Here is a 288,358-nt window from a genome sequence, read left to right on the forward strand (position 1 = left end):
CGGGGCAGCAGATGTTCTCAGTCTAGGTTTCCATTTTATGTTATTTGAGCAAAATAACTCGTCAACTAGCAGAGTCTCCAGTTTTTGGTAAGCTGTGAGGGACAAGATTATCTACATCTTTAATGAAGGAGCCCACAGAGAGCTGAGTCCGTAGCAGAAACAGGTGCTGGAGACGTCAGAGCCTGTGCCCAGATGTGAGTCTAACAGAAATCGGGGTGCACTGTTTAGTACCATTGAACCTCAACCTTATCTTTAGAATAAAAATACTCGTGTAGCCTGACCGGTGGGGCTCAGTGGTTGAGCATCAGCCTATGAACCAGGAGGTCATGGTTCGATTCCTTGTCAGGGCACATGCCCTGGTAGCGGGCTCGATCCCCAGTAGGGGGCGTGCAGGAGGCAGCCGATCAATGAGTCACTCTCTCTCATCATTGATGTTCCTATCTCTCCCCTCCCTTCCTCTGTGAAACCGATATAAATACATTTAACAAAATATTGGCCCTACCACCAGCACGGATGGACCTGGAGAGCATCATGCTACGCGAAATAAACCAGTCGGAGAAAGATAAATACCAGGTGATCTCACTCATTTGTGGAATCTAATGAACAAAAAATAGATCCAGAGTCACAGAAGCATCGAACAGACAGTCCAACCTCAGCTGGAAGGCCGGGGAGAGGCTGTGGGGTGGGATGGGGGAGGGGGTAAGAGAGCAACCAATGGACTTGGATGCATGCGTACGAGCATTAGCCATGGACACAGACAGTAGCGGGGTGAGGGCCTGTGCTGGGGGGTGGGGGTGGCTGGGGAGAGGTCAGTGGGGGAAATGGAGACATGGATAATACTTTAAACAGTAAAGAGTTTAAATTAAAAAAAAAAAATTGGTGCCCTAACCAGTTTGGCTCAGTGGATAGAGCGTCGGCTTTCGGACTGAAGGGTCCCAGGTTCAATTCCGGTCAAGGGCATGTACCTTGGTTGCGGGCACATCCCCAGTCGGGGGTGTGCAGGAGGCAGCTGATCGATGTTTCTCTCTCATCGATGTTTCTAACTCTCTATCCTTCTCCCTTCCTTTCTGTAAAAAAATCAGTAAAATATATTTTTAAAAAATTGGCTCAGATAAACTCCAGCTCCCTCTGAGTCCCAGCCTTCTTTGAGTTTTAGGACCATGTATTGGCGTTATTTATTCTTTGGAACAAAATCCTACCAGAGTAGAGAACACTGCAGTCATGCCTCTGACGGGCATGCTCACGTATGGCCAGAGGGAGTGGAGTTCTGCTAATTGTCCAGTTGGCGTCATTGCTTCAGGCGTTTAAAATTCAAACTCGATTCTCCCAGCGGCATCTGCGTCGTGGACGTGTCTGTGTCGATTGAATCAGGTGAGGTCTGCCCTTGGCTGTGGATTCGCCTGTGCCTGACGGGGTGGAAGAGAGGGTGTAACATGTGACTTCGGTTTCTCAGGAAATGTGTTTTCTTTTAATCATAATTTTAAAAATGTATTTATTTATTTAGAGACGGAGTGGGAGAGACAGAGAGAGAAGCATCCATGTGAGAGAGACACACCGATTAGTCGCCTCCCGCACGCGGCCCTCGGCCGGGGTTGGAGCCTGCCACGGAGGCATGCGTCCCGGACTGGAATCGAACCCAGGACCCTTTAATCCGAGGGTGGCACTCTATCCACGGAGCCACGCCAGCCAGGGCTGTCTGTTTTCTTCATATCGGATGAGCATGGATTTGCAATAACCTATGTGAAACCCGTGGTCAGAATTTTAGGGTCAGCTATCGTTTTTATCGATTCGTGCAAAGGCATTTCCCTCGCGTGGAGTGTCACCCACTGTGTGTAGGGAGGTGGCGGCTCACAGCCAGGCACTGCCCGGGGAGAGGCTGTGGGGCGCGGGGACCCCGGAGCTTACACTGTGTGTCACAGGGCGGTTTTACCCACGTGCCTGGTGCCTCCTGAAGGTTTTCCAGCCATGGCCGCCTGTCCCTGTGGGAAGGGGCGGGGAGAGCTCCCCTCCAGCAGAGCGGAGACCCTGGGGCCCTCGGTGTCTCTGGGGTGGGGAGTGCTGAGGGGGGACGGGCCTGCAGTGGAGGGTCCGGGGCTGGAGGACATGTCCGCCCACGCCCCCCTCGGCTTTCCGGCCCCTCTGTCCTGCTTCCCTCCTCTCTGCTTCTCGTCCTCTGTGGTTCTTGGGCCTTCCCTTTGCCAGGAGATGGTGAGTTCATGTCTCTTTTTAAAAATCTTTTTTTTATTGATTTCGGAGAGGAAGGGAGAGGGAGGGAGAGAGAAACATCAATGATGAGAGAAGATCACGGATCCGCTGCCTCCTGCACGCCCCGCACTGGGGATCGAGCCTGCAACCAGGGCACGTGCCCTGACCGGGAATTGAACCCAGGACCCTTCAGTCCGCAGGCTGACGCTCTATCCACTTAGCCACACCGGCCAGGGCGGTGTTTGTCTTCTTGAAGCTGCCGGCACCCTCGGCGGCAGGTGCGCCCCCACAGCGCTTGTGGGGCAGGTCCCCACGCACAGGCTGGCAGGTGCCGGAGTGGAAGGCGGGGTGCACAGCTAATAGCTGGAGAAACGAAGACAGAACAACACCATCCCGCAGAGCTGCCAAGACAGTGCTTTAGCATTTAGAGCACGTGTTCTCGTCTTGTCAAAGTGTCGACACCGTCTTTCTCCACGTAGCTCACGGCTCTGCACGCATGTAAATTTCCCTGTTTGTCTAGCGTTTCCCACCCGGCACTGCGTGCACACGCTCTCCACATGGCTGAGGGCTGCATCGCCAGCTCTGGCCCCTCCGAGGGTCCGTGTCAGGGCTGACTGAGCCGCTGCATGTGTCTGGCGACATGAGAAGGTGCATGGTGTTGTTGGACTCTTTCCCGCTCACTGTTACGGAGATGTTTTTAGGAGCAGGTTTGTGAGTGTGCTTGTGGGACGTGGGCGTGATTGACCCGGACAGCTGCCTGCGCCGTGGCTGGTGAGTCAGGGAGAGGGCTGTGGCCACGGCTGGTGAGTCAGGGAGAGGGCTGTGGCCACGGCTGGTGAGTCAGGGAGAGGGCTGTGGCCGTGGCTGGTGAGTCAGGGAGAGGGCTGTGGCCACGGCTGGTGAGTCAGGGAGAGGGCTGTGGCCGTGGCTGGTGAGTCAGGGAGAGGGCTGTGGCCACGGCTGGTCAGTCAGGGAGAGGGCTGTGGCTGCGGCTGGTGAGTCAGGGAGAGGGCTGTGGCCGCGGCTGGTCAGTCAGGGAGAGGGCTGTGGCTGCGGCTGGTGAGTCAGGGAGAGGGCTGTGGCCGCGTCTGGTCAGTCAGGGAGAGGGCTGTGGCCGCGGCTGGTGAGTCAGGAGGAGGTCTGGCCGCAGCTGGTCCGTGAGGAGGGCTGTGGCTCGGAGTGTGGCCGGTGCCCAAGGCCTCGGGGTTCCCAGGCTCGCAGCGCCGGCGCCCCCCAGGCAGCGTGAGGACGGGACTTCGCTTTTCCTTCTTCGGCTCCGTGGCCAGTGGCTTCAGTTTCCTTCTGATGTTCATTCTTCACCAGCGAGGCCTTTAGTCGCAGTTTCCGTGCGTCCGTCAGGATTTACACGTTTCTGGGATGGCCATCAGCCTGCCCGTGTGTCGGCAAACGCATCGCCCCGTGTCACTGGCCTTTAAGGCGCGTGCATCGCAGTTTAACGTTTTCTTCCCGTCGTGTCCGTGTGAGTCCCGCGGTCGCCGACCCCGTCTCCTGTCCCCTCCGAGTGTGGGGTGCGTTAGCGCTCACCTCTGTCAGCCGTCACATTGCCCGTGTTCCCCTTTTCCTGCTCATTCCGTGTGTGGTGTGAGGGTCCCCGAGCCACCGCCCCCACCGGAAAGGGGGGCTCTTGACTGAAGGCTCTCCCCGCCCCCCGGGACCAGCGCCGGGGCTGCTTAGGGCCTGTTCTCTTTCCTTCCTGCTCTGCTTTGTGCTGGGGTGGCTTTGCCCTGTGCAACCTTGGGGAACGACCTTGGGGAATGACCTTGGGGAACGACCTTGGGGAGTGCTGGTGGGGAGAAGGGCTGTGATTTTTAACCATTTAGTCTCCTGAGACGCTAATGGGCCCCCGGCCGGACGCCAGGACTCAGCTCTGCCCTTTATGCCCTCCCTGTGCCCGTTGGGCGGCTCTGTGCAGATGTCTCTTGCGTGTGTTGGGTCTCGGCCGTGCCGTGCGGCCTTCCGACGCCCCTGCTGGTTCCTGGCAGCCTTTCCCGAGGGCGGCTTCGGCCCCAGGAGCCACTGCACCCCACCCCCCGGCCGTAAGACACGCACAGAAACGTGGGAGAGAGGCACCCTCTCCTCGTGCAGCCCTGACCTCCTGCTGGCGGCGGGCATGCAGCGGGCAGGGCCTGAAGGCACCTGTGCCGCCGGGGAGCTGGCTGTGGGCCCAGCGGGCACAGGCCAGCATCCAGGAGGCGACTCTGCCATCCACACCCACAGGAACGGGATGGGGGTGCCCCTGCCACTTCCCCCCGAGGAGCGGAGAGGGTGCCTGGCCTGGACTCCTGGCACCAGCTCTCCAACCTGAACCTGCTGTTCGCAGTCCTGGTCGCAATGTCACCGACAGCCAAGGGGTCCGGGCGCCTGTCACCACCTGAGCCAACTCAGCAGAGAGAGGGCTGGATCCTCTGTGAGCGGTTATCCCAGTCCTGCCGGCAGCAGGGGGAGCAGCAGGTCACCACAGACATCTGCTCTGCCCCCCACACGCCAGCTGCTTCTATGGGGAGAAGGAGTTACAGGCATGGGAAGCGGACAGGGATAATCGTACAGGTTACAGGTCATGCGGGCTGTGGGGGGGTCACAGAGGGGGACCTCCGGGCGCCCAGGACCAGATCACAGGCAGGAGGGGCCGGGGTGGGAAGAGCGGGTGCCCCCGGGACGAGGTCGTCTTGGCCACGACGTGGTGAGTCCCTCCATCGTGACGGGCGGTTCCGGAAGGAGGATGGGCCGTGTTCCCAGGCGGCGGCTCCCAGCCGGGGGAGGCGGTGCTTCTGCTCAGAGCAGAGCCGTCCCGGTGACGAGCAGGACCCACAGTCTGATCGCTGCAGCGGGTCCCCCATGTTCTGTTCTGCCCCGAACATGAATAGACACTTGAATAGGGAAGGCACGGCCCTGGCTGGTGAGCTCAGTGGTTAGAGCGGCCGCCTGCTCGCTGGAGGGTCAAGGGTTCGATTCCTGTCAAGGGCACGTGCCTGGGTGGCAGGTTCCATCGCGGCCGTACAGGAGGCAACTGATCGATGTGTCTCTCTCATACCCATGTTTTTCTCTCTCCCCGCCCTCCTTGCCTTCCTCCCTTCCACTCTCTCAAAAAAAAAAAAAAAATCAATGCAAAAACTACCCTCAGGTGAGGATTCACACACAAAAAAACAAATTGAATGAGGGGGAGGAGGAGAGACGGGGTAAAGCTGTAGTCATCCAGCTTCTCGCAGTTGGAGTCTGTTTGGGGACCCTGCGGCCAGGAGCAGGGGTGATGTTGGGGGGATGGGATTCGCCTCCTCCTTACCCAGCAGCTCTTCACGTCCATGAACCGAGGCCGGGAGCGCGTCTCCTCCCCGGACCCGGAGGTCCGAGTGGTCCTCAGTGAACGTACGGTCCGTGCTCCGGGCTCCGCGCACTTTCAGAAACCGCCGTGCAGCTGAACTGCGGGTCCTGGGCCTCGGAGAGAGGGCCTCCGAGGCCAGGCCTGTGAGGTATTCCGGGGGGCGGGGGGGGGGGGGTGTGAGTCCTGCACCTGGAGGTTGGAGTCTTAGTTCTTTTGCAGCTGGTCAAGGTGCTGGGAGGTCTTCGTGGTGCGATGCTGCCATCAGCCCAGAGACACACGAACCCCGTGTGCCCTTGAAGGTGGAGGGGCCTGTGCTGCTCCCCAAGAGACAGTCGCGGGACGACTCAGTCATGGCAGGTCCCAGCTCCATGTGGCCCCTTAAAGGCAGCCTGACAGCCACCAGCATCAGTCCCGTGGCTGCTGGGAGGAGCGGCACCCTGGCCGCTGTGTGTCGTTGAGAACCCTGCCCTGGCCCTGTCCGGCTCACCAGGAGCTCAGGTGAGCAGCCCGGGCTCAGGGTCCCCCTTCCAGGAGGCTCACCTTCACCAGGTGCTGGTGCCCACTCCCAGCAGGACCACGTGGGGCTCTGACCTCCAGGGGACAGCTCTGTGCACCAGGCTTCCCAGGGTGTGACCTTGACCCTACCCTCTCATCCCTCAGGGTCATGACCTCCAGGGGACAGCTCTGTGCACCAGGCTTCCCAGGGTGTGACCTTGACCCTACCCTCTCATCCCTCAGGGTCATGACCTCCAGGGGACAGCTCTGTGCACCAGGCATCCCAGGGTGTGACCTTGACCCTGCCCTCTCATCCCTCAGGGTCATGACCTCCAGGGGACAGCTCTGTGCATCAGGCTTCCCAGGGTGTGACCTTGACCCTGCCCTCCTGTCCCTCAGGGTCATGACCTCCGGGGGACAGCTCTGTGCGCCAGGCTTCCCAGGGTGTGGCTGCCCTCCTGCCCCTCTGGTCCCTTGGAGGGTGGACACCCGGCTGGGAGGAGCAGCTCCCGAGAAGGACGGCCGGGAGCTCCCTCCATCCGGGCCCGTGACCCGAGCATTTTTAGAGCAGAAAACCGAGATCAGGCGGGACCTGCACACAGCGGTGAGTAACATGGACGAGAGCGGAGCCTGCCCACGAGGCTCCCGTGACCGGGCGGCGGCCCATGTGTCCGTGGAGCCCGCAGCTGCGTGAGCGGCTCAGCAACCAGTTCTCGTCTGGGGTCCGAGCCCGAAGGCCAGGTGAGTGCATGTCCGAGTCTCAGACTCTGGGGCAGGAGGTCCAGGAGGAGGACGGGGGAGGGAGGAGGCGAGCGGGTAGGGTCCTCACGGTGTCCGGTGCCGGGTGGGTGGGCGGGCGGGTGGGCCTGTGGGATCCTCAGAACTCGGGAACCCCGGGAGGGGACAGAGATGCAAACGGGGCTCCCCGGCTCCCTCAGGGAGGAGGGGCTCAGCTCTGCCACCCGACGGGGTGCCCACAGGACCCCCTCAGGCAAGTCGCTGACTGAAGACGCCCGCCCCCAAGGACGGTGCTCGCTCTCCCCAACCCCACCCTCGTGTGTCCGGGGCATGTGGGTGCAGAGTTTTTTGTGCTTTTAAAAATATATACTTCTGTTGATTTCAGAGAGGAAGGGAGAGGGAGAGAGAGAGAGCAATATAAACGATGAGAGAGAATCATTGATTGGCTGCCTCCTGCACGCCCCCCACTTGGGATGGAGCCCACAACCCGGGCGTGTGACATTGACTGGAATCGAACCCCGGACCCTTCAGTCCGCAGGCCGACGCTCTACCCACTGAGCCAGACCGTGTCCTGAGCTCTTGGCATCCCCATGGGTCCCGGGTCTCTGCAGGGGAGCGGGGCGGGAGGGGGGGCTGTGGAGACGAGTCTGTGGCCCTTTGGAGGCCGTGGACTGTGGGGACTGGAAGCCGCTGCCCGGGCTGATGTGTCCGGGGCCTCCAGGGTGTGGGAGCTGTGGATGCCGTGTTTCCTTTGCCCTGTGAGCCGCGTGATGCGTCACAGCATGAAGTCGCTGTGAGAATCCGGTTCCAAACACCAGGTTTCGCTATCGTTGTTCAGTGACCTATGAATTCAAGAGAACCGTGTCAGAGTGTGAGAACAGACGCGTGCCCGTGAGGAGAGCTGCCTGTGAGGAGAGATGCCGACCTGGCCACGGAATAATCTGACCCCGGCAGCAGGTCACCGCGCCCCCAGACACGGAGCCCCGGGCAGGGGCCAGGTTCCTTCCAGGCAAGCGCTCTGGGTGGTTTTCGGGAGGCAGAGGCGGAGGTGGAGGGTGGAGGTGGAGGTGGAGGTGGTGTGCCCTTGACTGGAATCGAACCTGGGACCCTTCAGCCCTCAGGTGGGCGCTCTGTCCACTGAGCAGCACCGGCCAGGGCTTCTGGTGGGCCTGACGGGCCTGGACCCTGTGTTTCGCACGCCCCTCCTCACACCGGGCTGGCACCGACCTCGCTCTCAGATGCCGTGTCTCAGGGCCGCGTGCTGATCTGCCTGTCGCAGCTAAAGGTCGGCGAGCGGCTCCCTTGCTGGGCGTGAGGCCCCGAGCACAGGAACATGCTCTGGCGCTGAGGGCCGGCCTTTACGTTGCTCAGGAAGGATTACATCATGTCGTTGGAACATCATGATCGAGTCACGAGTGCCCTTCTCTCTGGGGGCGTGACTCCCCGACTTCGCACCCGCAGGCCCTGTGGAGGGGTTAGTGTCCCCGCAGCCTCAGCGTCACCCAGGAGGCATTTGAGTGACAGCCGGCCGCACGCTGGGGTCAGCTGCTCAGGGTGGCCCTTCCCCCAGCTCCCGGGGGCCCCCGCCTCCCCTGTAGCAGGACTGACGGCAGCCGCGCCCCCTGACCGCTGGCCGAGCGTCCGGGAAAGGCCAGTGCAGGGGACTGTGGCCTGGCTCCACTGAGGCCACTGTTCTGACTCCCTGCGACCCAGAGGGTGGGTGGTGGGTGGCAGGTCGTCGGGGAAAACTGAGCCAAGGTTGGGACTGCGATGCGTCGTCAGCGTGAGAGAAGCCGCCAGCGAGGCTCCAACTCGGCTGCTCACGGACTCACAGCGTTTCAGCACCTCCCTCACTGCAGTGGCTAAAGCCGCGGGTTCCACTGGTCCTCCACGGAGCTGTGAGGGTGACAGTTCTGAGCCCTGTCCATCCGTGTGAGCCCCGTCCATCCCTGTGGGCCCCGTCCATTTGTGTGGGCCCCGTCCATTTGTGTGGGCCCCGTCCATCCCTGTGGGCCCATCCATCCGTGTGAGCCCTGTCCATCCGTGTGGGCCCGTCCATCCGTGTGAGCCCTGTCCATCCGTGTGGGCCCGTCCATCTGTGTGAGCCCCGTCCATCCGTGTGGGCCCGTCCATCCGTGTGGCCCCGTCCATCCGTGTGGGCCCGTCCATCGTGTGGGCCCCGTCCATCCGTGTGGGCCCCGTCCATCGTGTGGGCCCCGTCCATCCGTGTGGGTCCCTTCCATCCGTGTGGGTCCCTTCCATCCGTGTGAGCCCAGTCCATCCATGTGGGCCCGTCCATCGTGTGGGCCCCGTCCATCGTGTGGGCCCCGTCCATCCGTGTGGGTCCCGTCCATCCGTGTGGGCCCGTCCATCCGTGTGGGGCCCGTCCATCCGTGTGGGTCCCGTCCATCCGTGTGGGCCCGTCCATCCGTGTGGGGCCCGTCCATCCGTGTGGGCCCCGTCCATCCGTGTGAGCCCAGTCCATCCGTGTGGGTCCCGTCCATCCGTGTGAGCCCAGTCCATCCGTGTGGCCCCGTCCATCCGTGTGAGCCCCGTCCATCCGTGTGGGCCCCGTCCATCCGTGTGGGCCCCATCCATCCGTGTGAGCCCCGTCCATCCGTGTGGGCCCCGTCCATCCGTGTGGGCCCCGTCCATCCGTGTGGGCATGTCTGTGACGAGGCCTTGGCATCCCTGGCCCAGCACTGCCCAGTGATGGTCTTGTTGAGTCACTGAGAGCTCCCAGCACAGGGAGGAAACATGACAGCGCAGGGTCCCGGGCGGGGTCAGGCTCATACAACAGCCACACGTACAACACAACAGCAGCAACCAGCAGAGTCAGAAAACCTCTCTCTCCTGAAAAGGGAGACGTCCTGAGTGTTTTTACGGTGAAAATTCTCCTTGTGAGTGAATTTTTCACGACCTAATAAGATGGCATTTTGTCTTGGAAACAGGACGGGAGGTTGTCCGAGAGCTCGGGATCCTCGGGGGTCAGCACCCCCGTCTGCGGGACCCTGGTGCTGCTCGGCCTGACCATAGCCGTGGCCCCCTGGCCTCTGGCCGAGCGTCTAGGAAAGGCCAGTGCCACTGATGGTGGGTCATGGTGTTTCCCAGCTGGTGGAGCCAGTGGGGGGTGGGAGGTGGGAAGGTGTCACAGTGACAGGCCAGGGAACCGGGAAAGACGAGAATCGCATTCTTGCTGGGGCCACTCCTCCCGCCAGGCGCTAACTTACACCATCACCTGACCCAGGGGCCCTCTTCCACCAGAGTCCTCTGTCCACAGTCACCTGGCTTCACTGACCAGTGCCACCGCGGCCTGGCTCCGGCCTGGCTCCCGTCTCTGCCGAGTCACAAGGAGCCACAGGACCACGATGGCATCTCATCCCTGCTACCCGGCGGGCGACGCTGGGTCCCAGCCCCTGTCACCCCAGCCCCCTGGGGCACTGGGCAGGGGCACGGTCACCATGCACGTGTGTGGCTGGGAGAGTGTGGCTGGGAGAGTGTGGCTGGGAGAGTGTGGCTGGGAGAGCGCTGCTGGAGAGTGAGTTGGGCAGATGCCAGCGATCAGAGAGAGAAACTTCTTTCCAAGGCAGCTGAACGCGGGAGCATTTCCTGCCTCCCTCTGGACGGACCAGCGCTTTGTGTGTGTGAAACCCTGAAGCTGCTGGACTGACCCTCTGCTGGGCCCGGGGCTGCGGCCGCTCCGCCCAAGACCAGAGGAGGAAGATGGGAGTGCTTTTTCCTCAGGGACACAGGCCCACGCGCAGGGCCACACACAGAGCCACACACAGGCCCACGCACAGGCACACGCGCAGGGCCACACGCAGGGCTACACACAGGCCCACATGCAGGGCCACGCACGGGGCCACCCACAGGCCCACACACAGGGCCACGCACAGGGCTACACAAAGGCCCACACACAGGGCCACGCACAAGGCCACCCACAGGGCCACGCACAAGGCCACCCACAGGGTCACCCACAGGCCCACACACAGGGCCACACACAGGCCCACGCACAGGGCCACACGCAGGTTCACACACAGGGCCACACACAGGCCCACGCACAAGGCCACGCAAAGGGCCACCCACAGGCCCACACGGCCACGCACAGGCCCACCCACAGGGCCACCCACAGGGCCACCCACAGGCCCACACACAGGGCCACACGCAGGCCCACACACAGGCCCACCCACAGGCCCACCCGCAGGGCCACGCACAGACCCACCCACAGGGCCACCCACAAGCCCACACACAGGGCCACATGCAGGGCCACCCATGGCCACACGCAAGGCCACCCACAGGGCCACACGCGGGGCCATGGGGGCTAAGCCGCCCACGGGACAGGTCTGCGGAATGTCTGCACAGGTCGGCCTCAGGCACACAATTAAACTCAAACTCCCACAAAAAGTGCCCCGCTGCCCTAGCTGGTGTGAATCAGTGGATAGAGCGTCGGCCTGCAGATCTAAGGGTCCCGGGTTCGATTCCGGTCAAGGGCACATACCTCGGTTTCAGGTTCCTCCCCGGCCCGGGCCCTGGTCAGGGCTCCTGCAGGAGGCAACCAGTTGATGTGTCTCTCTCACATCGATGTTTCTCTCTGTCTTTCCCTCTCTCTTCCACTCTCCCTAAAAATCAATGGAAATATATCCTCGGGTGAGGATTAACAACAAAAAAAGAAAAAGCAGCCCTAACCGGTTTTGCTCAGTGGTTAGAGCGCCGGCCTGCGGACTGAAAGGTCCCAGGTTCGATTCCAGTCAAGGGCATGTACCTTGGTTGTGGTCACATCCCCAGTGGGGAGTGTGCAGGAGGCAGCTGACCGATGTTTCTCTCTCATCCGATGTTTCTAACTCTCTATCCCTCTCTCTTTCTCTCTGTAAAAAATCAATAAAATATATTTTAAAAAAAGAAAAAAAAAGAAAAAGAGCCCTGCTGGCCACGCCCCTCTGGCCTCACTCTCGAGCTCTGTGTCCTGGTTTTGACAGGTCCCGCCCAGCCCTCCGAGGGTCCAGTGAGTGTGTCCTCCGTGATTGGAGGGGCTGAGCCAGGTGGACTCGGGACATGGTCACCATTATTAGCGCTCAGGGTGGTGTGGGCAGCCCCGTGGGGTGTGGTGAGGCCGAGGCTGACAGGGTGGTGGTAACTCCCGGATCCTGTTGCGGACGCTTGGGGGCAAATCTGCCCTTTCATCCTTGAAGCTGCGTGGCCGTGGGTCACCCGGGTTCCTGTCACCTGGGCTCCCTCCTGTAAATGCTGACCCATCGCCCTGGCGGGAGCCCAGGCCACGGGCGTGAACCCGCGAAGCATCTCAGGGTCATCGGGGCTCAGGGTGTCGCTGGGACAGTGTGGCCATCACACCATGGCCCTTAGGATGGGAAGACCGTCGAGGGCACACCCCCAACAGGTACAGGGGGCCGTGGCTGAGGGCAGGCTGAGCATCACACCCAGGTGGCCGCCAGGTCCCGACGGCTCTTACCTAGCCTTCATCCTGACGCCACGGTTAGATCTGTCTCTTTTGCCCAACCTCCGGGAACCGGGGGGCAGGGGACACTGTGCTTGCCACACTCGGTGGGCGGGCTCTCGTGTTGCTATAACAACGCTCTGCTGGGGGAGCTATGACCCGTTTCCATACTCAGTTTCCAGAGGCGTGAAGGCATTTTTCCAGAAAGATAACACTGGGCAGCCGGCGGGAGGTGCCCAGTGGAAGAAGTGGGCTGGCCTGCGTGCTTTTACGATCAGAAAAATTCGGTTTTCATGTCTAAGGACATTTCCACCGGAGGCGGCGGCTTCAGTTTATTCCACTCCGGGCAGGGGTGTCTTTCCAGGGTCGTGGTCTCCCCAAAGGGGCGGGTCCAGGGCCGGATCCCTCGTCAAGGCGGCTGGTGCATAGGCAGCCACGGCCATTGTCTGGTTTGGCTGCTTGTCCGGGCCCGGAGCTGAGACACAACTGAGGCCTGATGTTATCTCTGGGGAGGGAAGGTCAGGGGTCCAAACCGCATGGCCAGCAATGTGCCGGGCGGGGGGAGGCCACCCTGGGCGAGGTCCTGGTGTCCCCAGTTTTGCCCCTTGCTGGGCACTGGGCCTTCTGCCCTGGCGATCTCTGTACCTGCCCAGCGTCCTTGCTCTGCTGGTCCGGCTAACTGCCCACCACGGACCCACAGGGACTGGCCGATGGGCTGTTCTGAGGAGAGAGGCTCTGGTTGTAGCTGAGGACTCGGGGTCCCGTGATGGGGAGTAAGCGGTGGGAACACATCAAAGAGAGAAGAAACGGGGATGTTGTAACGAGGAGGTGGTGGCCGGGAATGTAATGTGAGAGAGAAAAAGAAAACACACAAAGAAAAGACATGTGGGCAGTGGGTGTGTCACACGCAGGGACGTCACCTGTCATTCCTCCCAGCCCTTCACGCACAGGGCGGTCTGGCGGTGGGAGGGGAGGGGAGGGCGCCGTCAGGCGGACGCAGGCGCTGTCCTGGGCCGCTCCGTAATCTCCGCGGGAGCTCAGGAGATGCCATAGACGCAGCGGTTCTCAACCTCTGGCCCTTTAAATACAGCTCCTCATGTTGTGACCCAACCATAAAATTATTTTCGTGGCTACTTCATAACTGTCATGTTGCTACTGTGATGAATCGTCATGTAAATATCTGATCTGCAGGATGGTCTTAGGCGACCCCTGTGAAAGGGTCGTTCGACCGCCAAAGGGGTCGCGACCCACAGGTTGAGAACCGCTGCCGTAGAGGCTGCTGTCATGAAGGCAAACGCTCGCTACAAGAGGGGGAGACCTGCTACAAGAGGGGGAGACCCGGTGTGTCTTTCCAACCGGGTTGGTTGGTTTGTTTTCTCCCCCAAATAAAATCAGATTCTCTTCTGCGTGCATGTGTGTGCGTGTGTGTGCGTGTGCGTGTGCGTGTGTGTGTGTGTGTGTGTGATTCTATCAGGCTTCCGTCGGAGGTGTTACAGCCACCACTGAACTGCTCCGCGCTCACGCGGGGCCAGACCCCCGAAGTCTAACACCACGGTCACGCCTGACTCCACAGACTTACTCCCACGCCACACGGGAGGGCCCAGGCTCAGGGAGGGAGGAAGCCGCTCACGCCCCAGCCCCGGGCGGGCAGAGCTTTGCTCTGCAGGTAGGGCTGGCTTTGAACAAAGGCGCTGCTTCTTTAACCGTCTGGGCCAGTGGCTTTATCTCCAGCCCCTCGCAGCTGCGGAGACTGTAAGGCCTGGAAATAGGCTCCTTTAGTCAGCATGGGTGCAGTCGGGTTTCCCGGGGAGCATGAGCTTACCCAAGGGCGTGTGCTGGACCCCAGGACAGGTGCTGGGCCCCAAGGGCGTGTGCTGGGCCCCAAGGGCGTGTGCTGGACCCCAAGGGCGTGTGCTGGACCCTAAGGGCGTGTGCTGGACCCCAAGGGCGTGTGCTGGACCCCCAGGGCGTGTGCTGGACCCCAAGGGCGTGTGCTGGACCCCCAGGGCGTGTGCTGGGCCCCAAGGGCGTGTGCTGGACCCCCAGGGCGTGTGCTGGACCCCAGGGTGTGTGCTGGACCCCAAGGGCGTGTGCTGGGCCCCAAGGGCGTGTGCTGGACCCCCAGGGCGTGTGCTGGACCCCAGGGTGTGTGCTGGGCCCCAAGGGCGTGTGCTGGGCCCCAAGGGCGTGTGCTGGGCCCCCAGGGCGTGTGCTGGACCCCAGGGTGTGTGCTGGGCCCCAAGGGCGTGTGCTGGGCCCCAAGGGCGTGTGCTGGGCCCCCAGGGCGTGTGCTGGACCCCAGGGCGTGTGCTGGGCCCCAAGGGCGTGTGCTGGGCCCCAAGGGCGTGTGCTGGGCCCCCAGGGCGTGTGCTGGGCCCCAAGGGCGTGTGCTGGGCCCCAAGGGCGTGTGCTGGGCCCCCAGGGCGTGTGCTGGGCCCCAAGGGCGTGTGCTGGGCCCCCAGGGCGTGTGCTGGGCCCCAAGGGCGTGTGCTGGGCCCCCAGGGCGTGTGCTGGGCCCCAAGGGCGTGTGCTGGGCCCCAAGGGCGTGTGCTGGGCCCCAAGTGAGTGTGCTGGGCCCAAGGGCGTGTGCTGGGCCCCAAGTGAGTGTGCTGGGCCCCAAGGGCGTGTGCTGGGCCCCAAGGGCGTGTGCTGGGCCCCAAGGGCGTGTGCTGGGCCCCAAGTGAGTGTGCTGGGCCCCAAGGGCGTGTGCTGGGCCCCAAGGGCGTGTGCTGGGCCCCAAGGGCGTGTGCTGGGCCCCAAGGGCGTGTGCTGGGCCCCAAGGGCGGATGCTGTGGACCCATCAACGCTGCCATCTGTGCCGGTAACAACGCTGTGTTTCTCCTGAGATCATTCATTTGTAAAGCGCAGGGACTCTTGGTGGACGACGGTGAGGACTGAGCCTCGGTGGTCCATTTTCAACACATCTCACCCGACATGGGAAACACTGAGCGCCCGTTTGCTTAACTGGTTAATGCAACTGGGAAGTCCGGAATAAACAGAGTATGGGGGGTGGGGCAGGTAGAGAGGACAGATTGCAATAAAGGAGGAAGCGCATATCCCAGGAAGACCTTCCTGCCACAAAGAGACAAGGGGAGGCGGAGACAACCAAAAAGCCCACAGCCCACTTTTTAAATAGCCCAATAGGAAACTCAAGTGACGTCCAGGGAGCGCGTACACCCCATAGCACTCAGCCAATGAGGGACCAGGGGAGGGACTCTCACACTAGGGACAAATTGCTTGTTGTAACTGCCCTGGTGTGCCTGCCCACCAGACACCCGGTCTCCCAAGACCGTGCTATTCAATGTTTCGCTTTCGCCGTACTGCGTGTCCATTATTTGAGTTTGGACAGGCAAGCCTGTTTCTCAGAGGGACTCAGCACAAATAGCTAACGAGGGGGTTCGAGGCGAGGACGGACTCTCCACCCCCTGGCCTGCGCACAGTGGGGACGCACTGCTGCTGAGCTGGTGGGTACATGGGGCACAGGTGTGTCAGGACACAGGGCAAGCAGGGGAAGCGAGGGTTAGCCCCTTAGATGTAAGCTGCACAGGTGACATCAGGCATCCCGAGGGGCTGTAGGACCTGGTGAGCCATGGGCCTCGCTGGGCCACATGGACCATGAAAGCAATGCCCGGCAAAGCCGTAGGCGAGCGGCCCGCCTGCGTTCATGAAGACGCGACTGTGGACGGTGCTTTCTTGCATTTTTTCGTCCTGATGCTGAATGTATCCCTGATGGCCTTGAGGATCATCTTGCTGTTCTGAGAGAGAAGGTCCCATTATGTTTAATCTCATTGCTTTTCACATTTAAAATTCCCACCACGACCAATGGTTCTGTGATCCTGGATAGGTTGATGGGTAATCTATTGCTTTTTAAACTTCCCACGTGAACTTATGACAGGCATTCATTTTGTGTCTTACGTTTGTCTAAATATATATCTGTGGACATCAGTCGCCTTTCTCCGTTCCAGCAAAGTGTTTAATTTACTGTAATTACAAATGTTCCGTGATCTTGCCTCGACCAGACCCACGCTGAGATGCAAGGGCTTTCCGTGCTGTGAGCATGGGATTTCCCAGGGGCTGGCTATTGCCCGGGGGCAACTCCGTGACCTGCAGGCCGGTGAGGGGACTCAGAGATGAAGCAGAGGGTTTGTTTGGCAAAGTTTTCCCACCTTTTGAAGGGAATACATTTCAGACACTACCAGGTGGAAATGAGGAGAGCAGCTCTGCTTATTTTTTTATTTTTAAAGTATTTTTATTGATTTCAGAGAGGAAGGGAGAGGGAGAGAGAGAGAAACATCAATGATGAGAGAGACTCATGGATCGGCTGCCTCCTGCATGCTCCGCGCTGGGGATCGAACCCTCAACCTGGGCATGTGCCCTGACCTCCGGGAAACGGACCCTGACCTCCTGGTTCCTAGGTCGAGGCTCAACCCCTGAACCACGCGGGCCGGGCACCCCCTCCTGGTTTAAACAGCAGTCAGCCCTCCTCCTGCCACCATGTCTCTGGGCGGAGTTACGCCCCGTCCACCAGGAAGCCAGGGAAGCTGTTCGGCTGTAACCACGGGTAGAGAGGGCCTCGCGTGGCCGTGGAGTGCCTTCCTCCCCGGGTCTCACTGCCCCGCAGGCCCCGCCCACGGAGGCTGCAGCCGACCCCGAGACAGTGTCTGCAGTGTCGCTATACCTGCTGAGGTCCCAGGTCCCCATGCGCAGGTGTTTCTCCCCCAAGGACTCTGGAGTCACAGCAAGTGGGGATGATTTCTAACCAATGATACCCACAAACCACCTGGCCCTACCCACGGGCCCCACCCACAGGCCACGCCCACGCACCCTGTCCTGTTCCGGTCTGTGGAGGGCTGTGCTGGACACAGAGCATGAACCTCGCGAGAAGCATCCAACAAGTGAGACGTGTGCGGCGAGCCCGTCACTGACACGCAGAGTGGAGGCCGAGCAGCGACTCCAGGGCCCAAGAGTTGCCTCCGCATGGGAGCTGGATGAGCCTGAGACTCCCAGCCCACTCCCTCCCATGGCCAGGAAACACGCATGGTATCAGCCCGCAGGGCCAAGCTGCCTCCCAGGCCTCCTTAGTGTCAGTGCTCGCTCGCCACATCCTCGAGCCTCAGATTTCCCATCTGCAAACTAAGGAAACCTACCCGATCACATTGCTGTGGAAACCAGTTAATGCAATGATTCATGCAGGGCGTCGTACCTGAGGCTGGGGGTGGCGGGTGGGGGGGTGCTGATGTGAGGGAGACCCCTCCATGGGCTTGGCGAGGAGGCAGAGCGCAGGGAACAGGTAGCGTTTTCCAAGCAGTCGTCCGCCAGCTCTTCCCTACACACATTCAGCTCAGGACGGCTTCTGAGTGTAGAACTGAGCTGGAGAAACGTGCAATAAGGACGCCTTGCAAGTTCGGGGTGTCCGGAGGGGGGCCTGGTCATGGCGCCCTCCTGCCCTCCTCTCCTCTGCTTCCTTTCTTCGGGGTTTTCAGCTTCAAGGTGGACCTGGTTGGTGCCTGTGGCTCTGGGCTCTGAGGAGCTGTAACTCTGAGGCGCCCATTTAAATAGCCTCTTTCCTCGTAGCCCGGCATTTGGGGCGCCAGGGACTGAGCAGAGAACAAACCCAAGAGGCACAGGGGAGCTGGAGGAAGCTCGCTGGGCGGGGGCGGGGGCGGGGGCGGGTCTCCTGTGCCCTCGCCCACACGCACACAAGTGGCCGTCACGCTCAGCAGCCGGCACTTTCCACCTAAATCTGTGCAGTCATTTCCCAACTGATCTTACTCTCCTGGTTCCACTGAAACAGGCCAGCGTGTTTGTTGAAGGGAAGGATATGTCTGCCCTGTAAGCGATTCTCTTTAAAAATGCCCGTTCCCCCCTGGCCAGTTTGGCTCAGTGGATAGAGCGTCGGCCTGCGGACTCAAGGGTGGCGGGTTCGATTCCGGTCAAGGGCACATGCCTGGGTTGCGGGCTCGATCCCCAGTGGGGGGTGTGCAAGAGGCAGCCAATCAATGATTCTCTCTCATCATGGATGTTTCTATCTCTCTCTCCCTCTCTCTTCCTCTCTGAAATCAATATAAATATTTTTTTTAAAATGCCCGTTCCTTTCATTGTAAGCGGCCGTTTCTTCTCAGGAGGCAGACCACCTGTCTTCAGTTGTTCGCTGCTCTTCGCACTGTGCTCCCTTTAATGCCACCTTCGGACGGATAAGCCAGAGCCCTTCACGGGGCTCAGCCCAGGCCCCGCCTGTCACTTCTTGGTGTCTGCGCCCCGTCAGAGGGGATTTGGGGCGTCTTGCTGGGAGGAGGGGATTACGGCCTGACAGCCTCTGTGGTGAGAGATCTGTGTGACTCAGAGACGCTGCGGTCTGGGGGCCGCCTCTAATCTGTTCCAGGAGGAAGCGAGACTTTATACCACGTGAGAAATATACTTCCTCCCTCGGAGAGCAAACCATGAACCGACTTCTTTTAACCTCCCAATCCATCTCCGGGGGTGGAGCAGAAACCCTGTCAGACCGACTGGTCTTTTTAAAATATATATATATTTTAAATATATTTTCATTGATTTCAAATAGGAAGGAAGATAGATAGATGATAGATAGATAGATAGATGATAGATAGATAGATAGATAGATAGATAGATAGATAGAAACATCAGTGATGAGAGAATCATGGATCGGCTGCCTCCTTGCACGCACTCCATTGGGGATGGAGCCTGCAACCCGGGCATGTGCCCTGACTGGGAATTGAACCCCGACCTCCTGGTTCATAGGTCAACGCTCAGCCCCTGAGCCCCGCCGGCCGGTCCTAACTATACGTTTAAACGCTCTTCAAACTTCTTAAACTCACCGCCCAGGGCTCCTCACACAGGAGAGTCTGGTTTCTCCTGATCCTTCCGGTTCTAACCGCACACACGAGGGTTTCTTCAGGCATTTCAGCTCCTTGAACCAGGTCACCGTCTGGTCTATAAGCCCTTCATCTCCACATTAGCACCAAGTCTGTGTCTCACCATCCAGGGCTCAGAAGAAATATGTCACGGGCATGTGTCTCGGGCCTTTACGTGCCTGCAGATGAGGTTCTGAGCACTGTTACCCCACAGAATCGCCCTACCCTCAGGCCATGACAGGTCCTCTCGTGGCGTTGGGCGCGTGGAAGACACTTTACTTTCCGCCAACCCCTCCCAGCGCCAGTCACTGCCTCCGAGACGTGTCTCCTGCGTGTCCGCCTCCATCGCTGTCCTTTCTGAGAGTCTGATCAGCACCCTCCGCGGGTCTGCTCACGCGCAGGGTCCCTATGGCTGTGGGTTCCGTGCGTCTCCACGGCCACGGGAGGGGAGGGACTTGGGCGGATGGCATAGTCTGCGCCCCCAGCTGAGTGTGAAGGCCACGGCCACGGCCACGGCCCTGGGTCCCGCCAGGAGGGCTCCGGGCAGGTGGTCGTGGGGCATGTGCTCCGTGCGGAGACGTGAGCGGCAGGTGGTGACCAAAGGGCTGGCACTGGGACAGGGGCCAGCGGCTCCCCTCTCTCTCCTGCACCTGCTGGGCCACATGCAGACAGCGTGGGAGGCGGAGAGCGAGCTGGACACTTCCAAGCGGAGCCACAAAACACCGCACTTGCTCTGAGCACCTAGAGGAGGTCGAGTTGCAAGATGGGAGACGCTTATGTCCGTAAACTGTCAGATGCAAGCCCCTCCCGGCGGCCGGCAGCCAAACCTCCCCGTGAGGCTGCTGGGTAGGCAGGGATGCACCTGGGCACGTGGAGCCACGGGCGGCCTGGGAGTCCTGGTTCAGTAGCCTGTGGAGGAAAGTTCTGGAAGACACGCTCCATCATCCGGTCTGGGAAGAGCAGGGTCCAGGCCGGAGGTGGCAGGCCCAGCAGGCACGCCCCTCAGCTGCACCCGGCTCTGCTGCTTTAGCTGAGCTCCCGTGGCTCCGGTGGTTCTGTGTGGCTACACATGAATCACGTGGCTCGTGTGGCTCCCGTGGCTCTGCATGGCCTTCCTCTGAACATCTGTTTCCTGCAAATTCTGACTTGAATGACTGAAAAATGCTCACCTGGAGACAGAAGCGGGGAAAAGGAGACTTTTTATGACATGCCCTGGAGAGCGGGTGTCCATCTTTTGGTGCAGGCGCACCTGGGGCAGCGAGCACAGCCCACTGACCAGTCCCTCCTCCGGCTCCTCATGGCCTGAGCGCCATGGGGTCCCCTGTGTCGTATACAGGTGTCGTGATGTCTTGCTGTCTCCCATGGGCCATTTAAAAAACGGGGCTGAGTCCTTCCAGCTGCCCCACCTCCCCGTCTAGCTGAGGCGGGCACCTGGGGGTTTGCACCATGACGCTGGCCCTGTGCACAGTTCCTTATTCCTACATCCTCTCCCTCCTCCCCACACTCTGCTTGTCCTGCGGACACTCAGCAAATCCCATCAGAAGCCGACCTGCTGGGGAGGGAGCCCAGAGGCCACTTCCTACGAAGACCCACTTAGCTGTGGGCAGGGGCAGGCGTCCAGCAGGCAGAGGACACAGGAAGTCTCGGGCGCCAGGGCCCCACCCCCTACCTCGTTCCATGTTTTCCCCCTAAATTTTAATCATTCCTGTTCTTATTCCTACAGAGCTTCTGTCCAAGTCCCCCAAAGCCTATATGAAGTCAGTAGGAACCAAAACATCCCGTATCATAAAGAGCTAATAGGAAAATTAGACCGGACGCAGAACAACCTTCCGGAACGACCTTCCAGAACGACCTTCTGGAACGATCTTCTAAAATGACCTTCTGGGCCAAAACCGGTTTGGCTCAGTGGATGGAGCGTCGGCCTGCGGACTGAAAGGTCCCAGGTTCGATTCCGGTCAAGGGCATGTACCTGGGTTGTGAGCACATCCCCAGTAGGAGATGTGCAGGAGGCGGCTGATCGATGTTTCTCTCTCATCGATGTTTCTAACTCTCTATCTCTCTCCCTTCCTCTCTGTAAAAAATCAATAAAATATATTTTAAAAAAATAAATAAAATGACCTTCTGGAATGACCAGAAGGGCTGTGAGGCGGCCGGGCCGCGAGGGCCGACCCTTGCACGCATTTCGTGCATCGGGCCTCTAGTCCATGTATAAGTCATCCATAGATGAAGGATTCTGTTTCCACCTCTTTCTAAATCAGCAGTGGCATTTACTTCTCCACAGGCCTCTGGCATCATCCATGTTCTTCAAACGCTTTGAAGTTTCCAGCAGGAGTCTGATCTCATTTGCACGCTCCCCCTCACCCCGAGATGTCATTACCCGCCCACCGTGAGCCTGTGACTCTCCTGCGGGTCCCTCTTTATACGGGTTCTGTTTCCTCCTCACCGAGCTGACATCACCCCCGACGAGGAGGAGAGAGACAGGGCCACAGAGAAAAGACCAGGTTCCTGCAGACAGGCCCGCGCGGTTCCTCATCCTCCTTGATCCCGATTTCACCTGGAGAGAGGGCGCTGCTGCTCGAAGCAATATTTTTTAAGGCTCCATCCGTGAGGAGCTTCGGATGCAAGGACATTGATCGTTTTAAAAAACTGCATATTTTTATTGATTTCAGAGAGGAAGGGAGAGGGAGAGAGAGATAGAAATATCAGTGATGAGAGAGGATCATGGATCGGCTGCCTCCGGCCCGCCCCACACTGGGGATCGAGCCTGCAACCCAGGCATGTGCCCTGACGGGGAATAGAACCGTGACCTCCTGGTTCATAGGTCGACGCTCAACCACTGAGCCACACTGGCCGGGCAGGACATGGATCTTATTGGTACATTCTTGCTGATTTTTAAAAAATCCTCACTCAAGGGTATACGTATTGATTTTCGAGAGAGGAAGGGAGAGAGAGAGAGAAAACATCGATGTGAGAGAGAAACATTGATTGGTTGTCTCCCGTGTGTCCCCGACCGGGGATCAAACCTGCAGCCTTTTGTTCAGGGGACGATGCTCTAAGCACCTGCGCCCCAGCCAGGGCGGAGCGTTGCCTTCTCATGATCTTTACGTGCGTGTGTGAGCGCCCCGAGCACACGGCACGCCTGCTGCCTGGCATCTGCAGGTCCTTCCCCGCTCTCCCAGGTTGGCCCTTTATGATCGACGACATAAAACTTACCTGCGAACCCTAAGCCCCTCGTGACAGAATCTCATATCAGGAGATCGAGACCCCCTCTTCCCTCAGGATCTGGACTTCCAGGCTCCAGGTCTCGCTCCCCTCCCTCCCAGCCGCCATGGCCACAGGGTGCCCGCCTGGGAGGTGTGGCTGCTACTGTGTGCAGGTCAGAGGCTCGGGCCACCGAAACGCCGTGCAAAGAGCAGGATGACCGAGGAGTTTGCGGTCACGGACCAGCGGCTGGTGGGTCCCGGGGGCCCCCTCCTGCCCTGTGGAGTGGCACTAGCGGACCCTGCCTGGCGGGCGAGGCCAGGGCAGCACACAGCCCGGTGAGTTAGATTGGCCGCCTGCTGCATGCCCGCACTGGGGATGGAGCCAGTGCAACCCGGGCCTGTGCCCCGACCGGGAATCGAACCCTGACCTCCTGGTTCACAGGTCGACGCTCAACCACTGAGCCACGCCGGCCGGAATGATGACATCTTGAGCCTTTCAATAAAGTAGATTCTTGAGATCACCGCCATCCAAATACGACACTTTCCTTACAAGTAAACAGCTAAAAATGATGAAGGGGCCAAATGGGACACGTCGAGGACTTCCGATAATGTTGGGTAAGCCTTTCCTTCTAAACCAGCGGTTCTCAACCTTCCTAATGCCACCACCCTTTAACACAGTTCCTCATGTTGTAGTGACCCCCAATTTCATTGTTACAAATTGAACATAATTAAAGCACAGTGATTAATCACAAAAACAATATGTAATTATATATGTGGTTTCCGATGGTCTTAGGGGACCCCTGTGAAAGGGTCGTTCGACTGCCAAAGGGGTCGCGACCCACAGGTTGAGAACCGCTGTAAAGGGTCACCAGGGTTAGTGTTGCTTAGCCTCCCATGATGTTGGAGATGGGCGTGTGTTTGTCAGCTGTTTCTGCCCATCTCCCTGCAGGAGGCCGCATCGCAGGAGCTGTTCTCACCCACACGTTTACCACCTGAGCTGTGAGGCGCTAGGACCTGAGGCACAGGAGAGGGTGTCATTTGCCCCAGAAGCTTAGCGACGCAGCATTGCCTCCTCCCTCCGTCTCCGCAGAAACTGGACGTCCCAGCCGTGTGGCCGACGGCCTGACCCGGCTCCCGTGCGGAGGGACCAGGGAGCAGGGCTGCTGAGCGAGTGGAGACCATCACGGCCACGGAGAGGTCATGTGAGCACACGGCGTGGCGCTGCGGCCGGTGGGAACCTGGGGCCCGGCTGGCCGAGGCGTTTTAACGCGAAAAGGCAGAGCTTCACGGAAACACGGGGACCGAGTGGCCTTGTTGTCAGGGAGACACAGACCACCATCCGGTGATGCTCGGTGGGGGGAGGGGGGGGCGGGAGAGGGAGTAAGAGAGTGAACACCTGCAGAGTCCTCACCTGAGGGGATGTATTGTCCATTGATTTTTTTAAAAGAGAGAATGGAAAGGAGGGAGGGAGGGAGAGAGAAAGAGAGAGAGAGAGAGAGAGAGAGAGAGAGAGAAACATTGATGCGAGAGAAACACCTCGATTGGTTGCATCCCACACGTGCCCTGCCCAGGGCCAGGAGCTCGAACCTGCAACCCAGGTACGTGGCCTTGATCAGGATTCAAGCCCCCGACCCTTCAGTGTTTGGGCCGATGCTCTAACCACTGAGCATGCTGCCGGGGTTGGAACACTTATTCTTTCATTGACATGTGCTGGTCTTTCATGTGGGTCACTGTTTCACCCCCAGAGAAATCTTTGAGTCGCTATTATTATTCCCATTTTACTGATGCAAAGACTGAGGGTGAGAATGTGTGAGTTACTTCAAAATAAGCATAAAAAACAATATGCAAGTTCTATAAAAATACATAATTTTTGGTAGTGAGGAAAGGGTTGAAAATTGAAATCTTAAGCCCTTGGCAAATATCATATACTAGAGGCCCAGTGCACAAAATTCATGCCGGGGGGTGGGGGTGGGGGTGGGCAGGGGTGTCCTCAGCCCAGCCTGCACCCTCTCTAATCCGGGACAACCCTCTCACAATCCAGGACCACTGGCTCCTAACTATTCACCTGCCTGCCTGCCTGATCCCCCAAACTGCCTCTGCCTGCCAGCCTGATCCCTCTAACTGCTCTCCCCTGACAGCCTGATCCCCCTAACTGCCCTCCCCTGCCAGCCTGATCCCCCTAACTGCTCTCCCTTGCTGGCCTGATCACCCCTAACTGCCTCTGCCTTGGCCCTGCCACCACGGCTTTGTCCGGAAGGACGTCCAGTCTAATTAGCATATTACCCTTTTATTAGTATAGATGTTTCGGGTATTTATTTAAATATGGTTTTGTACTACAAAAGAGACTTTTATTCATATTTAGGAAATATTTTAAAGGTTCAGTAGTAACGTTTTGAATTTTCAAAACACAACATTTAGTATTCTCAACCCGTTTTATTTCTTTTTTCATCAAATCAGCTTCCTAGGGAACGCATTGCTCTTGCTGATTCATCCAGCCCAGAGTTTAGACGCAGGAACTGAAATCTCAGTCCACGCACCAGCGCCTACACTGCCCTTGCAGAGCGAGGCTTTACCCTGGAGCCGTCTCTGCTGATGAGTCGTCTGCCACTGACTTTTATTTTTTTAGCGTTTTTCATGAGGAAGTCCACGTTTCCGTCATCCGGGCACATTCCTTCGAAGCGTTCGCAGTGAGCACCGCACATGGTGACCACCCCGCTCCTTACAACCTCCCCCCTCCTCCCCACCCCTCCAGGAGTGGCTCATTCTTTTTTTGTTGTTGTTCTTAATCCTCCCCTGAGGATATTTTTTCATTGATTTTAGAGAGAGTGGAAGAGAGAGGGAAAGACAGAGAGAAACATACATCCATGTGAGAGAAACACATCGATGGTTGCCTCCTGCAGGAGCCTTGACCAGGGCCCGGGTTGGGGAGGAGCCTGCAACCCAGGTACGTGCCCTTGACCAGAATCAAACCTGGAACCCTTTGATCTGCAGGCTGACGCTCTATCCACTGAGCCAAACTGGCCAGGGCCTCATATACATTTTTTAAACTCTGCACTTTTGAGAAGTTTTGGAGGTAAACATTTTAATAACTTATTATTCCTAACAGCCACACACACAAAAAGAAATAGCTACAAACAAGTACCTTTCAATAATAACTTTATTTTTTTTTTTAAATATATTTTATTGATTTTTTACAGAGAGGAAGGGAGAGAGATAGAGAGCCAGAAACATCGATGAGAGAGAAACATTGATCAGCCGCCTCCTGCACATCTCCCACTGGGGATGCGCCCGCAACCCAGGCACATGCCCTTGACCGGAACCGAACCTGGGACCTTTCAGTCCGCAGGCTGACGCTCTATCCACTGAGCCAAACCGGTTTTGGCCAATAATAACTTTAAACGTAAACGGACTAAATGCTCCAACCAAAAGACATAGAGTGGCTGAATGGATAAAAAAAAACATGACCCATACATCTGCTGTCTACAAGAGACCCACCTCATTAGAAGGGACTCACACAGACTGAAAGTGAAGGGATGGAAAAAAATCTTTCAGGCAAATGGAAAGGAAAAGAAAGCTGGGGTAGCAATACGTATATCGGACAAAATAGACCTCAAAGTGAAGGCCATAACAAGAGATAAGGAAGGCCACTTCATAATACTAAAGGGATCAATACAACAAGAAGATATAACCCTGGTAAACATATATGCACCCAAATTCATAAAAAAAACTCCTGGAAGATATCAAAGGAGAGATTGACAACAATAAAATCATAGTAGGGGACTTTAATACACCACTGACATCACTGGATAAATCCTCTAGACAAACAATTAACAAAAACACAGCAATCCTATATGACTCACTAGATCGGATGGACTTAATTGACATCTTCAGAACACTTCACCCCAAAGCCATGGAATATACATTCCACTCAGGTGCTCATGGGACATATTCAAAAATAGACCACATATTGGGTCACAAGCAAAGTCTCCACAAATTCAAGAAGACTGAAATCATAAAAAGCATCTTCTCAGACCACGATGGCATAATGTTAGAAATAAACTACAATAAAAACAACCCAAAACACTCAAACACTTGGAAGCTGAATAGCATGTTATTAAATATTGATTGGGTTACCGATGACATCAAAGAAGAAATTAAAAACATCCTGGACACTAATGACAATGAAAACACAACAATCCAAAACCTCTGGGACACAATGAAAGCAGTCCTGAGAGGGAAGTTTATAGCTCTACAGGCCTATCTCAAAAAACAAGAAAAAATGGTAATAAATCATTTAACTCTTCAACTCAAAGAATTAGAAAGAGAGCAACAAGAAAACCCCAGAGTGAGCAGAAGGAAGGAGATAATAAAGATTAGAGCAGAAATAAATGACATAGAGACCAAAAAGATAATACAGAAAATCAATGAAACCAAGAGCTGGTTCTTTGAAAGGATAAACAAGATTGACAAACCCCTAGCCAGGCTCACCAAGAAGCAAAGAGAGAGGACCCAAATAAACCAAATCAGAAATGATAGAGGCGAAATAACAACAGACCCCACAGAAATACAAATGATTGTTAAACAATACTACGGACAACTCTACTCCAACAAACTAGACAACCTGGAGGAAACGGACAAATTCCTAGAAAAATACAACATTCCAAAACTCAATCAGGAAGAATCTAAAAATCTCAATAGGCCAATAACTATGGAAGAAATTGAAGCAGTCATCAGAAAGCTTCCAGCAAACAAAAGCCCAGGGCCAGATGGCTTCTCAGGAGAGTTTTACCAAACTTTCAAGGAAGAACTAAAACCCATCCTCCTCAGACTACTCCAAAAAATTCAAGAGAAAGGAACACTTCCAAGATCATTCTATGAAGCCAGCATCACCCTAATACCAAAACCAGGTAAAGACAACACAATGAAAGAGAATTACAGGCCAATATCCCTCATGAACATAGATGCCAAAATCCTCAACAAAATCTTAGCAAATCGGATCCAGCAGTACATCAGAAGGATCATACACCATGACCAAGTAGGATTTATCCCAGGGATGCAAGGATGGTACAACATCCATAAATCAATAAACTTATTATTCCTTAAATGCACAGAATCAAGGCCCAGCGTTTTCCATCCTGTAACCAACTTCTAGGAACCTCTTTCTCTCTAGTGTTGTATTACTATTACTGTTCTTTAAGAACGTTTATTTTTCATGCTCACTGGTGTTTGGGGACTGTTGCTATGATATGATTAAATGAATGCTATATCAGCTTACGTTTGACCTCTTAACACTTGGATTGCGGGAAACGAGTTAAGTCGGCTCGCGTGAATTGTGCGTACTCCGCGGGAGCCGTCTTAACTCGGTTCATATAGATTTGCGGTGGAGTGCGGGAAACGTGTAAACTCGGGCCGATTGTAACTGCGTATTACCAAATATTTGTTTGTTTGCCGTTCACAAAGATACCTACCTGCGTATGCGAACCGTTTCATACCCATTGGGGTAATAGGTATCATAAAAATCCCTTGTAAGTAGAGAACACTTTATGGCGCTGGTCGAGTACAATACCGTTAGGGTACCAATGTATTGTTTTCTCATTTTATAACCGATATCCCTGGATATCTCACCATGCAAAGAGAATAGTTATTGAGAAATACTTCTTGTGTCCGGACGTCTTTAGTTTTGAGTTTTGTGAATATTATTACGTGTTTAAATATTTAAATATATTGTGATAAAGACATTCATATAGAATTTTTTAACCAAATAAAATAAAATCGTTCTGCAAAGTGTTCGCATAATAATTATTTTTTTATATCAGATATCTATCGGAGTACCGCTATTTTCAGTTAGTATTATTTTTATTTGCTTTAACCTAGAATGTCGCAGCATTCAGACTATAGTGATGATGAGTTTTGTGCAGACAAGTTGTCCAATTATTCTTGTGATAGCGATCTTGAAAATGCGAGTACAAGTGATGAAGATTCTAGTGATGATGAAGTAATGGTGCGTCCCAGGACATTGAGGCGACGAAGAATTTCGAGCTCCAGCTCTGACTCAGAGTCAGATATAGAAGGCGGGAGAGAAGAATGGTCGCATGTTGATAATCCACCGGTCTTAGAAGATTTTTTAGGGCATCAAGGATTAAACACAGATGCTGTTATAAATAATATAGAAGATGCCGTGAAATTATTTATCGGAGATGATTTTTTTGAATTTCTTGTAGAGGAGTCAAACAGGTATTATAATCAAAATAGGAATAATTTCAAACTTTCAAAAAAAAGCCTAAAGTGGAAAGATATAACCCCTCAAGAGATGAAGAAGTTTTTAGGGTTAATTGTTCTCATGGGACAGGTGCGCAAAGATAGAAGAGATGACTATTGGACCACGGAGCCATGGACGGAGACGCCATATTTTGGTAAAACGATGACGAGAGACAGGTTCCGACAGATATGGAAAGCTTGGCACTTCAATAATAATGCGGATATCGTAAATGAATCAGATAGACTTTGCAAAGTGAGACCAGTACTAGATTATTTTGTGCCTAAATTTATAAATATTTACAAACCTCATCAGCAATTATCACTAGATGAAGGGATCGTACCTTGGAGGGGAAGATTATTCTTTAGGGTATATAATGCTGGCAAGATCGTTAAATATGGAATATTGGTTCGTTTGTTGTGCGAAAGTGATACAGGATATATCTGTAACATGGAAATTTATTGCGGCGAAGGAAAGCGATTATTGGAAACGATACAAACAGTAGTGTCTCCATACACTGATTCGTGGTACCATATATATATGGACAATTATTATAATAGCGTTGCAAATTGTGAAGCACTTATGAAAAACAAATTCAGAATATGTGGAACAATCCGGAAAAATCGAGGTATACCTAAAGATTTTCAAACAATTTCTTTGAAAAAAGGTGAAACAAAATTTATAAGGAAAAATGATATATTATTACAAGTGTGGCAATCAAAAAAGCCTGTATACCTGATTTCTTCGATTCATTCTGCGGAGATGGAAGAAAGTCAGAATATTGACAGAACATCAAAAAAGAAAATTGTCAAACCGAATGCACTCATTGACTACAATAAACATATGAAAGGTGTTGACCGGGCCGACCAATACCTTTCATATTATTCGATATTGCGGAGGACGGTCAAATGGACAAAAAGGTTGGCAATGTATATGATAAATTGCGCATTATTTAATTCTTATGCAGTTTACAAATCAGTGAGGCAAAGAAAAATGGGTTTTAAAATGTTTTTGAAACAAACAGCTATCCACTGGTTGACGGATGATATTCCAGAGGACATGGACATTGTTCCAGACCTTCAACCAGTACCGTCTACTTCTGGAATGCAGGCTAAACCACCTACATCTGATCCACCATGCAGGCTATCGATGGACATGAGAAAGCATACGTTACAGGCAATTGTCGGAAGTGGAAAAAAGAAAAACATTTTGAGAAGGTGTCGCGTATGTTCCGTTCATAAATTGCGCAGTGAGACACGCTACATGTGCAAATTTTGCAATATACCTCTACATAAAGGGGCGTGTTTTGAAAAATATCATACGCTAAAAAACGATTAATTTCTATTTGTTTTGATTTATTATGAAAATTTTATTTTAAACTTTAAAAATATGTGTATATTTTTAGGTAATAAGTATTTTTTGGGTTTTTCGTATTTAGTTTATATATATCGAATTATTTATGTACTGAATAGATAAAAAAATGTCTGTGATTGAATAAATTTTCATTTTTTACACAAGAAACCGAAAATTTCATTTCAATCGAACCCATACTTCAAAAGATATAGGCATTTTAAACTAACTCTGATTTTGCGCGGGAAACCTAAATAATTGCCTGCGCCATCTTATATTTTGGTGGGAAATTCACCCGACACCGTAGTGTTAAAATATCAAACATTGTGGTTTCTGAGTCTAAAACCCTTGATGTTCACGTGGGTAAGATGTATAGAATGTCTGGTTTCTGAAATGAAGCCTTGCACACCCAGGTGGTTTCCTGTGGCAGTGTATGGGGACCCTGTCCAGAGCGTGTCAGATGGTAAAGGCCCATGTACACACCAATGTGCAAGGACAATGACACAGCGGTCTTACTGCACGTGCTGGGTGGCGGTGCCTTTATCTCATGTGACACTGATGCAACTGTTTTACAAGAAGCCTCTTTGGTCTGAGTTAGTATGACACGCGCTGCTGACCAGCCAGCAACTGGCTGCTGTGTGTGCAATGGTTGTCGCGTGTGCAATGGCTGCTGTGTGTGCAATGGCTGCTGTGTGTGCAATGACTGCTGTGTGTGCAATGGCTGCTGTGTGTGCAATGGCTGCTGTGTGTGCAATGGTTGTCGCTTGTGCAATGACTGCTGTGTGTGCAATGACTGCAGTGTGTGCAATGACTGCTGTGTGTGCAATGACTGTCGCGTGTGCAATGGCTGCTGTGTGTGCAATGACTGTCGCGTGTGCAATGACTGCTGTGTGTGCAATGACTGCTGTGTGTGCAATGACTGTCGCGTGTGCAATGACTGCTGTGTGTGCAATGACTGCAGTGTGTGCAATGACTGCTATGTGTGCAATGACTGTCGCGTGTGCAATGGCTGCTGTGTGTGCAATGACTGTCGCGTGTGCAATGACTGCTGTGTGTGCAATGACTGTCACGTGTGCAATAGCTGCTGTGGGTGCAATGACTGTCATGTGTGCAATGGCTGCTGTGTGTGCAATGACTGCTGCATGTGCAATAGCTGCTGTGTGTGCAATGACTGTCACGTGTGCAATAGCTGCTGTGTGTGCAATGACTATCATGTGTGCAATGGCTGCTGTGTGTGCAATGACTGCTGCATGTGCAATGCCTGTCGCGTGTGCAATGACTGCTATGTGTGCAATGACTGCTATGTGTGCAATGACTGTCGCGTATGCAATGACTGATGTGTGTGCAATGGCTTCTTTGTGTGCAATGACTGCTGTGTGTGCAATGACTGTCACGTGTGCAATAGCTACTGTGTGTGCAATGACTGTCACGTGTGCAATAGCTGCTGTGTGTGCAATGGCTGCTGTGTGTGCAATGGCTGCTGTGTGTGCAATGACTGCTGCATGTGCAATAGCTGCTGTGTGTGCAATGACTGTCACGTGTGCAATAGCTGCTATGTGTGCAATGACTGTTGCGTGTGCAATGACTGCAGTGTGTGCAATGGCTGCTGTGTGTGCAATGACTGATGTGTGTGCAATGGCTTCTTTGTGTGCAATGACTGCTGTGTGTGCAATGACTGCAGTGTGTGCAATGACTGCTGTGTGTGCAATGACTGCTGTGTGTGCAATGACTGTCGCGTGTGCAATGACTGCTGTGTGTGCAATGACTGCAGTGTGTGCAATGACTGCTATGTGTGCAATGACTGTCGCGTGTGCAATGGATGCTGTGTGTGCAATGACTGTCGCGTGTGCAATGACTGCTGTGTGTGCAATGACTGTCACGTGTGCAATAGCTGCTGTGTGTGCAATGACTGTCATGTGTGCAATGGCTGCTGTGTGTGCAATGACTGCTGCATGTGCAATGCCTGTCGCGTGTGCAATGACTGCTATGTGTGCAATGACTGCTATGTGTGCAATGACTGTCGCGTGTGCAATGACTGATGTGTGTGCAATGGCTTCTTTGTGTGCAATGACTGCTGTGTGTGCAATGACTGCAGTGTGTGTAATGACTGCTGTGTGTGCAATGACTGTCGCGTGTGCAATGGCTGCTGTGTGTGCAATGACTGCTGTGTGTGCAATGACTGTCGCGTGTGCAATGACTGCTGTGTGTGCAATGACTGCAGTGTGTGCAATGACTGTCGCGTGTGCAATGGCTGCTGTGTGTGCAATGACTGTCGCGTGTGCAATGGCTGCTGTGTGTGCAATGACTGTCGCGTGTGCAATAGCTGCTGTGTGTGCAATGACTGTCACGTGTGCAATAGCTGCTGTGTGTGCAATGACTGTCATGTGTGCAATGGCTGCTGTGTGTGCAATGACTGCTGCATGTGCAATGCCTGTCGCGTGTGCAATGACTGCTATGTGTGCAATGACTGCTATGTGTGCAATGACTGTCGCGTGTGCAATGACTGCAGTGTGTGCAATGGCTGCTGTGTGTGCAATGACTGCTGTGTGTGCAATGACTGTCACGTGTGCAATAGCTGCTGTGTGTGCAATGACTGTCACGTGTGCAATAGCTGCTGTGTGTGCAATGACTATCATGTGTGCAATGGCTGCTGTGTGTGCAATGACTGCTGCATGTGCAATGCCTGTCGCGTGTGCAATGACTGCTATGTGTGCAATGACTGCTATGTGTGCAATGACTGTCGCGTATGCAATGACTGATGTGTGTGCAATGGCTTCTTTGTGTGCAATGACTGCTGTGTGTGCAATGACTGTCACGTGTGCAATAGCTACTGTGTGTGCAATGACTGTCACGTGTGCAATAGCTGCTGTGTGTGCAATGGCTGCTGTGTGTGCAATGGCTGCTGTGTGTGCAATGACTGCTGCATGTGCAATAGCTGCTGTGTGTGCAATGACTGTCACGTGTGCAATAGCTGCTATGTGTGCAATGACTGTTGCGTGTGCAATGACTGCAGTGTGTGCAATGGCTGCTGTGTGTGCAATGACTGATGTGTGTGCAATGGCTTCTTTGTGTGCAATGACTGCTGTGTGTGCAATGACTGCAGTGTGTGCAATGACTGCTGTGTGTGCAATGACTGCAGTGTGTGCAATGACTGCTATGTGTGCAATGACTGTCGCGTGTGCAATGGATGCTGTGTGTGCAATGACTGTCGCGTGTGCAATGACTGCTGTGTGTGCAATGACTGTCACGTGTGCAATAGCTGCTGTGTGTGCAATGACTGTCATGTGTGCAATGGCTGCTGTGTGTGCAATGACTGCTGCATGTGCAATGCCTGTCGCGTGTGCAATGACTGCTATGTGTGCAATGACTGCTATGTGTGCAATGACTGTCGCGTGTGCAATGACTGATGTGTGTGCAATGGCTTCTTTGTGTGCAATGACTGCTGTGTGTGCAATGACTGCAGTGTGTGTAATGACTGCTGTGTGTGCAATGACTGTCGCGTGTGCAATGGCTGCTGTGTGTGCAATGACTGCTGTGTGTGCAATGACTGTCGCGTGTGCAATGACTGCTGTGTGTGCAATGACTGCAGTGTGTGCAATGACTGTCGCGTGTGCAATGGCTGCTGTGTGTGCAATGACTGTCGCGTGTGCAATGGCTGCTGTGTGTGCAATGACTGTCGCGTGTGCAATAGCTGCTGTGTGTGCAATGACTGTCACGTGTGCAATAGCTGCTGTGTGTGCAATGACTGTCATGTGTGCAATGGCTGCTGTGTGTGCAATGACTGCTGCATGTGCAATGCCTGTCGCGTGTGCAATGACTGCTATGTGTGCAATGACTGCTATGTGTGCAATGACTGTCGCGTGTGCAATGGCTGCTGTGTGTGCAATGACTGTCGCGTGTGCAATGACTGCTGTGTGTGCAATGACTGTCACGTGTGCAATAGCTGCTGTGTGTGCAATGACTGTCACGTGTGCAATAGCTGCTGTGTGTGCAATGACTATCATGTGTGCAATGGCTGCTGTGTGTGCAATGACTGCTGCATGTGCAATGCCTGTCGCGTGTGCAATGACTGCTATGTGTGCAATGACTGCTATGTGTGCAATGACTGTCGCGTATGCAATGACTGATGTGTGTGCAATGGCTTCTTTGTGTGCAATGACTGCTGTGTGTGCAATGACTGTCACGTGTGCAATAGCTACTGTGTGTGCAATGACTGTCACGTGTGCAATAGCTGCTGTGTGTGCAATGGCTGCTGTGTGTGCAATGGCTGCTGTGTGTGCAATGACTGCTGCATGTGCAATAGCTGCTGTGTGTGCAATGACTGTCACGTGTGCAATAGCTGCTATGTGTGCAATGACTGTTGCGTGTGCAATGACTGCAGTGTGTGCAATGGCTGCTGTGTGTGCAATGACTGATGTGTGTGCAATGGCTTCTTTGTGTGCAATGACTGCTGTGTGTGCAATGACTGCAGTGTGTGCAATGACTGCTGTGTGTGCAATGACTGCTGTGTGTGCAATGACTGTCGCGTGTGCAATGACTGCTGTGTGTGCAATGACTGCAGTGTGTGCAATGACTGCTATGTGTGCAATGACTGTCGCGTGTGCAATGGATGCTGTGTGTGCAATGACTGTCGCGTGTGCAATGACTGCTGTGTGTGCAATGACTGTCACGTGTGCAATAGCTGCTGTGTGTGCAATGACTGTCATGTGTGCAATGGCTGCTGTGTGTGCAATGACTGCTGCATGTGCAATGCCTGTCGCGTGTGCAATGACTGCTATGTGTGCAATGACTGCTATGTGTGCAATGACTGTCGCGTGTGCAATGACTGATGTGTGTGCAATGGCTTCTTTGTGTGCAATGACTGCTGTGTGTGCAATGACTGCAGTGTGTGTAATGACTGCTGTGTGTGCAATGACTGTCGCGTGTGCAATGGCTGCTGTGTGTGCAATGACTGCTGTGTGTGCAATGACTGTCGCGTGTGCAATGACTGCTGTGTGTGCAATGACTGCAGTGTGTGCAATGACTGTCGCGTGTGCAATGGCTGCTGTGTGTGCAATGACTGTCGCGTGTGCAATGGCTGCTGTGTGTGCAATGACTGTCGCGTGTGCAATAGCTGCTGTGTGTGCAATGACTGTCACGTGTGCAATAGCTGCTGTGTGTGCAATGACTGTCATGTGTGCAATGGCTGCTGTGTGTGCAATGACTGCTGCATGTGCAATGCCTGTCGCGTGTGCAATGACTGCTATGTGTGCAATGACTGCTATGTGTGCAATGACTGTCGCGTGTGCAATGACTGCAGTGTGTGCAATGGCTGCTGTGTGTGCAATGACTGATGTGTGTGCAATGGCTTCTTTGTGTGCAATGACTGCTGTGTGTGCAATGACTGCAGTGTGTGCAATGACTGCTGTGTGTGCAATGACTGCTGTGTGTGCAATGACTGTCGCGTGTGCAATGACTGCTGTGTGTGCAATGACTGCAGTGTGTGCAATGACTGTCGCGTGTGCAATGGCTGCTGTGTGTGCAATGACTGTCGCGTGTGCAATGACTGCTGTGTGTGCAATGACTGTCACGTGTGCAATAGCTGCTGTGTGTGCAATGACTGTCACGTGTGCAATAGCTGCTGTGTGTGCAATGACTGTCATGTGTGCAATAGCTGCTGTGTGTGCAATGACTGTCATGTGTGCAATGGCTGCTGTGTGTGCAATGACTGCTGCATGTGCAATGCCTGTCACGTGTGCAATGACTGCTATGTGTGCAATGACTGCTATGTGTGCAATGACTGTCGCGTGTGCAATGGCTGCTGTGTGTGCAATGACTGATGTGTGTGCAATGGCTTCTTTGTGTGCAATGGCTTCTTTGTGTGCAATGACTGCTATGTGTGCAATGACTGCTATGTGTGCAATGACTGTCGCGTGTGCAATGACTGCAGTGTGTGCAATGGCTGCTGTGTGTGCAATGTCTGATGTGTGTGCAATGGCTTCTTTGTGTGCAATGACTGCTGTGTGTGCAATGACTGCAGTGTGTGCAATGACTGCTGTGTGTGCAATGACTGTCGCGTGTGCAATGGCTGCTGTGTGTGCAATGGCTGCTGTGTGTGCAATGACTACTGTGTGTGCAATGACTGTCACGTGCGCAATGGCTGCTGTGTGTGCAATGGCTGTCGCGTGTGCAATGGCTGCTGTGTGTGCAATGGCTGCTGTGTGTGCAATGACTGTCACGTGTGCAATGGCTGCTTTGTTTGTAGTAAAGCAGGAGCCAGCTCCCTACGGCTGCTCGTATCCACTTCCAATTCCAGGGGAACTGGGAGCCAGCACAGCGGCACCTGGCGGTTGGCTCATGGGCTTGTGGTTCTGAATGTTAGATGTGAGCAAGGTGGCTCACAGATGCCGTGACCCTGACACACGCTCTCTGCCTCACTCTGGCCTGAAAATCCATGTTTTTGGACTGACCACCTGCTCCATCAGGTCAGAGAAATTTGGGGACCTGAGGGGTATTGATAGTCAGTCTCCTCCCAGCGTGAGGTGTGGGGCACGCGGTCCTGTTGGGAAGGAAGCCGGAACTGCCATCACCACCATGGCATCACAGTTAGTTTCCTGTGGGAACCCCCTCCTCCTCTAATTCACGGTTCTTCCCCCTCCTCCGTCCACAGCTCAGAACCCCATCCCCACGGACCTTCCTCTGGGACGTGCTCTGAACGGACCCTCTGGCCCGTCTCTCCTTGCTTCTCCCTCGGAACAACGCGCTGTTTGTCAGATGCTCCAGCTCAGAAGTCACTGGCCCCTGCCTCACGCCCTGCCTGACCCGAAACTTCCTTTTCTTTTAAAATATATTTTTATTGGCTTCAGAGAAGAAGGGAGAGGGAAAGAGATAGAAACATCAATGACGAGAGAGAATCATGGGTCAGCTGCCTCCTGCACACCCCACAATGGGGATCGAGCCCACACCCCGGGCTCCAGGCTCCTGCTTTTCTAAACTCTCTCCCCATCACTTGCACACACAGCAGCCATTGCACACGTGACAGTCATTGCACACGTGACAGTCATTGCACACACAGCAGCCATTGCACACACAGCAGCCATTGCACACGTGACAGTCATTGCACACACAGCAGCCATTGCACATGGGACAGTCATTGCACACACAGCAGCCATTGCACACACGACAGTCATTGCACACACAGCAGCCATTGCACACATGACAACCATTGCACACACGACAGTCATTGCAGGCAATACCCTGGCAACACTTTAATTTCTGTAGTTGAGATAAATGCTTGTGTGCAGACAGAGGATGCTAGCTCTTGCAGTGGGACTGTGAACACGTGTCCCAGGCCCTGGTGGGCTGGGGAAGACTGTGTGCTCAGCCCGGCCGGTGTGGCTCAGTGATTGAGCATCAACCTATGAACCAGGAGGTCACGGTTCAATTTCCAGTCAGGGCACATGCCCGGGTTGGGTGCTGAATCCCAAGTGTGGGGCGTGCAGGAGGCAGCCCATCCATGATTCTCTCTCATCTTTGATGTTTCTATCCCTCTCCCTCTCTCTCCCTCCTTTCCTCTCTGAAATCAATAAAAATATATTAAAAAACAAACACTTTACCAACTGCCAAACTAATGTTGCTCTGTTCGAAAAAAGAGGTGAGCATATTAAAAAGGAAAACAGTGAATTTTTAGCAACCTTTCCTTTGTATTTTTCACTTGTTTCATTTACATTCAAACTCCCTTTAAATTATCGGTTGCTAAGTTATGACTTGCTAAGTTATGTGTGGGAATAAGTATCACCCACCCCAACTACAAGGAATGTCGCTCCCTTAATCAGGCAAGTGCGAGGTTTCATTCTTTTTCTATTTTTTACTTTATTTTACCGATGAGCTTGGTGGTGTGAGTTTGCTTTCCTTCCTTATCTGAATGGATACGAAGGCAGGTGTGGCAGAGCCGCAAGGCCGCTGGGACAGGTAACCTGCGTCAGCGGCCCGATGGCAAGTGCAGGTCCCCTCTCACCTCTTCCCGCTCCTCAGCGAAAGCAGCCAAAGCAGCCAACCCCTTCTAGAGTCTCACACCACAGATGTGGCACCGCCTCCGCAGCCCCCTTTCTTCTGAGGGTCTGCCTTGGGCTCCGAGGGGGGGCGCTGCAGCCTGCACCCCTGGGCACACCTCTCCTGGGCCTCCTGAGCCAGGAATCTGCCCGGCCAGGGTGGCCACAGCCCTGCTCTGCTGTGGTCCAGGCACCCCTGTCCAGGGAGTGGCTTATTCCTGTGGCTACAGCCCTGCCCTGCTGTGGTCCAGGCAGTGGCTTATTCCTGTGGCCACGGGCCCTGCTGTGCTGTGGTCCAGGCAGTGGCTTATTCCTGTGGCCATCCAGTTTCCTGTGGTTTACTCCCACACAGGCTTCTGGAGCTCAGCTCTGAGGCTGTCTCTGACCCACCTTGACCGCCACTTCCCCAGGTGCTCACCTGGGATCCTGCGTGGCTTCCTTGCGTGGCCCCCCTGTGGGTCCCTGGCTTTCTGTGATGCTGGGGGTGGAGCTCAGCTGCCCGCCTCTGCCTTTATTTATTTATTTTTTAAGTGTATACTTTTTTATTGTGTCTCTGCCTTTAAAATCAGTTGTAACCCGGCCGGCGTGGCTCAGTGGTTGAGCGTTGACCTATGAACCAGGAGGTCACGGTTTGATTCCCGGTCAGGGCACAGGCCCGGGTTGTGGGCTCGATCCCCAGTGTGGGGCGTGCAGGAGGCAGCTGATCCATGATTCTCTCTCATCATTGATGTTTCTCTCTCTCTCTCTCCCTTCCTCTCTGAAATCAATAAAAATATATTATAAATAAATAAAAATAAACAGTTGTAAACATGGCCAGGAGGCGATGCGCTGAGCAGGGCTGGCTCGGCGAGGAACCCGGGAAACCGCGGCGGGACTGCGCTTTGACACGGGTGCTTGGCTTTCCTCCCGGGAGGGCCGCGTCCCCGACTCCGGCCATGGAGTGTATTGCAGACGGCAAATCACAGTGGCGACCCGAAAGGAGGGATTCGGTGACGAGTGGTGTCATGGTGACGAGTAAAACGCTGCCGACAAGTAAAGGCCTTCAGTCGCCTTCAGTCGCTGCTTCGAGGAGGGAACCAGCTGTGAAGAGCTACAGGCCTGTGTTCCCAGGGCCGCTGGGTTCCAGGTTCGCAGACTCTATGGGGGTCAGCAGTCCCGGGCTGGCTGTACCTGTGTTGCTGTGTCACACATGCATGCACGTATAAATGGGGGTGTTTTCTACACGTAGAATACCGTGTGTGAGACATAACATATACCACGCGTGTCCTGCTGAGGGCGGAGGGCCTGACCCGGAAAGGAACATAGGGGGCGGCTGTACCTCCTGCTCACACGCGTCTCCTTGAATCCAGAGGCGAGATTGACGTGTTTGGCCGCATCATTAAATAAAGGACAAAGTAAATACGGGAACAAATAGAAAACTTTCTACACAGCCAACCAGCCAACCAACCAACATTCGCTGTCACCCCCATCACAGGGCGCAGCTCTCTCTGTTACTATCGACATCTCCTCTGATTTCTGCAGAATCAGAAGGAAGGCGGGTGGGATTTCAGACTTAATTCATGACTTTCTTTGAAGTTTCAATTTAGTCTATTCTTCATACATATATTGATCGACCTCAGAGAGGAAGGGAATAGGAGAGAGAGAGAGAGAGAGAGAGAGAAACACCGATGATGAGAGAGAGTCATGGATCGGCTGCCTCCCGCACGCCCCGAACTGGGAATGGAGCCCACAACCCGGGCATGTGCCCTGACCAGGAATCGAACCCTGACCTCCTGGCTTATAGGTTGACACTCAGCCACTGGGCCACGTGGGCCAGGCTTTAATTCAATCTGTTCTTAACCACTTACCCACGTGAAAGCTCCTATTCTTCCAGCAGTCATGCCCACCACCCCGTTTATTAGAGAACAATTTCTGAATGTTTCTTCTGCCTAATGACTGAACATGTTGTTTATCTATCTAATAATAGGAACTGTTAAAAGGAAGTCTCCTTGCTGAAACCGGTTTGGCTCAGTGGATAGAGCGTCGGCCTGCGGACTGAAAGGTCCCAGGTTCGATTCCGGTCAAGGGCATGTACCTTGGTTGCGGGCACATTCCCAGTAGGAGATGTGCAGGAGGCAGCTGATCGATGTTTCTCTCTCATCGATGTTTCTAACTCTCTATCCCTCTCCCTTCCTCTCTGTAAAAAATCAATAAAATATATTTAAAAAAAAAAAAAGGAAGTCTCCTTTCGGTAGCTTCTGCCTTCTTTTGCGACAGGCGCTTGAGACAGCTAGGTTCCCGGGTCCTATTCTTGCTCCCGGCCCTCATTTTCCTGGTCTCTAACTGACCTCCCCCCCTCCCCCCGTGAAAACATGCTCAGTGTCCACACCCGCCCCTCCTGTGTTAGGGTCTTACCTTTCGCCACCGTCTTAGTTCCTCTGCGAGTCATTCTGCACTAATGTTAGTGGAAGAGCTGCAGGCACAGAGAGGAGCACAGAGAGGAACCTTCTGTGGGGCTCACGCTGCCGTCAGGGGAGGCACCTGTTGGGGCTCAGGTGGGTCCCTGGGAGGCAGCGGGAGCAGAGGCGCTGGTGGAAGCCCAATGGCCTGGCAGAGGGCAGGAGGCGCTGGTGGGAGCCCAATGGTCCGGCAGAGGGCAGGAGGGGCCGGTGGGAGCCCAGGGGGGTTAGGAGTGGGCCCAGGGAGGGCTCTGGCTGATGAGGGACAGGCCACAAGCCCCTGTTTGTAAGTAGGAAACGGCTGGTTCCTTGAACAGGAGAGCGGGTATAGCAGGGGCTGCTGATGGGACGGATGTTCTTAGAGTCTGAATAGTTTGTTGATAAAGAAGGTTTGTGGGGCCTGGATGGTGTGGCTCAGTGGTTGAGCATCGACCTATGAACCAGGAGGTCGAAGTTTGATTCCTGGTCAGGGCACATGCCCGGGTTGCGGGCTCCATCCTCAATGTGGGGTGTGCAAAAGGCAGCCGATCCATGATTCTCTCTCATCATTGATGTTTCTATCTATCTCTCTCTCCCTGTCCTTTTCTCTCTGAAATCAATCCTATATAATAAAAGGCTAATATGCAAATTGACCGAACAACAGAACGACTGGTCACTATGATGAGCACTAACCACCAGGAGGCAGACACTCAATGCAGGAGCTGCCCCTGGTGGTCAGTGTGTTCCCACAGGGGGCCTGCTGCTCAGCCAGAAGCCGGGCTCACAGCTGGCAAGCTCAGCAGTGGTGGTAGGAGCCTCTCCTGCCTCCATGGCTGTGCTAAGGTTGTCCAACTGCCTGCTTGCAGGGAGCGGGCCTAAGCCATCAGTCAGACATCCCCCAAGGACTCCCAGACTGTGAGAAGGTTCAGGCTCGGCTGAGGGGACCCCCACCACAGTGCATGAATTTCATGCACCGGGCCTCTAGTAAAAAAATATTTTTAAAAAAGGTTTGTGGGGAGAGAGCCAGGGTCATGGCTCCTGCAGGTTTCAGCCTGAGCACAGGCCTCACCCTGTGTGCAAACCGGGCCTTCCTTCCTCAGAAAGGGACGCGTTCCCTGTGCCTATAAAGTGTCCCCACGTTGCCTTCCATGCGGAGCTCACTGGAGACGGCCAGTCCTGGGCATGGTCTGCTCAGCACAGAACTGCCCAAAGCCACCCACTCTCCAACCCAGACTGCCATTCCCCTAACAGTCGGCACGAGCTGCCCATGACGGCCCTAATCCTGTCCCGGCACCTGGGGGGCGCGGCTTCATAGACTCGTCACAAGGTGAGCGAGTCTGTCTCCTATTGGGTCTGGGATGTCCAGAGGGTGAGCAGGTCTCCTATTGGGCCTGGGATGTGCAGAGGGTGAGCAGGTCTCCTATTGGGCCTGGGATGTGCAGAGGGTGAGCACGTCTGTCTCCTATTGGGCCTGGGATGTGCAGAGGGTGAGCATGTCTGTCTCCTATTGGGTCTGGGATGTCCAGAGGGTGAGCATGTCTGTCTCCTATTGGGCCTGGGATGTTCAGAGGGTGAGCATGTCTGTCTCCTATTGGGTCTGGGATGTCCAGAGGGTGAGCAGGTCTCCTATTGGGCCTGGGATGTCCAGAGGGTGAGCACGTCTGTCTCCTATTGGGTCTGGGATGTTCAGAGGGTGAGCATGTCTGTCTCCTATTGGGTCTGGGATGTCCAGAGGGTGAGCAGGTCTCCTATTGGGCCTGGGATGTGCAGAGGGTGAGCATGTCTGTCTCCTATTGGGCCTGGGACGTCCAGAGGGTGAGCATGTCCGACTCCTATTGGGTCTGGGATGTCCAGAGGGTGAGCAGGTCTCCTATTGGGCCTGGGATGTGCAGAGGGTGAGCATGTCTGTCTCCTATTGGGTCTGGGATGTGCAGAGGGTGAGCATGTCTGTCTCCTATTGGGCCTGGGATGTTCAGAGGGTGAGCATGTCTGTCTCCTATTGGGTCTGGGATGTCCAGAGGGTGAGCAGGTCTCCTATTGGGCCTGGGATGTCCAGAGGGTGAGCACGTCTGTCTCCTATTGGGTCTGGGATGTTCAGAGGGTGAGCATGTCTGTCTCCTATTGGGTCTGGGATGTCCAGAGGGTGAGCAGGTCTCCTATTGGGCCTGGGATGTCCAGAGGGTGAGCATGTCTATCTCCTATTGGGCCTGGGATGTCCAGAGGGTGAGCATGTCTGTCTCCTATTGGGCCTGGGACGTCCAGAGGGTGAGCAGGTCTCCTATTGGGCCTGGGATGTGCAGAGGGTGAGCACGTCTCCTATTGGGTCTGGGATGTCCAGAGGGTGAGCAGGTCTCCTATTGGGCCTGGGATGTCCAGAGGGTGAGCATGTCTGTCTCCTATTGGGTCTGGGATGTCCAGAGGGTGAGCAGGTCTCCTATTGGACCTGGGATGTGCAGAGGGTGAGCACGTCTGTCTCCTATTGGGCCTGGGATGTGCAGAGGGTGAGCATGTCTGTCTCCTATTGGGTCTGGGATGTGCAGAGGGTGAGCATGTCTGTCTCCTATTGGGCCTGGGATGTTCAGAGGGTGAGCATGTCTGTCTCCTATTGGGTCTGGGATGTCCAGAGGGTGAGCAGGTCTCCTATTGGGCCTGGGATGTCCAGAGGGTGAGCACGTCTGTCTCCTATTGGGCCTGGGACGTCCAGAGGGTGAGCATGTCCGTCTCCTATTGGGCCTGGGATGTGCAGAGGGTAAGCACGTCTCCTATTGGGTCTGGGATGTGCAGAGGGTGAGCATGTCTGTCTCCTATTGGGCCTGGGATGTGCAGAGGGTGAGCATGTCTGTCTCCTATTGGGTCTGGGATGTCCAGAGGGTGAGCAGGTCTCCTATTGGGCCTGGGATGTCCAGAGGGTGAGCATGTCTGGCTCCTATTGGGTCTGGGATGTTCAGAGGGTGAGCATGTCTGTCTCCTATTGGGTCTGGGATGTCCAGAGGGTGAGCAGGTCTCCTATTGGGCCTGGGATGTCCAGAGGGTGAGCAGGTCTCCTATTGGGTCTGGGATGTGCAGAGGGTGAGCATGTCTGTCTCCTATTGGGCCTGGGATGTTCAGAGGGTGAGCATGTCTGTCTCCTATTGGGTCTGGGATGTCCAGAGGGTGAGCAGGTCTCCTATTGGGCCTGGGATGTCCAGAGGGTGAGCACGTCTGGCTCCTATTGGGTCTGGGATGTTCAGAGGGTGAGCATGTCTGTCTCCTATTGGGTCTGGGATGTCCAGAGGGTGAGCAGGTCTCCTATTGGGCCTGGGATGTCCAGAGGGTGAGCATGTCTGTCTCCTATTGGGCCTGGGACGTCCAGAGGGTGAGCATGTCCGTCTCCTATTGGGCCTGGGATGTGCAGAGGGTGAGCACGTCTCCTATTGGGTCTGGGATGTCCAGAGGGTGAGCAGGTCTCCTATTGGGTCTGGGATGTCCAGAGGGTGAGCATGTCTGTCTCCTATTGGGTCTGGGATGTCCGGAGGGTGAGCAGGTCTGTCTCCTATTGGGTCTGGGATGTGCAGAGGGTGAGCATGTCTGTCTCCTATTGGGTCTGGGATGTGCAGAGGGTGAGCATGTCTGTCTCCTATTGGGCCTGGGATGTGCAGAGGGTGAGCATGTCTGTCTCCTATTGGGTCTGGGATGTGCAGAGGGTGAGCACGTCTGTCTCCTATTGGGCCTGGGATGTGCAGAGGGTGAGCATGTCTGTCTCCTATTGGGTCTGGGATGTCCAGAGGGTGAGCATGTCTGTCTCCTATTGGGCTTGGGATGTTCAGAGGGTGAGCATGTCTGTCTCCTATTGGGTCTGGGATGTCCAGAGGGTGAGCAGGTCTCCTATTGGGCCTGGGATGTCCAGAGGGTGAGCACGTCTGTCTCCTATTGGGTCTGGGATGTTCAGAGGGTGAGCATGTCTGTCTCCTATTGGGTCTGGGATGTCCAGAGGGTGAGCAGGTCTCCTATTGGGCCTGGGATGTCCAGAGGGTGAGCATGTCTGTCTCCTATTGGGCCTGGGACGTCCAGAGGGTGAGCATGTCCGTCTCCTATTGGGCCTGGGATGTGCAGAGGGTGAGCACGTCTCCTATTGGGTCTGGGATGTCCAGAGGGTGAGCAGGTCTCCTATTGGGCCTGGGATGTGCAGAGGGTGAGCATGTCTGTCTCCTATTGGGCTAGGACGTCCGGAGGGTGAGCATGTCCATCTTCTATTGGGTCTGGGATGTTCAGAGGGTGAGCACGTCTCCTATTGGGTCTGGGATGTCCAGAGGGTGAGCACGTCTCCTATTGGGCCTGGGATGTCCAGAGTGTGGTGAGGTCCTGTTTGCAACGTGTACAGGCCGCTGGTCTGGCCAGGAGTGTGAAGTACGACTCAGCAAGACGTTGCCCCTCACCACCCGGTTCAGAGCTGAGACAGAGTCCACGGAGACCGCGAGGCCCATGGGGGCAGGTGTGCTGAGAGGCTGGGAAGTGAGGCCTGATGTCTGTGCGGCTGTGGCCTAGAGGATGGGGAGGCTTGGACCACCTCTCCCTCCACTCTGCTCTCGAGAAGAAGGGCCCCTATCCAGTGGACGGACAGTCCCCGCTCTCCCCGGGCAGTGCCCCGGGTCCTCCCACGAGCCCGTCACATGCTGAGGCGGACCTTGATCTCCAGCCCTGCGCTCACCCTTCCTGGTGGCCTGTGTGGCCTGGCAGCTGTGCGGGGTCCCACGTGTCTGGGGGCGAGTGTCTAGCTGCCCCAGACCGTGGGCAGGACCCTCTCAGTTTGTGCGTGGGAGGCGGTGATGACGGGGTGTGCCAGGCTCGGGGGGCGGGGTTGCTACAGGTGGTTAGAGTGAGACACACCCGCCTGAGCACGCATGTGAAGTCCTATCTGTGATCTTTATTGATTGCACAGGGAAGTCATTTTGGGAGGGAGTGTATCCAATAGACATTAACATTTTCTGGTGCTTTCGTTATTTTAGAAGGAGTGTCCGTTTGACTCGCCAGCACGTGTCCTTGCTGCCACTTAATTCTTTCTGGGCCGCTGTTTGAATACAAATAAAATGTGGTTCTGGGTGCGATTTGTAGCATCATTTTTTGTTCTTGTTAATCCTCACCTGGGATATTTTTTCCATTGATTATTTAGAGAGAGTGGGAGGGAGAGAGGAAGAGAGAGAGAGAGAGAGAGAGAGAGAGAGAGAGAGAGAGAGATGATTGGTTGGTTTTCTTCCACACAAGCCCCAACTGGGGCCGGGGATCGAACCTACAACCAGGTATGTGTCCTTGACCAGGAATCAAACCCAAGTCCTTTCAGTGTGTGGGCTGATGTTTCAACCATTGAGACACACCGGCCATGGATGTAAGATCATTTTTAGAGACTGGTGTTGGACAAACATTTATATACAGAGAGAGCGAGAGCCAGGGGCCGTCACATCTGAAACAACCGAACAGACAATCGAACAGGCAATCGAACAGGCTGAGTAGGGTGACCAGGCTGGCAGGGAGGTTAGTGAGGGACGACCAAACGACTGAGCAGCAGGCTATGTGAGGTGACCAGGCTGGCAGGGGGGCAGTTGGGAGTGACCAGGCCAGCAGGGGGGCAGTTTGGGGCAATCAGGCCAGCAGGGGGGGCAGTGAGGGGCACCCAGGATGGCAGAGGGTGGCAGTGAGGGGTGACCAGGCTGGCAGGGGAGGCAGTGGGGGTGACCAGGCCAGCAGAGGGGGGCAGTGAGGGGTGACCAGGCTGGCAGGGGGGGCACTGGGGGTGACCAGGCCAGCAGAGGGGGGCAGTTGGGGGCAACCAGGCCGGCAGGAGGGGGCAGTTAGGGGTGATCAGGTTGGCAGAGGGGCCAGTTAGGGGTGATCAGACAGGCAGGAAGGTGAGCAGTTAGGAGCCAGCGGTCCTGGATTGTGAGAGGGATGTCTGACTGCCAGTTTAGGCCTGATTCCGGGGATCGGGCCTAAACCATTAGTCAGACATCCCCCGAGGGGTCCTGGATTGGACAGGGTGCAGGCTGGACTGAGGGGATCCCCTCCCGTGCACGAATTTTGTGCACCAGGCCTCTAGTATACTATATTATAATGCAGGCTATTCATGAAATGCTGTCCCTGCCTTTGTCAGTGTGAAGAAACCAGTGACTGTATCTTTGAATCAGACAATTGGAACAAAGGAGGGAAAAGGAGAAGGCAACCGTTCGCTCAAAGGTTTTAGAAAGTTCTTCGCAAGTTTAAAAAGCATGTCATTGCAGACCGAGAGATATAATTTATTTATTCATTTATATTTTTTAAATATATTTTTATTGATGTTAGAGAGGGAGAGGGAGAGAGAAATTGAAACATCAATGATTAGAGAGAAGCATGTGCCCTTGACCAGAATCGAACCCGGGACCCTTCAGTCTGCAGGCTGATGCTCTTTTCACTGAGCCAAACCAGCTAGGGCTAGAATTTATTTAAAAGTTCAAAGAATTGCATATATTAAACATTGTGTCTGTAATTCTGAAGTAGCCAGTGAATAAAAATAGAAAAATCAAAACATTCCAAAAAATTTCCTGATTTATCATCATTTTCTCTGGCCCAGGGCCCCCCTAAGCCGTTTACTGAGATGAAGAGAATTACAGTTAGACTTTACTTTCTGGTCTCCATCATCAACCTTAGTAAGAGAAATGTGCGTGCTGATTGACATGAACCATGGAAATGGGCCGGTTGGATTTGGGGGACTTTCGCTCTCAGATACCTGTAGGTCGGTGAATGATACTGTTTACATCATTTAGAAAAAAAATGAAAAAGTGTGCAGAATGAGTTTTATTCTTAAGCAATCTGGTGATGAACTGTGCTTTGAGTTAGGTGAATGTCGCTTAATATGAAAAATATCTCCTGTCTTCTATAAATATATCTGATATCCCATTTGGAAAAACAAAAAACAAAAAAAACTACCCTTAATTTCTAGCTCCGGAAAGAAAGGAATCTATATATATAAAAGCCTAAGCGACAGAATGACCGAACGACCGGTCGACCAGTGGCTATGACGCTCACTGACCACCAGGGGGCAGACACTCAATGCAGGAGCTGCCCCCTGGTGGTCAGTGCGCTCCCACAGCCAACCCCCCGGGCTGGCCAACCTCCCGAGGTCCCTCCCCACAAGGGACCCCACCCATCCATGAATTCGTGCACTGGGTCTCTAGTTAGAATATAAACTGGAGGAACCAGTGAACCAACCAACGCAGTGTTGGCTCTGGGCCCACAATCCTCCTGGTCTGTGGGCATCCGGGCGCTGCCGGCACCCGCTCCCCCAGCGGCCAGGCTGAGAACTGGGCTCTCTTGGCGGACAAAGAAAAGTTGGCGATTTCTGTTCATCGTGCCCAAGCGAAACCTTACATTTCTTTTCTTTTTTTTTGAGCGGGGGGGAGGGAGAAAGATCAAGAGCCTCTGGCTGCCATGGGAAGATCAGGAAGGAGCATCTGGGTGAATTCTGAAATAAAACAGGCAGAAATCCTTGATTCTCCCTTAGATCTGACTTGAATCGCCCGCTTAAAAAAAAGCACAAATAATAAAAAACAAAGGTCTTCCGTGTCCTCTGAAGACACTGAATCCTGTGGAGCAGTTTCTCAGGTTATAGGGAACGATCTATTATTTCAGCCCCAGGACAGGCCGGTGGGGGGCGGGGCGGGGGCATGGGGCAGGAGGACGGGCAGGCGGTCCCAGAGGAGCCATGTGACGTGCGTCCTGCTGAAACGTCACCTTCATGTGTCACTGAGAGATGACAGGCTGCCACGTACCTTCAGTCACAAAACAGGACCAAATCCCAGTGCCCGAGCCCGCCCTCGGCACGGAGAGGCACCTGCCACGGCCACAGGCAGGGCCCCTTCCCAGACGTCCCGTGTGGGTGAGGGGGGAGAGCAGAGCGCTGAGCTTAGAGAAGCTGACGGGAAAGAGGTAAGTTTCAGCTCACAGGTATATTTAAATGGGCGGGAAGGACGTGCCCTCGTGCACAGTGCCTGCACGGCACACAGCAAGCCGCGCTTCCACCGCCAACGTGCGCGGCTGCGAAGGCGCCAGGGCCCCCTGGACCCGTAAACATCCCTCCCCTTATCCGTGTGTCCTGTTCCCCGTGGTAGCGGCCCAGTCCATAGACCCACCACCCCTGTCTGGGCAGGCTGCCTGGGCTGACAGCATGGACGGCTTGCATCACATGGAGACGCTCCCACAAACCCGCTGAGAGCTCAGAGTCTGTAGTCTCGTCACGTTTCCTGAATCTCGGACGGGCGCTGGGGACCCATGACGCCCGGGGATGCCGTGCGCCGGGTCAGGGTCAGCTCGTCCTGCCAGTGAGGGTGCTGCAGCCAGTCCCTCCTCAGAGGACAGATGGAAGCAGAGGCTCCAGCCTCACGGGGTCAGCGAGCTGCGGGCGCTGATGGAGGAGGGACAGGGACAGGCCTGCGGGCTCACACACCCAGTGACGCCGCTCAGAGCCGGGCAGGGGCCACCCGGCCTCCCTCACAACAAAGCACAGAGGGGAAGCAGAGCCCTCCACTCGGCCCTTCACTCAGCCCTGGCTCACAGCAGCCTCGGTCCTGTCTCCCGCCCAGGACTCTAACCTGTCCCTCGCCCACGGTCAGGGCTCCGGGTCACCGAGTCCCTGAAGCCAGAGCCACGGGCTGTGCTGGGATCCCCGCCCGGAAACTCCCAGCAGCTCCCTCAGGCTGGTGCCCGTGACTCCGCTGCCCGCAGATGTAGGTTTCACGTGTGGAAAGGACGGGAGGGGCTTGGCCACAGTCCCTCCCCGGGGCACGCGTGAGCTGAGGGCCTCGGCGGGGCTGGCGTCCTCTGGGCGGCGGGCGGCGGCGCGGTCCTGCCCGCGGGCGCTACCTGGCCTTCTGCAGCTCTTGGCGCAGCCAGGCCGGCAGGGGCTGCCCGAGCCGGTGCAGCAGCCGGGACAGCTCCACGTTGTGGTCCCGGTAGTAGCCGGACAGGAAGGCTCTGGCCTGCGAGGCAAAGGGAGAGAGGAGGCTGAGCGTGTCCCGTGTCCTGAAAAGAGACCGCAAGGCCTGCTCCTCGAGGGGCTTGTGACAACACAGGTGTCGGCAAAGATGCTTCTCTCTGTGCGTCTCCTCGGATGTCACTCATTTTTACCTGTTGAAACTGTTGGGGGCAGAAGAGAATATGGGGGACCCGCTGCAGTGATCAGAACTGTGGGTCCTGCTCCGGCACTGTGACGGCTCTGCTCTGGGCAGAAGCACTGCCTCGCCCGGCTGGGAGCCGCCGCCTGGGCCCAGGGAGCTCCCCTGGGACAGCGGCCCATCCTCCTTCCGGAACCGCCCGTCACGATGGAGGGACTCACCACCTCGTGGCCGAGATGACCTAGTCCCGGGGGCACCTGCTCTTTCCACCCCAGCCCCTGCTGCCTGTGGGCTGGTCCCGGGTGCCTGGAGGTCCCCCTCTGTGACCCGCCCCCTCACAGCCCGCATGACCTGTAACCTGTACGATTATCCCTGTCCGCTTCCCATGCCTGTAACTCCTTCTCCCCATAGAAGCAGCTGCTTATGGGGTGCAGGGCAGATGTCTGTGGGCGACCTGCTGCTCCCCCTGCTGCCGGCAGGATTGGAATAAACGCTCACAGAGGACCCAGCCCCGTCTCTGCTGAGTTGGCTCAGGTAGTGACAGGCGCCCGGACCCCTTGGTTGTCTGGTTACAAAAACATCTGGCGGACGCGTAGCTGAAAATGAGACCAATCCAGGTGTGTCGGCTGCAGCTCGTTCACCACGTGCCCCGTTGAGGGCGGATGGTGACGTCCACGGGGAGAGACGGAGGGGGGGTCCTCTGATGCTACAGAGGAGCCAGGGAGGGGGCAGATCTGATACCAACTCTACAGACCTTGCTGGACAAACTCAGATTCTTCCGCTGAATGTGGCCACCTTCTGTCACTTTGGGCTGTGGCATAAAAACAAAACATCCTACAAACGGAAATTCACGTTTAAAGAAATCACTTGTAATGCTGCAGAAACATTTCCTGTCTTTTTTGGGACCAAAATACGTTTTCAAAAAATCATCAAGAACTTTCTACTTTAAAACGGTCTCGTTGGAGACCATCCTGGGCCGCATCTCCGGGTCCCTGTTCCTCGCCGGCCGCAGGGCTCGGGCCTTCGCAGATGGAGGGCTACACGCCAGGGTTACCCGACGGGCCATGGCCCTCGCTTACGCTTTCTTTTCTTTCTGGAAAACAGCGAGTTCACCCAGGGGTTCCTGTCCGGGTGGCACCTGCCTCACCCCATCGCCCAGGGAGCTCTGCGTCCCTGATGGAAGGGAGGGAGGACCGGTCCCCGCCTAAGCTCAGGCACCAACAGCCGTGTTTTCCGTCTGGTCAAAGCCACACCCTCCCTCGTCAGCCCGTCCAGTAATTTACCACGAATGAACCCCTTTCTTCCTACAAACCCCCCCCGCTCCTCCTGTGTCCGCTGGGAGAGGGGACTCGAACGGCCACACCCTTCGTGCACACCCACCAGGTGTTACGTGTCCTCCCGGGACCGAGACGCACACCCTTCACGTCCCGATCAGCCGCTTGTAGAAGCGGTGGGAACGTTACACCCACCGATGTCTTGCAGGTTAAAGTGATTTCGGAAGCCCACTGATAATCTCAGGTCCAAGGTTCTAGTTTGAGGACCTCCCGGTCCCTCTGTTTCCATAGTAACGCCCGCATCACTCCATCCCTCCCTTGCTCGCCTTGCCTGGGAGGGATGCTCGTGGTCTCTGCTCCGGAGGCTCGCTGCTTCCCAATCCCTAGCCTCCTCCGAGCAGCCCTCCGGCCACAGACCCCCCTGCCTCGTAGAGGGTCCCGCTCCCCGGATCTTATCAGACCAGGGGCCATAGCTAGCTCTCCCGCACCTCCCGCCCCCGGCAATCTAGGCCCATGACTGTCTTATCCTAGCTGACATCCTGGCAGAAGAAACAGACACTTGGTCTGTGTCGCGTCTCTGGCACGGCGCTCCTAAAACGGAACATCCCAGGTGAGAGAGAGCGACCACGTCATCTCTGTCAGGTGAAGAGGTGGCCTTTGAACCTCACCCAGATGGGGGGGGCTGGCTGCTGGGAGAACCCCGCGGGCATAGAAGGTAGGAGCTCGAGCCCACCCCTGACCCCTGGGAGGAGAGAGGGGTGGGGGTGGCATGATCCCCAAGGCCAGGGAGTCCCTCAGTCCTGCTGTAAGGGAGCTGCCACCCCCACACCCGATCAGCGGGACCACGAGCTCTGGGTGGTGAAGCGGGGATATTGGGGAGAGGGGGACCCCGAGACATGGATGCCCTGCCCTTCCCCACGCGGCCCTGTGCTTCTCTCCCATCCAGCCGTTCCTGGGTGAGTACCGTGTTTATCTGAGTTCTAGGAGCCGCTACCACGAGTTAATGAAACCCAGGGAGGGGCGTGGGGCCCTGTGACTTCCAGCCAGGGGGTCAGGAGCACAGGTGAGCCCGGGGGCTGGGAGGCCTCCGAGGGGGCGAGGAGAGCAGCCTTGCAGGCCTGAGCCCCGACCTGCGGCTCTGACGCTGCTGCGGTGGACGGTGGAGTGAGCCGGGCTGTAGGACCCCCGGCCGGGGCCCAGCACTGCCTGTTGGCGGGGAGAAGGCCCCCATCATGGTGCAGGGGCCTCCACGGCTTACTCAGCCCGTGCACAGAGCAGGTGCTGGGCGTGCACTTACTATGTAAGCACGCTGCTCACATGTTATCCAGCCACGTGTCTGCTAACCCATGTGAGTACTTGGCACGCCTGGAGCGGGTTGCTGTCCAGTGAGCGTTTCCGCTCTCACTCTGGTGATGGTTTTGTGTGTGGCTGCACCCCACGATCCTGAAACCAGGGAAACCCACCTGGGGGTCCATGGGCGGGTACTTCCGGCCTTTGCTTTTTCCCAGGCATTTGGTCTTCCCTCCTTCCAGCAGTTGGCACCAAAAGCCCTTCTGGGGGTCAAACCTACAAGAGACCACACGTGGACGCGGTCAGAGAGATGATTACAAACGACGCGGAATCCGGTGGGGAGGCCTCCCCCGGGGACGGAGGGCCCTCGGAGCCCCGTGCGCCCAGGCGTGTAATTCACACCTACACGTAGTTGTTCAATTGACCTGAGAGTCTAACCAAAATCAAATAAACACGATCTTATTACAGGGGAACCTCGTTCAGTTTCTGGACCCTAATGCGTTCGGAAGGCTGATCGAGAAGCGATTGGTTCCAGCACGGAATCATTTTCCCCCTAGAAAGAATGTAAATGGAACGAATCCGTCCCAGACCCCCACCTGATCCCGTGTTAACCGTCCTCACACACAGTGCTTGTCTGATGGTCTGTTCACTGTATAAATAAACACTTCTTTTCTTTTCTTTTTTAAAAAAAATATATTTTATTGATTTTTTACAGAGAGGAAGGAAGAGGGATAGAGAGTTAGAAACATCGATGAGAGAGAAACATCGATCAGCTGCCTCCTGCACACCCCCTACTGGGGATGTGCCTGCAACCAAGGTACATGCCCTTGACCGGAATCGAACCTGGGACCCTTCAGTCCCAAGCCGACGCTCTATCCACTGAGCCAAACCATTCAGGGCAACACTTCTTTTCTTAAACTTCTCGAACCACCCCTTCTGGCCTTACAGGGATTTTTCCTGAATCACTGCCCCGAAATGCAGTCACTGCCTAACTGCTCCCCCTTGATCCAAACCAACACCAGCTTTGCCACCTCTTCCAGTGCCTGTGACGGCTGTTGTGTGAGCACGTTCACACCTTTACAACATCACACTCCCCACGGCCTCTCCATGTTTTAAAACTGTGCTGATCACCCGCAACAAAAGCATTCTCTCCTGTGCTGGCCGGGGCCGGACGCGTCTTGTCTGCTGAGGTATCAGCCTGGAAGGGTTATCAGGTCAAACACGGAAGATGTGGCTGACAACCGAGATATTTTTTTCTGTGAACAACTTGGTCGGGAACCGAATCGTTCGAGATGGGAGACGTTCGAGAAGCGAGATTGGACTGTCTCTGTTTTAGCATCTTTGTTCTGTCGTGGAAAGACACACCTTTAGTCCGAGCTTACGGTGAAGTTACTAAGTTCGATGTTTTCCTTGTTCACCCATAAAGATCAAGGCCTAGTCATCAAGACGACAGCCCATGATGAAGACCTTCAACATATGAATCCTCACCCTGATTCTCTGCCCGAGTGAGTCAATGTTTCTGAAATCCTTCCATGGTCTACAGCAGGGGTCCTCAAACTTTTTAGACAGGGGGCCAGTTCACTGTCCCTCAGACCGTTGGAGGGCCGGACTATAGTTTAAAAAAAAACTATGAACAAATTCCTATGCACACTGCACATATCTTATTTTGAAGTAAAAAAACAAAACGGGAACAAATAAAATATTTGTCTTTGCATGTGTCCCGAGGGCCGTAGTTTGAGGGCCCCTGGTCTACAGGGCGGGCAAATGTAGGGTGACAGCTGTGAGTACTGCAAACAGAGTTTATTCTTGTATTCTTACATATTAATTACTGTATTCTTTCCCTTACAAACAACTGTAAACCGGCTTTTGCCCCACCCTGTATATATAATGACTTAATGTAATAAAAATAAAATTCCGTGAATGCAATCATGAATGAAACACTCTAATTTGGAAAAACACTGTATGTTTTTACAGTTCGAAAGGTTCATACCTTTCAAGGAGAGAATTAAAAGTGTAAAACACGCCCGGCCATTGTGGCTCAGTGGTTGAGCATTGACCTATGTACCAGGAGGTCACGGTTCGATACCAGGTCAAGGGCACATGCCTGGGATGGGGGCTCCATCTCCAGTGTCGGGGGTGCAGGAGGCAGCTGATCCATGATTCTCTCTCCTCATTGATGTTTCTCTCTCTCTCTCTCTCTCTCTCTCTCTCTCTCTCTCTCTCTCCCCCTCTCCCTTCCTCTCTGAAATCAATAAAAATACATTAAAAAAGGGTAAAATACAATGTTTTATATTTGGGGACAGTGAGCCGGACGAGGGCGGTTGGAGAACCTCACTTCTGTTGAAGCCGGTGACCCCAGCAGGCGGCTCAGGGCCCTGGGACCCCAGGTTTCTAAGTCGCTTTGCTCCCAGGGCTGCAGGAAGTTACAGGAGAAACGAGGTGTGGCCTCATTCACTTGTTTGAGCTCCACGTGGAAGCAACTGAAAAGCAGAATTTCTGCTTAGGACGAATAAGGCAGAACAATGAAAGCCTGAGCTGGATGAGGAGAGGCGTGCTCGCAGCGTCGCCCGGGACCCGTGGTGCACAGACCACGGGAGCGCGCGGTCCTGTCACTCAGCAGAGGTTCCGAGGACGGAGCATAATGGCCGGGGACGCAAAGTTCATTAGCGGCGGCCTTTGCCAGAGACCGCGCCCTGCTGCTCACTGCTGCACACGAGAGCTTCACAGGGCCCTGCCCGCCTGTGGTCAGAGCCCTGGCCCCTGCGGCCCAGGCTGCCGCGGCGCCCATGTTGTCCGTGAGAATTAAACACATGGCGGGCGAATGGTGCAGGGGAGGTGGGGCCGTTTCCACCTGGGCTTTCAACCTGCTGCTTCCCATCCCCGTCCTGCCTCCGGCTGAGCTTTTGTTGAGTCCCAATCGGAGCTTCGATGACAATTCAGCGGCTGTGCAGACGGGACGGGAAGTGGCCTCATGGTGCCCCGGCGATCTTGCTGCGGGGAGGGTGGGTAACTGCGTCCCGGTGACACGCAGCGCTGGCCACGGAGCCCAGGTGTCTGCAGGCACTGCTCCTAGGTGTGCGGGCCCCTTGCTCCCCACAGCGATGCTGAGACGGAGCCCAGCCACCTGAGGAGGGAGAACCTTCCGGAAGCCTGCAGGGCCCTGCAGGTGGGCTGTTATCACCTGGAAGCCATGCCGATCTGCCGTCCTACCTTCACTGATGGCCTCGCCGACGCCAAGCCGCCCACGGCCGAGAGGGCGTTTCTCCTCCCTGGGGTACAGGGTGCATCTTCCTCGCGTGTTCCCTGCGCACGGAACTGTGAGATGGAGACGCATGGCCTCCTTGGACGACGGCTGGACAGCTTTGAGGACGTGAGGCAGCTGCCATCCTCGTCCCTCCATGGCCGGGAGCGTCGCGTGGTTGTTACTGTTCCGACGGCTGAGACGCATTAGAAACCAGCTGTTCTGTGCTTGTCGGACATCTCCCTCCCCCGGGAGGCGTGGCAGCTCACGGGACCGTCAGCAGCTGTTTGCAGTGAACAAGACGGACGTGTTTCTTCTCCGTCTGCCCATGACCCTCTGGCTGTCTAATTGAAAGGATGTGATCAGGCTCCTTAGACGTCGGTCTGACATTGACTAGGCCTCCTCTCGGCCTGGGGAGGGAGGCCAGCACACCCATTACTCTAGGAAAGGCTCTGGCTTCAGCAGGTTTCTTTTGTGTTTGTCTTGTTTACATTTTCCCACTTTTACTTACACAAGGACAGGGTTTTATTTCCCAAGCTGCCTACAGTGATGCCTCTCCAACCACATCCCCATGAGCAGGAGACTCCCCCTCCCCCCGTGGACTTGGGCTCCCCCCCCCCCCCCGTGGACTTGGGCTCCCCCTCTCTCCATGGACTTGGGCTCCCCTCCCCCCATGGACTTAGGATCCCCTCCCCCGTGGACTTGGGATCCCCTCCCCCCGTGGACTTGGGCTGGCTGTGGCAACTTGGGTGTAATCAACAGACCATGGCGTCAGTGGTGCTGTGTGACCTGCGGGCGAGGCCCATGGAGGCCCTGGCTGTCTTGGACCACTGCCCCGACGTGCTGTCCACCCTCAGAGCCCAGCCAGCATGGAGAGAAAGCACCATGAGTGGTGTCCTCCCATTGAACTCAGCCTCTGATCCATCCCCATCCTCCAGACAGAGATGTGAGTGAGGACGAGAAGGAAGAGTCAGATTCAAGGTGGCAAAGGTCCTGAGTCACCTCCTCCTGGGGTTTCGGGATAACTCCGTCTGTGGGGGATCTGGGTTGGGGGGGGCGGGAGCCTCCACCAGTGGGAGGACAGGCAGACACTCTGGCTGGGGACAGACAACACACCTGGACCATGGACCTGAAACCCACTGGAGGGTGGCCACAGGCTGGGGAAGTAGAGGAATGTGTTGATGAGCTGGGAGAAAAAGCCATGGAACTCCCCAGAGCAGCAGATGAAAATAAACTTCAAGAGCGTGAAGAGACCTGAAAGGACCTTGGGGACAGCAATTGGAATAACATTCTGGTCCTGGAACCAGACAGCTTCCCTGGCGAATTCTACCAAAGAAGATCCCAATCCCTCAGACTCTTCTGCAACATCGAAGAGGAGAGAGAGCTCGCACATTTCATAAGGCCCATGTTACCCCAACTGCAAACCAGGCAAGGATGCAGAGAAGCAGAATTACAGGCCCATGTCCCTGGAGAACGCAGATGCAGAAATCCCCAACAAATCCAACAAGACGTGAACAGGATCAGTCCCACACCGGCATCAAGTGGGACTCAGTCCTGGGAGACAAGGATGGTTCGACCCTCGCAGTCCCTGCAACTTTACCAAAACACTGAGAACTCACACAACGCTGCAGGATACAATGTTAACATTTGGAAATCTGTGGTATTTCTACACACAAATCATGAACCATTGGAAAGAGATCAAGAAAACAAACCCATGTACGATTGCATCTGAAAGAATAAAATACTTAGGATTACATTTAACCAAGGAGGTGAGTGACCCGCACACTGAAAAAGTAGCTTCCAGAAGATTCCAGGGCCCAGACATTCAAGTCACATCCAGACATCCACGTCTTCCCAGCGGTGGCCCCAGGTATGATGAGCAGAGACAAGCTGTCTCCATTCCCAGCCCACAGAATCCACGAGCCAATAACGTGGCCGTGGCTCCATGCTGGTGGGCTTGGAAATGGCCCCTCATGCAGCAACAGATCGTTGGACATTAGACATGATTCTCTCTGAGCAGGTTACCTCATTTAATGAATACAGAGTAAACCCAAAATCCGCCTGGCAGGCGTGGCTCAATGGTTGAGTGTCAACCTAAGAACCAGGAAGTCAGGTTCAATTCCCGGTCAGGGCACATGCCTGAGTTGGGGGCTTGATTCCCAGTGTGGGGCATGCAGGAGGCAGCTGATCAATGATTCTCCCTCATCACTGATGTTTCTCTCTCTCTCTCTCCCTCTCCCTTCCTCTCTGAAATCAATCCTATATAATAAAAGGCTAATATGCAAATTGACCAAACAGCCAAACGACCGTTTGATATGATGCACACTGACCACCAGGGGGCAGACACTCAATGCAGGAGCTTCCCCCTGGTGGTCAATGCGCTCCCACAGAGGGAGTGCCGCTCAGCCAGAAGCCCTGAGCCAGGCTCATGGCTGGCGATTACAGTGGTGGTTGCAGGAGCCTCTCTGGGGAGTGAGCCTAAGCCGTCAGTCGGACAACCGCCGAGGGCTCCCAGACTGCAAGAGGGTACAGGCCGGCCTGAGGGACCCCCCTGAGTGCACGAATTTCATGCACTGGGCCTCTAGCAAAAATATAAAGAAAAAAGAAATCTTCCCACTGTCATGGATCTCATGATGCCATTGGGGCTTTGTTCCTGACCCGTAGACCCCGCAGGAGAGAGACTAACCTTTCACCTTTAAGCCTCCATTCCTGGGGATGGAAAAAGTGGACTTAACCAAACTTTTCCTGGGAAGAGCTCACAAAAAAGGCAGACACTCCATGGATAGCGAGGATGCTCCCCCGAGGGCTCTGGAGTCGCACAATGAGGTGTAAAAGTGTAGCTCGTGCTAATGGTGCAGGCCCATCTGCACCCCCACCCCCACCCCCACCCAGGGATCACTTATGATGGCAACTGATAGGTGGTCTGGCGAGCATGAGGCAGACTCACGTCAGTGCTTCTGAGTAGTTGTAACGCGGCGTCACTCCCAGAAACTTCTGGACGCCGTCCATCACAGCGGCCGGGTCAGATCTCAGCTGCTGTCCGTCAATAATCAGCAACTTCGAAGGCAAAAATAGTTACTTAGTGAGGAACAAAGAGAAATTAACTAGACTCAGCCGCCTCCCTGGACCTCAGATGACCTGAACTAGTGGGTTAACCTGCACCACACAGAATGCATGTACCATCGTGTCTCCAGCGGGTTAACCTGCACCACACAGAATGCATGTGCTATCGGTGTCTCCAGTGGGTTAACCTGCTCTACATGGAATGCATGTACCATCGTGTCTCCAGCGGGTTAACCTGCACCACATGCAGAATGCATGTACCATCGTGTCTCCACTGGGTTAACCTGCACCACACGGAATGTATGTACCATCGTGTCTCCAATGGGTTAACCTGCACCACACAGAATGCATGTACCATCGTGTCTCCAGCGGGTTAACCTGCTCTACACGGAATGCATGTACTATCAGTGTCTCCAGCAGGTTAACCTGCTCTACGTGGAATGCATGTACTATTAGTGTCTCCAGCGGGTTAACCTGCACCACATAGAATGCATGTACCATCGTGTCTCCAGCGGGTTAACCTGAACCACATGGAATGCATAGTGATGTCTACTATGCGGCGCCTTCAAATGAACAATTAGTTTGCTGGAGGCACTATTGAGAGCCCTGAGGAACCTGACTTTACATCAGAGGTAACCACAGACCCTCTCTTGGTTCAGTGGCTCTGTGGGAACAGGGCCCTCCACGGGCCCTGAGCCCCCTGGAGCCCAGGGTGGAAAGCCTGGGGGTCCGGATGGAGATCACCCCATTTCCTCGCAGACCCTGGCGAGGACGCAGCTTCCTGCTGCGCACAAGTGGGAATGAGGGGGTAAGCAGGGTGGACGCTGTCCTGCCATCCTCACTCCTGGCTCCACCCACCTTCCCGGGCGTCCGAGCACTTCCCACGGCGGGTGACAGTCTACTCCCCAGCGGCGTCTTCCCTGTGAGGCCGAGGGACAGACGGCACATGGGTAAGTGCATGCGTGGCGTTCCGTGGGCGTGTGGTCCCGGAGTCTCCGGTGGGAGGACTGGCCACTGTCCGCAGGGAGACCCGAGAATGGGGTCCCAGCTGCTGACCCCATGTGACCATCATGACTGACATTAAACATGTCTGTGACTATAAATCCTACCTGTGGCCATGTTACCGCATTCTCCCATGTGTAAGACGCCCCCATTAGAAGACGCCCCCACTTTTCCAAGCCCAAATTAAGAAATCGATATTTTAAACATGTTGCTGGTTTTCCTCTAAGTCAGTGGTTCTCAACCTTCTGGCCCTTTAAATACAGTTCCTCATATTGTGACCCAACCATAAATTATTTTCGTTGCTACTTCATCACTGTAATGTTGCTACTGTGATGAATCGTCATGTAAATATCTGAGATGCAGGACGGTCTTAGGCGACCCCTGTGAAAGGGTTGTTCGACCGCCAAAGGGGTCGCGACCCACAGGTTGAGAATCGCTGCTCTAAGGCTTCTTTTTTGGCATCTTAAGAGCTGTTCTTCCTGTTTTCCCCACTGTTTGATCCTACACTCAGTGGGAGGGGGTCCACGTGCTCTCTCTGCAGCTCTGTTTCCATGCTCTTTTCAGAGCTGATGACATTCAGTTTGAATTTTGTAGAGTAAGACAATCGCTTACCAGTATTTATCTTTTTATTTTTTTACATCTTTATGAGCTCAGAACGCTCCGGTCCCTGTTGCAACTGCGCACTCTCCACCTCCACCTCCCATTACGGCATCAGTGATGTCAGTAACAATAAGGCCTGTTATTGGAGGAAGCCTGTTTGACAAGGTGTGGGCAGCTACGCACCCACACGGCTCCCTCCTCAGCTGACTTCCGTGTATAAGACGCCCCTCGATTTTCAGTCTCACAATTTTAGAAAAAAATAGCGTCTTATACACGGAAAAATATGGCAATTCCCATTTCCTTTTTAAAATATATGTTTATTGATTTCTTAGAGGAAGAAAGAGGGAGAGACAGATGGAAACATCAATGATGAGAGAGAATCATGGGTCAGCTGCCTCCTGCACGCCCCCTACTGGGGATCGAGCCCACAACCCGGGCATGTGCCCCGACCGGGAATCAAACCCTGGACCCTTCCGTCCGCAGTCCGGCGCTCCATCCACTGAGCCACACCAGCTGGGGCTCCCATGGTGTCTGTGAGATCAGCACCATCCTGACACAGTGGACAGAGGCGGTTGGGGTCGGGACGCTACCTGCGAGGCCGAGAAGTGGGCCAGCCAGCGCTCGATGTGCACCGCGTACCAGCCGGGCACCAGGCAGCGCCGCTGCAGCGCCTTCAGGTCGGACGGGGCTCCTGGGCCGGTGCTGATCACTTCATAAAAGTTAAACCGCAGGGCGGCTGGGTCTTCATGCGACCGCTGGTGCTGGAACAGAGAAGCCCCTGTCAGGTGAAGGCCTCCGTGCCGCACCGGCGTCCCTGCGCCTGAGTGTGAGGTGAGTGCCTCCCTCGTGTCACGGAGTCAGACAGACGATGGGTCGGGTCTAGAACAGCGGTTCTCAACCTGTGGGTCGCGACCCCTTCGGGGGTCGAACGACCCTTTCACAGGGGTCGCCTAAGACCATCAGAAAACACATCTATAATTACATATTGTTTTTGTGATTCACCACTGTGCTTTAATTATGTTCAATTTGTAGCAATGAAATTGGGGGGTCACCACAACATGAGGAACTGTATTAAAGGGTCGCAGCATTAGGAAGGTTGAGAACCATTTTCTAGAATAAAGATGATGGTGAAACGTGCGGAAACGGACACCCAGCCCCCACCCCCTCCCAGCTTTTTGCCTCTGATTCCAGAACAGCTGTGGGCAAACTACGGCCCACGGGCCGGATCCGGCCCGTTTGAAATGAATAAAACTAAAAAAAAAAGACCGTACCCTTTTATGTAATGATGTTTACTTTGAATTTATATTAGTTCACACAAACACTCCATCCATGCTTTTGTTCCGGCCCTCCGGTCCAGTTTCAGAACCCATTGTGGCCCTCGAGTCAAAAAGTTTGCCCACCCCTGTTCCAGAATCTGCCCTGGGCAGACCTGTCCCAGCAGGGCCAGTGCCCTCTGCTGGTTCCACGGCCACAGGAAAGCCTCCCCCACCCACACCCAGCTCTTCAGGGGACACCGAAGGTCCTCACTTATGTGCTCGGTAGGTTCCTGGAACTATGGCCACACACGGGAGCATGAAGCCTGTTTTACCGGGGCTGACACTCACGCGTTAGGTCCCGGGCGTCACACCCAGAGCCAACGAGAGGGCGAAGGGCAGAACGTTACCCCGGGACCTGCGGCCTTTGGTCACCACCTGGGAGCCCGGGGGGGAGTCTCGTCCCCCTTGACCCTGTTTCCACGGGTTCTGGTGACTTCAACCCTGGGCCCCTCCTGATCCTGCCCCCCTGCCCCCCCATTCCACCTGCTGTCCTTGCACCGTGGCCCCGCTCCGCTCCCACGGCGACCGCTCCGACACCCGCCCGCACCTGGTACCAGGAGTAGGCCCTGTCTGAGGGGTCGATGAGGATGGTGATGAGCTTGGCCTTGGGCACCAGGGAGGCCGCCCGCTTGGGAGCTTCTTCCGAGTGGAAGTAGTTGGCGCTCTTTTCAAACAGGAAGTCGCTGGTGACATTGGCCGGCGTTGGGAAGAAGTCCATGTACCTGCAGCGGGGAGACGCCGTGTGACGCTCCGGCCAGGGGGTGGCTGTCACTCACTCGCGTCTTCATGTCCCCCCCACCGGGTCCTAAGTGGCCGTGTTCTCACTGCCGGGCACTGGCTGTGCCGTGTGGCTGTGGGATGGCCTGTCGGGGAAGGAGTGGCCGGGGCAGGTGTGATTATCAGGGACACGGTTTTGTGTGACCATCAGGGATGCGGTTTTGTGTGACCGGCAGGGAAACAGTTTTGTGTAACTATCAGGGATTCGGTTTTGTGTGAGCGGCAGGGACGCGGTTTTGGGAACCTGTGTTATTGCCACGACAAATCTCAGCTCACTATCATCCCATCAGCCCTGTCTCTGCGGCTGATGAAGACATATGTCACGGGGTCTAGAAAGAAACCCCCTCCCGGTGCATCTGTCCCCGGGAAGACACCTTACACACCCGGTTCACACGCTCTAGGGCAAACATGTCAGACTTCGTTTATCTGGCCCGTGTTAGCCTTTGAGTTTGACATGCGTGCTCTAGGCGCAGTGACGGTGAAGTAATAACACACAAGGAGGACCTTAAAGCTCCTTATGCATAATCCTTATGGAAAGTACCCCACAGTCCTCTCTGTTTCCTCATATTCATTGACCAGAAAAGTGTTACCGTCACGGCTCCGTCCACATCACGTGACGGGCCACGCCGACTAAGAGGGCCCATTTCTAATTCACGTGGTGGGTGACGCGGGTTCTGCGGTTCTGCGGGCGCTGTGGGCACCGCACCGCTCGGCCGCGCGTGGGCAGGCACGGGAGCATGTGCGTGACCGCATTGTCCTCACCAGTCAATCCCCTTGTGGTAGTTGTTCCCGTTGAAGAACTGCACCTCCTCGAAGGTGCGGGGGCTGGGCAGGCTGCCGACGATGGACGGGTGCATCAGCAGGAACAGGTACAGGGCTGTGGTGCCTGGCGGGGGGGTGGGGGGGGGGGCGGCGAGAGGAGAGGAGAGGAGAGGAGCGTTACTGTAGCAGGATCTCCGCTCAAAGAGTGCATCCAATGCTTTAAAATCTTATTATGATTTTTTAATCTATTGTTATTGATGTCGGAGAGGAAGAGAGAGGGAGACAGAAACATCAACAAAGGGAGAGAATCATGGATCGGCTGCCTCCTGCACGCCCCCCACTGGGGATTGAGCCTGGGTGTGTGCCCTTGACTGGAATTGAACCCGGGACCCTTCAGTCCGCAGGCGGACGCGCTAGCCACTGAGCAACACCAGCCAGGGCGCGACATTCAATCCTTTAAAGAGTCAAAGCGATTTTCCTAAAGTCAGTGAGGCGCGTTTCATGCGGCAGCCACCCAAGTGTGTTTTCATTCGTGTCCACGGCTCTGTGGACCTCAACACGTGATCGAAGGTCAGCGCTGAGTATGGGCCAAAGCAAGCAGGCTGGTGAAACAGACGGGGAGAACCTCAGAAATCGGGGTTCAGTTCCCTCCTGGGCCGGGCGCGTGGCCGCAGCATCAGGGGCGTCCGGCCCAGCACCGGGCCCCGCTGGGTCCCCGATCAATGCCGTATCCAGGTCGGTTTCATAAAATCAAACTGTCCAGCAGATGCTGACTGTGCCAGTCTGTGCACATCCCTGCAGGGAAGGCCAGAAACACACCTCTGTGCCCCGCGCTGAAGGCGTGTATAGGGACGTGGGTCACGTGACAGGCCCTACCTCATGGGGAGACGGGCCCCACCATGAGAGCAGAGCAGGGAGCTTTCCCGCCCACGAGGAAGTGGGCAGTCAGGGAGGGCTCCCCGGAGGAGGCATGCTCTCAGGTTGGACCTTAGAAACACAGGTGTTCCCCGAAAGGTTAAAGCAGGGGGCAGACTTCTGGAAAGATGGCCACTTGAGCGTCCGGCTCTGGCGGGAGGGCAACCAAGTCTGCTGAGAGCTGAGCAGACCGGCTGACAGGCCAGAGGGACACGCACAGGGAGGCTCAGAGGCTGGCCTGGGCCTTTGCTGCTCCTGAGCTAGGCGGGGCTGAGGCCACAGCAGAGGACCACGAAGTGATGGTCCGTGTGGCTCCCACACACCAGAGCTGCCTCTGGGAAAGGCTGTCCCTTAGGGACACGCTGGACCCTAGACATGGTGGGCTCCTGGCCCAGGAGGGCGGGAGCTGGGCTCCGCGCGGAGCTGCAGGGCCATGACGGTGGCCGCGGGGGGCTGGGAGAGGAAGGACAGAGGACTGGCGTTGGGTTCTATGCAGCTCTCACAGGAGCCGAGGCCACTGGGCCTCCGTGTGATGAGGTCGCCCCTTCGAGCCTCCCAGCTCTGGGGCCACGGGATGTAGTGGAGGCGGGAGTGGCTGAAGCAGGGATCCCGCGAGGCTAGGGGCCCGGCCACCGCGGGTGGGAGACAGGTGAGGCGACCAGGCAGGGCTCCTGGGGACACGGGAGGCGCATGTCAGTAAACGCTCCAGGGGAGGTCTGATTACGAATTCAACGGATTTTAAAAATGAACAAATGTGAAACGAAGTCATATAGACCCAATAAAGGGATGGAAGGAGTCAGAACGAGTTAAGAACTGAATCCGAGGCCCGGAGGACCGGGCGGGGAGAGCGAGCTGGACACACTGAGAAAGGCAGCCGTGGGCTGTGAGGGTGGCGCGTGGAGACGGATCGGACTTGTCGCTGGAAATCACAGGCGTCCGGCGAGGAGGAAGGTGAGGAGGAGGCGTGTTCCAGGAGGTGGCGTGGCCACTGGGGGGGGGACAGGGGTCCAGGTGGGCTCCTTCTGGGTGTGTTTCAGGATGGAAGCCACAGGACAACGCTTACCTGGTGATGAGAATGAGGCACGTGTGTATGCATATGGGTGCGCACATGTGTGCATGCATGCTCTTGTGTGTACGCGTTTGTGTGCACACACATAAGTGCACATTTGTGCATACGTGCACACAATGCATGTGTTCTGTGTGCACCCACATACATGTGCACACACGTGCACTCACACACGAGTGCATGCCTCTATGTTCACATGTCCACGTGCATGTGTACGCACAAGTGCACATGTTGTGTGTTCATGTCCATGTATGCACACATGTTTGTGCCTGCACGTGCACATATGCACACACATGCATATGTTGTGCGTCTATGTGTCCATATGTGCATATGTGCACATGTGCATGTGTGTGCATGTGTATGAATGAGAGGCTGCCTGAGTTTTGAGGCACACAGAGAGCTGAGGGTAGTGATACTTTAACATCCCTCAGATGCTGGGAGCAGGTCACATGTTAGCATCTAAGAGCTTAGGGCGCTGTCTTTGCGAGGATGAACAACGGAAAGACAAGGGAACTTTTTTGTTGTTGTTGAATATCGCAGGATGAATATGTTTGTAACGCCCCCAGTAGCGCGCACACATGTTCCCTCGCTGTGATGTTCACAGGATGCACCCGTCCCCCCTGCTCCCCAGGAAGTGAGAGCCCCTGTGTTCTGAGCCCCCTCCCACGGCCCCGGGAGCAGGGGGACCCGAGGCTGGGACCGAGCAGGGGCTCGAATACACTGGACTTTCCGACATCACGTCAGTCCCGGTCCAGCCCCAGCAAGTGGGCCGGGCTCCCCCTGTCTCCGCGCCCCCCCCCCCCCCCCCCCCGCCCCGGCGCCCGTGTGTCCCCACATTCAGTCCATCCAGGCCCGGGGTCAGCACCTGGGGAGGACACGGAAACCCTTGGGCCCGGGAGGCCGCTAAGAAGAGTTAACCTCCCTGCAGTCGCCGCCCTGAGTCCTGTTGGTGGCCAGGCTGCCGGGAAGTGGGCCCTGACCTCGAGACGGCACGGCCCCCTGCAGGCGTCCGGCTGGGAGCGAGCTTTTAGAACCGCTGCCTGCGCGTGGCCCGGAGGAAGTCCTCTCCGCCGGTCACGTCTCTGACCCGAGTCCTGAGGGGCCTCCATGCACAGCACCCCCCACCCCCAGGACCAGGACCCACCACCCAGCCAGCCGGGGCACCCCCGCTGCTGGGACCACCCCGCCCCCGCCAGCCTCAGCCCCAGAAAAGTGGGGTCGCCTCCGGGCAGGGTCACCTCACACTCAGCAGCCACTGTCGGAGGGCCACTTTTTAAAAAAGATATATTTTTATTGATTTCAGAGAGGAAGGGAGAGGGAGATAGAAACATAAATGATGAGAGAGAATCATGGATCGGCTGCCTCCTGCACCCCGACCCGGGGATCAAGCCCCCAACCCGGGCAATTACCCTGACTGGGAATTGAGCCGTGACCTCTGGTTCATGCTCAACCTCTGAGCCACACTGGCCGGCTGGAGGGCCTCTCTGTCTGTCACGGTTACCGCAAGGGGTGCATGAGCCGCGGGCAGTTGTTCATGGCTCTGTGTGGAGGCCAGCTCCTCCGTGGCACCTGTGCCCCCACTGCAGGGGACCCGCAGCCTGGACAGGGCAGGGGCCCTGCCCATCGAGCCGTAAGGAGGACAGAGAACCCCAGGGGGCTGGCCCTGAGGGTCAGGGGTCAGCACGGCCGTTCCACCTTAGAACGCCTTTCACGGAAAATTACCAGACTTTCCCTTTCCTTGTCCCAGGAAAGCCACTTCCGCTGAAGCCTGCATCATCCCCATCCTGGCAGGACCCGTGTTAACATCTAAAAGTTCAGGGCGCTGTCTCTGCGAGTGTGAATAACGGGGGGGGGGGGGGGGGGGGTGGGAGGGGGGGGGGCGGCGGGCAGCGCCGTCTCGCTGACCTGCCGCCCCTAGTGGAACCAGCCGGTCAGGGCGCCCAGTGACAAGTAGCAGGAGACGGGTCTTTAAGCCAAACCTGTGACATTGTTTCACCACAGGACGGTTTCATTTCTTTCTAGTCGTCCCAGAGTTAGCACCACCACCGGGAGTTGGTAGAAAATTAATGCACATTTAAAAAATGTTTACTGATTTGAGAGAGAGAGACACATGAGTTTGTTGTCCTACTTATTGGCGCACTTATCGGTTGCGTCCTGTATGTGCCCTGACCGGGGTGAACCTGAGCCTCGGTGAATTCAGACGACGCTGGAGCCCCTGAGCCCCGCTCCCCTGCACCCCGAGCCCCCGCCAGGGCCACCATGCGCATTTAAGCAACGGCGACAAAGGTGCAGGTCTGAGGCCTGAGCTGCCTGTGCCGCTTCCTGCTGTGGGACAGCCTACGTTCCTGGAGAAAGAGCCTTCAGCACCAACGCCCAACAGGCTGCGGACTTTGCCGCGGCCTCAGCGCCTCTGCGCCTGCAGGTGGGCGCCTCCGCGTGGGCCTGTGTGTCCGCGTCTGTGCCTGCGTGGTGCGCTCACCGGTGAAAACGCTCTCCCCGAAGCAGTGGGTCCCCGATACAGCGACTCAATAAAAACGTTAATAACCAGGACGTGAGCGCCGCGCATAAAGCTGCCACCTCCGGGCCGCAGGGTAAAATGTTCTAATTGAAAGTGTCATCTGGCCGCTGAGTTACTCCCTCCTACGCCCCTGGCCTTCAGCGCAGAGAACACGGAGGAGCCCAGGTGCCCGAGGGAGTCAGCCCAGGCCGCATCACACCTGATGATGGGTATCCCTCACCCCCACACACACGTGGAACATTTTAAGGCAATAAAGACAGTGGCTCTAAAAAAAGCCATTCAAGTCACACATTGGCGCCACATGGTTTGCCCGGAGCTCTTTGTACAATAACTGAGGCAGGGTTACTCAGGCAAAGCTGCGGAAAGCAGAAATTAAACACCAGGTACCAGGACAGACCCTCAACGTTGTCCAAAATGTGGTCTTGCCCTGGCCGGTCTGGCTCAGTGGATAGAGCGTCGGCCTGCAGACTGAAGAGTCCCGGTTTGATTCCAGTCAAGGGCACATGCCCGGGTTGCGGGCTCGATCACCAGTGGGGGGCGTGCAGAAGGCAGCCGATCCATGATTCCCTCTCATCATTGATGTTTCTATCTCTCTCTCCCTCTCCCTTCCTCTCTGACATTCATAAAAATATACTTTAAAAAACATGACGTTTGTGCAACGATTTTAAAAGCTAAAACGCAGTCCCTGAGCCCGGTTCCCAGGCAGCACCCGGACCAGGTTGTGAAGCCGGGTCCCAGCAGCGGGCCCCGTGCCTGGGTGTCTCCTCGTCCCACGCACACCGGCCCAGCGATGCCACGGACGCCACGTCCCGGGACACGGACGCGCGCGCCCGCCCGGCGGCGACCCTCACCTGTCTTCTGCGGCCCGATGACGAGGAAGCGGGGCAAGTGCTCGCAGGTCTTCTCTCGGGACCAGATGTCCTTGTGCCGCTTGTCGTCACAGGGGTTCTGCAAAGAGGACGCACGGTGAGCTCCGGGGCCACGGCGCCCGGCCCGGCCGCAGCGCAGGACCGGGGAGAGGACGGGGTCAGACGCGTGCCCGACCCCCAACCCCAGATCAGACCCTGTTCCGTCCTGGCCCATGACGTCCAGGGTCACCCTCTTCGGACGGGCGTGGTCCCAGCTGCCGGGGCCCAGCCTCCATTCCTGTGTTCGGTCTGTGTGCCTGCATCACCGCCTGAACTTGGTTTGTAAAATAACTGGACCCAGGAGTTACTCAGGCAAAGCCACACAAAGCAGAAATCAAGCACCGGGCAGCAGGACATAAACTCGACGTCGTCAAGAAGTTGACGTCTGTGCGGCGGTTTTCAGATCTCTCGCTAAACCTCAGTCCCTGAATCCAATTCCCAGGTGGAACCGGACCACGGCGCTGGGGCCTGTTCTCCCCGGGCCCCCCGGAGGCTGGGAGGCCGGCCTTGAACGCCAGCCGAGGCCGTGGCCTCCTTCCCTCTCCTCACACTCTGTGTACCGGCCGCCGACCCTGCCAAACCCCTGTGTGGCCCCGCCGATGAGTCGGTGGCAGGTAGGGTCATACCTGTGGCCGCCTCTTGTCCCTCCTCCCCCCGGGTCACTGCTGGACTGCAGAGGCGAGGGAACCCAGACCCAATCCATCGCCCAGCTTTGCCCGATCCCGACCTTCCCCTCCTGTCCTGCCCATCCCACCCTTTTCGGCGGCCGGAACCAGGGTTCTCACCCAAACCAGGACGCTTCTGAGAATCCCGGGCCCTGCGATGGGAAGGATGCACTTCTGAAACATGCGCTGGCCGGTAATTGGCTTTATGATGTCACCGATTCAAAAGCAAAGGCAGTCAAACATCACGCTCATGACATTCTGTCTGAACAGCACGCTGGGCAGGAAAACAACGATGCTTCTATCGAGTATGGGAAGTGACACAGGTGACCAGTCACGGACGTCCACACCGACGCCCCCTCGGTCCTCGGCCACACGGCCCCTCCCCAAGGCCCTTCCGGGTTCAGGACCCGTCCTGCTCACTGCCAGCCCCTTCTCTACTGGCCACTGCGTCTTCGTTGTTTTCTGTTTCATTCCTCACCCGGCGACATGTTGTTTTTGTGTTTCTTTTTTCTTTTTAAAAAAATGTTTTTATTGATTTCAGAGAGGAAAGGAGAGGAAGAGAGAGATGGAAACATCAGTGATGAGAGAGAATCATGGATCGACTGCCTCCTGCATGCCCCACATGGGGATCGAACCCACAACCCAGGCATGTGCCCTGACCGGGAATTGAACTGTGACCTCCTGGTTCATAGGTCAATGCTCAGCCACTGAGCCACGCTGGCCAGGCCGAGGATATGTTTTTATTGATTATATAGAGAGGGAAGAGAGAGAGAGAAACATTAATTAGCTGCCTCCTGTACAAACCTTGATGGGAATCGAACCCACAACCTAGGCACAGGCCCTGACTGGGATTTGAACAAGCCACCAATGATATATAGGGCGACTCTCCAGGCAATGGAGCCACCGGCCAGGGCTTGGCCGCTATGCTTTTGATTGGGGTAGTGTTTTCTCTATCGGGTTGATGTAAGCTCAGAGTAAATTCTGTTAAAGGAAAATTCTTTCATTCAATTTTTTTTTATACTGAAATGTTTAAATATTAGAGACCAAATATTTTTACAGTGATTTTCATTTAGAGGGTCCTTTATTTGACAGATATTTTTTCAAAGTAAAACCTGTCAGAGAAGTTGTCTGTAATTATGATTCTTTTGACCATGTTGTCCAACACAACTTCTGCAAAACCAGACTTCGCAACCCCAATCCATTCCAGCTCCGAGTACAATTACATTAATTAAAGTTAGGAGAGCCCAGTTGGCATGGCTCAGTGGTTGAGCATCGACCTATGAACCAGGAGGTCATGGTTTGATTCCCCTTCAAGGCACATGCCTGGGTTGCTGGCTCAATCCCCAGTGTGGGGTGTGCAGGAGGCAGTTGATCAATGATTTTCTCTCATCACTAATGTTTCTCTCTCTCTCCCCCTTCCTCTCTGAAATCAATAAAAATATCTATAATAATAAAAGCATAATATGCTAATTAGACCAGATGTCCTTCTAGACCAGTGATGGCGAACCTTTTGAGCTTGGTGTGTCAGCGTTTTGAAAAACCCTAACTTAACTCTGGTGCCGTGTCACATATAGAAATTTTTTGATATTTGCAACCATAGTAAAACAAAGACATATTTTTGATATTTATTTTACATATTTAAATGCCATTTAACAAAGAAAAATCAACCAAAAAATGAGTTTGCGTGTCACCTCTGACACGCGTGTCATAGGTTCGCCATCACTGTTCTAGACAAAGCTGGGGCTGTGAGGGAAGCCCAGGTCCCAGGTGCCAGAGGGAAGCAGGTGCCGGCAGCCGGGGTAAGGAAGGCCTACTCTTGCATGAATTTCGTGCATTGGGCCTCTAGTATTTTAATAAAAGGTAGGAGATATGTCAAGAAATGCTAACCACAGTTGAACTTCCAGAGTTTAATGAAAGAATGCCTTGTTAAACCCTCAATTTCATTCCAATTCTCATTATGTAATTTGCTCAGTCCATCTCCTTCTTGTTTTGTTTTTAAAGAAGGTGAATAGCACTGAAGGCAAAAACGTTCAATATACCTTTTCTTCAAAACAATAGTTTTCTCAGAAATAAGTTTCAAAGCTCATTCTTGTCGGTGTCATTACAGAGCCCGGAGGCCCCGGATCACCATTACATCCCTGGGGTCTTGCCAGCCTGCTGAGCTGGTGGCTGATGCTAGTCGGACCCAGCAGAGCCAGGTGGTCACTCTACCTGCCATGGTGGAAGCGAGCTCAGAGGGGAGGCCCCCAGCAGGTTCCAGGGCCCGGACCTCGGGGCTCAGAGGGGAGGCCCTCAGCAGGATCCAGAGCCCAGACGTCAGGGTCTCTCAGGTCCAGTGTCAGGCAAGGCCAGGACACCCTCTCACAGTGAGGGAGCATTTGCTTTGCAGCTGAGAAAGTGCATTGGGCTGCACGGCCTCTGGGTTTGGAGTGGCATCTCCTTGCTCCAGGGGACGCTGCAGTATCACTGGCAGGGCGTGCAGAGGGCCGCTGGTTCTGAGTGGCCTCAGAACAAGAACCTGCCCACAGGAGGCAGGCAGAGGGGCCAGGCAGACCATGGACCGTGGACTCCGGTGGAAGAGGGTGTCTAGCAGAGTTCCGGTCAATCCCCAGGGCAGACACAGCAGGCGCCCCGGGGTGCTGAGCCGGGTGCCCTCAGGCCACCTGGTGCGCTCCTGGCCCAGGAAGAGAAGTCGCCTGTGCACTGGGCACCGGCCACCTGGGGCCCTGGGTGACCACGTGGAGCGGAGCCGACCTCCTGCCGGTCTGGACACAGTTGTGAGGAGGCAGACATCGTTTACTCGCCTCTGTATTTGCAGAGCGTCCTCGTCACGGCGACCGGGCCTGTGCTCTGACTCACTGCGCTTCACGGCGCTTCTCTGCAGAAGGTGAGGGCTGGGGTCAGGCTGAGAATCGCCACACTGCTCACCAGGACATCCTGCCACGAGGGAAACAGAACTCCAGCCAGAGCAGGTGGCCCGCGCAGGGTGTGGCTGCTGGGTGCGTCCGGGCAGCTCAAGGTCACGGCTGGTCAGCGAGGAGCCCGTTCTGCCCCGTTAGCTGTGCCTGTGGCCACCATCACGCTGTGCCCGCCGCTGCAGACACACGCAAACCTGCTCTACAGTCTGGAAATAACCTATTTTTCTGGGCAATGCCCTATGTTTTTCCAATTTGATCAACATGTTGCCAATTCTTTTAGCATAAGCTAATAACTACCCTAAACCTGCCTTATTTAATCAGTTGTTAAGAGTCCGAGCTCAGGGGGAGACTGCCCGGGTGTTAAGCAATTTTCCTAAATTCTCTGGGATCCAGTTTCCTTGTTCACAAAGTAAGGTTGGTGTATCTACCTCACATGGGTATTGAGGGCATTCGATGCGCCTCTGTGTTTAAAATGAGGACACTGAGCTCTGGGAGAGCGAGTGCTCACTGTGAGACCCTGCAAAGCCCAGCCCTTTCTCTATCCAGATGAGTTAGGCCATTGGCGGAGCAGAGACCTCACCTTCGCTGAGGATGGGTTTGTGGCCAATGTCTGTCCTGAGGGCAGATGTCCTGGTCCCCTGTCAGAAAGCATGCACCTTGGGTGGCTGCCCCACCATGAGGAATTTTCTGCCACCATCTGATGACTAGACGTGTGGGATGTGAGTTCCTGGAGGGCTAGACGGCTGGGGTTTGGGTTCCTGGACAGGGAGAGAGTGGGGCTTCTTCAGATGCCTCGAGGGTAGAGGATGCCCTAGGCCAGTGGTCGGCAAACTCATTAGTCAACAGAGCCAAATATCAGCAGTACTTCTTCAATATAGACGCGCCCAGGCCGAAAACCAACTTCTGCGCATGGGCCACGAAGTTTCAATCGAACTGTACGTGCGCACCTGCACGTGGTATTTTGTGGAAGAGCCACACTCAAGGGGCCAAAAAGCCGCATGTGGCTCGCGAGCCTCAGTTTGCCGACCAGGGCCCTACACTGACCCAAGACCCTATATGGACCCTGCTGTTCCATTCATTTATGGATGCATTTGCTGTCTGGCTCCTGCCACTCGCCCACTAACGGATGTAGCACTTATCCTCAGGTGTCAACTCCAATGTTCCCCGTGAGGGCCGTTCCAGCTCCTGTCTCTATGGCACTTCCTGCCCTAGCCTCCTCCCCACATTTCTGTACTGGAATGATCTTACTCAGGACGGGTTGGTGGTGTTTTACATGATTTACATAATGGTGCCGGGATATCGGTAATACTCTGTGTCCACTGGAGTGAGCTCACGGACCAGCAGATCCTCGTTGCTGCAGTGAAATCGGTGAAACGCAGGACAGGGACTGAGAGTGAGGGCGTGGACGGCTCGGCTGCCAGGACAGTGCTGACGGGAGCAGTGCTGACGGGTGGGGGGCGCTGCCACCTGCTCCAAAGCTGACCTCACGGGGACTGCGTGGGCCTGTCCCTCCATGTCTCCTGCAGAAAACCAGCTCCAGCGCGGCTCTCCGGTGGCCCCAGCGCTGGCTCCCGCGGCTCACCCCGCACTTCGGACTCACACCTGCTCCTCACACTGCTGCTCACACTGCTCCTTTGTGAAGAGCTTTCTTCCTCGGTGGATGTTATTATTTTGTGGCTCTGGGTCTATTTTTTCATCAATAATTCTGTATTGTTGAAAGCACTACATGTGATTCCTCGCTGTGTTTTGATGTCAGGCAATAGAAACGTAGCTGCCACAGCCTCCACTTGCTGAGTTTCTTCGCAGAGAACACGACGAAGACTGCGTCTCGGTGGCGGTGGTGCCAGGCGCTTGCTCAGGTGGCTTCGTTCCCCTTCCCCAAGGCAGGAGGGCAAGCGCGGGGGCCGGGACCCGGGAAAGCCAGGCTTCTGTGGGCTCACTCTCGGCTGCACACACACAGCAGGCCACACCCTCCTCTCCCACTGCCCACATCTTCGCCATTCAAACAAGTGCTTTTGGCCCCGGCTGGTTGGCTCAGTGGATAGACCCTGCAGACTGAAGGGTCCCAGGTTTGATTTCTGGTCAGGGCACATGCCCAGGCTGTGGGCTCGATCCCCAGTAGGAGGTGTGCAGGAGGCAGACGGTCAATGATTCTCTCATCATTGATGTTTCTCTCTCTCTCACTCCCTTCCTCTCTGAGATCAATAAAAATATATTTTACAAAAAGAGTAACCCTCCTTCATGCTTCCTCAGGATTATTCTATCAAAACAAAAGGGACATGAATTTCCAGAAACCTGTGAACATAATTTTTAGGGCCCCCCACCCCAGGGGTATGTGGGGAGGGCACACTTGGGGGCAGATTTCTGCCTGCTGTGGGCACACGTCCCACGCGACAGCTCTGAGACTCAGCCCCCCTCAGAGGAGCTCAGCACGCTGGTGGCCCTGCCGCTGCCTGTGGGTGGACACTCACGTGGCACTTTTTAATGAGGCGACACGCAGTTTCACATACACGGCAGTCAGGCCACAGGCCCGGGTGCTAATGAAATGGACATAAGGAACCTGAGGAGATGAACTACATGCAAAGGCTGTCAACGGTAAGAATAAAGTTAAAAAAAAAACAGATGCAAAGATTATCGCTGTGAACGTTTTCTTTTTATTTGTGGTAATAGAAAAAGTGTGAATTAAAAATCTAATGGAAAATGACCGTTGACTGAGTTTTTAAGAATGAACCACGCTACGTAGGAATACATGCTTAGCAATATGAACACGTCCCCACACACGGAATCTGAGACTGTACACAGCGACAGACACTGTAGCCTGATCTACCCGACTCTAGGGCTGTGGCGAATGGGCTAGAAAATGTTTAATTGGTGCCAGTTATGCGTTTATGTTTTTTAAAATATGATTTTATTGACTTTAGAGAGAGAGAGGAAGGGAGAGGGAGAGAAAGATAGAAACATCAATGAGAGAGACACATCTGTCAGCTGACTCCTGCACGCCCCAACTGGGGATCGAGCCTGCAACCCGGGCACGTGCCCTGACCGGGAATTGAACCCCCAAACCTCTTGGTCCCTGGGACAACGCTCAACCTCTGAGCCACACCAGCCGGGCTGTGTTTATGTTTTTGACGAAACGGAACCCTGTATAAAGGCCCGGCCGCTGATGCCCACAGCTGGGCGTGTTGGTACCGTAACTACGAGTAGGCGAGGAGAGATGCGCCGGGAAGGAGCTGGGCAGCGTTTGTGCTTTATCTTTCCGGAGCCTCCCGCAGCCTCGGACGCTGCTCGTGGCCACAGAGTCTGTCCGGTTTTCTTTAACACAGCAGCTCCTGCCAACCGCCGTGGGGCCGAGTGATCCCCTGACCCTCACCGCCGTCCGCTCCCATCCCTCGCCTGCTTCTGAAATACATCTGAGAAGGCGTGGCTTTGGTTCATGTGAAATGTTTGCAACGTCACCTCCCATCTGAAGGAGCCACATAAACCATGCACCTCCCAGAATGCAATGGGAGTCTCTTACTTAGATGCTCTTACAGCAGCTCTGTTTAGATGACACCTCTGAAGATTTCTAAACGTATATGAATGGCAGCAACGGTAACAGAACCGCGCGAACTCTCTAGCCTTTTCTGGCGAATTCTGTCATTTCGTAAGAGTGTCCCAGAAACGGACCTCTGTGCTGCTTTTCAAACGAGCACCGTCAGGCCCTGACAGCGCTTCCTGTGTCTGTAGATGTTCTGCCTCCTCCACAGCGACGAGGTCCCTGAAACACAGTGCTATGTCCCGTTTCTAATGTTCATCGATCCCCCCAAACCAGCCCCGTGTTTCACACTGAACAAACACTCAGTATTTAGAATCCTCATGGTGCTCCAATCATATGCCATTCACTCCTCAGCAAATAAATAGTGCCCCTGATATGAAAACAAAACCAAACACAATTAGCTAGCCCAAAGAAAACCTCACAGTGTTAACGATACACATTCTTCATGAAAACAACACTTTGTCTAGAGCAGAAGAAAGAGTAGAGTGTGGGAGCATTGCCTCGTTTTTCTGTCAGCTGTCAGCACCCTTCTTTACGTAGCTGCTTTTTCTGGTTATTGTGCCATGAATTATAGATATCGCATAAGCAAACGTGTGTGAGAACAGGAGCGGTTTACTCCCGATGATTTATCAACGTCACAGGCGTGTGGGACATGCTGCTTTGCCTTTGTTCAGCACGGACGGGGTGTGACTGTAGGCACCTTATTAAGGACTAGAGGCCCGGTGCATGAAATTCGTGCATGGGTAGGGTCCCTGGGCCTGGCCGGGGATCAGGACCAATCGGGGCCTTTGGGCTGGGGTCGGGACCTTCCTTCATTCTGTGCTGTCTGTCCCCTGGTGGTCGGCACACATCATAGCGAGCGATTGAACTCCCGGTCTCCAGTCGAACTCCAAGGGGACAATTTGCATATTAAGCTTTTATATATATAAATGTCTGTACCTACTCATCGGCCTCTCGGGTTATCACCTCACACGGGTGGCCAAGCCGCTTACTGGGAGTGTGAGACTCCCACCTTGTTAACCCACTGAGAGCGGCATTGGAACTGCCGGGCTCAGGGTCACGGTTGTCTCCACGCGCCTGTGAAACATGTCCTGGCGAGCCAGACCTACAGGGACCCTCCACGGCTCCGGGAGGAAACCCTGTCCTCTGCTCCCTGCTTTCTCTCGAGCAGCAGCCTAGCCTCATGCCTGGGGATGCAGTGGACACGTGTTGGGTCCTGGAGGAGAGCCCAGCACAGGCCGGAGGAGAGGGGAGAGGATGCAGGGATCCTGGAGGAGAGCCCAGCACAGGCCGGAGGAGAGGGGAGAGGATGCAGGGATCCTGGAGGAGAGCCCAGCACAGGCCGGAGGAGAGGGGAGAGGATGCAGGGATCCTGGAGGAGAGCACAGCACAGGCCGGAGGAGAGGGGAGAGGATGCAGGGATCCTGGAGGAGAGCGCAGCACTGGCAGGAGGAGAGGGGAGAGGATGCAGGGATCCTGGAGGAGAGCGCAGCACTGGCCAGAGGAGAGGGGAGAGGATGCAGGGATCCTGGAGGAGAGCACAGCACAGGCCGGAGGAGAGGGGAGAGGATGCAGGGATCCTGGAGGAGAGCGCAGCACAGGCCGGAGGAGAGGGGAGAGGATGCAGGGATCCTGGAGGAGAGCCCAGCACAGGCCGGAGGAGAGGGGAGAGGATGCAGGGATCCTGGAGGAGAGCGCAGCACAGGCCGGAGGAGAGGGGAGAGGATGCAGGGATCCTGGAGGAGAGCACAGCACAGGCCGGAGGAGAGGGGAGAGGATGCAGGGATCCTGGAGGAGAGCGCAGCACAGGCCGGAGGAGAGGGGAGAGGATGCAGGGATCCTGGAGGAGAGCCCAGCACAGGCCGGAGGAGAGGGGAGAGGATGCAGGGATCCTGGAGGAGAGCGCAGCACAGGCCGGAGGAGAGGGGAGAGGATGCAGGGATCCTGGAGGAGAGCACAGCACAGGCCGGAGGAGAGGGGAGAGGATGCAGGGATCCTGGAGGAGAGCGCAGCACAGGCCGGAGGAGAGGGGAGAGGATGCAGGGATCCTGGAGGAGAGCGCAGCACAGGCCGGAGGAGAGGGGAGAGGATGCAGGGATCCTGGAGGAGAGCGCAGCACAGGCCGGAGGAGAGGGGAGAGGATGCAGGGATCCTGGAGGAGAGCACAGCACAGGCTGGCGGAGAGGGGAGAGGATGCAGGGATCCTGGAGGAGAGCGCAGCACAGGCCGGAGGAGAGGGGAGAGGATGCAGAGTCTATCCTGCAGGGATTTCTCCTGAGTGACGCTGCTCCCGCCTCCTGCTCAGCGGGCCCTGGGACATGCTCTGCTGCCGGCTCACCAGCCCCGTGGTTGGTGCATCGGGAAGAGCCCGGGGGAGGCAGCTTTTCCAGCTGAGGCTGCAGAGCGGAGGGTTTGTGTCCCAGGCATTGAGGGCACGAGGCTCCCACTGTCTGTAAAAGCAATCCTCACGCTGGTGATTCCTTTATTATTATTATATTTTATTTTTAAATATATTTTTATTGATTTCAAAGAGGAAGGGAGAGGGAGAGACAGAAACATCAATGATGAGAGGGAATCATGGATCGGCTGCCTCCTGCATGCCCCACACTGGGGATCGAGCCCGAAACCAGAATTGAACTGTGACCTCCTGGTTCATAGGCCGATGCTTAACAACTGAGCCGTGCTGGCTGGGCAGCGATTCTTTTATTAATAGATCAGATCCTAGCAAAGGGTTGGTTAGATCTAAAGCAGTGGTTCTCAACCTGTGGGTAGCCAACCTGTGGGTCACGACCCCTTTGGGGGTCGAACGACCCTTTCACAGGGGTTGGTCGCCTAAGACCATCGGAAAACACATATATAATTACATATTGTTTTTGGGATTAATCACTATGCTTTCATTATGTTCAATTTGTAACAATGAAAATACATCCTGCATATCAGATATTTACATGACGATTCATAACAGTAGCAACATTACAGTTATGAAGTAGCAACAAAAATAATTTTATGGTTGGGGGTCACCTCAACATGAGGAACTGTATTAAAGGGTCGTGGCATTAGGAAGGTTGAGAACCATTGATCTAAAGGAACGTAGTGACGTGTTAAAGACGGACTGTGTTAAGCACGAGGTGAAGAAAGGCTCTTCGCTTTTTATTTTCACCCCTGTCCCTGCCCTGGGTTGTACACACCCATGTCAGAGTCTAGTCGCAGGGCCTTAGATGATGGCGCTTGGCTGTCATTCCCTCCTATTCCCAGGGTGAGACACCCTCACCCCGAGAAGACATGAACCATCAAACCACATCCTTGATGCAGAAGTCCCCAACCAACCGGACCAACCACCAAAACCTCAGGAAAACAACACAACAGGAACAGGAAAACAACACAACAGGAACACGCAAACACTTAGCCCATCAAACAAACAAAACGCATCACTGAAGAGGAGAAAACCATTGGATAAAGAAGTGTGTGCCAAACGCTGGCTGTACTCTCTGCAGCTGAGCTCCTACCCCCGATCGGCACTCATAGTCTCCCTGCCCGCCCCCTGATTCCCCCCACCCCCCCCATGCCCGTGTTACCTGCCAGAGCGGGTCCCTCTGCTCCGGGAAGAGCTCGAAGTACTTGCGGGCCAGCTGCAGGGGCGGCAGCGTCTGCAGGCGCAGGTTGGTCCAGCTCTGCACGAAGTTGGCCAGGTTCACAAAGGTGTAGGACCCCAGGCGGTCATTGCCATAGTTGGACAGGTGGGTCATGAAGATGCTGATCTGGAAGAGGAACGAGAATGAGCGGACAGAGCATGTGCGAAAGCTCAAGTGGCAGAGGAGCCCCAGGCAGTGCCTCCTCCACAGGGATTTCCTGAGAAGCAGAGCCATTATTTTAGCTGGTGCGATGGACTGAGCCCTATTCCCCCCACACACCTCCCCCAGTTCGTATGTTTAAACTGTGACCCCAATGTGACTTCGTTGAGAGATAAGGCCGTGAGGGAGGGAACAAAGGTTAAAGGAGGTCATCAGGGCGGGGCCCTAATCTGATAGGTCTGGTGGGCTTGCTCTCTGTCTCTCCATCTCTCTCCCCCACTCAGAGCAGAGGGAGGAGCCAGGTGAGGACACAGCTGGACGTCAGCTGTCTGCGGCCAGGAGGAGAGGCCTCATGGGGCGGGAGAGGGGAGAGGGCGATGGGGGAAAAAAGGGACATAGGTAATACTTTCAACAATAAAGATTTATTTTAAAAAAAAGAGAGAGAAAGAGAAAGTGTACTGGGTGGGCGGGGTCTCCATCAGGGGCTCCAGCCTCCAGAGCCGGGAGCTGGGAGACAACAGAGTCAGTGGTACCTGGCTGGGGCAGCTCCTGCAGACACATGCGGGTGGAAAGCCACATGGGGGATTTCTACTTCAAAATCATGCTCACAGTCACTCTGAAGACTAAGATGGGCCCGGCCAGCATGGCTCAGTGGGTGAGCGCTGACCCTTGAACCAGGAGGTCACGGTTTGATTCCTGGTCAGGGCACATGCCCGGGTTGTGGGCTCGATCCCCATTGTGGGGTGTGCAGGAGGCAGCAGGTCCATGATTCTCTCTCATCATTGATGTTTCTGTTTCTCTCTCCCGCTCCCTTCCTCTCTGAAGTCAATAAAAATGTATTAAAAAAATGAAGACTGCAGTTGGGCCGGCACCCTCACCGGTCACGGGATGTGTGGCACCGCTTTCCACATCAGTGTTCCCGTCGTGGAACCAGGGCCCAAACCCAAGGGTCTGAGATCCTCCAGACGAGCGAGCAAGAAGCAGAGGCCCTGGGCCCTGAGATGGACGCTCGCCCAGCCCTCTCCTGCGGGAGGCACCACAAGGCCCAGGGAAACCGCTTCTTCTGGGCTAATGAAGGATTGTTATCACCATAAAGAAACAGTGTTTGCACAAAGCAGACTGCATTTAGCCACAAACCCTTCCACGCTCATTAACCCTCTCCCACGTGTCCGACCTCACACCAACTCTAAAGGCACCGTCTTTGGTCCTGGGCTTCTGTGGGCCCGAGACGAGGGCAGAGAGGAGTCTAGGTGGGTACAGCCGAGAAGGCATCAGACACTGGTGTGGACCCGGACATAATTCAGTCTACAACCCGCCAGGGCACAGAACGCTAACAAAGGCGGATTCTGTGAGGCCAAGAAAACAACAACAAGCACACAAACACCAAAGACTCAAGCACGGAGGGACCTGGAGAGCATCGCTCTAAGTGACATAAGCCCGTCAGAGAAAGACAAGTATGACGTGACCTCACTCCTACGTGGAATCTAAGTAACAAAATAGACGGATGAACGGAGTGGATCCAGAGACGTGGAGGCAGGGAACAGAGTGCGGAATATCGGAGGGAAGGCGGGGGAGGGAGGGTGGGAGGTCGTCAACCAAGGACCTTGTGTGCATCTATGCATGGCCCATGGACACAGACAGTGGGGTGGTGAAGGCCTGGGGTGGGAGGCGGGGTGGGCTGGAGGGGGTCAATCGGGGGGAGGGGACATCTGTAATACGCTCAACAATAAAGACAAAACAACAAAAACAAAACAAAATAAAACCCCACAGAACCTGAATCCAGAGAACTGCGCAGTCCTGACCTATGTGGCGAGGCGACTGAGGCAACTCACAAACGGCAGCTCCCCTTCTACCGTCAGCAACGCGGGCCCTCCCTCCTCAGCCAGCGTTGCCTTTACCTTTACTGCGTGTTGTGGAGACCCAACTGTTACTTATTATCTAGATCCACAAGTATTTCAGAGCAGCTCCCATTATAACTAAGTACTTTATCAACTTCATTAGAAAAGCAAAAGTAAGATAATGTCACCAATAATAACCTCAGAGCAAATATAACCTGTGACTTTAACCGGGAAATAGCACCGCAGGCCAGTGCGGAGGTGGAGGTCGGGGTTGGGGGCCGGTTTCCGCAGGGACCCATCCTGCCTCCGGGTAAGGGCCCGTGTTCTTGGTGTGCGCATGTGGGTCACCATGGATGTGGGCTTTTTGGAAATACACATGGATTTTTGGTCACCACTGCGATGGGCTGTCTTTGCGGCCTGGCAGGCACGGCCAGCTGTCAGTCATGGTCATGCACGCTGGAGCATGGTCCCCAGGCCCAGCATGCCATGGGGCAATGCCGAAGCCCAAAGGGGACTCCCCTTTGCCGTAGAAACATAAAGCACTGGCTCCTCCCACATGGCCTGGCGGGTCCTGCAAGGTACACGTTAAAGCAGTGGTTCCCAAACTTATTTGGCCTGCCGCCCCCTTTCCAGAAAAAACATTACTCAGCGCCCCCTGGAAATTAATTTTTTTAAAAATTTTAATAGCAATTAAACAGAAAGATATATGTATTAATGTTTCTACCTTTTTCGTAAAATATAGTAAAGAAAGGTGTAAATTAGAACCATTGAAGTTTGAAATTATGAAACTATTTATTGAACTCAGAATAGAAAGGTAATACAAAAAAAGTTAAAACAAATGCACCTGTGGCCATCACCGGGCCCCCCTGGATCGCTGCAGCGCCCACCAGGGGGCGGTAGCGCCCACTTTGGGAATCACTGCGTTAAAGGCATGGAGTCCCGAATGCCCTTTTATTTTATTTTATTTTTTAAAATATATTTTATTGATTTTTTACAGAGAGGAAGGGAGAGGGATAGAGAGTTAGAAACATCGATGGGAGAGAAACATTGATCAGCTGTCTCCTGCACACCTCCCACCGGGGATGTGCTCACAACCAAGGTACATGCCCTTGACCGGAATCGAACCCGGGACCTTTCAGTCCGCAGGCCGACGCTCTATCCACCGAGCCACACCGGTCAGGGCCGAATGCCCTTTTAACTGTGGAAACCCCCCACCCCCATTCCATGGGATGATGAAGGCCTTGGGGTGGGGGAGGCTGTTAAATGGCTGCACATACTCCTCCCGGCGGGAGGCAGGGAGCAGAGGTTTAAAACAATAACTAGAATAATAACGAAAAGGTACACCGCGCTGAGCACGTGGGGGGGGGGGTGAATCTAAGGGGTGAAAGGATGAAACCCTCACAGCATCCAACAGGTAGCTATGTCCCTGGCCGCTCTCACGGTTGGGAAACTGAGGCACAGCTAGGTGACCTGTCCAGTCCCCGGTCTGGTCACGACAGGGCAGGACTTAAAACCGAGCAGCTGGAGTCCCGAATCCGACACGTGACACGCCTGACACCTCCCCCCAACCAGCTCAGAGAGTTTACAGCCGTCATTGTATTTCTTTCTCCTTTTTGAAAGTAAAAACCAAATAAAAATGAACATATTCGTAGATCTCTGTCTACAGAAGAAAATGCACAATCCCCCGTCAGGGTCATCTCGGGGACTAGAGGAGGTTTCACACTTTTCTCCTGAGTTGGGAGGACAGAGGAGATGTGACTGTTGGAGTCTGATGCGAGCGCTTCCGGGACAATGAGCCAGTGTTTGGGAGGAACATTGTGGAGAGATTGCAAATGCATCTCGGAGGCAGACTCACGCCATCGCCCCTTCAGCCCCTCTGTCCCCGGGGGCTGCACGCAAAGCTTTTTATCCTAAAGGTCAACAGAGAAAGGCCCTTTGAGAACATAGCCTTCCCATAGCGCTGTAGATGGAAATTTAAATTAAATGTCCCGATGCCAGTCGCCACGCCGTCCTTCCGTGAGATTCACATGGAGCCACTGAGCAGACTCGGGGCACCTCTGTCTCCAAGCTGTGCATGGACCAATGTCTATCTGTTTGTCTGTCTGTCTGACTCTCTCAGGAAGAGCTCGCTCGGCAGGACTAAATTCCGGGTTTTCCAGAACATACCGTGGTGTCAGGAGTCGATGACCATGTAGTTGCTGTTGTTCCCATGAGAACTTTATAATCAGCACAGAGAATACTCATCTGATCCCCGCGCCTCTGCACGCACCTCACATCTCGACTGTGATGAAGAAGTAAGGCCGTGCGAGCAGGGACTCGGGTGATAGCTCCTCATGACTGGATGATCCTGGGAACCAGCTGCAGTGGACGCCTGAGTCACAGAGTGAAGTCCCAGGATGCCACCACCTGCCTCTGGGGCTGTGATTTCAAGGTGGAGATTTAAGGCATTGAGAACCTCCAAAATCTGACAAAAGTATGAATAAAACTACCACCTGGAGAGAATGTAAAGAGTGTGTGTATCCCACGGGCAGATGCGCATCGGGGTCAACACAAGGCTTTTAAAGGCTTCCCGGCCACTCCTTCCAAGTCATTCACCCAGGGTCTCCTCAGGCAGGAGCCGGGTTCTGAGGGCCATGTAGGCCGAGGGCAGGGCCGGGAGCCCACCACGGCTGCCCCGTGGGTCTCAGCGGACCTGTGCATCCCATTCTAATCTCCCTTGACTGAGAATAGACTCGGGCACTGTGGCCATGACGGGGGCCATCCCTGCTGCACGGGCACCGTGACATGTTTCTTTGTTTCTGCAATTTGTCTGCTTCCCTGTGTTTGTTTCTATGCATTGGGTAGAGCTGTATGTCTCCTAGAATTGGTAGAGTGGCCTTGTGTAGTGGGTGTCCTGTAGGGCCCAGTGGCTCAGCCTCCCCAGTCACCTGAGCTGGGCACTCTAGGTGTGGCCCTTTGTGGGCTGTGTGCACAGTGTTGTTGTAGTTGAGCCTTGACTGCTGTTGGTGTCACTGGGAGGAATTGACTTCCAGGCCAATTGGCTGTGAGGAGCAGCTGTGACTACAGTGAAAGAGCAGGAGACACCCCTATGGAGCATGACTTGCTTCAGTGGGGCTTTGGTGCTCACTGAGTCTTCCCCTTGAGTGTGTCACTGGTGGATGTGGTAGGGTTGTAATCTGGAGTGAGCTAAAGCTGTCCTCCACATGCACTGGCTCTGGGGCCTCCTGGGAGGTGCAAAGTCAGCCACTGCCCTGCCTGGGGCCGCCTGTCAGGAGCTACAGAGAGATCTGCAGATGGTTGCTACTTGTGTTGGGCTTGGAAGTTCCCAGGAAGGCCAAGCTGTGAAGGCAGGCTGCTGCTGGTGCCAGACCTGGGACCTCTTATTGAGAGGCATGAAGGCCAGTTTCTTCTTGTTTGAGAGATTTTAGCTAAGTCTGAAGCCTGAGCCAGGACAGGCCACTCATATGGAAAAGCTGCTGCAAACAGCTTGGGTGGGGCTGCAAATTGGATGGGATGGGGTCTCAGAGAATCACCAAGGTGGAATGAACCAAGGTGTGAGCTAGGTTGATGGAGACTCAAATATGGCTGCTAGTCAGCTCTGTAGTGGGGGAGGTCTCAGCAGAGGAACAGTGACCTCTGCTAGCACTTTAGTCAGGGAGAAAGTGCCCTCGAGTTCTTGCCCCAGTGCCAGACAACCCAATTCCTCCTGGTATGTCCCTCGGTCCCTCCAAGCTTCTGTCCCAGAGCTGGAGTTCTGAGGGCATGAGTCTGAGTAAGTCCATGTGCTGGCCCTTTAAGAGGAACTTCCCAGGACTCCAGCAACCTCTGTGTCACTCAGCCACAATCCCCACTGGTCTTTACAGCCTGAAGTTACAGGGATTTTCTTCTCAGCACTGGAACCCTGATCTGGGGGTCTGGTGTGGGGCTGGTACACCTTGCTCCTCAGGGTTGGGCTCTGCAGCAGAGATATCCCTCCCGACTGAAAAAAAGCCACACGTGGGTGCATGACCAGCTGGTTCTACGGTGCCATCTTGGTTCTCTCTCCTATTTACTTGGAATCTTATCCTCCCAGAGAACCATCTAGAACAGGTGTCCCTGTGCGATGTGGGTGCCACTGGTCACAGGTGCAGCTCACAGGGCCTGGAATTACTGCAGCCCAGATGGTCGTTCAGACATGAGCTTGTATCTCTCCTGCGACCAAAACCGGCAGGGGCATCATGTCCAGTGGAGGAGTTCCGGAATGAGACGTCAGGGCTAATACCAGCAGGCCACTGCGGCGGCCACCCGAGGGTCCCTGAGCTCTCTGCCATCACACAGGCTGGGCTGCCCCTGGTCCAAGCCTCTACCTCTGTCCCTCCCTCGACCCGCGGCCCTCAGCTCTGTTATCACCGAACAGGAAACAAGTCTTAATCCTTCCTCCTTCTGTTGTAGAAACAGAAAACCAAATGCGAAGGCTCCAGAGTTTATTCTTCATGAGACACCTAGGGCGTTCTTTCTCAATGCCAGATGCAAGACCCATGCCCCAGATGTCGGAAGATGGTTACCTGTGGAGTAAGCTCATATAATGCTGAGTCTATAGTTCCAGGAGAAAGAGGTTTTGAACACAGTAATGTGTAAATCATGACAATAGGGAATTAAGTAAACATGACTGAACTCTATGGAGAATCCTGGAATGTGGGTAGTAGTGTCATGGTGAAAAATGGGGCAGGGTTATATAAACACTAGAGGCCTGGTGCATGAAATTCGTGCTGGGGGGTTCCCTCAGCCCAGCCTGCGCCCTCTCCAATCTGGGACCCCTTGGGGGATGTCTGACTGCCAGTTTAGGCCCGATCCCACAGGATTCAGGCCTAAACCGGCAGTTGGACATCCCTCTCATAATCTGGGACCACTGGCTCCCAACCACTCACCTGCTTGCCTGATTGCTCCTAACCGCTTCTGCCTGCCAGTCTGATCACCCCCTAACCACTCCCCTGCCAGCCTGACCACCCCCAACTGCCCTCCCCTGCCGGCCTGATCTCGTCCCCAAATGTCCTCTCTGCCTCAGCCCCCCACCATCATGGCTTTGTCCGGAAGGAAGTCGGACATCCAGAAATGGCCAGTAGACCCGGTCAAATTAGCATATTACCCTTTTATTAGTATAGATGGGTGGGCAGGCATCTTCCCGTGTCTTGAGGTGTAAGCTGTACATTAACTGTTTTATACAGATGTTCCTTTGCCTCTCTGGTGATGTTGCCAACATACGAAACAGGAGAAAGGAAAGAGGGGGAAATAAAGGTCCCATTTCCTGTGAAATGCAGCATCCGATGGGGTTAACGCAGCTCCAACTGCAGGTGCAGGGCAGCTTCCGCCTCCTGTGCCCTCAAGGTCATGGTCAAGGGCGTGGTGTTAACAGCCAGAACCAGAATGCCCAATGCAGAGCCTTACACTGCACTTTGAAAGCACGTTTTAGAGCCGACCTTTTTACTTAAAGTACATGGCAGTATTTGCATGTAGTGCCTTTAAAAATCAAATCATTTACAGAGTAGTCAGACGCATGGTTCACAGAAAACAGGCATCATTATCACAAATTCCGACAGAAACACCAGCTCTGCAGAGTGAGCAGGGAGGTGCCCGTGGTCAGGCTGCTGGGCTGGCCCCAGCTCTGGCCCCAGCATGTGTCATGACGAGCATTAAGTATGAGCAGCTGGTTTCCATTCTATCCTCTGTGGCCCTGCTCGCTTGCCCCTGTTCCAATGGAGGCTGCTGTGTTTAAAAATATGTCCATGAGCTTGTTAAATCATTGATTGGGCTTTTAGTTCTCATAAAACATGGGCATAAATGGAGTACAGTGAGGGCACCCATGATGGCCCACCGTGGCAACCACCCAGACAACCTTCCGGACAAAGTCAGGGCTGCCAGGGCTGGCCAAGGCTGCGAGGGCCAGCCGATGCTGCAAGGAGCTGTGAGAGCTGGCTGGGGCTGTGAGGGCTGAGCCCCTTGCACAAATTTCATGCATCGGGCCTCTAGTCAACAATAAAAAATAGACTAAAACATGAAAAAAATAGCCTTGGACTCACTGATGCCTGGAGATGCCACAGGCCTTTCCCACGTCCCCCACCACATTCTCCAAATTCTTTCACTTCCCCCAGGCACTGACTCATTTCTTCCTTTCTATCTGGTATTGGCTTTGACCTTCAAACCAAAACTCTCTTTTGAAAACCACTAAGAACTTCTAGTTGGAAAATCCGAGGTCTCACCCCGTGGCGGGCCGGCCCTGCGTGACTAGGTTGACTTTCTTCTGACCTTGAAAGCCCAGTCCACCTGTTCCTTCTCTCTCACTGACTCCTTCCTGCCTCGCTCCCTAAGTCCTGGGCACTCTGGGCCTTTGCATGTCTCTATCTGCTCCATTGCGCGTGTCTCTCTGGGCTGTTGTGTGTGTGTCTCTGGGCTGTTGTGTGTGTGTCTCTGGGCTGTTGTGTGTGTCTCTCTGGGCTGTTGCATGTGTCTCTCTGGGCCATTGTGTGTGTGTCTCTCTGGGCTGTTTCGTGTGTATCTCTCTGGGCTGTTGTGTGTGTCTCTCTGGGCCATTGCGTGTGTCTCTCTGGGCTGTTGTGTGTGTCTCTCTGGGCTATTGTATGTGTCTCTCTAGGCTGTTGCATGTGTCTCTCTGGGCTGTTGCATGTATCTCTCTGGGCTGTTGCGTGTGTCTCTCTGGGCCGTTGCGTGTGTCTCTCTGGGCTGTTGCGTGTGTCTCTCCGGGCCTTTGCATGTCTCTATCTGCTCCATTGCGTGTGTCTCTCTCTGGGCTGTTGTGTGTGTCTCTCTGGGCCTTTGCATGTCTCTATCTGCTCCATTGCGTGTGTCTCTCTCTGGGCTGTTGCGTGTGTCTCTCTGGGTTGTTGCGTGTCTCTATCTGCTCCATTGTGTGTGTGTCTCTCTGGGCCATTGCGTGTGTCTCTCTGGGCTGTTGTGTGTGTCTCTCTGGGCTATTGTATGTGTCTCTCTAGGCTGTTGCATGTGTCTCTCTGGGCTGTTGCATGTATCTCTCTGGGCTGTTGCGTGTGTCTCTCTGGGCCGTTGCGTGTGTCTCTCTGGGCTGTTGCGTGTGTCTCTCCGGGCCTTTGCATGTCTCTATCTGCTCCATTGCGTGTGTCTCTCTCTGGGCTGTTGTGTGTGTCTCTCTGGGCCTTTGCATGTCTCTATCTGCTCCATTGCGTGTGTCTCTCTCTGAGCTGTTGCGTGTGTCTCTCTGGGCTGTTGTGTGTGTCTCTCTGGGCTATTGTATGTGTCTCTCTAGGCTGTTGCATGTGTCTCTCTGGGCTGTTGCATGTATCTCTCTGGGCTGTTGCGTGTGTCTCTCTGGGCCGTTGTGTGTGTCTCTGGGCTGTTGCGTGTGTCTCTCCAGGCCTTTGCATGTCTCTATCTGCTCCATTGCGTGTGTCTCTCTCTGGGCTGTTGTGTGTGTCTCTCTGGGCCTTTGCATGTCTCTATCTGCTCCATTGCGTGTGTCTCTCTCTGGGCTGTTGCGTGTGTCTCTCTGGGCTGTTGTGTGTGTCTCTCTGGGCTGTTGTGTGTGTCTCTCTGGGCCGCTGCGTGTGTCTCTCTGGGCTGTTGCGTGTGTCTCTCTGGGCCTTTGCATGTCTCTATCTGCTCTATTGCATGTGTTTCTCTGGGCTGTTGCGTGTGTGTCTCTCTGGGCTGTTATGTGTCTCTCTCTGGGCCGTTGCGTGTCTCTCTCTGGGCCGTGTGCCCTCCTCTTTCTACTTCTGCCACGTTTGCCATCGGAGGCGCTGAGCTCTCCCCATGACCGTCTCTAGATCACTTCACACGCTTCTCAACTCAGTTTTCTCTCCAAACCAGCTCCCCTTACCATCCGCCTGGAGGCTATCTCTTGGACTCCCTGTCTCCCTGGTTCCCCCGCCTGTCAGTCAGGGGCCTGCCGTTCAGCCGTAGCACTTTTCCCGCTACAATCCTGTCCTGCGTTTGCATGTCCATCGTTCTAACGTAGCCTTCCTATGTCTCCTTAGCTTTACAGTAGGAAGCTCCTGGCTGGTCTCACTTCCACCTTTTCTCCTGTGAAAAATAACATACATGCAACTACTTCAAAATGGCGCTGACTGCCCGGCTGGTGTGGCTCAGTGGTTGGGTGTCGTCCTATGAACTAAGAGGTTGCTGGTTTGCTTCTGGTCAGGGCACATGCGCAGGTTGCGGGCTCAATCCCCAGTAGGGGGCGTGCAGGAGGCAGTTGGTCAATGTCTTGAGAATGTTTCTCTCTCCTCCTTTTCTCTCTTTACAACCAATAAAAACATATTTTAAAAAATGGTGCTGGAGCTGCCAACCCAGAGGAACTGCCTTCTCCTCAAACTTCTGGAGGTTAAAACTGGGAAGGATAACTGGTGGATGGGGCACCTCAACACGGGTTTGTTCGCACTCCCACTGCCTTCACAGCATCAGCTTCACAGGCATCCCTTCCTAGCGGGATTAACACCAACAGCAGCGCTGCCTCCCGGTGAGGCCATCGGTCCGTCCCTCTCTCCCAACCCCCCTGACTCCCTCCTACTGATCGGAACCCTGGGCTTCTGCCCAAACCCGGGGTCCCCAGGGGCTAGTCTTCTAGATAAAAAAAGAAACGCTTGCCGCCTCTCACTTTGGGCTTTTGTTTTAGGTGAAAAACAGCCCACTGTTCACTCAGCACCAAGCACCACGTGATTCTCACACTGAGCATCCCTGCCTTCCTCCCTCGGAAATGCTGCTGCCGCCGGGACCTGCAGAGTAACGCGGACGCCCACCCTGCAGGCCAGGCGGGCGCTGACATCACCGCGGTCCTCAGCAGGCACCCCTCTCTGCTCTGTCCCACGCACCTCGTCTGTGCTCACTGGCTCGGTGCCACCACCCTTCCTCCAGCTCGCCTCCCAGCAGTCTCGCACTTTACCGTCTCCACCTGCTGACACCACACAGATGGTCCGTGCCCTTGATTGGAATCGAAACCGAACCGGGACCCTTTGGTCCACAGGCCCATGCGCTATCCACTGAGCAACACCGGCCAGGGCGGTACAAGTTTTACCTTTGCCTTGAGCCAGCCCTGCCCGCTGTTCTTGGGCGTCTAGGTTACCCCACCTCTGAAAGCCTCTTTTCCAGACCCCCAGAGGCGTGACCACCCTCACGGGAGCAGGTGATCGCCTTACCTACCTGCCTTGCTCTCCCCCTCTGACTCCTCCTTAGGTTCCCTCCTGAACCCAAAGGCACAGAAGGGGCTGCCAGCTGCCAGGCTCCAGCGCATCTGAGCTCTCGCTCCAGGCATGTCGTTGGTTTGGCTCCAATAAACTCTTAGGGGAATTCCGTTCCGGTTTGGCTGTTCTTTCTTGGTCAACAGTAGAGAGAGCGAGGGGTGGCCGAGAGAGACCCGAGCAGGCCGAGCCAGGAGTGCGGAGCGGGGTCAGGTGCAAACCTCCTCCCTCGTTTTTAAAGGGTCAAACCTCCTAACAGACATTCACGGAGAAGCCAGCCTCTGGCGTTTCATCCAACAAAGCCGTGGATGCAGGTCAGGCCGGTGCCCAAGAATAACTGAAGGGTATCGACACGTTTCAGTGCCATAGGAACGGCGCCTGAGTAACAGGACTCGTGACTGTGAAGCGGGGGTGGGAACCTTTCTCTGCCCGGGGACACTGGATGTTTATAACCTCGAGGGCCACACAAAATCATCCACTTAAAAACGAGCCTGCTGTGTGTGGTCAAACGTTCAATTAACTCTCCCCCAACGCCTGGGCAGGGCCAGACCCAACGGTTTCCTGGGTCTGCAGCGTAAAGCAATCTCCATTTCCCCTCAAGTAAGATGCTTTTACCGTAAGCATACTACACATTTCTCGTCTATTTTTTTCTCTCACAACTAACACATCATTAATTATCTACTAAAATATAAAGGAACCTGAAACACCAGGCTGGTAACCAAGGGGTAGGACCAGGAAATGTTATAGCAGCGGTTCTCAACCTGTGGGTCGCCAACCTGTGGGTCACGACCCTTTTGGGGGTTGAACGACCCTTTCACAGGGATCGCCTAAGACCATCGGAAAACATATATATTATTACATATTTTTTTCATGATTAATCACTATGCTATAGTTATGTTCAATTTGTAACAATGAAAATATATCCTGCATATCAGATATTTACATTACGATTCATAACAGTAGCAAAATTACAGTTATGAAGTAGCAACGAAAATAATTTTATGGTTGGGGGTCACCACAACATGAGGAACTGTATTAAAGGGTCGTGGCATTAGGAAGGTTGAGAACCACTGCTTTATAGAATTTTCTTGTTGATGTATCCTGTAACCACACAGGTTATTGCACGTAGTAATTATTGCTATTCCTTTCATCTAACAAGATAACGTTGGTATCCATGATCCAAGTTTACTTTACATGCTTATGATGCCAAACTGCTAAAAAATCATAAAAATATAAAGAAAATAGAAATGTATCTAAATATTCGCAATATTTATTCATCTGCTTTCTTGCATAGATGTTAGAAATAGATGAATGTTAAAATAAAAAGTTTTAGAATAACGATGTCGATAATTAGGAGATTTGTGACAAAAAGGATGTGTACCATTTTGGTAATTTGTGGTGATTTTTTTTAAAGGAACCAAATATAAAAAAGTAATAGCAAAAATATGAACTATCATCCCAGGTAGCCTGATGGGTCTTACACAACATTCCCTTTACTATGGCTGCAGGCCACACGTGTAGCCTAGACGTGTGCAGATACTCACACAAGTTGGAGACTTTGCTACCCTTGCCCATCTGTATAATTAACAGGTCTGAAGACAGGTCTGAAAAGGAGCATTTTCCCTCTTTGGTCATCAACTGTAGAGTTGGAAATGTCCACGTGCTGCCCTGGCTGGTGTGGCTCAGTGGATGGGGCGTCATCCGTGCACTGAAAGGCTGCTGGTTCCATTCCCGGTCGGGGGCACATGCCGGTGGCGGGCTTGATCCCAGGTAGGAGACGTGTGGTGAAGCGTAGTAACCTCCATCTTGTATAAATTCTCTGCTATTGTGAGATAGTCCCTTGTTCTGTAAACTCTGTCACTTTTAGACAGTCTCTTATTCTGTAGAATAACTGTTTTTGTTTGAATAATAGCAAAAGATAAAAACTTAACTGTCTGACCTTGCAAGCTAGCCATCTAACGTAATGGACTAACGCCGATAATAATTCCCATATTCTTATGCCAAATGTTTGTTCTTTATGTATCCAAGATTACAAACTGTCTGTAACAATAACTCACACAGAGCCCTTTGTAAAACCTGCAGACAAAGAAGCTCGAAAGGTATAAATACAAGAAACTTCCTGTGTGTCTTCGCTCAGAGATTTGGAAGAGACACCTCCCTCTGGGCCACGTGCAATAAACGACTCCTAATTAATCGGCTCATGAAGGCGTCTTGTGTCTCACTCGCTGATTTACGACACAACAGCGGGAGGCAGCCGATCAATGTTTGGTTCTCGAGTTGATGTTTCTCCTCCCTCTCTCTCCTCCCTCTCCCTCTAAAAAGCAATTAAATATCTTTTAAAAAAATCCCCACCTACCCTCCACGTGGCTCTACCTGCACCATCACAGCTGGGACGCCAAGAGACCAACCAGACAAAGGTACGGAGGCCCGTGCTTTCTCTGGGTCCCTGCCCAGCTGAAGGGCGCAGCGCACGCTGGCAACGGCTTCTCCTCTCTGCAAATCTGCCTGTGGTTCACGCACAGCCTCCACTTGCCCCTGTGCCCCCCGCGATGCTAACTTGCGGGAATGAAGCCCATTCAGGGGGCGTGCACATCCTGGAAAAAAGACAGGAACAACCCTGCCCTTCGAAAAGCCACCGCCGGGCGGTCACACAGCGGAATCTATTGTGTTAGGATGGATTTCCGATCAGCTTCTCAGAGGCGCCCCGAGGAGATGAGAGCTGACTTTTTAATCAGAAATGTCCCTATAAATGGAGATAAAGGGTCCCGCTGGGCTCTGCCTTCGAAGAGGGCTGCTTTAAGAGCAATTACCAAGCCCTGCAAAGGACGAGTGAAACTGAGGCATAAACGATGAGTTGTTTGTCCTCAGAGCTTCCTCTTTGTTTTATTTTCTCGCTGATTTCATGCAATTTTTGTTTGTTTGTTTGTTTTTAAAGATAACATGACTCACTTTGCTTGGAAATGACCATCACCCCTCATTTCTGGAGCCCCACTATGTGCAACAAACCATGGAATGACTCCTGTTCCCCTCTCCGGTCAGTTCATTAGAGGATATCGGATTTTCAAACCAACCGTTTCCCAATTAACTGAAACGGTGAGCAGCCCGCTCCCCACTCTGTGCTTCCCCGTTGACGGACATGAAAGGTTCATTTGGGCGATCAGGGAAGTCCCTGTCAGCTCTTTTTCACCTGAAAGGGTTGCTCCTGACAGGCTCATGCGTTTCCCTGTCGTCTGCGCTCGCAGGGACTGAGTTGGGCTCAGCAGCCCCCTCCCCACAAGCGCTCATTCATTACCGAGTCCCCCGCAGGCAGCCGTGCTCGGGCAGCCATGCTTGCTCGGGCTGATGCTGACGGAGTGCTTGCCAGCACCGAGCCCATCAGTTCACATGAACGAGGAAATGGGGGAAGGCGGCTCGCAGACAGAGAAATTAGAAAGAGAAAAATGATGAAGTCTGTGGTCGATCTTTCCGGGAGTCATAACATCATAAACTATAAAACATGGAGCTGAAGAGCGTCCTCCGTCGGCTGATGTGTCGCGTCATTTAGAAACGCGGGATTAAGAAGGAAGTGGAGGGAGGACTGAGCGGGAAGATGGCAGATCACACCCAGTGGGAAGAGAGATTTCGCAGGAGGCTCGGGCTGGGGAGAAACACGGAATCGTGGGTCTGCATTTGGGTGAGGAACGTCGCTTCCGTGTCCCTGTCTGGACTGTAATACTTCTATCCTATTATCGCCTCCAGCAGCAGTTCCTGTTGTAAAAGGCGATATTTGGCCTCAGCTGGTGTGGCTCAGTGGCTGAGCATCGACCTATGAACCAGGAGGTCAAGGTTTGATTCTCGGTCAGGGCACATGCCTGGGTTTCGGGCTTGATCCCCAGTAGGGGGCGTGCAGGACACAGCCAGTCCATGATTCTCTCTCATCAGTGATGTTTCTCTCCCTCCCTTCTTCTCTGAAATCAATAAAAATATATATGTTTTAAAAAGGAGCTATTTGGGGGAGCATTCTTCAGTAACACAGCTGTCACCGAAAACGTGCTCCCTGAACCTCCCACTGCAAACACACTCCACGTGCCCACACGGACGTGAGACACGGAAAATGGCTTCATTGGTAGGCCGTCCCATCAGTACTGAAGCCTGGAGAAGTCCCCTTATCCATCTTGCTTGAGGCCTTGTGACTGAAGCGTGGAGGAGACGGATACATCCCTCCAGCGCTTGCGCAGTGACCACGGTGCATGTATTTTTCACAATTAGGCCTGTGTGTCAGGACTGGAGCCTCTGCATATTTTATGAAGACTGGGCTTTCGATAAATGAAAGGAATGACTCTTTATGCTCCTGGGAGAGTCATGGTTCTATTTTCTTTGCTACCGTGTCTTAATTTCACAGGAAGAAGCACTTGGGGCCACTTAGTCGAGGGGAGGGCGTTAGGATGAGGAGCAGGGAAGCCAGTGTCCCCCACCGCGGAGCTCGACTCGGAAAGATTGTGTTTAACGTACGATCTATCTTGGCAGGTGCGTAGCGGGTGAACGAAGGGAGAAGCGCTGGTAAGAGACAGACAGCGATGGGACAATGGTCATGGGAATAGCGAACGCCCAAGTCATACCCCAGGGCACAATACAAACACTCACAGTGCTCCCAACACGTCTGGCACCAGCGGGAGAGCCTCATGCTGAAATACGAAGTAAAAAGACAGGATTGAAACTCTGTTCTATGGTGATACATATTTTTCAAACTTCTAAAAAATTAATAAAATTTTATACTGTGTTCATGGATTGGTAGAATCACCCTCATTAAAAAGTCCATACTACCCAAAGCAATCTATAGATTGAATGCAATCCCTATTAAAATACCAACAGCATATTTCAGGGACCTAGAACAAACACTCCAAAAATTTATATAGAACCAAAAAGACCCCAAATAGCCACAGCGATCTTGAGAAAAAAGAACAATGTTGTAGGAATCACAATACCAGATTTCAAGCTATGCTACAAAGCCATTGTTCTCAAAACAGCCTGGTACTGGCACAAGACCAGACATATAAACCAATGGAACAGAACAGAGAACCCAGAAATCAACCCAAACCATTATGCTCAATTAATAGTTGACGAAGGAGGCAAGCACATGCAATGGAGTAAGGGCAGTCTCTTCAATAAATGGTGTTGGGAAAATTGGACAGATACATGCAAAAAAAAATAGTCCACCCACTTACCACACACAAGCATAAACTCAAAATGGATAAAAGATGTAAATGTAAGTCATGAAACCATAAAAATCCTAGAAGAAACCATAGGCAGCAAAATCTCAGACATCTATCATAGCAATATGTTTACCAACACAGCCCCTAGGGCAAAGGAAACTAAGGAGAAAATAAACAAATTTTGGGGAGAAACACAGAATCATAGGTCTGAATTTGGGTGAGGAACGTCGCTTCCATGTCCCTGTCTGGACTGTAATACTTCACATCAAAATAAAAAGCTTCTGCACAGCAAAAGAAACCATCAACAAAACAACAAGGAAGCCCACTGTAGGGGAGAACATATTTGCCAATGATACATCCGATAAGGGTTTAGTCTCCAATATTTACAGGGAACTCATACAACTTAACCAAAGGAAGATAAACAATCCAATTAAAAAATGGGCAAAGGACCTAAATAGACACTTTTCAAAAGAGGACATTCAGAAAGCCAAGAGACATATGAAAACATGCTCAAAGTCACTAATCACCCAAGAAATGCAAATCAAAACAACAGTGAGGTACCATCTCACACCTGTCAGAATGGCTACCATCAACAAATCAACAAACGACAAGTGCTGGTGAGGATGTGGAGAAACAGGAGCCCTTGTGCACTGCTGGTGGGATGCAGACTGGTGCAGCCACTGTGGAGAACAGTATGGGGTTTTCTAAAAATATTAAATATGGAACTGCCATTTGACTCAGGGATCCCACTTCTAGGAATATATCCCACAAAACCAGAAACACCAATCAGAAAGGATATATGCACCCCTGTGTTCATAGCAGCACAATCCACCATAGCCAAGATTTGGAAACAGCCTAAGTGTCCATCAGAAGATGAGTGGATTAGAAAACTGTGGTACATCTACACAATGGAATACTACGCTGCTGTAAAAAAGAAGGAATTCTTACCCTTTGGGACAGCATGGAGGGACTTGGAGAGTATTATGCTAAGAGAAATAAGCCAGTCAGAGAAAGACAAGTGTCACATGATCTCACTCATATGTGGAATCTAATGAACAAAATAAACTGATGAACAAAATAGATCCAGAGACATAGAAGCATGGAACAGACTGTGGAATCTCAGAGGGAAGGCAGGGGTGAGGGGGAAGGAGTGGAGTGATTAACCAGGGAGCTCATATGCGTATATGCATAACCCATGGACACAGACAACAGAGTGGTGAAGCCCTGGGAGGGGCAGGTGTAGGGTGGATGGGATCAAGGGGGGGGGGAACCCCAAGCAAACACTGGGGACAACTGTAATACTTTCAACAATAAAGGTAAATAAGTAAGTAAATCCTATATAATAAAGAGCTAATATGCAAATGGTTGTCACACCCTCGTGCCCTCGTGCCAGGGCTGGAGAACCTGAGGCTGGGCTGCGGGATCTGAGGCTGTGCCAACTGCCCTGCGGGGCTTGACAGGGGTGGGGCCAGCCAGGTTTGGGTCTCGCGCAATTTTGAGGCATGTGCAGGTGGGCGGGGCCTTGACTCTGGTCCTGCGGCGCACCCCAGACTCTGACAGGAGGGAGATTTTCATACATATTTTACTAATTTTCTTTCATCTCTGACACTTGTATTATAGAGAAAGGGCAAATAGCGATATTAAATATTTCCTCTAATTAATTCCCTTTTAATGTGCATGGATTTCGTGCACTGGTCCACTAGTAAATAAATAAAAAGTGATATGAGTAACCAGAAGAGAAAATGCGAGGGTGTTCCTGGCAACCACTAACGAGGAAGGCAGTGTCTGGGTAATGTCTGCACATCTGGTGGAAATGGACTGTGTCTCTGTATTGCGTCTCTTCTGCTCTGTTGGCAGGTCTGCCAGACCCACAACTTTGTTTGCCATCTCGATGCCACCACGTCCCTGCTTGGGGCTGACCGTGGACTCACACAGCCCACGATGAATGTTGTGGGTGTTGGAAATGCACCTAAAATCAAGTCACCGGTACGTGCACTCGGGGTAGCCCCTTCCCCAGCCTGCTTCTCCCAGCACTCTGCATCCTTTGGTTTAAATTTAAAATATTTTATTTTTTGTTAATGTTCACCTGAGGATATTCCCCCCCCCCCCAATGATTTTTAAAGAGAGTGGATATGAGGGAGGGAGGGAAGGAGAGGAAAGAGAGAGAGAAACATTGATGTGAGAGAGACATATTGATTGGTTGCCTCCTACATGCGACCCAACCTGTGCCAGGGATCGAGCCTGCACCCCAGGTACATGCCCTTGGCCAGGAATTGAACCTGCGACCCTTTGGTGCTAAGGCCAAATGCTCTAACCACTGAGCGACCAACCATGGCGACACTCCACATCTTACTCAATGCTGCCATCCATCCGCCTCTTCAAGCTAAACCTCTGGGGACATCACCAGCCCCTCCTCCTCCCACACTTCACATGCGAATCCCTCACTAAATAAACTCGTGCACAGCGCGGGGTCTGGCCATGGCTGGCACTGCAGGTCCCGCTCACCCCGAGTCCTAGCTCTGCCTCCCCGGCTCCTGATGCGTCTCCATCCTGCAGTCAGACTGGTTCCTCCCAAACTGAATCTTCCTGCCTTGGCTCCCAGTCAAACCTCCCAGGGCTCCCATCCTGGTGTGTAAATACAGAGTCTTTTTAAAAACGTAAACACACACTCGTGAAAATACACCCAGGGCCCGGCCGGTGTGGCTCAGTGGGCGAGCCTCGACCTGTGACCCAGGAGGTCATGGTTCGATTCCCAGTCACGGCACAGGCCCGGGTTGTGGGCTCGATCCCCAGTGGGGGGCATGCAGGAGGCAGCCGAGCCATGATTCTCTCTGATCATTGATGTTTCTCTCTCTCTCCCTCTCCCTTCCTCTCTGAAATCAATAAAAACAGAATTAAAAAATATGCAGAACACAATGCAAAGTTCGCCCATGGCCTCCAAGGCATGGCCCGCTCTGGTCCTGCGACTCCGCCTGTGGTCCCTCACCCTCTTCCTCTGCTCGCGGCGCCTCAGGGACCCCAGGACTCTGAACGGTCCTTACAGCTGCTCTGCCAGGGCCTCTCCGCCACTGCCCTCTTCCCTCGGGGTCCACGTCACTGACCATCAGCACCCCCCTGACCAGCACCCCCCTCCCACGTCACTCTCTGAGTGCCGCGTGTCGTGCTGTCTCCCCGTCTCCCCGTCTCCCCACGGGTCATCCCCGCATCCGGCGCCAGCGTCGTTTCTCATTCCCCCGGAATGCGGCCGGAATGGTGACACCGCACAGGGAGCGTGTGGGGTGAATGGACAGCGTGCGGGAGGGAAGGATCGAGTGCCCCATTCCTCTTGCACAGGAAATGGGGGACATTTATAAAATATAGTCCGTGTTGGACTCTTTCCCCTTGGCAGCCTCAGCACTGTTTCCCCTAAGAGGCCGGTTAGTGAAGATTTTACATAATTGTGATTGTTATTTCACCGCCCTGTAGTCTCCTGACCTCTTGTCATCATCAAATTCATTACAATCAGGAGGGAATTGCTCTTGTACTTAAGAAACTGCACTGAAGTCATGGCGAACCCCCTGCCCCTTTCATAAGGGCCGCAGGGGGAGGTGTCGCTGGGACCAGTGGCCGCAGGGGGAGGTGTCACTGGGACCAGTGGCCGCAGGGGGAGGTGTCACTGGGGACCAGTGGCCGCAGGGGGAGGTGTCACTGGGACCAGTGGCCGCAGGGGGAGGTGTCACTGGGGACCAGTGGCCGCAGGGGGAGGTGTCACTGGGGACCAGTGGCGGCAGGGGGAGGTGTCACTGGGGACCAGTGGCCGCAGGGGGAGGTGTCACTGGGACCAGTGGCCGCAGGGGGAGGTGTCACTGGGGACCAGTGGCCGCAGGGGGAGGTGTCACTGGGGACCAGTGGCCGCAGGGGGAGGTGTCACTGGGGACCAGTGGCCACAGGGGGAGGTGTCACTGGGACCAGTGGCCGCAGGGGGAGGTGTCGCTGGGACCAGTGGCCGCAGGGGGAGGTGTCGCTGGGACCAGTGGCCGCAGGGGGAGGTGTCGCTGGGGACCAGTGGCCGCAGGGGGAGGTGTCGCTGGGACCAGTGGCCGCAGGGGGAGGTGTCACTGGGGACCAGTGGCTGTAGGGGGAGGTGTCGCTGGGGACCAGTGGCTGTAGGGGGAGGTGTCACTGGGACCAGTGGCCGCAGGGGGAGGTCTCACTGGGACCAGTGGCTGTAGGGGGAGGTGTCACTGGGACCAGTGGCCGCAGGGGGAGGTGTCGCTGGGACCAGTGGCCGCAGGGGGAGGTGTTGCTGGGGACCAGTGGCAGGAACACGGCTCTCATTGCACCTCCTGGACCCCGGGCAGCTGTCACTGCACCTGGGGACACAGGCAGACGTCCCAGGATGGAGCCTCAGAAGCGGGGGCCGCCCCAGGGGCCAGTGAGCGGCGTGCGTGTGGATTTGGTTTTATTTCTCACGGTTCTGTCTTCTCCCCACGGACAGCAGGTCGGAGGCGATGAGGTGAATGCCACTCATGAGAAGCGCAGATAAACACGCGGGACAGCAAACTAATTCCTCCTCCGGAAACTTCTCTCTGTTACCAGGGAGAACGGGCAGAGCATCGGCGCCGGGTGTCGCGGCTGGAAGATCAGGTGAATAGTGGCTTTTCTCGGGTGGGAGAGCCCCTTCGGAGGGGTTTCTGTTTTTCTCTGATGCAGAAAACACTTCATTAAACACACTACACGGAGTGGGACAAAGCCGCTGTTTTCTCCCAAAAGTTCATTTAAAAAGCTTCATTGGTTGTTATTAAAAGTCTGTGATTATTATTTTTAACAATATTTTTATTAGCTTCAGAGAGGAAGGGAGAGTGAGAGAGAGAGAGAGAGAGAAAAATCTATGATGAGAGAGACTCATGGATCGGCTGCCTCCTGCACGCCCCACACGGGAGATCGAGCCTAAAACCCAGGCCTGTGCCCTGACCGGGAATCGAACCCTGACTCCTGGTTCCTAGGTCGACGCTCAACCACTGAGCCACACTGGCCGGCCGTGCCGTTGATTTTTATGTCCCGAACACGGAGATCACTCTAACTCCATTCATTCACGTTGGCAGCAAAACGCGCACAGCGGCCGTGCTGACCATTAGGCGCTGAGGACGCGCGGACCCTCTGTGCCCAGCAAACCTCACTGCTCATAACAAAATACAAATAAAAGCCTAAAGCCAGCAGCACCCACAACAGAAGCACAGGCCTTTGCCAGCAACGCCTGGGCACTTCGTGCAGCAACACGAGCACGTTGACAAGGCAGCCGCGTCCGTGGCTCCGTTTGCTCCCGGAGGAAGCGGTTTTAAATGATGGAGATGCCGTCAGTTAACAACAGCTCAGAGAGCAGAATACATCAATGTTTCTCTTTCTTATCTCTCTCTCCCCTCCCTCCCTCCCTCTTACTCTACCTCTAAAAAATATCAATGGGAAAATATATCCTTAGGTGAAGATTAACACAACAACAACAAAAAACAGATTAGATAAATCTCAGAGAAAATCTATAATAATAAAAGTATAATATGCTAATTAGACTGGACAGCCAAATGACCTTCTGGATGTCATTCTGGATGGAGCCATGGTGGTGGGGGCCGAGGAAGAGGTGGTTAGGGGCGATCAGGCAGGCAGGTGAGTGGTTAAGGGCGATCAGGCAGGCAGGTGAGTGGTTAGGGATGATCAGGCAGGCAGGCCAGCAGTTAGGAGCCAGCGGTCCCAGATTGTGAGAGGATGCAGGCCGGGCTGAGGGAACCCCCCACCCGCTCCCTGTGCATGAATTTCATGCACCAGGCCTCTAGTGTAATAAATAAACATCAATGCAAGCTAACTTCAGTGACAGGACCCTGTGACAGCTCCTGATGGGACTGTGTGGGTGGAAATGGTAAGACTTAAAAACAAGCAAACTCCTCAGTGTGCCCTGGGCTGTGTGGCTCAGGGGGTTGGAAGGTCGTCCTGAGCCCCTGAAGGTTGTGAATTCGAGTCCTGGTCAGGGCACATGCCTGGGGAGTGGGTTCGATCCCTGGCCTGGGTGAGTATGGGAGGCAACCAATCGATGTTTCTCTCTCACATTGATGTTTCTCTCTCTTTCCCCCCTCTCCCTTCCTCTCTCAAAAACCAATAAAAACATATCCTCTGGTTAGGATGACAAACAATTCCTCAACCAATGCCAGCAACTTAGCAATTAGATGAATACACATTATCCTATCAGTACACTAGCCACTCAGGAAAAAACTGAGACAAGTAATTCGATTTCCTGAAATACAAAAATACAAATCTATCGACATGTTTTAGAAAAAAGTTCAGCCGGTCTGGCGTGGCTCAGTGGTTGAGTGTTGACCTGTGAACCAGGAGGTCACGGTTCGATTCCTGGTCAGGGCACACGCCCGGGCTGCGGGCTCGATCCCCAGTGGGGTGTGCAGGAGGCAGCGGACCCATAATTCTCTTCCTCATTGATGTTCCTATATCTCTCCCTCTCCCTTCCTCTCTGAAATCAATAAAAACACATTAAAAAAAGAAGAGAGTTCATATTTTTACCTTTGAAATATCTGACTCCGAGGAGAGGCAGGGAAAGAGAAACAGTAAAAACCCAAGTGGGACCCAGCAAAGTGACCCAAATGGCCTCCCCCGTGACCGCACCTCAGAAGGGAAACGAGACGCGGGCCCTCGGACAGGAAGCCGGGCGCATGGGGATGCTCCGATACTGCATGGTCGGCAGAAGGGAGAATACAGTTGAGAATTTTACTCTGGCGGGGCGGGCGGGGGGGGGGGGACACTCACAGACAAAGCACACACCTTCCACTTCCACCTTGTGACCTCAGCCCCTGCCTCGCTGCTCCCCACCCACCGTCCAGGTCACGCCGATGGAGGAATTGTTCTCATTGCCACGAATTCGCTGTTTCACTTCCAAACGACCCCCGAGGCCCAGAGCACCGTGCCCCTAACACCTGTACATCACATCACATCACATCACATCACATCCCATCACGTCACTCAAAGCAGCGAAAAGCCTCATCTGGCAACGAACACGAACACAAGCAGGAGGCTGCGTCCTGCTGAGGCGCCGGCCCGCCCGCCACGCGCTCCGGGAAGAGAAATGCCGCGGTCACGCTCCATGAAACAGAGCCCCCCGCGCAGTGCTGCTGCTCTCACTTGTTTTCCCAGGGAAATGAAGTGGAAAAAACAACGTAATTTCACGACTTGTTCTGGGTTTGGGCGTGTAGGGATCAGGTGCCCGCCTGCAGCACCTGGGAGAGCGGGGCGCGAGGAGGGCGTCCATGCGTCGGTGGGACAGGGCGGCTCCTTCCTCCCGCTGGACGGGGCACAGGGCGGGTTTGCAGACAGGCACGTCCTGCTCTGAGGCCTTGGCGCCCTTTCCCCTTCGAAGTCCTCATTTCCAGGATCCGCAGTGGGAATCCCACAGAACCCGAGCTGGCCGACTGGGAGGCAGCACGGCTTCCCCAGCCCCCCACCCCGGAGCTGTTGGTCCCGCCTTTCAGGGTCCCAGGACCCCAGAGGGTGCAGGCCCAGCTGGGACTGTGAGTCACGAGACTGGTGACTCATGTGCTTTTGTAGAGGCGAGGCCAACAAATCTCGAAGAGAAGTTTAAACAGCAGATCCAGGGAAAAGAAGGGATGTGTGCAGTCTTCCCGAGAATGGAAATAGGATTTCCCTCTGTCTCCAACCCTCAGCAGGTCTGTGCTGGCCCCGTGGGAGGCGGTTCTCCGGCGCTGAGCCCCCAGCCTCAGAAGGCTCACTGCCTCCATGACCCTGACCAGGCCCGGAGCTCGGCTGGGAGAGCAGCTGGACCTGAATTTATCCTGTATAATAAAAGGGTAATATGCAAATAGACCAAACGGCAGAACAACCAAACAACCAATCAAAGCATAATACGCTAATGATATGCTAAGACTGCTCAACTGCTCTCTATGACGTGCACTGACCACCAAGGGGCAGATGCTCCCACCAGCAGGTTAGTTGCTGCTGGGGTCCAGCCGATCAGGACTGAGCAAGATGAGTCAGACATGCCCTGGAGCCCTCCCACGGTCCCTCCCCAGCCAAACTGTGCACTGGTGGAGTCCCTCGGCCTGGCCTGCGCGTGCCCTCTCACAATCTGGGACCCCTCAGGGGATGTCGGAGAGCCGGTTTCAGCCCGGCCACTCCCCTTGGGAGCTCCCAGATGGACAGACACAGAGCGGGGAGCTCCTTGTGCCACCCAGGTGTGTGCATCCAGGTGTGTGCACCCTGGTGTGTGCAGCCAGGTGTGTGCAGTCAGGTGTGTGCAGCCAGGTGTGTGCAGCCAGGTGTGTGCAGTCAGGTGTGTGGCAGCCTGGTGTGTGCAGTCAGGTGTGTGCAGCCAGGTGTGTGCAGTCAGGTGTGTGCAGCCTGTGTGTGCAGTCAGGTGTGTGCAGTCAGGTGTGTGCAGTCAGGGTGTGTGCCGCCTGGTGTGTGCAGTCAGGTGTGTGCAGTCAGGTGTGTGCAGCCGGTGTGTGCAGTCAGGTGTGTGCCGCCTGGTGTGTGCAGTCAGGTGTGTGCAGCCCGGTGTGTGCAGTCAGGTATGTGCATCCAGGTGTGTGCAGTCAGGTGTGTGCCGCCTGGTGTGTGCAGTCAGGTGTGTGCAGTCAGGTATGTGCATCCAGGTGTGTGCAGTCAGGTGTGTGCCGCCTGGTGTGTGCAGTCAGGTGTGTGCAGTCAGGTGTGTGCAGCCTGGTGTGTGCAGTCAGGTGTGTGCAGCCCGGTGTGTGCAGTCAGGTGTGTGCCGCCTGGTGTGTGCAGCCAGGTGTGTGCAGTCAGGTGTGTGCAGTCAGGTATGTGCATCCAGGTGTGTGCAGTCAGGTGTGTGCCGCCTGGTGTGTGCAGTCAGGTGTGTGCAGCCTGGTGTGTGCAGTCAGGTGTGTGCAGCCCCGGTGTGTGCAGTCAGGTGTGTGCTGCCTGGTGTGTGCAGTCAGGTGTGTGCAGCCCGGTGTGTGCAGTCAGGTGTGCGCAGTCAGGTGTGTGCTGCCTGGTGTGTGCAGTCAGGTATGTGCATCCAGGTGTGTGCAGTCAGGTGTGTGCCGCCTGGTGTGTGCAGTCAGGTGTGTGCCGCCTGGTGTGTGCAGTCAGGTGTGTGCAGTCAGGTGTGTGCAGCCAGGTGTGTGCAGTTCAGGTGTGTGCAGTCAGGTATGTGCATCCAGGTGTGTGCAGTCAGGTGTGTGCCGCCTGGTGTGTGCAGTCAGGTGTGTGCAGTCAGGTGTGTGCAGCCTGGTGTGTGCAGTCAGGTGTGTGCAGCCTGGTGTGTGCAGCCAGGTGTGTGCCGCCTGGTGTGTGCATCCAGGTTGTGTGCAGTCAGGTTTGTGCAGTCAGGTGTGTGCAGCCTGGTGTGTGCAGCCAGGTGTGTGCAGCCTGGTGTGTGCAGTCAGGTGTGTGCAGCCCGGTGTGCGCAGTCAGGTGTGCGCAGTCAGGTGTGTGCTGCCTGGTGTGTGCAGTCAGGTGTGTGCAGTCAGGTGTGTGCAGCCTGGCGTGTGCAGCCCGGTGTGTGCAGTCAGGTGTGTGCAGCCAGGTGTGTGCAGCCTGGTGTGTGCAGTCAGGTGTGCGCAGTCAGGTGTGTGCTGCCTGGTGTGTGCAGCCAGGTGTGTGCAGCCAGGTGTGTGCAGCCTGGTGTGTGCAGTCAGGTGTGTGCAGCCCGGTGTGTGCAGTCAGGTGTGCGCAGTCAGGTGTGTGCTGCCTGGTGTGTTCAGTCAGGTGTGTGCAGTCAGGTGTGTGCAGCCTGGCGTGTGCAGCCCGGTGTGTGCAGTCAGGTGTGTGCAGCCCGGTGTGTGCAGCCAGGTGTGTGCAGTCAGGTGTGTGCAGCCAGGTGTGTGCAGCCTGGTGTGTGCAGCCAGGTGTGTGCAGTCAGGTGTGTGCAGCCAGGTGTGTGCAGTCAGGTGTGTGCAGTCAGGTGTGTGTAGTCAGGTGTGTGTAGTCAGGTGTGTGCAGCCAGGTGTGTGCAGTCAGGTGTGTGCAGCCAGGTGTGTGCAGCCAGGTGTGTGCAGTCAGGTGTGTGCAGTCAGGTGTGTGCAGCCAGGTGTGTGCAGCCTGGTGTGTGCAGCCTGGTGTGTGCGGCCCGGGAGTGTGCGGCCTGGTGTGTGCAGTCAGGTGTGTGCAGCCAGGTGTGTGCAGTCAGGTGTGTGCAGTCAGGTGTGTGCAGTCAGGTGTGTGCCGCCTGGTGTGTTCAGCACAGGTTTGTGCCACCTGGTGTGTGCAGTCAGGTGTGTGCAGTCAGGTGTGTGCAGCCAGGTGTGTGCAGTCAGGTGTGCGCAGTCAGTTGTGTGCAGCCTGGTGTGTGCAGTCATGTGTGTGCAGTCAGGTGTGTGCAGCCTGGTGTGTGCGGCCCAGGAGTGTGCGGCCCAGCAGCAGCACGTGGAGAAGTATGTCACTGCTGCCCCACTGTGCTCCAGGGTCAGCTTCAAGTTCACCCACACAGGCCAGCGATGGGGAGTTTAGGCACCGCTTTGCTCTTGGGAACACGTAGTAGGTTTTCTGCTCCAGCATCACCACTGGAGAGAATTCTAGAGTCTGAGCCTCTTTAAACATATTCATTAAGAAAACTTGGGAAATTCCATTTTCACACTGTTCTTGTGCAGCAGGAAAACAAAATGAGGCGGGGGCGGCTGGGGGGGGGGGGGAACTACACCCCGGAGGGCACATTCATCTCCCGCCTGCCAGCCGCGGGGACACCTCTGCTGAGCCGCCCCCTCCTTCGCGCTGTCCGCCTGCGCATTTCACGGGACGTGTCTGGGCCTGAGCGACGCGGCTCACCTGGCACACGCTGCTTCAGCTCACCCCTGATTAAAGTACATTTCTTCCTGTCGGAACAAAGACTGCATTGAAAATCCAGGGAGGATTTGGCACCAGGGAAACACAGGCGAGCATTTGACAGTGCGGAGCGGGCAGGGAAATGCCAACATGTGCGGAGGCCGTGCGGGCACCTGAGAAGAGGCGGGAGCCGTCTGAATGTGAAGTGGCGGCTGCCCGGCTGCTCTTGGAAATGCCAGTCAGGGGGGCCTCCTCGCAGTTAATTTTCAATCGCCCGATGCGTTTGGGCAGAGCGAGTTGGCACCGAGGAACTCAGGCAGCCCGCTCCTGGCGGTGCCCCCGCGAGCCAGGATGCGGGCCGAGCCCCAGTGTGCGTGGTCCGTCTCAGGGTCTGTTAGGAACGGAGGGCATCTCGGCACGCGTAAGGACACAGGATGCAGCAAGAGGCAACATTAAAAACGTATCCCATACTTTCAGGCACAGAAAGGGTGCGGGTCTGGTTTGGGGGCGACGCCCAGGAACGTGGACCCAGCGTTGGGAGCAGGAGGGACGTGCTGGGGTTGGCACCGCGTGGGCCCCTGATGGCAGGGCGGCCGCTGGACATCGCAGGTTACAGAGTCCAGTCCCTTCTCAGGCGGCGAGCTCCCGCCACGGGCAAGAACTGCGAGGCTGCTGATTCCACTGTCAGGCACCCTGGAGAGGGACACGGGTACATCCCCCCGCAGACTGTCCCAGCTGTAATTGGCCTCCGAGGCTGTGTCCCTACAAATGACTCCGGAAAGTACCCAGACTCACATGGCCCGGGCAGTCTGGCGGCCACAGTGCGGCCAGCACCCACATGACAGGATTGCGTCCCCTCCCCTGGGGGCCTCACCCCTGCCTCTCTCCCGCTCGCTCATCCCATCCTCTCATTGTCTGCATGCTAACTGCACCCTCTCCTACCGCCTCACACTCACAGAGCAAAACCAAATGTATACTGTTGGCCTGTGGTATTTAAAATTGAAACCACTTTGGCCCTAGCCAGTTCGGCTCAGTGGATAGAGCGCCAGCCTGCAGACCCAAGGGGATCAGATTCGATTCCGGTTAAGGGCACACATTTTAGTCACAGGCTCCTCCCCGGCCTGGGCCCTGGTCGGGACTCGGGCAGGAGGCAACCAATCGATGTGTCTCTCTCACACGGATGTTTCTCTCTGTCTTTCCCTCTCTCTTCCACTCTCTCTAAAAAGCAATGGGAAGCCCTAACCGGTTTGGCTCAGTGGATAGAGCATCGGCCTGTGGACTCAAGGGTCCCGGGTTCGATTCCAGTCAAGGGCATGTACTTTGGTTGCTGGCACATCCCCAGTGGGGAGTGTGCAGGAGGCAGCTGATCAATGTTTCTCTCTCATCGATGTTTCTAACTCTCTATCCCTCTCCCTTCCTCTCTGTAAAAAATCAATAAAATATATTTTTAAAAAAGCAGTGGGAAAATATAAAAGGAAAGAAAAAACAGAACTGAATCCCCTTTGCATTTTGTACGTTTTACAATGAAAGGATGTATGTACCAGGTCTCCCTGGATCGGAATAGAATCACAGACTCTTCGCATCAGAGGAGATGCTAAAAGCGACAGGTTCCACATCACCACAAAACAGACACTCTTAAACAAAACAACAACAACACAAAACAGACACTCCTCAGTTGTCTGGACCAGCGGTCGCCAGCCTTTCAGACCTCAAGGACACCAGTGGTTGGCGACCGATGGTCCGGACAACTTCAGTTCAACAAGGCAAGCGCATCGCGATGCAGCCCGTACTATTCCCTGGCCGATGTCATCTGTCCTTACATGATGTTTATCCCTATTTAAAGCTGAAATGATACCACTGTTTTCTAAGAGAGCAACTTGGGGGCCTTCCCATCATTCCCTGTCACCTCCTATCTCGCTGGCTTTGGCCTATCGTTGCAAGGTGCCCGGCGAAGCTGGGTGTTAACATTATCGTCTGCGTAGGTACTATCGCCGCCTCCTTCATCCTTTCACCCGCATCGTAAAGCCAGCCTCAGGGACAGACACGTGTAGATGAGAGGAGCCCACAGAGAAAACGGCCGTATGGGAATGCCGACCACCAACGAGAGGAAGAAGGGAAGTTCGAACGGTCGCTTGTCCTCGGAGTTCGCACCAACCCGAGTATCACCCATCCTACTCGCAAGGCCCAGACCTCGCTTTCCCACGCACGGTCGGTCCGGACGGTGGGTGGAGAACTTGCTCATCTGTCTGGGACCTCGAGTGCTTCCCGCTACAAACACACATCCCCCCGAAACGTTGACGGGCGCCTCCCTAATGCACCCAGACCTCTCCTCTGGGAGTGGGCTCGGTTAGAACACAAATGCTCTTTTTTGAAAAACTTTTCTTGTTGAAAGTATTACATATGTCCCCTTTCCCCCTATTGCAGCTGTTTTCAACCTGTGGGTCACCAACCTGTGGGTCGAGACCCCTTTGGGGGTCCAACGACCCTTTCACAGGGGTTGGTCGCCTAAGACCATCCGAAAACACATATATAATCACATATTGTTTTTGTGATTAACCACTATGCTTTAATTATGTTCAATTTGTAACAGTAAAAATACATCCTGCATATCAGATATTTACGTGACGATTCATAACAGTAGCAACATTACAGTTATGAAGTAGCCACGAAAATAATTTTATGGTTGGGGGTCACCACAACATGAGGAACTGTATGAAAGGGTCACGGCATTAGGAAGGTTGAGAACCACTGCCCTATTGACTTCTTATCCCCCCCCCCCCCCCGCCCCCCACCAGGCCTTCACCACCCTATTGTCCGTGTCCAATGGAGTCAGTCTCTTAGGAAATGGTGCTGGAAAATGGGGCAGGTGCAGGCAAAACAATGCAACTAGGCCACCAACGTGCACCACACCCAAGAATAAACTCTCGAAATGGATAAAGGGCTTAAGCGTAAGACAGGAAGCCATAAAAACGCTAGAAGAAGCCACAGGCAGAATAGAAACGCTCCTCAGGGTTTGCACATGACCTAACTGAGGCGGATGCCACACCTTCACACCTGCGGGGTCACAGGTGGTTCCCTCAGTGTCTTTTGGAGAAACGCTAAGGAGGTGCCATTTACGCTGACAAAGCTGTAAGCGACGCTGGACCAAAGGACTAGGCCCAGGTGAAGGCCGGGTCCTGTGATTGCTCCTCCTTCCTTCCCCTCCCCCGTCCCCTCCCTTCTCCTTCCCCCCCTCCCCTCCCCTCCCCTCCCCTCCCCTCCCCTCCCCTCCCCTCCCCTCCCCTCCCCTCCCCTCCTCTTCTCCCTGCAGCCCATTCCCTGCAGACTTGCTAGAACCATCCCACGTGGAACAGGAGTCAGTCCAGCAGCCTCAACGCTCGCTTCTCCCCGTCCGTCTGTCCGTGGGCTGAGCTCCCTCCCAGCAGTCACCTCGGGGGCTCAAGTCCTGCCTGGCCCACAGACCAAAGCGCTAGGTTCCCCATGGTCATTCCTGCCTTCAAACTTGACCTGAAACACGGGCTCCCCTGGGTCTCCGCCCACTGGCCCTTGGACCGCATCTCCCCATCACCCGGGAGTTCCCCGCTGGCGGCCTGAGATCCCGGGACTGTCCGCCTCCATCAGCACAGGAGCTCACCCCTGACCCCTCTGCCCATCCGGGCCCCTGTGTCCCTGCTGAGCGCTGACCTGGGCTGGGGTGACCTCCCACGTGGGCTGGACGGGCCGTGCTGACGTCACACCACCAGGTGCTGTCTGCACCCCTCACCTGGAGACCCGAGTCCCCAAATAAAATGGGTGGAGCTTTTTAAAGAGGCCTCAGCCGACCCTCATTCACAGGACACACGTGGCCATGTGTGTGCAGCCGGTTTGCACAGAGAGCACTTTCGGGCAGGAAGGAAGGCAGGGTGTCCCAGCCAGAAGCAAACTCAGCTTCCTAGCACCTGGCGACAGAGTGAGGACGGGTCATGGCTGCAGAGCGCGCTCATGTGTCTCCACTGCAGCTCAGCCAGGAGCCACCCGAGGGGCTGCGGGAAACCTGGGTGCTCTGCTCAGCACTGTCTTTTATTTATTGTATTTTTATTTTTTTTAATTATTTGTATTGATTTCAGAGAGGGAGATAGAAACATCAATGATGAGAATCATGGACCGGCTGCCTCCTGCACACCCCCTACTGGGGACAGAGCCCACAACCCAGGCACGTGCCCTGATGGGGAATCGAACCCGAGACCCTTCAGTCCGCAGGCCGATGCTCTATCCACCCAGCCACACCAGCTCGGGCCAACACTGTCTTTGGAACAAATCTGAGCTTGCCTGGCTCTAAGACAACCAGGGAGGTGCCAACTCGGACGTGTGGTCTGATTTCTCTCTGGCCGGGCTGGCCTCATCCAGTGATGGCTGAGGAAGGGCTGAGGACAGACACAAGATGAGGAGCACGTTTGCGAATCCCAATGTTACGGGAGGGGGAGGGGGTGTCAGGGGGTACGTACTGGGTTCAGCAGGACCGTGAGGAAGAGCTCGCCTCCCTGGATGCTCTTGTCCAGCTCCTGGGGTCCCCCGGGGTACTCCTTGTAGAAGATGGTGTGGGTGAACAGCCCGCAGGTCTGCCGGGGGAGGACCTGAGGGGGGAACGGGGACAGGGCGTTACCCAGCGCCACTGACAGGCCCCGGCCGCACGCCGCGTGCCCACGGCACTGCCCTGGTGCTGATGCCCAGATCTACAGGAATCGAGAGCTGATGATGGCGTGATCACGTAAATATGGAGGGAGTTGTCACTTCAAAGCTAACGGTGTGTGTTACATGCCACTGAGTCGGCTCTGACTATGAGGGACCCTGGAATGGTGCTGTCCAGTGTCCATCCTCACCGCCCTGCGCAGCCTGTGGCTCTTGCGTGAGCCCCTCCACCTCCTGTTTGGGCTCCTCTTCTCCTGCTGCCTCTGTTCCCAGCATCGCTGTCTTTTCCAAAGCCCCGCCTCCTCACGAGGTGTCTGGGGTAGGACAGCGTCCGTGTGTCACCTGCCCCAGCCATGTTTCAGCCTGAATTTGCTGAGACTCACGTGTCCATCTTTCTGGCGTCCATGTGCTCAAGCCTTTGCCCTCAGGCCTATAAATCACCCCCTCCCCCTCCTGAGCTCACTAGGTGAGAGGGTTGGCCAAATTCAGGCCTTTTTCAGGTTCAGTTAACTCAAAGGAAGGGTTCCCCCAGGTTCCACTTCTGGGCCATTGGGCGTCCTCTCCGTGCCTCTGAGTTATGGTGGGACACGGCTCTGGGCTCCGGGACACGGTGGGTTCTCGTCACACCCCCACCTCGCCTGGTGCTGTTCTCACTGTCCTCGGAATGGAACTGTCAATCACACAAGTGGTCACGTGACCTGATGATCGCTTCAGGCATATTCTGTGGTGAATTCTGTTGTAAATGTGAACGTGCCACAGAGAAGGCAAGTAAGTAATTTTATTCTGAGAATTTATTTGGAATAATAAGCTACTCCTAATCTAACGGGAAAATGCATCCAGTTGTACAGAGTAGCTGTGATTTTATTTATTCTTTGCTTAATTTCCATGATAGCTTGTAAGAAAAGTCCAGGTAAACAGATGCCTGTAATATTGGTTAAAAGGAATGTTTTTATTTCAGAACTAGAGGCTCAGTGCATGAGATTTGTGCACTGTTGGGGGGGGGGGGGGGAGTCCCTCAGCCCGGCCTGTGCCCTCCCGCTGACCAGAACCCCACAGGGCTGTCCGCCTAAGCTGGCAGTCAGACATCCCTCTCACAGTCCTGGGCTTTCACAGTTTGGGACCCCTCACTGCTTACCACCTGCCTGCAGCGGAGGTAGGAGAGGCTCTGGCCTCTGCTGCTGCACTTGCCACCTGTGAGCCCAGCTTCTAGCTGAGTGGTGCTCCCCCTGTGGGAGCACACTGACCACTGGGGAGCAGCTGCGTTAAGCATCTGCCCCTTGGTGGTCAGTGTGCCTCACAGCGACCAGTCCTTTTGGGGTTTGGTTAATTTGCATATTAGCCTTTTTATTATATAGGACTATTGGCCCAGTGCACGAAATTCATGCACAGGGGTTTGTCCCTCAGCCTGGCCTGCACCCTCTCCAATCTGGGACAACCCTCTTGCAATCTGGGACCGCTGGCTCCTAACCACTCACCTGCCTGCCTATCTGATCACCCCTAACCACTCTGCTTGCTGGCCAGATCGCCCCCAACTGCCCCCCATTCAGGCTTGATCACCCCTAATTAACCCCTCCTGTTGGCCAGATTGCCCCCAACTACCCCTCCCCCCCATGCTGGTCTGATTGCCCTCAACTGCCCCTACCACCAGCCTGCTCGCCCCCAATTGCCGCCCCCCACCAGCTTGCTTGCCCCCAACTACCCACCCCTGCTGGCCTACTCACCCCCAACTGCCACCCCACACTGGCCTGCTCACCCCCAACTGTTCTCTCCTGCCAGCCTGATCACCCCTAACTGCCTCTGCTTCGGCCCTGCCACCATGGCTTTTTCCGGAAGGATATCCAGAAGGTCTCCTGGTCTAATTAGCATATTACCCTTTTATTAGTATAGATATGTCCCATGGTCATGCAGCCCATGGGACAGCAGGTCCCTTCTCCCTGGTCTGAATGACAGGAGGGACACTCTCCATACCTCCTAGTCCCATGAACATCACTCCCACCATCTCACCATCAACAGCTCCATCAAGTCTGAGGTGTGTGGAATCAATTGACAATAAGCCATGAACGCTTCGTGGGGAATAACAGTGAGTAGTTTTGCTTCTCCTTTGGTTTTAGGTAGCGAGGACCCAGGCAGAGGGACAGGACAGGTGGGTAATTCTGAGAGGAATCCCAGAGAGGGCTGGGGGGTGGGGTGTGTGTGAAGATCTAAAGGAGGGAGAAGAGTGCTAAGCTTGCTGGGGCCCAGGCAGCCAACTGCGAGGACGTGGCCTATGCGGCGGGTAGCGGGACAGGCGTTTTAAGACGGGCTATTCTGTCTCAAAGTAAAGAATACTATGTCTTCATTCCAGTCAATAATCATGTTTCCATCCAAAACGCAATTGTCTTCGTCCTCATATGAAGGAATCACACATCATTCTCGCATCAGATCATGGCTGTTTTTTCAATTAATGCGCCTGAGGAGAAAGCATGTGCCTTCGCTTTTGCAGTAAAGGAGGGAGAGACGAGAGGTAAGTGTCCTAAGACACTCGCCGGGGTCGGGAGCTAAGCGGACTCCGTGCTGCGTGGAGGGACTGTCAGTGATGGTGCCGTGACTTGGGGGGCGGGGGGAGGGCGGGGGGAGCATTCTTGACCTATGAACCCCCCTCTGCCTGGAAAACGCTCAGTAAAACCACCACCAAGCAGACCCAGACGTTCCCCGGAAGAGCCGGGCCCCGGGCAGAGCTTTAGTCTTGACGCTGCAGGGACTCTCCGCATGGGAAACCCTTTCCAGGATGTGGAGCTTGTCTTGCACTTGCCAAGCCCCCCCCCCCCCCCCCCCCCAGCTTCAGGGGCCAGCGTGCGGCCAGCGCAGCCCATGTGGCCTGTCACCACCACTGCTGGGCTGCTGTGTGAGGGAGCTGGGGAGCTGTGTGAGGGAGCTGGGTGCTGTGTGAGGGAGGTGGGTGCTGTGAGGGAGTTGGGGTGCTGTGAGGGAGCTGGGTGCTGTGAGGGAGCTGGGTGCTGTGTGAGGGAGATGGGGAGCTGTGAGGGAGGTGGGGAGCTGTGTGAGGGAGATGGGGAGCTGTGAGGGAGCTGGGGAGCTGTGTGAGGGAGATGGGTGCTGTGAGGGAGCTGGGGAGCTGTGTGAGGGAGCTGGGGGGCTGTGTGAGGGAGCTGGGTGCTGTGAGGGAGCTGGGTGCTGTGTGAGGGAGCTGGGTGCTGTGTGAGGGAGATGGGGAGCTGTGAGGGAGCTGGGGAGCTGTGTGAGGGAGCTGGGTGCTGTGTGAGGGAGGTGGGTGCTGTGTGAGGGAGCTGGGGGGCTGTGTGAGGGAGCTGGGGGGCTGTGTGAGGGAGCTGGGGAGCTGTGTGAGGGAGCTGGGTGCTGTGTGAGGGAGCTGGGGGGCTGTGTGAGGGAGCTGGGGGGCTGTGTGAGGGAGCTGGGGGGCTGTGTGAGGGAGTTGGGGTGCTGTGTGAGGGAGTTGGGGTGCTGTGTGAGGGAGCTGGGTGCTGTGAGGGAGCTGGGTGCTGTGAGGGAGCTGGGTGCTGTGTGAGGGAGTTGGGGTGTTGTGAGGGACCGGGGGTGCCCACTCACGGAGCTCACCATGATGCCGTCGTGGACGAAGCCCCTGCGGTGCCGCGCGGGCTTCAGGTGCGGGTACTCCTCCGTGCTGGTCACCTGGATGCCCCACACCTGCTTCCAGGCGGCGTACAGCTGCCCGTGCACCGGGTAGACGCCCGAGTGGTGCGGGGCCACCGCGTAGCCCATGTCGACGGGAATGCCGTGCTCCTGAAAGAGATGGACGTCACGTGTGGGGGCCACTCAGGGCAGGGCGGCCGCGGCCTCTGCGGGGGACACACTCCGTCCTCCCCACGGGGAGAAGCAGAGGAACAGCAGCCACGTCCATCGTCAGCTCGCGGCTTATGGAGCTCAGACGGTGTGGCCGGCTGTGCCCACCTGGGCCTGTGGGTGTGGGGGGAATCGGAATGCTCACTGCAGAGAGCTGGGGGCAGAGAACGAAGACACACCTTTCCTCAGATGGATACAGAGAAAAAGTGTTACCGTGCCCAATACGGGAGACGACAGAGCACAGTGTGTGTGTGTGGTGTGAGTGTGTGTGAGTGTGTGCGAGTGTGAGTGTGTATATGTGCAGTGTGTGTGTGTATATGAGTGTGCATGAGTGTGTGCATGAGTGTGTGCATGAGTGTGTGCATGAGTGTGAGTGTGTGTGAGTGTGAGTGTGTGTATGAGTGTGAGTGTACAAGTGTGTGTGAGTATGCATGTGAGAGTGAGTGTGTGAGTGTGAGCGTGAGTGTGTGTGCGTGTGAGTGAGTGTGAGTGTGTGTGTATGAGGGTGAGTGCAAGTGTGTGTGAGTATGTGTGTGAGAGTGAGTGTGTGTGAGTATGTGAGAGTGTGAGTGCGTGTGAGTGAGTGTGTGTGAGTGTGTGTGTGTTAGTGTGAGTGTGCGAGTGTGTGTGTGAGTGTGAGTATGTGTGTGAGAGTGAGTGTGTGTGAGTGTGAGCGTGAGTGTGTATATGTGCAGTGTGTGAGTGTGTATGTTGAGTGTGCATCAGTGTGTGTGTGCCTGAGCCAGCGCAGCCCAGTGCTGACTCCACAGTCGCACCCCTGGTTCCTGGCGCCTGGCGGATCCGGCACAATGAGCGGCGGTGTGTGGATCCAAGGCTATGGTGTCCCGGTCACGTCCACACTCAGCCCCTAGGATGGGCCTCCCTCCTGCTGCCCCGTCCTTCCCGCCATGACCTCACTGCCCCGCTTCCGCCTCTCCTCACCGAGCTGCGTTTCCTGACATCTGTTAGGATCAGTGATGATCAGTGACCCCGGAGAGACTGGGATTTGAAATCAATGCTATGAAATGAGCCGAGTCTCCCGCCAGGCACCGGGGACAATTCTGTTCCTGGCAGGAGCCGAGGAATCACAGGTTTCCCAGGAGCTGAGTTTTCGGGCCGAGGAAGGTTGGGAAGTCCAGTCACAAAGCCATGGACGCTGTGGGGTGAGGGGTGGGGGCGGCCCTTCCCGTCCTGACACCTCCCTGGGGCCGCGATGCCCAGCGAATGGTCACAAAGGGGATGCCTGGCAGCGGGGAGCTCCCAGGTGCTGCCCTGGGTGAGGCAGGTGTGCTTCCCCGGGAGGGAGCCGGGGGTGAGGGGCTGCGCCCGCTGCCTGGGGGTGGCCCTGAGCATGGGCTGCTCAGAGGCCGTGATCTGCAGGAAAGGGCAAAGCAGGTATTCCAGGCTCGGGCCCTTCCAAGTGGCTCACGTGGAGGATTGTAGCAGCTGCGTCCCAGAAGGAGAAACAGCAGCGGCAGCATGTGGCCCTGACCGCCTTCCCTCACCGAGTGGCCCTCCTTTCTGTCCCTGGAGGGACTGAGCCTGCATTTGTGTCCGGGGACACTCAGTGAACAGGTGACGTCCCAGACACAAAGGGATGAGAAGCAACATCATGGAGAGAATCGAAATACCAAGCAGCCCGGATGGCGGGAAGCGCTCTGTGGGCGAGGAGGAGGCAGGGCAGCCAGGGGACTTTATTGTTCGTATTGATTTCGGGCTCAGAGTTATACGGCTCACAGGGTCGTCTTCCCCCTCTGATCACCAGAGCGAGCTGGGTATCAATCACCCCAGGTAATTAGGAGTTTATGCTTTTCCCACCTAAACGATAACCCACAATGAAAAGTAACTCCCCAGGCACCCCTTTCCTGCGACTGACCGACGGGCCTGCTGGCCAGGAGCCTTCATTCGTTACTGTCCAGAGCTGAAGGCCGGCTCTACACAGACTGTTAACCAAGAGCGAACTGGACATCAGACTCACACAAGATCCCCAAATGACAAAGTGTGAGAGGCTCTCCAATGCAAATATAGGAAGCATTTGAGACTATAGAAACAGTCTAAATGACAGCATAAACATTCAGATAAGGTTTGAGTAGTTAACACAACCTCTCTTACAAGATCGAGGAAACTATGACAAGCCGACGTGGCCCCACAAATGTTTGCCGTGAGTTTAACTTGACCTGATTCCCCCATGACCTCAAGTTCCCAGGTGATTGGAAAATGAGGTACTGTGCTAACTCACAGGCTACATAAAAATAGGGTTGCCATTTTTAAAAAACTAGAACAGCATAAATTGTAATTAGCACCCAATCCCTGAAGTAACCGACAAGGTTCCGTATAATTTTCCTTCAACCGCATCAGCTTACAGGTGCTTCGTACCCGATCCCCGGGAAGTGTTACACGTTCATGTGGAATGTGGTCCTCAAGATGACCTGTGGGGTGTCCTGGATGTCACTGTCGATGTGGAAACTGAGGCTCAGAGCAGGGGCATGAGTGGCCATGCTCACAGATGTCAGAGCTAGAATTCTACTCCAAGTCTCTGCTAGACTCACAGACTCAGCTTCTGTGACAACTCACTACCACTGTGTCCAAGTCAATGACCAAATCATGACCAAGTTCATGACCAAATTCATGACCACGTCTGTGACCAAATCCATGACCAAGTCCGTAATCCAAGGGAATTGATTTCAGTATGTATTTCTGATGAAAAATAGAGCATACTCCTGCCCTCTCCGATTGTACTTGGAGAGGTTATAAAGCAGAATTCTACATTTCCCACACTGCTCTGCTCTTTCATTTTTGGTGCAAACAAGGGCTGGCCAGTGAGAGGATGGGGGCCGATTTCAGAGGCAGGAGAAGGGCTTCTGATCACGTTTCCGTTTTGTCTTCCGGACGAAGCCACAGTTGTCATGGGAGCACCCGAAGCTCTTTCCTAATTGATGGCAGTTTTCTCAGAAGACCATCCCTGGGCTGTGAGGAGGGGCAGGTGTGTGGGGAGGGGCAGGTGTGTGAGGAGGGGCAGGTGTGTGGGGAGGGGGCAGGTGTGTGAGGAGGGGCAGGTGTTTGAGGAGGGCAAGTATGTGGGGATGGGCAGGTGTGTGGGGAGGGGCAGGTGTGTGAGGAGGGGCAGGTGTGTGAGAAGGGGGCAGGTGTGTGAGGAGGGGCAGGTGTGTGAGGAGGGGCAGGTGTGTGGGGAGGGGCAGGTGTGTGGGGAGGGGCAGGTGTGTGGGGAGGAGGCAGGTGTGTGGGGAGGGGTAAGTGTGTGGGGAGGGGGCAGGTGTGTGGGGAGGGGCAGGTGTGTGAGGAGGGGCAGGTGTGTGAGGAGGGGTAAGTGTGTGGGGAGGAGGCAGATGTGTGAAGACGGGGCAGGTGTGTGAGCTCTGTGCAGTGTTGAGGCCCTTGGGGTCAGCTTCACCACTTCAAAGTGAAGACGCTGAGAGCGGGTCAGGCCACATTCAGATTGAGGGGTGCCGGCTGGACGAGGAGAGACTTGGGTGCCAGTGGGTTGCGGCTTCACGGGGACCAGGATGAACCAGGCAGTGCCCAGACTGCAGGCGTACCCCAGGAAGGCTCTGGCGAGGGGCCCGTGCAGAGCTGATGAGGAGGGAAGCAGGACTGAGGAGGGGGGCGGCACAAGGGACACGTCCACACCTGCCCCCTCGTCGCCTCAGCTGCATGGAAAGGTCGACGTCAGCAGCAAGGGGAACGGCACCAGGTAGTAAGTGTTCAGAGCTTCTCACAACGTCTGACCCGGGAGAGGTGATGACATTCAAGATTCTTAAGTGGCTGAAGAGTCGGGTGGAAAGAGGAATAGCACAGCCCACCCCACGGCGACCTCGTTTCCATAGTTACTATCGGCACAAACAAGCAAGAAGAAGGTACTCAGAACAACTTCCCTTCATACACATCACACCGTTTTCACAACAGATTCATGTGGAGTTTTGTTTCAGGCAAACACAACACCTGCTTGATCTTATCTCCATCCTCAGTGCCTGAGCATTTACACACAACATGCATCGAATGGTTTGTTTTTTAAAAATCTTAAACCTGATGGCCTAAGTTCATGGAATAAAGCCCTGATGTGGGTACAAGATGAGGTGTGTGCATGTGCGCGCGCCTGTTGCTCCTAAAGTAGAGAGATGGAAGAGGGAGTCTTGTCCTTCGTGATGCTGGCTGAAATGCTCTTCATTCTCTACTTTAGAGAAATCCCAAATGTTTGGGATGTTCCCATGATTACACAGACGATGGTTCAGAATCACTAATTTAAACACATCCCTTTGCAGACATAGATTTACATGAACTATGACCCTCTCTGAGCGATGGAACCTCTTCCCAATATTATTTTTGCGCCAAGATGAGATTCCCCTTCGGAGTCAGTTTCCCCCTTTAATGTCAGCTCAATGCATTTACGGAAAAGTGCCTTAAGCGTTTGGGGTGGGTAGGAGCCATCCTTCTGGTTGGCTGTCCCTTCCCGTCTCCAATATTCAGCTACATTCAGGGTATTATTACATCTGACCTCCAGGACGGCCTAGGCCTCTCTAAGACTTAAATTAATTCATGTCTGTGGTTGTCTTCAATTTTATGGAACCTTGACTACCATGTCAAATAGGTTACATTTCATCAAACCTACTAAAGGTACTTTTATGTTAATAAATGGTACCTACATCTTTAAAAACCCAAATAAATGATGGTCACTTAACTAACTTCCTATAAAGATGACTCAATTACTATACTTCTCTGTAGACATGTTGACATGTTTCAAGGAAAAATCAGACCAAAATAGTACATTTCCATTTTATCACCATCATGTGAAAGTGGCATCATATTTGGATATCAAACTGTAGGTACTGCTCTCATCTCAAAATGACGTCATGCCCAGCACCACCCCGCCTCCCACATCATTAACCAGCTCTCCCCCCCTCCACTGGCTCCTGCCTGGAAACAATTTCTCACGCCTCATAGTGCTCAGGTTACCGTGGGAACGGCTGTGGGGACTGAGGTGTCCACTGGAAAGAGGTACCAGTGGAGTGATGGAAATGTCCACCCAGGATAGACGAGCGTAAGACAAACAGTCAGGCTGAAAGACTTTTCCAAATTGAAAAATGCAAAAGTGAAAAAAAAAGGAAAATAAAAAGAAGAACATGGTAACTAATGTGTTTGATGGATTATCTAATTTGAACGTGTACGCTCAGTACAGCAGGAGTTAGATAACGATAAAATCTCTTAATAATCTTGGCTCTTGACTGTGTCACAGTCATTTAAGCATTGAAAGCAAGTTTGGTCATTGAAATAATAACATTAAAACAAGTCAGTGAAAGCTCATTATGCTGTTATTGACTATTTTAAGAATCTGCTCACAAAACTGCTATGTAATAATTGATTGATGAATAGGCATAAAATCTCACTATCAGCACTCCTTAAAGAGTGTTGGGTCATCACGTTCAGGTATTCTATATAAATATGCCTTTTATGAGTCTACAAATTTTAGAGAACAGGGCAATTTGAGAAAAAAAAATGCAAACGCTATGTGCCCATCACGCGGGGCTCCAACCGGGTGCCAGAAAAACAAAACTGAAAACAGAAACAGTAGATTACAAAGAAGAGCTTGTTTTTCTTGAGTTAGTCTGGAGCTAGGCGGTTGGTTCAGGAGTCTGCGTGCCAGGCGTGGCATTTCTGAGCCCCTCAGCCTTTCCTCCATAGTCGTGCGATGAATCCCTTAGTTCCAGCCAGTCAGGCTGTAAACAAGGCAAGAGACAGAAACCAAGGCCTAGGGCAGAGAGCAGAGTAAGTGTGCCGAACCCCCTTTCCTGGAAGTCCCATCCCATGAGTTACGCTTTCATCTCATTGGCCAGAACTATGTTAAATGCCCTGCCCTAAAACAAAAGCCGAGAAGTCAGTCCTTTAGCTAGACACTGTGGCTCCTCAAGCAAACTCTGGATTCATCCAAAAGCAAGGATACGAAAATGGGTGCAGTAGTTCCCCCTTATTCTTGGGGACAGGATCTAAGACCCTCAGCAGATGCCTGAGACTGTGGGTAGCACCAAACCCTTTATCGCCTATTAGTGATCACATTCTGTGTTGAATTAGGCATAGGTGGAGGACTGCAAGGCAAACGCAAATGTCTTGTATCTGTCCTCAACTTGCATGTCAAATATGGGAAAAGTTACCTGGTGGCTACGTCTTCCTCCTCCTCCTCCTATTTCAAAAGGAATGATCATATACTTCTTGAAGAAATATGTTGAAAATGATGGCAGCCATGAAGATGATGACTGTAAAGATGATGATGATGATGATGATGGTGATGATGATGCTGATGTTGGTGGTGATGATGGTGATGATGTTGATGGTGATGATAATGATGGTGATGATGGTGATGATTGTGATGGTGATGATGATGATGATTGTGATGGTGATGATTATAATGATGGTGGTGATGGTGATGATGGTGATGATTACAATGATGGTGGTGACAGTGATGATTGTGATGATTGTGATGATGTTGATGATGATGGTGATGATGATGATGGTGATGATTATAATGATGGTGGTGATGGTGATGATTGTGATGCTGATGATGGTGATGATGATGATGGTGATGATGATGGTGATGATTATAATGATGGTGATGATGATGGTGATGATAGTGATGATGATGATGATGGTGATGATGATGATGGTGGTGATGATGGTGATGATAGTGATGATGGTGATGATTATAATGATGGTGGTGATGTTGATGACTGTGATGGTGATGATAGTGATGATGATGATGATGGTGATGATGATGATGGTGGTGATGATGGTGATGATTATAATGATGGTGGTGATGTTGATGACTGTGATGATGATGATGGTGGTGATGATGGTGATGATTATAATGATGGTGGTGATGATGGTGATGATAGTGATGATGATGATAGTGATGATGATGATGATGGTGGTGATGATGGTGATGATGGTGATGATGATGATGATGGTGATGATTATAATGATGGTGGTGATGTTGATGACTGTGATGGTGATGGTGGTGATGATGTTGATGATGGTGGTGATGATAATTATGGTGATGATTATAATGATGATGGTGATAATGACAAAAGCTTTTTGAAACACTATGTACCGGCAGTTTGCTAAAAGTCACACATACACAGACCCATCACATCCAACCCTCACAAAACTCTGCGTGGTAGGAACTCCTATCATCCCCATTTTACATATTTAAAAATCAAGCACAGGAATTGTAAGTCATTTGCTAAGGTCATCCACCTAGTAATTGGCAAGAATGAAATCTGAACCAAGAGTGGTCTGACGCCAAACACACGAGCTTACCTACCACTGACAATTAGCTAGTGGCCCTCACGGGGTAAGTGCATGTCACACGAGACTTTTACGTGGAAAAATCACTAAGGTTTTGTTTTATTCAGAGGAACATGACTTTTTCTTTTGCATTTTGAGTGCAGTTCATTGTTCTGTACAATATAAACAAAACTTAATGCTTAGAGGAAATATTTATTTGTGCTTAACAATTCCATTAGACATGCACAACTGCTTTAAGCCGTCATTAGCTTGTCTCCGGGGGAAATCTCTGCTACAACTGCCCCCGGCATCAGCCTTGAGAAGAACTGGAGCTGCTCTGGTGACTCCTAGGAGACGACAGAAACACATGAACACTGAGAAGTGGGAAGGACGTCTTTCCAGGCTTTGCCCGGATCCAGAGGAATGGCCACAGGTGCCCAGAACGGAGCTGTGGCCCCGATAGGCTCACAGCCATGTGTTTTGAGGGATATAAATAGTTCACTTCCTCCCATTACTACTGCCCAATATGAAAATGCATTTTGTAGGTGGTATTTATTCATTTGAGGTTGGACATGTTCAGAAATAAAATAGCTGATGGACAGAACAAAGCTGCTGCAGCTAAAATAGAAATTTGGGGGGTGGGGGTGTGATGCTGTCTCCACTAGGAAAATAAAATAGAAAATATGTATTGTAGATATTTTCTGTCTAAGGGGAATTTTTTCATCTAACTGGCAATACAAGACCAGCAAGTCAAGGACTTTCCATGACACAACCGATGGTGAGAAAAGGGATTTTTTCTCTAAATCCAGTGCTAAGCAATATGAATGTTAATAGCTAATGAGATACTAATTCTAATTTGCAGGCAAAAAGGGGTCCCGGATTGGAGAAGGTACAGGCTGGGCTGAGGGACACCACCCCCCCCCCCCCCCACAGTGCACAAATTTTGTGCACCAGGTCTCTAGTAATCTAATAAGAAAGAAAGCATTCCTGGCTCTCGGGGGACCCATGGGCTGCATCCTGGGAACAGTGAAAGGGGAGGTTCAGAGTGTCCCCACATCCTGCTCAGATGATCCGGGCTCCAGAACCATGTCATGCCAGTGCCTGTATGAATGGACTTCATTTCACTTGTAACCTTTTGACGATGCAACAGATAATCAGATATTTCTGTACAAAATCTGTTTCTAGGTTCCCATGTAGTTCTCGGCCACACTGACCTAACCGATGCAATTGTTCTGAATGGACTTTAAACGGCCATCAACGTTTAATTACAGAGCAATTACACCGGGGCCTCCCCAGTGCTCTGCTTGGCTTCAAAAAGAAATGGCCCACACTGTTGGGAAGGGCCATTGTGAAAGGTAACTCACCTGCCCAGGAGCGAGGCCGCGGGAGGCAGGGGGTGGGAAGGGACTGGCGGAGAAGAAACAGTGCATCTCCAAGGCCACAGGCTGCAAATTCAGCACGCTTCCAGACAAGTTTGTTTTTAGAAAAGGGAGTATTTCCTTAATTGCACAACGTTCGGGCTCACTACCAAAGACTCCACACCCCCAAGAGGAGTTAGTCTAAACATTCTTACAAATTCACATTTCGAAAAATATTGGGCTTTTAAAAATTGATTTCAGAGAGGAAGGGACAGGGAGAGAGAGAGAGAGAAACATCAGTGATGAGAGAGAATCATGGACCGGCTGCCTCCTGCACACCCGACACTGGGGATCCAGGCCGAACCCAGGCATGTGCTCTGACCGGGACTCGAACTGTCACCTCCTGGTTCATAGGTGGACGCTCAACTACTGAGGCAAGCTGGCCGGGCAAATATTGGGCTTTTTAAAGCGAGACATACCGCGTATTCCTCTGGGCTAGGATGGTCACCATTGGTCAATTAGCACCTGCTGAATGCTTGGGGGTGGGCCCTGCTCTGAGCACAGTAATCACATCCTCAGAACGACCCTCGCGGTAGTCACTATCATTCTCATTTTACACTCAAGGACACTGAGGCACAGCCACACTAGTTGAGTCGTGTTTGTTTAAGATCAAGCATCTGAGGATGGGAGTGAGGACCCAAACCCTGGCATCATGGTGCCACATCGATGATGAGAACCGCTGGGTGCACTTCCTCCACCACAGTGAGGACCCCACGGCGGTGTGACCCAGGTCGGGGACTCGGCAACAGGGACCGTGGGGTCCGCTCACGTCCTCGCAGGCGGAGCTTTATAACCCAGGGCTCCCATGGCCTGAGGTCTGCGCCTCCTGAGACGCCTTCAGCACCCCCGCGGTGCGTGAGCGGCTTGTGTTCACTGAGCACCGCCGACGGGGTGTCCCAGGGGCCCGTCCCGGCGGGCTCTCCCCTCTCCCCCTTCCCGGCCACGTGAAAACCCAAGGACGTGCATCTGGGCCTCCTTCTGGGGAAAGGTTTCTTTCCTCAGGTTGTTCGAGGGACGCGTGCTTTAGTTGATTCTAGAGCAGCAGTGGCCGAACCTTCGGGGTAAAGGTGTGGATGTTAACGACTTCAGATTTTGGGGCCAGATGGTCTCTTTGGGGACCCAGCTCTGCTGTTGCAGGAGCAGCTGCCGACCACAAAGGCAGGAACCACAGAGGCGGGTGCCACAGAGGCAGGAACCACAGAGGTGGGTGCCACAGAGGCAGGAACCACAGAGGCGGGTGCCACAGAGGCAGGAACCACAGAGGCGGGTGCCACAGAGGCAGGAACCACAGAGGCGGGTGCCACAGAGGCAGGTACCACAAAGGTGGGTGCCACAGAGGCAGGTACCACAGAGGCGGGTGCCACAGAGGCAGGAACCACAGAGGCGAGTGCCACAGTGGCAGGTACCACAGAGGCGGGTGCCACAGAGGAGGGTCCCACAGAGGCGGGTGCCACAGAGGCAGGTCCCACGGAGGCGGGTCCCACAGAGGTGGGTGCCACAGAGGCGGGTACCACAGAGGAGGGTACCACAGAGGCAGGTAGCACAGAGGCAGGTGCCACAGTGGCAGGTACCACAGAGGCGGGTGCCACAGAGGAGGGTCCCACAGAGGCGGGTGCCACAGAGGCAGGTCCCACCGAGGCGGGTCCCACAGAGGTGGGTGCCACAGAGGCGGGTACCACAGAGGCGGGTGCCACAGTGGCAGGTACCACAGAGGCGGGTGCCACAGAGGAGGGTCCCACAGAGGTGGGTGCCACAGAGGCGGGTACCACAGAGGAGGGTCCCACAGAGGCAGGTACCACAGAGGCAGGTTCCACAGAGGAGGGTTCCACAGAGGAGGGTACCACAGAGGCGGGTGTGGCCAGGTCCACAGCACTTGTTCTGGACACTGACAGTCGGATTGGACATGACTCTGTCACAAAGCCTGGCTGGGCCTGTGACTGCTTTTCAATCAATTAAAAAAGAAAACAAAGAACAGAACTATCTCACTGAGCACAACACAGAGTGCCCGGCGGGCCATCTTTGGCCCCGGGGTCCCAGACTGCCACCGCCCGAGCAAGCAGCCCTTGCAGTCCCAGCTGCAGGCACATCTCAGCAGTGGCGTACAAGGAGCCACTTTAAAATGTGCGGAGCTGCCGTGCCCGAGGGACTGCCATGCACGGCTTACGCCTCAAACCCTTGGTGTTAAACCTGGGGGACATAACCTCTGCACGGGGCCCGAAGCAGCCTGTGTCCCAGAGAACTTCACAAAGACAATCAGAAGGTAGACATGATGACTACATGACGGATGACTGTGGACCCCGACAAAGAAGACGCCCAAGAAAGAAGGGGCCCTGGTGGCTAACGGGCTCAAATACAGCAGCAGAGCCTCGCAGCCATTTTTACACACTGACCCTTGTGCAACCTGCCCTTCAGGGAGCAGCCGCCCGGGACCACCGGCCTGCACTGCCCGCCTGCCTGCCTGGCCCTGCATCTGAGCCAGCCCTTAGGAAGTTCTTCCTGGCGTCCATTTCAACCAATAGGACTGAGGCTCTCCCCATCCAATCAGAGCTGAGCAGCTCTGACCAACCAGTGTGGCTCTACCCTGACCCATCAGGACAGTGCCTCTTGGACCAATCACACTTTGAGCACTTGGAGTCCTCATTTGCATGAGAAGGAATCAATCAGGGGCCAGGGGTGGGGGTTCTGTCCAGGAAGTCACTTCCCCTCTGGTTCTGGGAGCCCCTTTCCCTTTCCACCCAGCGCTGACCAGCAGCCCCGGCTGAGCCGAACCAGACGCTGTCGCAGAGAGCAGAGCAGCCGTGCCCGAGGGTCTGGCCCAAGGCCACCCCAGGGTCACTGTCCTCACAGCCGAGCGGTATCGCCATTGAGCTGTTTTCCCCGAAGAAAGTCTCCTTCTCCACCGCACCCCAAAGTGGGGATTCCTGTCGGCACTGAATTGACACCAATGACCACTGCTTGACATGACGACCGGAATGACCACCTAAGGGGGGCCTTATACGGAGCCCCACGTGTCAGCTTCTCTGCTGATGTAACTGAGCCCCTTCCCTTTCTCAACCACCCCTCACCTTCGTCGCCATGGGAACCCTGTTTAGGCCTCTGCCCGAATCAGAGCTTACCCAAGAGCTATTCCCTTTGGACCTCAAATAAACGATCGCTGCCTCTCACTTTGGCCCTTTCTTTTCAGGGACACATATCGTCTCACAAGGTGTTGCAAACACCCACGCGCGTGCTGTCTGCCGATGGCCGAGCCGGAGCTGCAGGTGTATTGTGGGAAGGCCGCCAGGTGGAAGGGGAGCTGCTAAGCTCTGGGCGCCATGGTCGGAGCCACCTCTCCAGTGACTCCTCCCACCAGCCATCGACCTGCAACAATGCTTCTAAAGATTTTCTAAAATGGACTTTTAGAGAGAGAGGGAGAGAGAGAAGCATCGATGTGAGAGGGAAGCATCGATGTGATTGGCTGCCTCCTGCACGCCCCCCACTGGGGATCAAGCCTGCAACACGGGCATGTGCCCTGACTGGGAATCGAACCAGGGACCTTTAGGTGCACGGGATGAAGCTCTACCCACTGAGCAACACCAGCCAGGGCTAAAGCATTGCTTTTAGAGGCTAATTATAGTGCACAGCCAGGAATGCAATGGAGAAAGTGCCATTGTTCTTCACAGATGCCGGACGAACCCTTCCATGAAACAGGAGAGGGGAGCTTTCTGACAATGGCCTGCTTTCCCAAGTATATTTGCTATCACATGACGGCCCAACACACACACACACACCACACACCACACACACACACCCCACATACAACACACACAGGCCTGAAACAAAAGAACGCAAAGCAACGTGTACCCGTAACACATGAGACGCATTCTGATGTTTCCTGCTCTGTTTCTGTTGGATTCAACCCAGTACATTGATGCTGTGGTCCTCGGAGAGACAGCCACCCCGGCCCAGCAGCCGCGGCAGCAGGTGCACTCACCAGGGCGAACTCCTTGTTGAGGGCCATCTGCTCCACCAGCGAGGACTCGTTGTGGAAGAGGTGGGGCTGCATGTGGCTCCACATGTGGGGGAACCACCAGAACTCGTCCACTGACCTGAGCAGCAGGTCGTCGCCCGCATCCTCCTCCTCGGTCCCTGGAAAACACCCGGTGAAAGAGGCATCGGTGAAATTTCCCCTCGGCTCAAAGGTCATGGTTGTCAGAGTTTTGCTGTTCTTCTCACTACAGACACATAAATCCAAGTGCATGCTGTTCTAATAAAAAAAAATAAAATTCATGGTCTACATTACATCAGAAGTCAAGGTTTGGGTTGGCGTGAGGTAGGGTAGGTTTGGTGGCCCCTGGGACAGTCCATGGTCCACAGTTCTCCTGTCTGTCACTGTCCTAAGTCTCTATCGTCCACAGTTCTGTTTGTCACTGTCCTGGGACTGTCTATCGCCCACAGTTCCCCTGTCTGTCACCCTTCATTGGACTGTCCATCGCCCACAGTTCCCCTGTCTGTCACCCTTCATTGGACTGTCCATCGCCCACAATTCTCCTGTCTGACACCTTTCATGGGACTTCCCATCACCCATAGTTCTCCTGTCTGTCACCCTTCCTTGGACTGTCCATCACCCACAGTTCCCCTGTCTGTCACCCTTCCTGGGACTGTCCATCACCCACAGTTCTCCTGTCTGTCACTGTCCAGGGACTGTCCATCACTCACAGTTCTCCTGTCTGTCACTGTCCAGGGACTGTCCATCACCCACAGTTCTCCTGTCTGTCACCCTTCCTGGGACTGTCCATCACCCACAGTTCTCCTGTCTGTCACTGTCCAGGGACTGTCCATCACCCACAGTTCTCCTGTCTGTCACTGTCCTGGGATGTTCATCACCCACAGTTTTTCTGTCTGTTGACCTATGCAGACACTTTGCCATATAAAATCCCATAAGCTTTATGTAGAGATTGTGTTAGTTTATAAACTCTGCCCAGGAGGCTGAGAGGCATGGGCGGAGCCTCTGTTTCACCTGGTGGAGCAACTTCCCATCAGCCCTCTCTCACTTCATTCGCGTCCACAATTCAGAGGCCCATGAGGGGAGCTCCTGCCACAGAGACAGCTCAAGGCCTCGTGGTTCTGCGGGACTTGCCGTGCGGAGCGGAATCTCAGACGTTATCAAGTCCAACTGACTGAAGCCACTGGATTTTCCTTCGCTGCCAGCAGGCCACTGTGCACATCATTGGTGCCCAGGGACACGGGCGACCACACAGCTCCTACTTAACATGTGTGTCAGACCTGAGGTGTCTGGTCCCAGAGAGCCTGTCCCTTCTCACAGGGCCTGGATTCAAGCCTACGTCGTTATCAGTGAGAAATAGGTCACTTTGTCCTCAGGAAAAAGTCAGTTCCGGTTACTTTGTTGGTTTCCCAGAAAATAAAAGGTGCTTCAAGTCAGAAGTAAACTGTTGACACATTCACTTCTCTTTACCACTTTTGGAGGATCTGTGTTATAATAGATCGTTCTTACAATTCTTCAAGTCTGACAAAATAAGAGTCGTTTTAGACCAATCTGGGGAGTGGGTTAATTCCCAGAAGGCACCGCTGCAATGTTAAAAGAAGATGTAACTTCCCAGGGTCTGCGCTGTTGCTTTGGTACAAATGCCCACCTCGTATCTGCTCATTGCGCATGAATACTGTAATTCCCGGATATTAACAAGATGTTTCTAACTTTCTTTTTACATTGACCCTGGCAAGTTTTCATACAGTTGGGTATAGAAAACACTAACTTTACTATTATACTAAATGGCCCTAGCCGATTTGGCTCAGTGGATAGATCATCGGCCTGCGGACTGAAGGGTCCCGGGTTCGATTCCGGTCAAGGGCATGTACCTCCATAGCAGGCTCCTCCCTGGCCCTGGCCCTGGGCCTGGTTGGGGTGCATGCAGGAGGCAACCAATCGATGTGTTTCTTCACAGTGATATTTCTCTCTGTCTCTCCCTCTCTCTTCCACTCTCTCTAAAAATCAATGGAAAAATATCCTCAGGTGAGGATTAAAAAACAAATTAAAAAATATTATACTACATAAAAACAACAACAACAGTTTTGTGATAAGATTAATGAACAGCATAGAGACATGAATGATTCACTGTTCCCTTTGGATAGTGTTTGACTGACATACAAAAATACTTTAAAAAGTCCTGCTGATACACCCTCTCCTGGCACTCCCTAGCTGCCACACTCAGTGCCGGGTGGGCACGCTGTCACTCTCCCCTTCTGCACTGGAGGTGCAGACACGGAGGCACAGAGAGGGTAGGTGACCTGCCCAGTTCACACAGCCCGTGAGCGGCAGAGCCTGGATGGGAGCAAAAGCTCTCTGCTCCCCATACCTGGCCCTGGAGCCAATACTTTACACAGAAAAGCAAACACAGAGGAGAAGGAATGCAACTCTTGTTTTTACTTTCACGTTTGAAAGTTAATAGCTTTATATAAGGGATTTTTTTTTTGTCAAATGAACTCTAATGGAAAAGACCCTTATTAACCCAATTTGCACATATTCATGAAGTCATTAACCGAGTCCTCGCCGATGGATTAAGGAGGAAGAGAAGCAATAATCACCCCAGAAGCGGTGTCATTCGGAAACCCTGCAGCCCCCCACCCCCCTTCCCACTGCGGCGTCTCCCCTTCTCCATCCAGCGCCCCCGGGCCCTTCCCATCCAGCCTTAAACATTCCCACACCCAACATTTTCCTCTGAACCCCCTGCTTTTTACTTCCCCCTGCAGGAAGGGTGGTGTTTCCTTCCTGCTCCTGCAGGGCTCCCTGAGTGGCTGGCGTCTGGGGGGCCTGGCGACGTGCCCTGTCCCGGGAGATAGTTTTCAGCACTTGAAGGACAGGGAACGAGCAGGAAAGGACGCGGGGGACAGATGATGAGACAAGCAGCCTGGGAGACGTGGGTGCTCTCCTCCTTGCCCTGGGGCTGGGCGGAGGCGATGAAATGTCTGCCAGCAACAGGGCCGGTCACTCAGCACCTCAGCACCCGGGGCATCGGGGAGTCCCATTGGCCGGGGGAGGACGGAGACAGCCCTGTGACAAGGCCCCCTCCCCCTGGGCACTCAGCACGGCCTGGCCACAGCTCCACGCGGGAAAGGGGCGGGAGGGGGTGCCCTCCGCTGGGACAGCGCCCACACCTCACGCCGCTCCGGTGAGTGGATATGAAGTCCGTGTGGTTTAAGGGCCCCCGGAAACACGTTGCGGTGCACTGTGTCATGCTGATGGGGAGGAACTTAATCTTCTAGGACGCACACACACGTGTATCTGTCGCTTTCCCACAGCTTCGCGGAGCAGGGCCTCTTCCGTGTTGTCGTTAACACCAGCACGCAGAGGTGACGCGGTCTGCTCACGGGATAGAACTGAACTGTCTTCTCTGTCTCTTCCTCGAGGAACTGACCTTGTGTGTGACGTGCACCGTGTGCCGTGGGCTCCCGGGAGGGGACACGTCCTGGCTACAAAGGAGAAACGAGGAGCGAGAGCCTCGATGGGCGTTAACGCCTGGGCCATCGGGGCTCAACGGGCCTGAACAGGAAAAGTGAGTGAAAGCAGCGGCTCCGATCCAGACATTTCAGCCCAAAGAGCGGCCTCGCCTGCACGCTCCGGCCGCTGAAGACAGAAGAGTGAGGCTGTGCGCCCTGAAATCCTCCCCGTTTCCCGCCCGGGAGTGGAGGCGGCCTGCAGACCCGAGTGCTTTCCGCCTGCGCAGCCAGCGCTCCCTGGGCGGACGCGGCTCCTGGGGGCTCTGGAGAAGGTTTGGGAAACCAGGTCTGTTTCCCAGCGGGGAGCTGGGGTCCTTTGCCTGCGCGGACATTCGACACCCCGACTCTCTCTTTGCTAAATGCCCCTGAACATGAGCCATCGCCGGGTTCATCAGCTGGTCTAAGTACCCACTTCCTCCATCCCTGGGCACAGATGGCGTGTTCCAGAACAGGAGGGCACGAGCGTTAAAGAAAAGCCAGTGAGGCGTTGCCACCTCCGTACCCCGATAAATCATGGGGGCTCTTCGTGGGCACAGGTAAGGCTGTTTTGGGGAGGGGAGCTGCGGTTGTGAGACTTAAAGACGCCCTTGCCTGGGATATTTTAATGCGGCAGCGACCCCACGGAGGCACATGCTGCGGGGAGTCTAGGAAGATGGGGTCCCCCCTACCCTCGGGGTACGGAGAGCTGCAGACAGCAGGAGTTCCCCTGAGACAGGCTGGGACACACCACCAGGCTGCTTCTGTCCCTACGATGAGATAGTCGCTTTCCTACACCCCGCTTTCTCTATGCCAGTGGTCAGCAAACTGCGGCTCGGCAAACCGCAACTCACGAGCCACATGCGGCTCTTTGGCCCCTTGAATGCGGCTCTTTCACAAAATATGGACTTCTGTGCATGGGCCACGAAGTTTCAATTGCACTGTATGTGCGCACCCGCACGTGGTATTTTGTGGAAGAGCCACACTCAAGGGGCCAAAGAGCCGCATGTGGCTTGCGAGCCGCGGTTTGCCGACCACGGCTCTATGCGATGCTACACCTGTCAACGCTGATGTTCAGACCATAAGCGTCTGTTTCTGGAGGTGAAGCGGGCAGAGGGGAGACACATCCGTCACCTCCTGAGGACCTGGGGGGTGGCTGAGACGTGAGCGCCCGGGACCGCTGTGGCTGGATGAAGACGGAGAGAAGCCGGCCTGGCGTCAGGGTCGGGAGGCACGTGGGGCCGAATGAGCGATGGCATCGCCACGGACATGTTTCCAGAGTCACTAAGCAGAGACAAGTCCTGTATTTGTTGCTAAGAAACAGGAGGATGACTTTTGCTTGAGCTGCAATTGAGTGTTTTATTGACCAGTGCTCCCCTCAGGCCCCCCCCCCCCCCCCATCATTTTAAAGGCATAACCATCGAGTTTAAAGCTTTAGCTCTTCTTACTTTACAAACTAAAGGAAGGGGAGGGAATTAGAAAGGATGCCCGTTCCAATCGACCAAATAGCATTGAGGCTACACAATCACTCACTATCGAGCGTTTCCCAAAGGGAAATGATATTTACAAACTGTGACCTCGACTACCTGACAGTTTAAGAACAACGTCCTCTCTGATTACCCTTCCCACGCACCCACCCCCCCACCGTCCCTGTCACTGTGCCTTCCGCCTCCACTGCCCCGCACACCAGACGAAATCACCCCCCAGCGGAGAGGGCTCCTCCACTGGTTCGAGGAAGCCCCTTCTCTCTCTCTGGCCCTGGACGCTAGACAGCACAGCGAAGCAGCACAGTGATCCTGGGCTCGGCTGCCCAGCTCTCGCACCCCCGTCTCCCCTGGAATCGGTCTGGATCGTCTGTCCGTCCTTCCATCCATCTGCCTGCTTCTGACCCTGACCATTGCTCTCCCCAGTGTGAGCTGCTGCCGGCAGCCACGCCCCCTCTTACCTGTGTGGTAAAACTTCCCTGAAAATCCAAGGTTGAAGGTAAAATTGGCAACCTGAGTGCGCAGTAAGGTTTGAGTCTCTAGTAAGGCCTGAAATAAACAAGAAATTAACACAGTTTTAGAAAAATCAGTAGGAAGCTCCGGGATGCCTCTTTTTCAAAGGCGTGGCACGAGGGCAACAAAACACGAAATTTGGTGTTTTTGAAGGGAACGGTCATGTGGGGTCCCCGTTTCAGGCACGGGAACCCCACTGGCTGTCGCTGTGCTGACGGAAGGTTCCCAAACTCAGAAGCAGTGCAGGCAATTCTTGAACACACAGTGCTGACGTCTGCATTCCCTTCAGGGTGAGATTTCTCCAACTCTAGATTATTACTAGGAGCCCAGTGCACGAAATTCATGCATGGAGTGGGGGGTCCCTCAGCCCCACCTGCACCCTCTCCTATCTGGGAGCCCTCAGGGATGTCCTACTGACGGCTTAGGCCAGCTTCCCATGGTTCTCTGCTCTCTGTGGACCTGCCTGCTTGACGCCACCGCAGGCCCTGCTGTCTGCTCTCTGTGGGGGACCTGCAAGGGACTGCTTGCCCCTCACTGCCATGACCAGGGGCAAGCAGGGCCCTGCTGTCGGCTTGCTCGCTGCAGGGCTGCTCAGTGCCTGTGCTCATAGGCCCGGAGTGACCAGGGGTTGTTCCGAGACCCCAGCCACTCCAGGCCTACGCACAGACCTACAGGCTCAGAGCAGCCTGGGTCCCGAGGACGCCCGTACCCGGGAACCAGGCCGCTTAGCGCTGGTGCCCCCACAAGCAGCCACCCCGCCCCTGGCCACCTGGTGCTTGTGTATGCAAATTAACCCACCATCTTTGTCAGGTTAATTTGCATACTCACTCCTGATCGGCTGGTGGGCGTCATGAAGTGACAGTCAATTTGCATCTTTCTCTTTTATTAGTGTAGGTATGTATTTTCTTGGGGAACTTTTTACAGAATTACTTGGTAGAGACAAGTCCTGTATTAGTTGCTAAGGAATGGGAAGAGAACTTTCGTTGCAATTGAGCGTTTTAGCTCAGTGTGCTACCTCCCTCGTCATTTTTAAGGCATAATTAGTGAGTTTAAAGCTTTAGATTTTACTTTACAAACTAAAGAGCAACATCAATGACTCCGGATGTTGACGGCAAATCTTGAGGGAGGACCAGAAGGGGACCCCCAGGAAACAGGTGGCCGATTTCAGAAACAAAAATCTGTAAACATGGCAAAAACTTCTCTACTTTCTCGGTGTGTCGTTAATCCATGTTAACTTCTTGAGGCGACAAGATAATAACTCACGTATGCGAGTCTTACAGTCTGACCGAGTGCTGTCAGTGGCTGCCACCCTCCCAGGGCCGTGGGGCTCAGAACCGCCCCCACCCCCCTGTAAGCTGTGAATGTGCGTGTGGATCCAGATGCTGTTGCTGCGCTGTTATGGGTCTTTAACGAGGACCGCTTTGGTTCCGAAGGCAATGAGACACACATTTCAAACCTGGGATACAGACAGATCCCCAGTAGCTGCTCTTGGGGTGCAGGGGCGTGGGGGGAAGAAGGGGACCTAGAGGGTAGAGGGTGAAGTGAGCTGAGCGAGCGCCTGAAGCACAGGCATTTTCTGTGCAGCATCATTGATGCGGCTGAGGATTTGCTTCACAATTTGTGAACCGAGCCCAAGCAGCGTGGCTCAGTGAGTGTCCACTCATGAACCAGGAGGTCACTGTTGGATTCCCGGTTAGGGCACAGGCCCTGGTTATGGGCTCCACCCCCAGTGTGGGGCCTGCAGGAGGCAGCCGATTCATGATTCTCTCTCATCACTGATGTCTCTCTCTCTCCCTCTCTCTTCCTCTCTGAAATCAATGAGAAATGAAAAATAAAATAACAAACTTTTAATAAATGTTACTTCTTGGAGCATTTTTTTCCTGCTAAGAAATTACTTAAAACAACTATCAAGTTCTTTTCATTTAAAAAATGACTCTACTTAAAGGTATAACATGTCCTGATATCTGGTTCTCATTTTGTCTTTTAAGCCCTAAACAGCGGGAACCTCAAAGGCAGTCACGGCTCAATGAGGACACAAACCCCATTCTTCCCGGGGTGCCGCTCCTGTTCTGTGCCGGCTGAACCCCCAATCCTGTCTCACAACGCTGGGCACAGCCTGTGGTTCACAGGGGTACCCAGACCACAGGGATACCTAGCCCCTAAGGGCACCCGGGCTCCCAGCCTGGCTCCCCTCACTCCATCTCGGACGCCCTGGTCACAGGCTGGTGAGCAGCTCTTGGGGGCACAGGTGTCCACTATTAGCTGTACGGACCACAATCTCCTTAAATAGTGTGTTGTGGTCCCTGCCAAAGGTTTCTTGAGCACACGTTTCTATTCCGTGTGTACAGCTCCGGCTCTCCCGTGGGCCTGGGGAGCATCTATCTGACCGGTCGGATTTCAGGGGCCTGGAGGCGGCAGAGGCGCCTGGCGCGGTGTGGGCAGCCGGGCTGGCCGTCCGGAAATTCTCTCTCAGGGATGGACCGCGAAAGCCACGCTGTCGAGGGCAGGAACTCGGGACTTCCCGGTCAGATTTCCCCTCTGCAGCCATTTCGTTCCAGATGAGAAAGAAAGGGTCTGTTCCGTGCCTCCCCGCGCCGGGTCTTATTTTGTTGGCCTGTTCATTCTGTTCGTTAGATTCCACAGGGGAGTGAGGTCAAGTGGGACTTGTCTTTCTCGCGTTGGCTTGTTTCACTCGGCACAATGCTCTCCAGGTCCCTCCATGCTGTCCCAAAGGGAAGAGATCCTCTTGTTTACAGCTGCATGGTGTTCCCTGGTGTAAATGTCCCACAGGCTGACATACCTCGATGTGGGGGTGGGGGGGGGCGAGAAGAGATAAACCAAAGAACTTACATACTTATATGCACAGCCCATGGACACCAGCAATAGGGCAGGGAAGACCTGGGGGGTGGGGGGGGTGGGGGCTGGGAGGAGGGGGTTGGGGGAAGTGGGGGACATCTGTAATACTATCCACAATAAAAAGTATATTTAAAAAGAAAAGAAAAGAAAAACAGCTCTTCCTGGTCAAGCCCACCATCCTGGCCCCCAGATTGATGCCGCACCCTGAGTATTGGGGGGCCTGCCGGCTTTTGCCCACTTTTTCTGGGCACAGCTTCTTCACTCTGTGAGATTTAATTCACAACTTCTCTCTTTAAAAAAAAAAATATTTTTAATGATTTCAGAGAGGAAGGGAGAGGGAGAGAGAGATGATGAGAGAGGATCATTGATCGGCTGCCTCGTACACGCCCCACACTGGGGATCAAGACCGAAACCTGGGCATGTGCCCTTGACTGGAATTGAACCCAGGACACTTTAGTACGCAGGCTGATGCTCTATCCACGGAGCCAAACCAGCGAGGGCCATGGCTTCTCTTTACCTGAAATATAAATGGATTTCAGGTGAAAGTCCACAGGACGCCTCCAGCGGCCTGACTGCTCCGTCTACTGCGGACACATCACTTAGCTGGGCTTGGAAGTGACACCTGGATTCCCAGCGTCACTGCTGACTTCCTGTCCTTGTGCGGCGGGCCCAAGGCTGCGTGTCTTCCTGGCTCCGGGAATGGAGGAGCCCACCATGGCAGGGCCATCCGGGCAGGGCGAGCGAAGGCGAGTCAGGAGAGCGGGTTCCGGCGCAGACACGAGTGTGTGGGATGAGTCCGCCCCTGGGATGGCGCGTGGGAGGTGACCGCTGGGAGTGACACTGCCGGGATGCAGAGGGCAGGCGGCACACCCAGCACGCCTCACACCCCACGGGCCAAGCATCTGTCCTCTGACAAGAAGGGCATCTCGTTGTAAGTATATATCTGGGCGGATCTGTGAATAAACAGGCTGCATCTCATAGCAAATTTGTCATTTCTTACCGGGGTCTACTCCACTAGTGGGGTCCATGATAACTCAACTGTTTAGACTTTTAATTAATTAATTTTAAAATATGTTTTTATTGATTTCAGAGAGGAATGGAGGTGGGGGGGGAGAGAGAAACATCAATGATGAGAGAGAGTCATTGATCAGCTGCCTCCTGCACGCCCTGCATGATCAAGTCCGCAACTCGGGCATGTGCCCCAGCAGGGAATGGAACCGGGATCTCCTGGTTCATAGTTGAGGCTCAACTACTGAGCCACGCTGGCCGGGCTAATTGTTTAGACTTCTTAAAAGTATCGTTCTATTAGAAAATTGACATATTTGGTAAAAGGACAGGAGTGTCAAGTTAAAAAGTTTATGAATATCCCCTTGATGACTTAAAAAACAAAGAATTATTCCCCATCATAGAACTGAAGACACAATGATTCGTTTCCGTGTGGCCGTGGTCAGCAGCGTCCACTCAGTTTTTACAAAGATGAGCTCACTCAGAGGCAAAATAAAAAGGAAGTATTTGCCCATGAGCGCCTCTACCTGGAGCGACTCCCAAGGCCAGGTGAGTCTCTGTAAGAAATGGCCCAGCAGCACCGATGGAGCCACTGCTGTCCTTCAGGCTCCCGGCCCAGGTCCTGCTCACATACCGGGTCCCAGAGGGATTACATACATTTACATACATGCAGTCTGCATGTGAGAATGTTTCTGCTTGATTTTCATGCTATTTTACCATATCTGAATAAACCTGGATTAAATTGTTCATGATCAACTTTATAAACCTTTGGGAATTTTTCGTGCGATGTGTAGTTGACCATTTTGCAAGCACACATTCAGATACAGCTATCTTTTTTTAATATAAATAACATTTATTTTATTTTTTTAATATATGTATTTTATTGTTGATAGCATTACAGATGTCACCCATTCCCCCCCCTTCTTCCAGCCCCTAGGCACCCCCCAAGCTTTCCCCCCCTATTGCCTGTGTCCATGGGCTATGCACATCTATATATATAAAAGCCCAAGCGACCATACAAACAACTGGTCAACCAGTCGCTATGACATGCACTGACCACCAGGGGACAGACGCTCAATACACAGGATCAGGCTCCCTCCTGTCTGGAACGGGCCTGCAGGGATTGGGCTGAAACTGGCTCTCTGACATCCCCCAATGGGTCCTGGATTGCGAGAGGGTGCAGGCCAGGCTGAGGGACCCACCCATGCACGAATCCATGCACCGGGCCTCTAGTAAGTATATAAGGTCTTCGGTTTATCTCTCCTCATCCCCCCAACACCACAACCACATCGGGGTATGTCAGTCTGTTCTGTGCCTCCATGTATGTGTGTGTGTATATGTGTGTATATATATATACCTTAAAACGCCTACCACAAAGACCAGTCTGAAGGCTAAATGCCCAGTCACGTCCATTTGTATACACCGGAGGCATTAAAGCCTACTTATGCTTAAGCTCAAATGTCACAGAATTTTCTCCTCACACCGCCAGCAGGACTAAGATGCACTTGTGTTCAGGTTTTGCTGTAAACATGGGATGCACACGTGACTATCCGTGCAGAGCCATGATCCGGCTGCAGAAACCACGAGGGACATGTATCGGGATGTGCAGGGCGCTCACCTTTGCAGGTGGAGTTTCCTGTTCTCAGCAGAGACGTCGTCTGGGGGCCCCTCCCTCTGACAAGACGGGAAGTTTCAGAAATGAGCTCCCTGAGGTCTCTGCCACCTCCCCACGCTCCACGCTATTTACAGCCTAATTATCACCCCGCTTCTAGCCACACCGCCCCCCTCGTCTGATAAACACCCCCTCGTCTGCCAGCTCTGCTTCCCCCAGGAGGGGCCCCTGAAAACCTCCTGACAGACGAGGACAGAAATTTTTCGAGGCAGCACTTTCCCACGTCCCAGGAGGGTAGGGGCATCCGGGCGGTTTCCCACAGGAACTCGCCCTTCGGAGTCCGTGCTGGACGCGGGCTGCCTGTCGTGCGCTTCCTTGGAAAGGCATTGTCCTGTCACTCTCAGGAAGGTTCCCGAATGAGTGAAACACGTTACTGCGCTTTTTAAAGAAATCTTTGAAAACCTAATGTATTTCAGATGTTCTAGGTCCTAGAGATCCCGCTCTGAATAAGGGAGTTTAGATTCAAGGGGACAAGACAGACAATAAATAAATAGATGATCGTGGTGCAGGGATGAGTGTGGGGAGCCGGGGGGCGGGAGGGAGTGTGTGTGGGGAAGGTGTGACGAACCTCAGACCCCCAATCCTTGGATCCTGTGTGAACTGACCAGGTGGCGGGGGCAGCACGGAGGAGGGAACAGCCCCACTGAGATGCAGGTGCCTGGTGGGGGGGGGGGGGCACGGTGCAGGAGGAGGAAGGGCTGAGGTTGGGAGGTGGTTTGGGGAGGAAGGTTCTGGACTCTGAACGTCAAATGCTACACTGAGTGCCGGTGGGAGAGGACTGGACATGCTGTGACAGCACCCGGGTCTGCTCACAGGCAGGGGTGTCGAGGGGCCACTGTTGGAAACCCCAGCACCTTTGTTCTGCAGGAGGGGCACCTCCTCAGAGCCTCGCACCCCTGGTTAGCTAGTCCCCGTCACCTACATAAAGGAGGTGTTCCCAGTCCATTGACATTTTGGTCCAAACAACACACACACACACACACACGCACAGTAGGTCCTCTGGTTACATCGGAGATCCCTTCCTATGGCAACGTAACTCGATTTTCGCCGTCAGTCTGAACCCACCTACATAAGCACCTACATCACTCACATGGAGCACAGACACAGCAGGAATGAAGTGAAACAGTAAAAAAAAAAATTAAAAGAAAGTTAACAATTCCATTGACCTAGGAACCAGGATGTCACAGTTCGATTCCCTGTCAGGGCACATGCCCAGGTTGCGGGCTCGATCTACAGTGTGGGGCGTGCAGGAAGCAGTCAGTCCATGATTCTCTCTCATCATTGATGTTTCTCTCTCCCTGTCCCTCTCCCTTCCTCTCTGAAATCAATAAAAATATTTAAAAAAAATATCTGGGGGGCCCTAACCCGTTTGGCTCAGTGGATAGAGCGTCAGCCTGCGGACTGAAGGGTCCCAAGTTTGATTCCTGTCAAGGGCCTGTACCTTGGTTGCGGGCACATCCCCAGTGGGGGGTGTGCAGGAGGCGGCTGATCGATGTTTCTCTCTCATCGATGTTTCTAACTCTCTATCCCTCTCCCTTCCTCTCTGTAAAAAAATCAATAAAATATGTTTTTAAAAGTATCTGGGGCTGTGGTTAGTGATGGGAAGGGAAGGGTAGATGAAGGAGCGGAGAGAGGAGGGAGCTGGCGGCTGACTAACCTGGGGAGCCCCTGCCGTGTCAGCTGCTTTTCGCACCTGTGGTACCTCTACCCACCGGGCAGGTGGGGTTAATCACACACAGTCCCCATAGGAGAGGAGACCACTGGCCACTGAGCACATGTGAATACAAACAAGATGAGGAGATTTCGGCCCCATGATGCAATGGATCACCTGGCCTTAAGCAAACGTTTCATTTCACTCTGACGAGGCACACACCCCACCGGGATCCCTTTAACCTTGGGCCCTGCCTTCTCATGCAGATCTGAATCATTAAGAAGATATTAGTGCACATGTGCTTAGGTATCTGCCTTCAGAGGTTGTATCTGCACGTGCAAAACCTGCTACGTACCTTTCTATTGTGTCTAGCCCTGTTCCTGCCTAGGAGACTAGATCTTTTTCCTCAACATGCTTTTCACTTTGAAAATCTTCAGATTTACAGGAAAATGGCAAAGGTGATAGAGAGAGTTCCCATATACTGACACCACTTCATCTTATGTTCGTGTGGTGTATCTGTCACCACTCATGATCCAACAGACACATTATTGTTGACAAAAGTCTACACTCTATTCTCATTGTTCTTCGTTTGCCCTTAATTTCCTCTGTGTGATTTTTCTGCCCCCCCCCACCTCACCCCCATTTCCCCACCCCATCCCCCACCCCAGTTTATCATCCAGGGAGCGGTCAGGGTCCCATGTCATGTTTAACCAGGTGTCTCCTAGGCCCCTCCCTCATGCAAGACTCACACCTTTTAAAAAAAAATATATATATATATATATATATTTTTTCATTGATTTCAGAGAGGAAGGGAGAGGGAGAGAGAGATAGAAACATCAACGATGAGAGAGAATCATCGATCAGCTGCCTCCTGCATGCCCCACACTGGGGATCGAGCCCGCAACCCAGGAAGGTGCCCTTGACCGGAATCGAACCTGCGGCATTTCAGTCTGCAGGCTGACGCTCTATGTACTGAGCAACACTGGCTAGGGCCTCACACATTTTTTTAAGCATAAGCACAGCCCCCATTCACGCCCTCCTCCCCATATTTGCACAGACTCCCCATTTGTGACCCTGAATGCCTGTCGGTGAGGTAACTGAAGTCCATGGTTTACAGGGGGTTTGCTCCTCAGGCTGGCAACTCTACAGGCGCCCACCATCACGGTTCCCTGTCCCCAGTCCCACCCCCACTAACTCTCCTTCCCCTCCCGACAACCACTCGCCTCATCACTGTTTCCACAGTTCTGCCCTTTTTGGGACACCTTTTATTTATATTTTTACGAGGGGCCCAGTGCACGAATTCGTGCACCTTGAAAGGAGCTGTGGGCCATGAGGCTGCGGTGGGCACAGGGGCGGGTCTTGGCCCATCCTCTGTGTCCCCACCTGGCCCCTCCTGCTGTGGACCTGGTCCCGTTGGCCTGCAGCCCCACTCCTGCCACCGCTGCTCCATGTGCTGACAGTGCTGGCCCTGCTCACACCTTCTGACAGCGAGGAGCGACTGGGGCCAGGGCTAGCAGTGTGTGCGATCGGGCCTGGCTCTGGTGCTGGCAGTGGGTGCCAGTGGCGTCTCCAGCACTGGTTGTGGGTGCAAGCATGGCCGTCACAGGCAGTGGGTGGGAGCGGCAGCTGCCAGCGCCAATCACCCCTCAGGAGCAGGGGGAGGTGGAGAAGCCCTCAGGGGTGACTGGGGCCCGCAGCTGCAGTTCACACCCATACATTTGGTTACAGTGTAAAATGTTTGCACCTGGCTATAAAGCAAGTCGGGTTCCTGGGCTGAAGAAACTCCAAGGAGGCTGGTCGCTAGGGAGAGGAAGCCGGGCGTTGCTACGTGACGTCATTACCCGGTACCAAAACCCACTGTTTCTGGGCTGGGCTGTGGGCCGAATTTTGCACCATGGGGTCTTGACAGCATTGGCTGCGATTTGGTGGGATGTCCCTCCGGGGTGGTGGTGGGGTCTATGTCCCACTTGGGGGAAGCCGAGTGTTGGTTTGTCTGCGCCAGGTCCATGGTGCTGTTTATTTTTAAATGGCCAGTGCACATCATGACAACTCCTGCGTTGAACATCTGCCCCCTGGTGGTCAGTGCGCATCATAGCTACTGGTCAGATGGTTGGACAGTCGCTTAGCCTTTTATATATAGAGATAAGAAGGAGACAGGAACTAGAGAGCTTGGAGCCCACGTGGGAAGACCAGGACCTGCTCACATACAGGCCCTGAAGTTAAAGACGAGAAGTGGCTGGCTGAGGACATGGATGAAGAGCTAATAGTAAATATTGTAATTGAGTTTAAATGACCTGAAAATGAATTAAGCACATAATGCTCTTGCATAAATGCATGGACATGTTCCAAATATAAATACCAAAATGAGAGTTATAGCTCAGCTGGGCAAAAGAGATTTATTTGGACATTTAGAAACACTTAAAAGTTATAAGTATGGATGATTAATTCCTATGCATTTGTAAATACAGAAGTAAGTTAACGTTCATTTTATAATAAAAATCGATCCTCATTTATAATGTAAGTTATTTTGATGATGTAGATCTGTGGTCCCACAACAATCAGCAAATATTTTGAGAATGTACCCGTTATGCACAGATGTTTATTTTTATAGATGCTACACTGGTCCATCTATACGCATTTATGTCCTTTATCAAATATGCAAAATGGAAATGAGCAAATGAACAAACACTATTTAACATTTTCTTCTATTTATTAACATCTTTACACCTTTTTGGTGCTAACGAAGATTATAATGTCTTCTTAAAAAATATATATTTTTATTGATTTCAGAGAGGATGGGAGAGGGGAGATCATGTGCTCTGACCGGGAATGGAACCGTGACCTCGACGGCCACGCAGGAGTCCAAGCTCTTGATTGTGAGGCCTATGACTGGGCGGGTGGGAGCTGAGCAGGCTGCAGAGTGACTGATGGACAAGACGTGGGGATGCCGCTGGGCACCTCCCGTGTCCACTGGGCCCGAGGTATCAGTGGCACGTTCCACTGGCAGCCTCTCTGATGGAGAGATTTCAGACCGCCCACTGCCTCTGTGAGGGCTAATCTAGTCAAACAGATACAATCGGCAGGTCGCTTCAGCAAGTCCCACATGGAGCGCTAGCCTGGAACTGAAGACACTGGGAGGGTGCCACTGCCCCCCAGGACACCCCGCCCCCACCGCAGGGAGGCTGTGCACGTGGTCGCAGATGCAAGGCTGCCCGAGAGCCCCCCAGTGGGGCACCAAGGCTGTCTCTCCTACGTGATACTTCAGGTCAATCTCTTTCCTACTTGCAGATGAATATCACCCAGCGTCCTAACACTTTTCCCGCATCCCAATGCATCGCCCTCATCCAGCCAACACTGGAGTGGCGGCCGGAGCTTCCTGTGGCTGGACAACACCCTGAGGCTGAGCTCAGGCCAGGGCTCCCAGGCGTCGGTTGGGGTTTACAACTCACCCCCTTACGCCTTGACTCTCAGCTCCCACGTGTGGAGACGGGGATGCCCCATTCGGCATAGACTTCCTTGACAGGAGAAATAAGTAACATGAACTCCTGCCTGAGAACAATGGGTGGCTCAAAGCCTTCTGTCACCGTGAACTGTTGCGTGGTTGTTATATGACAACAACCCATATGAGGTCATGCAGATTGCAGATATGCGAGGTTACTTAGTTCCACAAAAGCTGATGTGCACACAGGGGTAGGCAAAGGGCGGTTCACAGCTGTGAGTCTGCGGAACACAGAGTTTATTCTTGCATTGTTATTTCTTAACTTATTTGTTATTTTCTTAACAAATACTGTGCACTGGGTTGGGGGGGTGGGTGTCCCTCAGCCCGGCCTGCGCTCTCTCGCAGTCTGGGACCCCTTGGGGAATGTCCATCAAGGGGTCCTTAGCACAGCCGTGGAGACAGGAGAAGCTCCTGCCACCATCGCTGCGCTCACCAGCCATGAGCCCGGCTTCTGGCTGAGCAGTGCTCCCCCTGTGGGAGCGCACTGACCACCAGGGGGCAGCTCCTGCATCGAGCGTCTTCCCCCTGGTGGTCAGTGTGTGTCATAGCAATAGGTTGTTGTGCCGTTCAGTCGATTTGCATGTTAGCCTTTTATTATATAGGATTCTCATATTATTTTCTTTTTAAAATATACTTCTACTAGTGGCCCGGTGCATGGATTCATGCACATTGAAAGGAAATTAATTAGAAGAAATATTTTAATATTACTATTCACCCTTTCTTTATAATAGAAGTGTCAACCAAATTCATAATCAACAATGAGAGATCAGAACACATGTGTGCAATTGGCGCAAGAGCTTTATATGTATTGCGCATGCATGAGTCAATGTTTATTTTCAAATTGTCAGTGCGCGCCATATGTACCGGCTGGTCAGTTGGTCGGATGGATGTATGGTCGGTCATTTAGCCTTTTATATATATATATAATAGTGGCCTGGTGCATGAAATTCATGCACACTAAAAGAGAATTAATTAGAGGAAATATTTTAATATTCCTATTTGCCTGGTGCCGGGCAGGGGTGCGGCTTCAGGTCCCCCGTCAAGCCCTGCCAGGTGGGGGCCACTGTCTCAGGTCCCCTGGCCAGGCACCGGGGTGGGGGGGTGGCCTCAGATACCCTGGCCCAGCCTCAGGTCCCCTGGCCCCGGCACCAGGACAGGGGGCGCAGCCTCAGGTCCCCCAGCCTGACCTCAGGTCCCTGGGCCCCATCGCTGGGGCGGGGGGCGTGGCCTCAGATCCCCTGGCCCGGCTGTAGGTCCCCAGGCCCTGGAGCAAGGGTGCGAGGGCGAAAGGGTGTGACAACCATTTGCATATTAGCTCTTTATTATATAGGAATAGACTAGAGGCCTGGTGCACAGATTCGTGCACTGGTAGGGTCTCTCCGCTTAGCCTGCGCCCTCTCGCAATCTGGGACCCCTACGGGGATGTTGGAGAGCCAGTTTGGGCCTGATGGTGGAACGACTGGTTACAATGATGCACACTGACCACCAGGAGGCAGATGCTCAATGCAGGAGCTGCCCCCTGATGGTCAGTATGCTCCTACAGGGGGAGCACTGCTCAGCCAGAAGCTGGGCTTATGGTGGCTCCCGGACTGTGAGAGGGGACAGGCCGGGCTGAGGGGCCCCCCATAAGTGCATGAATTTCATGCACCGGGCCTCTAGCCCTATATAATAACAGCCTAACATGCCAAGTGTCCGACCATTTATTCGACTGTTCAAGCAGTCACTATGACATGCACTGACCACCAGGGGTGGACGCTCCAACTGGTAGGTTAGCTTGCTGCTGGGGTCCAGCCCATCAGGACTGGGTGAGACAGGCTGGACATGCCCTGGACAAATCCGTGCACTGGGCTGGTTTTGGCCCAATCCCCGCAGGCCAGGCCGAGGGACCCCACTGGTGCATGAATCCGTGCACCGGGCCTCTAGTATATTTATAAGAAGTCCTCACAGATTGCTTGAGCTGCCTCACCTGGAAGAGGTCACTTCCAGGGACTGTCTGAGATGCTCTGATTTGCCTCCATTCCAGACCCTCCCCTCGAGCAGCACCACAGGTATAAATCCAGCAGCTAGACACGCACTGGCTGGCCTCTCTCACCCAGCCCTCTCTCCACAGGAAGCATACATAAGAGCTGTCTGTTTAATGGCATCATCCGACGAGGCCAGAGCCCCCAGTGTGGGTAGGCGCGCGGTGGACACGGGTCACACAGAAAACAATTGCACCCCTTGACACATAGTTTAACGTCAATTAAAAAGAGATTAGCATCCTGATAGTCTATACAAGTGGTCGGCAACCCGTGGTTTGCGAGCCACATGCGGCTCTTTGGCCCCTTGAGTGTGGCTCTTCCACAAAATACCACGTGCGGGTGCGCACGTACAGTGCGAAGTTGACTTAAAACTTTAAGTAAAGTTTAGTAAGTTAATTTTAGGGAATGTTGTGGAGTGAAAGAAGATGTAGTGTCGAGGATTGAGAAAGGTATGTTGAGATGGTTTGAATATATAGAGAGGATGAACGAAAGGAGATGGATGAAACAAGTATACAAGACGCGTGTGGATGGGAGAGTTGGAAGGGGTTGACCTCAGTGAACGTACCTCAATCAGATTGAGGATGTTTTTAGCAAAGGCCAGCTTAGGAGTACCCTAATTAAGTTATTAACAATGTACCTACCTATATAGTTTAAGTTTAAAAAATTTGGCTCTCAAAAGAAATTTCAATCGTTGTGCTGTTGATATTTGGCTCTTTTGACTAATGAGTTTGCCGGCCACTGGTCTATACTATTGATTTGTTTTCAGTCAGCTGGTAGCCCGGCCATTTTCACTCAGGAGCAGGAGAGGGTGAAAGTGCGCTGAGCTCTCTTTTGTGTGAAATAACTGCTACCACTGGGACTCTGACACTGGGACACCGCGTCAGCTCGAATGAGCATCTAAATTAGACACATGTAGGACCCCGTCAGGGCACACGCCTGGGTTGCAGGCTCGATCCCCAGTGGAGGGGGCGTGCAACCCTTCGGGCCCCGGGTTCCACCAGGGACTGAATGATACGGCAGGATCCTGACGTCTCTGTGTGAATTTTCCGGGCTTCCTCCAGCACCGTCTTCCCGTGACCCATTTCAATGGGAATGCCTTCATTCTTATTATTTCCTGGATTGTGTGTTTGCTTTTTACAAATACTTTTCACATTTTCTCTATAATAATAATGTCTTTTATAATCTCTTTCTTATGGCTTGCAAAAAAAAAAAAAAAAAACCCCTTGTTTTTTGATGCATTGAAAGGACAATGCGGTGAAGTTTTAAAGCAGATACTGGGGTTGTCCCCTCAGAATGCATTTCCTGAAACTTGGTTTTCTTACCCTTAAAGTGGGGCAGGAAGACGTGCGGTGAGGAATTATGGGAGACACAGGTGAGGTGGATCAGGAGGAGCTGCCTGGGGCTTATCACTTTTATGCGCCAAGAAGCTGAAAACTGGGGCGATCCTCAGATTGCGGATTTCCCACCGGAAGCTCACGTTGACAGACACTGGGCTCGGGTTCGGGGACCCCTCGTCTCCTGCTGTGCTTCTCCGTCTGTCCCTTTTGTGTCTGACCCTCCATTTGCGGGTCAGAGGGCACCTCTGAGCGTAGGGGCACGTTTGAATAACAGCAACAGGCAAGGGGCATTCTAAGGGCTGAGTCTTCCCCTTTTTTCTTTTTAAATATATTTTATTGATTTTATAGGGGAAGGGAGAGGGGGAGAGAGAAACATCAGTGATGAGAGCGAATTATGGATCAGCTGCCTCCTGCACGCCCCTCCACTGGGGATCGAGCCCACAACCTGGGCAAGTGCCCTGATGCAGAATCGAACCGGGACCTCCTGGTTCCTAGGTTGATGCTCAACCACTGGCCAACGCTGGCCGGGCTGTCTTCCCCTCTTGGCTCTGTCCCCAAAGTGCCCCCTCAGATCTAGGGGCACCTGTGTGGCACAGGTGGCCTGGTCTCCTCCGTGCACCTGTCGGAGAGGTGATCAGCCTAGACCCGTGGTCGGCAAACTGTGGCTCGCAAGCCACATGCGGCTCTTTGGCCCCTTGAGTGTGGCTCTTCCTAAGCCTTAGGAGCACCCTAATTAAGTTAATAACAATGTACCTACCTATATAGTTTAAGTTTAAAAAATTTGGCTCTCAGAAGAAATTTCAATCATTGTACTGTTGATATTTGGCTCTGCTGACTAATGAGTTTGCCGACCACTGGCCTAGTCTGAGACGGAACCTTCCATGTTTGGGACCACAGCACCTTGGGTTATGTAAACAAAGCCAATAACAAACTCCCACTTCTCATCCAGAGCACCCCGACCTCTACAGACCAGAACTCACACCACTGGCCCGTGGGCCTGTCTTGCTCAGGCGAATGGAGAAGACGTCCCTGGGGAATTCCTTCCGGGGCTCATGGGGGTCCTCATCGACCAAAGTGAAAAAAGGGAGGCATTTAGAAGAAATAACGACTTCAACTCAGCTTTTTAAAGTTTAGGCAGCTTTCCATGATGGTAATGGAAATAGCTACTGTTCTTTTTTTTTAAAAAAAATATTTTATTGATTTTTTTCAGAGAGGAAGGGAGAGGGATAGAGAGTTAGAAACATCGAAAAGCTGCCTCCTGCACACCTCCTACTGGGGATGTGCCCGCAACCACGGTACATACCCTTGACCAGAATCAAACCTGGGACTTTTCAGTCCGCAGGCCGACGCTCTATCCACTGAGCCAAACCGGTCAGGGTTCAACGCAGCTTTGTAAAAGCTGAATGTTATCAACCCAATTCACTTCCAAATATCACGGCAGCCAGGCCATCTGGCTTTAAACGGGAGATGATTTGGCTGTTACCCTAAGTCAGAAAACTGATCACATGAGGGTAAGGTTAATTGATGTAAGGGGCAGACAGTGTGGAGAAATCACGTTTGAACATTTTACCTGATTTCCAAGCAATTTAATCTTTTACTTCCCTCACACACTGTCTCATGGGGACGTCTGCTTCTGAGAAGCCTGCGAAGAAATCAAGTGTCTGCAGTAATCAGCGCCTGATGAGGGTTTCCGGGCGTTTTGGCTCCTTCCCAGGTGTGCAGGGAGCAGGCTGATTAGGGGCAGCTCCAAGGGGCCGCCAGTCACTAGAGAAGGCGGAGAAGGAGGTGGACCAACACGAAACGCCTAGGGCAGAGCCTGGCAGCTCTGTCTTCCTCGCCCCAGTCTTGGTGTGACCCTCATTTCCATGCAAAAATTTATTTCCCTTTTCCAAGTTCTCTGCACCCATTTTTTAAAAATATGTATTTTATTGATTTCAGAGCGGAAGGGAGAGGGAGAGAGAGATTGAAAGATCAATGATGAGAGAGAATCATGGATCAGCTGACTCCTGCACGCCCCACAGTGGGGATCGAGCCCGAAACCCAGGCATGTGTCCTTGGCCAGGAATCGAACTATAACCTTCTGGTTCCCAGGTCAATGTTCAACCACTGAGCCACACCAGCTGGGCTCCCTCCCGCTTTTTAAAAAAAAATTTTTTTAAAATATATTTTATTGATTTTTTTACAGAGAGGAAGGGAGAGGGATAGAGAGTTAGAAACATCAATGAGAGAGAAACATCGATCAGCTGCCTCCTGCACGCCCCCCACTGGGGATGTGTCTGCAACCAAGGTACACGCCCTTGACTGGAATTGAACCTGGGACCCTTCAGTCCACAGGCCGACGCTCTATCCACTGAGCCAAACCGGTCAGGGCTCCCTCCAGCTTTTTAATAGAAATATGTGAGCCGTCACACACCTTCCAACCCACCAATCTGGCTAAAAAGAACCAGAGTCTGACCCCGTCTGTCCGCCGAGGAAAACCGCTCCGTGTATGAGGGAACTTTGTCGAGGCCCATACTTGGAATCTGGTTACGGACCCACCAATGTGCCCACTGGTTGTGTTTCCTTTCGTGCTGGACTTGTGTGCACAACAGCGTTGCCCACGCCTGCCGGGCTGCAGCAGGAAGGATATTTCCCAACGCAGCTCAGCAGCCGCTTAACAAATGCTTGTAACTCGGCGCTCAGCTCTCAACCATGATTTACAGTCTTGCATTTCCTTCATGAAGTAGAAACTACCTACTGTGTGCACGTATCCAGGGTGGGCATCAGGGCAATGCCTGCAGGCACAGGGCCAGCGGGTGGGAGCAGGTGAGCTGTCTGGGCCACGCCTCCTGGTGTCAGAGAGCAGATATCAAGGTCTGTGTCCAGGCACAAGGCTGCTACCTGACGATGTGAAGGCTCTAAGGCTCACGAGGAATCGTTTTACGAAACATGACAATGAGGCACAAGATGTTGAAGTGGACGTCACGTGCTCGCGTGGTCAGCAGGTGGCTGGGCGGGGAAGAGACTAGACCCTGGGTACCTGGACGGGGACAGCCCAGGATGGTCGGCTCCCTCCTGCTCCCCAGCCGTGGCACCTGGACTTTTAGAAATTAAGTCAACATCCTCTCCTATCCCTACATCAATGGATCTCTTCGCCTGAGCCTTTATGGATTTTGAGTGGCTCAAAAGGAAATAATTAAAAAATGCAAGTCATTGAAACTAATTTGTACTAACACAATGCCATCGCTCATCAAAGCAAAAACAGATTCACCAGAGGTTTGTTTCTTTTTATCATGATCACACGTCAATGGTAATATGTACCCTGGCTTCAACACGTGTACTAACTACTGATGATAAAAACAGTAGGTAGGAGTCTTCACGGGGATCTAGGAAAGGAACGGTTTTCAGATAGAACAGTCGCTCTGATGGCTTAGCGAGTTGCTCCTGCCCCTGGTGGGATTGGTCACTGTCCACCCAAAAGGGAGCTTGGATGTCCCTGTGACACAGCTGCACGGGTGGCTTTCTGAGCTGTGCCGGGTGGAACCCAGGGCCGTCTGTCCTTCTGTCCTTATAGCTGGCCTGGTCTTGGGGCTGGCACCTCGTATTTTCATCTTCGTGCTGCCACTCCAGCCGCACCCCAGGTGGCCCCGTGTCATGGCACCACGTGAAGTGCACTCACAGACATGTTAGTGCCGTGAATTGCACGTGGCATGAATGGTGTTGCCTCAGGACTTAGTATTTCATCCCTTTCAAGCTAATTGGGAAAAACATGACTAGGATTATTTCTAAATTGATGATCGGAGGAAAAGTGGAAAATAGTTTAACCTCTTTCACAGGAAAATTAAGCTCTAGCCAATTTAATTATCAGAAGCTGAATCTGAAATATAGTTGATTTGCAAGGTTGACTATTTTTTTTCAATCTTACCACCGTGGGAGAATTGTTCTTCTAATTGTAACCAGGACTTGATTCTTTAATTTCAAATTGCTGGTGTTTAATTTGATGAAGTTGAACAGGTTACAGCTCTCACTTTATCATTAACCCAATGAACATTCACTGAAAACCTATATGTGTTTGGTGCTGGGCTGCCTATAAGAAGAAGAATTACTTTATCATTCCTTCCACTCATTTGTTTGCTAAATTTCTGTCGAATGTGTACTTTGTTCTAGACACCAGGGCTACAAAGGAGAATAGAAACCAATGACCTTTCATGACTGCGGAGGAGGCAGTACGCAAACCTCTAATTACACAATCCTATATAATAAAAGCCTAATATGCTAAGTGTCCGGTTGTCCGTCCAACCAATCAAAGCGTAATATGCTAATGACATGCTAAGGCCGCTCAACCGCTTGCTATGACGTGCACTGATCACCAGGGTGCAGAGAGTCGACCGGTTGACCAGTCGCTGTGATGTGCACTGACCACCAGGGGGCAGATGCTCTGACTGGTAGGTTAGCTTACTGCTAGGGTCTGGCTGATCAGGACTGAGCAAGATGGGCTGGACACAGCCTGGAGCCCTCCTGCAGTCCCTCCCTGGCTGGCCAACTTCCCGAGTCCCTCCCTGGCCCCGATCATGCACCAGTGGGGTCCCTCAGCCTAGGCTGTGCCCTCTTGCAATCCGGGACCCCTCAGGGGATGTCGGAGAGCCGGTTTTGGCCCAATCCTGCAGGCCAGGACGAGGGACCCCACTGATGCATTGAATTCGTGCACCGGGCCTCTAGTATCACATAATATCACAGAGGCTTTATCCTGCTGGGAGAGATGGTGGTCATGGCAGGTCTCTCTATGCAAATAAAACCTGAGCCACACTTTGGATGAGGGAAGAGAGCAAGCCATGGGTACATCTGGCAGAAGAAACACGAAGTGCGAACATCCCTGTAGAAGAGAATGATGGAGGTGATGTCTGAGATGGGCAAGGACCAGGCAGGACCCTGCACGAGGGCAGAGGGAGTAGGAGGAGGACAGCAGGGTCCATCCTTGGTCCTGATTGAGTTCACAGGGAAAAAGACAGGATATTGGGATCTAAAGCACAGCTCAGGATTTGCTATATTCAAAGTCCTCTTTGCTGTGAATGGGCTTCTGTGTGAGGCAGAAGCTTCCCAAGGGGTTCTCTTGGCTCAGAACATATTAGCTAGATGAGAGGGTAGGGAACTGGAAGGAGAGAGAGATGAGAACTCAGAGGTTTGGAGAGAAGACAAATAAAAAACATTCAGGAAGCTTCCAGAAGTTCCGTAGGACTGAAGAATAGTTGATTAGAAAATGATAGTAGATTTTATGTTACACACTCAAGGATTTGAACTTTTACCCTCAACACCAGAGTGCCATCAAAGTTCTTCAATGACGGGAGTGATGGAGAAAATTCAGGTAACATTTCTTCAGCCAGCGTGCGCAGATAGAAGCCTGCGGCTGTAGTGCAAGGAAAACATGAACTTGGGGAGAAGGGCAGGAAGAAATGATAGCACTACTGAGGCAGGATAATACACAGACTGGATGTGTGGGGAAGTGAGAAGGAGATTGCAAAGTTGACTCCCACATTTTTGGTTTAAACACGTGAACAAGAAGGAATGATGTTCATGAGCAGAGGAAGAAGAGGTTTGGGAAAATGATGGTTTCATTGTGACATGCAGATCTGAACTGCAGGAAGTCTGGAGTGGTCACGGGTCTGGTGAACTTGGAACCATGGGTTTAAATAAAATGTACAGAAGGAAGAGCAGATGAGTAGTGCAGAAGGTCAAAGAGAGTACACTCAGAATATGCAACACAAATGGAGAAAGAGAGGCAGCCAAGGAGACTGCTAAGAAACAGCCAGAAAAGACAAGAGATGGTGGTGATGATGGTGGTAGCGATAGTGGTGATGGTGATGATGGTGGTGATAATGGTGATAATGATGGTGGTGGTGGTGTTGATGATGTTGATGATAATGTGATGGTGATGATTGTGATGATGATGGTGATGATTATGATGACGATGGCGATGATGATGGTGGTGATGATGTGATGGTGGTGACAGTGATGATGGTGATGATGGAGATGATGATGTGATGATGGTGATGATGATGTTGGTGATGATGGTGGTGATAGTGATGGTGGTGGTGATGGTGATGGTGATGATGACGTAATGGTGATAATGGTGATGATGATGGTGATGATGGTGGTGGTGGTGTTGATGATGTTGATGATAATGTGATGGTGATGATTGTGATGATGATGGTGATGATTATGATGATGATGGCGATGATGATCTTGGTAGTCGGTGGCATGTCCCTGAAAATGATGGGTGTGATCAAGACTTACAATTTTGATAGTTTTAAAATAGTTAGGTTTATCGAAAGCTTACTAAAGCGCTTTACCCTGGTTAAGGCATTTAGCCTCAAGACACTCTGGAATGAACTGTTATACATTCTACATCCCAGGAAATGGTGCTACCAAGAGCTCAACTTGTCGAGCTGCTAGCCCCTTGTATGGACCAAATAATGTAATTCTTACAACCACCCATCTCCCCAGGGAGTCCCTGGAAATGCTATCATTATCGCCCCATTTTACTTGTGTGGCAATGGGGAGCCGCCAGGATGAGCAAACCTGGTCAAGGTTACGGAGCTAGTGAATGTGCAGGCAGGCTGGGGCCACACCCCACATGCTCAGCCCCTTATCGCTGTTTTTGTGAAACGGTGACATGAACACGTACTCTCGCTCGCACAGTTCGGATATGAGAGAGCGGTTTCCATGGAGCGAGCGTGGCCGGAGCACAGGCTCCAGGTACTGAAGATGTCAGTGCGAAGCAATGTGGGGGCAGGCTTTTGTGGGCTGCGGCAGGGAGGGGACCGGCTTGATGAACCAGGAGCTGGGGGTCTGTGTGGATTGAGGAAGATGATTTATTTGTGGTTGTTTGTTTAAGAGGACAGCCAGGTGAGCAGGGAATTCCAGTGGAAGAGAGGGATGATGAGGCGAAAGAGAAGGGCTGATGGAGCCAGGCACCAGGGAAGCGGGGGAGATGGGGATACAGCAGAGGCCAGAATTCGCCACTCAGGCACAAACAAACAACACCACCTCGTCAATGACACCTCATCCTCTCAGATGCTGACGGCAACAGGAGGGCCCAGCACATCCACGCACGGCCTCCTGCTTCTCTGGAGACGGATGTGGTTGGACAGTCCCCTGAGCTCCCATCTGGCCTATTTCTCACACTTTTATAAGGATTTGGGCCTGAGGGAGAGCTAGCTCTCGTCTTGAATAACTTGGGATTCCAGGGGTCCAGGAAAACTAGGATAAAACCACCATGTATTTATTTGTTTATTTACTTATATTTTATTTATATATTTTTAAAAAATATTTTTATTGATTTCAGAGAGGAAAGGAGAGGAGAAGAGAGAGAGAGAGAGAGAGAGAGAGAGAGAGAGAGAGAGAAACATCAATGATGAAGAGAATCACTGATCAGCTGCCTCCTGCACACCCCCTACTGGAGATCAAGCCCACAACCCGGGCATGTGCCCTTGAGTAGAATCGGACCTGGGACCCTTCAGTCCACAGGCCAATGCTCTATCCACCGAGCCAAACCAGCCAGGGCTAAAACCATCTTTTAAATCCACCACACGATGGGCCTTAAATGCCTTCATTTTCTTGCCAATTAAATTAGAAACCTGGGAAGTGACCTAGAGTTTAGGGGTCTTTCTAAGGTTTCTGAACAAAAGGGGATCTGAAGCTCTGATAGACCTTCCTGGATGGCCACCTGGGGCAGTTAGAACCGTCTTCTCAGGCATTTCCTAACCTTGCAGAATGCTCACCAGACACACATCCTCTGTACGATATTTCAACTGGGCCTGACAACAACTCCCCAATCATAACTACACCGTCTCTCTTTCCCTAATTTCTGTGTAGTTATCAGAGACTTTTTTTCACAGCCTGTTATGATGCGATGATTTTATAGTTCTCCAGGGAGTACATTCGTTGACTAAGGCCATCTATATATATGACCAAATGACCGAATGACTGGTTGCTATGACGTGCACTGACCACCAGGGGGCAGACGCTCAATGCAGGAGCTGCCCCCTGGTGGTCAGTGCGCTCCCACAGCCAACCTCCCGTGGCCCCTCCCCCCAGCCAACCTCCAGCGGCCCCGATCAACCCTGATCACCAGCCAGGCTGAGGGACCCCACCTGTGCACGAATTGTGCACTGAGCCTCTAGTGTGTTTTATATTTTATATTTTCCTTTTACCTGGACTCATGCTTTCCTCAAGAATTCCTCCTGATGGTAATCTTGACCAGAAGCTGTGCTTTTGCCTCTACTTCATTTACCTTCTCTATTTCCTTGACAACTGTGAGTGACAGTTATGGTATTTGATTGTCTGTACAGTGTGGGACCAGCAAACACATTACCGCTCCCAGCACAGGGCGTGCCCTGCTCTGGCCTCAACCACATGCATGTCAGACACCGCTACTGCCCGAGGCCGACAGGATCCGCCTATTCTCCTCCCACTGGCTCCAGGGCTTCAAGCGTTTAGCGATGCGGTCACAGCGATCACCTTGGTCTTTCAGGGCTTTGCTAAATAATTTACTTTGTGGGAAGGATGCCAGGGAAAATGCATTGCCCACTCGCTTGCTCCTAGAGAACCTGTTCTGGACAAAAGAGCCACTGATACGGGGAGCAGTGTGGTCCAGCAGCTGTGAGGATTATTTCATTGAAACAGACAAGGAAATGAGGGAGAGGACTGGGTTGGGAGGACTTGCACTGGGCTTCCCTCTCCAGAATCTTTGTTAAAATCCTTGTATGGAGATCAAACGGTGCCACCTCCTCCAGAGTCATGTTCCCTCCTCCAGGTGAGTTCTCCCTCCTCCAGGTGGGTTCTCCCTCCTCCAGGTGGGTGCTCACTCCTCCAGGTGAGTTCTCCCTCCTCCAGGTGGGTGCTCCCTCCTCCAGGTGAGTTCTCCCTCCTCCAGGTGGGTGCTCCCTCCTCCAGGTGAGTTCTCCCTCCTCCAGGTGGGTTCTCCCTCCTCCAGGTGGGTGCTCCCACCTCCAGGTGGGTTCTCCCTCCTCCAAGTGGGTGCTCCCTCCTCCAGGTGTGAGCTCCCTCCTCCAGGTGGGCACCACCTCCTCCAGGTGTCTGCTTCCTCCTCCAGGTGCGCACCGCAGCGCCCTCCTGCCCCTCCTCTCACCCACCGCACTCTGCTGGGACACAGTGCACTGTAAATATAAGTAATACTATCCGGTTGCTTTTTTAATTTAATGAATTGGGTCCTACAGCGAATAGGAGACTTTTTTTTCATTTTTAAAGAGAATGTAATTTATGAAGCCCCAGCTTCTTAAGATGTATAGACATCAATTAGTACATACATATGAAGAATCTGTCAAGAAATAAACATACAGCCCAGCCAGCGTGGATCAGTGATGAAGCATCGACCTATGAACCCGGAGGTCAAGGTTCAATTCCCGGTAGGGCACATGCCTGGGTTGAGGGCTCTATCCCTAGTAGGAGGTGTGCAGGAGGCGTCTCATCATGGATGTTTCTGTCTCTCCCTCTCCTTCCTCTCTGAAATCAATAAAAATATATTTTAAAAAGGAAATAAACATGCAAAAGGAAAAATAACTTTTAAAATTAATACACTATGTAAAACAAAAGAGGTGCGTGACTCACTGACGAAGAGAAAAAGATGTGAGAGATTTAGACTATAAGAAGCTAAAGTGTAAATTTAAAATCCCACGCACTTTAAGATACATTGGTGACTCATGACATGTTCATGCATGATCTTCAGTTCTGGCTCTGCATGTCCACTTCTATGTAGGGAGCAAAATTAATTCTGCAGCTGAAAACACACGTGAGTCAACCTGTATAACAAGAGCCACACGGGGCAAGCATGTACGCCGAGAGGAAAGACTTACTTTACTTAATCTGGGTGAAGAGATTCTAATCAGAAAAGAGGCAGTGAGGTCACAGACTGTGGTGTTGGGGTGGTAGTTCTGTTTTGTAACATCTATACTGATAAAAGGGTAATGTGATAATTAGACCGGACATCTTCTGGACATCCATCCGGACCTCCTTCCGGACAAAGCCACTGTGGCCGAGGTGAGGCAGAGGTGGTTAGGGGAGACCAGGCCGGCAGGGGAGGACAGTTCGGGGCAACCAGGCCAGCAGGGGAGGGCAGTCGGACATTCCCCAATTGGTCGTGGATTGGAGAGGGTGCAGGCCGGGCTGAGGGACCCACCCTGTGCACAAATTTTTTCGTGCATCGGTCCTCTAGCCTATAATAATAAAAGTGTAATATGCTAATTAGACCGGACAGCCAAACGAGCTTCTGGATGTCCTTCCAGATGACCTTCCGAATGAAGCCGGGCTGCGAGGGCCGAGGCAAGCCACCGCAGCTGCGAGGGCTGAACCTCTTGCACGAATTTCGTGCATCGGGCCTCTGGTGAAGTAATAACACCATTGATTGAGGGTGATGCTGAGCCATAGCATCAGGTAGAGAAGTTTTTATGACGCCGGTTCAATTTCCTGTCAGATAACTCAGCCCGTTATAAGTGGAAGGGACCATACATCAGTGATGAATGTAAAAATAAATGTTGCCGGTCGTAAAAGATGGTCTCAGGAATATCGGCTTTAATAGCCACGGCGTCTAAACTCTAACACTGACACATTATCATGTTTCATGATGACTATCATTGACGGTTTTAACCAATGGTTGCTTGTTTATTGGCTTATAGTTTTTGCTTTGTTTTCTGATGTAACTGATTAGCTCTAGTGGACATTCTAGGTCAGTGATGGCGAACCTATGACATGCGTGTCAGAGGTGACACGCGAACTCATTTTTTTGGTTGATTTTTCTTTGTTAAATGGCATTGAAATATATAAATTAAATATCAAAAATATAAGTCTTTGTTTTACTATGGTTGCAAAGATAAAAAAATTTCTATATGTGACACGGCACCAGAGTTAAGTTAGGGTTTTTCAAAATGCTGGCACGCCGAGCTCAAAAGGTTCGCCATCACTGTTGTAGGTGGTAATTAAATGCCTTTCCACTCTACCCACCTCCCCCAACTTTTCCTCTCTTTAATTTTGCTATTTCTATAGCCCATTTGTAAATTCTTTGAAGAACTATTTCAATTATTTTCCTAAAATTAACAAAGTTCATGTTTTTTTATTGTAGACACGAAATATAAACTCTGCTCTACTTGTCTGCCACACAAGCCGCATAGGACTGCCCTAACTTTTATCAGCTAAGTACATTATTTCTGATTTCTTTCCTCAGTGAAATAGAGTTCTTTTGCCTTACAAGATACATAGGAATATAAACAGAAGTCATTCTGCAGTTCTTCAGGAAGATAAAAGTTTTCATACGTTAATAGACACCGTATTACTTATGATTCTGAGATGAGTGGAACTTAAAGAAATAGATATTTATTGTTTACTAGTGGCCCAGTGCATGAAATTCATTTATGGGTAGAGTTCCTAGGCCTGGCTGGCAATCAGGGCCAATCTGTGGGGCAACCGGTGGGGTAATTGGGGGCCCCCGCTGGCCTGGTGCCACCCATTCACCAGCCCCGCCCCCCCACAGCCACCGCCAGTTGCCTCCCTCTGTGGGGTGACCAGTGGGGCGATTGGGAGGGGGGGCCCGCTGGCACAGCCTTGGCTGGCCTGGAACCTGCGGGCTGGGGGCAGCTCCTGTGTTGAACGTCTGCCCCTTGGTGGTCAGTGCATGTCATAGGGACCAGTCGTTCTGCTGTTTGGTCGATTTGCATATTAGGCTTTTATTATTTATTGTTTGTAATTACCAGACATTGTTGCATCTCCAACACATTAAACTCTCATTTGGAAGAGAGGGTGTCTGCATTGACGGTGGTAGCACGTGTGAGAGGCATCAGTTCCTGAAGCCGGCAGTTATTTTAGAAAAGCATGTGCATGTGGAGATTTCAGGAGGACTAAAATAATGATGCCCTGCCCGGCCAATGTGGCTCAGTGGCTGAGCCTCCACCTATGAACCAGGGGGTCAGGGTTTCATTCTTGGTCAGGGCACATGCCTTGGCTGTAGGCTCGATCCCCAGTGTAAGGGAGTGCAGGAGACAGCCGATCAATGATTCTCTCTTATCATTGATGTTTCTCCCTCTCCCCCTTTCCCTTCCTCTCTGAAATCAATAAAAATATTCTTTATAAAAAATATAAATAAAATAATATGGGAGAGTACTGTTGAGAGTTCCTGACAGAATCTAATCTTCTGGGAGAATTTCAACTTACTAGTGACTGTCCATCCCTGTGATTTGCTCCTCCTAATGGCCACGGTCAGCAGAGAACTGTTCCACAGCAGCGTGCACCACAATCTAGGGTTCCTGTGTCCTGCGGCATATTCAGCACCGCAAGAAAAATGGGGTTTCAATACTGAGACATAATTGAAAGTGATGCCCGAATATAAGTGTACTTACTCTCAAACTTACTAGTCACAGATGTATTTCTAAAGACATGCTTAACCAAGGCATGTACTTACACCATATGACTTGTTGGTGAGAACTGTATAAATTCTGCAAAAATCAGAACTATTCTCTTAGATCTATGTCAGCTGTGGTCCTCCCTATTAAAGTGTCACTGAGGTTGGTAAATTAAGGCTCCTATGGCCACTGAGCTGGGTTTGCCATCTTAGACATGAATCTTTCTGATTTTCCACCCGTGTCTCTGAAGGTTACAGAGCGCTTTCCTTCCAATATTCCACACTCTAGTTATAAAATCATACAGCTCCACTTTCTGGGGTGGCCGATTTGCCACTTGGTTGCATGTGGGTACACCTGAAGTTAAGTTTCTACAATATAGCAAACTAGAGGCCCGGTGCACGGATTCGTGCACCAGTACGGTCCCTCGGCGTGGCCTGCAGGGATCGGACCAAAATCAGCAGTCCAACACCACCTGCCACTCCCATGCATCCCGGCCCCACAGTCAGTCCTGATCAGGAGAGGCTCATGCCACCACACTGGTGCTTGCCAGCCATGAGCCCTGCGTCTGGTGCCCGTCCATCAGCTGAGCGGTGCTCTCGCTGTGGGAGCATACTGACCACCAGGGGGCAGCTCCTGCATTGAGTGTCTGCCCCCTGGTGTCAGTGTGCATCATAGTGACCGGTCGACCAGTCGTTAGGTCTTTGCTCACTTAGGCTTTTATATATATAGACTAGTACCCCATCGTGCGATATCGCGAACAGTAGGCCACCTGCCGCTTCTGTGGGAGATGGCGGGAACCACAGCATACCGCTGGGAGCTGAGCTGCTTCCACGGGAGCTGTGTGGCTTCCTCGGGAGGCAGAAGTGAGCCGCTGGCACCCATGGGAACCGGGTGGGACCCGCGCCAATTCTGTGGGAGGCGGGAGGGACCCGCGTTGCTTCTGCGGGAGACGAGCCTGCCGTCTCCTCTCTGGGCCTGCATTGTGGGCTGCCCCCCCTGTCTTTGTCTGTGTCCACTCAGGCTCCAGGGGGCCGGCCCGAGCTGGGGCACAGTGGCTTGCCCGACCCCCGTCTCTATCTCTGTGTCTGCTCCGGGCCTCACCTGCACACGCAACCTCCTCCTGGGGCGTCCCGGCCTAATTTGCATATTTCCTCTTTTTATGTATATATGTAGATCTGTTGTATCTTTGACTGAAGGCTTCTGTGTTTACTGAAACACACTGTTTTGGGTCAGTCAGAACGTGTATAAGAAGGTCTGTGATCATTACTGTCAAGAGTAGAGAATGTGATGGACTTCATCTCGATTTTTCAGTAAGATGCTCTTAAACTATCGCTTCTGCATGTTTGCTCCCCAGAACACTGACATTCATGCACAAACACACACACTCACATGCATATACCCACACATCAGACACACATTATCTCATTTCTTGAAAAAATTTATCTTATGCACACACACACACACAGAATTTGGTTTTCCCATAAGTCACAGTGTGGGGAAGGAGCCCTGATACCGACTTCTCGCCCCCTCGGGCTCACTCCCTCTTCTGTACATTGAGTCTAGACGTGTGAGATTTGTTCTTCTCTCATGAGAGCTGTCCCCGGGGCCTGTATTTTTGTTGCCGTGACCCGGATTTCCATCCCAGCCCCTCTCTGAGCCACCAGGGAGTCGGCAGGCACAGCATGTGGGGGCACTGGAGGCACAGGAGCTTGTAAGAAAAGGAGCCACGAGGGGTTTTATGTGGGACTTCATACAGGACGCCACTGATTCATGCTCTGGATGGATTCTTCCTGTAATTCTATGGTCGCTTAGGCTTTTATATATATAGATTAGTAGCCCATCGTGCGGTATCGCGAGCGGTAGGCCACCTGCCGCTTCTGTGGGAGATGGGGTCCCTCGGTGTGGCCTGTAGGGATCGGGCTGAAACCAGCAGTCCAATGCCACCTGCAGCTCCCCCGCATCCCGGCCCCGCTGAGCCTGCCACGGGTTCGTGCCCAGTCAGTCCCGATCAGGAGAGGCTCATGCCGCCACAGTGGCACTGAACTTAACGAAACCAAAGTGGAGTCAGTGAAAATGTTAGGCTGTTCCAGGTTTACAAGAGCGGACGGGACCCTGAAGTGAACTTGGCCATCATCGTGGTAACGACAGGAGCAATCACAGAGCTCAGGCCAGCAGACGGCGGAGCACCCAGCGTGGGACATGATCCACCTGGCGTATGCGTCTTCCACTCCCTGGGGGATGCACACACGAGGCTCAGCCTTGAATCACAGGAACCACGACCTCACAGGCCCATCGCTTGCAGTTGGAAGTGTCCAGACAAAAGTATGAATCACATTCATCTCAACAGAGCCTCTCTTCAAGGAGAGACTTCTCCGCCTTCCTTCCCCTCCTCTATCTACAACCACCTTCAAAATAGAGGTGTGATGGCCCTGCTTTCCCTGCAGACTCCCACTTTCCCCAGAGTCCAGAGGTGAGCGAAGGCAGGGTGGTAGGGACAGGAGGGGGCCTGGCGGGCCCTTGCGCAGGAATGGGGTGTGTTCACGGGCTCTCTGGATGCTCCTGGGGCGTCATCCTATGACACTCTCAGGTTGTGTCTGTGTGTGGTGCCAGCGAGGCCTCCCAGCTGTGTGAGCTCACAGAGGGCAGCTCCCGGCACATGTGCTGGCCCACACGTGTCCCGTCCCCAGGAGTCCCTAGTGGACAGGACTTGAAACCGACCAACTCCATGTCTGTGCGTGCGTTCTACGTCTGCTCCCTCTCAAGGTCGGTGCCTCTGTTGCCACTGGGGAGGGGAAGGGAAACACCCTCACCTCACTGGCCTTCTGGAGCAGTGGGCAGCTTGCGCACGAGATTTCTGGGCTGGAGTGATGTGTCTCAGGCTCCAGGAGGGGCAGTCCCTGGGCTTGAGAAGAAAAAGCGAGCAACCCTTTCCTTTTTTTGTTTTAAAATACATTTTTATTGGTTTCAGAGAGGAAGGGAGAAGTAGAGATAGAAACATCCATGATGAGAGAGAATCATGGATCGGCTGCCTCCTGCACGCCCCACACTGGGGATCGATCCCACAACCCGGGCCTGTGCCCTGACCGGGAATTGAACCCTGACCTCCTGGTTTCGAGGTCGACACTCAACCCCTGAGCAGCCCTCTCCTTCCTCTTTCTGAAGAATTTCTCTCCAATTGCTTTTGGATTTCAGAGTGACTGAGAAGTTCCAAGTGTCCTGGAGACGCCTCGGACGCTGTCCTGTGTACGTCCCTCATACCCTGACCTGATTTTGTGATTTTATCTCTACCGCATCTTGGCATCGTGCTGGAAACTCAAATTCTAACACCACGTGAAAGCACCACTTCTGAGCACTTCATCTCCCCGGCAGGCTCTGTGCTAAGAGCTCCCGTAAATCAGTCCACGGACTCCTCACCATCACCCCGAGTGGGAGAAAATCACCGCATGACACTCATGAGGCCCCGCGGCGGGCAGGGGAGGGCGGGCATCCCGGGGGACTCAGAAATAGAATCAGCAGTGAGTCGTGATTAGATGTGAGAGGCGATGAGGAGGGCAGGTCCTTAGCATGGGTGTCTGGCCGCACCAACTCGCTATCAAAGCAGAGTCTTCATACCAGCAGCACGGACCCTCATACAGGGGGGCTGGAGGCTCTGCTTCAGACGGGGGCTGGCAGGGGGGACGCCCAACAGGTGGGTTGGTATAAATCCGACCTCAGGGGAAGAGAGGTGGACACAGGTGTGGATCAGGGACACACCAGCCTGCGCGTGGCTGCTGACACTGCACCCCTCAGCCTCCCAGCTCTGAGGGGCAGAATAGGTAATGGTGGCTGAGCTGGAGCCACAGAGATTGAGACACACAGAAAAGAGAGGAGTCGGAGCGGGGGAGGGAGGAGCTGCGAGGGAATGGGGACTCTGTGCCAGGACGTGAGGAGAGCACGCTGCAGGGGCCACGGCATGTGGGGCCGTGGCATGTGGGGCTGTGGCATGTGGGGCCGTGGCGGTGACACAGGACTGAGACGGCTCACGGACCAGGAAGGAGGGGGGTCTCAGAACTCTGAGCAAGAGCAGCTCACAGCAACGCGGCAGAACCCAGGGCACACTGAGGACGGGCACAGTATTTATGAACAAGGGTCCCTGCAGAAAGCATGTGCCTGCCCAGTGTGGCTCAGTGGTTGAGCATCGACCTAGGAACCAGGAGGTCATGGTTCGGTTCCCGGTTAAGGCACATGCCCGGGTTTAAGGGCTCCATCCCCAGTGGGGGGCGTGCAGGAGGCAGCCGATCCATGATTCTCTCTTATCATGGATGTTTCTCTCTTTCTCCCTCTCCTTTCCTCTCTGAAATCAACACACATATATTTTTAAAAATCTGATGATGAGAGGAGAATTTTACGAAGGCAATTTATCAAAATGAGGCTGGGAGCAGACAACATGCAAAGGCTCATGCAGTAGCCTGGGATGTAAGAGCAGGGCTCCGTCACCACGTCCCAGCCTCCAGGCCCCCGGGACTGGTCACAGGACCGAGGGAGAAGGGGTCTGTGCGAGGGGCTTGCACCTCCTCAGGACACCCAGCCAGTGCGGCCCCAGAAGACATGTGTCTTCCTCTCTCCCCCTCCTGCCGAGTCCGTGGGACACGTGGGCAGAACCCACCTGACGCTGAAGTGGGGGGGAGGCTCGCTCAGAAACCATCGAGGAAAGTCATGTGGATCCAGATGTGACAGAAGGTATCATCTTCTCTTTGTTGTCCGTCTGCCTCAGGAATTGGAGAATGATATTAGACGGCCTGATGAAATGACACGGTGATGTAGGGTTTTTGGTTGGGATGTTTAAGGACATCATCTTGGGCCTCTCTCTCTCTCTCTCTCTCTCTGCCTATATATATATATATATATATATATATATATATATGAGGAAGTAATATGCAAATTAGGCCGGGATGCCGTAATGGTCACAACCAGCGGAGGAGGAGGGGCCGGGCATGGCCCGGAGCCTGAGAGAACTACACACAGGAGGGCGGCCTGGCCTCCAGCATCCCCGGAGCAGAGGCAGGGGGCGTGCCCAAGCTGCAGCTGCCCGGCCCCAGCAGTCCCAGATCAGCCCATAGAGGGAGACCAGACTGCAGCCGTCAGTAGGACATCCCCTGAGGGCTCCCAGACTGTGAGAGGGGGCAGGCTGGGCTGAGGGACTGCCCCGCCCAATGCACGAATTTCGTGCACAGGGCCTCTAGTGTTACGTATTGTCACAGGCACATGTGTTTGTAAGTCTCTGACTGAACCGGGTGTCAGACAAGGGTTCCCATTGTTGTCCTTATAGGAGTTTGACCTTTGGCCCAAAGCAATCAAATTCACTAGTTGGAAGATGGATCTTTCCGTCCATTTAGTCTCTCAAAGTGACGCTTTCCTCAGCTGCTGGGGCCCAGTCCCAGCAATGCTGCTCATTTGTAAGCGACATGTTTCCTTTGACCTTTGATTACTAGTAAGTGATTACACGTCATTTTCAAATGTCTACCATTTGTCTTTTACTTTCGTCTCAGGAGTTTATCTTTCAGGTTTTCTGTGGGGATTTTAAGGGTCCTAATTTTGCTGACCAGTTAAGTTTATTTTTAATGTAAAAATATTATGCATTTTAAGTAGTTAAATACATCTTTAATTTTTAATACATGTATTTCTTCTTCACATTGATGACTACCTGATATGTTTTATTCTACATTCTTTTAAAAAAAGATTCAACTTTTGCCCTGGCCGGTTTGGCTCAGTGGATAGAGCACTGGCCTGAGGACTGAAGGGTCCTGTGTTTGATTCTGGTCAAGGGCACGTACCTCGGTTGCAGACACCATCCCTGGCCCTGGTCTGGGCGTGTGTGGGAAGCAACCAATCGATGTGTCTCTCTCACATCGATGTCTCCTTCTCTGTGTCTCTCCCTCTCCCTCCCACTCTCTGTAATAATCAATAGAAAAATATCCTCGAGTGAGAATTAACAAAAAACATATAATAATAAAAGTATAAAAAATATTCAACTTTTCAATCTACTGATGAGTGATTGGTACCTTGTGGAGGGTGGGGGTGCCCATTCTCCCCACAAATCAATTGCATTTATTTACTGACAGGATTTGCCCTGAGGTGAGGATGTCACTCGGTGACTATTTCACCATCAGTGATGACGGTACAGAAAGTTTGCTCGGCGGAAACACACAGGGCTGGCGACCGTCTGCCCGGTCTTAGGGTGGCATCTGACCAACAGCAGGTGGTCACCAGAGGTAGGGGGTAGGGGCTAGACAGGGTAAAGGGTCAGGTATATGGTGACAGCAGGGGATCTGCTGGGCACACAATGCGATATCCAGATGATGTATCAGAGTCCTGCACATGAAACCTGTATGGCAGCGGTTCTCAACCTGTAGGTCGTGACCCCTATGGGGGTCGAACGACCCTTTCACAGGGGTCGCCTAAGACCAGTGGTTCCCAAACTTATTTGGCCTACCGCCCCCTTTCCAGAAAAAATATTACTCAGCGCCCCCTGGAAATTATTATTTTTTTTTTAAATTTTAATAGCAATTAAACAGAATGATATATGTATTAATGTTTCTACCTTTTTTGTAAAATATAGTAAAGAAAGGTGTAAATTAGAAACATTGACGTTTGAAATTATGAAACTATTTATTGAACTCAGAATAGAAAGGTAATACAAAAAAAGTTAAAACAAATGCACCTGTGGCCATCACCCCCCGCCCCCCCATCGCTGCCTAAGACCATCAGAAAACACATCTATAATTACATATTGTTTTTTGTGATTAATCACTATGCTTTAATTATGTTCAATTTGTAAGAATGAAATTGGGGGTCACCACAACATGAGGAACTGTATTAAAGGGTGGCGGGATTAGGAAGGTTGAGAACCACTGCTGTACGGTCTTATTAACCTACTAGAGGCCCGATGCACAAAATGTGTTCAAGGGGCTTGGCCCCAGCCACCTCGGCTGCTTCAGCCCCCACATGCCACGGCGGCTGGGGGGTCCTCTGCCACCTCTGCCCCGGGCCCTGCTGCTACGGTGTCATCCGGAAGGACGTCTGGAAGGACGTCTGGTCTAATTAGCATATTACGCTTTTATTATCATAGATGTCACCCCAATACACTTAATTTAAAGGAAGGAAAAAGGGGAAATCACAGCCAGCTGCTGGAAGGGGCGCCTCCCTGGGCTGTGGACGGGCTGCAGGGCAGAGGTAAAGGCCAGACTCCTGCCAAGACACCTGGCTGGTGATGTTTACTTTGGAAGCAGCTAACAATCTTACGTCATTTTTTATAAACTCATTTTATAAAAAGCCTACTGTAAACAGTGAAAATAAATGAAAGAGAGGGAGAGACTTGGGTATCAGTGAGAGGGGCCGCCACCCAGCACCGTCCAGTGGCCTGTGAGCAGAGCAGTTGTGTGGGGTGGCTGTCAGTCATCCCAGCCGTAGGATGGCTCTGAGCACGTGGGCTGGACACGGGGCGTGCAGGCCGCTGGCCCTCCTGCTGTGCTCGGGGTCACTGGGCCCCTCTGGGCCCTGGAGACAGACAGCAGCGAAGCCTGCGGGCCATCTGAGCTTAGACACATCCCATGCTTCCCGTGAGAGGAAGGAGCGTCCTGAGGCGCTTTGTGGCTCCGGCCCGATGGGGCCTTTCACAGGACAGGGCTCTGTTGCCATGGAATCGAGTCTCGTTCCTGGCCGGGCAACGGACAAGATGCTCCATGGCCAACTAAGCAGGTCCCCAGCAGTCACGTGGGCATCACTGGAGCATGGGACACAGATAAAGACTTCTTCGATGGGCTCACATCTGCACATGCATCTGTGTGTGTTAGAATCCATAACCTGATAAGGACACCGAGAGAGAGTGAAGAACTGTCCCCAGTGGGAGAATCCCAATGAACCAGCAGGCTCTGCTGACAGCTGTGCTGCCGTAAGCCACAGCAGGGGGTCATCCGATAGGGGCGCCCCAGCAATGAACACGCAGGAGTTACAGCTGCCCCGTCTCATAGCCCTGAGAGTGAATGGATGAATAATGGTCCCAGGCAATGACCACTGAGAGCTGCTAAAGCCACACACACAGATAGCGGCGTCAACCGTCTCCTGGTAAGCGAGACAGCTCATTTTTTTGAAAAAATTGATTTTTAGAGAGAGAAGAAGGGAGAGGGGGAGAGAGAGAGAAACATTGATGTGAGAGCGAAATATGAATTGGCTGTCCCTGCATGCCCCCTACTAGGGACCTAGCCTGCAACCTGGGCATGTGTCCTGACCAGGAATCAAACTTGTAACCTTTTGGTGCACAGGGTGGAACTCAACAAATTGCACCACAACGTACAAGGCAAGAAGCCCCCCTTTAAAAGAACTCTTAGCCCAGCCGGTGTGTCTCAAAGGCTGAGCATCGACCCATGTGCCAGGAGGTCGCAGCTCGATTCTGGGTCAGGGCACATGCCATGTGCTGGGTTCGATCCCCAGCAGGGGGTGTGCGGGAGGCAGCTGATCAATGCTGATGTTTCTCATCAGTGTTTCCACTTATCTCTCCCTCTCCCCTTTTCTCTCTAAAATCAATAGAAACATATTAAAAAAAAAAACAAAAGGACTCTTGCTTAAATACTGAACCCGACTCTCATCTAGGCTCTGGATCCAACTGAATTTATAGCAAAGACAGAATATGTTGAAGATAACTACTAGACAGATCATTTGTCAAATGATTGTTTTTCTCGGATTCCATTATCATTTACTAACTGTACCTCTTAAAACATGGAATTATTTAGCGAGTGGAGTGCCTGAGTCTGCCAGGAGAACTGTCCCAGTGGATTGGGGAGCTCTGAGCAGGTCTCATGTTGGAGTGAAGCAGCTGGGATGCAGCTCGCTCGACGGATGGCCGGCTCGCCGCGCTGACAGCTGGCTAATGACATCCTGGGAAGGATCGCCTCAGAAGGAGAGCGCGCCGCTCCAATATGAACACGGAGAAGAAAGATGGCGTGTCTTGTTTCGGAGTTAATTTAATCACAGCTCTGGTATCAATCCCCTTGCCTCTCCCAGAAGGCTGCTGCTCATTTTACCAGAATCCGCTGTTCTATTTATTTCTCCCTGACACAGCCCGTCATCGCGGGTGAGACGGCTGAGCTCCTGGCATCGCTCTGAATTCCCCACCTCACGCAGGGAGGTCGTGTCCCTCGATGGTTGTGAGGGCGACGTGAGACATAAAACCCAGTGGCGCCTTCTCCCAGGGGGGCAACCGCTTCCGTGAGCGGCCTGGCCATTAGCCATTGATCACTCAGCCTTTCCACGTGTATCGAGTGTCCCTGACGTGTCCACTTCTAAGGGGGGTACTGGCGAAGAATGATCACTGACTACATTCATTTAACAAACACTGTATAGTCCTCCTGACAGGTGGGCTGGCAGAGCTGAGATTGACAGCAGAGGGGCTGGTGGATTTGTGATTGACAGCAGAGTGTTGTCAGGTCTGAGATTGACAGCAGAGGGGCTGTCTGATCTGTGACTGACAGCAGAGGGCTGGCAGAGCTGTGATTGACAGCAGAGGGGCTGTCAGAGCTGAGATTGACAGCAGAGGGGCAGTCAGAGCTGAGATTGACAGCAGAGGGGCTGTCTGATCTGTGATTGACAGCAGAGGGGCTGTCGGATCTGAGATTGACAGCAGAGGGGCAGTCAAATCTGAGATTGACAGCAGAAGGGCTGGCAGATCTGCGATTGACAGCAGAGGGGCTGGCAGATCTGAGATTGACAGCAGAGGGGCTGGCAGATCTGAGATTGACAGCAGAGGGGCTGGCAGATCTGAGATTGACAGCAGAGGGGCTGGCAGATCTGAGATTGACAGCAGAGGGGCAGTCAGAGCTGAGATTGACAGCAGAGGGGCTGTGGGATCTGTGATTGACAGCAGAGGGGCTGTCGGATCTGTGATTGACAGCAGAGGGGCTGGGTCCAGAGGCTGTGGAGGTTCCCAAGGGGTCGCATGCACAGCGCGTGCAGTGCCCGTCGGTCTCATGGTGCTCCCAGGCCGGAGTCCACCTCCTGGAGTTCCATCCGCGCATACACAGGTTCTAGGAGGGAACAGTGGGGGTGTATGTGGCAGCGGACAGAGGTCTGTGTTTCTCTCAGACACTGGAGAGACATGGCAGCACCCAGAACTCCCCGCTGCCCAGGGTGCCTCGGGAACAGGTTTGGGAAGCACACACCCGTTCTGTAACTGCTGCACAAGCCGCCAGGCATGGAAAGTAGTCCCTGCTCTTAGACTGGGCTCTGACCACCAGAAAACCAGAAATGCCCTATCGGTCTTAAAGTTTATTTTTTTAAATCAAGGCAATACATAAAGGGAGCTATAACTTTAAAAATCGAAATTCCAATAAAGCTACAGGACTTGGGAGCATTGCTCTCCGCCAGGGTTTCCTACCGATGCACCGGCATGACTAACAGCCGGAGCACAGCCCCGACAGCAGCCGGAGCACGAGGTTGGAGGAGGATGAACTCAAAGCAGTATCACAGGCCCCAGGCCACACACCGTGTGGAGCGGAGATGAGCCCTCATATCATATCTGCTTGTCAGCCACCGTCCACGAGACACACCCCGAGAGCAGGCGATGTGTGTGCTCACCCAGGTCATGTGTTTGCAGGAAAAACGAGGTTAGAACGACTGTTTCCAGGAACATAGAGGCAGCGTCAGGAAGGAGCTTAACTGGGAAACGAGTTAACGCCCGGCGAGGGCAGAGCAGAGGACATGTGTCAGGGTTTGGGTAAGAGAGAGAGAAACAGGAGGTTTTCTTCCATGGACTGCGTTTAAAATGTTGGTTATGGACACATGCTCGCCTCCCACAGGACCATCCCTGGAGGCTCCGGGGAGGCTGGGCTCCCCACGACTGCCCAGGTGCGTCCCCCCAAGTCCACAGGGGAGGCGCTTGGACCCGCGATGTCCTGTGAGAGGGCTGCCAGCCAGGACCACAGCCCGGGCTGAGTTTTCTGATTATCGAGGCCATCGTTTGCTTGGTTTTTGTCATTTCTCCCGAGGTGACTTTTTTTTCCCCAATATCTTGCTTTCCTGTCTTATATTCTTACTAATTCCCCTGGATTTCTACGTTTTCCTACGAGGATGCAAGTGAAGTTATTTCTTACATTTTCACAGGAAAGACCCTAATGATACCATTTCGCATCTCTTCCATGTCAGTGCCGGGGATCACAGCCCTCCGACATGTCAGTATATCTCACCACTTTGAAGACTTCTCTGAAAGCATCAATTACAAACACTGCCAACTGACCTTCCAGAGCCTGTGAGCAGCTAAGAGCCTACGTAATCCATCATAAGCGATACCTGCTACTTGGCATGTATTGCTTTGTAAGTGAAGCCACACACACACACACACACACACACACACACACTGTTCGGAACACAGGCCTGTTGGTTTTTAATGGAACGGGCTACTCTGGAGGCTGCTGAGATATTTATGGGGCTCAGGGTCACGGCCGGGCTTCTCGCCCTCACATAATCATGATGTCATTTTACTGGAAAGGTTGCCTTCACCTTTAGCAAATCTTGCAGAATTATAGTTTGTGAAATCCCAATCATGCCATTATTGTGCCCATGAATCCCGGCAGGTGCTCCTGGTGGGAGACACGCCCGTTCTGTGGGTTCGTAAAGGCTCAACGGGTGTTGGCATCTCTCCCCAGAAGGGCTGTTACCAGTCATGACCCTGAAATGGGAGACGGGAGGTGTCACACTACATTCGATCCTCACGGCTTCAGAAACAAGGAGGTTACGCACCCCTTGATGATAGCGTTTCCTGGAAAACAGTTTGGTTTATCAGGCACAGGAGCAAATTCCAGAAGCAAGTCCCAAGCTAATCAGTGGGAAATGGTTTCCGAGAATGGCCTACGTACTGCATTTTATTTGGATTGTATGCATTTAGTAAGACGGTTCTACGGACCTCTAAGCTGATTGAAATAAAAAGGTGATTCCAAGTGAAAACGTTTTCACAGACAGAATTTGTTTTAAAATTGTAAGAGTTCACCGGATGAGGTGCTCACTGGGTTCCTATGTCCACTGTGTTCCCCACGACAATGGAGTGTTATTTATGTTTTCTGGTTTTATTGAATTCTTACCTGCCTATGTGATTTTGTTTAGTTGTAAATGCATTCCCAGCAGTAGGTCCACTTTCAGCGCTCCCACACGCTGGGGCCCGAGCTCACATAAGGCCCGCGTTCCTGCCGGCGGTCTGTGACGGCCTCTGGCTTCCCGGACGCTTAGGATCCACTTGACATTTACATGAAGCTACACCTGGACACCCTGGTGTCTACTGAATCTCTCTACCTGTTACTCAGTGAATTTCTCTAAAGGCTAATAAGTCACTCTGAGTTCCTTAAAAGCAAAAAAATAACAAAGATTATTATAGTTCAAAAATTTTGTGTTTAAAAATGAATAATCTTCTACATCCGTAAAGCTTGACTTACTGGTAAGGTAAGACCTGACAGGTTTATGTTCAATGTAAGAGTCACAGGAGAACCACACAAAGACACAACATCCTACATCCGGGCTTTCCTTCAGACCTAACAAGTTATCCCCTTCAAGTCTGACGGTTTCTTCAAGGCACATAGTAAAAGGCAGAGACAGACATGTCCACCCTGGCATTTTTCCAGAACACAATGTTTCACTCACTCATTCATTCATTCATTCATTCAAATAAATATCCAGTGAATCCCGCACCTGCCCAGACAAAGGTATTCAAGAAGGAATGATAATCACCTAGAAAACTTTGCTGTGATTCTTTTTGTTGTTGTGTGAATCCTCCCCCGAGGATATTTTTCCATTGATTTTTAGGGAGAGTGGAAGAGAGAGGGAAAGACAGAGAGAAACATCGATGTGAGAGAAACACATCGATCGGTTGCCTCCTGGACGCACCTGGACCAGGGCCTAGGCCGGGGAGGAGCCTGCAACCAAGATATGTGCCCTTGACCACAATTGAACCCGGGACCCTTTGGCTCACACTCTAACCACTGAGCAGACTGGCTAGGGCTGATTCTTTAGGTAGAAAACCCAGACAATAAATGCTGATGTTAAATATAGATGTCAACACGGTTCTCTCAGAGGCAGTGAGCAGAAGAGGTAGCTGACACAGGCAATTAGAACAAAATGCAGTTGCCTGATTTACAAAGAAATCTGCATAGCAAATATTGAAGAACATTCTAGGTGCCAGTGAAGCATTTGTAGTGGAGTTTGAGGAAAACATGCTCCATGTACTGAAATGGAATGACCTTATTCTTTAAAAATTATGAGAACGGTGGTAATCACTTCGCAACATACGTGGATCAAAGCAACTTAGACTTACACAACGTGTCTGCCCTTTATCTCTCAATAACCCTGGGAAAATGATGAGCTAAAGCAGTGATGGCGAACCTATGACACGCATGTCAGATGTGACACGAAAACTCATTTTTTTGGTTGATTTTTCTTTGTTAAATGGCATTTAAATATATAAAATAAATATCAAAAATATAAGTCTTTGTTTTACTATGGTTGCAAATATCAAAAAATTTCTATATGTGACACGGCACCAGAGTTAAGTTAGGGTTTTTCAAAATGTTGACACGCCGAGCTCAAAAGATTCGCCATCACTGAGCTAAAGTCTCGGTTGCCTGCATTTTATTATTCAACCAGAGGCCCGGTGCATGAATCCATTCACAGGTGGGGTCTGGCTGGCCGACCGGATAGGGGCTGGGGCCATGTGGGGGGTGAGGAGAACCCGTGGGAGGTTGGCCGGCTGGCCCCGGCCCTGATCGAGGTGCGGGGGCAATTGGGGGCAGTGCTGGCCAGGGGAAGGTGCCGCCGGAGGTTGGCCGGCCAGCCCCACCCCCGATTGGGCCGGTTGGCCAGCTGCAGTGCATGTCATAGCAAACGGTCATTCCGGTTGTTCCGGTCATCCTGGTCGTTCCAGTTGCTTGGCTTTTATATATGTAGATAGGACCTACGCTGTCTCCTCTCCCTGCCACACCCTTCTCTGGGCCAGTGTCTCTGACTATTAAATGCTGGTCCCCTGACCGCCTGGCAGACATTCCCATGTGCTTGCAAAGCTCTGACACTTGAGTGATGGACACAGTCACATGCAAAACGATGCTCTAGGATATAAATATTTTCCTGGGAATGCAGAATTCAGTGACTGCTGTCTTCACTGCACTGACCCTGTGAGGGAGAGTGGAGTCTGAGATGAGAGCGAGGGGGGGAAGGCATGGGGAGTGTGGTCTCGGTCTGCCTCGGGCCTTCCCAGCTCCTTCATCAGTCCCCGTGGGTCTCCCGCTCCCCAGTCCACAGTCAGGACAACCATACTGCCCTTCTTCCACGGAAGGGTGTCTGTCTAAGCATCTAAATTCTTACCTGCCTACATGATTTTGTTGAGTTTCCTTAGATCTAGAAACCTAATGGGTCCTAATCATATTGGTTCTTAGTAAAGAATTTTGTGTCTACTGAATCTCTCTACCTGTTACTCAGTGAATTTCTCTAAAGGCTAATAAGTCACTCTGAGTTCATTAAAAGCAAAAAATAACAAAGATTATTATAGTTCAAAAATTTTGCGTTTAAAAATGAATAATCTTCTACATCCTTCAAGCTTGACTTACTGCTTGACTTACTGGTAAGGTAAGACCTGACAGGTTTATGTTCAATGTAAGAATCACAGGAGAACCACACAAAGACACAACATCCTACATATATGTGAGGTGGGACGTCCCTGGGCCACCGGCCCGCACATGAGGGCACCAAGTACGCAGGGCAGCAGCATACAGCAGTTGGACTGAATCTCTGTTTTAGTGATTTGATGTACTCATCTAGGGCAGTATTTTTTTAAACTGGAATGAGACTTATTCTAGCAAGCATACAAGTTCCCTGCTACACACACTCATAGGTAATACATACTTCTGTGTGCTATTTCATGTATAATCTTTAAAAAGCATATGCATATTTCAGATCCAATAGAAACATATGGCCCAGCTGGTGTGGCTCAGTGGTTGAGTGTCAATCTATGAACCAGGAGGTCACGGTTCAATTTCTGGTCAGGGCACAGGCCCGAGTTGCAGGATCCATCCCCAGTAGGTGGCATGCAGGAGGCAGCTGATCCATGATTCTCTCTCATCATTGATGTTTCTATCTCCCTCTCCTTCTCCCTCTCCCTTCCTCTCTGAAATAAATAAAAAAAAACCACAAACATGACCACCTACCCTTTTGATTGTACGCAGACTTACACAGATCTACTACAAGACAAAAATAAAAATGACTGAAGTGATCATGGTCGTTCATAATTGTTTTTCCTTCTATAAAACATTAAAGTGTGAAAGACACTAAGAGGGACATGACTAACAATACAACGGATGGCCACTGCGTTAGAATTACAGAATATCCCTACCCAAGCCCACCCGCCTCTGACTCCGTGGCCATGGTGTGAGGCGGATGGTGTTGCCTGAGTTAACTGTTTCAAAGACTCTTGATTTTTCTTTAAGGTTCCTTCCAGTGGGAGTGTCTGAGCCGGGGAGCAGCCGGAATGATGTGTGGTTTCATAAAGCACCTGAAAGGCCATTTCATTGGCCGCCCGCCCGCCCGCCTGCCTGACAGCTCGCTGCTCCCACGGCCGCGCCACCTTCTTAGTGGCTGTGTGGCCCCGTGAAGCCAGGCTCTCCCCCAGGTTCAGGTCCTGCTCAGCGAATACATAATCTGGACTTAAGCATCGTTTACAGACTTGCCGAGGATCCTCATGTGAAGACAATGTCTTTATATCAAAGACCACTTGCTCTTCTTTCAAGAAATTTTAATTCTTGGCAAAGGCAGCCCTCCTGTCTCCGATGCCTGGTCAGAGCTTCGGCTCTGAGAGCTGTTCTACAGGGAGTCCTGGCGACAACATGGTGACCTGCTCCGGGGGGAAGCAGCAGCTGTGGGTGACTTTCCCACTTCTTTCCTGGCATTTTCTTTCTTCTTCTCTCTCTCAGACGCACATTCACACACACTCATGTTTCTAAATGACCTTCAGAAATTAAAAGTGTAACTGAACCGCAGTCGGTGCACCTCACAGATCCCCTATCTCAGGCCGATCCACTTCCCTAAGTTCTGAACATGAATCAACACAGACGGGAATTAAGTTTCCGTATCAGCGTATGTGAGCCTACACATCATTCGGATGGTTTCAATGTAACAGCCCTGGCTGACTATTTGTATGTCGTCTTTTTCCCTTCCCCTCCTCCATCCTCCCGACACTTGTTTATAACGAAGTCTCCTTAAGAAACTGGGGACAAACAGGCAGGCCGGCGTGGCTCAGTGGTTGAGCATTGACCTATGAACCAGGAGGTCGTGGTTCGATTCCCAGTCAGGGCACAGGCCCGGGTTGCGGGCTTGATCCCCAGTGTGGGGCATGCAGGAGGCAGCCGATCAATGATGTTTCTATTTCTCTCTCCCTCGCTCTTCCTCTCTGAAATCAATAAAGAAAATATGAGGACAAAATATATCATAAATATGCCCCCATCAAGCACTAGTTTCGACTCAGACCTGGACTCAGACTTGGCCGCTGTCATTCTTGCAGGTGCTGGGAGGAGAATGGGCAGGTCAAGTCCCAAGGTCACGGCAGTGGTGTTGGGGACCGAGCACCCAGGGGCTTCGGGCCATCCAGGCCTGAGGAAGGCTGTGTGAGCAGTAGGCTGTGTCACAGTAGGATATATCACAGTAGGCTTTGTCACAGTAGGCTGTGTGACCAGTAGGATGTGTCACTGTAGGATGTGTCACAGTGGAATTGTGACCAGTAGGCTGTGTCACAATAGGATATGTCACAGTAGCCTGTGTGACCAGTAGGCTCTGTCACAGTAGGATATGTAGCAATAGGATGTGTGACCAGTAGTCTGTTTCACAGTAGGATATGTCAGAGTAGGATGTGTCACAGTAGGTTGTGTGAAAAGTAGGCTGTGTCACAGTAGGCTGTTACAGTAGGCTGTGTGACCTATAGGCTGTGTTATAGTAGTTCTATGTTACAGGATATGTCACAGTAGGATATGTCACAGTAGGATGTTTGAACAATAGGCTGTGTCGCATTACGATGCGTCACAGTGAAATTGTGACCAGTAGGCTGTGTCAAAATTGGATATGTCACAGTAGGCTGTGTGACAAGTAGGCTGTGTCACAGTAGGTTGTGTGACCAGTACACTGTGTAACATTAGGCTGTGGGACCAGTACGCTGTGTCACGGTAGGATATGTCACAGTGGAACTGTGACCAGTAGGCTGTGTCACAATAGGATATGTCACAGTGGCCTGTGTGACCAGTAGGTTGTGTCACAGTAGGATATGTCACAATAGGATGTGTGACCAGTAGTCTGTTTCACGGTAGGATATGTCACAGTAGGATGTGTCACAGTAAGCTGTCGCAGTAGGTTGTATGACCAGTAGGTTGTATCACAGTAGGCTCTGTTACACTCGGCTGTCACATTAGGCTATGTTACAGGAGGGAAGGGCAAGGCGGGCGCTGCCTTGTTGTGGGCGACCTGCTCCCGATGGGAAGGTCCGTGGTCCGTGGAGTGTGTGTGAATGTGGGTTGCCAGGTGGGGAGGTCGTGGTACCGGGGAGGACTTGGTGTGAACACGCTGGCAGATGCGTAAGAGCCGAGGGAACACACGGCAGACAGCACGGTCTCAGCCGATCTTATCCGTGACTCGGACGCCTCCTGTAGGGGTGTCCCACTCAGCACCCCTCCTCCCCTGCCCACGCCTCCCCCAACCCCTGCTCCCCGCACGGTCCCCGCCCTTCCTCTCCTCTCTCCTCTCACTTTTCCTGAACAGCCAGCTCAGTCCTGGGAATCTTCCCGAAACTGACCTTTTCCCAACATCATTTCCTTGCCTTTCCACTCATTTCACAGGAATGCAGTCCTCATTCTGTACTTGGCTTATTACCCCAGCTCTACGCCCATCGGCACCCCCTCCCCCCCGGAAATGTAGGCAGGATGTTTCTCTCTCTCCTGCCGGCATCCCCAGCATTTAAATGGCCCAGTTCAGACAGGAGGGTGATTTAAGGCGTGTCTTGTCCTCTCTTGCCCCTGGATGTCGCCATTGTCCCCGTAATCGAGACAGGAAGCAGGCCCCAGGGAGCGTCCGCTGTGGGTGCCCGTGTCCTCCTGTCCGGCCAGTGCGGGCGACACAGCGCCAGGCAGCTCGTTCCTGCCGCAAGGTGATGGCCACAGTTCCCCGAGCCACGCCTCCGAGCCACGGCTCCCGCCTCCCACCTCCCATCACCCTCCTCCCGCGTTTCTCGAAGACAGGACTCTGATTGGCCCACTGACGTCTTAAAGAAGAAAGACACCTGGTGATCCTTCATTTACTGCAGAATGAAACCTAAACTCCAGAATACGCCCTTGGAGAAGCTTCATAAAATAATGCGACGGTAACGTTTCCGCCCCCGTCCTGTTTCCTACACAGCGTGACCCCCAGCCACACAGTATGACCGCCGAGCCGCCAGTTTCAGGGCTGGGCTGAGCGTGTCTTCCCGCCTGGAGTGTCTGAGGGGCCCCCTGGACCCTGGATGCTGGCCCAACACCCCCCTCCCCATTGCATTTTCTTGCTCCTCTCGCCACAGTGGGTTCTCGGCCCAGCCTTCCAGCTGCCACACTTCACGGTTGCTGACATCTGGCTCCGGTCCTATCTTATCACCCACTGAAGCTATTGGCCTCCATGTCACTTCTGGGGGAGCAGAGGTCTCATCAGAACTTCCCGCAGTTTTTCGGGGTCCCACCCTCACCCCTGAAGCTGTGCTGCCCCGCAGAGGGGAGCTCCCGGTGACATCTGAGTGGTTAGTGCCACTCCTGTGGCTCCAGCCCAGCCAGTGCCGCCCGGGGAATCACTCTTACAGACTGTCCACCGCTACGGCCACCAGTTATTAGTGGACGTCAGATCCTTTTGATGTATTCCTGTGTTTTCCCTCACATTTATAGCCGACATGAGTGTGTAGCCATTTATATTTTGATATTTACTGGAAATAAGTCAAAATGTAAAGGTAAGCATAAAGAGGTACGACTTACTGATTATTTAAAAGAAAACTATCAGAAACTGGCTTTACGATTCTAAACTTTCCTATGGCCCATGTATATTCTTAAAGGAGTTAAAAGGCTGAGAGGACACACATGCGAACACACACACACACACACACACACACACCTCTCACGCATTCTTAATTAGGTAAATAGTTTTAAACTTCTTTTTAAATGAAAATTAAAACTTCCATATGAAAATTATAAACCCACATGTAAGAGGAAAGCAGTCTTGGTTGAAGCTAGAAAAATATACTCCAGTTTCCATTAAAAAAATTAAACTTTGTGGGGTTTTTTCCCCGATCAAATAAAAAAACAAGAATAAGTTGATATTTTAGAATAATCCATCTTCCTTACCATCTTTGACTTCTGTGCATACAGATCATTTGCTGCAAATGCACACATACACACTTTCAGTCCTGCTAGTTGTCACGGCCTGGTTTATGCTGGGACAATCGTGTTCACTAAAACCGCGACTCCTGAGCTGGAGGAAGCGTGGCACAGGCAGCTGTTTGCTGCAAAGTCCTCACCTCCCAACACCATTTAAAAAATCCAATCTGTGCCCAGCTGCTGTGGCTCAGTGGTTGAGCGTCTACCCATGAACAAGGAGGTCACCAGTTCGATTCCTGGTCGGGGCACATGCCAAGGTTGTGGGCTTGATCCCCATCAGGGAGCACGCAGGAGGCAGCCAACTGATGTTTCTCTTTTATTGATGTTGCTGTCTCTCCCTCTCCCATCCTCTCTCTCTAAAATAAATTTAAAAAACATTTAAAAAATCCAATTTATAATTATAGATGGAGTGGGCAAAGACGTAAAATTTGAAAAATTAAAAGAATTAAAACCACTCCTAGAACGTCAACGAACATAATTCATTAAAATGCGTTTTTGAGACTCATGTCTTAGATTCTCTATTTATATCCAGTGCTGATAAGAAGACTTGTATTCATCTTCTAGAGGCCTGATGCACGAAATTCATGCAAGGGGCTCGGCCTTCACGGCCCGGCTGCTTCTCGGCCCTGCCCCCGCCCCTGTCCACTGATTGTTCTGGAAGGTTGTTCTGGAAGGTGGTTCCACCATCTGGTCTGATTAGCATATTAGCTCTTTATTATATAGGATTGCTGGATCACTAGAGTAAAAATGTTTGCCCACAATAGTGCACCATGAATAGTTATACCTAAGCAGCATCCGATAACAGACTTGAGGGAAAAAAGACGTTTCTGAAAAGATTTCCTTCCAGCATCGCATGGCAGACCGGCTGTACGAGACACATTCTCAGGCCTTTGGGAAAAAATCACTTTTATGACTGCGATTAAATATACAAACACGTATGCATATATAATGTGCATGTTGGTATGGTTTACCAAAAGTCTATGCTTGTCGTGGATGAGTTGGATAGATTAAACAATAACTACTTTTACATGTAAGCTTCACTGTATTATGTTAAAAACTAAAAAGGCGCCCTAGCTGGTTTGACTTAGTGGATAGAGCATCAGCCTGTGGACTGAAGGGTCCTGGGTTTGACTCCAATCAAGGACACATGCCCAGGTTGTGGGCTCGATCCCCAGTAGGGGGCGTGCAGGAGGCAGCCGATCCATGATTCTCATCATTGATGTTTCTCTCTCTCCCTCTCCCTTCCTCCCTGAAACCAATAAAAACATATTAAAAAATAATAAAAAAGCATTAGAGGAGTTTGGCCAAACAACAAATTATGAATTATGCTTTCCACCTTACATTTCCATTTACTAGAAACATTTGTAAGGAGGACAGTTAAATGACAGGGATTTGTTCAAGTTACAACATAAAGAGAGAAAAAATAACAACCTGCAAACTCAGTGGTTAATGGAAAAGTTCAAGATGGAAAGGTCATCCTGAGAGGCAGGGGGAGTCCGAGGAGGAGTTACAGCTCTGAAGCCAGACCTCTGGGGTTCAGGTGGCAGCTCACTCCCTGCTGGCCCCCAGGCCTGGGGCAGGTCCTCCGTCCTCAGGGCCTCTCTGGTGCTGTTTGTGAAATCAAATGCTGGCTGCACCTGTGATTCGATTGTTCCGAGGATTTGAGTTAAAATCTGTAGGACACCGAGCCTCATGCCATTCAAGAGAAGTCGTAAAATAAGTATCTTTTATTATTGCTGCTTTCATACCTATTGTTCGGCTATTAAAAATGCTCATTCAACGCCTCGGTCCCACGCATCGCTGTGGCATCCTTTCTATTTCACTTCTCTTTCAGTGTCCAACCAAGGTCAAAGGTCAATACACGAAAGCTATGCTTAAATTGTAAAATATCTGCCCTAGTGAGTTTGCTCAGTGGATAGAGCATTGGCCTGTGGACCAAAGGATCCCTGGTTAGATTCCTGCCAAGGGCACAAGCCCGGGTTGTGGGCTCCATCCCCAGCAGGATGCAGCCGACCAATGATTCTCTCTCATCACTGATGTTTCCATCTCTCTCTCCCTTCCTCTCTGAAATCAATAAAAATATTTAAAAAGTAAAATAAAACATCTGGCAAAAATTTAAAATCCAATCATTTTTGTTTCTGAAAACAGTTGCCTACAGGTCTGCAGTTGACATTTAGCGTACGCTGTTTCCATATTTCGAGCTAGCCCGGCGGGGGGAGGGGCTGTAATTTTGGCTGACTGAATAAACATGAATTCAGCCACCCAGCTGAACGAATGACCTGGATGCACAGACACAGCTCTGTCAGTTGTGGCCAGAAGATTCTGCGTGTCACACGCATCACACGTCACACTCATCACACACAGCAGAGATGGGCGCTGTCTAGCTGCCCGGCGGCTACTGATCCCGCTGCTGGTGTCTCTCCCAGGGAAGCGCTGGCACCAGTGCATCACGCTGCAAGGCTTGGAAGGACGTCCCGACTGTTAGTGACTAGTGAAACCAGCAAGCACAGGCATGTGTGTGTCCACATGTATGTGTCCATATATACACATGTATGGATTTACATACACACATACAGGGCCCCTTCTCATCTCTGTTTTTTTCCTCCTTGCTGGGCACAGGAAATCACGCTTTTATCTTTCGCAGCCGTCCGTTCACCGGAGCCACACGGCCACTTTTGATAACTGCTTGGTCAATGTCAATGATATTAAATTGTGTCATTGCCCTACGTGCTTGTTCGTGGACTTGGTTTGAATGGCAAAGCAACTCCAATAATACCACTGCAGAGGAAATGCAAAGTATTTGGCAAATTCTTGTATGAGCCTGATATCGGAGTAAGGCCTTCGGTTTTCCTGTAACAGCGGGGAATTGTAACCCACCCCAGCATCCTTTTGGCCTTGTTTCTGCAAACGCTGACTTTAACATGTATAGAGAAGCAGCATTTTGTATGAGAACCCTAGGAACTAACTCCAAAAGGTACAGATGCCGACCTTCAGCCATCCCAGTTCCGGGAGACTTGCTGGCCTTCAACGAACATGACACACGCCAGGATGACACACACTGAACCATCGCGTGACCAGTTTCAAGGTCTTGACCAGAATGGACTGTGCTGATCTGCTCCAGGACTTTCCAACCTCCTCCCCTTGGTGTTTTTGTTCTGCTCTGCCTCCCTCTCCTTATCAAAACGCCTGCCTGCACGGAGATATTGATGTGGCTTTGGCTAAGAGTCCCCCATCTCCATGGGTGACTGGCACTTGAATAAACCTCTTTCCTTTTCACCAGCATTTGTCTCCTGAGTTCGGAGACATGGTGCCAGGCAGCCGGACCTTGGTTTCGGTTACATTCCCATGTCCCGTTTTCCCATATGGGAATCGATTCTTTTTGTTTTCTGTATTAAATTTTACTACTTTGCCCTGAGATTTTTAAAGCAGTTTAACTTTACCTCCTTCCACCTATTTATTATTCTTTCCTTCTCTTTCTCTCTCCCTTTGTTTCTGTACATTGAAATCCTGATGTGGTCTTATTCTGTAGCAGAATACACAGCTCTGACTTGACTTCTCCTGCCTTGAGGTAAAGGCAGCGACGTTTGAGGGAGCATTTTCAGAGCCTGTTTAGATTTCAAGATTTCTCTCAGTTCCCTTGTTTTCAGTAGGAATGGTACAAAGAGGAATTGTACTCCATGGGAGCTCTTTTTTTTTTTTTTTAAGTAGAGCAGTAAGAAAGCCTTAGAATTAAATTATACAAACCTAGCAGGGAACAAAAATTAATTGTGCCTTTTTATATTTAAAAATGAGTCAGAATTGATTAGTAGCTGACACGGAGGCAAAGTTCTGAAGTTGCGCACACACACACAAACACACACTCACACTCAGAATTAGATTTTTTGAGACAAAGAACCAAGAACGTTGTTGGCCATTTGCACACAGCACCGAATAGGAAATTACTAAAACTTTCCTGAGTGTGAATAGGAGGGACTGTCCAAATTATAACAACTTCCTCCCAAATAACAAAATGAGACAAACGAGTCAACGGCCTTGCCCCGACTATAGCAGTGAGAACTGATCTTAGCGGAGGTGACGGAATCAGAAACTGACTGGAAGAGACGCTGGGGTGGGTATGGAATGAGTGATGCAATCTTAGGGCATAAACAGAAGTTGCATTTGCCCCATTGCTCACAGAACCCAGCCTCATACCCACGGACATCACAGCGTCTCGTTCCCACCACGCTCCTCCCTTCGCTAGCGAAGGGGTTTCACAGGACACGTGTGATCATAGCCGCAGGTAGTGTTTCACATGAGAACTGCAGAGACACACCCGCCTTCCCATGAGCTGAGACGCTCACGGACCCAGGGCAGCCACAGGAAACCATCCACACTCCAGCCGCCGCGAAAAGTCAACGCCTGCTCCTTACGAAACTCTTCAAAGAAACCTCTCTGATTACTGGAGGGAAGTGATAGTCTTTATTGCTCTTTTACAATTTTTCTCTGGTCTATCACCACCTTGTGTTTCCTGTTATTATTGGGGTGACATTGGTCAACGTGAACACATAGGTTTCGGGTGTGGGTTTCCGTGTTACAAGATTTGCATATTGTGCCGCGTGCCCACCCCCCAAAGTCACATCCCCTCCTGTCACTGTGTGTTTCCTCCAAGTTTCTGTCCTAAACAGGGAATGGGTGGCCAGTCCACTCCGCCAGCCCAGAAATCCATCACAGTCACTTCCGCTCTCTCTGATTCGGACTCCCAGTAACTAAGGAGAACAGTTCCACGCGGACACTTGGGGTGCACCACGGGAAATGCTCACCCTGTTGCGATGGGTCCCGGGGCCCCGTGTCCCCAGGGCGCCTCTGCGCAGCGGCAGCCGCAAGGGCTGGGGTCTGAACTTGAGTTCCTCCCACTAACCCTCCCGCAGCCTCTTTCAGCGGCGCTTCCTCCAATGGGCCCCCCCACACCTCCAGCTTCCCCTGTCACACCTTCCTCATGTTGCTGTCCTCCTGGAAGAAGTGACACATGCCACCTGGGCAGCGAGTCATTCAGACGGAATTCACTTCCCACCAGAGCGCCGCCTGGGGGTGCCGCCGGCCTGCCCCCAGCAGGACAGCTGGGCCTTGGGGCCTCAGGCCGACCACGCTCAGCAGGACTTGTCTGCGTTTATTTGGGAAAACTGTCTGAGAGAGCGAGTTGCTGTGAATGAGCAGAACTCCCCTCCCTGGGAACACACAACATGCATCTTCATGTCGAGAGGTCACTGTGGAAGCGATGCCTGCGATCGAACACACGCTTCTTGGTGGTCCCAGAGATTCAAAAGCAAAGTTAGCTCTGAACAGTGGTGCGCAGAGGAGCTGAAATGCCATTTTAAATATGCGAATAGGACAGGAATTTAATATGTGAAACACAGTGTATAGCTTAAAATGTCTGCCTTGGGGGACTTCCCGAGTCCTCCTTCTGGCAGTCATTTCTCCCTCTTCTGTGGGCTCAGGGACTCGCAAGCCTCAGCGCTCTGGTGGCCAGTAGGAGGAGGTGGTGGAGGCACCGTCCCCCCTGGGCAGGGTGTCTCTGAGGCTTGTTGACCCCCAAACGGTGGGATTTGAGTCTCCATGCCTCCCCGACTCCTCTCTGCTTCCAGAGTTCAACCAGCCTCACCTCATTCGCCCTCCCGCCTGGGGGGTGGGTGCCTGTCCCGCCTGCAGCCCAGGTCTCAGTGAGTGGCTTAAGGGTGCCACATGGTGTGACCGGGTGGGAGAGGGTGACAGACTGAAAAGCCACCGTGTGAGACCTTGGGGGTGTGACTGAAGAGAAAAAAAAATATTTGTCTTGAATGTGGGGAGTAGCAGGTAGGAAATGGCGACGCCCCTCTTTGGCACGTATTCATATTGTTTGGGGGGGAGGGGGTGCCACATATTTGTGAATTTATATAATAAGAAATAATACTTTTTTCTAGCAGAGATATTTCATATGATCATTTCTACACACACACACACACACACACACACACACACACTGTTTTTCTCCATTGTAGGTCCAACACAGCATTTATAAGAGTGAAAATTCCTTAAAATAATGAAACAAATTAGGCAAACTGTAATACATAAAGTAAGCAAATTTCATCAATTAGCATTTTAAAGTGATTGTTAATTGAATACATCGAAATAAGATTTTGAAATATCGCTCTAATAGTAAAAATTTGTGAAATAATCCAAAAGTTTTAACTATTCTATTTATATGTGAAGTGAAGCTCGCAGGAGTATAATGGTGAGAGCGAAAATGCCTATGAAGTTTTTCACATGATTCACCTCATACATGACGTGTTTATCATGTGTCCTGGCCTTTTCTGGAATATTCCATTTAATAAGCAATGATAACTTAAAATGAGCTCGAGCAAACCATTTACTTCCTGCGTTCTATTCTCTTTATAAAATTAATTGAGAAGTAAACATTGTGCATTAGTACTATAATAGAGATGAATGGACAGATAAATAAAAAAGATTTTTAAAAAGATAAGTTAGATTGCTCAAGGATATAAGGGTAGAAAGAGATTTTGGCTCAGATGGATAAGCTTAATGTGTCCAAACATTCTGAAGAAGTCAGTTTTGCTTCTCTTTCGCTTACATGTGCTGGGCATTGCCACCTTCCTTCGAAACGAAAAACAGATGTTGCAGATACGGGTGTGACTCTCAGAAGCACATGGAACGTCCGATATCTTTTACAAAATATCATCTGTAAGAGTTATTGCCGAAACCAGTTTGGCTCAGTGGATGGAGCGTCGGCCTGCGGACTGAAAGGTCCCAGGTTCGATTCCGGTCAAGGGCATGTACCTTGGTTGCAGGCACGTCCCCAGTAGGGGATGTGCAGGAGGCAGCTGATCGATGTTTCTCTCTCATCGATGTTTCTAACTCTCTATCTCTCTCCCTTCCTCTCTGTGGAAAATCAATAAAATATATTTAAAAAAAAAAAAAAGAGTTACTTGCAGGCAAACAGGAACACTGGTTTTACATTTCACTTGCAATCCATTCGGGTTTCAGACCAAAAGAAAGGATGTTGGACAAATTGGGTCTGGTCTTTCCAATGAGATCTTCAGCATCTGAAGAAAGCATGGCTTTACAATTCCAAAACTGGTTTTTACCTAAATCCAGTATTTTTGCATGTATTGTCTATAAATTCTATTTATTCTATTGTTTTATAATAGAATTTCTTTTTAAAAATGCTTTTATTGATTTTACTAGTAAGAGAGAGGAAGGGAGAGAGAGGAAGGGAAAGAGAGAGAGAGAGAAAAAAACATCGAGAGGAAGGGAAAGAGAGAGAGAGAGAGAAAAACATCAATTGGCTGCCTCCTGCTCGCTCCCTACTGGGGATCCGGCTGCAACCTGGGCATGTGTCCTGACGGGGAATTGAACCAGCGACCTCTCGGTGCCTGGGACGATGCTCAACCAAATTACTGCCATAATATTTAACTGCCTTAATGCATATTCTAAGTTCAACAAATGACTAGTGAAAGTGTATAAGTTGTAGTCATTGTGGAAACCAGGATGGAGGTTCTTGAAGAACTCTACAATAGAACTCCGGTCCAACCCAGCAGCCCCACGTCTGAGCATACAGCCGAAGGAACTGTCACCAGGGTCTCTGAGAGATCCGCACTCCCATGTTATTGCAACATTGCTCACGGGAACGACCCACATGTCCATGGATGAATGAAAGGGTGTAGACGTGTGGTGCGTGCACACAATGAAATATTGCACAGACTTGAAGAAGAAGGAAATCCCGCCATTTGCAACAACACCGTGGCCTGGAGGGTATTGTATTATGTGAAATGGACACAGAAACACAAGCACTGTAGCTCTCGCCCACCTGTGGAATCCAAAATAGTCAAACTCACAGAAACTGAGTAGAATGGTGGTGGCCGGCGCTGGGGGAGGGGGTGGGGGGGGGAGAGGTGATGGCCAAAGGGTACGGCATTGTAGTTAGGCAGGATAAGTCCGCTCTGAAGACCCATGACACAGCAGAGCGCTTATAGCTAACAACACGGTGTTGTCTGTTTAAACTTTGCTAAGAAGGTGTATCTTATGTTACATGTTCTTACTGACACAACAATAACATGGGACTAACGCTAACTCGAATACTCACACTTGTATTAGGAGGAGGGAGGAAGCTTTGCCAAGCAATGGGCAAGTTTAGGTCCTTTTGGTGAGATGGTTTCACAGGAACGTACTCATTCCCGAACTCCTTGAGTTGGAGACATTAAATAGGTACAGCCTTTCACATGCCAATCACACCTTAATAAAGTGGTGAAAAAGTTAAATGCCACCGATGCCTTACATGGTACCAGGCAGGGAGGATCACTTCATAGATTATGTAATTGTCTAACCACCACGCTGCCCACCAGAAACTAATCTCTTTCTATAAAACCCTAATAAGTAAATAGAGCGAATGGCGGAACAACCGAACAACCGGTCGCTATGACGTGCGCTGACCACCAGGTGATGTGCACAGAACATGACGGGCGTTGGCCAGGGTGGATGGTGGAGCAGGTGAGCAAGGGTGCCAGACCAAGGCAGGGCGCTGATCACTGTCATTGGGGTGAGGCTCTGGTGGTTACTGAAAATTCTTCGCTCCCGTGCACCACGGTCCCACCTGGTGCTGGCACCCGCTGCCAGTGCCAGAGCTGCTGCCTGTACCTGCTGCTGGTGCCTGGCGCCAGCCCCGATGGCTCCATCAGTGGGTGCAAGCAGCAGCTCCTGGCCCAGATCACCCCTGAGGGCTTCTCCACCTCCCCCTGCTCCTGAGGGGTGATAGGGGCAGCAGCCGCCACTTGCACCCGCTGCTGGCACCGGCCCCATTCACTCCATGCCTTCAGCGTGTGGGAGCAGTGGTGGCTAAAGCGGGGCTGCTGGCAGACAGGGGACTGGGGGTTTTGGTGGGAGGGGCCGGGTGGGGGCACGGAGGATGGGCTGAGACCCTCCCCTGTGCCCACTGCAGCCTCAAGGCCCACAGTTCCTTTTAAGGTGCACGGATTTGTGCACTGGGCCCCTCGTATACAATAAAACTGAGTGTCATACAAACACAAAATAAATAAATACCATTGATGCCTTGATATTTTCAAATGTTAAATAAATAACTGACAGTTTTAACAATGGAATACAGACTCCAGAAACCGTTTTTATTTTTGTGCTGTAACATTTAAAGAGGCAGCGGATTTTTCCCTTGACGTGTGCGATGACTTGATGCCCTGTACCCTCATATTATGCATTTGCAACCGCAGTGGATCGCACAGTTACATTGAATGCACGCCCGACCACTGAATAGTAAGCCACTAGAACAGTGGTTCTCAACCTTCTGGCCCTTTAAATACAGCTCCTCATGTTGTGACCCAACCATAAAATTATTTTCGTGGCTACTTCATAACTGTCATGTTGCTACTGTTATGAATCGTCATGTAAATATCTGATATGCAGGATGGTCTTAGGCGACCCCTGTGAAAGGGTCGTTCGACCGCCAAAGGGGTCGCGACCCACAGGTTGAGAACCGCTGGACTAGACGAAACGCCTGTTTTCCATAGCACGTAGTCGCTCTCTGATGAGCAAAGGTTTATTTCTCAATACAAGGGGGCAAAACAGGGAATATCGGCAACTTTCAGATTTCGCCGTGGGAACCTGTATCAAGCAAAAAGGCAGGCACATTAGGACCCGAGACCTCCGTTTAAACAAAATCTGTTTTAGTTACGGCACCTCATTAAACGGAGACGCGATCAGTTAAAGACGAGCCCACACGTCTGAGATGCTGAAACGAAACGGAGTCCTGGCTGAGCATCAGCGGGGTGTGGCCTTCGCACTATTGACAAAGTCACGGGAATCTGTCTCCTTCGGCTCCCCGTTAGCGAGTGAGGCCGCTGATTTTCACAAAGTGCCAGGCTTTTCTCAGTGTCACTCACGGGCGCGCTCACTTAACCGCCCAGGAGCTGGTGAAGGTGGGCTCTCACCGGCTCCCAGGCCACGCGCCAGGAAAGCGAGATGCTGATGACGAACTTGCACGAGATTATAGCTCATGACTAGTCAGCCAGGGCTCAGGCCTCTCCTCAGAGCTAATGTTTTCCAGTATTATTTCCCCCAAAGATAATGGCCTCTCCCTCGCCCCCCCCACCACCCTCAACCCAGTTTCCTCTGGTGAAACATATGCTCGTGCCCCAAAACAAATAACTTGCGCCCTGGCCGGTTTGGCTCAGTGGATAGAGCAGGGGTGGGCAAACTTTTTGACTCGAGGGCCACAATGGGTTCTTAAACTGGACCAGCCAAAACCGGTTTGGCTCAGTGGATAGAGCGTCGGCCTGCGGATTGAAAGGTCCCGGGTTCAATTCCGGTCAAGGGCATGTACCTGGGCTGCGGGCACATCCCCAGTGGGAGATGTGCAGGAGGCAGCTGGTCGATGTTTCTCTCTCATCGATGTTTCTGACTATCTCTCTCCCTTCCTCTCTGTAAAAAATCAATAAAATATATTAAAAAAAAAAAAATTGGACCGGAGGGCCGGAACAAAAGCATGGATGGAGTGTTTGTGTGAACTAACATAAATTCAAAGTAAACATCATTACATAAAAGGGTACGGTCTTTTTCTTTTTTAGTTTTATTCATTTCAAACGGGCCGGATCCTGCCTGCGGGCCGTAGTTTGCCCATGGCTGGGATAGAGCGTCAGCCTGTGGACTGAAAGGTCCCAGGTTTGATTCCGGTCCAGGGCACAGGCCCGGGTTGCAGGCGCGATCCCCAGTGTGGGGCGTGCAGGAGGCAGCCGATCCATGATTCTCTCTCATCATTGATATTTCTATGTCTCTCTCCCTCTCCTTCCCTCCCTGAAATCAATAAAAATAGATTTAAAACAAAACAAAACAAAAAAACAAGCAACTTCTATTCAACAGACCAGATCTGTGTGGAGCGGAGTTTTGAGGCTGGGATAAGTGCCTCCTCATCATTCAGCTTCTATGCCCAGAAGAGGACGGTGTCTCCGTTTTGCAAAGAAAAAGACAAACGAGGCCCCGAGAAGAGGACTTCTGCTCCCTCCCACTGGGCTTTGGAAAAAGCAGCAGCTGGTCTCCCTTGCATTCCTCCCGCAGGACTGTGGGCCTTGCGTTGCCCTGAGTCATTCCCGTGCACCCAGGGCGGGATTTGTTTGGGGTTTATTCTGCTGCAGACTCTGTGAGGAGGCGTTCTGAACCGGAGAACTGCCGTCAGCCGTCGATTCTCTCAATATGACATCTCTATTACCTTCTGCAGATTTTTATTTGTATTGACTTCAGAGAGGAAGGGAGAGGGGGAGAGAGAGAGAAACGTCAGTGGCGCCGAGGCTCCAGCCCACACCCAAGCCGCTGTTCTCAAGACAGACCGTCTGGGCTCCTTCTGCCCTCCGTCACTGCTCCGCTCCGCGGCCATTTGAATATGTTAAGCCGTGTTTTATTCATTCAGAAAACGTACACGTATTTCCTCTGAGTGTTGTCCTTAATGATTAGCACTGCGCTTAGCGTACACTCATGTGCTAAACAAATACTATTTTTAAAAAACATATATAGCCCAGTCGGCGTGGCTCAGTGGTTGAGCATCGACCTATGAACCAGGAGGTCACGGTGGAATTCCCAGTCAGGGCACAGGCTTGGGTTGCAGGCTCGATTCCCAGTGTGGGGCGTGCAGGAGGCAGCCGTTCCATGACTCCATCTCATCATTGATGTCTCTCTCTCCCTCTCCCTCTCCCTTCCTCTCTGAAATAAATAAAAACAAACAAACAAAAAAATGCATGTAATGACTATTGTGCTGATCTTGTTGTAACAGGCTCTTGAACCGTCTTCTCACAAACACCTCCTTCCTTCACATGCGTGGTCTTCTCCAAGCCCGGCTCCGACCCAGCCACTCTCTGGCTTAAACCGTGAGCGTGTGGCTGGACCCGTCCGTCCCCAGCGCTCGCTGTTATGGCCACAGCCACGTTCCAGCATCTCGTCCCATGACTGTTTCTGATTTCCTTCAGCATCCAACTGACTCGGGCTACTCAGCCTTCCCAGGCGGCCCTGATTTCCGGCCACACCTCGCCTGGCTGAGCCTCCGGCCGGGGACTCGCTCCCTGGACTGTGCACACACACAGGCCGGCACACACACACAGGCCTGCACACTCACACATGTGCACACTCACATAGACCCGCCACTCACACAGGCCCACACACTCACACAGACCCGCACACACACACAGGCCCGCACACTCACACAAGCTCCCACCCCCATACAGAGGCCCGCACACACACACAGGCCTGCACACTCACACAAGCTCCCACCCCCATACAGAGGCCCACACACACACACAGGCCCGCACACACACAGGCCCCCACCCCCACACAGAGGCCCGCACACACACACAGGCCCGCACACTCACACAGCCCCCCCCCACACAGGCCACCACACTCACACAGGCCCGCACACTCACACAGGCCCCCATACTCACACAGGCCCCCACACTCACACAGTCCCCCCCCCCACAGGCCCGCACGCTCACACAGGCCCGTACACTCACACAGACCCGCACACACACACAGGCCCGCACACACACAGGCCCCCACCCCCCCACACAGGCCCGCACACACACACAGGCCCGCACACACACAGGCCCCCACCCCCACACAGAGGCCCGCACACACACACAGGCCCGCACACACACACAGGCCCGCACTCTCACACACAGGCCCGCACACACACACAGGCCCCCACCCCCACACAGAGGCCCGCACACACACACAGGCCCCCACACACACACAGGCCCCCACCCCCATACAGAAGCCCGCACACACACACAGGCCCGCACTCTCACACAGGCCCCCACACTCACACAGTCCCCCCCCCTCCCCCCCCCCCTCCCCCGCACAGGCCTGCACACACACACAGGCCCGCACACACACACAGGCCCGCACACACACACAGGCTCCCACCCCCACACAGAGGCCCGCACACACACACAGGCCCGCACTCTCACACGCCAGTGCTGCCCCCCTCCCTCGGTCTCCCCGCTCTCTGTCCCTGTCGTCCACAGTGGCTTCTGCCCTGTAATGTGGAAACCGGTGAGTGTGCTGGCCCGGCTACTGGAAACCACCCAGTCCCAGCCCCGTGCCCGTCCGACAGCTCCACACCGAGGAGCGACGGGCGGAGCATGGTGAGAACAAGGATTCGGGCCCTGGCGTGAACATATTAACATGGAAGAGCCACCCCTGGCTCCTCCCCTCTCCTGGGGGTGAGGACACGTTACACGCCCAGAAAAGAAATGTGACGAAGAAGAGCACGGAGTATCCAGAACTTTCTACACACACTTTCAGATCCTTTCCCACAAAATCATATTCACCCCAAAATACAGTTAAAACAGAAATCGGAAGCTGAGCCTGAGGATAGAAGTTTTACGCTTGAAACTGTTTCCTATTGGCCGGTACGTGGCTGACGGTCACAGCCCGCGGTGCTGATCTCGGGGCTACTCTGCCTTGATTACTCATCAGAAACAACACCAAAGGGACAAAAATGGATATATTTTTTAAAGCGTGTGTGTGTGTGTGTGTGTAGAGTATATAATTAATATCCATATGCACAGACACAGACATACTCACAGACACAGATTCACACACTCACATGTGCACACCCACACGTGCACACACATGCACACTCACATATGTGCACGCACTCACACAGGCACACTCGCACACATGCACACACACCAATATTCACACGCGCGTGCGCACACGAGCCCACACACTCACATGTGCACAAACACACAGCTCCTCCGATTTCCTGCCTTTGCGTGTGGGCGTCTGCCATCCTGTGTGGGGCATGTCACAGGCGTCAGCACTGACCTCTGACAACGTGTGAGCAGAGGCCAGGAGGGACGTGCTGCCGGCAGAGGGAGGGGATCACTGCCTCTGAGCGGCGGGGTGGCCCAGTGACTGATGGAGAGCCTGCGGCCCCCGGGGGCCGGCTGGGGGACAGGCCCTCCTCAGGGTTTCAGGGTCACTCACAGGAGCCGGGGAGGCACTCGGCCGCTTTTAAAGTTTATGATTTAAAAATGGAACTGAAACTAGAGTTTGAGTGAATTAAAATGAATAGAAAGTACAAAACATCCAGGAGAAAACAGAACATCCAGGTGGGCCTCAGGCGGTCACTGATCCCTCACAGCACTGCCCTCGGGGCAAGGCCCCCTCCAAGCGCCTGGGCTTCCCGAGGCCCAGGAGCCCAGCCGACGCTCACAGGCAGCGGGAAGGCTTGACAGGGTGAACTCGTTTCTCTGTCACGATCACGGTCTGTCACGGTGGAGACAGCGGGTCATGGGGGCGGGAAAGACAGCTTGTACTCGAGTCAGTACCGAGGAGTCGTCTTTGGAGGACAGAGCCTCGTAGCGGGAAAGGGGGCCTGACCCTAAAACTCCTCATTCCTGTGCGATTCCAGGCCGCGTCCTCTTTCTGTGGTTCATGTCTTTGCTGAAGTGATGGGTCCACAGGAGGGGTGTAGCTGCACACAGGAGGGTGTAGGTGCAGACGGGAGGGTGTAGGTGCACACAGGAGGGTGTAGGTGCCAACAGGAGGGGTGTTGGTGCACACAGGAGGGTGTAGGTGCCCACAGGAGGGGTGTAGGTGCCCACAGGAGGGGTGTAGGTGCCCACAGGAGGGTGTAGGTGCACACAGGAGGGTGTAGGTGCACACAGGAGAGTGTAGGTGCCCACAGGACGGTGTAGGTGCCCACAGGAGGGTGTAGGTGCCCACAGGAGGGGTGTTGGTGCACACAGGAGGGTGTAGGTGCCCACAGGAGGGGTGTAGGTGCCCACAGGAGGGGTGTAGGTGCCCACAGGAGGGTGTAGGTGCCCACAGGAGGGTGTAGGTGCACACAGGAGGGTGTAGCTGCACACAGGAGAGTGTAGGTGCACACAGGAGGGTGTAGGTGCACACAGGAGAGTGTAGGTGCCCACAGGAGGGTGTAGGTGCCCACAGGAGGGTGTAGGTGCCCACAGGAGGGGTGTTGGTGCCCACAGGAGGGTGTAGGTGCCCACAGGAGGGGTGTAGGTGCCCACAGGAGGGGTGTAGGTGCCCACAGGAGGGGTGTAGGTGCCCACAGGAGGGTGTAGGTGCACACAGGAGGGTGTAGGTGTCCACAGGAAGGGTGTAGGTGCCCACAGGAGGGTGTAGGTGCCCACAGGAGGGGTGTAGGTGCACACAGGAGGGTGTAGGTGCCCACAGGAGGGTGTAGGTGCACACAGGAGTGTAGGTGCACACAGGATAGGGGAGGCACATGGGAGGACGCTGAATCCAGACACAAAGGGAGGGCATTGTCCTCAGAACTGCCCGACCCCCCCCCCCCCCCCCCCCCCCCCCCGCATAACAGTAGCTCCGGCTCTAACAGGTCACCAGTGAGTGTGTCACAGTCCGCCCCGGGCGGGATGTGTCCCTGCCCCCTACTGTGCGACCTCCACTCGGGGTTCCCCCCCCGCCACAGCGGGAGCTTGAGGGCCCGCCCAGCACACGCCTGTCAGACTCAGACTCTGCTCCGCTCATCTCTGCACCCACAGGGCACGGCGGTTCATGCGCGAACGCCGGGCTTCCCTGGGGTCCAGCCAGGTCCAGGCTGTTTCTCTGTCTTGTGCTTCAGTCACCATCATCAGGCCTGACGGGGCATGGGAGCCACCTGGGGTAGTTCTGGGGGGCACTGGTGCCGGAGCACATGTCAGGGAGCCCGGAGCAGGGGGCCGGCCGGCGCCGCAGTGGGGAAGTGAGAGGCCAGGCAGGGATCAGCTCAAACAGATATTTCAGCTCTAGCCCTGCAGTAGCATGCCGGTGTGGGGGTGTGGACAGAAAGAGGGGACACAGGGTACCCTGACAAGCACAGGGGAGGCCCGCTGGCGGCCTCGCAAACTCAGAGACCTACAGTCACTACAAAGGACAGCCTGAAATTAAACTTGAACTAAAAGCAGTGATGGGGGGTAGTCCCCTCCTAGGCCAGTATCTTCCCTGACACGGTCAACCTTGTCCTTAACTGAGCCTGTCTATGGTCTTTTTGCATCTAAGATAACCACCCTGTGAAATGTCAGGGTCGCTTGTAACTTCCCTCACTGTGGCCATCATGGTAATTGCTGACTGTTAACTATTCTGCACCCCGCTAAGTTAAAGAAGCGTGTGTCCATCAACTTACCTTTTACCCAATCCCAGAGGTTCCCCGCTTTGCTTCCTCCCGCCTCCCTAGTCTATCACCAATGGATTTCATGTGACCCACCTACATCTCCTACTTCGATTGTCATGTATTAAACAAGGTGAAAGCCGCTGTTCTCCGGAAAATTATCCCAATCCCTTGAGATTCTGCTTCCCATCAACTGCCGACTGTTTGGCTCAAATCAACTCACACACATTCTTTACGGGTTTGACTGTTTCTACGTGAACCTTAGCTCAAGATTTTGCTAAATGACTCGTTTATTTCAAACCTGCTGCGCCTTAACCTTCCCGGGTGACGAGGAGCCTAAAGAATTCACATCACACTTTGCCTGGACGGAGTTAGAGAAACGGAAGTGACGACGCTAAGGACCAGCGCGCTTACCTTCACGTCTCTGACGTTCATCCGCGTGCCCTCCTTCCCCACGAAGATGTCGTCGATGTCCACCAGCAGGTACCTGTCCAGGGACAGGCTCAGCCGCCGCCCCGACAGGAAGGACACGGCGTCCACGAAGATGAGCTTGTGCAGCCAGAAGCTCAGGTTGTTGCCGAAGAGCACCCGCCGGATGCCGTCGTGCAGCCCCAGGTCCTGGACCACCGTGGCGTGGAGCGGGGCGCCGGGCGCGGCCGGGGGGCCCTCCCCGCCCTGCGGCGCGGCCAGCAGCACGGGCTGGTAGGTGGAGTGGTTGGAGCGGAAGGCCGTCCAGTCCCGGCCGGGCAGCGGGCCCTGCTGCACGCGGGGCGCCCGGGTGAGGCGCAGCAGCGGGGCGCGCGGGTCCACCAGGCAGTCCCGCAGCGCCAGGTTGTTCAGGAGGCTGAGCGGCAGGCCCCGCAGCGGCGCGCCGGGCGGGCTGTTCTCCGTGGCCTTGTGGAAGCCGATGATGCCCACGCTGTACTCCACGCAGTACTTCTCCAGCAGCTCGCGGTTCCACGCGTCCATGCCTGCGTACTTGAGGACGTTCTCGTAGATGACCAGGACGTACTTGCCCCGGCCGCCCTCGGTCAGCGGCGGGATGTCCCCCTTGCCCGGCGCGATGACCATGTGGTAGGCGAAGCGGCCGGACTCCAGGATGGCGGCGATGTCCTGGCCCAGCTGGGAGTACTGGCTCTCCACCAGCAGCAGCACCGTGGGGTCCGTGCGCGACGTGTCCATGGGCCTGGCTGTCCGGGGCTCCGCGGCCCGCAAGGGCAGGAGCCTGAGGTCGGCGCACTCGGCCTTGGCGGTGGCTTCCAGGAGCACCACCTCCTGCCGGGAGCCCGCGTAGAGGAAGTAGGCGGAGAAGGCGATGCTGGCCAGGCAGAAGGCGGCCAGGAGCGCGATGAGGGCGCGGAAGCTCCTCCGCAGCCTCAGGAGGAGGTTCATGGTCTGTGGTCCCCCCGGGAAGCTTTTCCCAGCGTCTCCCCTAACGGGCCATCGTGGGCACAGCCGGAGAGGGTGTGCGTGCCGCTGCCCGCGAGTTCATGTAACCATCGCAGAGCATGTGAGGGCTGGAGGGGTCCCGCGGGGCAAGCTGGGAGGTGGGGCCGGGGCAGGAGCTGGAGAGAGTCCAACCGAAGATGGTGGCCCGGTCCGTCAAGCACTACCTGGAAAAGGGAGCAACGCAGTGACCGGGACAATCAGAAGAAACATGTATGTGCCACGCAGGCTGACAGCTACGTAGCACGCAGGCCCCAGATCATGTCAGGGCAGCTGCGGCGCTGAAACACGAGGAGCCTGCTGTGTGCAGTCGAGATTTTACCACTTAGAATACGGTGGATTTCTTTCATATTCTCAGGAAGGCAGAAGCCTATTTGTTTTATGTATATATTTTGTCTTATATTATAGGCATTGCTGCACTTTTCCTAGCTCATGTATTGGATTTAAAATTCCATTTAAACAAACATGAGACCATCCCCACCTGGCTCTCCCTCCCACACTGTGCCCACCTGGCCCCCCCACACTGTGCCCACCTGGCCCGCCCACACTGTGCCCACCTGCCCCCCCTTCCCTGTGCCCACCTGGCCCCCCCTGCACTGTGCCCACCTGTCCCCACCCTGCACGGCCCCACCCTACAGGGACCCAAAGGAGCAGCAGTCTGTCCAGTCCACCTGCTGTGGGTTTGCTTGGTATTTCAAAAATAAATTCAATCAAGAGTTTGAAAAGAAACAGTGCCTGACAAGTTAATACTTTGCTAGGTCCTTATCTAATCTGACATCAAAAATGTGACTTTTATGTTTGAATATACAAAGGATTAGATGTCAGTTTTGCATATTAGAACAGCACAGGGTAATAAAAAAGCATATGGGATTGGAATCTGTCAACCAAAAGAATAAATAAAATTTAAATGTGACATTTATTTAACATTAATATGTTCAGAGTTAGAATGATATAACCATATTATTACCATTGTAGATAGCGGGTTTGAATGTGTGTGTGTGTGTGTGTGTGTTAATCTAAGGAGTTATTTCTTCCATCCAATCCTCCAATTTCCGCTTCCCTAACAAAACTTAGCCGGTGGAGGGGAGGCGTCTGGAAGAGTATAAAATGGGCACAAGGAGATTTACTTCTGTTCTGTGCCTGAGGTAAGAGATGGGTCGGCACTGTCTGCGCCAGCGAGATGCAGTCTCTGATGTGTCTGAGCCACTTACTGTAGAACTCGACAGAATAATCCTATATAATTAAAGGCTAATATGCAAGTTAACCGAACAGCAAAACGACTGGTTGCTATGAAGCGCACTGACCACCAGGGGGCAGACACTCAATGCAGGAGCTGCCCCCCGTGGTCAGTGCGCTCCCACAGGGAGTGCCACTCAGCCAGAAGCCGGGCTCTCAGCTGGTGAGTGTAGTAGCGGTGGTGGAAGCCTCTCCTGCCTCAGTGGCAGTCGGACATCCCCCGAGGGCTCCCGGACTGTAAGAGGGCGCAGGCCGGGCTGAGGGCCCCCCCCCCCCACCGCCCCAGTGCACGATTTCCATGCACCGGGCCTCTAGTTTATATATATATCTGCTCCCAGTTCCTGTCACAGACTCCCAAACCTTCAGAATTTCCGGGTGAGAGCCATGTCCTCTGTTCCCAGGAGCCACGCCTGGTGGGGCCCAGGTGGGGCTGGTCCCCGGGAAGCTTGGACTCTCAGCCCCACCCCCATCCTATGGGAAGGGAAGGGCTGAGATGGAGCTAAGGATGGATGGTGCCCCCACGGGAAGGGGAGGGGCTGAGATGGAGGGGAAGGTGGAGGTGCCCTCATGGGAAGGGGAGGGGATGATATGGAGGGAAGGGTGGAGGTGCCCCCATGGGAGGGGGGAGGGGCTGAGATGGAGGGAAGGGTGGAGGTGCCCCGATGGGAAGGGCTGAGATGGAGGGAAGGGTGCCCTAACAGGCCTACTGTTATATGTGGATGGGGGGGCCTCCTCATTATTTTGGGGGACACTCTGTCTTCAAATGTTGGCCGTGTGACCCTCAGCGGCCCCCCTCGTCCTCACCGTCGGTTTCCTTTTTCTTTCTTACTTCCAGCCTCCGGGTAAGTGTGGCCTGGATCCCGCGCTCCCTCCGGACGAGCTCACGGGCAGTCCTGAGGGCCTGGCCGCTCCGTTGCAATGGTTCTTGGACTCATTTCCCAGGTGTTTGTAGAGCCTCTGGAACACGGGCCGGAGCCCCTCCCCTGAGGGTCCAGGCCGCAGAGGACTCAGCAGGCAGTGCCCGTCTTTGGAACCAGAGACGCCAGCGGAGATCGAGGGTGAAGTCCCCGTGGACGCACCGCAGCCGCTTCTGTCCCCGGGGTCTGAGGGGACACGGGTCGCTGCTGGAGTTCAGCTGCAACAGAAAAGAAAGGGACCTTCACCCGCGTGGCCCCAGGCGGCTGCTTCCCGACAAGGAGCGGCCTCCTGCCCCCCGTCCTGCGGCGTCAGCCCCGGTGCCCTTAGCGGACACGGGGACGGAGGGGCCAGGAGAGGGGCGGACAGTCGGCTAGTGCCTGTGAGCTGGGCCCAGGGTCCCGTCCCCCGGGGGGAAACCAGGGTGAAGTCAGATGAACAAGTCCCAGCAACTGGGCGGATTAAGTAATTTCACTCCCACATCAGCAAGTCTCATTTCAGTTTTAAAAATTCAGATATTCCAAGTTCGAGGGGTCACCAAACCATGGAAAACTCTAGAGGTGACCCGGAGCTGCTCTGGGAGTTGCAATATTTCAACACGCGTTGCCTGTCAGGGGCGGCCCACCCGTGTGTTCCCGGGAAAGCGGGCCGCCCAGCCAGCGCCTGCAACCTCTGTCATCTTGTGAGTCAGCCGTCCCCAGTCACGGAGCCCTGGTCCTCTCCCCTCCTCGACGCGTCGGAAGATGTGGTCAGACCTATTTTTGTGCCTCGCTTACATTTTTATTTCGCTGATTTATGTGTCCACAGTCCAGTCTGTATATTGTGTCTCTTTCCACACTAAGCAATTTCCCCTTCGCCCAAGCGCAACCCGACTGAGTGAGACAGGCACACAGAGAACCTTCGTAACCCCCCCCCCCCCGCCCCCCCCGAGTCAGGTGAACGGATGGGGCCATCACCATGAGCGTAGTCCTTTTATTGGAACAGGGACCTCAGACTTCCAGGCCGAGGGTTTAAGAATCTGAAAATCGGTTGCACAAGAACATCTCTGTTTCCTTAGAACGTGGGCATCATCTGGCCTCCACCGTTCCTGACGAGTCTAAACCTGTCGGGAGGTATGACACACGTGCACATGACTCTTTAAAACACCACAGGCATGTTTATCTGCCACTGAAAATATAATTGGAGTAAAAAGTGTCTGGATCCCTCAGAGTGGAAGTTCCGTCTGCCTGTGAGAGAGGTCCTGGCACCCCGCTCACACCTCCCCCCGCCTGCCTGTGAGACGGGCCTGGCGTCCCCGCTCACCTGGGCCTCCTGGAAGGGGCGGGCACACCTCCCCCCACCTGCCTGTGAGATGGGCCTGGCGTCCCCGCTCACCTGGGCCTCCTTGGAGAGGCGGGCACACCTCCCCCCACCTGCCTGCGCCGGTTTCAGCATCTGCTCCAGACCCCGGTGCACCTGCCGCTCGGATGCAGCAGGCGCCGCCGGATGCACACCTGTGTGCCCACGACCACGCCTGCAGCAGGGCCGCCAGGCACCGTCACTGCTTGCTGGGCAGGGAGCCGGGGGCAGGGGGCAGCCAGCCCGACCTACCAACGAGCACCCGCAGACGGGACCCCGAAGGGCACGGAGGGCACAGTGCGCATGAGAGGAAGAGCCAGTGTCACGCGGCTGTTCCACCCAGACCCAAGCCGCACCCACAGACGGGGACGCCTGGAGAAACGTGGATGTGTCAGCGCCGCTACCTTCGGCCCAGAACTGACTTAGTCTCGGACTGTAATGTTACGACGACAGTGGTCAACAGGTTGTTCTTTCTAACTGGGTCACTCACTTTCTACTCATGTTATTTTGTAGATTTTTTTCTAAGGAACCTTTACTCAGGCGTGGGGCTTGCATGTCAGAGGAGGGCATGTTTCTCACCAGCCACGGAAGCTGGCTCCCCAGGACCCACACAGTCACCCCAGCCCGGGGAGTGGCCTCGCTTCCAAATTATGCTCTCTCCTTCTGTAACAATTAAAACAATATTTGGAGCTAATCCTTATAATAAAAGCAAAGCAATAAGAATATTGGAAGATAAAGTGTTGTAACTAATTCGGCTTCCCTCAAGTTTTAAAATACCCAAAACAATCATAAAAATAATGTAACTGAAATGACAAGAGGTAAACTATTTTTAAAAATTTCTTTTCAATCCAGTTGACATTTTTTTTATTACCCGGGTCACAAAAAAAAGTTAATCAAGCCTGACACGTGTCTGGACACGTGGTCAGGAAACCTCGGCTCGCGAGCCACATGTGGCTCTTTGGCCCCTTGAGTGTGGCTCTTCCACAAAATACCACATACGGGCGCACATGTACAGTGCGATTGAAACTTTGTGGTCCATGTGCAGAAGTCGGTTTTCGGCCTGGGCGAGTCTATTTTGAAGAAGTGGCGTTAGAAGAAGTGGGGGTGTCGGTCGGTTGGGCGACGGGAGACGCAGTGCAGGGGAGGCACGTAAATTGTAAGGAATTTAATTTTATCAATAAATAATATTGTTATTAAGTATGATATCAAGTTTTATTCAACATACCTATAGTTTAGCTAAGACTTAAGACTTTAAAGTTTATTAAGTTAATTTTAGGGAACGTTGTGGAGTGAAAGAAGATGTAGTGTCGAGGACTGAGAAAGGTATGTTGAGATGGTCTGGACATATAGAGAGGATGAACGAAAGGAGATAGATGAAACAAGTACACAAGATGAGTGTGGATGGGAGAGTTGGAAGGGGTCGACCTCAGCGAACGTACCTCAATCAGATTGAGGACGTTTTTAGCAAAGGCCAGCTTAGGAGTACCCTCATTAAGTTAATAACAATGTACCTACCTATAGAGTTTAAGTTTAAAAAATTTGGCTCTCAGAAGAAATTTCAATCATTGTACTGTTGATATTTGGGTCTGCTGACTAATGAGTTTGCCGACCACTGGCCCTAGGAGCCTGGCTTTTTATCAAATGAATTATTTCTGTTATTTCTGAACACTCTCCCTATTTCCCAGCCTTTTCAACACTAGGGGGCGCTTTTACTGCAAAAATAGGCCCAGAGCACCTGCTCTCCACCGCTGGCTCCCAGACAAAGGCGGGTGCCCAGGGCGAGAGTGCACAGCTCACAGGCCACTAACTGCTCGGGGAACGAGGTCCCCCCGTGATGTCAGAGACACAGCAGGGTTCACACCGTCCAAACCCCACTGACACCTCAACCCCACACCAATGTGTTCAGTCACTACTCTTCCTCAGGTTGGTAACAAACAGTCAATGCTGCTTGTATGTTTTTTATCCTTATATCTGTTTTTTTTTTTTAATTTAAATCTTCTTTTGCGGTGTTGTGCCCCAGAAAAGGGATAAATGAAGTACCACCTCTGCTTAATACTTTGCTAATTTTTGGTGATTTGTTAACATCGAAATCTTTAAGGGAACAGAAGTAAATGTATTATAATTCAAGGAGGATACATTTATTGTATTCCTGAAGTAAATGCAATAATATGCTTTCCCTGAGAGTTACTGTTCACTTGGACATATCTCTACTCTGCAGACATGTGTATGCAATAATTTCATTTGCTCAAAAAACACCGCCATGCTGTCTAAGGATTTGAATCTGCTGAAATGATTAACTCTGTTTTTAATATCTTAAGAGTCAAGAACATAAAATAAGTAAGCAAAATACATACGACGAAGAAAAAAGCGTACATACAGCATGATTTAGGTCACCTCCCCATTTATCTCCCAGTCCTGATGTGGAAATGCAGAACATAACAACTATGTTTGAAATAATTCAAAACTAGGGGCATGGTTTCGATTGAGGGTGTCAATATGATTTATTTGCGAAGGAAGATTTCTGGGTACTAAGTACTGCTGTTCAGCTGCACCTCAGACTCGTAACGTGATGTGCTCCCTCTGTCGTTCATCATTTACCTGGGAACAGTGAAAACACCTGCTCATTGTAGCGGCTTCGCAGGTGACTTGAAAGGTAATGGGTCATTAGGAGGTTGTATGCGCAATGAAATAGACTCAAATTAATCATCCTGGGTAAAATGCAAAAAAAAAAAAAAAATGAACAACAGGATTTATTTCTATTCACTTGCTGAGTTTTTGTCCAAAGTCAGTTTCTGAAAATCAGTCATTTGCCATTTGTTGAAGTTACGTAGGTTTTAGGGACTAAAGCCACATACTCAGTATCTCAGGATCCACCACACATGAGTCCGGAAGAAGACGGTAAGTTACAGACCACACTTGGAATGTGAGCAGCAAGGCAAGTGAAAAGAAATCAATATAAACACAGTTCTTATCTGGCCCATCACTCTGCTCAAACCATGGGTAAGGCCACACACACGCACGCATACACTCACTCACACCTCAAATCATGAAACTCGGTTTTGAAAAAGTGGCCATTGATGAAGCCCTGCGCCATCATCACTGCCAACACCGAGGGCTGGGCAGTTCCTCAAGCCGCCGCCCTGCCCCTGGGATGCGGATGCAGACGGAGACATCCCACCTACAGGGACCCTTTTACTTCATGAGCTTTGGCCTCAAAGCCTGGGGCAGGGGTGGGAGGCAGCCAATCAGACCCTTTTTCGTTGGCACGTCCACGACTTGGCGATCAGAGAGGCAGGGAAATCAGCAGCTGATGTCGAAAGTTAAGAGGTGGAAACTCCTAAGATTGCACATTTCTCAAACAGAGGAAGAGTGTTGAAATTGCTGAACAGACTGAAGATAAACGAACTGATAAAAATGTGAATTAATCTAAATGACCTTAAGTATAGAGCAAGGTAATAATAAAGCCTCAACAGAGTAAAAATAAAAACAAAGACTAATTGAAACTCATAGGAACAATACAATAGAAGTCAGCGGTGGTATAAGAAATAAAAATGTACTAAGAACCCTGTATTAAGGTCATGATATTGATGGACTTCAGTCTTCGGTAACATATTTTGATTTTTAATGAACAAATAAAGAATATGTACTTTCAAAACTAGTAGAGGAGAAAAAATGAAATGCAAGAAAATACTCAATTAAAAAAGGAGAGGAAAAGAAACCTAGAGAAGGCAGGGCTAATGGAAAAGAAAATAAGTAGGTCTTTTTTTGTCAATCATTCCATTAACTTTAAATGAACTACATTATCTTTAAAAAACAAAGATTGGCAGATGGACCCAAAACTCCCATGAATCCAAGTATGTGCTGTTTGCAAGTGATATATTAAAACATGGGAAAGTGAACATCTGGAAAAGGTAGAGAGAGCAGACATATTTTAAGTAGAACAAACTGATGTAAAGTATTAGAAAATTAGGGTTAAAGCACAAAGAATTCCTGGAGATACAGAGATCATCTATAATAATAAAAGCATAATATGCTAATTAGACCAAACAGCCGAATGACCTTCTGGACGTCATTCCGGACGTCCTTCCCGACAAAGCTGCCACAGCGGGGGCTGAGGCAGAGGCAGTTAGGGGTGATCAGGCAGGCAGGCAGGCGAGTGGTTAGGAGCCAGCAGTCCAGGACTGTAAGAGGAATATCCACCAAGCGGTCCCAGATTTCGAAAGGGTGCAGGCCAGGCTGAGGGACCCCCCCCGTGCATGAATTTCGTGCACCAGGCTTCTAGTTTTATAATAATAGAACATTCCATTTATTGGGAAGTCATGGGGGCCCTTTGATCTTAGTTAGAAGATCTTCTATAGAGATGTCTGGTCGTTTTCAAAGTAAGTGAATTAACCACAAATGAAGATTTTTCAGGGTGGGGTTGAAGCAGCTCACCATGAATTAGCTGATGCCTGCTATAAGGAGAAGTGGTGGATGGAATGGGCCAGAAGATGGAATAAGAATGGACAGTAGTCTAGACATGACCATGAGGAGCAAAAGGGCATCTAACCAACCTCCTGACCCATCGGGAGAACTGGGAGAAAAGCTGAAACTCAGACCAGAGGCCCCAGGTCCTGGAGGAGGGTGGGTGTCCGTCAGAGCGAGAAGAAGGAACAGCTTCAGAGAGAGTTCCACCCCAGGGGGAAAGAACGTTGCTAATCACCGACCACGTGTTCCGCTGAGCACAGTGAAAGGTTTCAACAGGCGTAGACCTCATCAGTGTGACCGCATCTTAGCTAATCATAACAGTATAAGCGTAATATGCTGATTAGACCAAACGACCTTCCGAACGTCCTTCTGGATGAAGCCAGGGCTGTGAGGACCGAGGCAAGCCACCGCTGCTGTGAGGGCCGAGCCCCTTGCACGAATTTCATGCATCGGGCCTCTAGTTACATCTACAATAATCTTATTTTTAAAAAGTTCACATTCTGAGATACTAGGACAAGGACCGCAACAGACAAATTTTGGGGGCGGGAGAAGGTACTAGTCAACCTATAGCAGCTACTCTCCACTCTTTCATGCTATTTTATTCTGTTTCTGTAGATAGCTGGTTTGGTTTCTAACTATTCTGTTTAGAATGTTTGCACCTTATGTTCTTGAATTATATCTCCCATCACTTCCTTTTCCGGGCTGTCCCTTCCTCATTATTACTATCCGGTTATTACTCTCAGTTATTCAATCAATTCTTGGGGAACGTCATTGCCAGTTACGACGGGAGCCCAAAGCAACCAGGCCGGCAGGTCTCACTCTGTTTACCATTCTCTGGAGAAGTCTGTGTCAGGTTGGAATTCGTGACAAGTTTCCTTTGTGGGGTATTTTGACTATTTATTTGAATTCTTAAATTTTGCTTTATTCATTTTGAGGCTATTCTAAGTTCATTTTATAAAGCTACATTTTCTCGGATGCTTAATTTTTTACATAGTCTGCTACCCAATCTCAACCGCTCATCTTTTTCCCTCTTGTCACCTATCACCCCAATGTCAACAGGGCTTCACACTCGAGACATCGTTAAGCTAAGCTCCTTTAACTTCTCACGCTCCATCTCATGGCCCAGCACCCCTTCGCTCCCAGTTAAAGTCCATAATCAATCAGATCCATCCCATTTTCTATATTCTCCAACCTGTTTATTGTTTTTTAAAATTGTTTTTTATTGATTTCAGAGAGGAAGGGAGAGGGGGGGAGAGAGAGACAAACATCTATGATCAGAGAGAATCATGGATGGGCTGCCTTCTGCACACCCCACACTGGGGATGGAGAACACAACCCAGATCTGTGCCCTGACTGGGAATTGAACTGTGATCTTCTGGTTCCTAGGTCGATGTTCAAACACTGAGCCACACCGGCCAGGCTAAGATCTAGTACGTGGATCAATTAACCTCTCACTCTAAGAGCAAGAGTCCCTTTCCTTGAGGGAGAAGTGAGAATGGCGAGTGTTTTATGCTGTTTGCTGAGGTGTGTGGTCATAGAGGTGTGTGGTCATGGAGGTGTGTGGCCGTGGAGGTGTGTGATCATGGAGGTGTGTGGTCATGGAGGTGTGTGGTCATGGAGGTGTGTGATCATGGAGGTGTGTGGTCATGGAGGTGTGTGATCATGGAGGTGTGTGGTCATGGAGGTGTGTGGTCATGGAGGTGTGTGGCCGTGGAGGTGTGTGATCATGGAGGTGTGTGGCCGTGGAGGTGTGTGATCATGGAGGTGTGTGATCATGGAGGTGTGTGATCATGGAGGTGTGTGGTCATAGAGGTGTGTGGTCATGGAGGTGTGTGGCCATGGAGGTGTGTGATCATGGAGGTGTGTGGTCATGGAGGTGTGTGATCATGGAGGTGTGTGGCCGTGGAGGTGTGTAATTATGGAGGTGTGTGGTCATGGAGGTGTGTGGTCATGGAGGTGTGTGATCATGGAGGTGTGTGATTATGGAGCTGTGTGATCATGGAGGTGTGTGGCCGTGGAGGTGTGTGGTCATGGAGGTGTGTGGTCATGGAGGTGTGTGATCATGGAGGTGTGTGATCATGGAGGTGTGTGGTCATGGAGGTGTGTGATCATGGAGGTGTGTGGCCGTGGAGGTGTGTAATTATGGAGGTGTGTGGTCATGGAGGTGTGTGATCATGGAGGTGTGTGATTATGGAGCTGTGTGATCATGGAGGTGTGTGGTCGTGGAGGTGTGTGATTATAGAGGTGTGTGGTCATGGAGGTGTGTGATTATAGAGATGTGTGATTATGGAGGTGTGTGATTATAGAGGTGTGTGATCATGGAGGTGTGTGATTATGGAGGTGTGTGGCCGTGGAGGTGTGTGATCGCACAGGTGTGCACCCTGCCCCCTAACACCCGTCCTCGCCGGCAGTTAGAAAACTTCAATAAATTTCAAGTGAACAATTGGGAAAAGTTTCGTAGCGGCCCTGTGTCCACCTGCTTCCACGATTCCCACATGTAAAGCAAAACCCTATTCCCATTTCCCCATTTTTCCCCAAAGATAGTTTGAAGATCAACAAAATATTTTACCTTTCATAATCTCCCAGGGTTTTCCACAAATAGGCTTGCTAAGTGAATTATTGATTACGATACCTAGCGTCCTTTTAAAACATCCATACAAAACGTTGTGCTAATTCTAGGAAATGTCCAATGCAGATGCCACATGCGCTGCCTTGTAGAGTTTTACCAGAGAAAGTTGCACACTGAGTGATGTTCCTGCTTTTGTTTGATCCGGTTTCATTTTCTGAAATTCGCCTCGTTGCCTTCTCCTCCTCCCACGTGTCCCCCACTCCAGGGGCCAGAAAAATCGAGCCCCCCCACCCCCCATCTTCTGACAGTTCTTCCCTCTTCTCAGGATGGTTTAGGGTCTGTTTTCCTGAAGATTCTTGAATGTGAGTTAACTTTGGAAACTGTGATGAGCCCGATTAAAATGTTGATCGATGAAGTTTGATGGTTTAATTAGATTTACAGTGATTAATATTCATATGTTCTTTTTATTTCAGAGAGGAAGGGAGAGCGAGATCAAAACGTCAATGATGAGAGAGAATCATGGACCGGCTGCCTCCTGCACGCCCCACACTGGGGGGATCGAGCCTGCAACCCGGGCCTGTGCCCTGAGTGGGAACCGAACCGTGACCTCCTGGTTCCTAGGCCGACGCTCAGCCACTGAGCCAGGCGGCTGGGCTACAGTTATTAATATTCAAAGATGTGATCCAAGGACAGGAGACACAGCGCGGTGGCAGTGTAGCTGATTGCCTCGTGGGGAACGACAGGCACCGGTCAATACCCATCACTCGGTGGCTCTCAGCCCTGCAGAGGGTGACACCACAGGCCACCCGGTGCCGGCGGCTCATACTTCATGCCACTAATTCAACACGGCTCCGTCTCCGACTCTGCACCGGGAACTTGACCGCCACATCAAGCCTTCCCGCTGTTCTGTGAAGCAGGTATCGTTACCTCTAACTGGCCACGGCGGGTCCTGAGCGTGGTCCAGGGCCATCCCAGCGAGGGCCACCTGCGACTTAGGGTCCAGCTCGGAGAAACCAGCTTCCCCTCCGGCCTCCGCCGCCTCACTCCCACCTGGACAGCAATTCACGTCTGCAAGGAGACTGAACACCCCCCCCCCCCCCCCGCCCCTGCCCGGGGCTCACACCTCACCGTCTCTAGATTCCTGTCGGCGGAACTTCCCGGAAGCCGGGGTGTCTTTCTGATGCACCCACGTCTCCCCTGCATGTATTCCTTCCTGGACAGGCTCAAGTGAGGGGTGACACCGATATGTGTAAATTTTAAAAAAGTCGATCTGCTTAAGGTATTCATCGCTGCATGATCTTTGAGAGAGCAGACCTTGCACAATGACCCTTGGATGAAAAGTCGCTTCCACATCAGATGGACGCAGTCCTGCTCGGTGCTCTCGCCCGGTCGTCATCGACCTGAATTTGCGGGGAGGACTGGGCCTGGTGGGCAGCGGCCACTCTCACGCCTGTCAGTGAAAGACGCGGGAAACCCCGGTGATCCCATGGACTCCTCCCCGAGGCAGGAACTTCTGGAAAAGCAGCTCTGGCCCACGGCAGCTGCTCCAACGGACTGGAATCTCATTCATCGTTAGAGTGCACTATTTTTCCTGATGCTGCATAGAAACATCCGCTATCCATCCAGTCTCTTTCAGACGTTCGTCCACTGGTAGCCCATCGCATGAACAAATGCACTTTTCATGGAAACTCCTGCCACATGGAAAGGTGACTATCCTGGTCCCCCAGTCTCTTTAAAACACCATCGCTCCTTCCACGGCTGCTCATAGGACGTGCCTCCCCATGTCCCCTTGCACATCACATTGATCAGCCAGCTGCCCTTGGCCTGTAGGTCAATTATCCGCTCAGCCTCCTGCCGTCACATCCCTGGCTGCACCGGGGCACTAAGGTGTGGTCACATCCCCAGGAGCCACCCCGGAGGGTAGGAGGGACTCGCCTCAACTGTGAGAGCAGAGCGGGACCTGGGCCACAGGACGGTCAGGGAAGCTGGGCTGGAGGGGCCCAGGAGTGTGAGGCAGGCGCTCGGGCCGGACCTGTGCTGAGCGGTTACCAGCCCTGCCTCCTGGAGGCTGAGAACCTACCCACCACTTGGTATGATTAGCACTGCCTTATCCTACGATATTTTTAAAAAAACCTCATTCAAGGATATTTTCCCATTGATTTTTAGAGAGTGGGAGGGCGAGGGAAAGGCAGAGAGAAACATCGGCGTGAGAGAAACTCATCGATGGGTTGCCTCCTGCATGAGCTGGACCAGGGCCCAGGCTGGGGAGGAGCCTGCCACCGAGGTCCGTGCCCTTGACCGGAATCGAACCTGGGACCCTTCGGTCCATAGGCCGACGCTCTATCCACTGAGCCACACCGACCAGGACAACCCTTATCACATTTTATTCTTGCGGAGTTTGAAGTGAGTGTTTTTGTGATTGTGAACGTGTTTTAGCAAATGGAATCGCGGCATGGACCCTCGGCAGCTCCCTTATCTTACAGCCGTTGCTCCAGCCACCTGGGGGGACCTTCTTTAGGATTTAGGTCTGACACCCCCTCAGTTTGGGAGAGGGAGACAGGGGGGCAGGTCTCCCACTGTGTACGTTTCGATCACAGCATGAACCCTCAGGGTGCGGGGGAAAATGTGATAATTGGAGATAATTCACCCACATGCCGCATTTTAATCACCGCAGCGCGAAGAAGAGTAGCAGGAAAGTGGAAAATTACACTTTCTGAAATGGACTGGACTTCCTGCTCCCCACAGAAAGTAGGGAAGCAGGGGGTCCTTCCCCACACCCCACAGCTCCCCCGATGGAGGGCAACAGTGAGGGGGCGGGGCCACGTGCAGCTCATCGCCTCGCATTTTACAAGCGGCCGCTGCTCCTTGTCCCGTCTCCCATGCGATGAAGGGATGTTCTCATCACAGAATGCAACTTTAAAATATATATTTTTATTGACTTCAGAGAGGCAGGGAAAGGGAGAGAGAAACATCAATGATGAGAGAGAATCACGGATCAGCTGCCTCCTGCACGCCCCACACTGGGGGTGGAGCCCGCAACCTGAGCCTATGCCCTGACGGGGAATCGAACAGTGACCTCCTGGTTCATAGGTCATGGAATGCAACTTGTAAATGGGTTTTCCGAGTGTCAGTTTCTCCGGACAGCATTCCCTGGCCCTCTCCCTGGCTGTCACTTGCCCCCCTGAGCCGGGGACGGTGACGTCCTCACGGGGGCATTGTCCTTGCACGTCAGGGCCTCCCGAGAGCGGCTGGGCTCACCTCGCTCCCTCATGGGGCCGGCACGTTCTACAATGTGGACAGGATATTCATCATCAGCATCACGACGAACATGATCACACCCACGTGAAAGCCCTTTTCTTGGGTTAACGAGGGCAATCTCTCCGACGGACGGAGGGCAACGCAGGTCCTGACCTGGGCTTGACCCCGTGACCACTCTGCGCTTTGTTTTTGTTGCGAAAACTCCCGGTTCCGAGGAAAAGGTCTCATGGACGGGGCGTCAGGAGCCCTCACCCTTGAACGGAACTCACAGGTGTGGTTTCCATCCTGTGAGATGCTGCCCGTAAGTGTACCTTTCAAGTGATTGCCTATTTATCTCCACGTGCCCTGTGCGTGGGGCCTGGGTGGCACTGATGGAGCTCGTGGCAGAAGGCCGGGTGGCTCAGGTGACGCCGGATCCGATTACTTACGGCCCCCCGGGGAAATGGCGCAGCGGGTCCTCGGACGTGTCCACAGGCGCGTGGACAGGCCGCATCTGTGTCCCCTCGTGGATGTGCGCTGGTGTGGCTGCATTTACCCCCGAGGCGGGGGCCTGCCGTGGGCTGGACGGAGCTCAGTGCCCGGATGTCTGATGCAACGTGACAAGCTGTGGACCAGCATCGACAGCAGAGTCCTGACTCGGACATGGCCCCGCGACGCATCCTCATGTGCAGAAGGCACCCCTGTCCACTAACACGGGGCCGCACGAAAGAAGCCTCCTCAGCCGGGAAGGGGACAGGCTCGGCTGGGAGCGGGGTCCCCCCAGCGCAGGGAGTTCCTGGGAGCCCCCAGGGGGAGCCCACACGTTGAGGTGGACGTTGCTGCTTCTCCAGCCTGAGGCTGAGTGCGAGCACCACGCGCCCCGTGCATTTCCCCCCACGTCCCCGCTCCCCCAGGCCCTGTGTGAGTCGCTGAGGACAGGGTGGCCGCTGGGGGGCAGGGGGAGAGGAAAGCAGGCGGGAAGGAGGGAGGGAGGGGGGAGAAATAAATACAAAAAGAAGAAAAGAAGTGAGGGAGGGAGGGAGGAGCGTGATGAGGAAGGAGAAAGGACGGGAAGGGAAGGGGAGAAGGAGGGAAAGGAGGAGAGGAGAGAGCAGCCGGAAGTGTTGCCCCCTTGCTTCTGGCTGGAACTGCGGAGCCTGGTGACTCTCAGCTTCTGGCTGGAACCGTGGAACCTGGTGACCCTCCACTCCCAAGGGCTCTCCTTAAACACCAGCCGCAGCGCAGGCTTCTGTGGGGAGCTCCCTGTGTACACAAGGCCGCCCAGGCTCCTCTGCGGCTGCGTGTCCACACGGGGATTTTTTCTTTTAATTTTGGGAAAAGAAGAATGTGTGTGTGTCAGTGTGTGTGTGTGTGTATTGAGTGTCTGTGTGTGTCTGTGTATGTGTGTGTGCATGTGTCTTGTGTGTCTATGTGCCTGTGTATTGTGTGTGTCTGTGTGTGTGTCTGTGTGTGTCCGTGTGTGTATCCGTGTGTGTATCCATGTATGTGTGTGTCTGTGTGTATCTGTGTGTGTATCCGTGAGTGTGTGTGTGTATCAGCTTGCTGAAAGCCGCCTTCTCCATCAAACCCTTCAACTATTGAAAACAATCGTTTCTAGAAAGTGCGGCTCTGAGTCGGGTGCAGAGCCGCGAGCCTCCGGGTCAGGAGGGACCGTGTTTGTTTTCTCAGATGCCCTCGGCACGTCACGAAATGAAGCTTCAAGCACTTAAACGTCGTTTCTTCACCCTTCACTTTCTCCTCCTACATTTCCATAATTCTAATTAATTAACCATGATATCCATTTAGTATTCACGAAGGACCTGAAGTGTGCCTCTTAAGGAAACCTTCCTAACACAGCCTTTCTACGCAGACGCCCCCGGCGTCCCGGGAAGCCCATGTGGGCTGTCATCTGCGGGGGCTGTGCTATGACCTTCTTCATGGCCTGGTTGTGTGGACACCGGGACACAGACACATGCAGGAAGGCGAGGGTCAAACACTGGGCGCCCAGGCAAACCCCCCTGTGGGGACGGGCAGCGGCTGCTGTGCACATTTTAAAAACCTATTGGCTTTGAAATTCCAGGAGCCACTGCTGTCCGGATTCCATCATCAGACTGTTTGGGGTTTGGGAAAATCCGCTGTCAATTCAATCTGTTCTTCAGGAACCTTCCTGAGGAGGCTGAGACGAAGCTCGGAGACAGGGCCCCCGGGAGGAAGCTCTGCAGGCCACACCCCAGACCTCGGGGCGCTGCCCACACTGCCCGGGTGCAGGCAACACTCCGTGGGGGCGGCTGAGCCCACCCAGGGGCTGAGGGAGGAGGGGACAGCCACCCATGGCTGCTGGGAGGGGACAGCCACCCATGGCTGCGAGGAGGGGACAGCCACCCATGGCTGGAGGCAGGAGCGCCGTCTGACACCTGCCCAACCTCTTACTGCCCAGACTTCACTGAGTGGCAGAAGTGGGGGACCCTCCCCCTGGCCTGGAGCCCAGAGCAGGAGCCTAACCCTCTCCTCTGCCGCCCTGCAGCCCAGGTGGGTGCTGGTGTCTCTCCTGGGAACCCGTTCACCAGGGGCCGCTGCCCGGCCTTGCACGAGGCCCTGGGTGTGGGGACCGCGTGGTGGTTCTGCCCCCGCTGCTCTCATCCCGGGTCCTCTGCTCTCAATCCAGGTCCTCTGCTCTCGGGGACACCCGCCCCCCAGGAGGCTCCCGGGGCTTGCAGGCGGTTTCCTTAGAGCGATGCTTCACAGGAGAGGACTCTCTCACCTGAGCACTGAGCCCTCGGAAAGCAGGCTGGTTCTGGAAGGGCCCACGCATGTGTCAGGGCAACCGCCCCACTGCAGGTTAGACGGCGAGCACCGGTGCTATCGGGTTCCAGCCTGGAGAGGCGTGGCCTTCAAGCACAGGTCTCCCCCTGGTCCTGCCACGGCCCCGCCACGGTCCCCATCATGGCCTCCACCACGGCCCCGTCGGGGCCTCGCCACGGCCACCCCACAGCCCCACCACGGCTACCCCACAGCCCCACCACGGCCCCATCACGGCCCCACCACAGCCCAACCACGGCTACCCCACAGCCCCACCATGGCCCCACCACAGCCCCACCACGGCTACCCCACAGCCCCACCATGACCCCACCATGGCCCCGCCACGGCCCAACCATGGCTACCCCGCAGCCCCACCACGGCTACCCCACAGCCCCACCATGGCCCCACCACAGCCCCACCACGGCCCCACCACGGCCCCACCACAGCCCCACCACGGCTACCCCGCAGCCCCACCACGGCCCCACCACGGCCCCACCACAGCCCCACCACAGCCCCACCACGGCCCCACCACGGCCCCACCACGGCCCCACCACGGCCCCACCACGGCCCAGCCACGGCTGAGGTCCACCGGCATCATATGTCTCCGGCTGCTCCCCAGACCCGGGAGGCCGCTCCGCTTGCGTCCTTTGCTTGGCAGGAGGCAGGCTAAGGCCTCGCTGTTCTTCCCCCAGATCACGGCTCCTCCACGAGCACAGGAAGTCCCATCTTTGGGTTTTACCCTCACTGACACCTTTTCTGCTCAAACAGGATGCTCACGGGGACCATGTCCACATCAGAGCTGCTGGGGTGACCGGCTTCCTGGGTGAGCGACACCGACGGGGCCTCTTTAAGATGCAAGGGCGGCACTGAGATTTGAACTGAGTCTAAGTTCCTTTCAAATCCAATTACAGAATTTTTCCGCGGGCGAGAAAGGCTGAGCCTAACAGTCTGAACACTCAGATACAATAGAAAGGATCATGAGGTGACTATATACATGCACATGCACATGTGCATATACATACATGTATAAGCGTGTTTGTCAAATATAGAATCTTCAAATTATGATTTTATGTGTGTATATAGGAAATCATCTCCGTTTACTTCCTGTTGGTCTTGAGGGAAACAATCATTTACATGGACACACCTCTTAGATAATAAGTCCAGCTGGCAGAAAACACACGCAGTTCATATGCGTTTGCGGGCTTCCCGAAAGGAAGCTGAACAGTAAAACCCTTATGAAATGCCCCTTTTTCGAGAATGCTCTGAGTTTCCAAGTCGCATTACCTCCCCTGCGAGCCTGGCTTCCCGTCACCGGCGATAAGCCACTCACACGCCAAATTAGCCCCGCTATCTTCTCAGCGTCAATCTCACTGCCCACCAAGAGCCATCAAGAGAGAGTTAAAAAAAAAAAAAGACTATTCCGTTTACCATTTAATTCCCCAAAACCTCCCTGGTGAGCTTCTCAAGGGGTCTGTCAGGGCAGGTGCCTGCGACAGGGGCCACCACAGGTGAAGGCGCAGAGGGTCCTCCCTGTGAACTGTCCCCACTGTCAGCAGCAGGTGCTCAGCCTGTTAGGGTCCTGCCTGCACTGAGGAGGATGGAGCGCCGGCCCCCACCCTTTACCCCCCTCCCGCATCCCCCACCCCGCATCCCCCCCTCTCTCTGGGGACTTCTGCTGAGGAGTTCAGCCCAGACCTGCTGTGTCCTCACTGTGCTTCTGACTCTCCACATTTATTCACGAAAATACCAGCCCGCACACAGCGCCTCCTGGGCACCTGGATGTGCCCGGCTGGCATCTTTTTAACAGAATAAATGAAAAGTATTCCTTTGGTATTTTTTTAAAAAACCCCATACATTTTAAATCTCTATGTGTGTGTGTGGCGGGGGGGGGGGGGGGGGGGGGGGGGAGAGATCATTACACCATAGTTTTAAAGAAATTCAACCACCGACAGTAACTTTTTTTCCTCATCCAATTCCTTTTGTGGCAAGAAACCCAACTCCCAGGACTTGAACCATAAAGTTGACGATAAAGCCAAACAAAAACACCCAAAACCACCAGGAGAGCACGCCAGCGTGTTTGCCTGCTATTTGCTTTGCACCCCGTTTAGATTCCCGAGTAGATGAGACATGTTCTGATAGGAGATCCCAGGAGAGCAAGACACATGGGTTTGAGGAAGACGGGGTGAAGCGTTAACCCCTGAAAGTTCCTCCGAGCTGCGTGAGGGCTCACACACAACACAGACCATCCCTGACAACACTCTGACAATAATCCCCAAAGCAGCCCCATTCAGCAGGACAGAGGAACAGAAAAACGGGGGCCTAGGGGTCCCCTTTCCCGGAGCTTCCTCTAACAGACATTCATTCCAGGGGCCCCCAAAGCCCTATTTACATAAGGCCCTGGTTCCCCGCTCAGTCTGCGCCTGAGGGGTTGGGAGGCGCGTCCACAGGCTCAGCATTTGTCTGTCCTCCTGGGAGTCTGCCCTGCGAGAAAGACATGCATGGTGGCGGGAATCTATCTATTTTTCCTTGCAGGACCCGGGAGGAAGGATCTCTTTCTGCAAAAGGGATCGGTGGCAGCACCTCCTCGTGTCACACGCGTGTGACAGGCGCCCCTAAGACAGACCCTGGGAGCACAGCATGCCCGTGCGTCTCCGGCCCGGAGCCCGGAGCCCACCCGGGATCAGGATCAGAACCCCCCACCCCGGTCCAGGGACACCTCTCAGGCCCTCCACAGCCCGCGCTGGGGGGGCTCAGCTGGTAACAGGGGCCATTTGCACCGGAAGAGGCCCACATCGCTACCCAAAGAGGCGATTATTATGCAAATGTCTGGCAACAGTTTAACACATTACAAATCCTCCTTTTTGGGGGGGGGGGCAGGGCTGCAGGTTCCTTTTCTCGTGCAAATAGAACTTCTGCAAAGCGGGGGTGCGCGCACCGGGGAGAGGGGGCGGGAAGGGCTGACCCCCGCGCCTCTTCTGCATGAATCTCCCCAAATCAAACTTTATCCCGCTCGCAGTCAGCACACGGAGCTCAGCGGCGCTCACCGTCTGCACGGCCCGGGCTCCGACCCGCAGCCGGGACTCACCTGGGAGGCAGCCGGCGCCGCGGCCCGAGCGCAGCGGATGCCCAGTCGGGGGCGAGCGGTCCGGGGCGGTCCGGGGGCGAGCGGTCCGGTGCAGAGGCCGCGGGGCTCGAGCTGTGGCGGCGCCCCGACTCCTGCTGCCTCCTCGCCGCCTCCGGGGCTCGGGGCTCGGGGCGCGGGGCTCGGGGACCCGGTGGCTCCAGCGCTGACGCCTGAACTCCCGCCGCCGCCGCTCCTCCCGATGCGCCCGCGTCCCTCCCGAGCGCGCAGCCGCTGGAGGACGCAGATCCGGCTCCGCGCTCCACGCTCCGGGCCAACGCAGCTCCCTCCCCGGACGGACGGCGCAGGGCTGCAGCCGAAAGCGGGGAGCTGGGAGCCGGGAGCGGAGAGCGGGGAGCTGGGATCGGGGTGCGGGGATCCGGGATCGGGGTGCGGGGAGCGGGAGCCGGGATCGGGGTGCGGGGAGCCTGGAGCGGGTAGCGGGTTCCGGGAGCGGGAGGACGCGCAGGCGGGGACCCGGGGCCTCGGCGCCGCCGCCAGCTGTGCGCGCAGGCGGCTGAGGTCCCTCCTCCCTCCGCCCCGACCCTCAGGCGGCTCCGCGGTGATTGGCAGCCGCGCCGAGTCCTCCAGCTAATGGAGCCCCGGCCGGGACCTGGCTGCCGTGATGTCACGGGGCAGGGTTGTTTGCCGGGATCCGCTCCACAGAGCTCCGCCCACCGCACCCCCCGCCCCTGGCAGCACCCCTGTCTGCACCCGCACCCCCACCCGCTGCACCCGCACCCCCAGGCTGCACCCGCTCCCACAGAGCCCCCACACACACCCCCGGGGATGCGCGAGGTGCCCCCGACCCCTCTTCCCGCAGTTGCCTCTGGGGTGGAGAATAAAATGCCACTTTGCAGCTGTGACACCCAAGGATTCCATTGGAGAAGAAAGTAAAGTTCAAGATTCGAGCTTGCGGGGGTCAAACCCATAAGTAGGACCCCAACAGAAGCCGGGGCGACCTGGGGCACCTGGAGAGGCAGCGGGGAGCCGCACACTGAGATTGATGGTGGCATCTTAGGCCGTGATGAAGGCCAGAGGAAAGGACGGGCAGCCCGCACTGCGTGGGCGCCTACTGTATACACTGCTTGTTGCCCTCGCAGGCTTGGCTCAGTGGATAGAGCATCGCCTGCACACCAGTGATCCTCTCTCATCACTGATGCTTCTCTCTCTCTCCCTCTCCCTTCCTCTCTGAAATCAATAAAAATCTATGAAAACACACACACTGCATCCTTATGAGGTGAATCACAGGGTTATGACGGAGAAATTCGCTTCTGCTCCCCACGCGGCTCCTCTCCCATCCGCTTTCCTCCTGGGCCTCCCGGATGAGGATCAGCTACCTGTCCTCCTTCCTTCTCAGCTCCTCTACTGCTCACAATGACGGGTGCCTCCTTCAGGGACAGGTCTTTGACTTTCTCCATGGAAAGGCACAGGCGACCAAGGGTAGGGGCCCTCGGGCACACGTCTTCCCGCCAGGCCCTGTGGGCCCCTGGCTTCTTCTCCTGGCGCTTCCTTCTGGCGTGTCCACCCCTGAACTCAGTGGGATAAGCTGTTTAGGTGAGGATTGGGCCCTGGATCCCCTCATAGGCCGGGGGCCACTGCTGCCCCCCTTTCTCCAAGGCAAGGTGCCCTGTGGGGTGCGCGTCTCCGGTTATAGTTCTGCTTGGACTCCGGGGGGGCATCAGTGACCCCGTCATATGCTACGGGGTTTGGGGGGTCCCTCACACACAGCATTTCCTGGTGGTGTGGTTTCTCTGTCATAGGTGTTGGTGATGTGGTCTTTGGATGAGTGACGTTGAAGCACGCAGCCTTGCTAGTTGTTAAACTGTACTAGGCCGAGGGTCAGCAAGCTGTGGACACGAGCTGGGAGGAGGATGGCCGACACCTGGTCACTTACAAAGATCATCTGCAATTGCCTGGTGACCACGGGCACTGTCGCTGGTGGGTGACAGGGAGCCCGCCAGCTCCTCACTCAGGGCCACTCATTGAACGTGCAGGCTGCAGGGAGCACTCGAATTTGAAAGGCCTCCAGGAGGAGTCCCGGGGCCGCTCCCTGCTAGGAACCTCAGGAGGGAAGACGCTGTGGAGGTCCAGTCCCACTTCCCACAGGGCACACATCAGCGTTCGCGTGGAGACATGGCAGCTACCAGGCCCCACACCAATACTGGGAGACAAAACAGGACGAGAAAGCTGGTTCAAGGGCCTCCGTGTTCTGCCGTCTCTCAGGCGACTAGTGCCTTTTGAATGGGTCACATGGACTAGCCGCTCTCGTCTTAGCCACACGAAGGGTAAGAGGAACATTTGAGAAAATACTCAAGTTCCTCACCCTGTCGGCATGGTCCTGCCTTACAGCCCAGCAAGGGAGCTGCAGCAGCAGAGAGATGTCAGAGACGGAGCAGGGAGCAGGCAGGGCTTGGCCCCCGGACCCGGCTGCAGAGCAGGGTTGTCCGTGGGCGTCTCATGCCCCGCGCCAGCCATAGCCTGGGTGGGGCCCCCTGCCCCCCGTGAGCAGTGCTTTCCCCAGCATCAGTCTGTGCACACGCTTTGCAGCTAAATAACTAACGTATTACTCAGAGCACGTGGATAATGAGGCGAACGCGCTTTAGAGGCGTAAACGCTCTCCACACAACATCGGGGAAGATCCCCGTCACATAAACTCTAACATAAAACACGTTCGAGTATCCGCCAAATGCTAATTCTAGAAGCAACACATGCCAAGACCCCGAGTTCAACCTCACGGTCGGAAAGGAAACAAGGATCGCGTTACTGTTCTTTCATCGCTCGGAAATAACCCACATCTTGGGGAGAGACCCCCCCATGTGCACAGGTGTAAGGGATGGAACCCCCAAAAGTGCCTCCCCCTCTCCCCCTGGGGGCTGGGAAATGCCGCGCCCATTCTGAACCATAAGCATAAAACCACCCCCAGGTACCTGGAATAGTTCTCTTAGGACTTCCTTTGAGCATTACGTTTTCCAATGATTAGAAAGCATATTTGTGAAACCACTAGCGTTGATGATGTCTTCACCTACTACGTGGGGGAAAGAAGCCGCTGACCTTGAGTAGGCATGGGGGGGCGGGGGGGCTGCGCTAGGCAGGAGACCAGGGAGAAGCACCTTCTCGATGTGTTTGTAACCCGTCCGCACTGTGTCCCCCGTGTAGCCTTGCCCTTGACTCAGATGTGGGGCCTCTGCCGTCAGCCCGTAGTGGCGCCCGCGATGCCACCCCCTGCCCACACTGAGCTGAACTCCGCCGCGGCTCCTCGGACTGCCCGGAAGGGCAGCGTCACTTCCTTTGTCTGTGATCACAGAGGTCCAGTCCGCAATGGGTCTTTACTAAATGGAACGGAATTTATTGATCCAATACATTTTTTGGAGATCCGCCTATTTTTATTCAACTGCTATCAAAGCCTCTTTTATTCAGCTGAGTTACCCTGAAAGTTCAAAGTGAAACGTGTCGCAGGCATGGCTTTGAAATGGAAGAAATGAAAAAAACTTGGGAAAAAATGCCATAATATCCACTTAAAATGCATCTAAAGCACATAACCAAACAGAACCACACATTTATTAAACAGGGAAACGTTCACATGTCGGTTCAGTTATTTTACGGTGAAAGAGCGTAATTACACCCACTAACAGGAAAAGTGAAGACGCCAGAGAGATCCAGCACATTTCGAAATTTCTAACATTTCTATTTGTTAGCTTCTTTCTTATCAGCTTCTGTTTTCACTGTTACTAAAGGCTGATTTTGAGACCATCATTCTAAGACAAATAGAAATTTGCAAAGAAAATGCCAAAGTACCTTGCAATTTCTATTAAAAAACAACCCATCTTCTGCACGAACAGATTAAAAATAGATACCATAGCTTAAAACAGACATTTTTACTTTTCCACGTTTCATTTCTCTTGCTTAATTCTGCTGCAAAGAAAAAAAAATGACTATTTTGAATGCAGACAAGTAATTTAATTTACAGTTTAAACCATTCACGCTGAAGCATGCGGGGTTCTGTCATCACGGTACCACTTCCTGACTCCTTGTCTTGCAAAGATTTACTTATTTTTTTCATGAGCAAGTTCCCAGCTGTCCCAAAGAACCCAGAAGCTCTCACTATCTCCTCTTTAAAGGAAACGGCTCTGTTCAGAGTTCCTGCCTCCGGAGAACGGCCTCTAACTGGGCTGTGGTGACGGAGCCCGCACTCCCGTCTGCAGGGAACCGCTCAGAGGAGAGCTGGGAAAGGAGGCCACAGAGTCCAGCTTCGCCCCCGGAATCACAGGCGGCAGAGCGAGCGCAGGCAGCACTGCTGATGACACAGCGCCCCCTCCTCCTGCAGCGATGCCCCTTCCCCACCTGGTCCCTGCCCCTGCGGGCAGGAGCCTGGAGGGAAAGGGGAGCCACAGGCTGGAGGGAAGAAAGAGCCTTGTTGCCAGGACGGCTCAGTGGTTGCTGCACAGTCAGCGTGTTCCTGCGTCAGCTCACCCCGTGGACCGCGGGGCTGGCGTGGCCTGTGAGGGAACACGGCCCAAGGAAGCATGGTTTTCGTTTCTTTTTAAAAATCTATTTGTATTGATTTACCGAAACCGGTTTGGCTCAGTGGATAGAGCGTCAGCCTGCGGACTGAAAGGTCCCAGGTTTGATTCCGGTCAAGGGCATGTACCTGGGTTGCGGGCACATCCCCAGTGGGAGATGTGCAGGAGGCAGCTGATCGATGTTTCTCTCTCATCGATGTTTCTAACTCTCTATCCCTCTCCCTTCCTCTCTGTAAAAAATCAATAAAATATATATTTTTTAAAAAATTTATTTCTATTGATTTCAGAGAGGAAGGGAGAGAGAGAGAGAGAAATGTCAATGATGAGAGAGAATCATGCATCGGCTCCTGCCTGCACGCCCCCCGCAGGGCATGGAGCCTACAACCCGGGCTGTGTCCTGACCGGGAATCCAATGGTGCCCTCCTGGTTCCTAGGTGGATGCTCAACCCCTGAGCCGTGCCCGCTGGACGGGGCAGAGTTGTCAATTAATAGCAGATGTTGACCAGGGCGTCGTGGAACCACATCTTCGGGCTGCAGTGAGTGGGGCGCACTGTGCGGCCCTGGGGGCGGGCGGTGCAGATTAAATCCACAGGAATCCACGGTCTGACCGTCTGACCGCTGCGGGGAGCCCGGGCAGCGCATTGCGTTTCTCTCCCTGCGGCTGTGGAGGGCGGTCAGGGTCCATGCGGTGCATGGCCCAGCCCGGCCTAGCCAGGGGCTTCCTATGAGGGGCTGCAGACGGGCGCTGCATGTGGCTGCTGCTTCCTTTCCTGTGTCATGTGTTTGCCACCATTTCATTAGGGCTTCCTGGCAGCGTCCTTCTGAGGGAGGCCGTACAAACCACATCACTCGCCTCTAGGGCAGCGGTTCTCAACCTTCTGGCCCTTTAAATACAGCTCCTCATGTTGTGACCCAACCATAAAATTATTTTCGTGGCTACTTCATAACTGTAATGTCGCTACTGTTATGAATCGTCATGTAAATATCTGCTATGCAGGATGGTCTTAGGCGACCCCTGTGAAAGGGTCTTTCGACCGCCAAAGGGATGGTGACCCACAGGTTGAGAACCGCTGCTCTAAGGTCACGTCCCAGCCGCCGGAGGGAGAGAGCTGCCGCAGCCCAGAGGCTAGCGTCGCCAGGGTGACTGTGAAAGCCTTTCCTGTCCTCGGGCACGCTGTGCCCTCTGGGCCACTGCCTCTCATCCAGGCCCCCCAGGTCACTGTTGTTGGTCCGTCCCAGTCTTTGGGGACAAGGCAGCGCGTAGACCCTGCCCGGCTAGTATCTGGCCGCCCCGGGAGACCTGGGTCGCTCAGGCCTCGACAATCACTTTCTGTCCCTTCAGCGCGGATGCCTCACTCCGCGTTCCCACCACTGCGGGGTCCCCGTGACCCCCTCCTCCAATCTCATCTTGGTATAGTGACGTGTGGGGGTGCGGGAGGGTGAGCAACGTACAGGAACCGCATTGGGAAGCCAGCCTGCTGTGGTCGGGGTCTCCTTGCTTGAGGGGCGGCACAGCTGAACGGACGAGTCACAGGGCCCCGGGCCAGGCTGTGCCAGGCCGCAGGCCCAACGGTGCGCCCCTGGCCAGCGGGAGGTACGAAGCAGGCTCTGCCTGCCACCACGTGCCTCACACAAGCGGTCACTCTGAGCGCCAACCGGAATCCCCGCCACGAAACCTTTGTTTTTTGAGGATGGAGACCATTTTCCCAGAGTTTTATCAATAGATGCAGTGCCATGGCCTAGAGCAGGTATTTGCGCTCTAAAAAATTACACTTTCCCTGACCGGTTTGGCTCAGTGGATAGAGCGTCAGCCTGTGGACTGAAAGGTCCCAGGTTCAATTCCGGTCAAGGGCATGTACCTGGGTTGCGGGCACATCCCCAGTAGGGGGTGTGCAGGAGGCAGCTGATCGATGTTTCTTTCTCATCGATGTTTCTAACTCTCTATCCCTCTCCCTTCCTCTCTGTAAAAAAATCAATGAAATATATATTTAAAAAATGAAAATAAATAAAAAATCACACTTATGAATGAAGGAAATAATGAATGAATGAATGAATGAATGGTGGCCACTCGGAGGTAGGGAATGGGGAATGCACACTGACATTCTGCAGGCAAATACGTTTTCCACGCGACCCTCGCTCCAGTTCCGAGTCCCGGGAATAGGAGCACAACTTGCTTCAAAGACTCGAGGCTGTGCCACAAAGCGATGCTCCCTGGGGGGCGGGAGTGGGTCAGCGCTGCTCCTAGATCCCGTTCACTGCCAGCGCCCTGACGGCAGCCACGGGTGGAAAGATCTTGGCGAGGCTAACATCTCCTTTTCTCCTTCAATTATTTAAGTATTTACGTGCACTTAATTAGACGTGTATTTATAGAATCAAAAGAATGGCATTTCACTTTCTGAACGCTCCAGCGCATGAGAGAACGTGCCTGTCACCTACACTGCAGTGAGTACCGTTTGGTTTTAGGGTTTTAGTTGAAGGCTCCCTGCTCTGAAGAGTAAGTACCCCCATGAAATGATCGGAAATTAACTGGCGGGTCTCTTACCCTCCGGGCCGCATGGAGGGACCTGGAGAGTATTAACGCCGAGGGAAAGAAGCCAAACTGAGAAAGACACACATCGCAGGCTCGCACGCATTTGTGGAATCCAATGAGCAGAATGAAATGACCGGAAGCAGGGACACACGGGCCAGACTGACACACCTCGGTGTGGGGTTGGAGGGGACGAGAAGAGACAAACCAAAGAACTTAGGTACTTATAGGCTTGACCCACGGACACGGGCCACAGGGTGGGGAAGACCTGGGGGTGTTGGGTAGGGGCTGGGAGGAGGGGGGTAAAGGGGAGGGAACGGGAGACATCGGTAATACTATCAACAATATAAATAAATGAAATTAACCTGAAATCAATGCTGTGCTCCGAAGACACACGCAGTTTACCCAAAGCAGACAGACACGCCACTGAAGGGAATATAAAACCAGCCGATCGAATGAAAGGGGCTCTGCGTTGGACGAAAAGAGAGGAGGCAGCCAGCATTGTCTGTGGTACAGGAATGATGGATGCCTGCCTCTGCTCGGTCAGCTCTGGGGGGCGGGGGGGGGGTAGTGGGGGGCGGAGGGGGGGGGGGAGGGAGGCGGGGCTTACACCCAGAGGGAGAGAACAGCCATGAGGACCAGAGAGGGTCTCCAAGGACACCGGGTCCCCCGGCTGAAATCTCCACCCTCCCAGGCTCCCATAGAGGGCAACCTTGTCTAAAGGATGTGAGCCAGAATCTGCCAATTCATCCTGACGATGAAGCCACAGCGACTGACCGTGAATCCCACGCTGCACTTGGCCTCCGCTCGGCCCGCTGTGTCCTCAACGCAGGAAAACTCGCCGAGGAGACCCTCAGAGACAGGCACCGTGAGCCGGGGTCCTTACGGTGGCTGCAGAGTGTCCAGCGCCTGTCCCCGTCCTTGGCCGCCATCCCTGCATCTCGGAGAGCAGGTTGCATCATCTCCTGTGACTGCGTAGACCTCTAGTCGTTGAATCCAGGGAAATGTCAGGGAAACGGTGCTTCTGCAAGTCCCGGGCAAGACAGGCAGACTACAGGGACGAGGGATTGGCTTCTATATTTCCAGTCCAGCATCACCGGGTCCATGTGCTGGGCAGGGACGGCAGCCCAGGGGGAGACCCCAGGTTGGGGGGGGGCAGGGGGTGACCCCAGCGTGCAGGGAGGGGCCTGGCGGGTGCAAGGCCACCCATAGCTACAGATTCCAGAGTCACTTCCATCACTGCATACAAGGGCCCTGAGCAATGACTCCTCTTTCATCCCTCAGCTTCTTCCAGGTAGCAAAGAAGGGAGGTTGTGCATCGAGTCATACCGTTAGTCATATTGCTTTATTTTTTATTTTATTTTTAAAATATATTTTTATTGATTTTTAGAGGAGAAGGGAGAGGGAGAGAGAGATAGAAGCGTCAGTGATGAGAGAGAATCATGGATCGGCTTCCTCCTGCACGCCCCACACTGGGGATCGAGCCCACAACCCGGGCATGTGCCCTTGACCGGAATTGAACTGTGACCTCCTGGTTCCTAGGTCGATGCTCAACCACTGAGCCACACCTGGCCAATCATTTTATTTTAAATGTCTGATTACCTGCCGCTCTCAGTCCACACGGTGCTGGGGGGGGCGGGGTGATGGGGGCTCACGGGGTCATCTCTTCTGAGACAGGCGACTTGTAGGGCCCCTTGCGATGGGCCGTCCTTCCCGAGAAGAGGGTGATGATGTGTAGGAAGTGTTTCAGGACCAACATCAGTGAACTAACATGAATGAAACTGTAAGTCAGAGTTTTAGACCCTTTTCATAAGAAATAGAAAAATGAGACTTTTGATTTAGGCTATTGCTTTGTCCAGGAAGGTCAAACCCAAGTGAAAGAAATGGTTCAGATTAAATTAAGTGGTGCTCATCTGTAAGCTAAAGCTCACTACTTACCACGTACAATTTCTCAAGTCTAGATAGCATTTTCCTCTGCCAAAGGAGCCATGGGTGTGCCTGTGTGTGTGTCTGTGTGCATGCATATGTGTCTGTGTGTCTGCATGTGTGTTTGTGCCTGTCTGTGTGTGCATGTGCATGTGTCTCTGTGTTTCTGTGTATGCATATGTGCCTGTGTGTTTCTGTGTATGCACATGTGTCTGTGTGTTCCTGCCTATGTGTGTGTTTATGTGTGTATGCATATGTGCTTGTGTGTCTGCATATGTATGTGCATGTCTGTGTGTATGTATATGTATCTCTGTGTGCCTGTGGGTATGCATATGTGTCTCTGTGTGTATGCATATGTGTCTGTTTCTGTACGTGTATGCATATGAGTCTGTGTGTATGCATATGTGTCTATGTGTGCATGCATATGTGTCGGTGTGTTTCTATGTATGTATGCATATGTGTCTTTGTGTGTTTCTGTGTATGTATGCACACGTGTCTGGGTGTCTGTGTATGCATATGTTTCTGTGTGTCTGCATATGTTTCTGTGTGTCTGCATATGTGTGTGTTTGTGCATGTCGCTGTGTATGCATATGTATCTCTGCATGTGTCTGTGTGTATGCATATGTGTCTTTGTGTGTTTCTGTGTATGTATGCACATGTGTCTGGGTGTCTGTGTATGCATATGTTTCTGTGTGTCTGCATATGTGTATGTGTCTGCATATGTGTGTGTTTGTGCATGTCACTGTGTATGTATATGTATCTCTGCATGTGTCTGTGTATGCATATGTGCTGATGCGTGTTTCTGTGTATGTGTGCATATGTGTCTGGGTGACTGCACATGTGTAAGTGTGTTTGTGTGTGTGTGTGTGTGTCTGCAGTTCATTGAGCATCACCGTTGGGACCCTTGGGCTTGTCTCCCACTCAGCACCCAGAGCACCAGGAAAGAAGTTCCTTGCACAGCAGGAGCTATGGCCCGCCCTGTCCATGTCCCTGTCGGGTGAGGGCTGGAGCAAAGGGGCCTGTTGAGCTTAATATTCCCGGTCATGCTGTCAGAACTTTGTTCCAACGTGCTTCTTGCCTACTACATTCTGCACCCACACAAAGCCGCTTTCAGTCATTAAAAACTGCGTTGGGGCTCACAGAGGACGCTCCCATGCACTGTCCAGGGCCTCATGGTGACCCTGCGCTCCGGGAAGCCCCGTCCATGTGGTACAGGTGTCTCCGTGGCCCTCTGTAGGGTTCAGCGCACCCCCCCGCCACCTGTCCACAGCCCCACAGCGCTTCCCTCCGCGTCTCCGTGTGGACCAAGCTCTATTGCGGCTAATGGTTAATATCTTGTTTCCCTTCAGGGCCTTAAGCTGGGCCGTCAGCTGGTGGCCTCCCAGGCGGCTGCCTGAAACCCCGTGGTCTGCGATGCATTTGGTGGGAGAGGGTCACACTTCCCACCTTCCACCTGGCAGGTGAGCGTTCACGTGTCCATGTGGCTCCCCAAGTGTCTTGGGCCCCAGCGCTCATCCCTGTCACCCTCCAGCCAGGAGGGTGTGGGTGAGTGAGGGCTGAGGGACACTCAGCAGGACGGTGCCCCTCGCAGGGGGGTCTCGCGGGGAGGGAGACAGACGAGGGCCATGTGGGAGGTTGTCGCTTCTGCACGGTCTCTTTAAGTCGTGCAATTTATCTTCCTGGTTTGAATAAGGGGTGGGGGTGAATGGAGACTCTCTGAGATCCAATCACAATCTAGATTAGTGGATGTCAACATGTTGAGACCTGCAGCATGCATGTGCGTGTGTGTGCGCGCTCACACACACACACACACACACACACACAGCCCAGAAAGAAGAACGGCATAAAGCAACGCTCACCGGGGCTCCGTGCGGCGCTGGGCGCGTTATTTCTGTGCGAACCCAGGCCACTCCTCTTCGTAAACACTGTGAAACGCCAACTTCATGTGCGAGTGGGAAGGCCCGCCGGGAGCCCCGGGCTCTGCTCTGTAAAGTGAAAATCTGGAATCATTGCATCTCTGTACAACGTCGAACATAAAAAGATCAAGCCATTTGCATGCTTTTGTAACTGGAATGTTGGCCTGTTTTTATTCTACTCAGCTGACCTCTTCTATCGTAGTAACAGAACGCCGTTTTTATGTCACAAATAAACCAGTTCGTGGCACCCACAGACGAGGCTGTCCTCCGGAGTCTGTGGCGCCGGAGGCCTCGGGTTAACTATGAACAAGGGGACAAATGGAGCTGCCAGTCAGCGTGGTAACACCGGCTCCTAAAGCAGACGGCCCGGATGGCTACCATTCCCGTTCCCTTCAGGACCTTAATTGTGAGCCATTATAAATGTATAGACACACACGGAACATGCCCAAGCTTCCACTTACAGGGAGAATGCCCGCAGAGAGCCAGGAGGGAAGCGCTGGGAATGCTTCCTGACCTCCCGTGAGAGACAGAGCTCTGAGGCTGCGGCGACACAGAGCTCATTGCTGGCGCCGGGCTGGCCTCGATCGCGGGCTCACCTGCGTCCTGTTCCGGCCGCAGGGAGGGTCAGTCCTGGTCACGCTAATGAAAACAAACGCTCTTCTCTTGTGAAAATGTCTTAATGTGCACATTTCTCTTTAAAAAATTATCTTATATATTTTTTATTAAATTTATCGGGGTGACATTGGCTAATAGGGTCATATAGGTTTCAAGTATACATTCCTTTCTTTTTAATCTTTATTGTTGAAAATATTACACATGTCCCCTCTGTCCCCTATTGACCTCTCCCAGCCCGTCCCCATCCCCACCCCAGGCCCTGACCCCCCTGTTGTCTGTGTCCATGGGTGATGCATATACACATATGAGTTCATTGGTTGACCTCTTCCCACCCACCGTCCCTCCCCCGCCTTCCCTCTGAGGTGTGATGGTCTGTTCGATGCTTCTCTGTCTCTGGGTCTATTTTTGTTCATCAGTTTATGTTGTTCACTAGATTCCACATGAGATCATGTGATCCTTGTCTGTCTCCCACCGGCTTAGTTCGCTCAGCATAATGCTCTCCAGGTCCCTCCATGCTGTTGCAAAGGGTAAGAGTTCGTTCTTTTTTACAGCTGCGTAGTATTCCATGGTATAGATGTACCACTTTTCTTAATGAGCAGCTATAATTTGAAGGAAAAAATCAGGCCTTCAAAATAGAAAAAACAAAGGAAAATGCGGGGGTGCCTCACTGCCACCTCTCTCCTGCCGGGTCCCTGGCTCTGTGCTGCCCCCATGGAGGTCCGTGCCCCGCTTTCTCTCAGAGTCCGCTGCATGGCAACCAGAGGAGGAGAGAGTGGCATGATGCCAGTTCCCACCTGAGGCCTCCAAGGCCTCCCGTGTTTCACCCACGCTGCCTGCCAAGCTCCTGGCCAGGCCGGCCCCGGGCAGAGATCCCCACCCGTCCACGTACCAGCCAGCCTCGTCCACCAGGTGGAGGGCACCACGGAGGCTGAGTCCTGAGTGATGACGCCAGGGAGCGAGCTTTGAGCCCGATGTTAACATGGCCCTCACTGTGTACATGACAGAGGCGTAGCTAACACATCACCTCACTGCACGGCTACAGTTGTTCATAATTACGACGTCTCAGATGAGCACACCCAATTTTAACAGGTGTAAGGTGTGAGCTGTGTGTGTAGGAAAGCTGCTGCACTGGGGTTCTTTGTTACGCAGCACTACCTAACGGACACAGAAATCTGCTCTCCCCTGTGTACCATCGGTTTTAGACGCTCTTACTCTACTTAACATAGAGATCTCATGAAATTAAGCAAGAAAAAATAACGACCACATATAATCACTAGAAATTACTATATGAATGTGAAAATAATTTTTTTTTTATCTGTGGGGACATTTTTAAAAAGGCACTTTGTAAAATGTGAGTAAATTTCAAGATTTGTGTCCACTCTGTTTAGTTCTGCCGATTTCCATGAAGCAAAAGCATCCTATAACAGATTTCCGTTTTGTTGCTAAGGTAGAGAGGGAGTTCAAGGCAGAAATGTCACTGACAAGCGTAATAAGAGCTTTTTCCCTAGTTAATGTGTGGAATAAAATATACGTGCAAAAAAGGTTTAAAAAACCCAAACTTGTTTGCTTTGGCATTAATGGTCCTAAATATATGAAGAAAGACCTTTTTTTTTTTTTTTTTTTTTTTTTTTTTTTTTGACCGTTGCCATTGAGGCTGAGAGAACCGCCAATCTCCCTGTGAGAGCCACATTGTGGGGAGTGAACTGCGCTCTAAAACACGCATTCATGACCAAACGCTCGGCATACGTTTTCCGGCGGGTGATGTAGTCCACCGAGTGAGGACAGAGTAACATTTCACAGACTCACATTTACAGGAACAGTATCCTTCACCCGTCAAAAATATGAAACAAACAAGTAAACAAACAATGGCCTCAGAGTGTGGATTCTAAGGGAAGCCGCTGTTAATCTGCCCTTTTCTCTTTCTGCTACGATTTTCGAAAGATATTTTGATGCTTCCACGTAAGAAATGTTTCGAGAAATGGCTGGTATGCCTCAAATTTCTCATCTTTTGAATCCCTAGAAATGGGAATAATAATAACTCCCAAACAATGTGAAGTAGTGCCCGGCCGGTGTGGCTCAGGGGTTGAGTGTCTACTCAGTAGGTCATGGCTCGATTCCCGGTCAGGGCACATGCCGGGGTTGTGGGCTCAATCCCCAGTGTGGGACGTGCAGGAGGCAGCCGATCAGTGATTCTCTCTCATCATTGCTGTTTCTCTCTCTCTCTCCCTCTCCCTTCCTCTCTGAAATCAGTTATACACACACACACACACACACACACACACACACACTAGAGGTCCAGTGCACAAAGATTGTGCACTGGAGAGAGGTTGTCCCTTAGCCCAGCCTGCACCCACTCCAATCTGGGACCCCTAGGGGGATGTCCAACTGCTGGTTTAGTCCTGATCCCTGGCCCAAACTGGCAGTTGGACATCCCTCTCACAATCTGGGACTGCTGGCTCCCAACTGCTTGCCTGCCTGCTTGCCTGCCTGATTAGCCCCAATTGCTTCTGCCTGTCAGCCTGATCACCCCCTAACTACTCCCATGCCAGCCCAATCACCCCCTACTGTCCTCCCCTGCCAGTCGGTTGTCCCCAACTGCCCTCCCCTGCTGGCCTGGTCGCCCCTAACTACCCTCCCCTGCTGGCCTGATTGCCCACATCTGCCCTCCCCTGCCATCTATCTTGTGGCAGCTATCTTGTGATGACATGGGGGCGGCCATATTGTGACCACATGGGGGTGGCCATCTTGTGCGAGGGCATGATGGTCAATTTGCATATTACCCCTTTATTATATCAGATATCCTATATAATAAAGAGGTACTATGCAAATGGTTGTTACATAACAACAGACTGCATTAAGGACTGGATCACGGATCAGCAGGAGGGTGGGGCAGTGAGCTACAAGAGGCAGTGGAGTGCTACAGGAGGGCAGGGGAGTAGGGGAGCTACAGGAGGGAGGCAGCGAGCTACTGGGACACGGATTCGTGTGCAGGGCTACTAGTATATATATATAAAGAATAATAGTAAACAAAGGGAGAGAGGCCCGGCTGTGGTGGCTCAGTGATTGAGCATTCTATATAATAAAAGGCCAGCAACCATAAGTGTAATGACCAGAACGACCACTCGACCAGTGGCTATGAGGTGCATTGACCACCTCTCGGTCCCTCCCCCCTGGTCAGCAGGTTCAGCTCTCAACATGGCAAATGGGGAACCACTGTGAACTGGGGTGGTGGCGGGTGGGACTGGGCACTGGCGAGTGGACAGAAGATGGCCCTGATCGCAGGCTAGGCCTAGGGACCCTACCCACACACGATTTTGTGTGCTGGGCCTCTAGTCTATGATAATAAACGCGTAATATGCTAATTAGACTGGACGGCCAACAGCGGAACAACCGTCCCGATGACCTTCCAGATGACCTTCTGGATGAAGCTGTGGCTGTGAGGGCTGAGCCCCTTGCATGACTTTTGTGCATCAGGCCTCTAGTTGAACTATAGACCAGGAGGTCAGGGTTCCATTCCTGGTCAGGGCACATGCCTGGGCTGTGGGCTCGATCCCCAGTGTGGGATGTGCAAGAGGCAGCTGATCCATGATTCTCTCTCATCATTGATGTTTCTCTCTCTCCCTCTCCCTTCCTCTCTGAAATCAATAAAAATGTATTTTTTTAAAAAAGGAAAAGGGAGGCAGGAGGGAGCAAGCACAGAAGAGGAGTAAAGCAAACATTGTGTGAGCCAGGTATGCAGTTCATGGTTATACACACCACATACATACATGTACACATGTATCATAGCTGAATCTGCAGTATATGCCTTCTCTCTGCTCCATTCATCGTTCAGATTTCAGGAAATTTAGCTTCAGCTTTTGAAGAACTATTTTGTAAACCAACCGAAATTCCCTGTCACGGTGTCTAACTTTTTAATATGTTAGTTCTCTTTACTTTGTCTCAATCCTTTCCTAATGCATTTAGAAAACTTGCACAAAGTATTTCAAGAATGAAGCACCAAAAATTCCTCATTTTTTCAAGGTTTACTGAGTTATAATTATTAACCACAAAATGGGCAAAACAGAAAAATGTTGAAATTAAGCTCTATAGAAGCAAGAGTGGTGCTGAATAAATCAAATTATGTGAGCGCATAGGGTGTATAAAATTGAATTTTTGAATGATATTATTGCACTTTGCAGTATCTTCGCTTGTAGGAAGAGCGTTATGGCTTTTCTGTTTCATTGGATACATTTATATTCCGCATCGAGATGGCTTAAATGGCGACCCAGTATTCTGAAGCACAAAGGAATTGTTTTCAACTGGAATTAATCTGTCTCCATATTCAAGATGCATTCTCAGTCAATTGCACTTGAGATAATACATCATCCAGCCCTTGTGGGTGTGAACAATGAAATCAGGATGGCAATATGGTGAGCAGAATCTCAGTCTAATAATTCAGAGCACATGGGTCCCCAGGTCTGCTTCTGAACACACGCAATCGTGGGTCTTAGCATGTTAGGATGTGTTTCCTGAGCCCGCAAAGCCTTCTACACCCTTGAGCTGTACTGTCTACCACAGGGCAATGCTACTGCTGCTCCCAGCAAACTTCCTCCCAGGAAGGTACACGTTACAAATGACTTGCTTGGCCCTGGCCGGTTTGGCTCAGTGGGTAGAGCGTCGGCCTGCAGATCAAAGGGTTCCGGGTTTGATTCCGGTCAAGGACACGTACCTCGGTTGCAGGCTCCTCCCCAGCCTGGGCCCTGGTCGGGGCTCATTCAAGAGGCAACCAGTCGATGTGTTTAAGTCACATTGATGTTCTCTCTGTCTTTCCCTCTCTCTTCCAATCTCTCTAAAAATCAATGGAAAAGTATCCTCAGGTGAGGATTAACAAAAACAAAACAAAACAAAAAACCCCAAAAATCCACAAATGACTTGCTTGTGTCAGGAACTTCCCAAATATCCATTTAAATAGAAGTCAAAGTGTTTAACTTTTGCTTTTTATATGATTTTATTGCTCACAGCAAGAGGGAGAGAGAGGCATCAGTGAGAGAGAATCATCTATGGGCTGCCTCCTGCACACCCCCTACTGAGGACCCAGCCAGCAACCCTGGCATGCACCCTGACGTGGAATCGAACCGATGTCCTCCTGGTGCCTGGGACGACGCCCAACCCACTGAGCCACACAGGCCGGGCACAGTGTTCAACTTTTCAATAGGTCACCTCAAAGGACTGTTTGTTCTCCAAGATTCTCTGAAATCCTTGTCTCAAGTCCCTATCATCATGATGTCTCCTAGACCAGTGGTCGGCAAACTCATTAGTCAACAGAGCCAAATATCAACAGTACAACGATTGAAATTTCTTTGGAGAGCCAAATTTTTAAAACTTAAACTCTATAGGCAGGTACATTGTTATTAACTTAATTAGGGTGCTCCTAAGCTGGCCTTTGCTAAAAATGTCCTCAATCTAATGGAGGTACGTTCGCTGAGGTCGACCCCTTCCAACTCTCCCATCCACACTCATCTTGTATACTTGTTTCGTCTTTCTTTTGTCACCTGAGTGCGATTTGCGGACGCGACTAGCACTAACCACTGCACATGAGACTGCTGACTGACTGGCTCACTCAACTCGTGCATGAATCACGTGCGCCTCCGTCGCACTGCATATCCCGCAGCCCATCTGCACTGCGTCTCCCCTTGCCCGACCGACTGACACCCCCCACTTCTTCTAACACCACTTCTTCAAAATAGACTCGCCCAGGCCAAAAACCGACTTCTGCACATGGGCCACGAAGTTTCAATCGCACTGTACATGTGCGCCCGCACGTGGTATTTAGTGGAAGAGCCACACTCAAGGGGCCAAAGAGCTGCATGTGGCTCGCCAGCTGCAGTTTGCTGACCACTGTTATAGACTATCACGTCATGACCTTCACCCGCAGTAATCAGACCCCAAGTTCCATGTGACCCGGGAGGGACATGCCACCAAATCCTCGCTCCCTCCTCCAGGACAGGACTGTGACGTCCAAGTCGCCTCCCCCTGTCACCAGCTCAGACATCTAAGGAGGTGGGAAGGTCCTCTGGCCACTGAAAGGGGGACCCTCATGGCACTGCCTCCTGCAATCTGGTCTCAGTATGCCTCGTAGGCTCAGCGAACCCCTTGGATTACAGAGGGAGGCTCAAGTCAGAAAATGGCAGTTTAAAGGCGTTCCCAACGTGCCGGAGCAGCCCTGGTGGTTGGACTAGATGCTGAATTTGATCTTAAAAGATTCAAGTTGGGCAAGAGGAGAGTCTTCCTTATGAAAACCAAGACGGGTCTCAGCATTTCCACAGCGAGAAGCCATGCCCACTCCCTGCAGCCGACATCTGGGAGAAAGGGTGCAAGTGAAATGAGACAATTATGACTTAAAAAAATCTGTCTTTGTAAACTTTTCTTAAAAAACAAACAAACCTTTATTGTTGAAGTCACATATGTAATCTTCTGTATTATATAATACTAGAGGCCCAGTGCACAAAAATTTGTGCATTCGGGAGGGGAGGGGAGTCCCCCAGCCCGGCCTGTGCCCTCTCGCAGTCTGGGACCCCTCGGGAGATAAAGACCTGCTGGCTTAGGCCTGCTCCCGGGTGGCAGAGGGCAGGCCCAATCCCTCGGTGCAGCCCCTGGTGGGGCTGAGAGCAGGGCTGATTGGGGAGTTGGGGCGCCGCCCCATCATGCACAGAGCAGGGCAGATTGGGGAGTTGGGGCGCCACCCCGTCATGCACAGAGCAGGGTGGATTGGGAGGTTGTGATGCCACCCTCAGTCATGCTCAGGGTAGGGCCAATTGGGGGGTTGGGGCACCGCCCCCTGTCACACTCAAGGCAGGGTCGATGGGGAGGTTGTGGCACCACCCCCTGTCACGCACAGAGCAGGGCCGATCAGGGGGGTGAGGATCTCCCCCCTGTCACGCACAGAGAAGGGCCGATCAGGGGGTTGAGGAGCTCCCCCCTGTCACTCACAGAGAAGGGCCCATCAGGGGGCTGGGGCGCTGCCCCCTGTCACTCACAGAGAAGGGCCCATCAGGAGGGTTGAGGCTCCGTACCCTGTCACACACAGAGTAGGGCCGATAGGGGAGTTGGGGCACCGCCCCCTGTCACACACAGAGCAGGGCCCATCAGGGGGTTGGGGCACTGCACCCTGTCACACTCAGGGCAGGGCCAATGGGGAGGTTATAGCTCTACCCTGTCACACACAGAGCAAGGCCCGTGGAGGGGGGTTGGGGCGCCACCCTCTATCACCCACAGAGTAGGGCTGATCAGGGGGTTGGGGCGCCACCACTGTCACACTCAGGGCAGGGCCGATGGAGAGGTTATGGCTCTACCCTGTCACACACAGAGCAGGGCCCGTGGAGGGGGTGGGGGTTGGGGCGCTGCACCCTGTCACACACAGAGCAGGGCCGATCAGGGGGTTGGGATGCCGCACCCTGTCAAACACAGAGCTGCAGGGCGATCAGGGGGTTGGGGAGCTCCCCCCTGTCACACACAGAGCCGCAGGGTGATCAGGGGATTGGGGAGCTCCCCCCTATCAGGCACAGAGCAGGGCTGATCAGGGGGTTGGGGCACCTTCCCCTGTCATGAACAGAGCAGGGCAGATAGGGAGGTTGTGGCCCCGCCCCCTATCACACACAGAGCTGCAGGGGGTTTGGGTGCTGCCCCCTGTCATGCTGATCCCGGTGCCAGGAGGCCTCTCGGCTCCGCTGATCCTGGTGCTGGGAGGCATATTACCCTTTTACTATATAGGATAGAGGCCTGATGCATGGGTGGGGGCCAGCTAGTTTGCCCTGAAGGGTGTCTTGGATCAGGGTGGGGGTCCCCACTGGGGTGCCTGGCCAGTCTGGGTGAGGGGCTGAGGGCCCTTTTCTGGCTGGCGGGTGACTAAAGCTCCCAATAGCTCCTTTTTTTCTTTTCTTTTTTTTTATTCTGGGCCAGCTTTAGCTCTGAGGCCTCAGCTGCTGAAAGCCGGTTTCTGGCCTTTGTTTTTCCTTCTGTATTCGATACAATGTTGCGGTCAGACTGGCTGAACCTGGCTGACTGACAGCCGGTTTCTGGGGTTTTGTTTAGCTTCTTATTTGCAACATAGTACATAGTTGCTTAGAGTTGCAACTGAGAGGCCGGCAAGTCAGGCAGGGAACGTTAGAGTCCGCCATCACTGGAGCAAGCAAGCCTCCCTGTTCGCTTCAGTGCATGGCTGCCGGCAGCCATCTTGGCTGACAGTTAATTTGCATAAGGATATGCTGATTAGCCAATGGGAAGGGTAGCGGTTGTACGCTAATTACCATGTTTCTCTTTTATTAGTGTAGACTAGAGGCCCACTGCATAAATTTGTGCACCAGTGGGGTCCCTTGGCCTGGCCTGAGGGATCAGGCCCAAACTGGCTCTCTGATATCTCCTCAAGGGTCTCGGATTGTGAGAGGGCGCAGACCAGGCCGAGGGACCCCACTGGTGCATGATTGGGGCCAGGGAGGGACACAGGAGGTTGGCCAGCCAGGGAGGGACCATGGGAAGGCTCCAGGGCATGTCCGGCCTGTCTTGCTCAGTCCCGATTGGCTGGACCTCAGCAGCAAGCTAACTTACCAGTCAGAGCATCTGCCCCCTGGTGGTCGGTGCATGTCATAGCGAGCAGTTGAGTGGCCTTAGCATATCATTAGCATATTACACTTTGATTGGTTGAACGGACGACTGGAGGACCAGACACTTAGCATATTAGGCTTTTATTATATAGGATTACATATTAATATCTGTATTATATATGTCCCCTTTCCCCCTCATTGACCCCTTCTAGCTCACCCTCACCCCCCCCAGACCTTCACCCCCCTATTGTCTGTGTCCAGGGGTCATGCTTAGATGCACACAAGGCTCTTTGGTTGATCCCTTCCCACCCACTCGCCCTCCCCTGCCTTCCCTCTGAGGTTCCACAGTCTGTTCCCTGCCTCTATGTCTCTGGGTCTATTTGGTTCATCAGTTTATTTTGCTCATTAGATTCCACATATGAGTGAGATCATGTGATACTGTGTAAACCATTTTTTTAAAATTCTTTTTTTAAAAATAAAAATTTCTAAAGATCATTACGAGAATTCAGTTTCAGAGGAAACTAGGGAGAGGCAGTTTTGTCTCCATGGGACCTTGACGTTCGAGGGGCAGTGGGACTTTTGAGACTCCGTGTGAACGAACATCAGAAAGAACAGGTGCCCCTCCTACTGCTCCTGCTACACCCTGTCCTACTGAAGCCCCGAGGGACTTGCATCTCAGAGAAGTAGAAGCAAAACCCCAAACAAGACACCCAGAAAGTCTCCCAGGTCCCAGTCAGCGTTGAGGGCTGAATAGCAAGTGCCCCAAACTCAAGTCTTGCTACTGCTGTTGGGAACCGTGGGGCCTGCACTGAAGCTCCCACATGCAGAGGAACTGCGCCGTGTGGGGGGTGCGACACCTGAGAGGAAGAGGTTTCTAGCAACACTTTGCATTCCCATGAATATTCAGGAAATCAGTGCTAAAATCCATGTCACAAAGGAGACCTGTGATTTGGATTAATGGAGATGGTAATCAATCAGGGAAAACCTCACATTAGCCATTTCCATAATGAACTGGAGTAAAAAAACCTCCAGGTAATGACAAAAATGGTGTCTGAGGGAAACCAGGACGGCTTGGAGGAACAGTGAGTATTAAAGGTCTCACTACATAACGTTTCTGTTCAGAATACGATCGTGACCTCTGTTCATGTTTGCTTTTCGTGAGAACCAGATGGGGAGTTTCCTGTGTGAGAGAAACAGCAGAAATCACCAGGAAAAACACTTGCAATTACAACCAGTGCTTGTTGGAAAGGTAAGAGGCGTCAGATAGTAGCCAGTTGTGCTCATGCAACGTAACAACGGATACGACCGTCAATGTGAAGCCTGGCGCTCGCACAACCGTAGCGTCCATGCTTCCTAAAACATCTCCCTTCCTTCCTTCCTTCCTTCCCCCCTTCCTTCCTTCCTTCCTTCTTTCTTAATATATTTTTACTGATTTCAGAGAGGAAGGAAGAGGGAGAGAGAGCTAGAAACATCAATGATGAGAGAGAATCTTGGATAGGCTACCTCCTGTACGCCCCACATTGGGGACTGAGCCTACAACCCAGGCGTGTGCCCTGACCAAGAATCAAACCCATGACCGTCTGGTTCATAGGTCAACACTCAACCACTGAGTCACACTGGCTGGATCATTTCTTTCTTTTTTTAAAAAATATTTTTATTGATTACAGAGTGGAAGGGAGAGGGAGAGAGAGGTGGAAACATCAATGATGAGAGAGAATCATGGATCGGCTGCCTCCTGCACGCCCCACACTGGGCATTGAGCTCACAACCCGGGCATGTGCCCTGACCGGGAATTGAACTGTGACCTCCAGGTTCATAGGTCAATGCTCATCCACTGAGCAACACTGGCCGGGTGTGCAGGACGTTCTGTGCAGGACAGGAAGACGATGGCGTGGATGCTCTTGCTGAAACCCAGAACTAGAAGCAAAGATTCTAAATGCTGGAAGGATGGGGCATTGCACGCAGAGAAAAACACTGAGATTCCAAAATATTCATAAGGTGAGTGTTCAGATCATGAGAATCCCGGAGCGTGGCTGTCGGGGTGTGGTAGGTAAAGGGCAGGGAGGAGTGACGAGTTGGGACGTGGAGGCACCGAACCACGATGAGCGGGTCCCACACAACACACAGCGTCTTCGAGGCCCAGAGACACGGGGGCGCCAGGTGCAGCATGTCTCCCGGGAGAGACCCGTGTCTCTGTGCCCGTCCTGTCCTTGGGGGTGTGAGCAACTCCTGCACCAGAGAGCGTGGCAGGGTGCCAGGGGCCTCGAGCTTTCTGGGCCAATGGAACTTTCTGTTCAGGCAGCAGGGGGTGGGGTGAGGGGGAGGAGAAGGAGGAGGAGGAAGACGAGGGGGAGGAAGAGGAGGGGGAGGAGGAGGAGGAGGAGGAGGAGGAAGAAAAGGAGGGGGAGGAGGAGGAGGAGGGCAGCGGGATGGGACTGGACAGGAGCACCGACCCCTCAGGGCAGTGACACGGGAGGGACCCGCCTGCACTCCAGGCCACGGGCCATCGCTAAAGCCATTGGATGCTCTGGGATGACTGGACTCACCCGTCTGACCTGGGAGCTCTGGCACAGACATGTTGACGGCAACACAGAACAAAGCACCGCCCTCCCCCCAAAACACAGCTAAAGCCCGTTGAGCTCCTGTCAAGCACCAAGCAGATCTAAGCACGTTACATGCATTGCCTCCTTCCAACGGGGCCGCTGGTCACCAGACTCATTGGGTCGTGGGCTCTTCCAAAGTCAGAGCCGACCCTGTGGGTGCAAGATCGGACTCGGGTCAGCCGGACCAGAGCCAGGCGTTTGCCACTTCTCCGCTCAGGCGAGTGTGGGAAGAGGGTCAGCAGGGGTTCCGAGGACAATGGGGTGCTAGGGTGGTCGAAGGAAGCACAGGGGGACCAGCTCCTGAGAGCAGCTCCTGCCCCCCAGACTCCCAGAGCCCTCTGTGCTCTGCGCTAACACTCGCCTCTGTGCTCACACTCGCCTCTGCTCACACTCACCTCTGCTCATACTCGCCTCTGCTCACACTCACCTCTGTTGACACTTGCATATGTGCTCACACCTGCCACTATGCGCAGACTGGCCTCTCTGCACTCACACTTGCCTCTGCTCACACTCACCTCTGCACTCACACCTGCCTCTGCGCTCACATTCGCCTCTCTGTTCACACACGCATCTGTGCTTACACTGGCTTCTGAACTCACACTCACCTCTCTGTTCACACTTGCCTCAGTCCTCACACTCACCTCTGGGCTCACACTCACCTCTGCACTCACACTTGCCTCTGCTCACACTAGCCTCTACGCTAACACTCGTCTCTATGTTCACACTCACCTCAGCACTCACACTCGCCTCTGTGCTTACACTCACTTCTGCGCTTGAAGGCAAAGAGCAAACCCAGAACACTGCCTCCTGGGAGACGAGCAGCAGGGACTGAGACAGACGCCCAGGCATTCACCTCTAAGCAGGGACACGGGAATGTTGGGGCCTGTCGTAGAGGCCATGCCGGGTGGCAGGCTGGGGTGCCTTGGGAGGGAGGGGCAGGCACAGGCGGGGTGGGCTCCCAGGAGAGCCCTAACTGTGGACTACACCTGAGGTGGGAGCTGTCATGTCATTGCACATATAACAACGCCAATGGCCCCCATGAGTATCTGCCCAACCCTCGCTGCTTAGGTGATTAGAGCTGGAGCCCGATTCTCACTCAGCAGTCGGTGGAGGGTGACAGGGATGAGCGCTGGGGCCCAAGACACTTGGGGAGCCACATGGACACGTGAACGCTCACCTGGGGGTGGGGGGGGGCATTAGCAGAATTAGCAGCGCCGGGATCTGGTCCCCGGTTTCCACAGGAGCTCAGCCCTGTCTCGGCGGGTCCACGGGGAGCTACTTGCACAAAGGGGCTGCCCTCCGGAGACAGACTCTGCTCTGATCTGCACACGCCCAACGGAGTCCACGGAACAGGCGACAAAATATGCCCAACAAGCAGCTCACGCATCTCCGTTGCTCAGCGTGTCACAGGGAAACGTGTCCATCACTTTAGCTGAAGGCAGTGGCAGGGCCTGAAGGTGCAGGCGCTGTAACCAGCCCCCCAGTTAGCTCAGCGTCACCCATGAAACGGAACCCGGACACCAATGTGGCAGCCAGAACGCAGGGTGCCCAGCTGACGCTGAACTGAGAGCAACAGCGAGTAACTTTCAGTCCTTCCCCGATTTTTGCCCAGGACGTTCTTCTGCTGAAACACGATCTGTTCTTTCTCTGAAATACAAACAGGCTGTCTTTTCACTTTCCAGCCCTGGGAACACCCCGAGAGCTTCAGCTCCCCACAGCCATCACGTGCTAGGGACCCCGTGCTTTCCACACGCCAGGTGGTTCTAACAAGAAGATTGCAAAAATCCATAATGTCGTTAGTGTGTATCGATAATAATGCATCGTAATAGGAAACTGCAATGCAGAAGGGAGGTGGGGCACACAGAACCCTAAAGAGTACGGCGTGGTTTGCCAAGTGACAATTACCTTGGGGAGAATGTAGGAGACCTCTGGCTGGGAGAAGCGAGGGAACTCCACGGGGGGACACGGAGGGGGTACCTCCTACTCCCACCTGCGAGGACCGGGCATTGTCAACAGGTCAGGACTCCCAAGTGCTAGTCCAGTGCGTTGTAATTGCAGTCAGATTCTGAGGGTAGATTAGAGCCAATTCTGAACTCATTCTGAAATGTCTTCTTGGACAAACGGGGAGGGAGGGGGTCCTCAGGAAGCGCGGGGGATGGGGTGGGGGAGGCGCCCTGCCAGGTGGTGAGATGAATCACGAACCACAGTGAAGACCTGGCGTCCATGTGAGGACAAGAGACAAGACCATTGATACGAGATAAAAAGCAAGAAGATGGACACTGTGCATTTGGGAAAGTCACGTGTCATAAAGTAGCAACACCCATTAGTAGAGAAAGGACGAATGGTATAACCGTGGTCGGCAAACTGCGGCTCGAGAGCCACATGCGGCTCTTTGGCCCCGTGAGTGTGGCTCTTCCTAAGCCTTAGGAGTACCCTAATTAAGTTAATGACAATGTACTTACCTAATATAGTTTAAGTTTAAAAAATTTGGCTCTCAAAAGAAATTTCAATCGTTGTCCTGTTGATATTTGGCTCTGTTGACTAATGAGTTTGCCGACCAACATACTGTAGCACATAGTGTGTTGAAATCTTGTTCATGTAAGCGGGGAAAATAAAACTCTATATTGGTAGGTTTCTGTTGAACTAAAGACCAAAATAGGACAGAAATAACTACCGAGGTAATACAATGAAAAGGAGGAGGAAGTAGGGCCTTAGGGAGATGATGGATTGAATATTCAACTAGCTCCGGCCAGGAGGGAAGATGTGCTATTCTAATCATCAGCACCATTACCAGAGGGAAGGCATAGTGCACAGAGATTGTTAGCAACATGGAAAACTCACATGAGACTGGTATCGAGAATGTAAAAGAAAGTCCTACAAATCCGTGAGAAAAAAGTAAGAAAAATAAGGGATAACAATTAGACAAAGGACTTCAGGAGGCGAATCAAAAATGGAGGACTGCAGATGGGTAATCTATAACAATAAAAGCGTAATATGCTAATTAGACAGCAAGTGCTTCTGGACAAAGCCAGGGCTGAGAGGGAAGCCTGGGTCCCGGGTGCCAGAGGGAAGCTGGTGCCCGCAGCCAGGGGAAGGAAGGCCTATTCTTGCATGAACTTCGTGCATCGGTCCTCTAGTCAGTATATAAAAAGTGTGTTTGATTTATTAAAAACCATGGGGATCCCAATGGAAGTTCCCAAAGTTACCCATCGCTTTAGTTCACAGATGAAATCACCACCGGCAAGGGACCACTGCACCAGGCCGCTGACCTCGCACTGGATACTCTTTTCTTTGACTCAAACTCCTGCCAGGGACAGAGACAGAACTAGCTTTTCAACTTCCTGAGATCATTTCATCCCTTTCCCACTGGGAGGACATGGAGACACTTTCATTCCTGCTACGGCCAAGTCTTTATCAGGCCTTTCCTACTGTTTCCTTTGGTTACTATCTCCTACGTTTGGAAAATTTCATGTAAAATTTCTCATAAAAACTGTTTTGCTGGAAACACCTTTTTGTAGGAGAGTTCTTTCTCTAATTGGTTCGCTGGTTTTAGATTTTATTCCACGCTGTGCTTAATTTTGTTGGTCTGCCCAGTCTTTGTTCTCTATGTCAGTCCTAAAGTTCTATTGTGAGAGGAGTACTACCCTCACTCTGGGTAAGTAGGTTTTTAGGTCACCTTTTATTAATTAACTAGAGGTCTGGTGCACAAATTCATGCACGGGTGGGGTCCGGCCGGCCCGGCCTGATTGGGCCTGGCCAGCTGTGGGGAGGGGACACGGGAGGTTGGCTGGCCAGTCCAGCTCCCAATCAACATGCAGGGGGGCCGATTGGGTGTGGGGTCGGCCAGGGGGAGGGGCAGTGGATGGTTGGCCAGCTTGCCCTGTCCCCTGGTCAAACTCCTGGTCAAACTCTGGGCCGAGGGAACAATTTGCCTATTAGCCTTTTGTTATATAGGATTAATTAATTAATTAATTTATTTTTATTGATTTCAGAGAGGGAGAGAGATAGAAACATCAATGATGAGAGAGAATCATCGACCGGCTGCCTCCTGCAAGGCCCCTACTGAGGATCGAGCCTGCAACTTGGGTATGTGCCCTGACCAGGAGTTGAACTGTGACCTCCTGATTCACAGGTCAGCACTCAACCACTGAGTCACGCTGGCCGGGCTATGTCACTTGTGTTGTTCCCACCCACTTCCTCCTTCCTTCCCATCTCCTGGCCCCTTTCCACTTGGTTCCCCGGCTCCCCCTTCTCCAGCCCTGCCCCTGACAGGAGCGGGGTGTGGGCTGTGGGAGTGTGGGGTAAGGCTCGGGGCAGAATTTCCCATGAGACACAGCGTCACCCCGAGGCACCTGAGAGAACTCGGGGTGTGCAGGGGACTATTGTATTTCTACACCTGTGTCCTCAGCTGATGGGGTGCATCAAACAGAACACATGTTTTACCTCCAATTTCTGCCTTTGGAAACATCTGAGTATTTGCAGTAAATACAAGTGTAGTCTAACTAAACACAACAGCATACGATTTTCACCAGAGGTTTCCGTTGAATGCTGAGATATTGCCCGAGTCTAGAATACCATGAAAACGCCCTGATAATGGCAGCCAAGAGGAGGATCCCGACAAAGTGACTGACAGCACGTTTCTACCTGGTATTCTAACTCCCCCCGGCAGGTCCGTTTCCCTGGCATGTCTTTGGTTCTTGTGAAAAAGCAAACTATTCCTTGAAGGAGAAGGTTATTGTAACCACTTATGATGAAGGAAATTGAGACTTTGCTAATCAAAGACAACCGAACAAGCAGAGTTGATCCTGCCTAATGAGACCCAGGAATAGAGGGAAATGAATATTAATGTCAGCCCCTCAGCTCCCACAGGGGACGGAAATGTCCAAGAAAGCAGCATTCATTAATTAGGCCCCTAATCACTAACGACACCTCTTCATTGTGATTGACTTTACTCTAGTCTATTGAAAGACGCTGCATTCTATACCCGTAGGAGCATCTGAAGGAATAAAGACCACAACAATGGTGGGTCCCAGTCCCTCTCCTTCACCTCCAGTTGGCGGAAATGTTCGGGTCTTCGCGGGCAAAGAACAAGGCCTTGGGTTCATTTGACGGACATCTTCCACCTCTGTCTTCAGTGTCTTTTATCCTGATCTCGATATTAATGTTCTTTCCCTGCTTCTGCATTTCATTGGAATAACATGTTATTTGCCGTTCAGAAACCAGAGCCCTAACATTTTCCAAAACCTTGCACCCCATGGCTTTGCTGCCATGGTGTCTGGGCCTCCCTCCCTCATTCCGGGTCACTGTGTCTGTTTAGCACCCTCGTCACACGTCTGTGCACACGTGGTCACGCCCGGCGTTCGTCTGCGCACACAGTGCAGCCAGGCCGGCCACCGTTCTCAACAAGGAACATGTGAAATGTCAGGGTCACACGGGAGCGAAGAAACAGAGGCCACTTAGAGACACGATCCCGAAGCGCTTTTAAAAATAATTGTTCTGCTCGGTGCTTTTCGCTCCTCCTGCGTCACCATTGTCTTCCATCTCACATCACAATGAAGGCAATTTATAGCAGGAAAGTGGCCAACCTGGGAGAAGTACTTGAATCTGGAACGGCTGCTTTTGCTTCTGTCAGGGCTCACTAGTCCCTCTCCGCCTGGCGCCGTCTGAGGACTCCGTTCTTCTAGGAGAGGGTGTCCTGGGGGTTCTGATGCCACCAGAGTGACACTGCAATAAGTTTATGAAACATGTTGATGGTGTCACCGAGTACTTGCCAGAGAAAAAAAAGGATTTTAATTTCCAAAGCATCTTTTCTGTGTTTTCAAAGGAGAAAGAAAGCACTTGCGTCGCAGTTAAGCTGGAGACCTTGGTTCCGAGCAGGAAGACAACGGCTGTTCTCAGTTCCCACAAGCAGGAAGGTGCGCACAGAGAGCGAGCCGGGCTGAGTGGTAGGTGGAGCGGCTGCTGTGCTCTTGACGAAAAGCTGGTGGTAGCGCAATAACAGAAGATGCCTTTCACGTGGCCAAGTCACATTTTCATAGAAACAAAGGGCATCCGGTGGGTTTACACTTTAGTGGGTGAAACAGGAAATAACGAAGTATGTAAGCGGAAGAAATGGCGCGTGGATGGTGGCGCTGCCAGGAGAAAATAAAGCAGGAGGAAGCAGGTCGCCAAGAGGAGTTGCGTCCAGCCACGCAGACCTGCAGGCACAGGCGCTGGTGCAGGCAGAGCGGTGAGCTGCCTGCTTCTTTAGTAACAAGACCCTCAGCCTCAGTAACGGAGACGTCAGCATTGTTTCAGCATATTTTCAGTCACTGACCACCCCAAGGGACCGCAAGGACCACCACACTTAGAGCTATATCATTTTTTCAGCATTTTTCCTTGAACCTCTGACTGCAAACTGGTCCAGCGGCCAGGCACCTGCCATGGCGGGGAAGAGGAGCAGGGGGCAGAGGGGCAGGAGGCAGAGGGGCAGGGGGCAGAGGGGCAGGGGGCAGAGGGGCAGGAGGCAGAGGGGCAGGGGGAGAGTCTACGGTCCCGGGTAGTTCACAGGCGACGCCCGGGCAAGACGCACAGGTGCCCAGGCGCCCAGGCGGCATCTCCCTGGTTTGCCTCCAGAAAGGCCGTGCCTTCCCCTGTGTCCTCTTCCAAGCAAAGTGTCCGCAAGGTGGGGACCTGCCTAAGCATAGGGACGGGAATCGGGTCCCCGCTCCCCAGGGGGCTGCTTCCATCAAGGCCGAGTTCTGGCTGAGGGAGCATCCCAGGGACAGTGCGAGGCTTCGTGGCTCAGCCCTGGCCAGAGGCAGGCGGCCATGGCCCTGGAGAAGGACAGTGTCTCCTCTCGCGGCACCCCCTGCTTGTGCCGGGGGATGAGGACTGTGACTTAATCTGTCAGCAACACCCCCCCTCTCCCCCCATGGCTTTGGGTTCACCCTCCCACGGAGGGAGCGGGCGCCAGTCCTCCAGCCGCTGCTCTGGGGGCACAGGAGACCTGGAGGGGCTGGAAAGGCTGTTCCTGGAGGCGGAGGGTCAGGAACTCTGCATGGCTTCCCTGGGAGTCCCACGCGAGCTGAGTCTCGCTCAGGCGGACGGGGAGGGGAAGGGCAGTGCGCTGGGGCAGTGGTCGGCAAACCGCAGCTCGAGAGCCACATGCGGCTCTTTGGCCCCTTGAGTGTGGCTCTTCCACAAAATACCGACTTCTGCGCATGGACCACCAAGTTTCAATCGCACCCACACGTGGTATTTTGTGGAAGAGCCACACTCAAGGGGCTAAAGAGCCGCATGTAGCTCTCGAGCCGCGGTTTGCCGACCACGGCACTGGGGGATACACCCTGAGGGCCGGGGCACCGTGTCCACAGTTCACAGGGAGTAACCTGAGGCTCGGGGTCTGGCCTGTGTAGTCTATGTAACAACACTGGATACTAGAATGAAAGCCCGTGTCCAGGAAAGGGTGTATTTTAAAAAATATATATTTTATTGATTTTTTACAGAGAGGAAGGGAGAGGGATAGAGAGTTAGAAACATCGATCAGCTGCCTCCTGCACGCCCTCTACTGGGATGTGCCCGCAACCAAGGTACATGCCCTTGACAGGAATCAAACCTGGGACCCTTCAGTCCTCAGGCTGACGCTCTATCCACTGAGCCAAACCTGTCAGGGCCAGGAAAGGGTGTATTTTTAATCTTCCCTTTGCACGACTCCCTTTAATATCTTCATTACTCCATCCTTATTCTCACGCTCAGGGGACAACTGTTAGTGACCAAGATGCACGCTATCATTTTCAGGAAAAGCCATTTAGTGCTTCATCTTCCTGCGAAAAAATCTTTCCAATTTCTTACAGTGAAATGGCGCTAAAACAGCGCCCTTTTGGGGCACTTGCCAACAGCTCGTTTCTATTTTGGTTGTTTTCGTATTAAAATATCTATTTCTGTGTGTTTTCTTACAAGTTCCATGAATATGAAATCTTATCTGCTACGAAGTCTGGGTGAAATAGACTTCCTTCCGACAGCGTGTTTTGAAATGTTTTATGGAGTTGCTACTTCACCTCCCGATGTACATTTTTTAAGTCGGGAAAATAATTCAGCTGAAGTCTATTATAGCGCAGTTATCTTATTTGTTACACTAGCTTTGTAGCTACCAAAATTCCCTTGAATGATAGCCTCAAAATTTACCCAAGGTCCTCCACCCTCGCCATCCATGGCTGAACTCATCCCTAATAATTTTCTCTGACTGGATACATAAACAGCAATATATTGACTTTATATTCCATCTGGATGTGGCTAATAAATTTGGGTTACTCAGCTTTAAAATTGTTTGGGGAACATAAAACTCATTTAACTCATCAATTATGGGGATGCAGTCAGTGTCGTTTGGCTTTTGGGCGTATAAATAACTTGTACAGCGAAGCTATGAGCTGTTGCTTTAGGAATTTCATCAGCCAGGGACCAGTGCGGACCCGGGCAGGTGCAGGGAGGACAACCAGGGTCCATCTACCCTACAATGTACACCCTCTAACTGGAGGGCCTTCATAAAAGGTTCCATATAAACACATGCGACTGTGGCTGGAATGACTACCCGTGGTGCACTGTCATGCCTTCCCTTCGAAAGAGTTGATATCTTTTTTTTAAAAAATATATATTATATTGATTTTTTACAGAGAGGAAGAGAGAGGGATAGAGAGTTAGAAACATCGATGAGAGAGACGCATCAATCAGCTGCCTCCTGCACACCTCCTACTGGGGATGTGCCCACAACCAAGGTACATGCCCTTGACCGGAATCGAACCTGGGACCTTTCAGTCCGCAGGCTGACACTCTATCCACTGAGCCAAACCGGTTTCGGCAAGAGTTGATATCTTTTAAAACAGGTGCCAATCCTGCGTGTTCGGAGGGCAAAGAAGTTGCATATGACCATGTTCTCCTCACCGACATATGTGTGCTCAATGGAAAATACCAACACGTCACTCACTGTTTTGTTACTCATATGTGTGTGGAGACAATCTAATCCTATTTACATTTACCTTCGAGACCTGATTAGCTTCCGACAAATCGCTCTAAAGAAGGCAATATTTAGGTGGTTAATTTTGAACCAGAAGTCAATACTTGTTTGTTTTCTCAATGCTTTTTTACACTAGGACAATGGTCGGCAAACCCCGGCTCTCGAGCCACATGTGGCTTTTTGGTCCCTTGAGTGTGGCTCTTCCACAAAATACCCCGTGTGGGAGCGCACGTACCGTGCGATTGAAACTTCGTGGCCCATGCGCAGAAGTCGGTATTTTGTGAAAGAGCCACACTGAAGGGGCCAAAGAGCCGCATGTGGCTCACGAGCCGTGGTTTGTCAAGCTGCAGTTTGCCGACCACTGCACTAGGATATGAAAAACACTTTCATAATGTGCACAATCTCTCTAACTTTGAAATGCTAATGGTATCCCTCCATATCATTTAAACCAAAAATTGGTATAAGCAGACAAAAATGTTTTCTTTGCCCTTATTCACCTCAACAGAAGCAACATTTATTTCCTTTGGTTTCATGCTATTTGAAAGCACAGAGCGTATTTCATGGCAATATCTTGCAGCTCCTGAAGCTCGTTGTTTCCATGATGTGAAATAACCCCCTTCTGGGGGTGGCGGGGGGGGGAATGGAAGCCACGCGCACCCGGGCGGTGGGGGCATATGTCTTAGTTCACACAGGCTGAGCACAGTCCCGGGACAGCTGGTTATGCCCCTCCAAGTTTGTACGACCAGCTTCAGACTATTTGCTCAAACACTAGAACCAGGAAAGGGACACGTGGACTCTGGCACTCACCCTGTTCTTACTGGACACGTACAGACACACAGACACACACAGACACACACGTGCAGGCACTGCTGCTGCTCCTGCACACACCCTCGCTGAGTGCCTGTGGGCCACGCAGTCCTCACGGATGAGCTGCTGTCCTTCCACCATGGAGGCCACAGGCGGAGAAGCGGTTGGAGGCTGAACCGGGGAAGGGGCAGCAGCGACTGGCCCAGACCACCGCTCCAGAGCCAGGTCCCCCCGCCAGGGCTCCCCAACAAAATGTTCTCCAAGGTCCTCTGGTCAACCTGTGATTAAAAAGCAGCTCCCCTCGCGGGGCTGGTGGAGGGGCCCCGTGTCCTCTTCCACTTAAAGCGGTAACCACGGGCCGTGTATTTACAGCCTCGCGATGGCACTGTGCATGGGCAGCATCAATCAGAGTGGCTTTTCAATACCAAAGTGGAACTTGTTTCTTAAATTCTTGCACACTCACCCTCCCTTAGTCATAGAGCCCCTGGGCTCAAGAAGAAGAAGGAGAAGGAGAAGGAGAAGGAGAAGGAGACAGAGAAGGAGGAGGAGGAGGAGGAGGAGGAGGAGGAGGAGGAGGAGGAGGAGGAGAAGGAGAAGGAGAAGGAGGAGAAGGAGAAGGAGAAGGAGAAGGAGGAGGAGGAGGAGGAGAAGGAGAAGGAGAAGGAGAAGAAATAGAAGGATAAGAATAAGAATAAGGAAGAAGAAGAAGAAGGAGGAGGAGGAGGAGGAGGGAGGAGGAGAAGGAGGAGGAGAAGGAGAAGAAGAAGGAGGAGAAGAAGAAGGAGAAGGAGAAGAAATAGAAGGATAAGAATAAGAATAAGAAAGAAGAAGAAGGAGGAGGGAAGAGGAGGAGGAGGAGGAGAGAAGGAGAAGGAGAAGGAGGAGGAGGAGGAGGAGGAGGAGGAGGAGGAGGAGGAGGAGAAGGAGAAGGAGGAGGAGGAAGAGGAGAAGGAGAAGGAGAAGGAGAAGGAGGAGGAGGAGGAGAAGGAGAAGAAATAGAAGGATAAGAATAAGAATAAGAAAGAAGAAGAAGGAGGAGGAGGAGGAGGAAGAGGAGGAGGAGGAGGAGGAGAAGAAGAAGAAGAAGAAGAAGAAGAAGAAGAAGAAGAAGAAGAAGAGAAGGAGAAGAAGGAGAAGAAGGAGAAGAAGGAGAAGAAGGAGAAGAAGGAGAAGAAGGAGAAGAAGGAGGGAAGGTCTTTAGAATTTCTTGCAGAGGGAGCAAGTCCTGCTCTTCCTTGCTAACTCAATGGTGGGGAGCCACACACTCTTAGGTTTCTCACGTGCAGATCTCCACACATCCCTCTACTCCCTGGAGGCCGTTCCTGGCACAGCCCACATTTTTTGCGGGTAAATCACTCATTTCCCGTGAACGTGAGTTCAGTGTACGTACCACGGGGCTGCCTGGTAACACGCTCCGGTAGGAACAAATGACTGAACACTCACCAAATAGCACAGATCTTCGTGGAGCATCCAGTGATATGTTGGGTTAAATTTTGGCAACTTTTACATTAAAGTATGTGAAACCATTCTGTGTGCTTGGTGCTTCTTTATATTCTCTGCGTATATCACTGTCCGTTCTCTTCTAAGTCTAAATGGCCACTATTTCTTCTTTTCTTTTTTTAACGAAGAGCCTGGAAATGATCTGTTCCATGTATGTGAGCTTAAACGTCATCAGAGTGATTAACTTAATGACACATATTCTCAGCTGAGAATAAGGATCTCACACAGATAAATATTTTAGATTCTAATAATAATAATAATAATAATAGTAATAATAATAAGACAGAAATCAGAAGTTCACACTCAAGCTTGAACCGATTGTGGACACGGGACCTTTCTGCTTCCTTCTCTGTGCTCAGGTTGCTTGGGGTCTCACCTCTGCAAGGTGCTGCTCGGAAAATAAAGCTCACAGCTCTGGGTCCCTGAGTAAAATTAACGTCTGAATGTTGATCATTGGTTTTTTTAAAGTATACTTTTATTGACTTCAGAGAGGAAGGGAGAGGGAGAAAGAGCTAGAAACAACAATGATGAGAGAGAATCACTGATTGGCTACTGCCTGCCCACCCCGTACTGGTGATCGAGCTGGCAGCCCGGGCATGTGCCCTGACCTAGAGTCGAACCGTGACCTCCTGGTTCATAGGTTGATGCTCAAACACGGAGCCATGCTGGCAGGGCTGAATATTGATTATTGGAATGCTGGCACCATTCTAATAGAGAACAACTGACATTTAAACAAATATTATAACAGGTAAATAAAAACATAACCTAACCTTGAAATGTGTGATCTATTTTTGGGGTTAATTTGATCTGAGAGAATCTTATGTGAAATGAAGATAGAAATACAGCCAAGAGAAAGACATCTGTCTCTGTTTGCTGGCTCCTTCCCCTAAAAATATTCCCCAAAGCTCAGCGCGTCGGCCCTGCACGAGCCAGACTGAAGGTTAACCGTGCGGCCCTCACTGCTCGCGCTGGCAGCCTGTCTGGAAGCTGTGGGAGGGCAGGCAGGTGCGGGTTCTGTTAAACAGACTCAAAGCCGCAAAAGGCAGGCGGTTCTGACAGCCCCCTCAGTGCGACAGGGCGCCCAGCTGACTTGCTGGTCACAGTCATTCTTACTTTTCCGAGACGTGTCATCCGGGACAAGGGGCCTGAGGAGCCGCGGAGAGAGAGTGGGCTGTGCTGTTCACAGGTGCGTCTCCCTGGGGCGCTCGGAGGCCCGGCTGTTTAGGGGCCCGTGTGAGCCCCTTCCAGGGAGGACGCTGCCCCCTGCCCGCTACCCGCCCCCCGCCCGTGGTGAGCAGAGGTTGGCGTTAACGTGGGAACGTCCCGGCGGTGGAATCAGAAATGCAGACACTTAGCGATGCCATAGAGCACATGGTTGTAGTTCTTGTCTTGTTCAGATCTCAGCTGCGTTAATGTTTATGGCGGCCGAGGTCCCTTAAAGCCGTTGGAACAGGCAGCTTGCTTCACACGGCCTCTGCCTTCTTCCCCTGGCCCTCCTTCTCCCTCCTCTCCACCTCTTCTCTATCCACTTCCCCTCCCTCCTGTCCCGCCCCCACCCCCCCCCCTCATATGGGCCTTCCCTTTCTCTTCTTTTCTTTTCTTTTCTTTTCTTTTCTTTTCTTTTCTTTTCTTTTCTTTTCTTTTCTTTTCTTTTCTTTTCGTCTCTTCTCTTCTCTTCTCTTCTCTTCTCTTCTCTTCTCTTTTCTTTTCTTTTCTTTCTTTTTTTCCCCTCCCCTCCCTTTCCCTCCCCTCCCCTCCCCTTCCCTCCCCTCCCCTCCCCTCCCCTTCCCTCCCCTTCCCTCCCCTCCCCTCCCCTCCCCTCCGCTCCCCTCCCCTCCTCTCCCCTCCCCTTTGAGGTGAACAAATGGTAGTTTGTGGACATTCGGGGAACCTGTAACTCAATCAAATCTCTGTTGTTGTTTTTAATCACTGGTTTTAACAGGAGAAGAGAATCAGAATAACTTGCAGGTGATTTCCCAAAATAAGCCCCTGTCCTCCCAGCCCTGGGGTGACAGACGATACTCTCACCCCTGCTGTCTGGGAGGGAGACAGCCTCCTGAGTGCCACACTTTCATTCCCGTGTGCCCCCGGCTCCCGGGGGGCCGTCATGTCAGGGTGTCACAGAGACCTCGGCACAGCCTGTGGGGGTGACTGCTCACGGCCAGATGCAACCGAGAGGCCCTCAAACATTCCGGGGCCAATTTCCATGATGTGTTTTGTTTAAAAAATAAAAATAAAAAATTCAATAGGAATGCAGAATAGCCTCTTTCTCCCTGACTATGAGTTCCTGAATATTCCCGCTGTCCCATAAACAGGAATTCCACTTGCTCACACCCTGTGAGTTTATATGTGTGCGCAGATTCCGAGCTGAGGGGAGGGTCATGTGATCATCTAAACCAGCGGTTCTCAACCTGTGGGTCGCGGCCCCTTTGATGGTCGAACGACCCTTTCACAGGGGTCGCCTAAGACCATCCTGCCTATCAGAGATTTACATGACGATTCATAACAGTAGCAACATGACAGTTATGCAGTAGCAACGAAAATAATGTTATGGTTGGGTCACAACATGAGGAACTGTATTTAAAGGGACAGAAGGTTGAGAACCGCTGATAAACAAAGCAGCCGATTGACAAAAGCGGCGCCAGGAAATGCAGACGTGACCTCAGGACAAGAAGACAGCTCCTCGCTGTAAAGGCCACTTGGTGTCGATCTCATATCTCAACCCGGCCTCACAGGGGACGACCCCCTTCCCAGCTAACCCGGCCTCCCAGGGGACGACCCCCTTCCCAGCTGACACGGCAGAGGTTGGAAATGCTCACCTTCCACAGCTGCTGCTGCTGTTGTAGACGACGCGGTCGTGCGCCTGGACCGGTAACATGTTCTATTCAATCATGTCTCCATGCAACTGGACTAACCAGGTCCCCAACATATTTAAGAAAAACAGTGATTCTGTGAGTTACAGGGTCGTACCTGTAACCACCCCGACAAATCGCAGACATCCGGGCTCTGCGAGAGGAAAGAGAAGTAAATACACAGAGAAAGGTGCTCCTCCCAGGAGAGGGGACTCAGGGTGAAGTGGGCCCCTCAGGGCTTTTGCTTTTCTCCTCCTTTCCCTTCACCGTTTTTCCTAAACAATTCTTCGTCCCTGGGAGGGGAGCGAAGGTCGGGGGAGGCGGCCACAGGGGCCTGAGGGGCAGGGAGCTGAGCCCAGAGCCCAGAGCCCAGAGCCCAGGCCCAGCGGCGCTGTCAGGTTGGTTCACGGCAACAAATGGGTAAACGAAACAGATGCCAGTCGGGGTCACGACTGTTTCTCACTGTAACCTCCAGCGTGGCTGCGCGGTGCTCGAGGCGCGTCCAGCAGAAACTGACCCACGGACCTGGGCAGCCATCGTCCTGCAGAGCCCCCGGCCTAGACCCCCCCTTCACCCCCCAGGCCCCAGCGCGTGGCTGAGTGATGGTGCGCTCACCGAGGACAGGCGAGCCCTGCAAGCAACGGTGATGACGGCGTGGGAAGATGCCTCGTTTCTGTGAAAACTCCTGAGAGGCGTGTCCGTCTGTGCCCTCTTCCTGCCAATGCCCAGTCCCGGGTGCACCCGGTGCCCACCCCTCCGTTGCAGGGTTCGCTGAGGACCATTTGCTCAATGAACACTGTTCTTACTGGACATGTGCAGACACGCAGACACACGCAGACACACACGTGCAGGCACGTGTGCTATTCCAGCGACCCGCCCTCCCTGAGCGCCGCTGTGGGCCACGCGGTCCTGGCTGATGAGCCGCTCACAGGCATCACTCGCAGTGACAGGGGCAGGGCCGGGCTGCGGGAGGTACCTGTGCGGGTCTGGTCGGTCAGAGGGGAAACTGACCCTGAAGCTCAGACGCCACCCTCTGGGGGCAGGCACCAGAGGGGAGCTGGAGGCTCAGGGAGGGATCGGAAGAAAGAGATGATCCCCGACGTTAACCAAGTGCAATACAAGCGTTTTTCCCCACTTTGTGGAATGAGCGCGAGTCCATAGAAGCCGGAGGGTGAGGCCTAGAGACCCAGGTCTGCTCACGTCCAGGGGCAGCGTGGAGGCCCCGAGGGGAGGAAGGACAGTCCTGGGTGCGGGGAGTCACCGCAGGGGACAGTGTCAGTGAGTCCCAAACAGTTAGTGTGCCTGCAAGCCACGCCCCTCAGCCCCAGACTAGCTGAGTGACAGTGGGAAGATGTGCCAGATTCAGCACCGTGACTGACTTCATGTTTTATAACCAGTCCTATAACTCAGGCGCAGAAGTCCCCGTTCTTTACTGTGGCAATTCCCAAGGGTGCCGGGGAAGGAGCCATGGCGGACCATCTAATCCCCTGGTAACAATTACTGTTAAATGTCGTACTGGGAATGAGCTGCCTTGATGTGAATCAGCCACATGGTTTGGCTGCTGGAAAGGTAATGTGCTCTCGGCTGCAGCCATTGGACCAGCGCATCCATCACAGGAAATGGCCCTCCCACTGCACTTAGTGTATGAACATTATTCACAATGTGCGTCGCTCAGACTTACACCCTGAGTTTAAAAAAATCTAGACTGTGCCCGGTCAGCATGGCTCCATGGTTGAGCATCAACACATGAACCAGGAGGTCAGGGTTCGATGCCTGGTCAGGATACATGCCTGGGTTGCAGGCTTGGTCCCCAGTTGGGGTGTTCAGGATGCAGCCAATCAATGATTCTCTCCCATCATTGATATTTCTCTCTCTCTCTCTCCCACTCTGAAATCAGTGAAAATATCTCTATATATGAAAGCCTAAGCGGCTGTTACGACTGAACAACCAAATGACTCATCTACTGGTCGCTATGATGTGCACTGACCACCAGGGGGCAGATGCTCAGAGCTGCCCCCTGGTGGTCAGTGCACTCCCACAGCCAACCTCCTGTGGTCCCTCCCCTGGCTGGCTGGCCCTGATTGACCCAATTGCTGGCCAGGCCAAGGAACTCCCCCCCCATTCCCCCTGCACAAATTGTGTGCATCAGGCCTCTAGTATACATATAAAACTCTAGATCAGTGGTTCTCAACCTTCCTAATGCCGCGACCCTTTAATACAGTTCCTCATGTTGTGGTGACCCCCAACCATAACATTATTTTTGTTGCCACTTCATAACTAATTTTGCTACTGTTATGAATCATAATGTAAATATCTGATACGCAGGATGTATTTTCATTGTTACAAACTGAACATAATTAAAGCCCAGTGATTAATCACAAAAACAATATGTAATTATAGATGTGTTTTCCGATGGTCTTAGGCGACCCCTGTGACAGGTTGAGACCCTGCTCTAGACTGTGTCAGGAAGGAGGAGACTGGAGACCACGCACTAAGCAAAGCTGTTTCTCCCTCGGAGAGGCAGCTGGAGGCACTTCCCCTGGCCCTGCCCGGCTGGCTTCCCCCAGATCCACTCGTGATGGCCCCTTCTTATTATTCAGGTCTCAGCTCAAATGTGACCCGGGGCGCGGCGAAGGCTCTGGTCAGTCACCGTATCTCATATTTCTCCCCAACACCCTCTCATCTTGCTCGTTTATGGTCACACACTATGCAGTGCTCTATAACCGTATGTCTTACGTTCTCCGCCCGGAGACTGTGAGGGACGGATGGGATGGGAGGGACGGGCTCTCCATCGCTCCTGAACGCCCGCCCAGCTCTGCTCTCAGCGCACAGGAAGCCCCTGATACAGAGAAAGGAAAGCTGCGTCCCTCGGTCGAGGGCGTTCGGACTGGAGACGTCTAGAGGTGAACACGATAGCTCGGTGGAGAGCGTCGGTGCTGGTTCAGAATCCAGAGTGAGAGAGAGCAGTTACGTTTGGAAGGGGACATACGTTACGCCAGCGCAAGAAACTGCTCCCACAAAACTAACGGGCCGTGGTGGCGAGAGGTGCCCACTGTGCAGGGGCCCGGGGGAGGCCACATGGGAGCCGGCTGCTCGCTGCCGGGAGCTTGAGAATGGCCTGCCCAGCCTCTGAGCATCCTGCGGTCTCAGAACGTGCTGTGATGCAGCCCATAGCCTGTGAGTCAGGCCAGAGGAGATTGTTAATATTTACCCGCTAGTACAACGCATTCGCTTAAAGGCTCCCGCCCAGGCCCACACAGGCTCCTGTAGGAACAGACGACTAATATCTCCCTCCTTCACATTTTAAGAAAAAAAATGTATTATTTTCCATCTAACAGAGGAATAAGCAATACGATCAAAACAACAGTGAGTCCAGAAACGACTGCATCACTGACAACGCATTCCGTGGCCGGTGTGGCTGCTCTTGATGTTGTTCAAAGTTTCTGGCTTTTCAAAATATAGAACTCTAGGTAGCTGCGTCAGTCCCAATTCACCTGATTTTCAAGTCAGTTCACCCTCCTGTCGCCCCAAAGGCAGTGTTTATTGAGGGGACACCTGCTGTATCAAATGTAAAAAAAAATGTCGACTCTTCAATTCTCCTCGTTGGATTCGGAGTGGACATGTATTAGTCAGGATTCCTTTGGTGGGAAGTAACAGTACAGAACCTCTCACTATTTGAGGTGTCCTGAAGGGAGCTGGTTGCTCGTACAGCCACCACTCCCTCGGACAGACCCGGCTCTCTGCGAGTCAGAGCCCACCTACCTCTCCCTCAGCACCTCTCCCCGCCTTTCCCGTGGCTTCCGTCTAACCCGACCACCTTCCGTGAAGATATCAATTCCCTTCCATGGGCTTCCCATCCCCAGCAGTGGTTGAACGTTCACCCCAGTCCCAGCAGCTCCTGGCCCCCGACTTTCCCGGTCCAGCCTGAGCCAACCCTGACCTCCCCCACACGCACAGCATGAACTGATAACAGGTGGTGGGGACACTGCTCTGAGGCGGGAAAAGGTGGTGCTACCCCCAGAGCCGATGGGTGTCTGGCCAGTAGAACAGTGTCTGTCTCCGTGGGCCCTTCTTCTGCCCTTGGGACCAGCGGAGTGTCCTGGGGTTGCCCTGCTGGTGGTTTCAAAGCACACGTTTGAAATTCTGTTCTCCATCTTCCTCATTTCAACTCTTCCATTTAAATTAGAGCCTCCTGCCCGTCCGGTGTTGCTCAGTGGTTGTGCATCGACCTATGAACCAGGAGGTCAGGGTTCGATTCCAGGTCAGGGCACATGTCTGGGTTGCGGGATCAGTCCCCAGTGTGGGGCGGGCAGGAGGCAGCCGACCCATGATTCTCTCTCATCATTGATGTTTCTATCTCTCTCCCTCTCCCTTCCTCTTTCAGAAATCAATAAAATATATTTTTTAAAAAAAGAAACGTCTGAGAGTCGGGTGCGGTGGTCAGTAGCACCCCCACTAAGGAACCACCTTCCGCAAACTGCCCACCTCTCTTCTCCAGGTGCACCCTCTTCCCAGACAAACAGAGAGACGGGGGACATAGAAGGCTGCCTCTGAGCCAGGCTTTAGGAACCAGAAATGTTACCCTCAACAGCCTCAATCGCCGCCTCTGAGCATGAGAATGAAATCGGTTCATGAATCTCATGGATCTTTGGGAGCAAATGATAAAACCATGGTCAGCCCTGGGCAGCCTGGTTGTCAGTGTTTCTTACCTGAAGTCAACAAGCAATCGGACAATCACTCAGCTATCTCAGCAACACCCTGGGTCTGAGGATGAGTGGAGAACAGCAATGCCTCTTCCGTTTCCCCTGGAACCACTCACATTCCTCCCAGCACAATGCTGGTCCCTCTTTTCTCTTTTTTTTTTTTTTGTTTTGTTGTTAATCCTCACCGGAGGAGGATATTTCTCCATTGATTTTAAAGAGAGTGGAAGAGAGAGGGAAAGACAGAGAAACATCGATGTGAGAGAGACACATCGATTGGTTGCCTCTTGCACCCGCCCTGACCAGGGCCCGGGCCGGGAAGGAGCCTGCCACCCAGGTACATACCTTTGACCGGAATCTAACCCAGGACCCTTCGGTGTGAGGGTTGATGCTCTATCCACTGAGCCCACTGTCCAGGGCCCAATGCAGGGCTCTCGGCCACAGCTGGCTTGGCTCCGCAGTCCTTACGAAGGCTCCCCGCCTGGTCTGAACTCAGGCACAGTGTCAGTCTCTGGGCTTCACCAGCTTCCTCCTCGTGTGCGGAGGCCACAGCTGTAACCTGCAGCTGTCCCCACTCAGCTCCTCAGAGGGGCCCATGTGGCAGCCATGTCTCCCCAGGTCCCTGAGAGCATCTATGGTGCTCACACCGTGAGCTCGGCCCGAGGGTGCGTGCACTGACGCCCTGTTACACGGCTGGTTTTTCCTCGTTTCTCTCGGCTTGCCTTGAGAGTTTTATTTCCATACTCTCCTCTTTACACCATTCCTGTCTAACTTTTGTCACATACACATACATACACACACACACACCACCAACACACACACGCACATACCAACACACACACGCACATACCAACACACACACACACCACCAACACACACACACATACCAACACACACACGCACATACCAACACACACACACGCACATACACCACCAACACACACACACACCACCAACACACACATGCACACACCACCAACACACCAACACACACACACCACCAACACACACACGCACCATCAACACACACACACCACCAACACACATACCAACAAAACACACACACACCAACAACACACACACACCAACACACACACGCACATACCAACACACACACACACGCACATACACCACCAACACACACACACACCACCAACACACACACGCACACACCACCAACACACCAACACACACACACCACCAACACACACACGCACACACCACCAACACACACACGCACACACATACCAACACACACACGCACATACCAACACACCAACACATACACCACCAACACACCAACACACACACACCACCAACACACCAACACACACACCACCAACACACACACGCACACACCACCAACACACACACATACATACACACACACACACCAACACACACACGCACATACCAACACACACACGCACACACACCAACACACCAACACACACCACCAACACACCAACACACACATACATACACACACACACACCACCAACACACACACACACCACCAACACACACACGCACACACACCACCAACACACACACACACACACACCAACACACACACACACACACACCAACACACACACCACCAACACACCAACACACACATACACCACCAACACACACCACCAACACACCAACACACGCACGCACATACCAACACACCAACACACACACACACCACCAACACACCACACACACACACACCACCAACACACACACGCACATACCAACACACCCACACACACACACATACCAACACACCAACACACACACACCACCAACACATAAACACACACATACACCACCAACACACACACACACCACCAACACACACACACCACCAACACACCAACACACACACACCACCAACACACACACGCACATACCAACACACCAACACACACACATACCAACACACCAACACACACACACACCACCAACACACCACCAACACACACCACCAACACATAAACACACACACACCACCAACACATAAACACACACATACACCACCAACACACACACACACCAACACACACACCACCAACACACCACCAACACACATACCAACAAAACACACACACACCAACAACACACACACACCAACACACACACCACCAACACACACACACACACACCACCAACACACACAAACACACACCAACACACAAACACACACACACCACCAACACACACACGCACATACCAACACACCAACACACACACACACATACCAACACACCAACACACACACACACACCACCAACACACCACACACACACCACCAACACACACACATCACCAACACACACCACCAACACACACCACCAACACATAAACACACACACACACACACCACCAACACACACACACACATACCAACACACCAACACACACACACACACCACCAACACACCACACACACACCACCAACACACACACATCACCAACACACACCACCAACACACACCACCAACACACACACACCACCAACACACCAACACACACACCACCAACACACATACCAACAAAACACACACACACCAACACACACACCACCAACACACACACACACTCACACACCACCAACACACCAACACACACACACCACCAACACACACACATCACCAACACACACCACCAACACACACCACCAACACATAAACACACACACACACACACCACCAACACACACACACACATACCAACACACCAACACACACACACACACCACCAACACACCACACACACACCACCAACACACACACATCACCAACACACACCACCAACACACACCACCAACACACACACACCACCAACACACCAACACACACACCACCAACACACATACCAACAAAACACACACACACCAACACACACACCACCAACACACACACACACTCACACACCACCAACACACCAACACACACACACCACCAACACACACACATCACCAACACACACACACACACTCACACACCACCAACACACACTCACACACCACCAACACACCAACACACACACCACCAACACACACACACACCAGTACACACACACCACCAACACACACACACACACACACACACACCACCAACACACAAACACCCGGTCCAGAACATACTGAGTTGGTAACTGCTTAGTGAAGGACTTAAATAAAGTGAGGTGGGGAGAAAGCAAACCAGCTCCAGTGACCACTGGGAAGAGGCTGGCTGGCGAGACGTCGCACAGCGCCTGTCTCCACACCTCCCATTTCTCAGTCCCGGGTTCCCTTTGTCCTCCCCCGTCACCCCCCCGCCCCCACCACCACCACCATGCTGCTGCTCTTAGCACCTCGGCACCACGCTTGTCCAAACCCGTGGATGCCAGTCCCAGCCACAACAGCAGAAAAACAGCTGAACCCGCTGTCAGCACAAATGCCACTTCCCAGCCGCCCACACCCGGGCCATCTTCACTCTAAAGTCTCTGCCGCGGACCCTTGTGTTCCAATCGCTGGCTCTTAAAGGCAGAACATAAACAAACGGCACATCACAACCAGTGCAACTCTAACTGTGATCAAACATGTGATTTAAAAGCAGTGGCCTGGTTTGTAGCAGAACTTTAGTCTTTAACTTGTTGTAGCAGCCGAGGGGGTGGGGGCATAGAAACTGGTGGCATCCCAGCTGGCGTGGCTCAGTGGTTGAGCATCGACCTATGAACCAGGAGGTCATGGTTCCATTCCCGGTCAGGGCACATGCCCGGGTTGTAGGTTCCCTCCCCAGTGTGGGGCGTGCAGAAGGCAGCCGGTCCATGATTCTCTCTTATCACTGATGTTTCTATCTCTCTCTCCCTCTCCCTTTCTCTCTGAAATCAATAAAAACGTATTTTAAGGAAAAGAGAAAGGAACTGGTGGCGGACCACACCTGGGAGGAGACGCTGAGCTGTTCTACCTGCAGAATGAGAGGAACAGCCTGAACTGAGTTTATCAGGACAAAGGGTGCAGGCGCTTTCTCCTGGGGAACCGAGAGCCCCGGGCGCCCTGTGGGGAGTCGTCTCACAGTGACTGTCACTGAGAAAGGCCGCATGAGTCGCCACCACAGAGTCAGGCGCTGGTGAGGGCACGAGAAAGGACCAGAGAGACACAGAGCATCGGGAATGGGCTTCAACAAGACGTGGCTTTCCAGGCCTGCAAAGCCCAGAGCACTCCATACCGAAGAGCACCCATGCCCGTCAAGTCAAAGTCCCGCCCTCTCCGCTCTCCTGACCCCCTCCCAGCCCCGTGAGCCAGGAGAGCTGGTGGAGAGAGAGGACCCCCGCTCCTGTCCCCACACCTTCCATTTCTTAGTCCCGGGACCCGCTGTGCCCACCCTCCCGCTTCCCACCTTGCTACTGCTCTTAGCACCTCCGCGCCACACTTGTCCTGCCCTGTGGATTCCACTCACAGCCACAACAACAGCAGAAACAGCTGACTCTGTTGTCAGCATGAATTCCCACGGGAATGAATCTCCAGCCATTCTCACCTGGGCCGCGCGGCGGTGAAGGTCAGAATCTCAGCCTGCGGCCCTTTCCTTCCACAGGCTTCCCTCTGGCATCTCCCGCCATCGGCAGGGACAAGGCTGAATGTGGAAGGGAGTTTTTAGCTTTTAATTATTACGCTGGATTGTTCTTGCTAATTGTGAAAATGCGGTCCTCCTTCTCATTGGAATGAGAACTGGGTGTAGCCAAAGGATGAAAGAGCCCGTTGAAGACTTCGTCTAAGGCAAGGAGGTTCTGTTCTCCCAGAGTAGGTGTGAGTGAGTAGCAAGGAGAAGGGAAACAGCCCTGGATGGTGTAGCTCAGTGGATAAAGCATCAGCCTGCAGACTGAAGGGTCCTGGGTTCGATTCCAGGCGGCGAGGGCACATACCCAGGTTGAGGGCTTGATCCCCAGTAGGGGGTGTGCAGGAGGCAGCTGATCATTGGTTCTCTCTCACTGATGGTTCTATCTCTCTCCTTCTCCCTTCCTCTCTGAAATCAATAAAAATATATAAAATATAAAGAAAGGGGAGAGAAATAAATTTTGTTTTTGATTACAGCCTCAGAGACCTGCCTGTTCAGTGAAATTTTCCCATAAAATAACTTTTTATTACAAAGCATCATCTAACATATCCTTCAGTTGTTATTTGGATGGAAAATCTAAAATATCAAACATCACACCTAACCGGTTTGGCTCAGTGGATAGAGCGTCGGCCTGCGGACTCAAGGGTCCCGGGTTCGATTCCGGTCAAGGGCATGTACCTTGGTTGCGGGCACATCCCCAGTGGGTAGTGTTCAGGCAGCAGCTGATCGATGTTTCTCTCTCATCGATGTTTCTAGCTCTCTATCCCTCTCCCTTCTTCTCTGTAAAATAAATCAATAAAATATATTAAAAAATAAATAAAATATCAAACATCTACCAGGAAATGTCTTAACTATTTTAGCTGGAAAAAAAAAACCCACAAAACATTTGAATCTACAGAATCCAGTATTTTAGGTTGAGGCATCTTTTTAGGAAGTATTTTGGAAATACTCATAATTCATTGAAATGTCTACTAGCTCTATAAGATTGGACTGGTCCATAAATATTGATTGGATTTATCAATACTTTTTAAATAAAATATACTAATTTCCAAGACTATTTTATTTTTGAATTTACACTTAAAAAAATCAATGCTTGTGGAAAAAAAAAACATTAATAGGCTATTTCAATAAATAATTTACATCCTGATTATTCGAATCTCCTAGAACACAGTCAAGTTTTGAGCTGAGGAGACACCCATGCAGATACCAAATCTCTAAAACATTTAAACCTCTTTGAATTTTCACATGGATCCTAATTCCCACTTTATCTTATACTCACAACCATCACTGTAAACTCCAATTGTTTCTGCTAATACATAACATCTGCTGGGAATCAAAACCAGACATGCTCTTGGCCCTCAAAGACTTGTCGTCACAACAACAGAGGAAACATAAAGGCATGCTTTACACCCTGTTTCACGTGACTCTGAGGTGGATCCAGACCATTATTAAAGCTCCTCACACTGAAACCTGAGATCATTGCACTGTAGTTAGTGCATGGAGCGTGTAGCTCAATAAGAAAAAGAGGCCAGAGGTCACTAGCAAAGACAATCTCGACGAGCGTGACAAAGCTTGAGGATTTCTGCTGTCACAGTCAAGACACAGGCACCTGCAGCAGGAGAACCGTGTCTGGCAGACGTCCAGGAAAATGGGCCTCCGGAAAAGACAAGGAAAACCAGAAAAACACTAAAAAATAGCCAGCGACCTGAGAGAGCCAAGTTTACGAGGCAGTGAATTAGGGAAGGGTGGCCTGTTCAGTGCCAGTCCTGGGTCCACTGGGTATGCATCTAAGTAACAGAACATCTCACCTTCCACATCACAATAAATTAATGACACAATGAATTGCAGCTAAGAAAGGAATGCAAGCGTGAAAGACAGAAAAACAAAGCTTCCAGAAGTAATCATAGGGGAGTATCTTTCTAATCTTGGGTAGACCATTTTTTTTTTTTTATAACTAGTTGACAAATGTACTAACCATAAAGGAAAAAAAAAAAGATAAACAGTGAAACAGAACTGCATTACCACTAAGACCTCTGTGTATCAAAAGACACCATAGAGCAGTGGTTCTCAACCTTCCTAATGCCGCGAACCTTTAATACAGTTCCTCATGTTGTGGTGACCCCCAACCATAAAATTATTTTCATTGCTACTTCATAACTGTAATGTTGTTACTGTTATGAATTGTCATCTAAATATCTGATATGCAGGATGTATTTTCATTGTTACAAATTGAACATAATTAAAGCATAATGATTACTCACAAAAAATATGTAATTATATATGTGTCTTCTGATGGCCTTAGGCAACCCCTGTGAAAGGGTCGTTTGACCCCCAAAGGGGTCGCGACCCACAGGTTGAGAACCACTGCCGTAGAGAAGATGAATAGGTCATGCACAGACGAGGGAAATGGATTTGCAATGTGTGTACCTGATAGAGGGGCTCATGGACTACACATAAGCACTGCAAGTGGACAGACTAGAGAACCCCATAGAACACTGAGAGAGAGACTGGAGTGGACACTAGAATAGCAAAATGGCCAATCAACACTTGAAAAAGTTCTCGCCTCATTAAGCACAGAGAAATGCGAGTTAAAACCCAATCCAATCCTCATACAACCACCAGAAAATGAAGTGAAAAAGAGATAATTCCCCGCTGTCGTGAGAACGTGAAGAGATCAGACTTTGCTTCCTGCGGCGGGAGGGTGGAGGGCAGCGTCAAACAGTGAAGAGCGCCCGGGAAATGGTTTGGCAGCCGTGGTGGATGCAGAACATCCACTTACTGTGTGACCCACCAATGTCCCTGGGCGCGTACCCAGCAGGCAAGCACACGCTCAGCCAACAAAAAGTTCATGTGGCTTTTCCTAGGAGCATCCGTCGTAGGTGCTAATAGCTGGGAACAGCCCAGTGAGCACTGACAGGAGAATGGATACAAAATATTGTGTGTTGCTTATAAAAGCAAATGTTTCTTAGCAAGGAGAACGCACCAGGTGCTGCTGCACAGGACACCGAGGCTGCGTATAAACTCATAACATTGGGTGAGAGAAGCGACGTTGAAGGGAACACACTCACTGATTCCAGTCCTACAGCGTTCACAACAGAGAAGAAGTGGAGATTATAGTAACTCTCAGAGGTCGGCTGTGAAGAGGAAATGAGAATTCAGACACTGGTTTGAGGAAGCTGGACAGGAGGGTGTTGTCAATGGTCATGGATGGAGCAGGAGGTTAGACAATGAATGACTTAAAGGTCTGTCTGTCTGGGGAAGTCTTAATCCTCTACAATCCTATATAATAGAAGACTAATATGCTAAGTGTCCGGTTGACCAGTCGGCTGTTCAACCAATCAAAGTGTAATACGCTAATGATATGCTAAGGCCACTCAACCGCACGCTATGACATGCACTGACCACCAGGAGGCAGACAGTCAATGGGTCGACCAGTCGCTGCCCACCAGGGGGGCAGAAGTTCTGACTGGTAGGTTAGCTTGCTGCTGGGGTTCAGTGATGGGGACTGAATGAGACTGGCTGGATATGCCCTGGAGCCCTCCCATGGTCCCTCCGCAGCTGGCCAACCTCCCGCATCTCTCCCTGGCCCCAATCGTGCATGGGTGGCCTGCATCCTCTTGCAATCCGGGACCCCTCGGGGGATGTCAGAGAGCTGGTTTTGGCCTGATCCTGCAGGCCAGGCCGAGGGGCCCCACTGGTGCATGAATTCATGCACTGGGTCTCTAGTTTCATATAAGAAAACACAGCTAAAGCGCCGCCATTGTCGCCATGGGCTGGACAAATACTCAGTTCCCTGTGAAGGCTCCATACCTAAGAAGTAGGAGAAAATGAGACATCATGGTATGTATTTCTCCCTTCCCAGCAGGACTGGGTTTGCATATTACCTACTTAGTTACCTGTAATTCATACCTGCAGACATTTTATCTCATTTTTTTTCTATTTTTAAAGGATTAGTTGCACTGGGAGCAGGAAAGCGGTAGCCTAGGATTCTGAGCTGAGAACCATGGAATCTGAGGAAAGGAAGCTCCCCCCTGCACAGTGTGAGAGAAGGGACACTCGCACCATGTCATCCCTGCCCTGTGACAGGCCCACTGTGACGTGCACAGGGACAGAGGAGAGGCCGTGGAACATGGCGTGGCTGGTGCTGACTCTCCTGGTTTAAGAAGTTAGAACACATTGCCGGTCTTTTTGTAGGTGCTGCCCTGGTCATTTTATTTTAGGAACCTGCCTTTATTTTAGCAAAATGTTCTTTAAAAAAAGTGTCTTAAGTCTGGCAGCTGAAAATTATTCCATCCAGTGGTTTCCGAAACCCAAGCTTCATGGTGGAGACAAGCCCGCCAGCGGTGAGGATAGAAGGCGCGTGTCCCCGGGTTGCAGGGCCACGTTTTTCACGCCTTATTGACTTTTTGTATTCAAACGAAGAGCGATGTTGTTGTTGTTTTTTAATATATTTTATTGATTTTTTAAAGAGAGGAAGGGAGAGGGATAGAGAGTTAGAAACATTGATGAGGGAGAAACATCGATCAGCTGCCTCCTGCACACCTCCCACTGGGGATGTACCAGCAGCCAAGGTACATGCCCTTGACTGGAATCAAACCTGGGTCCCCCCAGTCCGCAGGCCGACGCTCTATCCACTGAGCCAAACTGGTCAGGGCGCGATGTTGTTTTTCTTTCAATGGTCCAGTTCCAGCAAGCTCTCAGCCAGCACTATCACCTACACTCAGCCAGCACTATCACCTACACTCACCCAGCACTACCACCTACGCTCACCCAGCACTATCACCTACACTCACCCAGCACTATCACCTACACTCACCCAGCACTACCACCTACGCTCACCCAGCACTATCACCTACACTCACCCAGCACTACCACCTACACTCACCCAGCACTATCACCTACACTCACCCAGCACTATCACCTACACTCACCCAGCACTACCACCTACACTCAGCCAGCACTACCACCTACACTCACCCAGCACTATCACCTACACTCACCCAACATTATCACCTACACTCACCCCACACTATCACCTACACTCAGCCAGCACTATCACCTACACTCACCCAGCACTATCACCTACACTCACCCAGCACTATCACCTACTCTCACCCAGCACTATCACCTACACTCAGCTAGCACTATCACCTACACTCAGCCAGCACTATCACCTACACTCACCCAGCACTATCACCTACACTCACCCAGCACTATCACCTACGCTCAGCCAGCACTATCACCTATACTCAGCCAGCACTATCATCTCCATGCACCCAGCACTATCACCTACACTCACCCAGTACTATCACCTACACTCAGCCAGCACTATCACCTATACTCAGCCAGCACTATCATCTCCACGCACCCAGCACTATCACCTACACTCACCCAGCACTATCACCTACACTCACCCAGCACTATCACCTACACTCAGCCAGCACTACCACCTACACTCACCCAGTACTATCACCTACACTCAGCCAGCACTATCACCTATACTCAGCCAGCACTATCATCTCCACGCACCCAGCACTATCACCTACACTCACCCAGCACTATCACCTACACTCACCCAGCACTATCACCTACGCTCAGCCAGCACTACCACCTACACTCACCCAGTACTATCACCTACCCTCACCCCGAACTATCACCTACACTCACCCAACACTATCACCTATCCTCACCCAGCACTATCACCTACACTCACCCAACACTATCACCTACCCTCATCCAGCACTATCACCTACACTCACCCAGCACTATCACCTACACTCACCCAGCACTACCACCTACACTCACCCAGTACTATCACCTACCCTCACCCCGAACTATCACCTACACTCACCCAACACTATTACCTACACTCACCCAGCACTATCACCTACACTCACCCAACACTATCACCTACACTCACCCAGCACTACCACCTACACTCACCCAGTACTATCACCTACCCTCACCCCGAACTATCACCTACACTCACCCAACACTATCACCTACCCTCACCCAGCACTATCACCTACGCTCACCCCGCACTATCACCTACGCTCAGCCAGCACTATCACCTACACTCACCCAACACTATCACCTACCCTCATCCAGCACTATCACCTACACTCACCCAGCACTATCACCTACACTCACCCAGCACTATCACCTACACTCAGCCAGCACTATCACAGATGCTCAGACGAGAAAACTTCTCTGAGGTGGAGATTGCTTCGCGTCCTTTGCTGCCCCACTTGTGGGAATTTAGTGGCCAGGCCTTTCAAACTCCATCACGAAGCCTCCGACCAGTTAATGGCTGGGGAGGGAGGCCTGGCTATGTTTAAACTCCATTAGAGCTTTGCGGGCTCTGGCTTCCTAAGAGGCCCTTTTAACTTCCCAAGCAAAGCTTTTGAGGTCTACACTCATTTGCTCTCAGCAAACGTACGGTTTCAGTGCGTTAGAATAACAACTGTTTTTCCAAGCATAGAGCAATTTTTAAAAACACGTCCTTGTGTGAAATATTCCCCTGCCGTAATAAGGGTCCTGAAATTCATTTTAAAATCAAAGTGTTAGTTGTCCTGAAGAAGTTTACATTTGAAGTTAAGTGGAAGGAGTGAACTGAGCATTAATCAATGGCAGTTTTTTCTTCATTCCACTTAGAGAAGAAGCATTAAGTAATAAGAAAACCAACAGCTCATAATGGCAATGTGGTGAAAGGGAAAAAAAATTCATTATAAGCCATTTCAAACCGCATGGCACAGTTCTCCTCTGAATTCTGCCGCATGATTTTAACAAAGAACAGATTAACTTCTAGAGTCTCCTGCAAGATGGAGTTAGCTTGGCCTTTGTAAGCTCACCAATAAATTCACAAGAGGAAATCCATGATTATGAGATAAAATGCATAAAACTCATTCAGGTCCGTTTATACCAATTGCATTGATCACATATATTCAAAATATGGTGACACCAGCGCTTGTCTTAAGGGTACAGCCTTCCAGTCACCAGCCAGAAGGCAGCTTCTCTGATTGAGGCAGGGTTTCTTTAACCCCTAGAGTGCTGGTCCTCCTGTCTTTCGCCAAAAGTGCCAGGAGCGCTAACACACTCCTCCTGCATTGTCACTATTAATTTTATTTTAACATTATATGTTTTGTTCAATTTTTTTTTCTACTAGTATTTTATAATACAATCAGCAAACAATATATGTCTAAGATGAAAACAAACAAATATAGTAAAGGTTTCCTTAAGTTTTTGAATATGTAACTTCATTTACTTGTGATTCATATTTTTTTTCCTAAACTGCTGTAAAATCAGCAAAAATGCCTTGGCAATTGTAGCACAGTTCCTAGGATATTGGTTGGCACCCAAAGGGTTAACTTGCCTATTTCCTCCATTTTTGTTTCTTGGAATTCCTGTTGTTGTTGTTTTTTTTTTTTTTTTCAAATTCTTAACTTAAGATTTTTTTTTTTAAATGAAAGTATTTTACTTCTAGAAAAAAGTTGTGGCCACATGCTAACACATTGCAAAGTATTCCCCTTTCCAGAAACAATCCTTTTTTATTTTTTCTCGTTTAATTCTCACCCAAGGATATTTTTCCATTGATTTTTAGGGAGAGAGGAAGAGAGAGGGAAAGACAGAGAGAAACATTGATGTCAGAGAATACACACCAATTGGTTGCCTCCTGCACGAAACCCGTGCATGGGGCGGGGTCCCTCAGCCTGGCCTGCATCCTCTCGCAATATGGGACCCCACACACGCCTGTCTGCCTGCCTGCCTGATCGCCCCAAATCACTCTGCCTGCCTGCCTGATCACACCTAACTTCCTCTTACTCTGTCCCCACTGCTGCGGCTTAGTCCGGAAGGACCTCTGGAATGACGTCCGGAAGGTCGTTCAGCTGTCCGGTCTAATTAGCACATTACCCTCTTATTATTGTAGATGGTCTTACTTCAGGTCTCTGTACTCTCTGAAACTGATTTCAGTATTGCTCTGGAAGTGTTAATTCCTTCCAATGCTTTTACCCTCGTCATCTTATGCATCGTGATCACTTTTCCTTTGTGTGGCTTTATCTCATTTTTAATCATAATCTTTTTAGACACATCCTCAGAAATCTAAACGTTTGGTCATTTTGATGTGCGTCCCATGCTGTGTTGAGCCCAGGTCCCCTTTTATTCCCTGTAGTGACCTCCTCCTGTGCAGATCCGGGCAGTGGTCCCACAGCCCTGTGAGCTTCAGGGCAAGTGTTGGGGGAGCTTCGCTGGGAGCTTTGCTGGGGGGCTTCGGGGGAGCTTTGCAGACAAGCATAGGTGACACAGGCGAGGGCAAGAAAGCTAACCTGAACCTCTCTGACTCCACCGCCACCCAGGAGTTTAAATGTGTGGGTGCAAATACTTTCCTATTGCTACTGGGGGACAGAGAAGAGGCCCCGAGAGATCTGTGTGTTATATCAACAACAGGAAACAAGTACAGATTGGGAAGTTGTGTCTGTGATGTCCCCTGAACCACTGCCTTTATTCCCATTCTTTCAGGAAAGGCACTGTGAACAACAACTCGGCATCCGTGAAATTTTACACGTTTTATTCCACATACGTTTTTAAAATTATATTTTATTGATTTTTTTACAGAAAGGAAAGGAGAGGGATAGAGAGTTAGAAACATCGATGAGAGAGAAACATTGATCAGCTGCCTCCTGCACACTCCCTACTGGGTATGTGCCCGCAACCAAGATACATGCCCTTGACCGGAATCGAACCTGGGACCCTTCAGTCCGCAGGCCGACGCTCTATCCACTGAGCCAAACCAGCTAGGGCTCCACATACAATTTTATAATAAAAACGTTGGAAGGAACTCCTACCATTTGCAACAGCATGGATGGAACTGGAGAGCATTATGCTAAGTGAAATAAGTCAGTCAGAGAAAGATAAATATCACATGATCTCACTCATTTGTGGATTATAATGAACAACATAAACAGATGAATAAAAACAGATCCAGAGACAGAGAAGCATCGATCAGATGCTCAAACCTCAGAGGGAAGGTAGGGGAGGGTGGGGGTAAGGGGGAGAGATCAACCAAAGGACTTGTCTGCATGCATATAGGCCTAACCAATGGACACAGACAACAGGGGGTGAGGGGACAAAGGGGGGATAAAGACACATTTGTAATACCTTAATCAATAAAAAATTAAAAAAACACAAAAAAATAAAACGTTGGTAGTACGTTAGCGGGGTCGGGTCTTATGCATCGAGGGACACTCCCCACCCCCAGGCTGAGAATATGGACAGATATTCGCTTTTCCTTCTGTGGTTTCATAGTCTGCATCTTAGTCTATATTTGTCTGGCATCTGATAGATGGTCTGGCTGAACCTTTTTCCTACTTAAGCACTTTACAGTGGCCACAGCCCTCATGTTGGTGCATCGCACCTCCTGATTCACGCGTGCTCTATGAATACCCTGACTGATGCTCCTTGACAAGAATGGGACTGAAGACAGCGCTCAGCAAAGGGCACTGTGTACTCTTCTTTGCAGAGACCCCTCCGTGCAGGAGGCAGTTCTGGAGTCACTGCTGAGCCCGAGCCGGTTGCTCAGTGGATAGAGCATCGGCTGCTGATTGAAGGGTCCCCTGTTCGATTCTGGTCAAAGGGCACGTACCTTGGTTGTAGGCTTATCCCTGGCCTGGGCCCTGGTTGCGGCGGGTGCAGGAGGCAGCCAATCGATGTGTCTCTCTCACATCGATGTTTCTCTGTCTCTCCCTCTCTTTTCACTCTCCCTAAAAATCAATGGAAAAGTATTCTCAGATGAGGATTAACAACAACAACAAAATAATAATAATAATAAAATAAAAATCTCTCTATATAAAAGCCTAAGTGACTGGTTGACCAGTCGCTATGATGTGCACTGACCACCAGGGGGCAGACGCTCAATGCAGGAGCTGTCCCCTGGTGGTCAGTGCACTCCCATGCTGAGCTCATGGCTGGTGAGCCTAACACACAGTGGGTCGGGTTGAGCAGGAGCGTTGTGGTGCCAGGCCAGGGCTCGGGCTCCTCCCTGGCTGCCCGCCACAGCCCCATCCCCGCGGGCCACACCGAGGGACCCCACTGGTGCATGAATCCATGCACTGGGCCTCTAGTAAAAACATAAAAATAAATAAAGTCACTGCTGAGATACACTCTTCCTGTCTGACCAAGTGCCCTTACGTCATAGCGCCTGCACACCGTCTCCCAGTCAGAGCCCCTGCCAGGCCCTGACAAGGGTGCGGCCACAGGCAGCGTTCCTCAGGGACTCAAGGGCTACGCCTCCCCAGGGCGGTGACTCCTCCCCATCCCATCCTGGTGCTTCCTTCCATGGGTGCACTTCAGGCCGACAGAGGAATGGCCCTGCTTGCTTCCGAGGATGAGATGATTTGGACAGAATGTAAGGAAAAGGAGCGTGGGAAACGACAGAGGTGAGTGTCACAAAGCCAAACGCATCCTACGTGAGGGTGACCTACAGTCACCGGCAGAAAACAACAAACCAACAACAACACCACACAACCCCACCAAGCCTCTCTCATCCTTCCAGGGCCTATGAGAAGCTAGACTGAAAGAAAAAGACCATTGTATCGTAGGCTTGCAAACAGCGTCATTAAAGTCACAGAAAAGGGACACAGTATGTTCATAATACCACATAATGGGGTGACTATGGACTATGCATCAGATAGCTAGCATTATTTATTTTATATTATTTTTATTTTTTTGATATAGTTTTATTGATTTCAAAGAGGAAGGGAGAGGGAGACAGAGAGAGAAATATCAATGATGAGAATCATTGATCGGCTGCCTCCTGCATGCCCCCTACTGGAGATCAAGCCCTCAACCTGGGCATGTGCCCTGACCGGAATCGAACCCGGGACACTTCAGTTCTCAGGCCGATGCTCTATCCACTGAACCACACCGCCAGGGCTGTTTATTTTATTGTTGATGGTAGAGAGGGATTTTAAAGATACTCGTGTGCACGCAGCCCAGCGGAAGCACGGCCTCCCTCTGTCCGAAGGTGTTCTCCCCACTGCCCTTCCTCCTGGCTCCCGTTCACAGAGGAAGGTCTGAGGGGCTTCGTGAAGTTGAAAAATGGGATTGACGACAGGATGGAGGGACCTGGAGAGCATGACGCTGAGTGAAATAAGCCAATCTGAGACAGACAAATGTCACATGATCTCACTTATCAGTGGAATCTAATGAACAAAACGAATTGACCAACAAAACAAGACCCGAAGCAGAGAGGCACGGGCCAGGCTGACACACCTCGGTGTCGGGGTCGGGGGACGAGAAGAGAGAAACCAAAGACCTTCTCTACGTATAGGCACAGCCCATGGACTCAGGCCATAGGGTAGGGGGTGGGGAGGGGCTGGGAGGAGGAGAGGAAAGGGAGGGAAAACCGAAGACATCTGAAATACTATCAACAACAAAAATACATTTAAAAAAAGAAAAAATGTAACTGACACTTTGTTGGGACTGACAGGCACCGTCTGCCTCGTGCATTTTCGAGGCGGCGAGCTGCAGCTGTTTAAAGACACACGCTGCCTGGCAGGGCTGCTGCTCTCTGCTGTCCACTCCCGAGAGCAGGGAGGGGTGCTGCCCACTCCCTTTCGCTCGGTGCTGAGCTACAGGGCCCATCGGGCCTGATGAGCCTCAGCGGGGGCCCCTCCCCCAGGGCCACGCTGCACACAGACAGCAAGCGCCGCGTGTGTGGCTCACACTGCCCTGCTCGCTCCTGCACAGTCCTCATCGGGGGAGGCGCAGACCCCATGGGAGGCGACCGGGACATTTTAAAGCAGGGACAGGCGCCTCCTTAGCTGCCTCCTTTCCTTCGCTGCCTGGCTTTGCGGTCCTGGAGAAGGAAAGGTTAAAATCTCTGCACACAGCTCCAGAAAGCCACGGACGTCTCAAACCGTTCCTATCCCCGGTGTTTTATTCCCATCTCCGGTGGTTTATTCCATTCCGGTGGCTGATTGGTGTTAGTCACCGCGGTGAAGGGCTCAGTGGAGGGCACCAGGGAATGAAGGCCAGATGAAGAAGGTCCCCCCTGCCTTGAGCGCCCACGGTGAACTGGACACAGACAGAACGGCTTACACGGATCAGTCCTTTCCCTTCAGATGGCGGCGTGTTTAACAGACGGACAGTGTGACCCTCGCGGACCATCAGCCACTCAGAGGAGGGACTTTGCCGTGGACTGCACGCTTGGAACCAGGTCGGCTCATGACTGACTATTCAATCACTAACGCTGGACGCCGTGCCCTCTGCCGGTCAGCCTCCTCGTCCTGGCACGGGAACCCCAGCCACGCCCGCCTGGGAGTGGGTGAGAGCGGGGAGTGGGTACTGATATCAGTAAGCGGTCAGCACAGGACCCTCTACACAGGGCAGCCTTCAGGGTTCCTCCCGGCCACGCCAACGGGCGGGTTTGAATCGCAGCAGCTGTTTTCTGGCCCAAGATGCTTCCGACAACGGACCTGAACATTGGATATTTAACCAACAAAGCCCGGTACCACGGTGCTGTGACGCCCGCATGGCAGGATGATCCATCAGCCATCGGTCCGGCCTCCTGTTTTAGCAGCTGAAACCCTACATGACAGAGACCACGTGCTTTGCCTGCACGTGAGCATCCGTGCTCCGTGCAGCTCCGAGGCTGGGACCTGGAGGCCCTGCCTGCCGGCACCCTCTGCCCGCACCTCCACCTGTGCGTCCTCCTGGGCTGGATTTGCAGACCCGGGTGGACGAGAGGCTCCCATGACAGAAGCTAGACTCGCAGGCGAGGCCTGGCTCCCAGGGCTGCACGTGAAGAGGGTCCTCACTGGGAAGGACACAGCGTCTGACCCCCTGGGGTGAGGGAGCAGCTGGCAGCATCGCTGTCTGGTGGGTGAGTGACAGCCAGGTCAGAACAGCCGACTGGAAGCCTGGGGCCTGCCCCTCCCACCAGACGTGTGGTCAGAAGCGCTGACATGCCCAGCAGAGCTGCCCCTGCCCTCCAAGGCACTGAGGATGCTGACGCCGTGTCTCCACCACATCAGTGTCCAACTCAGCAGCGTCGGTTTTGCAGAAACGAGATGGGCAGGAGCAGGTAACAGTGGGTTACATGTTAACCCGTCGTGAGCCCCAATCACCTGTGTCCTCATGAATGAAGACTCTTTACCCAACACGTCAGGGCAGCCTGGCTCTCAGCAGCTGGTGGTGAGGAGACCCAGGCGTTCTCCCCTCCCTCCACCAGGGGAGAGGCTGTAGCCCTTTCTCTGTGAGGAGCTCACAGGGCCAGCCACCTGCCTGATGGGAGGGCCTGCTCCTCTTCTCTGTTCAGAGCCATCTGCAGGCCTTGGTCACCTGCATGTCCAACAGGATATCTCGCTGGTTCCCTATTTCTTTACATCATGAGAACTGCACCCGGTGAGCATAGGTAGGCAGACACACACGAATAATATTGTGGCGAAGAGGTTGAGGTGTGGGCTCTGTATTTCACTGGCGGGGCTTTCACTCTGACTAACTCGCATTTGAACTTGAGAAATGGCTGATGCTCTGTGCACCTGTGGGAACCCTAATCCAAGTTCACCGGATGCTCAAGGCCGAGTGGCCACACGCAGGTGCAAAAGCAAGTTCACAGCGATTGAACTGCACGCTCGGCGCAGGCGTGTCTCTCTGTAGCCCAGGTGTTGAGGTCACTGTATAAAGTGTGTTACTGTCCAGCCGGTATAAGCCTGCTTGCTGGGCTGCTTTATGCAATGGCTCCTGTATGGAGGGCTGGGCTGCTGTGTGTACAAGGGCTCCTGTGCTTGCCACTGTCTTCGCGAGGGCTGCCTGGCACGGCTGCTGTACGAAGCTGCTTTGAAGAACTGCTTTGTCTAATGGCTAGTTGGCAGCAATGGCTACTCGGCCTGCAATAAAGTCTGTCCCATGTGTCTGTGACTGCTGGTACTGTCTTCTCCGTCCAATACCCGGCGTCTATGGAGGTCCAGTTCCTGGCAGGGGAACTGAGGCCCCACAGTTGGTGTCATCTAGTGGGGTCCAGGAGGAAGTACTCCCACAATTGGCGTGGCGAGCAGGGCCCGGGAGCGTGTGGAGGGCCCAGGAGTAAGCACTCCGACAGCACCTCAGTGCTTCCCGTGTGAACGGGGTGTGATGCCATGTGAACAACGCCAGCATTTAGTCGATGCTCAGTAAATGCTAGTGATGCATATCATCACTAAATATACTAAGTGTGTGTGTATCCAATGCTCAAACCCTGGTGATTTCTCATTTTTTTTTGTTCTCATTTTTTTTTTTCAGTCACTACATTTATTAATGTGATGTTTGTATCCTAAAACCGGTCAAACTTGCTGAATAATATTGAAGAATTATAACGCGGAAGTTAACTGTAACGGAGGATGGTATACTATTCCTTAGGATAAACGCCCTGGGTCAGTGATGGCGAACCTATGACACGTGTGTCAGAGGTGACACGCGTGCCAGAGGTGACACGTGAACTCATTTTTTTTGGTTGATTTTTTCTTTGTTAAATGGCATTTAAATATATAAAATAAATATCAAAAATATGTCTTTGTTTTACTTTGGTAGCAAATATTAAAAAATTTCTATATGTGACACGGCACCAGAGTTAAGTTAGGGTTTTTCAAAATGCTGACAGGCCGAGCTCAAAAGGTTCGCCATCACTGCCCTGGGCGATACTGACTGAATTCTGTCTCCGTGGCATTTTTATGTTGTTATTGCGTGAATGATGTAGAAGGCGCAGGAAATCGGAGGCCATTGTGTGAGAGAGAAAGGAACCCAGACCCTGACGGACACTGTGGCCTAAGAAGCAGCCGGTAGGAAGCAGAGCGCCTGAGAGGGAAAGGCGGGCTATCGCAGTGTTGCTTTTAAAAAATAAATGCGCATGTTCCTTTTCCTTCCTCTATGTGTTTCTTAGAAATGAGGAATGCTGTTATGACCAGAACACAAGTCTGTCAGGCTCATTCACATGCAGACAGCATCCCCCCAGCCGTCTGATTCTAAATACGCCTCATGCTATTGAACAAATGATTAGGCATTTTCCACCTCTCAGGATGTAAGACCAATATTGTTAAATCTTTAATCAAGCCCAGAAGCAATACATCAAAGGAATCAACTGTTGTAATGATGATGACTCCAATTAACCAGTTTGTAATCCGATAATGCATCTCCTTCCAGGAGTCTAAGAAGTTTCCAGGCGCCATTCCAGGAATTGTCAGGCTCCTGTTGGATATTTATGTTGGGTCCTGAACATAATAAAGAGAAAAGCACAGTCCCAACCACCAGGCCACTTTCTTTTCTTAAAAGAACGCACCGCAGAATAGCAGGCGTGGACGAGGGAATGTTTGCAGCAACGTCTCTCTCCTGCGGATTCGAGACAGGTCCTGCGGGTTCTGCAGAGGTAAAAGGGGAAAAGCAGGTGAGGATCATTTGCTTGGCCATCAGAGAGCCAGACAACTGGACAGGAAAGCTGCTCCCGTCTATGCATGAAGGTGAGGGTCCATGTGCCTCTCACAGCACGTGTGCGAAGATGACACCTGGTCGTCACCAGGTGTGACGAGGAAAGCTGAGGCGTTTGCTCACATGAGGAGCTGGACTTTGTGGTCCTCCCCACCAGATGGGTGCTCCTGACCCTACTCTCCTCTGTGCTCATCTGCACCCCTCGATAAGGTGACCCCTCCCTTCACCGCTGTCTTTGTGAGCCCAAGTAGCTCATCTAGTGTCTTGGTGCAGAGCAAATGCGTGAGCGTGGGCACACACTCACTACTCTACCCCTGGCCGCTCTCTCATAGGTGCAGCCCCAGCTGCCATCGGTTAACACCTGTGTGTGTGTGTGTGTGTGTGTGTGTGTGTGTTGACCCTTTTGCTGCTGCTGTTCTCACAGTCTTTGACCAATCACCATTCAGGAAGCAGCCAGAGGAAGTGGGGGGGAAGGTATAGAACTCGGATGCAGGGGAGGTACGGTGGGTGGGGTCTCAGGCTGGTGAGCAGAGACGGGGTTAAAGACCAGCAGAACACACAGCACCTTGATATGTAACAGAAGCCTGATTTTAGGAGGACAAAAGAACCCCATGTTGGAGCCGGACTCTGAGGACACATGTAAAAAACAGCCCGGTAATGACCAGCTAACCAGTTGTGTTAAGTTATATCTTTGTAGGAATAGACCCATTTCGTGTGTCTTCAAATTGCTTTTCATAAGGTCGCCACCGTATTTTCTTATTATCTGTTTTGACAGTTGGTCATAATTGTCCAAAACATTTGCTCTATTTCCTACCATGTTGCTGCTGAGGCGACGAGTCACTGTTTCTGAAGGTTCCTTCTCACTGGGGTGAGCCTGCTGACCATGAGGTCCACCCTGTGAGCTCTCTAGCCTTCAGGAACATTATAGGCGAGTTCTGTACAACATTTGTCCTTATATGCTATTCCTTTCTGTTCCTTTGGAAGCTGAGCGTTGTATTTCTTTCCACAGAAAGGTTTTTATGTAGTTGCTCTAAGTTAATTAACCAGATGAAATCCCATTCCCTTGTGGTTCAGAGGTGTTTTTTTCCTCTCCTTTAACAACACAACAAAACAGTCATTACGATGATTATTGTTCAGTCAGATGAGGTTTGGTGAGCTTGGCGTGCACTGGTTAACTTCTCTCCTCACCATGAGGATTGTTTTCTTCCCAAAGTGTAGTTTTGAGAACTCCCTTTCCTGCATGTCTGTTTTTGGTAAACTAGCAGTTTTCTTTATCTGAAAATGTTTGTTTTTATCCACATTCTTGAAAGTGTTTTCCCTAGAATTCCTAGAAATTCTAGACCTACAATATTTTAACCTCTCCATATTTTAAACATCACAGTTAAATGGCTTTTTATACTTCACTAGAGGCCCAGTGCCCGAAATCTGTGTACAGGTAGGGTCCCTAGTGGCTGCGGGTCACCAGCTGGGGCCTTCCTTCACTCCACGCTGCCCCCTGGTGTACAGCACACGTCATAGTGAGTGATAGAGCTCCCAGTAGGTCAAACTCCCATCAGAGCGGAAAATTTGCATATTAGGCTTTTATACATATAGATTTCTCACATTAAGAAGTCTACTGAAAGAGGAAGACTGTTCTTTGTAAGAAATTCTCTTTCTCTGGCTTTAAGATTTTTCAATTGTAGATGTGTCCAGTTTTTGTATTTCTTTTACTTCTCCCCTGAGGATATTTTTCCATTGATTTTTGGAGAGAATGGAAGAGACAGGGAAAGACAGAGAGAAACATCCATGTGAGAGAAACACATTGATTGGTTGACTCCTGCATGCAACCTGACCAGGGCCTGGGCCGGGAAGGAGACTACAACAAACCGAGGTCTGCGCCCTTGACCGGAATCGAACCCAGGACCCTTCTGTCCACAGGCCAATGCTCTATCCACTGAACCAAACCAGCTAGGGCCAGTTTTTTTTTTTTAAATTGCTCTGTGTCTATTTCTTCCACCCATTCCCTTTGATACATCTTGTGCCAGGGAATTTAGACCTTCCATCAGTTCTGAGTATTTTATTCTTTGTCTCTCAAATCCTCCTCCTCTCCTCTCATCTGTGCTTAGATGTATGTGGGGACTTGTTCTCTACCTCTTTAAACCTGATTTCAGATCACTCTCCCTTTGTGTAACTCAGAGTAAAGGGAAGAATTTCCTTTTAGTTGAATCCCTCTTGTTCAGCCTTATCTACTGCGTTTCACCCGTGTGTTCCAACAGTTATCTTTTCACTTAGGACCTTTCTGTCCGTGTCTTTTTCAAACACGCCTCTGGCCGCTCATTGGAGTAATTCTAATTTTCACTCCTTAAACACCTCCTCCTCACTTTAACATCTGAGTGCCAAGCGCGGTCTGTCTCTGGCCCATGTTGGGAGAATCACACTCACGACACTCGGATGGACTGCAGTTGGCAGATTCTTGATCAGCTCAAGTGGATGGTCACAGACTGAGAAGTGGGGGGCGTGGATGGATGCCCGTGTCCCCAGGAGGCCTGCACTGGCTCCTAGTGATGGGAAGTCACCACGATGCTTGGGGCCGCTCCGCCTCTGGCATCCGGAGGTGCCCAGCGCCACCTGCCCTTCCCGCTCCACACGCCGCTGGGACCACAAGTGTAGGGAACGCCTAGGAAAGGCCCCTGAGCTGATTGTCGTCTGAATCCAGCGGTGCCCGGCAGAGCCACATCCTGGAAACATACTTTGCCAGAGGCAAGTGTGTTGTCAGCCTGACCTTCAGCTGAGGCGCCAGGGGGTGGGTTTCAATATCTAAATCCAACCAAGCATCAGGAACAAACACGATTATCTGGGCCCACACAGAAGTGACGATGACAAAGAAGCCACAAGAATGTACATCATCTCCTTTGTCTTGGGCTTCAGTAAGACTCCCTGGTATTTTGCCGTATAAAATAAACACACTGTATCGGCTCTGGGTCACTGTCTCTCCATCAGAGGACAGCTGTCCCACCCGGCCCCAGCTTTTTCCTTCCATCTCTGTGTTTGTCTCTTTCTTTCATTTTCTCAATCCCCAGCCGCCCCTACTCAGGAACCGGACGGCTCTCTAGCTGCGCTGGACATGGAAAAGAGAGAAATATTTCTAGGACACTTCTCTCCCTTCCCTGAGCCTCCAAGTGCGAGGCCGCTTCATGCACAATCACAGTATTAGGGTCCCTTGGAGGACCTCCCCCCAAAGTGACATTTTCTCCTTCAAAATGCTCCTCGCACCAAAGAGTGGACACCTGGCATCTTAAGAGCTACATTGACGTATTTCTGTCCTGTTTACAGTGAGTTATTTGATGTTCTGATTTGTGGACGCATGTAAAGGGTCTTCCAAAATTCATGCAAAATTTGAATTTTGCATGAGCATTAACAACAACAACAAAAAAATATAAAAGCCTAATTTTACTTGGTTTATTGAATCAGATTCTAATATCTGTTGCCCTTTGATTTCAATCCCTTCAATTTGATAAGCATGACCAAGTATCAGTTATGGCCCAGGAGCAGGGACAATGAAGACCAATGAAGACCACAGGCTTTGTGTCTGTGCCAGCAAAGCCGTGGAGGCCATTTACCTGATGTGCTATTCCATACATAACCCTATACTGTATACTTTATGAATCAATAAAAAAATTACAGTTTTAATTATAAACCTGAGTTTTCTATCAAAATTACTTCTTGCGTGAATTTTGGGACACCCTTTATATATCTTCATAAATAAAGTGCTGTGGCCGATTTATTAAACAGGACCCCATGGCTACACGGGTAGAGGAGACCCTTAGGAACACTCGTTCTCTCTTTACCACATGTCGTCGCTTACAGTTCATGTGCTGAGCCCATGAAGTTGTCACTATCTTTTCTTTTACTCAACATCTCAACCTGGTTTAAGTCGATTAGATGGTTGTTTTAATGACACAAGGTCCTGCATGAATAACTAAGGCGCTGGGGAGTATATGCAATGGAGAAGTCTGCCATCATATATCACGTCCGCACACACAACCGTTTTCTCATTGGAGGACTCCACAGTGAGCACAGGATCAATTCAAATTAAACCCACGGGTGGCCGTAGGCATCTCAACACTTTAATGGGTTTCATATGCTTACAGTAGGTTTACTCTTAACACTTCATTTGAATCTTTAAATCGTGTGCAGATAAAGTTTCATATTACATTATATTTTTTAAAATATATTTTATTGATTTTTTACAGAAAGGAAAGGAGAGGGATAGAGAGTTAGAAATATTGATGAGAGAGAAACATCGATGAGCTGCCTTCTGCACCCCCCGACCCCCCGGCCCCACCACTGGGGATGTGCCCGAAACCAAGGTACATGACCTTGACCGGAATCAAACCTGGGACCTTTCAGTCCACAGGCCAACGCTCTATCCACTGAGCCAAACCAGTTAGGACAGTAGGTTTACTCTTAACACTTAATGTGAATCTTTAAACAGTGTTCAGATAAAGTTCCATATTACATTTATACTTTTAGTGAAAATACATGTATACTGGAGTGTACATACGATTCACAGTGTGGCCTTGATGTATACTAGTAATGCCATGTCCATGAATGTCCCCCCTCAAAGGGTTAAGGCTAACTTCATATTTTAGAGCATTTTAGAGTCTATTTAACACCAAACAGAAACTGCACATTTTATCACATGAAATTGAGAGGCCCCCACCCCATTCAATCCAAACAAAAGTGATTTTTTTGTTCATTCGTTTGGTCAATTTATTGTGTCTCTTTACGAAAGCGCTGGACCCTGTCACCACACCTTCCTGCAAGTCCCGAGACCAAAGCGAAGTTATAAACGACAGCTAAGTGGTCTGGCTTCCGTGACCCTAAGCCAATGGTTCTCAACCTTCCTAATGCCGTGACCCTTCAATACAGTTCCTCATGTTGTGATGACCCCCAACCATAAAATTATTTTCGTTGCTACTTCATAACTGTAATGTTGCTACTGTTAGGAATTGTAATGTAAATATCTGATGTGCAGGATGTATTTTCATTGTTACAAATTGAACATAATTAAAGCACAGTGATCAATCACAAAAACAATATGTAATTATATATGTGTTTTCCGATGGTCTTAGGCAACCCCTGTGAAAGGGTCGTTCGACCCCCAAAGGGGTTGCGTGACCCACAGGTTGAGAACCGCTGCCCTAAGCCATCTCATTGCCTACGAATGGCATCAGGACTCGCGACAGCAGCTCATCCGAGATGAAATGCGACTCTGACAAATGGTGCCGGGAGGACAGCCACGCGGGGAGGGTTGGTTTCCATCCAGGAGACGAAGCCCCTGCGTCTGCCTCAGCATCAAGTGCAGCCCTCGCTTTAGGCTGAGTCCCCCTTTATTTGTGGGGCTTGAGAGTAGCTCCTCCCACCTGCGGACGGCAGCCCTGAGGGCGGTGCTGGCATCCGGGGGGTCGGAAGGAAAGAGGGGACAAGGAAAGAGAGGACGGCTGGATCTCAGCCCTTCTGTCTCCCCGTCCCCTCAGGTCCCCCTAACTCAGGGCAGGGATGCCGGGTGCACTGTGGACATGGAAGTGGGTGTGCTCTCCCACAGCCTTGAGGGCTGTAGGGTTCTCTGGGGAGGCCATCGGGTGGCGCAGTGTCCAGAGCTCCCAGCTCCCCCGGTGGGGCACCCTTGGCTGTGCCATGCAGCCTGGGCAGAAGCGGGCCCTGCAGCTCCCGGGGTGTCTGGGTGTCAGGGTGTCGGGGTGCAGGAAGCTCCCCTGCAGATCAAAGGGGCCCGGCTCCACTCTCCTGACCTGGGGCAAAGGCGCAGGACACCCTGGGAGAGCAGGCGCCTGGGCCTGGTTCCAGTTCCTTTGGAGAAAGCCCAGCCGGGGGCAATGCAGAGGCCCCTCCAAAGCCCGGAGGAGAGGAGCCCCCTGGCCCCGTCCCCGGTTTGTGGACTCCCTTCCCAGCCCCGGGTCGGGGTGAAGTGGAGCGGCACCAGGAGGCTCAGCCATCCTGGGCTCGGTCCTGAGGTCTCCACTGCCCACCACCAGAGGCCCCGATGTCCTCTGCACCTGCTGCCCAGGGCGGGGCCGCTCAGCAGGAGGGAGAAGGACAATCTACCTCACCTGTCACCTCTCCTGTTACCTCTCCTGTCATGTGTTACCGCTCCTGTTACCTGTCCCAAATCTACACCTGTCACCTGTCCTGTCACCTGTCACCTGACCTGTCACCTGTCCTGTCACCTGTCACCTGACCTGTCACCTCTCCTGTCACCTGTCACCTGTCACCTGTCCCGAATCTACCAGCCCTACACTGCCTCCCTGGCCCCTTCTCCTGCCCCCTCTGCTTGAGGGACATGGAAACGCATTAATGAGTGGAGGCTACCAGTAAACAACAAATAGACCAGAACGGAAACACGAACGAGTGGTCCTGGCAGTAAATGTGCGTTTGCAAATCCACATCCTCATCCTCCACCTCTCACCTGGCAGGCTGGCCTGGCCCCTTCCGGCTGAGGCGTGGCCGGGTGGCCCGGCGTCCCTGCCTCATCTCACTCCCCTCCCGTAGGGCTGTCCGATGGAGACTTCCTGCATTTTCAGTCCTCAGTGTCTCTCCTGCAGCCGGGACGCAGGAGTGTTACCCCGCCTCTGAGTGATGCCCTTGCTGTCAGGCCGCGTGAGGGTGAGTTACTGTGCTCGTCCTCCCAGGCCCCGCCTCAGTTCATTATGGATTCCCAACCAGCAGGGCATCGCTGTCCTCGCCCAACGGCTCTCCAGTGAGATGAGCAAGCCCCTGGTTTCTCCTCCCCATGCGGCCTGAGGTCAGGGAGGAATTTCGGCAGAAGGAAAACTCATCAACACAGCACAGTTTTGTGTTTCTGTTCCTCCCTGCACAACACAGCGAAGACCAGGTGCGCACACACTCCCTGGGTCAGTGGTTGGTAAACTGCGGCTCGAGAGCCACATGCGGCTCTTTGGCCCCTTGCATGTGGCTCTTCCTAAGCCTTAGGAGGACCCTAATTAAGTTAATAACAATGTACCTACCTATATAGTTTAAGTTTAAAAAATTTGGCTCTCAAAGGAAACTTCAGTCATTGTACTGTGGATATTTGGCTCCGTTGACTAATGAGTTTGCTGACCACTGCAGGTGATGTCAGTGCTGAGGAGCCATTCCTGCCCTGATTGTCCCTCCAGGAGAGCAGGGCGCTATAGGCTGAGACCCTCCCGTTTCACTTCCCAGGCACAAAATTCAGCTAGAAAGGGGCCATATTTTGGGAATTCGTCTCTCAGGGCAGTAGGGAAATTCAACAAGAACACATTGTGTTTGTTGGAAAAGACGAGAACGATTTGTGATGGAGACCTGTGACTGCAGAAGTCTGCATCGTAGCTGCCGGGCCTGGCCACGCACCTGGTGATGTCACCTGCTGTAGGATGCAGTCGGTGCAGAGAGCTGCGGAGTGGGTGTTGGGTCTGGGACGAATGGAGCTCAGAGGGTTCGAGTGACTCTCCCCCGTCCCGGGGAGTAAGTGCTCGAACCCAGATCCAGCCAGACCTGTGAGCCCACCTTCCCGCCTTATCCATTGCTGCCTTACATAGGACATGGTGGCTATTTCATGATCATCTATTCTAGTGCCTAAAAGGCGAATAATGACATGTTTCTTCCATTTTCCAGGGTTTCCTTTATTCTTTCCATCTTCCCCTCTCCCCATTTTTTGGGGGTAAATACTAGGCATGATTTATTCTCTAAGTGACAGGTGACTAGCAGCCCTCCTGCAGGGACAGTGCTGCGGAAAGCGTGGTTCCATGAGTGTCTGCTGCTTTCTCGGAGGCAGATTGACGATGATGTGTGGAGAGTGTATTTTAATTACGTTGATGAGTTGATAGTGTACTTTAAGGCCTCAGTAAACATTCCCACAAAAGATGGCCGAGCACCCTTTGCAATAGAGAATGCCGGAACCCGAGATGCAATATGGTGACCAACAGCCTCTCTATGTTAGTGTGTTAACCGGATAACTCAGGACTTAAACGGATCAGCTGTTCACATCAGTGCTATTTCACAGAGCGAATCCGAGAAGCAGCTCCATTCTTTGAACAAAACAGAAATTTCATCCACTTGTCTCCCGGGGCTCAGAGAGATGACAACTTCCCTTCCCGTCCGGCTCCTGTGCCCCACACTCCTCCCACAGCGACCCACAGGGAAATGGGGCCCCTCCATCCGGGTCCGAGGGTTATTACTACCCCCTTTTTTTTTTTAAAGAAGGAGGAGATCTCATCTTAAGGGAAATGGAAACTGTCCGGGTCCTTCTTGCAAAACAACGTGAAGATCCTGGATTTACGATCCCTGGGAGGAGACGAGGGCAGGCGTACTGTGCTTGCTTGGACATACACTTAGTCTGAAAATGTGTGATTCCCCAGCAAGTATCAAGGGGGCTAGAAAGATACATGTTCACTTCCAATGTCATATTTAGCATTTTTGATTCAGTGAAAAATTCATTTTATCTATTTTTCTTTTTGCTGCAAACACAGAAATAAACATAAGATAACACTTGACATGTTTTGGAAGAGCGGGGCCCAGTGATTGAGAACAGCAGCAGCAAAGAAAGCCACTTGACAGAAGGTTACCGTAAAGTCACACCTGAACATTTCTATCAGCCCCTAAATAAGTTTCAATATAATACATTAGAGTTCTGCCTCGATTCTATTCTTACGGAGAGTGGTAATATTAGCTCCCGCTTATTATGAGCATCGATCCGGATGCATTATCCTTTAGTTCCACTTCCTTTACAGTGGAAGTTGACAGTATTTCCATTAGAAAGAGGACAACATTTCCTGGCTGGTGTGGCTCAGTGGTTGAGCATCGACCTATGAGCCAGGAGGTCACGGTTCGATTCCCAGTCAGGGCACGTGCCCGAGTTGCCGGCTTGATCCCCAATAGGGGGCATGCAGGAGGCAGCCGTCAATGATTCTCTCTCATCACTGATGTTTCTATCTCTCTCTCCCTCTCCCTTCCACTGCAAAATCAATAAAAATACCATCCTATATAATAAAAAGCTAATATGCAAATTGACTGAATGGCAGAATGACCGGTCACTATGACGCACACTGACCACCAGGGGAGCAGACACTCAATGCAGGAGCTGCCCCCTGGTGGTCAGTGTGCTCCCACAGGGGGAGCTCTGCTCATCCAGAAGCCCGGCTCACAGCTGGCGAGAGCAGTGCCGTTGGCAGGAGCTTCTCTTGCTTCCACGGCAGGGCTAAGGATGTCCGCCTGCTGCCTTAGGCCCGCTCCCTGTCAGACATTCCCTGAGGGTTCCCGGGCTGCAAGAGGGTACAGGCTGGGCTGAGGGACTCCCTGAGTGCACGAATTTTCATGCACCGGGCCTCTAGTCTACACTAATAAAAGAGAAAAATGGTAATTGGCGTACAACCGCTACCCTTCCGATTGGCTAATCAGCGTATCCTTATGCAAATTAACTGTCAGCCAAGATGGCGGCCGGCAGCCATGCACTGAAGCGAGCAGGGAGGCTTCCTTGCTCCAGTGACTGCAGACTGCAACGTTCCCCGCCTGACTTGCAGGCCTCTGAGCTGGCAGTTTGAAACATTCTAACAAATATAGCCGGCTGGGATCTCAGAGCTGGATTTATACATTGTTTCGATTATAGAACGGCAAACAAACCAGCAGTGGAAGCCTCAGAGCTAGAGCCAGAGCTAAAGCTGGCCCAGAAGAAAAAAAAAAAAAGAAAAAAAGGAGCGATTGGGAGCTTCCCGCCAGCCTGAAAGCAGTCAAAACTGCCAGCCTGAAAGCAGCCCTCAGCCCCTCACCCAGACTGACCAGGCACCCCAGTGGGGACCCCCACCCTGAAGGGTGTGTGACCAGATGCAAACAGCCCTCAGCCCCTCATCCAGGCTGGCCAGGCACCCCAGTGGGGACCCCCACCCTGATCCAGGACACCCTTCAGGGAAAACCAGCCGGCCCCCAGGCCTCTATCCTATATAGTAAAAGGGTAATATGCCTCCCAGCACCGGGATCAGCGGAGCAGTGAGGCCTCCTGGCACCAGATCATCGTGACAGGGGGCAGCGGCCAAACCCCCTGATCGCCCTGCGGCTCTGTGTGTGACAGGGGGTGGAGCCCCAACCTCCTGATCGGCCCCACTCTGTGTGTGACAGGGTGCGGCGCCCAAACCCGCCCCCCCCCCCCCCCCCTCCACGGGCCCTGCTCTGTGTGTGACAGGGTAGAGCCATAACCTCCCCATCGGCCCTGCCCTGAGTGTGACAGTGGTGGCGCCCAAACCCCCTGATCCGCCCTGCTCTGTGTGTGACAGGGGGCGGTGCCCCAACTCCCCTATCGGCCCTACTCTGTGCGTGACAGGGAGGAGCTCCCCAACCCCCTGATGGGCCCTGCTCTGTGCGTGAAAGGGGGGAGTTCCCCAACCCCCTGATGGGCCCTGCTCTGTGCGTGACGAGGGGGGGGCGAGGGGGGGCAGTGCCCCAACCCCCTGATTGGCCCTGCTCTGTGAGTGACAGGGGGCAGCGCCCCAACCTCCTGATTGGCCCTGCTCTGTGCATGACGGGGCGGTGCCCCAACTCCCCAATCAGCCCTGCTCTGAGCCCGACCAGGGGCTGCACCTAGGGATTGGGCCTGCCCTCTGCCACCCGAGAGCAGGCCTAAGCCAGCAGGTCGTTATCTCCCGAGGGGTCCCAGACTGCGAGAGGGCACAGGCTGGGCTGAGGGACCCCCCCTTCCCCCCTGAGTGCACAAATTTTTGTGCACCGGGCCTCTAGTATATAATAAAAGCCTAATAGCAAATTGTTCAACGAGGAGTTCGACCACTTGCTATGACGT

At 52.8% G+C, this 288,358-nt stretch overlaps 1 protein-coding gene across 4 annotated transcripts; it reads right to left on the minus strand.

Moving 5' to 3' along the window:
- Window positions 1–46,654: 46,654 nt before the first annotated feature.
- Window positions 46,655–216,465, minus strand: NDST4 (N-deacetylase and N-sulfotransferase 4). 4 transcript variants are annotated; one of them, XM_070416886.1, is made up of 15 exons: window positions 215,913–216,465; window positions 198,307–198,637; window positions 195,235–196,433; window positions 132,750–132,837; window positions 127,308–127,462; window positions 114,378–114,563; window positions 110,618–110,746; window positions 78,903–79,085; window positions 68,153–68,249; window positions 62,803–62,926; window positions 61,811–61,985; window positions 60,538–60,708; window positions 58,230–58,339; window positions 52,215–52,317; window positions 46,655–49,342 (listed from the first exon to the last, which is right to left on the minus strand). In XM_070416886.1, exons 3-15 carry the CDS (start codon window positions 196,210–196,212, stop codon window positions 49,223–49,225), a joined length of 2,619 nt encoding a protein of 872 aa, XP_070272987.1. In that variant the 5' UTR covers window positions 196,213–196,433; window positions 198,307–198,637; window positions 215,913–216,465; the 3' UTR covers window positions 46,655–49,222. The 4 variants fall into 4 exon arrangements, with proteins under 4 accessions (XP_070272987.1, XP_070272989.1, XP_070272990.1 ...); XM_070416887.1 differs by lacking the exon at window positions 46,655–49,342 and adding an exon at window positions 49,854–50,311; XM_070416888.1 differs by lacking the exon at window positions 60,538–60,708.
- Window positions 216,466–288,358: the final 71,893 nt, after the last annotated feature.

The sequence above is a fragment of the Myotis yumanensis genome, unplaced genomic scaffold, assembly GCF_028538775.1.
Source record: "Myotis yumanensis isolate MYYU_CA2020_CCGP unplaced genomic scaffold, mMyoYum1.0.hap1 SCAF_5, whole genome shotgun sequence".
In the NCBI taxonomy this organism is placed as follows: Eukaryota; Metazoa; Chordata; class Mammalia; order Chiroptera; family Vespertilionidae; genus Myotis; species Myotis yumanensis.

Excerpts from the sequence above, each read along its gene's own strand:
- NDST4 (XM_070416886.1), bottom strand. The coding sequence starts at position 196,212 with ATGAACCTCCTCCTGAGGCTGCGGAGGAGCTTCCGCGCCCTCATCGCG. Across the intron at positions 62,927-68,152 it reads CATCGGGCCGCAGAAGACAG|GCACCACAGCCCTGTACCTG; the intron begins GTGAGGGTCGCC and ends CCCCCCCGCCAG. Across the intron at positions 60,709-61,810 it reads GGGCCTACTCCTGGTACCAG|CACCAGCGGTCGCATGAAGA; the intron begins GTGCGGGCGGGT and ends TCTCTGTTCCAG.